Below are 288,358 nucleotides of genomic sequence, written 5' to 3' on the forward strand. Positions count from 1 at the left end.
CGGCTGCGAGCTTGTATATCTGCTATTTTTGAAATATTGCGATTTACTTTGCAAGTCTTTGAATATATCTTTTTAAAAGCGGACGTTTGTAACTTAAAGGAGTAGTTCACCCCCAAAATGACTTTTTTTCTATTGATTACTCATGCCATGGAGAGTAGAGTTCAATAATATTTTTAGGTTTTTGTCGCATTCCTAAGACAAAAATGTGACAACAATAAATTTACCCCCATTCGTTCCGGAGTCGGACCCGTTTCGAAACGGGTCCCCATCCGGAATCAATGCGGGTAAATTTACTCGAATCAAATTTTTGTCTTAGGAATGTGACAAAAACCAAAAAATATTATTGAACTCTACTCTCCATGGCATGAGTAATCAATAGAAAAAAAGTAATTTGGGGGGTGAACTACTCCTTTAAACTTTGCTTCTGGGGCATCCCTAGAACTAGATATTTTGATGGGGGTCCGTGGCCAAATACATGTAATTTTGAGGGTCCTTGACATGAAAAAGTTTGAGAACCACTGATTCAGAAGAAGGATTTAGAAGACATTTATAGAATCGGATCAAGAATATTCAAGACTTGCACAAATGTTTGACGGTAAAAAAACAAACAAAAAAACAGCAGATCTACAAGCTCGCAGCGAGCTTGTATATCTGCTCGTTTTTAACAGATAAAGCATACAATAATGGTTAAAGAGGTTCAAATCTAACATGACGCGTTCCCGGTCTAGATTGCTTAAATAACGACGACACGCACGGGTGAGGGCGCCCATGCTGACAGGGAGCAGGGGGGCTCTCTGGTGACTAGCAGTGCCAGCAGGCCAGGAGGCAGCTCTGACAGCTCCTCTTTTGCTCCGCTACAACGCCGTTCGAAAATTAATGCGCTCCCTGTTGGCGTGATTGGGGGGGGGAGAGAGGGTGTCGGGGACGACGACAATAAAATCGTATCTGCTCTTTCTTTTTGCTTCCTGCGGGCTACCTTTTATTATTATTATTATTATCAGCATAAAGTTAGCAATAAATAATACCCCACCCCGAGTCCTGTTCAAGCTACATGATGTATCATATCGAGGGCCGGTTTCACTGCAGTGAGATTAGTTTGTTGTCCTTCGGGGGGTGCTGCCACCTCGTTTCGGCTCAACCAATTGGCTGACAGCTCATTGAGTTATGACCTGCCTCCACCCCCCCCCCCCCCCACCCCTGATTGCGTCTGTAAAATTACCTGGCTGCGGTATCTCAGCAGATGCCTGCTTTTTGGTACCTCTGAGACAATTGTGCCCCAGCCTGGCAGCCATGGTGAAACGCAGCTAATAATAAAAAAAATAAAATAAAAAAGGTTCTGGAGGTCCCCACACTATTACTTATTTACAGTGCTGGCTGCTGCTGCCACTGACATACCTTTGTAGTCGCTATAGGTTCCATAGGCAAAGAGGTTGAGGAGCTGGTACACCGGGGCATGGGGACCCGTCTCCAACTGTAGGTCCAAAGAGGACGACGGGGAGAAAAGAGGGGACAGGGAATGGAGGGAGAAGGCGAGAGAGAGAGAGGTGTGTGTGCGCAGGAGGGCGAGAGAGAGGGGGAACGAGAAAGAGGGAGTGGGCAGGGAGAAGAAAGAGAAGGAATGAGCGAGGCAGTGGGAGAGGTACAGCCAGTGTTAGTTGAAGAAAGGATGGTTTTATCTTTTGATCACCATGTTCGATTCTGAGGATGACTCTGGTTGAGAGAACTTAGAGAGAGAGAGAGAGAGTGTGTCCCAAGGTAATGTCAGGCAGAGGAGTGTTTGTATATACAAGTCTGTTTGAATCTGAGAGAAAAAATATCTGGGCCACAAGGGATAATGTGAATACATACAGTATGTGTGTGGTAAGGGTCAACCAATTTATTTTCAGAGCCAATATACCAATACTGATCAAAGTGATCATCAAAGAGATAATGGTATTAATTTCACAGTACAGCATCCAATAATGCCATAAAATTAAATACAGTCACAGTGTACATTCTTTTATAGTATAGGCTTGAATTTCTATGTGTGATATGGCGCATTGGAAAAAAAGATAACTTTGTTGAACTTGAGAAAGCCTCAGCAGTTATGTAATCTGTTCGGAGGACATGGCTGAGACTGTCACTTAATAGGAATTGCTGGTCCACCTCAAGGTCAATCTACCTTGAGGCCAGGCTAGCTCATTAGACCGTTTGCTCTGCGACAATGTCTATTTGGGATTATTTGGGGTTTAAACCAGATACAAACTGAGCCCATGGATATCACGTGGGCAATTTGCAAGCTTTACAAGAGTTGTACCAGTGAAGGAGTCTCAAAGCAAACCACAGAACTTCGGTGCATTTATTCTCTGACAACTAAACTAAATTGTAACAGTAGTGTACTGGAGCCATGATTGGTGCGTTTTAGGGCTGCCCCTTGAAATTTGACAATTTGAGTGGTCAGTCGTAGACCCCACAATCGAAGGAAATTCTTTTGTTCGAGCAGTGTTTTGTTATTTTTTCTTATTTTGAAATCCACCCGGATGTAATATCCGCCCAACGAATATTACATCCGATAAGCGGTCGACCACAAGCGTGAAAGACAGAGAGAGAGAGATCGGTGGTGTGTGTATTTGTACATCAGATAAATTGGAGAGCGCGGGTGCGATTGTGTGTGTGTGTGTGTGTGTGTGTGTGTGTGTGTGTGTGTGTGTGTGTGTGTGTGTGTGTGTGTGTGTGTGTGTGTGTGTGTGTGTGTGTGTTACTGCACCTCTCTGACATTGGGCAGCTCCAGGATGTCAGAGAAGACGTAGAGTCCAGGAGTCTCCAGCAGAGAGCTGACAGCCTGGGCCAGAGCCGGGCCAGACAGAGACAACAGTTGCTCCACCTCCATCTGACACCGGGGGGGGGGGTAAACAGAGGGCAGATATAGAGATACACCTTAATAGGTAGCTTAGCCTTAGATTGTATCAGCAGTTCAGTGCTGTACGGCTAACGCACCAGAGGCTAGATGGAAATGTACCATAGCGTTTTTTAAATAGCATATCCAAACATTTGAGTAAGCCATGTCCAAGCAGGAGTTTGAACATAATAGCTGTTATGTTGATGGCTATTCCGATTACTGTGGCAACTGAATCTGTGACCACGCTTCCATTAGAGACAGAAAGAGTACTATACTTAGTAGACCGGACATCAAATGTATATTATATATTGGAGACAACAGGAGACCATAAGGACATCCATACTACGTCAGTGTTTTAAGTCCTACAATACACCTTTACAGCCTAGGCTAAAATAAATGATTCTTGTAAAAGAATACATTAGTTTATCACAAATCAACCCAAAATTTAAGTATTCACAAAGGTAACATGAATTCTGATTTGTTATTAATATTGTGCAATCCAAAGGCAGACAAATCTAACCGCAATTACGTAATAAGAAAATAATAATAATAATTAAATAGCTTATTCACCATTACCATGCTTCTTTGTCTGTTTCACGCTTTGATGATGTTTTACAGATTTTTTATGTTTTCTTAAAATGGCAGATTCCATGAAATGCCATTCTACAATCCATGAATTCTCAACTGAGGAGTATATTGATTTACGGGGACACCACTGACATGTGTGAGTAATAACTTTTTCATGCTTTCCAAGCCACTGAACAACCACTAATGCCCTGCAGAAAAGGACACTTGAAAAGGAAAAGGCCGCAGACCTTATCTTTAGACCAAGATGGCACTAAAACACATATTGCAGAAGATAAATGCACCAGAGAAACATTAAAAACCGCTCGACCAAACTAACTCTTTCCATTATGGTAATGTACACCTTAAATAATAAATCTAACTTGAAGAAAGAAAAAGATTGGCTTGTAGAAGAAGCCATCTCTTTCTGCGAGCCTCAAAATGTTTTGTCAAATTCAATGTGAGTTTTTTCTTTCTGTTTACTGAACTATTATGCTGACCTCTTTCACTTGGCACACTGCCTCCCTCACTCCTTGGTAAACCTTGAGTCAAGAGTGCAGCCTCAGACAGACCCCCATGGTGTTTCAGGGCATCCAGGCTTTTGTAGCCCCGGCAACTAAGCTTTGTTATTTTGCTGTCAGTTTCATCCTCTTTTTGTAAGCACTTTATAACCTTGTTTGTTTCAAAACAAATAAACTTTATAATTATATTGTCATAGACAACAGACAATGTGTCAGCAAAGCCCATAGGATTATCAAAGACTGCAGCCACTCTCCAACCCTGAACTGTTTCAGATCGTTGTTGACGGGTGGAGACATTGCATGTCCAAACCTTCCTTTTTGTTATTATTTTCAAAACGATTTAAAATTGTGAAAATAGCCGACACAACGCCTCGTGATGCGAGGCGTTGTGTGCTTGTAGATCTGCTATATTCACTACTTTTGTGCGACACTTTTGTATGATGAAGAAGGGCTATAATTTATGAAATAATAATAATAATAATAATACAAATTTGAAACTTGTAGATAATAGGTTTTTGCCCGACAGTGACGAGATGCTAATTTCTGGCAAGCTGTACAGCAGCCTTGAGGCCCAGGAAAGCAGGCTCAGACAGCTTTTTCCTTCAGCAACCAGGCTTATGAACAATGGACATGAACAGTCTCTGCCTGGCACAAACACAGTGTATATGTAGGCAAACAACTGCATACATTACACAAACATGTATTTATCATTCTGGATGCATTTTCTGAACACAACCAGAGACATATTAAACAGGCCAAGGCCAACAGGGTCGGCTGCCAGTGCCAGTAACAGCCTGTAGTATTTCTCCTCCATACTCAAACCCAAACAGCTCAATTGGAAATGGTCTTTTGGACAACAGTGGACAACTGTGGTTATACTGAGGCCTGAACGGCTGAGAAAGCCTTTCCCTAATATCACCCTGGAATTAGCCTGGGATCCCATCACTTTTCGGGGTTTGATCCGGTCGGGACCGGAAACGTAGAGTGTTTCCGGTCCAACATGACGTAGAGTCTACGTCATGTTGTAGTCCTAGACGGACTACACTTTGGCCGAAACTATCAAACCGGAAACAGTTTAACCCAAAATAATTCCCCTGCACTCAAGGACATACTTTTAGGGCCTACCTAATAAACCCCTTGATGTGGTGTAGTTTTGGAAAATTTGTTTGGTATCTGCATATTTTAGTCCAACTCGTAGCGACTGGCAAGACTACACTAGGCTACTCGAGCATTTTAATAGGGATTGGGGAAACAAACAGGGGGAACCAAAACAAAGCGACGCCGCTTCTTCTGCTTGTGGTTTCCGCCTAGACCGGATAAAACGGCCCGTTGTAAACGAATACCACTGGTGACGCGAGGTTACCCTTTTTGTCTTACCCCTAAGACAAAAACTTGATTATAGGAAAATTACCTCGTTGATTCCAGATGGGGACCCAAATGCATTCGGGTCCCCATCCAGAATCAATGGAGGTACATTTATTGTAATTAAATATTTTTCTTAGGAATACGACAAAAACAAAAAAATATCCATGAATTCAAGTCTCCATGGCGTGAGTAATCAATAGACAAAAAGTCATTTGGGGGTAAACTACTCCTTTAAGGAGGAAATGCATCACTGACAGAGTGATAATAACAATAATAACTCAGCATTCCACTTTGTTTTATGCTATTCCAGTCAGCACCAATACGGAAGCTTGAATCCTTACCAATATGTTGCTGTTAGCTTTACTAATACTACTTTTATTTACTAATACCATCAATTATACTTGGTATTGGGACTGGGAGACAGTTGAAAGTGTGAATGCCAGTGCATGATAACATAAATAGTGTCATATTGATGAATAATACAAACATTTGTATAATGTAAAAGAGGTTAGAAGAGCAGTGCAATAATATTCATAGGATATGTAATCAAAGTCCACAGAAAGGAATAAGGGGTTCTTATACTCTATACAAATATACAGACAGAGGTCAGGTGTGCTGTATGTATGTAAATAACATGGAGGTAACAAACAATTGTATTCAACTACACAACGAATCAATGTGAAAAGAGTAGTCATTCTTCTGCGGGCAGAAATTCTACCTTTAAAATGTGAGTTTTGTATTATTCATAATATAGCTGTGCACGGCCAAAGCAAGTAATCTTCAAAGAGCGTTTGTGGCAGGATTCCAAGACAGTCATTTCATTTTCATTTTCATAAGCTAATGTGTGAAGTTTGATAAATAAAAACAGACCATTGCAATAAGTGGTCACAGATGGTCAAGAAGAAGAGCACAGAACGCTGAAGTCACATTAAACGTGACGCGTATGACTCGGTGAGTGTTGCTGCTGCCCAGTGTTACCCTGTTCCTGCTAGTAGTAAATATCTTTTGGCAAACGTTACTGAAATGAGCGACTTCAACAAAACATAAAAGACATGTACCAGCAGAAGGATGAGAGGCACAAAATCCACACGCAGAGAAAACATTTCAGTCGTGCATATTAATGTGTCATGCACGCTACCTAGCCCGGTGGCTAACAAGTACCGCAAGGCTTGAGCCAAAAGGCTGGGCCTCTTCTCGTTTTAAGCTTTCCTAGCAACACAATTCACAACATTGCATTGTATAAACGACTATTAATAGTGGCTTGAATGCACATTGTATTCAAAAGAATACAAATAATGTAGAGAGGGCGACATTTCTTACCTTCTTCTGTCTGTTTGTGGTTGATAGCCTCTTATCTCGGTGGCTCAGTTCCGCTGTCACGACGGTCACAGCACGTTTGACAACAACAGAGCGTGCTCTCTGATTGGACTGAAGTGGATGGTGGGCGGGGTATGTTAGCTGCCAGTCAGGGGAATAGTGGTGACAGCGCCTCCCAGCGGTGGTGTTGTCTACTGTACTGTCAGCTTTGGTACTTGTAACAGTGACAGACAGACAGGGAGGGAAGGGTGGCATGTGAAGCAGAGCTATGCAGATACAATGTTTTTATTGCGACCGAAGTTCGCAGTTTACTATGAGAAATGTCGCAGCTTGTCTCCGTGTCAGTCAGTCAGTCAGTCAGTCACTCAGTAAGTACTAAGTATACATTTTTACAGTCTGTTGGTTGGTTCCCTTGTCACTGTGACATCAGAGGTGATATCACAGGTGACATCACATATGTAAAAGTCCATATATGGGTATTCCCCAGAATCTATTTTATGCCCATATATGAAGATCCCTGATCGATATAAATCACTGGATAGATGGCCAAGCCATGGCCCATATTTATGTGTCTGGTTCAAATAGGGATCTCCATGTATGGGCATAACATATATTGTATACATATGGATACATATATGACGTTTTTATACAAAAAAGGAAAAAACATGTCACCTGTGACGAGGAAATATATATATATATATATATATATATATATATATATATATATATATATATATATATATATATAAAATAAAAAATGGCAATGAAGGATGTACCAAAACGTATTTAGACATAGTCGTTGAATGTTCATCATTTAGCTCAGCAGTTAGCGAGTCAAATAGACCCACAGCTAAAGTAGACCTACTTTTTATTTGTTGCATATTTAGATAGATACTGGCATGTTATCCTGTTTGCACATGGGTCAGACACAAGGTCTACTAATAGCATTTAAACCCAAGAATGCACCATGGCTTGTTTACATTGGGGTCCTTTGTAATCAATTCATTGAGACATTAACTAAATGAGTATGCTGTTTCATTTGCTTGTCCACAGATGTCACAGATGTTATGTATTTAGATGTTACTTAGGTAAATGCTATGTGAAGTTTACCTGACATCCTTCTTACTTTGTAGCCGTTAATTTTCTTGGCACTCTATACTTTTTCTTACTTTGTTTACTAGAGTTCATTTAGTTTACAGTTCATGCAGTGACAGTCACTGATCATTCAATTCGTAAGTTGCCCTCCATAAGAAATTGGTTTAAATGCCTAAATTGTACAGCTCAAAGGAGTAGTTCACCAACAAGATTAAGCCTTTTTTCTCTCGTTTTTATCACAATAATTTGATGATCGGTCAATAGGAGACTCATAGGAGACTTTTTGAGTCGCATATCCAAAACTCTGCCTGTCATCAAATTATTGGCTAAGGAAGGCGACAAAAACTAAAACATCTCCATGAATTCAAGGCTTCATGGGGTGACTCTGTAATTGTTAGAAAATAAGTAATTTCTTTGGTGAAATACTCCTTTAAGTCAAGACATCTCTAATGGCTTATCGTAAACTGCACACATCTGGCCCCCTGTCTAAAACACATCAATTTATAATGACTGCATAAAATCTGATAAGCGTACAGTACAGCCTCTATTCTATGCAATCTATTCTACAATGACTCTTCATTTGTCCCCATAAATGTTCATCCTTCACTTTATGTGAGTATTCATTCCCTCTCATGTACTGTACATAAATCCTCCTTCAGTTCTAATTTCCAGACATTCCAGAGTTATTATTGTTTTGTTTTTCAGTTCTTTGGTGAATGGTGATCCTGTCAAGCTGAATGACCTACTTGTGACAGAGACAGACATCTTTGTAGATTTGGTCATACAACACATCAAACCAAACTCTTTGACTGGCTGTCTAATGTCACATTTCCACACTGCAGTCTGCTCCATGCTCAGGGGCGTCACAAGGGGGGGGAGTGGGACTGAGTTACTAGGGTCCAAGGTGGAGGGGCCTTAATTATTTTATACTTTAGCTGTTGAAAAATAGCAGATATACAAGCTCACAGCACTGCGAGCTTGTAGATATGCTATTTTTTAAAAGTCGTGAAAATGTGTGCAAATCTTTGAATATGGGCCTATGTATTTTTTAAGCGAACATTTGTAAACTCAAATTTTGCTTCTGGGGGGTTCCTGGAACTAAATATTTTGAGATGGGCATGGGGGTCCGTGGCCAAATACATATCATTTTGGGGGTCCTTCACATGAAAAAAAGGATTTGTAAAATTTTCAAAGACTTGCACAAATCTTCACGGTTTTTAAAAAATCTACAAGCTCGCAGCGCGGCACCAAGTGCAGCGCTGTGAGCTTGTATATCTGCTATTTTTCAATAGTTAAAGCACAAAATAATGCGTAATAATACGTTCCCAGTCTAAATGGGTCAAACCCCCTCCCCTATGAAGAACATTCATGGGGGGCCGCAGTGAATCCTTGTACCCAGGGCCCACAATTCGGTGGAACACCCCTGTCCATGCTTATACTGACTGACACATTGTCTGAACTTCACTCATCCCAAAATGTGCACATACTCAGACAAGCACACGTGCAAGAAAGAAAACGAGCGTGCACACTCTTATCGAGCTGTGGTCTGATGTCACAACAGAAACCATTGCCTAACAATAGCGATTTGCGCTGATGTTCCGTTGCCTTACGACACCTGTCCAGTGCTTATATATGGCAAATTTGCAGATATGCACTGAAATTGGGCAGGTCCATATATTGGTAAATCATTGTTGTTGCGACCAAAGGTCGCAGTACACCATGAGAAATGTCCCAGTACACCATGAGAAATGTCGCAGCTTGTCTGTCTGTCCGTCCGTCCGTCCGTCCGTCCGTCCGTCAGTCAGTCAGTACATATTTGTACAGTCTATTGGTTTCCTCATCACAGGTGACATCACCTTTGTAAAAGTCCATATATGGGTATCCCTTTTATGCCCATTTATGAATATCCCTGATGTCATCGATATATATCACTGGCCAAATGGCAAAGGCATGGCCCATATCTGTGCAGCTGGTTCAGATAGGGATCTCCATGGATGGGCATAAAATATATTGTATGTATATGGATACATATCTATCTATAAATTAGCGAAATCTACGTCTGCGTGTCATCCAATGGGAAAACCCTTGGAAAGACATGGAGTGACGTCATCAATCGGGTGATGATGTCACCCAGTTCACGTCCCAGCCCAGGCCATATATAAAGGCCACAAGAGGGGCCGTCTATGCCCGTAGCCAATCCGATGTCCAAATACCTTGAGGATTGGTGGATTGGTGAGCTTCACATGACATTTCAGCCAACCAGACTATAAATTGGCCAATCTCCAGAATATTTCAAGATTCACGTGACATCATATCATAATAAAATGGGTGGAGTTGATAAAGCACAATTTTCCTCGATTGGCCGAGCCCTGACCCATCGACTTTGCGGATTGGTCAAACCTAGCGGGACGTTTGTGCCGCCGAACACAGAACAAAGTGCCAGCAACAATGATTTCGAACGCACATCAACAGTAGAAGTGCCAAAAGAAAGATTGATAATCAAGTATACTTCTTGAATTAAAGGAGTACGTTGAAAGACATGGATTCTTGAATGGAAATGTTGGACTGCCTGAGTCCCATACAAAAAACAGTATACGTCAAAGGTCTCGCACCATCAAACACGAAACAGAACATAACATAGACGAACTAGAAGCTCATATCGCCAATACAGAGAATCTTTTAAATGAGGAGCGGGCGTAAACCTCTAGTATTAATAAAGGCTAAAAATGGCTGACTCATTCTGACATCACCAGGATGACTCCCATATCTGAATGCCAATATATACCTGTATATATGTCAGTCTAACCAATATGAAGAAAGCACATAGGGAGGAGCGCACACCTAAGTGAGTGAGGTGCTGACCACGCAGATAACACTGAATGAGAAGGAAGAGGCCGCACACTCTAGTCTAACCAATATGCCCCATATCTCCATATATGGGTATCAGGTAGCTCTGGCCCATCGCGTCTCCTCCCGGAGACGCTCTGACAGACCCGTCGGCAAATGGCTAGACCCGAGTTTCTCAGCCCCTCCGAGCACTCAACATCAGTCAAAATAAACAAAACTGTTTCACTACTCACCAAACCAAAGGTAGTTTTGCGCTGTAGAAAGTCTATTCTCCGCGGTGGTGAACCCCTCAGCACCCCACCCACTCTGCAAAATACACTATTTTTGGCATGAAATAAATAAAGTGCATCCAACTCGACCGCCGCTTATTTCCGGGTTGTGAACCATTGTATCTGCGGTGGCCGCTAGGTGGCTCGAGGTGGGTGCGTTTTATTTCATGACAAAAATAATGTATTTTACAGAGTAGGTGGGGTGCTGATGGGTTCACCACCGCGGAGAATAGACTTTCAACAGCGCAAAACTACCTTTGGTTTGGTGAGTAGTGAAACAGTTTTGTTTATTTTGACTGATGTTGAGCGCTCGGAGGGGCTGAGATACTCGGGTCTAGCCATTTGCCGACGGGTCTGTCAGAGCGTCTCCGGGAGGAGACGCGATGGACCAGAGCTAGGTATCAGGGATCTCCATTATGGGTAACTGGTCCGATATATATATTAATACAGGATAAAATAAAATAAAAGTCCATATATGGGTATTCCCAGATGATTCCCTGTTAGGGGAACCACACTAACAGAATCCATATATGGCCAAGACAGATGGTGTCTTAATTGGCCCTAAAGGGCGAGCCAAGACGATGAGCAAGACGATGAACCAAGACGATGAGCATGGATGTCCATCCGTACAAATACACACAGTGAAACGTAGGAGCGGTTTGCACGGCTCAAAAATAAATAAACTGGGTCTAATTTTGGCGTGGCATCTATGTGTATTTCTTCCATCATTGTGGTGATGTCATATTGATGATGTCACTATTGCCAAAAATATAGAGGGTCGGCAGCCTGCGCAAATTGGTGTTGTCAGGCATTCGCGGCAACCATTTGTGTTGTGAGTGAGGTCAGACCTGAGCTATGCTCAGCATATATAAGATTTGAAAATAGTTTTGAATTCCACTTCTTTCCACAGACCAGAAGATGAGCCTGCAGTGTTCTTGCTCGGTGCTATGAGAAGGAGAGCATAAATAAATATTGTCCGTTACCCAACAGAACCTAAAGCTCTGTCCCTATCACAGTCCATGTATAGATGCAGATTTGATGATGAACCGCCACTCCAGGAAGGAGTGTGGTCTCAATCTTCCCAGACTGTCTGCTCTTCTGATTGTACATTCTCATACAGATCTCAATCTAGCAATGACGACCTCTACTGCCAAATTCCCATAAATGGACAGATCCCATTGGAATCCTTCCAGCAAATCACCAGAATTGTAACCAGCCAAGAACAAGGAGATACAGATGAACCAATATATAACAGTCAACAGAAGTTTACCAAGACTTTAACTAAACCAGGAAAAGTAAAGACACATCTGCTGACTCATATCTGTAAACAGTGTGACAAGACTTTCAATCATTTAGGTCACCTGAAGATTCACCAGCGTATCCACACTGGAGAAAAACCTTTTCACTGTAAAGAGTGTGACAAGAGTTTCAGTCAGTTAGGTAACCTGAAGAGTCACCAGCGTATCCACACTGGAGAAAAACCTTTTCACTGTAAACAGTGTGACAAGAGTTTCAGTCAGTTATGTGTCCTGAAAATTCACCAGCGTATCCACACTGGAGAAAAGCCTTTTCACTGTAAACAGTGTGACAAGAGTTTCAGTTGTCAAGGCCACCTGAAGAGTCACCAGCATATACACACTGGAGAAAAACCTTTTCACTGTAAAGAGTGTGACAAGAGTTTCAGTTGTCAAGGCCACCTGAAGATTCACCAGCGTATCCACACTGGAGAAAAACCTTTCATCTGTAAAGAGTGTGACAAGAGTTTCAGTCAGTTAGGTGTACTGAAGATCCACCAGCGTATCCACACTGGAGAAAAACCTTTTCACTGTAAACAGTGTGACAAGAGTTTCAGTCAGTTAGGTAACCTGAAGAGTCACCAGCGTATCCACACTGGAGAAAAACCTTTCATTTGTAAAGAGTGTGACAAGAATTTCAGTCAGTTAAGTGACCTGAAGAGACACCAGCGTATCCACACTGGATAAAAACCTTTTCATTGTAAACAGTGAAAACCATCTGCACAATGGAGGAGAACAACGTGGTCACACCGAAATATGTCTGTAGGCTGATACATTTTATGATTTCATTTCATTAAGCGTCTCCCGCGATGCTTGGCCAATGGCTAGATTTGCGGCACATACAAACAGACAAAGCCAGATGTAGGAGCGGTAGCACCTCTCAAAAAACTAGTTATTATTAACAAAGGATAAAATAAAATAAAAAGTCCATCTATGGTCATTCCCAGAAACAAAATGCCTTTTATGCCCATATATGGAGATTTCTGATGTAATCAATCCCAGGCCCTAACTGGCCCAAAAGCCTGCTTTACTCTGATTTACACCCTACCTTCCCCGAAAATGTTAATATTAAGTCCATATATGAATATGGATATATATTAATAAATGATAAAATAAATAAAATGTCCATATACAGTAGGGCATTCCCAGATGATGCCCTGTTAGGGTACCCCCTTATGCCCATATATGGAGATCCCCAGGCATCAAAACCAGGCCCTAACTTGCCCTGCTTGGCTTTACTAATTAACATACCTTTTATACCCATATATGGGGATCCCTATCCCAATGTCATCAATATTAAGGACATATATGGGAATGACCATATTTGGTAATGCTTATATATGGTCATGTTTTGACATAACATTGTTGACTATCATGCAGGGGTCTCCATATATGGCTAACTGGTCCGATATATATCACTGGCCAAATGGCCAAGAGTTGACCTCGCCCTTTATGTCGCCCTGAGGCGTCTTACTAGTATGCCAATATGCACTAATGTCAGGCATGTCCAGTCCATATATGCTCATATCTGTGTGCCTACCAGAGACAAGACACCACCCACTGGTCTAGTGTTGAGCCTTGGAATTACAATGGCTGGTGATGTCACGTTACATCACCAAATGACCTATAGTATACAACTGCCCCCAGACCTCACAGCATTCAGTTTAAACAAAAGACAGTCGACAGCCAAGAGAGAAACCATGGTGCTAGACTTGGACCTGTTTCGGACCGACAAGGGCAACGATCCAAAGGTCATTCGTAAGAATCAGACAAAGAGGTTTAAAGATGTTACTCTAGTGGACAAAATTGTCGACGCCGATACAAAATGGAGAAAATGTCGTTTCACTGCAGACTACCTCAACAAGGTCAAGAATCTCTGCAGCAAGTGCATTGGAGAGAAGAGGAAGAAAACAGAGTCGGATGTTGGAGTTGTTGGAGAGGATGATTCCTTACCTAAAGAAGCACAGAATCTAGAGGCTGTGACAGCTGAGACACTATCAGCGCTGACAGTCACCCAGATCAAGCGAGTGTTGGGGCTGGTGGACGAGGCGCAGCAGAGAAACAACAGCGAGAGGAAAAGGCTGGAGGCAGAGCGCTTTGAGTATCAGAGAGAGATCGGTAACCTCTTGCACCCTTCTGTACCCATCAGCAACGACGAGGATGCAGGCAATGTGGTGGAGCGCATCGTGGGAGACTGTAGCGTGCAGAAGAAGTACTCGCACGTGGACCTGGTGGTCATGATTGACGGCTTTGATGGAGAAAAGGGAGCTGTTGTGGCCGGCAGCAGAGGCTTCTTCCTGAAAGGTCCCCTGGTTTTCCTCGAGCAGGCTCTGATCAACTACGCCCTCAGGATCCTTCACGGTAAGAACTACACCGTGCTCTACCCTCCCCTTTTCATGAGGAAGGAGATCATGCAGGAGGTGGCCCAGCTGAGCCAGTTCGACGAGGAGCTTTACAAGGTGATTGGAAAGAGCAGCGAGAAGAAGTCAGAAGACAACGACGCGGATGAGAAGTACCTCATTGCCACCTCGGAGCAGCCCATCGCTGCCTTCCGGAGGGACGAAGGGCTCAAGCCTGAGGACCTTCCCATTCGCTATGCAGGACTCTCTACCTGCTTCAGAAAGGAAGCGGGCTCCCATGGCAGAGACACCCGTGGCATGTTCAGGGTGCACCAGTTCCAAAAGATTGAGCAGTTTGTGTTTGCCTCTCCGTATGACAACAAATCGTGGGAGATGTTTGATGAGATGATTGCAACGGCAGAGGAGTTCTACCAGTCATTAGGAATCCCTTATCGCATCGTTAACATTGTCTCTGGGGCCCTAAATCTTGCAGCCAGTAAGAAGCTTGACCTTGAGGCTTGGTTCCCAGGATCCAAAGCTTTCAGGGAGCTGGTGTCCTGCTCCAACTGCACCGACTACCAGGCCAGACACCTCTGCATTCGCTATGGACAGACCAAGGTGGACAAGGTGAAGTTTGTTCACATGCTGAACGCGACCATGTGCGCCACCACACGTGTGATGTGTGCCATCCTAGAGAATTACCAGACAGAAGATGGCATTGTCGTTCCAGAGAAGCTTAGGGACTTCATGCCCCCCGGTATGACGGAGATGATTAATTTTGTGAAGACCAGCCCCATTAAACAGAAGGCTAAGAAACTGCATGATGGAGGAATGAAGAAGCAGGGAGGAGACCATGGCCTGCAGGATGCGATGGAGAACATGTCTGTTAACGACTAAATAAAGTTCTAAAAAGTAAAACAATATTTGGATATTTATAAAGGTTACTGTTGATATGCATCACAACATTCAACCATACAGTATATCCTCGTCGTGACGGACGCAGGTAATGCTGACTAACAGGGTTCTTGTAAAACTGCTTACGCTAATCACCTGTGCGGAGTACAGTACAATAGCTACATAAACATTGGCAAAAGGCAACCCATTTCATCCAATAGTTCCTGGACTCCCCCAGAATCCTGTTTGTGGACTTCAACTGTCCTTTCAACAATAGCTCTGCTCCAAGCCAAGCTCATCCAGCCGGGCATTCGCCTTGCACACTGATTCTCTAACAGAGGAGGGAGAATGTGTGCAACTGGATATCCGTGTCTCTGAACTGGACTGCTGCAAGGCTCTGTACGCTCTCCCTGCTACTCTGAAGCTGCATCTTGCCACCAATCTCTCGCCAACAGTTGGTCAATCAATCAGTCAACTGTAGAGGACCTGCTCTCTCCAGGAATGGATGCGAGACAGACAAGCGCACACGCACGCACGCGCACGCACACACACACACACACACACACAGCTTTATTCAAATACACACCAACAGACAAAATTACGTTCAAACCTACCACAAATGTATACCAACCCATATACACATAATAAACCCACTATACACACATTTGCATAAGCATTCCCTTCATGCTCTCTCTCTTTCTCACACGCACGCACGCGCGCACACGCACACGCGCACGCACGCACGCACACACGCACGCACACACACACACACTAGTTGCAGACGTTGGCTAGTACCCTAACCTTAGCTCACTGCTGCTTCCTGCAGAGGTATCCTCATTAAGGAACTTTCAACACCTGTGCTGGCTCGGAGGTGTGCTCTGGTGCCAGTAGGATGCCATTGCAGAGTTAGTTACTGCTGCTGCAGAGAGCACAAACTTCTTTATGTGTGTGTTCTTGCACAACCCAAGTAGTCATTTCTCTTGAGCCAGGCTACTGGATGAGATTGTTATCTCTTTATGGCTGTGGCTGCCAAAGTTGCCTTTGGTGGGTGGAGAAATGATTGAATCCTACTTTTTCCTACACGAGTTTGAGTTGTTGAGTAAAGTAGCTCTTGTTCGTTTATTTGTGAGTGGGAAGGTACAGTAACAAACTAACGTTACATGTGGATGCACGCAAACGTGCAGATATGAAAGGCTAGGGCTGATGAAAAAACAAACAAGAAAATATAGTGTATGGAAGTCTGTTTGTTTTGTATTTCTTCAGGCCCTCTCTTACTCACCTGTCTGCAGTATTGAACATAGTTTCTTCTGGACAGAAATGCCAGCTTTAGAAGCAGACAACGGCACAGATTGCATCTAGGCAACACATTATGATTGGCATTCGAAGGGCTTGAAAGTCCATTGCTTATGGGCCTGGGCCACACGGTAGTGGTCAAGGCACCTAGGCTGGTAAGTTGTGGTAACCCCCGTAGAAAAAGGACAAAGGGCCTGGGCCACAGGAAGGACAAAGGGCCTGGGCCACAGGGTTTGCCTGGTTAAAATCAGACCGAACACAACAACACCCCCTAGCGGTAGTGGTGTTGTAGTACGGTCTGGCCCCGATCCATTGAGATTCTATTTCCTCAAACAGCTTTTAGGGTTGGTCAATCAGGGTTGTATGCTTGGGGCACGTGGTTTATGTAGGCTTGGGGCACGTGGTTTGGAGCAAACCCCAGAAACTCTTCCTGAAATCCCAGACTCTCTTCCCAAAACGAAGTGTGTGATAGAGGCTGGCAACGCCAGGCAACCACAGGGTAGTGGTCAAGGCACCTAGGCTGGTAACCCCGTAGAAAAAGGCCAAAGGGCCTGGGCCACAGGGTAGTGGTCAAGGCACCTAGGCTGGTAATCCCGTAGAAAAAGGCCAAAGGGCCTGGGCCACAGGGTAGTGGTCCAGGTACCTAGGCTGGTAATCCAGCCCTTGCAGCGTCGCAGGTTCGAGTCCTGATCCTGACGACCCTTGCTGCGTATCACCCCCCCATCTCGCCATCTCTCTCCCCGTTTCCTATATCAATAAAGGCAGAAAAAGCCCCAAAAATATATATTTTAAAAATAAAAGAAAAAGGCCAAAGATAGTACCTAGTACAGACCACCTGGCAGCCAGCCACAGTACCATATCCAGTACAAAACATTATGGAAATGCAGATGCATTATACCGATTACCTATTCAGCCAAAAGTGCAAGAATGTAACCCAGTTTTCAGAGTTTTGTTCATTGATGAGATGCAAATTTTGGCAAGGGGAATTGCAATGCTCACAGAGTGATTCAGTCTCGATTTGAATAAGGCGATGCACTCTACTCTGAATGGGTGGCCTAACCCTGTCACTGATAATGTACTAAAACCAGACTGGCAAAGACACACTGAACTGTAGTCTATAAAGAGTGAATGTATGTACTGTATGTACACAATAAAATCTCAGTGTTCATTTATCCATTTGTAGGTGTGACAGTGTACAATGTAATGGTTCATTTTTGTTCCATTTGTACACTTAGAGTTAAATTAACACTGAGATTTTACTGTGGACTGCAGTGTATGCCAGCCAGGTATAGGCATAAGCTATACAGATCTTTTTTCAGATATTTTTTGCATTTTCTTCTAAATTTCTTAAAATTCTTTAAAGAGCTTTACAGTATATGAAATAGGGCTTAAGTGGTTTAAGCAGTAGAAATGTGATGTTTTGAAAATGAAGGCCACGGCCTGCCACTTAATCTGGACAGATACACACCTGATTAGTTTAGAATATTGGCCGCTTACAAAAGAAAAACTAAACAAAAACAAGAACAACAAAAAACCCAGATGATGATCTGATTGTAGATTATTTTTTCTTTTCTTTTTTTTTTTATAAAGAGATTTGGTGTAGAGGGAAACAAGGGAGAGGACCTAGTATACAGCCCTGGAGGACCCTGGTAATCTACAGTAAAGCCTCTATCAGAGTTCAAGGTGAAGAGCTATCCACCGCAAATTTTAGGTGTAAAGCTTTCCCTCAAGTCAGAAAATAAGTGTAGGCCATCATAGTCAGTCACGGTGAAGTTCACTGTGACTGACTGGTCCAGGTCGACCAATCAGTGAACGGGGTGAAGCGCCTATCTGTCTGATAGTAAAAACAGAGAGATGTGTTGGGACTCGCGGTGGAAAGCTCTTCACTGCGAGGAATGACGTAACGTTGTAGTTTTATGACTCAAAAAGACTACACCGCGGTGGATAGCTCTTCACCGCGGTACAACTCTGATAGGGGCTTAAGAATATGTAAGATGGGCCAGTCTTACTGTTACGTTCAAAAATAGCTGTATTACAATAATTCAATACTATTAACCATTTACCATTAAAGGAATATATATATATTACTGTTGTATGATTGCCAGACCCATGAAATGGGTAGGCCTACATAAGCAAATGTCGGTCTGTCTGTCCGGGTTTTCTATATAAAGGGTATATATGATGATGACATGATGATGACATGCCTACAAAAGGCATGATGTCATAAATGATGATGACAGACAGGGGGTCTGGCACAACCAGGTTGACCTGGTCTAGTTATTGCCAGACCCATGAAATGGGTAGGCCTACATAAGCAAATGTCGGTCCGGGTTTTCTATATAAAGGGTATATATGATGATGACATGATGATGACATGCCTACAAAAGGTATGATGTCATAAATGATGATGACAGACAGGGGGTCTGGCACAACCAGGTTGACCTGGTCTAGTTCTTATATAAACCCAAATGGAAAAGGGGGACCTTTGTTGCCGGACAACGCCAGTTGGACTTTAACCAACAAACCATTAAAGGTTTAACACCACTAGGCTAGACACAGGTTCGTAAATAATACCAGGCTGGGAGAGCAATAAGTGGGTACGAACACCCTTGAGAGACTGACACCAAACGTTTGTTTCAGGGGGGTACAAAAGTACAAAGTTTATTGGCCTATACAGCGGGGTCTCTAAATGCCCAGAAACAATAAAAGCAAAAGAAAAACCTAAATTCCTAAAAGGCGCCACTAACTAAAAACAGTACAAATCATTTATTAATAGTTAAAATGTTATTAAAATGTTATCTGTGATCGTCTAGTGAAGTGCCAGTGCAGTCACACTCTACTAGTCTCGTTATTCAACGATTGATAGCCAGGGGGTGGGCAGCAGGGAGCCCAGTAGCCACACAGCTCAGCAGTATTCAACAGCATACAGCCTACGTCAGGTTCTGAAACACACAAGGGGAGGCCGGCAGCTCATATGTTCATAGGTGCAGACTTGGTCGTCCTAAGAGTACGGTGCTTAACTTCATGTGTCGCTATGGAAAGGTACTTACACACCAGGGAAGCGTCTGCTTCCCGGTGAGTGGTGTGGACGTGCGACACACACAGGACCGTCTCTCTCACCGGCGGGTCAGGTAGCCGTCTCCTTCTCACAGCGGGCCAGGCACCGGTTCGCCTCTCTCACCGGCTCGCCAGTCTCTCTCCGTTGCTGTAAACTATAAGGTTCACACAATGTTTCTCAATCAGTATAGCATAGCTACTCTACTCAATCACATGAGTCTCTGCTCTGCGCACATGGTTCTTTAGAACCCCAGTGTCTCTGCTCTTCTCAACACGTCTCCTCTGCTCCCCTGCTCAGCTCGACTGAGCCACAGTGTCCCATTTCATAGTCCTGCGTCCCGCCCAGCTGCCACCCAATTGGCCAGCCGTGACGTCAACCCACCCTGCATAGGCTGCGACATGGCCGCTAGTTATCCTATCCAGAACCTTCATTCACTTAAAGTCCCGCAGTCCATTCAGAAAAAGAGAACATGGTTAGGGGGAAAGGAATATTATTACAACATAAATACCATAACGAAAATACAATGTGTTTAAATAAAAGAAACAAAAAGAAAACATCATTGTAGTTAAAGAAATAATACAAAAAATGAAAAATAACAACACCTTCCTTTCATCCCTATCACATATACTGCATTCAAATGGTCAAGTGTTGCCTGTCACTGAAGGCAGTATGAAGGCTGAAGGTGGCCATCTATGGCTTTTATCCAGCCAATTAATATATAGGTTTAGGGTTGGGTCTTCGGTTTTACTACATGCTGAACTGATTTAAAAGGTAATTTAATTACCTTTTAGTTTAATTGTTTATTCATTAGGATCCCCGTTGGCACGTAAATGCCAGCTTGTCTTCCTGGGGCCCGTACAACATTAAAACAAGAACCAAATAAAATGTGTGCTGGTAATTCCTTTAAACAGAAAACAGAAACAAAAACATCTGCTCTCACCAGTGGGTGAATCAATCAGTGACGGAACAAAACAAAAACAGAAAAGAGTACATGTGCACAGGGACAGATAAAACAAAATTAAAACGTCAAACCATTAACATAAAAGTACACAAAGGAGGAAGAAAAATACAAAAAGAGGGTTACATAGTAAAACTTTGAAAAGAGTAATTTAATAAAAACAGGTTTACATTGTGGCACATAGCGGGCAAGGGTTAAGCCGTCTAGAAGAGGAGTAAAGCTTAAACATTTTCAGCATTACATGTTTCCATCTTGACAACTTACCAATGTTCTTGTTCCTTAGTTCTATGATTTCCTTGCACTCAGTTTACAGTCTAAGAAAGTACCATGTTTTGAATTATTTAAAGATAAAGGGATAAAGCATCAGTGGACACAAAAACTAAAGGTGTTCATTGTATTTTTCTTCTGGTAGACTCGGTACAATGTATTCATCACAGAACAAGGTCTTCCTCAGGCAAACAAACGTTTTATTCAAGGCACACCAAAGCCTGCTCCATTTTTGCCCTATTTGTGGAGATAAGTGACCTACGGTCGCTTATCTCCCGATTAGGGAGCCTTACTGGTACTATAGTGATTTATCAGTTATAACACTTGTTGCGACCGTAGGTCGCACTTACTATCAAAACCTGCACAAACTGTGAGTGAGTCCGTCAGTCTGTCTGTCACACCTCACACGTCACACTCTTGCCCTGCTCATATCTCCGCAACCGTTGCCCCGATCCATGCCAAATTTTGCACACACGTTCCTTACCTGCCAAACTACAACCTCCAAGGACCCCCGGAGCTCCAGGGACCCCCAGGTCCCTGGGGGACCCCCAGATGTAAAAAATGACCAAATGTGCTAAACTGACCAAATGACCACCCCAACGGGGCTGCTCACGGGGAATTCCCGGGGACCACCCACTCCTGGTGCTCCAGAACGGATGCAAAAGTGGTGGCGCCCCCAGTGGAGGACCCCCTACACTGCAGCTCACATAAAATGCCGTAACTCCGGCTAGGAGCGACCGGGACAGCCGGGGCCGGTACCTATTCGTCCGCCTTGCCGGCGCGGAGACCCCACCCCTCATTTCTCACATGGCCCTCTTCTAGCGCCACCATGTGGCCGATTCTTGCAAAACACATTTTTGGACACTGCTCCTACAATTTTTGCCCTAAAATCACGCAAATCGGTACACAGTATGTCTACACTCATCCCATCAACATGAATCTCTCCCATATAGCGCCACCTCCAGGCCGATTTTTAAAAACACATTTTTGGACACTGCTCCTACAGATTTTGCCCTAAAATCACGAAAATCACTACACAGTATGTCTACACTCATGTCATCAACATGGATCAGGAAGATTTTGGCAAAACACATTTTTGCCCTATTTGTGGAGATAAGTGACCTACGGTCGCTTATCTCCCGATTAGGGAGTCTTACTGGTGCATAAATATAACCATTTATTGCGACCGTAGGTCGCATTTACTATCAAACCCTGCACAAAGTGTAAGTCAGTCCGTCAGTCTGTCTGTCACAACTCACACGTCACACTCTTGCCCTGCTCATATCTCCGCTACCGTTGCCCCGATCCATGCCAAATTTTGCACACACGTTCCTTACCTGCCAAACTACAACCTCCAAGGACCCCCGGAGCTCCAGGGACCCCCAGGTCCCTGGGGGACCCCCAGATGTAAAAAATGACCAAATGTGCTAAACTGACCAAATGACCACCCCAACGGGGCTGCTCACGGGGAATTCCCGGGGACCACCCACTCCTGGTGCTCCAGAACGGATGCAAAAGTGGTGGCGCCCCCAGTGGAGGACCCCCTACACTGCAGCTCACATAAAATGCCGTAACTCCGGCTAGGAGCGACCGGGACAGCCGGGGCCGGTACCTATTCGTCCGCCTTGCCGGCACGGAGACCCCACCCCTTTTTGGACACTGCTCCTACATTTTTTGCCCTAAAATCACGCAAATCGGTATACAGTATGTCTACACTCATCCCATCAACATGAATCTCTCCCATATAGCGCCACCTCCAGGCCGATTTTTAAAAACACATTTTTGGACACTGCTCCTACAGATTTTGCCCTAAAATCACGAAAATCACTACACAGTATGTCTACACTCATGTCATCAACATGGATCAGGAAGATTTTGGCAAAACACATTTTTGCCCTCTTTGTGGAGATAAGTGACCTACGGTCGCTTATCTCCCGATTAGGGAGTGTTACTGGTAACGAGTGTTATGAAGCATTTTAAGTGCATTATAATGTGTTATGATGCATTATAATGCATTATACATGTGATTATTATGCATTATAGACCTGATCTTTAAGTAAAGTGTTACCTGGTAGTTACTTGCATAATGAGTGTTATAATGCTTTAGGTTATAAGTGCCTTGTAAATGTGGTTATAACACATTACACACATACACAACCTTGATATAAAGTCTTACCCACAATCTTCTGTGGACAGATGCTGCATATGGCCAAGTGAAGCACAAGACTAAGATTAAATAAAAGCAAACATTGACTTTAATGTCATATGGTCTTTAAGTATTGTGAGGGTTGCAGTGCTGTAAAAGTATGGTATAAGAACAAATTGGAAACAGCAGGCTTTGAATCATTTCACCCTCAAGCCACCAGACCCTGCCTTGTTCGCTTTAACTAAGGAATTACATTTAAAGATGAGACTGAGGCAGACAGTCATTTTTCAGTAAGTTATTTCAAGTTAAGTTTCTGTATTTTGTATTGCTGCATTGCCCACACAAATTATTGTACACAAAATTGCGAATGTGTCCAAAAGGCAAATCAATAAGCAGCATCAATATGGGAGACACTGATGAAGTGAACCTAACCTGAACTTAAGTGCTAGCTTGGCAACAGCTCTAGTTTCAAACTGTCAAAGAAGACACATACTGTAGGAAACACAAGATACCAGAGGCGCAAAGTACTGAACTTAAGTGATTTATTAAAAAAATCTGATACTTCAGAGTTCAGAGTTTAACTCCACTACTCTCTACTACTCTATAATTACTTGACGGCTTTAGTTAGGCAATTCTTTACAGATTTAATTTAATTTTCCAAAACACCACTTAAATCCTATTTTATGCTTTGGCTAATCAAAAATGAAAATAGCTGATTTACAAACCTCACTAGTCACTACGCTTGTAGATCAACTATTTCTGAAAAAGTTTGACAAAACCTTGAGTACTTCTACTTTGGTACTGTAAGTATATTTTGATGACAATCCTTTTTGTACTTGAGTTTTACTCAAGACAAATTGTGAATACAGCCCTTTTAATTGTAATGGATATTGTGGTATTAGTACTTTTCTCACTGGGAAATACACACAAACATACCTAACCTGTCTCACTGAGGCTCTCTAAACATTGTCATGCAGCTTTAGTGAGGCCTATACTGTGCTACTGAAGGTGGTTGTTCAGAAGCTCTGTGTTATATTAGGCTTCTTACTTTTAACAGAACACCATGCTTGATAAGTGTGAAAGTAAGAAAGAAAGAAATGACAGCTAAACCAACGTTTAATAAACGAGTTGAAAGAAACATTGAAACGACAGCTAAACCAACTTTTAATAAATGAGTGGAAAGAAACATTGAAACGACAGCTAAACCAACTTTTAATAAATGAGTGGAAAGAAACATTGAAACGACAGCTAAACCAACTTTTAATAAATGAGTGGAAAGGAACATTCTTGATTTTATTTATTACTGTAACAGTTGTTTTGGTGATGACAGGCATGTTTGGCAGGTATTGGTGGTGGTGGCGGCTTGTCTTTTCTGTTCTCTCTTTCACATCTTTTTATTCACTGAGGTGTTTTGAGAAAGATTATCTACAGATTATCTGAGACTTAATATCTTCATTAGCATCACCCGTTTTGAGTATAGTATGTATATTGTGAAGGATAACAATTGTTCACGGATTGATATAATACTGCGTATGTACATGTGATCATTACAGATTTTATTCTGTCATATCATTGATAATTGTGGGTCAATCACGTCTCCTTTTTCTTAATTTATGGGGTTCATGGAACATGTTTTTTTCTAATACATCATATTCACATCCTAAAGATTAATAATAATAATTGCAACCGTAGGTGATATAACAGAGTCCCTTTTATGCCCATATATGGAGTTCCCTGATGTCATGAATATTAAGCCCATATCTAACAGGACTTCATATGGGAATGCCCATATATGGAGGGCACATCGGCCACATACCACACTAACAGAATCCATATATGGCCAAGACAGATGGCCTAGACAGCCCATGTCTGTGTGACTGGTTCTACAGACAGGGATATCCATGTATGGGCATAAAAGGGTATGATGTCAGATGTCATAGACATCATAGGACCTTCACACAACGAACAGCTGAGTAAGCATGTTTGGGCTCTCACAGCATATCTCCATATACAGTACAGTACAGTACATGGATCTCCAAATATGGGTACCAGGGGTCTCATATGGGTAACTGGTCCGATATACATCACAAAATTGTCCCTAAGGCGTCTTACTAGTAATACATTGTGTTTGTTTGTGTGTGTGTGTGTGTGTGTGTGTGTGTGTAAGCAAGCGCAATAGTCTGAAAGACTGAGCATGTGAGAGAAAGAGACAGGTAGAGGATGAAGAAACAGTAGAGTAATGTGTGTGTGTGTGTGTGTGTGTGTGTGTGTGTGTGTGTGTGTGTGTGTGTGTGTGTGTGTGTGTGTGTGTGTGTGTGTGTGTGTGTGTGTGTGTGTGTGTGTGTGTGTGTGTGTGTGTGTGTGTGTGTGTGTGTGTGTGTGTGTGTGCATTTGTGTTTGTGTGTGGTGATATATGATCCAGGGACTCTCCCGGCAGTGTTTGTTTTAAATGAGGGAGCATCCCTATACCAGAGCCTGTTATCTGGCCAGTCTGCCAGGGACTCCGACTCCTGCAGGAGGAATATTTCACAATTACAGACGTTGTGCTTTTTCAATTTGATGACCCCCAGCGGACCAAAGAGAATGGTTTATCTTTTTTATTGCCAATTACAGGTGTCCAAAAGCACGTAGCACAAAAATAAAGTGAGAGTAATTAGAGAGAGCGAGAGAGCTATTACAGCGTGACAGAGAAAGATAAAGACATGGAAGGAGATGCAGGAAATGATAGAGGGTGGTAGACAGGCAGACCTTTATCTACAGCAGCATATCTATACCCTCCTCTGAGAGTCAAAATCACTATCATAGTCAATATCAGAATCAGAAACAGAACCAGGCGGACAGCCAGGACTGTCTGCAGACTGCAGAGCAGCAAACAATCAGTTTTCCCTAAAGATAGAAACAGACAGACATGCTGTCTAGACAGGACTCACACAGGCATTGAAGCAGACAGACAGACAGACAGACAGACAGACAGACAGACAGACAGACAGACAGACAGACAGATCGGTGAACAGCTCGGTATGCAGATAATATCAGAGGCAAGGAGGTAGGCAGGTGGGTAATACAGACAGATATAGAAACATGTGACATAACCACTTAAACCGTATACGTATAGGCCTATACTCGCTGCCCAGAGTCCCCCGGGGTATATTGTAGGCCAGTGCTACTCAACCCGCGGCCCGCGGGCCGCATGCGGCCCTTTCCGCATGTCTGTGCGGCCCGTCATGATCATGCCAAAAAAAATATGATTTTTCTAAGCCTGTCAAAGTTAACGCGAAACGCAAAACGCGGTGATGTTTGACCCTCGGTGCACTCCGTAGTTAGGGATAAGAGTCAGGAAGCGAATGCAGTAGCAGTGCAGAGATGCAGGCGGCTACACTAGAGCTACAGTACAACGAGACAGTCAGACAGACAAATATGCGGAGATTTTGCAGCAGACAACCACAGTCGGGCTCACTGGAGCGGAGACGCATGACGGTCGTGCGATATGAACGGCCACGAATCCCGCGATCGTCATGTTTCAGGCTAATGAAGACCTAGCCCTTGTCTCCGCTGCTTGTCTCTCCCTCCGCGACTCCGCCAGTCAGCTCCGACTATAACTCTATGGCACCGACAGTGCAAGCATTCCAACAGATCGCGCTGCAACCAAGGAACTATGCTTATTAACACAAATCTCCTCCAACGAGCTGTTGTGTTTTACAAAGCTCAAAGCATCAAACTGTTTTACAAGTACAGTGCATCTGAGGGGGAGTTGAACTGTACTTGAGTTATTTTTCCATACAATAACTCTCTTCACCAAAAATAGCCGATCTACAAGCTCACAATGCATCTTGTGGTGAGCTTGTAGATCGGCTATTCTTGGTGAATGTCCCCCAAGAATAGGGATGCTGGGGTTTGAGTGATTGAATAATAAGTATAAACGTTTATTTATTTTAAATCTGTCCTATTAATGAAAAGGAGTGTTAGTGGCATGAGAAAACATACCTTTACATTGCCAAAGTTCACTAGCCTTGCATACCCAGACACAGGGGAGGTTACAAAAAGGTTGAACCAGAACTGTTCATTTTCACTTCACATTTTGTGAATAAAGCCTAATTTGATAAAAAGAAATTCAAATGTCATCAATTTCATCATTCCATCCATGACAATCTTTTGGTTCAATGAGGTTTGGCCTGGCTTATGGAAATGTGTACTGTACAAAATCAATGTAAACGTCCAAAATAGTACCATCATTTTGAGCTTGCGGCCCTTTGGACTTTTGGTATTTTGCTGAGTGGCCCCTGAGCCATCTCAAGTTGAGTAGCCCTGTTGTAGGCTATATATAGTAGGCCCCCCTTTTTGTCTACACCAAATCTCCTAAACAATAGCCTCTCAACACGTCATGTTGTGAACTTATAGATCTGCTATTTACGCAGAATGTTCTCCACAGAATAAGGACGCCAGGGTTCATGTGGATAAGAGACGCAGGAAGGCAGGTGGACATTAGGAAGCCCGGTAGGTACCTGTAGACTGTTGGCCTTCTTTATTTGCAGAGCGCGGCCAGCGTGACGCTGGCACAAATGGAGGCCAGGAGGCCACTGAGCATATGGACGGTAAACTGACTCGTTAAACACTCAACGGCCCCCTTCATTCCCTGGGAGCCTGATTAAACACAACACACGGCTCAGTCCACACAACGGCACTCCATTCACTAATGAGCGTCCTATGTAGGATAGATTAGTATCATTGTCTATAAGGACTTAAAGAGATACTGTAGTATGTAACCATTAAAGTTAAGTAGCCTACAACAGAAATTACTGTGGGTGAAGTTGTTATTCTTTCATTTTTGCTTACTATTGTCTGTAACATGCACATAGACAAGTAATGTACACGCCCGAATACACATTACAGGACGTACACAGAAATACACTCAGTGATGGGCAAATAATTCGCTGTGCAAAAGCTGTCACAAACAGACAGTACAGAAATATACTTTAGTTCAGTTTGCTTCTTGCCCAGATGGACTGATTGGATGGCCTGATTTAATAATCCCAAAAATGAAGATGACTGCCATTTGACATCATAGACATATGATGTCATAGACCACATGAGACTGACACAGCCATATATGGAGTGTGACATGAGACGTGACGGACGGACGGACGGACGGACGGACGGACGGACGGACGGACAGACAGACATGATCTGCAGGTTTCCATACCAGTAAGACTCCCTAATCGGGAGATAAGCGACAAATAGGCCAAAAGTTTGTTTTACCAATTATCAAGACATACGGGCAGTTGACAGTTTGCCATGGTTACTCATTGAAGTTGAATCTCCATATATGGAGACATAAGTTGCTCATACCATAGCAACCATGTTTTTTACAGGGCCTGGGATTGATGACATCAGAAATCTCCATATATGGGCATGAAAGGGATTTTGTTTCTGGAAATATGTCTGTGGGGTGCCACATTTGGAATAAAACACTTACATCACACATCTGGATATCCATACAGCCCATCTAGTTTGCCTGTGTCCATTTATGCCCATATATCTGATGACATTGGGACAATGATCTCCATATATGGGCATAAAACTTATGTTAATTAGTAAAGCCTGGGGATCTCCATATATGGGCATGAGGGGTACCCTAAAAGGGCATCATCTGGGAATAGCAAATATAGTTATCCTAGAAAGTGAAAATCTTACATCAAAGGCCATAACTACCTACCTACCACCATACTGCATTCCTCATTAAACTACCTACCAGTAAGATGCCTATAGGGAGAAAAGCAAAGGGCGAGGTTGCACCATTTCTTGGTCTTCTGGCCAGTGATGTATATCGGACCATTTAACCATATATGGAGACATCTGGTACCCAAAGATATTCACAGATATGGGCTTAATATTGATGACATAAGGGATCTCCATATATGGGCGTAAAAGGGATTTGGTTCCCCTGGCATCACAGGGATCTCCATATATGGGCACAAAATGGATTTGGTTACCCTGGCAACACGGGGATCTCCATATCTCCATAAAAGGGATTTGGTTCCCCTGGCATCACAGGGATCTCCATATATGGGCATAAAAGGGATTTGGTTCCCCTGACATTACAGTGATGTCAGTGGCTGGTTCTACAGAGGGGATCTCCATTTATGGGCATAAAAGGGAATGTATGTATGATGATGTCAGATATCATAGACGTCATAGGACTTTCACATAACGAATAACTGAGTAAGCATGTAAACCCGTAAAATCTATATTTGGGCATGGCTGATTTATGACCTCATCATGATGACACGAGCAAACACAGCTGAATTGTATAAATGATCAGTGCAGAAACCAACAGAAGTATTTGACCAAGACTCTTCGATTTAAACATCAACAAAGGTGTGACGTTTGTTGATGGTCACAAAGGTGTGACGGACGGACGGACGGACGGCCGGTGGAGGTTTTCATAGTAAACTGCTCCCTGACGGTCGCAACCAGTAGGACTCCCTAATCGGGAGACCAGTAAGACTCCCTAATCGGGAGATCCCACAAATTTGTTTTACCAATTATCAAGACATACGGGCAGTTGACAGTTTGCCATGGTTACTCATTGAAGTTGAATCTCCATATATGGATATAACCTACACATCACACTAAGTCTGACCTCACCAGCCCATATTTGGGCATGAGCAACTTATGTCTCCATATATGGAGATATGATGACATCACACAGTCCTCAGCCGATGATGTGGCGTGATGTCATACAATACACAAACGAGCCCTACAGTATAAAGGGGCAATTCTTGCCAGGAAAGAAGCATTTCTTCGACTCAGACCTTATCGCCAGGGTTGGCTTATAGCAGCTGTCGGTAGGACCATATATGGATTCTGTTAGTGTGGATCTCCTAACAGGGCATCATCTGGGATACAATCCCTTTTATGCCCATATATGGAGATCCCTAACAGAATCCCTTTCATGCCCATATATGGAGATCCCTAACAGAATCCCTTTTATGCCCATATATGGAGATCCCTAACAGCATCCCTTTTATGCCCATATATGGAGATCACTAACAGCTAACAGAATCCCTTTTATGCCCATATATGGAGATCCCTAACAGAATCCCTTTTATGCCCATATATGGAGATCCCTAACAGAATCCCTTTTATGCCCATATATGGAGATCCCTAACAGAATCCCTTTTATGCCCATATATGGAGATCCCTAACAGAATCCCTTGTATGCCCATATATGGAGATCCCTAACAGAATCCCTTTTATGCCCATATATGGAGATCCCTAACAGAATCCCTTTTATGCCCATATATTATGGAGAAATCCCTGCTCTGAGTATCTGACATCAGTGTGATGTCACCTGTTTATGCCCATATATGGAGATCCCTGCTCTGCGTATCTGGTTGCTATGGTAAACAGTTGGTTGCTAGGGTAAAAAAACATGGTTGCTATGGTAAACAGTTGGTTGCTAGGGTAAACAGTTGGTTGCTAGGGTAAAACCATGGTTGCTAAGGTGGTTGCTAACGTACACTAACAGACCAGCAACAACAGACTGTTGCCACAGCAACGTACACAAAGGTTTGTGTACACATGTGGTGTGATGTCATACTGATGCGGAGATATGAGCAGGGCAAAGGTGTGACGTGTGACGGACGGACGGACGGACGGACGGACGGCCGGTGGAGGTTTTCATAGTAAACTGCTCCCTGACGGTCGCAATAAGCGACCGTTGGTCGCTTATCTCCACAAATAGGCCAAAAGTTTGTTTTACCAATTATCAAGACATACGGGCAGTTGACAGTTTGCCATGGTTACTCATTGAAGTTGAATCTCCATATATGGAGATAACCTACGCATCACACTAAATCTGACCTCACCAGCCCATATTTGGGCATGAGCAACTTATGTCTCCATATATGGAGATATGATGACATCACACAATCCTCAGCCGATGATGTGGCGTGATGTCATACAATACACAAACGAGCCCTACAGTATAAAGGGGCAATTCTTGCCAGGAAAGAAGCATTTCTTCGACTCAGACCTTATCGCCAGGGTTGGCTTATAGCAGCTGTCGGTAGGACCATATATGGATTCTGTTAGTGTGGATCTCCTAACAGGGCATCATCTGGGATACCATCCCTTTTATGCCCATATATGGAGATCCCTAACAGAATCCCTTTCATGCCCATATATGGAGATCCCTAACAGAATCCCTTTTATGCCCATATATGGAGATCCCTAACAGCATCCCTTTTATGCCCATATATGGAGATCACTAACAGCTAACAGAATCCCTTTTATGCCCATATATGGAGATCCCTAACAGAATCCCTTTTATGCCCATATATGGAGATCCCTAACAGAATCCCTTTTATGCCCATATATGGAGATCCCTAACAGAATCCCTTTTATGCCCATATATGGAGATCCCTAACAGAATCCCTTGTATGCCCATATATGGAGATCCCTAACAGAATCCCTTTTATGCCCATATATGGAGATCCCTAACAGAATCCCTTTTATGCCCATATATTATGGAGAAATCCCTGCTCTGAGTATCTGACATCAGTGTGATGTCACCTGTTTATGCCCATATATGGAGATCCCTGCTCTGCGTATCTGGTTGCTATGGTAAACAGTTGGTTGCTAGGGTAAAAAAAACATGGTTGCTATGGTAAACAGTTGGTTGCTAGGGTAAACAGTTGGTTGCTAGGGTAAAACCATGGTTGCTAAGGTGGTTGCTAACGTACACTAACAGACCAGCAACAACAGACTGTTGCCACAGCAACGTACACAAAGGTTTGTGTACACATGTGGTGTGATGTCATACTGATGCAGAGATATGAGCAGGGCAAAGGTGTGACGTGTGACCTGTGACGGTCAGACGGACGGCCGGTGGAGGTTTTCATAGTAAACTGCTCCCTGACGGTCGCAATAACAAAAACGTAATGATGCAGTGCCAAAAAGCATTTATTTTGCAGAACAAAATCCAATAACTCCACGACAGGAGTGAAAGCATGTCTGCTCCATTTCAGTTTGAACTAGTTTAGTTTAACCAGTAAGACTCCCTAATCGGGAGATAAGCGACCGTTGGTCGCTTATCTCCACAAATAGGCCAAAAGTTTGTTTTACCAATTATTACACTCTATGTGAACATTTACATCAACAAATCCCAAGTACTATGCAGAACGACCCATTTCAAGTTTTTAATGTACAACAATATTTAGAAAATAGGTCTACAAGCTGACAGTCCTCGTCCCTTATATTCCCATAGGTTATATGGAGATCTCAGTGTTTGTCAGTCCTTGTTCATTTATGCCCATATATGGACATCTCTATATCTACTGTAACAGTCCTTGTCCCTTTATGCCCATATATGGAGATATCTTAACTGTAAGTCCTTGTCCCTTTTATGCCCATATATGGATATTCCTGATGTCATCAGTATATGAACATATATGGGCTTTCTGATATGCCCATATATGGAGATCTCTTAACTGTAAGCCCTTGTCCCTTTTATGCCCATATATGGATATCCCTGATGTCATCCGTATATGCCCATATATGGGCTTTCTAATATGCCCATATATGGAGATCTCTGTATCTCCATATATGGGTATAAAAGGATACTTCAGGTCTGACATCAGGTTTGTTTATATTGGGTTGCTAGGTTTGACATCACAAACTCTATGGGCCATCTGACCTAGAAATCTATATTTGGGCATAGATGACTCATCGTGACCTCATCACACGTCGACCGCACGTGTGACGTGCGGTCGACCGCACGTGTGACCGACGGACGGCCGGTGGAGGTTTTCATACTAAACTGCGACCTTACGGTCGCAATTAGTGTCGAGCAGACCCACACACAGAGAAGAGACCTCTTGGTCTCTGCAGAGGCTCAAAGGAGGTAGAGTGGTTGTCTGGGAGTGCAGGGTTCCCGGGTTGATCCCTGGCCCCGGTGCCTTGAGCAAGATATTGAACGTGATGGAATGTGCGTACGGTATGTACTTTCCACCTGATATCAACCTTCTCTCTTGCTGCCACTAGCCAGACATCATGGATCATGGTGAACCGGGAAGCCGCCACAAGAAGCCATGTACCGTAAGTCTTCCCTTGTCAGTAGGGCTGGGCCTGGGAAATACAGTAGGCTATATGACATTATATTGATACTGTGATATGAGGACAACGTCTGGGATTTTGGACATCATAATGTGATATGATAATAAAGATATGATATGGCATTGACCTAAGTGTTGTCTTTTATGAGCGTTGAATGTTTCGTGGTCACTTTTGTATATATTCTTCTTCTCTTTTTGCAATAGCTTTCGACACTTTATGTTTTATTTATCTTTTTTTGTGCTTGCTCTTTGGACTGTATACTACAGTACTCTTTTTCTTTTTCTTACTTCTCTGTAACTTGTAACCTTAACTGCGGTACTGCCTCTGGGCAACTGAATTTCCCCTGTGGGATAATAAAGGTATCTATCTATCTATCTATCTATCTATCTATCTATCTATCTATCTATATATCTATCTTTTCTTGGTGCAAAAGTGGTATAATTTTTGGAACTGTTTTGGAGATTACTGATGATTTTCTTTTTTTTATCTTCATTTTGTAAATATTTTGCAGAAGCACCAATAGCCATCCCCATCATTACAACACTAAAAGCAGTATTGAGGTTAGTAAAAAATACCATGAAATCTGATTTTTACACATACTCTCCTCGACCAAGGCTCTAATGGTTATTTGTGGAGGGCATTGCTGGCACGAGGTCAAGGATAATGATGGTAAATTGATACCTTAAACACTCACCCTCAGTCCCTGTGGGCTTGATTACCCACTTAAACCATTCATTGACCAAGGTCACCCCAGGGCTCTAATAGGACCCTCCATTTTCCCCCCACACCAAAACTCTTCTTTGGAAATAGCAGATCTGTAAGCTCACCACATGACACAACACAGTGCGTTGTGTGCTTATAGAACTGTTATTTTTTGCCAAATGTTGGTCTAATGTGACATGTCCAGAAAAGGGAACTGTATAGATAGGCTCCAAGCTCAGTCTATTCACTATGGGTCGTCCTATGTAGAATAGATTAATATAAGGAGATAGTAGGTAATCATTAAAGATAAGTGCAACAGAAATAAATGTGGGTGAAGTTATGAAGTTAGGCCCCACTGTAACTCATACACACATACACAGAAATACATACTGTACATACAGTAGACACACAGAGGTAACAGGAAGAGTGGGCACCTCAATGTAAAATTGCCAATTTTATCTAAAATGGTAATAAATAAATAAATAAATAAATAAAATCTTAGGACAATGAAGGTCACTTCTCTCTTCACTCTATTCACTGCCTTGACTCTTTATTCCTATGTAGTCCCTATACAGTAAATGTATTTCTTTCTATGGCGATGTACAGTAGGAGCTATAGACTCTCTCCTCTGTCCTTGTTTATTGCAGAGATAAACAATAACCCTGTGGCACCTTCCCTGGCATGAACCCAGAGGATAAAGATAAATAAATATAGATGAAATAATGATGTTCTGTGAATACAAATCGCTGTCTTCATCTCGGTTGGCCTTGGAAGACATAAGGCTGAGGAGGGAGCACCCTCACATAAAAGTCCTCTATAAACACATCTCTCCAGACTCCACCTCACCCCCTAGCACACTGTGTCAGTATACCTCTCTATTTAGACAGATGTTCATTACAGTAGTTATCCAGATGTATGTTGGTTAGTTGTTCAAATACACTACATTATTTAGATTGATGTAGGCAGTTTGCTTGCCCACAGATGCACAGACAAGCATGTATTATATCGCCGTTGTCGGGTGGAAACCTTGTATTGTTATTATTTAAAAAGCGATTTAAAGTAGTGAAAATAGACGATCAACAAGCACATAACGCCTCACGTCGCAAGGAGTTGTGTGCTTGTACAGTAGATCTGCGCTATTTTCACTACTTTTGTGTAACACTTTTGTTTGATGAAGTAGCGCTTAAATTTACTGAGAGTGACCGTATGCTAGATTTGATTTTGACGGTAGGTCGCCGTTTGCTATGAAACCTGGCAGATCCTGTCTGTATGTCAGTGGGTGGATAAAGCCTCAATGTCAATAGCTGACCTGTTGTGACATCACATGGTCGACTCAATGACCAAGACAGCCTGTTCTTGCAATCATATACTGTACGGAGATCCCTGATGTCATCAATATTAAGCCCATATTTGGCAATGCCCATATATGGATGCTCCATATGGACAGAATTCATTTTCAAATCAAGACTGCTAACTATCATCACCTGGATATCCTTAGATGAAGATCACGACACTGACCTCATCAAACCCTGGATATCCATACATGGAGACAACTGGATCATCACCTACCGTAGATCTCCATATATGGAGCTGGTCAATACCTCTACATCTGACCTCACGGACTCCATATATGGAAATAGCTGACCTGTTCTGACATCACAGACTCGACCAGCTCAGCAGAAGGGTATACATGCAAGAGAAGCCATGTGCACGCGCCCATGTGCGCGACCTCGCTTCTCGCCCTTAAGTCGTCTTACTGATGTTTACTGTATTGCTACTACTGTATACCTTTATCACTTTACCACTTTTGTCACATACTTTGCCGTATACGACAAATGCGATATCCAGATATTATCACAACTGTTGTGAAGATAATGACTTGCCCAAAATAGGGAAGGTTGAAAGTGGTTAATTGTTTTCTTGGCACTCTATTAGACCTCAGGGCCTGGAGGAGGCTGCTGCTGACCGCACCACCTGTCGGCAGGGCTGCGTAGATGGGACTTACAGTCTGGAGGAGGAGAGACAGCTGACAGCACCACTACCACTACACATGATGCCCCACCTGCTATCAAACAGGTGAGTCCAGGATTGGACTGTCCAGCCATCAAAGAACTTTCCACTGAAGGACATTAGTAGAAGATGCCATCAGATTCATTGGACAACCATAAGCAAGCAAGCAAGCAAGCAAGCGTTAGTGTGTGTATGTGTCTGCGGCGGTGTATTACAAACACAGGCACGCAATAGCCACACACAAAGATGTACTGTACATGGTCAATAAAGATTATAGCTATTCTTTAATATGGCTTTTCTATTGTTGTTATGCTACAATGTTGTACCAAAACCAAAGAAGTTGACTCTTGTACTTATGATTTAACGATACAAAATCTTGAATCTTACAGTATACTGTATGGCTCCCTGTTGTCAAATATAGTGGAAAAACATTGCCCTGCCTAGATACAGCGAGAGAAAGTTGGTCACGGAGGAATGGTAAATAGTGACCAAACCGCATGAGAAGCTAATGAGCAAGTTTATGAGGACAGAATGAGAGAGGGAGAGACAGACAGACAGACAGACAGACAGACAGACAGACAGACAGACAGACAGACAGACAGACAGAAAGAGAGTGAAGCATCACTTTAGAACCATCAAGGTGTTTGTGTGTTCATCCAACATGGCGACTCACACCGTACTACGTACTAACCACTGTGAGATGCATCATCTCAGACTCTCTCAGTGTCTCCACTTTGATTCTTATCCATATTTTCTGCTTCAATCTGTCCCAGTTCCAGTGTATTTTTGTTGCTGCAATCTTTACTTTCAATTTCACCCCCCCCTTGATACACAAATAAATCTTTCTCTTTCTCCCTGTCTCTCTTGAAAAATATAATGAGAATATAGTGAGTTTGTTTTGTTGGCAAGCAAACTCATATGTGTGTGTGTGTGTGTGTGTGTGTGTGTGTGTGTGTGTGTGTGTGTGTGTGTGTGTGTGTGTGTGTGTGTGTGTGTGTGTAACACTCTTGTTTGTGCGTCAGCAGCGGTTCTGTGGGTGCATTGGCAAGTGTGTTTGCGCAATCGTGCATATTCTGCATAATATTCTATACTCACAGTGAGTCAGTACTCTCACAGAGTCACAGTACTCTCCATTATTACAAGATACCCTGTGTGTGTGTGTGTGTGTGTGTGTGTGTGTGTGTGTGTGTGTGTGTGTGTGTGTGTGTGTGTGTGTGTGTGTGTGTGTGTGTGTTTGTGTGCGCACATGTGAGTTGTGTGTGTGTGTGTGTGTGTGTGTGTGTGTGTGTGTGTGTGTGTGTGTGTGCGTGCATATGTCTTAGCGCTTTAGTTGTAATTCTGCAACCACCATCGACTTCCTCTTCTTCCAATCAGTCCCTGTGGTTTTTGAGGAGTCCCACTGCTGTCCCCTGTGTGCTGACTGGCTTCAGTCAGGCTGTGGAGCCTGGGGCCACAACGCAGGGACACATTTCCTCCCTGAGGCTGTAGATGAACTCTGTCACCAACATGAGACCAGGGACGTGCAGAGAATGTTAGAGAGGCAGGGTCTGAAATTTCTAAAAGGGCGTTTAGTGAAAATGTTGAAAATAGCCAACTTCCAAGCTCACAACGCGTCGCAGTGTGACGCGTTGTGAGCTTGGAGGTCGGCTATTTTCGATATAACACACTAAACTAAGCATAACCAGTAAGACTCCCTAATCGGAAGATAAGCGACCGTCAGGTCGCATACACAAACTTTAGAAGGCAATGGTAGCCAATCAGGAGGGAATATGGGAAATGGGACAGATCCATGTTGATGACATGACTTTAAGATACTGTGTACCACTTTGTGTGATTTTAGTGCAAAATCAGTTGGAGCAGTGTCCAAAAACATGTTTTGCAAGAATCGGCCTCATGGTGGCGCTAGAAGAGGGCCATGTGAGAAATGAGAGGTTGTGGTTTGGCAACCAAGGAGTGTGTGTGCAAAGTTTGGCATGGATAGGGGCAACGGTGGTGGAGATATGAGTAGAGCAAAAGTGTGACGTGAGTCACGTGACAGACAGACAGACTGACAGACAGACGGTGGAGGTTTTGATAGTAACTGCGACCTGACGGTCGCATCAAGTGAATACTGGATATGTGGTGTAACGGCATGGATTTCTACACAAAGAGGGCAATTCTTTCAGCATAAGATGCTGCATTCAAGTTCAGGAGAGTTTGGACAAGACAATTCTCTTGAATGCCGCCTTCAGGTATGGCATGGAAAGAGGGGCATTAGCATTTCTTTCACCATAGTGAAAATTGCATTCATGGTCTGGAGAGGACACTTTTTAAAGACAGGTAAAAGCCCCCTTTGATGTCTATGTGTGCACGTGCCTGGATGACACGTTAAAAAAACTCTCTCCATCCTTGGTACTCTAGTAACAATTGAACTAAATAAAACATCTCAAGAGTGTAGGTACAGTAGGTCATCAGCAGGGCCTGATATCGTAGTACAGTATAGGCCTTGGCTATAGTGCTAGTTTTCTGTGCTTTACCGGGATGCTAGTTGAACTCATGTTGTTCTTGTAATGTTAGCTGGCAAATGAGGGACCTGGGGTGAGTTATCAGGTAAATACTGTTAAATCCCTGGTTCAAAACCAACTCGATGGGTCACTTAGAGCAGTGATTTTCAACCCTTTTCATATCAACGTCCATTATTTATTCGGCACTTGAGCTACGGACCACCATTTGATGAGATTTATTTAGCCTCTGACACCAAAGGCTTATTTAAGAATATTACGTCCTTGTTGGATACCATTTTGTTATCCGAAATAAAACAAAATACTCCAAACTTCTTAAGTAATAGTAATAGTAAATAGTAGTAAAGTAATGGAGATGTTTAACAATAATTTAACTCTTGACTGAGGACCTTACAGGTCCATTTGGCTTCATTTTACACTCTCAAGAGTTAAAGATCTATATGGGTCTATTTCGTTACCAACTCTCCATCATTTAGTTGGGGACCACCTGGAATCCCCTCAAGGACCACACTGGTGGTCCCTGGACTACTGGTTGAAAAACCACTGACAGTTCATAGTAGCCTACAGATGAACTGGAGGAACATTTAAACACAAATCTGGAAGTATAGTATATAAGATTGTTTGATTCAACACTGTAGTGTTCATTAATATGCATTGTCCCGTCTAAATAAACAAATAAATAAATAAATAAACACAGCATAATTCAGCCATCATCCTCTTCTATGATGAGTTACATTAGTGAGCTATAACACACCAATTATTATAATGTTTTACATCTCTTTATTGAGTTGCATATAAAATCAATTTACAATATATACAACGATATAAAACTGATCTCTCACATACTGTGCTCACCCACCTGGCTTGTACCCCAAGTAAGTAAGTACCCCAAATTACATGCCCAACCATGTTTAACCTGGCTTCCCTAATTTGGACATGTCACATCTCAAAATGTCGAAAACCTTCCAAAAGTTACAAAACATTTTAAAAAAATAGCTAAAATAACTGATCTACAAGCTCACAACGTCTTGCGCAACAACACTACAGTATGTGAGCTTAGGATAGGCTATTTTCGCTATTCATCATGTCTCAAACTTGGACAAAGTATAACAACAGTTAATGAACATAATAATTACAATAGTAAAGAAAAATACACAGTATACAGTATATATATATTTTTTATAAAATAGGGAGAGGGGTAAATAGAAGGTTTTATCATATAGGTATGCACATTTGTCTACACATTCTTGTCTTATTATATTATTATATATGTATTTCTAGATATACAACACAATGAGTCAGTTCAATCTCAGCTGTGAAACACAATAAAAATGGGCTCCATGTCTTCCTGAATTGAACCTTTCATCCCTTTGGCTATAGTTTATCTTCTCTAGTTTTAAATGAAACATGACATCTTTCAACCATCAACCAGGAGTAGCTGGAGGCTTATTGGGAAACAAGTTGTACTTCTCAGCTGAAGATATCGAGAGAAATGAGTACTTGCCCTCTTCTTTTTTTCCCTCCACACTTTAATCTATTCTGTGAAAATAGCTGATCTACAATCACACAACACTTCGCAATGCCGGCCATTGTGAGATTGTAGATCGGCTAATTTAGCGCAATGTTCACCTATTTTCACAGAATGGTTGCCTGTAATGACATGCCCAGAATAGGGCTGCTGGGTTTACAGTGGTTAACTGTGTGCGCTCCTAGATCGCAGATCCCCACCAGGCCAGGTTGCCTACCTAGGGCTGTGTCGTAACTTGTTATAGCACCACCATGAAACCGATTTGAAACATTTGGGATGGCAGATCTTCCATGGTCTAATGGAAGTGTGTGTGAAAATTTCACAGCAATCGGACACTTGATTTGGGAAACGGGCCCCTGGCGATTTGAATAATAGAGAATTGGCAGCGGTTCTTCCTTGGCCTACTGGGGGTTTGCATGCAAATTTTCATGCAGATCAATCCAGCGGTGCCAGGATTAGCTGTTTACGTGAAGTGCTTTGTAACTCAAAATTCTTTCCGAATTGCAACCTGAGCCGTATAGCGTATGAGAGGGAGTTACAGGATTATTATCTGAACTGCCAGCAGAGCCTTGTAAAGCAGAGGAAGCTAAAGGGAAGGTATGAAACTTATTAGACTCTGCTGTTACAGTCTGCCACAATTTCCTCAGAAACCTTGACCTTGACTAGCTCAGTAATAATATAAAAAAGGAAGGTTAGGCTCCTTCTTTCTTAAATGCCACCTGACGTGTGGCTGCTTATTGTTCCATACATTTGTAGTAAATACTATCAGTCAGAGCACATTTTTTCTTTGGAATAAATATTGGAATGTTTTGGAAGATAATAGAATTATAGGGGCAACAATGCACATTTTAATCAAATCAATGCAGCCAGCCACTGATATAGGGGTAAGGTGTGTCAACGTTCTAAATCTTATATCTTATATATTTTTATCTATCAAAGGCATTATCAGATTACATTTAAGAAGGTTGAAGGATCTATGAACTATTATGCTAAAGTAAAGTGAGATTCACTCTCCTGAAAGAGAATGCATTGAGCAGTATGGTTGACAGGGTAGGGCTGGGCGATATGACTTAAAAATCAATATCACAACTACTTCAAACTTTTACCTCGATTATAATTAATGAACGATTATTAAGAAAAAAGTGAAAATATAGACCTACAAGCTTGAACTATTGGCCATTCTTTCTATTTTAGTCGAATCTAAAAAAAATCGACTGAAATTGTTTTGTGTCAATTAGTTCATATATAAACTATACAGCTTTTAGCCAGACCATTTTCCCAATTGTTCTTTATGCAGGATGGCTTTCATGTGTGTTATGAAGTTAGCATGGATCCACAAATTAATATTAATTATGATAAATTATGATGAATAATAATATTATGAATGTAAATGTAAATATTACATAATAAAGATTTTGCACGTTGCAGAGCTCAACGTGTTCATAACAAAGAAGCCAAAATGTGGCAATTTCATAACCAAAAGTGAATGATAATGTCAATATTGTAATATCCTTTATATGCTTTCTACTTTATTATTACTATAATACATTATATACAGAGTGAATGTCATTACCATCAAAGGATCTTGAAGTCACCAAACAAAAAGTATAATCAATATTACAACAGAACAACAGTGACAAAGACAATTGGAGTAGCAGGACTTACAAAAGCCTCTCTCACAACCTAAATGAAAGAGAATGCAGCTAATTTCATAGCTCCGTTATGGTTTGTAATTTTCACAAGCAATAATGGTGAAAGCTATGAAAGGAACACGAGCATGATTGCTGCATGTGCTGCAGTAAAATCAAGTGCTAATAGCATTTAATACCTACGATACAACAAACAAAAACATAATAATAAAGAAAGTTGATGTTTGTAATCATCCAAACTGGTTGCTGATTACATGGGGCCTGAAATCATAGGCCTACAGTCTGATCTAAGCATCTCAGCAAGGTAAAACCTTCATTTCAATGTCTTCATTCTGGAGTCAGCCAGAGAGAGGCACATTGAGATACTGGCCTCGTCTGGCCAACGTTCAGTTGCTGAGTTCTGACATGGTACTCCTCACCATGTCTTTCTGGAACAGGCTATGTCTTGTAGAACGCTTTTGGTTTGGGGCTGACAAATAAAAACAGAATTTGAGGTGAGGGAACAGAAGATCATGGCAGCAAAATAAAATAATGATAAGGTTGTGGCTCCTGAACCGGTGCTCAATTTCTGAGAGCTGGCTAACCGTTGACCCAGATGAATGCTCTGACCTCACGCCGAACCCATACGCCATACCTAAACCCAACCATCTCGAACTAACCTAGTGCCTAAAACAACCATTTTGTCCTTATACCTAGTGTAACAGTACTAATTAACAGTAATTAGGTCATCTATAATAATAATAAATATAATAATAATAATGTTTTGGCTACTCAAGAGCCCATACCCAAGGTCAAGGGCATAATCACATTTTGGTCCTGGTGTGCGTGCGTGCGTGCGTGCGTGCGTGCGTGCGTGCATGCGTGTGTGTGTGCGTGCGTGCGTGAGTATTACCATTAGACCTGGCAATAGTACTCACTTTTTGCATTTGCAGAACTGATGCCTGTGGTGCCTCCGTGTCATCCTCCCCCGTTGCTAAAAAGAGGGAGAGAGATAAAAAGAGTAAGAGTCAGAGAGAGAGAAAGAGAAAGTGCAAATATATTGTGACAGAAAGAGTTAACAAAAGCAAGACAGCAAGACAAAGAGAGACACAAGAGAGAGAGAATCTGACATAGAAATGAATGATGACAAAGATTTTTACACACCTGCCTGTGACGTCGCATGAGGATGACAGTGAGGATGAGGATTAGGATGATGATGGCGGTGACACCGACTATGGTCAGATACAGCCAAATGTCCACTGGGGCTCTCTCTGTGTACAACAGAGACAAATAGTCAAGTATAAATTATGTAGTTGACATAATTTCATGAGATACAGTATTATTTGGTTAAGGTTAGGTTAAATTCCTAAAAAGAAGAACTTAGAAATATAACTTATGAATACTTATTCGGGCAAGTGTGTGTGTGTGTGTGTGTGTGTGTGTGTGTGTGTGTGGACAAGGAAATACTACTTTGAGGGGACCTCATGTCCCCACAAAGACAGTACAATCCTTGCACACTACCTTGTGGGTACTTATTAATACGTCCCCATAAGGTCTTTAGGGGTTAGGTTAAGGGTTAGGGTTAGGGTTAGGATTTAGGGTTAGGGTTAAAATGAATGGAATGTCCCCATAAAGATAGTAGACTATGAGTAATGTCCCCACAAAGTAGCAAATGCAAACCTGTGTGTGTGTGTGTGTGTGTGTGTGTGTGTGTGTGTGTGTGTGTGTGTGTGTGTGTGCAGAATAAGTTGTAGGGTTTTTTTCTGATGAAATGTCCTTGAAATAGTCCCTTGAAATTCTACAGTATTAAAACTGTGACCACAGCTGCGTTCCGTGTCTCACTTCCTGTGCCTACCACTTCCATCCTGTGTACTTACCGATCTTGAGCATGATATCGGCTGATGTCAGCACCGTTTTGTTCCTAACGAGTTCACACCTCCACCTCCCGCCGTCTCCTTCGCTCACCGCCGCGATGGTGAAGATAGCGTGGGGCTGGGGGCTGGAGGTTATCACTGGTGCTTGGTTCGGTGGCTGCCATTTCACTTGTAGGTCAGAGGCCAAGGCGTGTCCAAGGCTGCAGGTCAGGTTGACCTGTTGGCCCACTGTTACTGTTAGCCCTGTATCTCGGGGCTGTGGGGAGGAGGAGACTAGGGAAGGAGGACAGAAGAAGGAAGGAAGGGAAGAATGGTCAAAGTTTGTGTTACCCTTTATCCATATCCATATCAGAAGTATAAATAATTCACAGGTACCATGACAACGCAGCATGACAGAAATGTGGCTTCCCCACAAGGCTACGGTATATGAACATCTGGAAGTGGGAGCTGGATGAGAAATTCTCACCACGTCTGTGCCCTTGAGAAAAGCACTGAACCCCGGCTGTGCAGCTACTGTATGCCTGCTTAATGTCCAGCAGTTTCACATGTACTCTCACTGACTGTACTAGGCAGTTCCCAAGGTGAGTGCATGGCAAGTACTGTACTGTATGCACAAACATACAAATCTCCCTTTTTCTGTTAATAGCCCCAAACACAAACTGCTTCTTAGTGCAAGAATGTGTTCATAATCGGCTGGGTTAAATACGAGTTAAAGGGAGGGAAAGGAATGAGTGAAGTAGTATATTATAAAAGACACAAAGGAGCACAAAGAATCCAATTATAATTCACTGTGCCGCTGCACTCCTCTGGTAGAATAGAGGCTCATTATTTGGTATTAAAACAAATGGAGGCAGACAAGTGTATTAGCCACTGAATTAGACACATGTCCCAACAGGGACACAGTTCCCAATAAAACCTCACAACAGGGAGAGAGAAGGAAACTGGCCAGGCACGACAGAACAGAACTGAAGAGATTATCATCTCCTACTGTACTTGCGCCGAATGGCAATGAGAACCAGGGCGGGGGAGTAAAATAAAGAGGTTGTAGTAGTAAACAGAGAGCAAAACAAACGGATATCAAAAGACATCCATCTTGTCTGTGTTTTATCCAGGGTTCAATTTGATGAAGGGGGTCCATTCCTCTGCTTTTTAATACCCCCCACCCCAGTCATTGTTTTGCCAGTGGACATGTTTTATTCCTGCTGCTGGTCAGACTGAAATAAATGTATTAATTTATTTTTTGGAACTGTAGACTGTCTGATATGCTTGATAAAAAGAAACTAAAATATGTCAAGCACATTAACCTTGGTGCCCTATTTTGGGTCAGGGTGAGGGTTAAATGTGTTAAAACATCCCTATTTTCTTAAAAATACTCGCGGCATGGTGCAATGCGTTGTTGCATTGGCTATTTTTGCTATTTGTGGAACAACAAAGTATAGGCCTTAAGTGGTTAAGAAAATATCACCCCCTTTATTGTCCCTCGTTTCATCTGATATGATATCACAGAACGACAGAGTGGCTCCGACTTACTCTTTAACACCTCCATGTACACACTCCTCTTCAGGGTGGTGCCATTTCTAAACTCCAGGGCACAGGTATAGGTTCCTCTGTCGGCCTCCATTGCTTTCTTCTGTGACAGGGATAGATCCCTTTTCTGGGGGTCTTTGTCCACCAGCATCATGGTGCTGTCACGATCCAGCCTCCAGGTGGGGGGACCGTCCCTCTCTAGCGAGAAGGAGAAGAGCGTCTGAGGAACACCAGAGAGGGGGGCGAAGCTCCAGGTGCCTCCCTTGAGGCCCTTTGCCTTGAGGAGTTCCCAGGAGATGCGCTGAGGAATGGAGCAGGGGATGCTGAGAGGGGAGGACACAAGGGCGTAAAGAGGAGCCGAGGGGCCTGGGGAGAGGTCTGAAGATAAGAAATGAATTGAGGGAAGGAAGAGGGGAGAAAAAACACAGTAGGTGTGAGCCAGGTGTTAACCAGGACTGCCAACAAGTCTGAGCTACCATGTGAATGTGAAACTGCACACACACACACACACACACACACACACACACACACACACACACACACACACACACACACACACACACACACACACACACACACACACACACACACACACACACACACACACACATACACACACACACACTTTGGGCCCCAGCAAAGTTCTACTTCTTCCCTCTAGGGGCACCCCTAAACATATGCACACTTAATGTATGCATGCCTACATGCAGACAGGCATGCCTTTTTAGAGACAGACGCACACAAACACAAACCCTGATGATTTCTCAAAGCGGCTCACCTACAACGGTGACACAGGATTTGCCGCTGGCTTTTATGTCATTATGTGTTACATGTACTTCACAGGTCCAATCTCCATGGTCTTGACTGACGGCAATGCTGCGTACATTTGGTTGTTGCTTGGTCTGTCCGTGGGGACCCACCCACCGTATCTTGGGCTTTGCTCCCCCCTGTACTTCACAGTTCAGAGACAGACTCTCCCCGACTAGCACAGTGCTGTTTGGGCTCACAGTCACTAACACGGAAAACGGTGGAAATGGAGAGAAGTAAAATGTGTAAGTACAGTAAGTAAGTTTAGAAGAAAAAGTAAATTAAATTGAATGTATTTATAGTGCAATGAAATACAGCACAGACGTTCATTTCCATTGTAATTTATCTATATACAGTATGTGTTTGATAATGTTTGTTTCAAGGTGGACATATCGTAGGCTAATGCCAAAAGCATACATTTCATATTTGAAGGTAACTGTCTGAACTTGTCACTTTGTGATTATTCTTACTTTTGAGAAGCTGATATTTTGATTCTTTTATTATTGACCTCTGGCTGTTCATCACTTCACAAGTGAAGGTTTTGAAATCATCTGGTTTGAGGTCTTTGATGATCATGGAGAGGTCTTTCAAGGACCCAGACACTCTGTCTTTCCATCTCCCGTCTGCATTGCAGGAACAAAAACAGACATGATAAATCTATTTGAAGGCTTTTTTAATCACAATTATTATTATTATCTATACAGTAGGTACTGTAGGCCTATGTAAGGTCTAATCTTCTGCAAAAGCAAATGCTCAATATCTCTTTTTCAAATTAAACTATTCTATACATAATAGATTCCCTATACCGTTTGAATCTAAACAACAGCTACATATGTGAATAATGTAATGCTTACCCTTTGCTGGAGGTGTCCAAGTTTCAAAGTTATTATTGCGAGTGAGCAATTTGTTGTTTGAATCATCATCAATGGTCCAGTAGACATATCCCTTGGCATCGCCTGCTTGTCTGGCCATTGGAAGCGTTACTGTCCCTCCCACCTGACCATACACCATCACCACCTCAGTCCCTAGATAAAAAGACAACATAACATAAACCCTATAGTTAGTTTAAAAATATGTTTTTTGATAGGACAGTAGACTGAGTGGGGAAAGAGACAGGGAGTGACACGCAGCAAAGGTAGTCGGGATCGGGACTTGAACCAGCGACATGTGGTATGCCCCTGGACCGGCAGACCAATGGGTGCCCAAAACCAGTTGACCCAGGTCCCCCAGGGATCCATACTAGGTCTCTTCGTGGAAAATACACACACACACACACACACACACACACACTGGGATTTAAAACTGAATAGATAGATATGTCAATACATGCCATTTATCCTTTTATATTGGACTTGACATTTGTTCAGCTGGCATGAAAAATATTTATTGAAAGCATTCTCTGGCACGGTAATCTACCTGTTGCTGCAGGAATAAGGACCATGAGGATGGGGAAACATCGGATAAAATCCTTCATTTTGCACCACTCTGAAAAACACAGTTATTGAAGAATTATTGGTATATTACAGACAACCAGGATCATATTTCATATCTATGAACAGTATATAATCTCTAACTAATACAATGATATTATATCGTTTTGTCAATAAGCAGAAACATTTGCCTTTTTGTTTGAATGCCATGTTAGATTGAGATACATTTTCTCTATTTGAGTCTCTTGAGAGAACAAGCCTTGCCTAATGCTGCCGGCACACGTCACAGGAGTCAGGAGACACACACAGGATGAGGTTTGTGGTGGTCTCGGATTCAGAGAGATTTTCAAAGCAAAAAAAAGAAGAAGGGAAGAGCTTTGAGAGAGACGAGGAGGACGTGGTGGGCTTAAGATGAAAGGAGAGAAAGAAGAAGTGAGAAGGTAGAGAGAGAGAGAGATTGAGGGAAAGCATATACACTGGGGTTGTGGTGGGCCCTGATTTCGCGAGGTGTAGATTTTTATCCCAATCCCCAACAGTACCGCCACTCCTCCACCTCTCTGTCTTTCACACCCCCTCTCTTCCTCTGCTGTTCCACGAAAGGCGGATTTCTCCACGCTTGATGAGAGAGAGAACAACCACAGCGCCAGCAGCACACCTAGAGTGTGGTTATAAGGTACATGTTTATCTCTCTCTCTCTCTCTCTCTCTCTCTCTTATCCCCTCTCTCTCTCTCTGTCTCTCCTGTGCAGTTTTTCTCTCTTTCTATTCCCTTCCTTCTGTCGCTTTGTTCTGTGTTGTGTACAATTTGTTTTGATTTTGACAAGAAAAAAAACAACATCTTTTGTTGATAGATTTCTTTGTCGACACGTCCATATCGATGTTGGTGTCCAATAAAAGTGGGAACAGGCTGATTACAGATAAGGACACTTCAGTTGCATCCCAAAGGCCTCGCCAAGTAGTTAGAGTAGACCACGGATGGAGGTCACCTGAGTCCAAGGTGGCACTGTATTTCAAAATTCATATAAAAACGGACTGTCTCATATCATATTCCTCAGTTTTTTCCCCATGGGGAAAAACGGGCATAGGGTTCTTGCGTTTGGTGCTTTTAACTTATTTGCATTTGAGCATTGAACAGAATTATGACTTTTCACGCCAGTGTGTGTAAGGATTATTCAGAACAGAATATTGAGTGCTGAATTATTATTTCTGCATCGATTTTGTTTGCAACTGTATAATGATTAAGATTACATACAGTACATACGTATCCATAATGGGTTGTGTTACTGTATATTTAATGAATATAATGCTGTAAATATGCTGAATAGTCAAGGTTCACTGCTCAAAGCTGATGACAACACATCAAGTGATGTGGTACACTTAGAACAAGTGTACCACCTCCTTATACTATTTCACTTTATTTTGAATCTTGTTTCCCCAGTTCGTTATGGGGGGCAAAACGAGGAACCTTTGATAACCAGAAGGCCTCTAATAAATCAAAGTTACGGTAGTCCCTGAAATAACTGTTTACAACCTTACCAACACATGAACATTATGTTGTAATTTTCAACATTGCACAAATTTGCGTGGAAGCGCTTTTCATGATATCTGATGGGATTTAATAAATTCTGTGTAAACAGTATGTACTATATTGTGGGTAAAAAGCGTTACAATTGAAATTCAGAGTAGACAATTTTAACAAAAACAAAATACAAGGGAGAGATCCGATAGAGAGTTTGACTGTGTTCGAAGCAACAGACAGGAGAACACATCACACACACCTGCCGAGCTAACCCAGAAAAGCAGATGATCTTCTGTGGTTGGGGCGGAGGTTCAACAGCCAGCTACTGTATGGGGTGGGAAGAGGTGAGAGAACGGAAGAGAGTCAAGAAGGCAAAAGAAGCATACAGCACACTGTCACAGTGTCACAGGGTGACAATCCTATTTATTTAGCCAGGTACTGGGTCCGATTTGAAGAATATTATTTTGTTGAACGTTGAGCATTTTATATCCCCATGTTGACAATTTTCAACCACAACAGGTACTAAATGAAATGAAAGTAAAAAAAGAAAAAGAAAAAGAGAGGTCTCTCTCTCTCTCTACAGAATGAATATTGACCCAGAAGTATTTCTTCAGTTTTCTTGCTGATACCAAACCAAAGGATAAAACACCAAGGCAGCTCATCTGCAAAAATAGGCTTTATTTCTTGGGTAGTTCATTTGTAAAGTAGAACATTCCTACTTCATCTTGCCCTGACAAGGTCCAGTGATGGCCAAGATACATTGGTTTTTAATGTTCTGTTCATGAACTCTCCACGAAAAAAACTGTCTGGTTTAGTATACTACACTGTACCATACTGGTGGCGGCGTTGTGGAGTTAAAGCTGCCGCCTGGGAAGCGGAATCCCGGCTCCCTCTGGGCTAGTGTCAAAAGTGTCTTTGAGCAAGACACTAAGGGCTGTATTTTGATTGTCTTAACATACTGTCTTCAATCACCAAACCTTTCGTCGGAGAGTTTCGACTTTCCGATGTGCAGCTTTCCGAACTCTAATTTCAGGAGCGCCTGGCGTCATTTTGTAGTTGAACCGGACCTTTTCGATGAATAGTTCGGTGGTCGGAGACTATATGGACAGCCAGGCCTTTAAGTTAAGCTATAAGAGCTGGTACTTAAGACAATAAAAATAGAGCCATAAGCCCTTAATTGCTCCCGATGAGCAGGTAGGTGCCTTGCATGGTTTCCTCTGCCATCGTCGTCATATGAAAATGACTGTGAATGTTATGCACATTGTAAAGCGCTTTAGATAAAGGCGCTGTGTGTAAATGCACCATTTACTACTAATAGATCTTCAACTGTTGAGATTCAACCACTTAAACCCAACAGATATACGTTATTCCCTCTACAACATTTTTGGTGAAAAAGAAGATATACAAGCTCTCAGCGCTTCACGTTGCGAGCTTGTAGATCTGCAATTTTCACCAAATGTTCACCCTAGCCAGAAAGAGGACGCTATTACGGTTCATGAGGCTAAATGCAACTGTAAATGTAAATATGCTATACAAATAAAATGTCCTTGCCTTGCCTGAACAAATAAATGTGTAACGCTGACATATGGAACTGTAGGTTCAGCTTGCTCTTACCAGTAAAGCGTGAATTGGACTGAATGTTATGTCCTTTTGTATTTTCAGTGTAATTATGAAGCACGTAGACCATATAGGTCCTACAAATTAGGTAAGCTTTTCATAAGACATAAGCAATTGCAGCGTAGCAGTTTTGCAGCGTACTGGCCTGGGTATGGTTGTTAGTAGGTTTTGAGTGTGTTGCACACAAATTAAGATTAATAGAGTTGTATGATTGTGGGCATACTGCAGATTTAAGACTAGACTACTAAAAAGGAAAGGGAGAGAAGTAGAGCTATCTCCTGTGGTATAGGCTACCTAATGAAACCTTTCTATTGATACAATGCGGCAGTGGCCCAGGGGTAGAGTCATTAGCGCCATTAGAACACGTAGGCCCGAAAGGTTCCCAGTTCGATCCCGGGCTCCCCCAGAGTTAGTGTCGAAGAGTCCTTGAGCAAGACTCTGAACCCCTAGTTGCTCCCAGTGAGCAGGTTGGTGGCTTGCATGGTTTCCTCTGCCATCGGTGTATGAATGTGTGTGTGAATGGGTGAATGTAATGCACAATCTCTGTAAAGCGCCTTGGGTAAAGGCGCTATATAAATGCACCATTTAATGCAAAATATTCAATGCTAATTCAAATCTCTCCTGTCGTATAATATATACTGTATGCAGAGTATATTGTTTGAGAGGTAGGTTGTTTGTGTAAAGCAGACTCTTTTTGTGAATTTCATTGTGAATTATGTAAACTAAAACATTGCGCAGCGAGAACGACATCAAACATGGAATGACAAGAGAATTTTAACTATTTTCAAACTATTCTTTTTTTATTAAACGTAGAAGAAAGTCTTGAGGACCGCAACATGTGATCAGTTTAAAATAATCACTTTTTGGTTTAGTTCAATGTTGTTATCACCACAAGCAATGATGAGCTTAATTAATTGTATTGAATTACATTTAGCCTGAAATAACACTTCAAAGGCAATACTGTCTCAAAATATGGACTGAAATAACTTAATTGACTGTTGACTGAGAAAAAGTGTGAAAATCTGATTGAATGTTATTATAATGCTCATTTTCACCTTTAAATCACTGTAAATTATTATTTCCATACAGTGTTGTTGATATAGTATATGAATAACACTAAATTTAACACAATAAGCCATTCACTTAATAACAGAATAGATGCTTCAGAATACATTCATAATTAAAGCGAGTAGCGACAACACTGGGCTGTGTAACTTATAGAGGTTGATAAACATCCGTAAGTGTACATTATACAAATAATGATTACAAGCTTTTAAATAATTATGATTAATAAGCTTGATTATAATAGCTAAAAATACATTTAATATGAGCATAATAAGAAGACATCATCATATACTATACCTTATACTTACTTTAGATGGTATCTGTAGTTGAGTGTCCCGTACGCTGCAGCTATCAGGAAGTGTTGAATCTTCACAGAACTAAATCTTTTAAAGGACTGTTGCACCTCCTTCAGAACTGATTGGTCTGAAAAGAAACAGACAGTTATCGGTCAAACCCACAATCAAATGTATGACCTTGTGATTGGCTGCTGACAGAGAAATAGGGTGGGATTCCTTAATAACAAGATTGTCCTTCTGTTTTAAGCTGATTAAGCTATTAGTTAAACCGATTGTTCATATTTTTGTGATTCAAGCTGTTATTAATGAGTTACAGTGAGACTTATACAATATTTAATGAAGAGATAATAAAAGCTATAACTCTGGCAATGTAGTTATGCTATTGTATTAGTCTGGGATTATTTTAATATTTTCTTTTCCTTTGCCAATGTATCAACCTGACAACTAATTTAATATACGCAACTGTGTAAAATAATCTCTTATTATCATACATTAAATTAACCAACGGTCTCTGTAGATTTGTTATCTACCTCTAGCACATTCTAAATAAGATATGTCCGGCTTACAGGCCTAATTTATTGTTGCTGCTCCGTTGATTTTTATTTCCCCAGTGATATAACTACTGCAGCGATTAATGTGTCAGAATTCAAGACATGAACTAAGGCTAAGTCATGTCAGTGTGTAATAGTAAATGGATATGTTTCAAAACAGACAAACATAGATAATCTCTGCCACTGTTTAAGTTAAAATAAGTTAATTTGGTCAAAAGGTCTCACTGAAATTCAAAAAGTGCAATGAGTGACAATATTACGGAAATACATATCTGTTTAATGCAAAGTGTAGTCGGATATAACCAGTGAACCACAAACAGCAGCAATACATTTTCAATTAATTTAAGATTCCACATTTAACCCTAACCCTTATTAGCCAAGGTTTCTGGCAATTTGCCCCAGGGTACTTAAGATGAATATAATGGACAGAACAGATTAGCTACTGTATGCGCCTTACTCCAGCGTGCCATGGTATACAATTATCCTTTACGGTACAGAACAAAATGTAAATATCACTGTTAGAAAAACTCTGCAAATGAACAAACAGTAGGTGCAGAGCCCATAAAGTAACAGGTGCCAAGATAGAAATGTCTTACAGTGCATTTTTGCATCTTTTCTATAGACAGCCTTTATTTACTGTAACTTCAAACTGTTGTTAATTGAAAGATTGCTTTTTTGATTAATTACTATACTTGATGAACATCAGATCAAGAGAGAACGCCTACAAATATTGTCAAAATGTCATGTCTATAAATATCGTTTTAGAATTATGAACTAAAATTGGTGGCAAATGCAGTGTGGACACAAGCGATACACGGCAGCATAAACTGCCTCAGGACTCTAGCAGCAAGATTAATGACATGCTAAAAGTGTAAACTCTAAAGACGCACTTACTAAAGTTTATATTAATTTATTAAAAACATATTTTTAAAGAAAAATACAACACATAAACTTCAGTCCATAAACCAGAATTGCATTGTACATTCAAATTAATTCATCTCCATATAAGGGGAAACATAAGGGCATTTGTGCCATTATTTTCCCGAAGATTGTTGCGAGGAAAAAGTTGAGATAATAGCCATTTTGGTACTGAAAACAACTTTGTACTGTGGTTGAAAATGATACAAATATATTTTAAAGTAATCAAATTATCTCGCGGCACCCATGGACTGCCATCGCGGCACCCCAGGGTGCCCCGTCACCCACTTTGAAAACCCCGGGTCTAGAATGCCAACATTTAGTTTGAACCTTTTTGTCTTTCTTTGAAGGAGTAGTTCACCCCCAAAATGACTTTTTCTATTGATTACTCACACCATGGAGACTTAAAGTTTTTTTGGGGTGAACTAATCCTTTAAACTGACTGTGACTGACAAATGACTGTGCTTGAATGTACCCCTGTGTGATACATATATCTGCATGCGAAGAAGACAAACGAAAAGAAGGTGTCGAGCCCAGGGCCTTCTCTTATGCACCTGCCTACCTACAGTCAGGTGTTAAAAAGCTGCTTAAAATATATAAAAAGTGGAATCTGCCTTTCACTTGTAGCCTATGTCAGCATCTGTGCACAGTATACGTGTAGGTAATGCAAGCCTGACTTCTATCTCTGTAATACTCTGCCCATACGGCATCGGTCGTGTGTCTGTTGTATTACCAATTTCCAATTAGTTATTTAGCAGACGCTCTGAATCCAGAGCGATTAACAGTAATCAAGGTAAACACAACTGCAATAGAAATAGTAATCGAGGATCATAGGTAAACCAAGAACCTATCATCAGTCTAAACAGTATAATATCCAAAAAGAAATCATCTGTACATTGAAACTATACAAACTATAGGATGCCAGGTCAACAAATAAACCTGGCATCTGTCTACATACCATGTATCTACATTTTAACCTTTGCATAAGCCCGCAAGGTCATCGAGTGCTACGGCAACTGCTACGGGATGAAGTGGAGTCTGAAGAGGCGATTCTTTAGATTACAGACTACCGACAATGAAACGCAGACAATGAAACGCCTCAGATAAGATTGAGGCACATTTCAAGGTGACAACTGTAAAGAACTAGGAGCTGAAAGGAGCTAAACACAATGAATCACAGCAGACACTATTGCTACTCCAAGGACAGACTTGAGTGCATCTCAGCAACAGAGAAAGCAAGTTCTCTAAAGTAGTTTCAAAGCGAATGCTTCGAGACTACTTGTCATTTTCATGCATCTTGATGGTCCAGCAGTTAACATGTTCGCCTCGGACCCCACATGTGCCTGTGGCTGGTCTAGCACTGAATCCCACCAGTGCCTTCGGCCTGTGACCACAAGGTTCTTCTCAAAACATTCTCAATGTCTCGATAAAGAAAACATGCCAAGAAACAAGGACCAACCACTGACGTACAGTACCATAATTGATTCCCCGGGAAGTGAATTATTCTGAACATGGGATCAATGAATATGATTTTGAGCATATTACAGTACAGAAACACTGTGCTGAGGTGAACCACAACAAGGACCAAACAAACATCTTTGCTCTCGCCTCATCTGACTCGCTGAGGTTTTCTTCCCCTTTCATGCATTCTTCTCTGCTCGGCTCTGTTCTGCCATGAAGGAGACCAAACTCTGTCTCTACTTCCTCTGGTCTTGACATGAAATGGGCCTTTGCGTGTGCTTTTCTTCTTGGCAGCACCACCTGCGTTTCTAATGATCACCTGAGTGTGCAGTTGTTTTGAATGCAAACTTCTCTCTAAAGAGCAAATCTTCTCATTTGTAATTAGCTACGGATTTAACAGTGACAATCATTTGTTGAGTTGACAAATGCTGATTTGGGAATAGTTTGTTTCTATGGCCCTGGGGCAGACTGTTCTCAAGCAAGATATCACTTATACAATTAACTAGCAAGTGAATGAGAATTAAATTGATTCATTAATTAATCAAACTAGATTAAACTAGATCGGTGGGGAATGATGCAAATTGGGAATGCATGCCCAACACAGTTATGCAATACCCCTTGTAACCGTTGTCAGAGTTGTACCCGTTGGGATACAACACAGGGACATGGCTCACTCATTGGAGGTAGTATTTCTTATATCTTCAACGGGGGTCCGGGACCCCTAGGGGGTCCTCAGAGTTACTACAGGGGGCCACCGTGTCTTTGTGTGATAGGATAATTCTTTTAGATTCACAACTTGAACCCTCACATCCCCGATCTACAAGCTATCAACGCCTCGCAGTGCTAGGCTTTGAGAGCTTGTAGATCGACTATTTTTGGCAAATAGGTTGGGTGTGGAGGTAAAAAAAGAGCAGACCAAGTAACGAGTGATAGGTCTAGGTTTACAACGTATCAACAATTTAAGTGATTAAATGTCTGAAAAAACACATTATCACGAATCCAACATCAACTGATGACAGTGCTGTCAAACAAGTCTATGAATCTACCTATGAAATCGATGAAAATCAGAGAGGGGGTCCTTCCTTCATCTATCTCTCAGTTAAGGGGTCCTAGGCCTGAAAACATTGAAGACCCCTTCTATGTCATCAAGTTGATCAAACCTAGCCTGGCCCCAGAGACCATAGATAGACCCTGCCCACTCCAGTGGACTGCTTCACGCTTCAGTCTGATAATCAGGCCATAGAGCAAACCCAGAAGGAAGGTGTACTTAGGGGAGTATGGACTGGGTGAGCAACCACACCTCATTTTAATTCCATGGGCGCTAAATGGGCACAAAATCATTTGTTATAGACAGTGTGGGCTCTGAGGGTAAAAGTGACAACTGCGCTGCGTTGGTTGGAAAATAGAAATGAGATAGCAACTGTGTGCCCGTCAGACGATAGGGCCCTTAGTCTTGTAAATATAAACGACTTAAAATTAGCGATGACATACTATCTAACTAGACTACCTAAGGTACTGCCGCTAATAACAACCTACCGTAGTTCAGTTGGACTCATGCCCACGCTGAACCCATGCCAGTCTACTCTGGAAGAGGGTCTCCTCATTTGTGGTCCTTACTACTTCCTTTTTTTTCTTGGCAGTTTTTCCTCTCCTAATTAAGGGTCTAAGAAAAAGAGATTGTTTGTTTCCTTAGTTAAAATGTGAGCCTGTAAGCCCTGTGAGCCCTACAGCGATTAGAGATAAACTTGACTTGATTCTAATTTTACATTTCGATGTGAATGTGTTTAAATTGTAACAACAAAGAACAGTGGGGGCATGGCCCCAAATCTATGAAAAATAACAAAAAAGGTTTCTTTGTTCTTCCTCAGGCAATATTGTATTGCCTGAGGAAGAACCTTCTTTTAAAACGCATTGACTTCTGCTGCGTGTTTGACATCCTCTTACAGTTCCTTAGTGCTTACGGTATACAGTATACTCTGCTACTGTATATCCCTATGATTTCTTTTCTGCTTTCAAAGATCTAACTTTTTATTTTTTCATAGTTTTTCAATGTTTAACTTGCCAATGTGACGTCTATTACTATGAACTAAGATTTTTCCTGCTCACTTTTACTACTTTGTTGGTGCAGCCGAATTTACCCGTTCTAAAATGCAGAGCGAGAGAGCATGAGTGAAGCTCTAATGTTCTAATCTAATCTGATCAAATGAGCACATTATATGTATATACTGCTGAGCAAGAGCAGAGTGCTGGATATATGTTCATGAAATATCTTTTTCATGATTGATTCAGAAGAGTTTATGGAAAAGTTATGAAAGTTTGACATCTTTCTGTTCAGATTGTATTTGAATTAACTCATCAACCAGTAAAATAAATTAACTGCCTGCACGTAGCTGACTGTGGGAAATGCATATAGTATATTGAGTTTGTCAGGAAAGCCAGCAGCAAATGGGATATACTGGAACGTCTCTGGTTGTTTGCAGTATGGAGCAATTGTTTTGCAAGTATGTTTCACCAAGTCAGTCAGTCAGTCAGTCAATCAGTCAGTCAGTCAGTCAGTCAGTCAGTCAGTCAGTCAGTCAGTCAGTCAGGCAGGCAGGTAGGCAGTGAATTACTTGATTGACTTTTAAAGACTGCCTCCCCAGGATTCAACAAACTAAGCGATTTGCCCCTTGAAAAAAGTGAATGTCAAAAGTAATTTAAAAAAAAAGAAAGAAAGCCATTTAATACACGTCTGCAAGAATTGCCTTCTTAAAATCTATTGGATGATGTGCGCCCAGAACTATTTGTTTAATCCTTTAAATTTCTGATTGTATTCTTCTCTTCTCACAGGAATCTTACATCTGTAGTTTCACAGAAAATAACATTACCCCTGCGTCTGTCCCGTTTGTTATGGCCCCACACCTGTCTTTCTGCAACTGCCATAAGTTGTAACTAGCAATACACGCACGCACGCACACACGCACGCACGCACGCACGCACGCGCACGCACGCACACACACACACACAGACACACACACACACACACACACACACACACAGACACACGCACACAAGGTTAGGGGTTGAATGATAAATATGCATGGTGCTGCTGCAATTACTGAATCATGATGGAGCAAGAAACGCACAATTTGTTTTGCTTTTTTAAATATTTAAATACTGAAGAGTTTCATATCCATGCCTGACAACACAATTTCTTGAAGCGGTTAATATTTGTCCAGCTGCAATATAACACTCAAATTATAGTGTCAATCAACTAAGGATTATGTTAAGTTAGATATATTAATAGAAACTGCTATGAATTATATTGATATAGGCCCTATAGGTAATTACTCGTTTTGCATGTTCAACATTATTTCATTGAGCATTTCTGCATGTTTGTAGTTCTAGTTAAAGCTAGATCCCGTTGAGACTACCAAGCATGTGATTCCATAATCTATTATTAACCAAGCAAGCGACACAAATATAGTTAGCTATGTAGCTTCAAAGCCGTGGCATCTTGCTGCTGTACCTTAATCATATTTGAGTTGCATCAAAAACTGTTTTTCACCATTTCTCTTTTGTTTGTTTTCCAGCTCTTTTATTTACAGAGGACAAATCCTAACTCTTATGACCTACAGACAGTCTCTGTAATGTTATTTGTTAAATGGAATATTATCCAAAAAGTGAGTTTTAAATACAGTATATTGCAAAATAGCAAACCACAGCTAACATATATATATAATATATATACTGACTGTATACAGCACATATCCTACCAATGAAACCAATGAATGTCCGATATCTGTCTGACATACACGCATTCAGACATCACTGATACTAAACAGTGCCCAAATTTGGAGATAACTGACATCACTGATACCGCCGCCTGTACTGCGCATGCGTCCCCGCCATGGTAACAGCCACATGCTGAAACAGTGCCCAAATTTGGAGACTGATATGTCTGGGTTCTCCAACATCCTTTATATACTGCACATAATAACGAAGCACGCACGCACGCACGCACGCACGCACACACACACACACACACACACACACACACACACACACACATTTTTCTTAGTATTTTAGCTTTTAGGGATTTGCTTTTAATTAAAAAAGTTAGTTGACATTATTATTATTTTCATTAGGTTGGCAAAACATGCTCAGTATAATGGCACATTCGCCTAAAGGGATAATTGCAAATAAATCTGTCACTTAGAATTTGACCGTGCCCTCTGTCGCACTCGCAGAATATAAAAACACATTTTGTTTTGTTCTGGCTGCTATTTCTGTGGAAAATACCTGAAAGCGAGGACTCCCTCATTAGTCAGACAACCAGTGAGGTGTCGTGTACCTAATCGCGTCATTACCGAAAGAGGAAAAACACAGATAGTGTGGGCCAGAAGAGAGAACAAGAAGATATCTCCCACTTTCTTTCAGTTTGTCCTTCCATGCACATACAGTAGGCTATAATCTCTCTCAGCATGCACATTCTCCATTTCTCTCTTGCTTTGTCAGCTAATGGTCACTTCTAGTAGGGAAACGTGGTGTGTAAACTGAGAACAACACTGTAGTGCAGAAAACAACAAGAGGAAGCCTGGGGACTTGCTCAGAGAAACAACAGGGAAAGTATCTAAGCTAGTTTCTGTCTGTCTGTTAGTACAGTATGTTGTCTCTTCAATTTCCCCGTTTAGAAATGGGCCTAAATAAGAAAATGTTGAAATGTCAGTGGAAAACAGGCTGTTGAGAATCACAGACAAAATGACATTCTGCAAGATGATTGTGAAAATGCTTTTCTCTGTCATATGGGAAACTTCACGCAAGCCAAGGCCCTTTGAAACCGGAGGGTTTTGTAAGTGTACACGAGCGTAGAACAACTCTGTTATCTATCTCTCCCACTCTTTCGCTCTGCCTCCATCATCTGTACACATACTGCTCTAATGGAAATGTCCTTCACTGGCTTGTTGTTAGGCTGCCGCATAATCACGCTGTCGAAGTGGAAATGTATACATGAAAAGCTGTAGGGACATTTATCTGAATAAGACACACACACACACACACACACACACACACACACACACACACACACAGTCAGTGGTGACGATAGGCATTTGTTGTATGTTTGTGCATCAACAGTCTACGTCATTTATGAGCGTTCCGCTCCTACATCTGGCTTTGTCTGTTTGTACATATGTCCCGCCCCATCCCACACTGGCCAAGCTTTGCGGGAAGCTTAATAATTAACTCATAAATAGCACTGCTCACTCCACATAAATTGCCCTTACAGTATCTATCTTATAAATTCAATGTGTGTCTATGTGTGTATGTCTGTCTGTCCCAGGCATAATTTGGGCACCGCCTGACTGTTTGACTTCAAAATTGCAGTGTGTGTGTGACCTGAGGGTGTGCAGGGCTGAGTAACAAATGGATCGGACCAACGGTTGTCCAGAACCGAAAAACCATGGATGTCTGTTTCTGTCTGTCCGCGTGTGTGGAGCACTGGAGAACACACTGAATTTCACTGTGCTTGGGGGGAATGTAGGCATCGGCTTCCCCGATTGGCCATTCTGACCCAATGGCTTCATGGATTGGCCCATGCTCCCCCTCTCCCTTTTTTTTCTGTATTTGATGTTATGCTTTTTCTGCTTTTGAAACTATTATCCTAGATAAGGTACTATGTTCTATCCGTCTGTCTTTCAATGTTATATGAGATACTTAAAGTGTGGTTCCTGTGGAAATAAGCTGTGGCTTTCTAGGATCTCCTTTTAGTTGACCTTGTACCAGTGATTTGTACTATCATGAAACTGTACTTTTTTCTATTGCAAACTTCTAATAAATTCTTTAATCAATCAACAACAAAAAAAAGCCCGCCTTGGGAACCAGAGCCCCTGGTTGTCCCTGGTTCGATTCCAGGCCAGGGTAGCAATGTCGATGTGTTGTCCCTGAGCAAGACTCTTTAACCCCTAATTGCTCACGCACTCCTTGTGGGCAGCGAATCAGCTGGGTTGGGCTGAAAATACTGAATTTCCCTTGTGGCAGAAAATACGTATCTAATCTATGATCTATGATGGCCAACTGGATATAAATTATTTCATAACATTTCATGCTGAAGATGCATCATTGAGTAAGTTTCAACATCACAAGATCCAGTGCGGGACAATGACCATAACAATGCATTGTCCATGCCATCTCCTCTCTCTGCCATGTTATTTTCTGTCTCTACACTGTGGGAATTAAGTCGGAAATGTCCTGAAAATATACCATAGAAAATGGTACAATAACACTGGGGCTGAGGTCTTATCAGAAAATGACATAAGTTTACCAGCGTAAAAATGCCAACCCGAGTGGAAACACAAGAGGGAAGAGTCAAATAGCATTTTAACTATCTCAGTTTCTCTTTGAATGATGACTGCAATGTGCGGCATGTGTGTGTGTGTGTGTGTGTGTGTGTGTGTGTGTGTGTGTGTGTGTGTGTGTGTGTGTGTGTGTGTGTGTGTGTGTGTGTGTGTGAAAGAGAGAAAGAGAGAGAGAGAGTCAGTAAATGAGAGAAATGATGTGGATCTTTATGAAACTGTGAGAAAGGGAACCCTAGTGTTTCATATGAATATTATACATCATTTTGAGAAGAGGAAACACCTGCTTCAGTTTCAGACACAAACTGGTCAGATTTAGTACAAATACACGTCTGTAGACACCTGCGCAAGATACGTTGCTGGGCAACAAACCAATACATAGAATCAAATCGCTGACATGTGGGGTGCAAACAACAGGTGGTAGTGATCAAATAGCAGATGGTTGTCATTTAATGACAAGCATGGCCAGTCAGATTGTAAAGCAAAACACGTCATGACAATTCAATATAAATAGCAGGTAAATTGGCAAAAAAAGAGAGTGCAAATAAAAGGGCTTGTCACAAAATCTACACACAATCTCACATAAATACCCCAAACTACTGTATACAGTATCAGCCCTATCTCACACACTTTCCCAAAGTTATAAACTATCACACACACCACGGTAATCTCACACACGTAAACCAAATGTATAAACGATCACATATACAGGTGGGCAACCACCTCTTATTGATCTACAAGGTGATCAGATTGGGTTATTAACGTGATCAATTGAGTTGATAAAAAAAAATCTTACCTTTATTATTAAATGATTGATTATTGAAGTTTTATTATGCAATTATTGATTTATCTTGTATTATTCTAATTAGCAGCCTATATATTTAGACTACTGTCTGGTAGTGGGTGATCACGGCAGCCTTGGAAAATGTTTAAGTGATCATGTGCCCTAAAGGTTGCCCCATCCCTGCATATAAACGATCACATAATCTCACACACGTACAATATCAAACATATTAATTATTTTGCCTGCCCTTGCCTCATTTGTCTTGACAGTCTGGTCTTTGTTCTCTGCAGTGTTATAAACAGTTTTGTATTTCAGTTAAAGGATAATTAATATAACATTGCTGAAAATCTCACTGAGTGATACTGCAGGGAGCATACATTTCAGTTTAATGAATTGATTTAAATCTACTTTGTACAGTGACTTGGCGAATTCTAATCCTTATGAGCAAATATTTAATGAAATACTGACTATAGAGTACATTTCAATGAGAAATTCAATTACAGCGAAGGAGGCTGGGACTTAATGTAATATAGCCTATAGGGAAAAAATGCTCTTTCAACGACTTCCCTCTACGTATTCAAAGAAAAGTTGAGAAACACTGAATAACATTAACATGTCAGTATTAACATGTCTGCTGTAAAAAGACAAAGAGAAAAAAAGACTCCTGTTTAGTTGTTTTGGGGGTATTTGTCACAGCACACATTATGTGAAATGTGTACACTGCATCCTCCTAGCTATTAGGAGCAGTGGATGAGCAGTTAAGGGCTGAGGGTATTGCTGAGGGACACTGGATGGACCAGGGGGCGACCTGGTGACCTTCTCATGATTACCAGATGGCCCCTCTACCCACTCACCTACAGCCGCCCTGAAGTCTTGTCTAATGACAGGGCAATGATACATTACAGTTGTTTAACAGTTTTCTGTAAAATGTATATTGCTATGTCAGTGGTTCTCAAACTTTTTCATATCAAGGAACCCCGAAATTATATGTATTTGGCCACAGACACCACTCTCAAAATATTACGTTCAAGGCACCCCCCAGTAGCAAAGATTTGAGTTACAAATGTTCGCTTTAAAAATATATATATCCAAAGATTTGTACAAATGTTAATGATTTTTCAAAAATAGCAGATCTTCAAACTCATAGTGCGACACTCTGTGCTGCGCTATGAGCTTGTATATCTGCTATTTTTGAATAGCTAAAGTAAAAAATAATGATTAGTTAAAATCTAAAGTGACACAGATGCTTTTCCAGTCTAAATGGGTAAAACTATTTTGTAATCGATGGCTTGGCAAATGGCATCTAAAGGTCGCAACATATTCTGACAGGATCGCAGACCAAAAAACGTAATTGAGGAATAACGTGTTAACAGAACAGATACGGCTTAACGCATGAATCCTACTGCAAAGCTCGTTGAGAACCATGGGTTTGATAAATTGTTCAAAATGTTCCAGTGCACACTGCTCAAGGACATGAAATGTGACCATCTTAACCACAGGAACCTTATAATCCCTATTCTGGGGCAAACATTCAGTGAAAATAGCCGATCGTGAAGAGATTTGGTGCCGAGGGAAAACAGGAGGGGGCCGAGGATAGATCCCTGGGCGATTCAGGTCAAACAGATTTATAGAATTTAAGTGAATAAAACCATTCCTTCTTATTAGCATCATGATATAAGGGTAATAATAATAATAACAACAACAACAACAACAACAACAAAGCATAACAGTAACAAAGACAAAAAAAACATAAAATGCTATAAAATAGTTATAAAGTGATAAAAATACAACAAAATAGTAATACATTCAATGAGTAAAATATTTGTTTAGCATTTTTGTTGCTCACACTATCGCATAGATAGAAAAAACGCTTAAAGGCCATACAGAACAAGAAGATGCAGTCTGCACCGACAACGTGTTTCAAGTTAAGAAGCTCCTTCTCAGTCGGCAAGAAGTTATCTAACCGATTTAAAAGGGTATAATACTGAGTTTTATGATCTAATATCAGTGGGCAGGTTGTTCTAAAGTCCAGCAGCATTAGCTCTCAATCTGCAGTGACCTTGGACCAGCCAGAAGGGTGCTGCCAGAGGAAGTTTCAATTCAAGAAAGATCAATAGGCCTATGAGCTTTAAAAGAATCCAGTAAAATCTTTTCCAAAACTAATGAGAGACCAATAAAGGTGGGGTCAGATTGCATGTTGTCCGGTATTCCGGTTAAAAGCCTGGCTGCTGCATTCTGGACCAATAACTTAAGGCTAGATGCGAAACATAATTCTCTCGATGAGCAGTTGTGTCGATGTACTCTGATACTACGGTACTCCAATACTACTGATGGTATACGTTATTGTGGATATCATGAAAAAAAATAAAACCTTAATTACACTTTGACCTTTTTTTTTTGCTATGCTTTTATTTATACTATGCCTAGCCTAGTATATGTAGGATATTGTCCCCGAGGGTGTCTTCTCATGGAAGCAAATGTGTCCATGGAGCACTGTACATTTAGATGCCAATTACAGACAGGTCACATGCATACAAGATTATTTGATCCCGAACATTTTCTCATTAAAAAAGAAAGGCTTCACAGTCCTCAGGGGATTGTTTAAAAATGGTGCTAGATGGAATATTTACAACTTTATTAGTGATGTTAAACTTATTGTGTTATGAGCGTTCTCAGAGATTAGCCTGCGGCAATACTGTGCACAAGGGTCCTTAATTAAATTCCTTCATAAGATCTTCAATACAAATATAGAAAATATTTAGTTTTGCAGGATTTGGGTAAGGCTGCAAACAAGTTTCACTTCCCAACATGAGGATTTCTTGCTAAATCCTCTTGGTGGGAAGTGAAAATGTCCCACTCTGATCATTTTCCATTGAAGTTTCTCTATTCAAAGAAGTGCAGTAAGATGTAGAAATGAACTTGGCTGGGAAAGGAGGACAGATTCTATATAAGCCATACAAACTGAAATGTTACTGTACATATATAAGCCATAACCTTGCCGAACCTTGCCGACAAACACATGAACTAGCGACCAATTTTGGGGCAAACAGTGCGTCACGTTTTGACATGCTGTAAAGATATTTGGTGTAGAGGGAAAAATGAGGGGACCCCTTGGGGACCGCGGTCAACAAAGTATGGGGTAAGTGGTTAACCTGAAAGTTTACCAGTTCCACACAGGAATAGCGCATTTTGCACTTTCTCGAGAACATACAGTACCGTACGCTAGAAACACTATCATGTTTCCTCATGTCTTGCAGTATTATCTTAGTTACACCTCAATGAGACCAAAGGCAAATGTATAAATGATATTCTATTCTACTCCACTCTTTTCCCCATCCTTGCAAGACTAGGGTATACTTAATAATGATCTCAGAGCATGTTGGGGCTGAGAGAGCACCTGCTAGCTCCAGTACGTGCTCGCTCTCTCTTCCGGTGCACTGGGATGTTATTAATTCTTAAAATACACTGGATATCTGTCTGTTCTGTGGTTCAGCACCTCCTGACTTCAGCCATTCCAATCCCAACATGTACAGACATTCAGTCACACACAATGGTTCAATGGAGTATAGTCAGTATTTTCCTTGGGCTTTAAACCTGATATCAGACTTCATAACGATTATCATTGATCGTTTGCCATTCAAAATATGTCCATGTATAACTCAATGGAAAGAGCGTGGTATAAACTCTTCCACAATAACATTTTATCACCCAATTCCTAAATTATATTCTTTAAAATTGACAGATGAGAAACAGGGACTGTTATTTAACAATATATAATGGTAAATGACAGCTACACCACCAGCTATACATCTATCCATTGAACATTTTGGATTCAGGAGTATGATACTGTATAGTAGATGCACTGAGAAAATTATATGCAATAGTATGTGCTGCTATGGGTACAAAATACACTACACCACTAAGATACCCATGTCCCTGTCAAACTACATCCAAAACGTCAGATGTCCACAATCACAACACCGGAGGCAGCTCCACTAATTATGTCCAACCCAGATTTGGCTCAAAAGGGGGTTAATGCCACACAAATGTGGAATGCCCTACTGATGGCCTACTCTCCTTTAAAACCTCTCTGAAAAGCCATTTACAGGTGGCTGCAACTCGAAGAACTGGTAAAAAGACAAAGCCTACCCATATGCCCCCTGACCCCCTTTGTTATTCCTGATTTGACTGTTATATGATGTTTTTTGCATAATACTGTTTATATTTTTCTGTCATTTAATGTCTCACTGAAATGAGTACAAAAAGACCAAATGTAAACAAGACAGTACTTTCTTGGGTTTAAATCCTATTAGACCTTGTATGTGAACTGTACTATCATGTGCAGCTTTTCCTATGCAGACTGCTATTAAAGAATTCAATCAATCAAACAATGCTTTGGAGATGCTTTCCAAAAGCCTCACACTGTATGCTTATAGATCCTATTAAATTGAAAAGCTTTATCTTGTAGCTCATCCTTTAAACATATTTCAAGCTTCCTGGCCTCTTTTTGTATTAATAACCAATATGTTTTATTAGCTTGTACTAGCTTCTACCGACTAATCTATGTGAACATTCAACATTCCAAAGATTACTACACGGTAATCATCACCTCATGCTTAAATAAACTCTCCTTTAGTATTTGTAAACACTTGTGTCAAGCATGACTTTTACGAATCTTATCAGGGCTGGTGGATATTGATGTTGCACAGCATGATAGAATATAAGAAATCTACTGCAGGCCTATAAAGTACATCTCAGTAAGTAGTAAGTCACAAATATTATAAATATATATGAATCCAGATTATTACTACTACTATCAGAATGCAGATGCACACATTCTTATTTAGAATATATTCAGCAGCCATAAATTGTCCTGAGTGACCACGGTAAAACGTGCACCTTTACGATAGGAATAGATTATGTGTTGCTAAATTTGAGATCATTTAGTATAACCAAAAGAGAGAGTGAAGAGAGAATACAACAATGTTAACTATTTAAAGTGTTTAATTCAGCTGTGAGTTATGGAGCCGTTATAGTTATTTCCCTTCCTGGCCTTGGATTATATTTGGTCCAATCTTTGCCTCCCGTGTCACTGCGGTCATCTGTCTTTCTGATGTGAACATAATGGAAGTATTAAAATCTCTTTTAAGAGAAATACATTTTTTTATTTTTAGATGCTACAAGTAATGTATTCAACCAGGGGCCTGCCCTGTAGTCAGTCAGCAGCACCTCAGGAACTCCACATACTGTAAACTGAAAACTAAACCAAGACCAGACAGAGTGACGTCTAGAAGACCAACATCAACAAGAATGACTCAAGTAAAAGTCAAGACACTCAAAACATCTAGTGTTATCTTAAATCAGTTTGACAAGAGGGGAGACAGCGGACATCTTTCCCCATTATTCAAAATAATGCTCTACCAAAGGTTTTGCAGAAATACATTACAGAGAGTCTGTTTGACCGAACCACAAAATGACCAGGTCTATCTTGATACTGTATTTTCACATCCCTGTGAGTGGATTATTCTTTGTTGATCTCAGGCATTAAAAACACAAATCTGAGTAGAAACACCTGGTCAAATTGCCTATATCAAAGACCCTAGGCGTCCCCTACTATTTTCCCTTTGCCAAAAATGTACAAACTCACAGCATGTCAAAACGTGATGCTGTTTTCACAGAATGTTTGCCTCCAAATTAGACGCTAGTTCATGTGTTTGTCGGCAAGGTTATGGGTTCTATGTGTAACGTTTCAGTTTGTTTGGCTTATATAGAATCTGTCAGTGGCAGATTTTGCAGTCAGTGGCAGATTTTGCAACTCCAAGTTCATTTCTACATCTTACTGCACTTCTTTGAATAGAGCAACTACGATGGAAAAGTATCAGAGTGGGACATTTTCACTTTCCACCAAAAGGATTTAGCTAGAAATCCTCATGTTGGGAAGTGAAACTTTTGTTTGCAGCCTTACCCAAATCCTGCAAACGAAATACTTTCAATATTTGTATTGAAGATCTTATGAAGGAATGTAATCTCAGGCATTACAAACACAAATCTGAGTAAAAAAAGACACCTAATATATACTGGGCCTTTCAAAATGGAGTCTCAACCACTAGAAATCTGTCCCTTCTTTAATGTTAGCATGGACAGTAGGCAACGGGAGCAAGAGTTCGCCCTGTGTTTGTGTAAACTACAGCACTATTTCAACACCCCCCAAAATATGGAGACGTATTTTAGTTCAATTCATTTTCTTAAGGAGAGCAAATTCCTTTTAACAACACAATGAAAATCAATGGAGCTAATACTGTATGCATAGCTAGCAGAACCATATACTGCAGGGAAAGGACTCATATGATAGCTGAATAATTTGTAGAATGATCTAAAAAAGAAGCAATCGGAGGATAGCTTATTTAAATATTGAATCATTTTGTCTATAGCCTATTATATAAATGAAAAACATTATCCTTACGTGCGAGATATATCAAACATCTACATCGGTATAACCCTTCTGAAGATGGTGTTACAGTGTATGAGCTCAGGACTCTGTTTCTAAATGTGATTAAATAACTCACAGACTATAGAACAGGAATATCTACATCTCTGGGAAATGCTGCACTGGGACTTAAATAACAAGTACTGTAGCATAGTAGCCTAAGGCAAATTATATCAATAATGTCTCTATTGCTAGAAACCACAGAAATACAATGAAAGACAAAGTACAGCAAATGAGATCCAGGACTGTTAACCTCTGTTCACTCTCTATGATGAGGTGAGCTTGTTGTGAGTCTGTATAGATGTAGAAGGTAACCACTGTGGTGACCACAACATTATGGAGCTACTCACCTGTGTGACGGCCTGACGGGAGATGTGTTCAGTGCGTGGATGAGTTCTGCTGTGGCATTCGTTGACTGTACACACTGTAGTCAGTTACACTGTCACACACACAGGCAGGAAGTTAGAGTGCAGTGATCCCATGGTGTGTGTGTGAGAGAGATATATTTCAACATCACACACGTACAGTACACACACACACACACACACACACACACACACACACACACACACACACACACACACACACACACACACACACACACACATAGCATGCACAAAAATACACATTACAAAGGCCTACAAGTGTGATATGCATAAATATGTACTGATGCTCACCTTCAACCACATCATATGTGTGGACATATATTACATTAGCATGTGGCGTGATTATTGTACACATAATATAAATCGATGAATATTTCATAATAGTCATGTATAAGTCATGTTCAGCATGTAACACAGAATATCACAAATGAAGTCAAATTCTAACCACATGTACATCAAATTGTGATATACAGTTTAGTAGTGCAACCGAATATGGGCCATTGTTGGTGGTGTGTGTTAGCTGAGTGATGACAGGTGTCTGGGTGTATTATAGTATATACTGTATGTGTAGGGTAGGGGTTCTGTCAGGGAACACCTGTCTGCAATGTACTGCACCAGTTTTCATCCCAGGTCAGGTCAGGTCAGGTTCACAGTCCCATAAGAACTGAACAAAAAACATTCACAGTGAACCTTACAATTTTATTATCATGGCGTAATGAAGTTAATTCGTGGGGTTGCAATAGGCAACACACTATAGAGCAGTGGTTCCCAAACTTTTTTGTCTCAGGGCACCCCATAAATATTTTTTTTAATCAGAGGCACCCCTACATTATAATTTTCAGTCCCAGCACCTTATATTAATAGCATATTGTCGTTGTCAGTCAGAAACCTTGTATGTCCAAAACCGTTCGTTTTGTATTTATCATCTATCAAATTAACTAAACTAGTGAAAACAGCAGATCTACAAGCACACATGCTTGTAGATCGGCTGTTTTCACTAGTTTTGTGTGACAGTCTTGTATGATGAAGCAGGGCTTTGCTTTAGCAAAAGACGTACACATTTGAAACTTGGAGATATGAGGTTTCTGCCCGACAGTGACAATATTTTAGTGATTATGTTGCGAGGAAAACGTTGAGATAATAGCCATTTTGGTTAGAACTGACTGAAAATAACTTTGTACTTCAAGTTTAAAATGATACTAAATATTGTTTCAAGTGTCCAAATAAATTCCAAATATTATCAAATTATCTCGCGGCACCCCTGGACTGCCGTCGCGGCACCCCAGGGTGCCCCGTCACCCACTTTGAAAACCCCTGCTATAGAGGGTATGCACATGCATAAAGTGAATGGCAAATCGAGTGGCAAAGTGAGTTTAACATCCTTTAACATCATTTAATGCAATCAGATAGGACTTTTCTGTTTGGATGAAGGCCTATGGGCTGAGAAAGCCAAGTCTTTTTTTGCCACTCAGAAGGCATTCCCACATAACTCCCGGGTATGAAGATGATGATGATGTCTCGTCCATACCCTCTATTCATTGTATTCGGTCTGAGAAAGTGAACCTGTGTTTTGTAAACCTTTTGAGTAATGTTATCTGGGTTGTAAGGCTGCACAACAGAAAAGGCAAGCTTTTGGTCATGCTTCACACACAGTGTTGTCATGCTTCACATGACATCACAATATACAGTAATATAATATAAATATAATATAATTCAGTTCCCAGTGGATTCCTGGCGACTCTCGTCAGTGCAACCACACTTGCAATTTCCCAGACTTGCACCTTTCTAGTTTATAGATGTTATCCCATTACACAAAATAAATGTCTGGCCTTTTCACGTTTTTATTGAAAGCAAGAAATCTTAATACACGGCAGTATTGTCCAGAATATTCATTAATAACTCAGAAAATGAAAGAAAATTCAAACACAACATATAAACAATACCAATAAAACGTAACATGAGTTGCATGAAAAACATGTACTTGAAGCTTGACATACAGTATGCTCTTTTTTCAATAATATTTACAAGCATTTTATAAGAGCATTTAATATCCAAGTAACATGACGTTGTTATATGCTGTGTACATCACACGTAGCTATTTGTACTTTTCATCAGGAACACTGAAAGTCCAATCTCCAACACAGTAAGTACATTCACACCACTTTCATTCAGTGTCCCCTCCCCATCCCGCGCACGCACGTACATGCACTCACTCACTCACTCACTCACTCACTCACTCACTCACTCACTCACTCACACACACACACACACACACACACACACACACACACACACACACACACACACACACACACACACACACACACACACACACACACACACACACACACACACACACACACACACTCACACACACACACACACACACACACACACACACACACACACACACACACACACACACACACACACACACACACACGGTCCACAGTATAGCCTAGTTTCTGACTCCTTTCTTCTCAGTCTGTTGTTCTCAGCTCTCTCTCTCTCTCTCTCTCTCTCTCTCTCTCTCATTGTCCTGTTCTCTCTCCTTCTCTCCATCTTCCTTTCACCGTTCTGTCTTTCATGTCACTCCATCAGGGCTGCTGGCGAGGAGGCCGCGTCGATGGTTTCTCGCTGTGTCGCTGTGGCGGAGGCGCCATGATGTCTATGGCGCCTGTAGAGCTGTGATAAAGACCAGAAAAAGCCGACAGCGTCAATAATGAAGTAGCAGGAAATACACGGCAACAGACGCAGCAAATGTGAAGGTCACAAAGTCAATGATATAAAAAATAAAAAAGAACTGAGTCTGCAGGAAAGTGTCTATAAACTAAAGTGAGCAGAGAGAGACTATAAGACGAGATTGAAACTCGTTAAGGACATTTTACCGGTCACATTGGCAGTATTGCTTAGGTTTCAGTGGCTGCCGGGAGGAGGTTCTCTGTTTCCACGCCCTTCTCTGTAGGAAAGAGATTTGAGTCACGCATGTTTATGACCTTTTTTCATTGATCAAAAATACAATCCCCACTTATTCAGAAAATGTTTAATTTAAAATGTAATTACATAATATTACATGACGATGTGAAGATGCCAGTTGATGCTCATTGTTTAGAATTCACTACAGTATGTAGATGCTTAGCTTGTATTTTCAGAACTTATACCACATCTATGTTTTATCATTGAGCTGATGAAAACAAAACTGTAACGTAAAGGTATTTACATTTGCCTTACTCATTTTCCCTTGCTATCTCCTTACCCTCAGTCTCTTGTTCCTCTGGAGCAGGGCGATGACGCAGCCCACCAGTAGGAACAGGATGAAGCAGCCCACCCCCACAGCCACCCAGATCCACAGACTGAGGCCCCCCAACAGTCCAGTAGGGGCCTCAGTGGCACCAATTGTCTCACTCACAACTAATGCAATATAATAGAAGAAAATTGAAAATTATCTTTATTGCCCATGTGTAGAAATTCACACTGAAATAATTAACAGTGCTAATTAACAGTGCTTCCACCAGCACATGGACAACTTTATAACTATAATATAAACTATAATACGGTTCCGATAAAAACATAACTAACGAGATGAACATGCCAAAGAATAATAAGCACCTAAAGATAAAGACAGCTCCCTGGATCTAGTCTTACTGTAGATCCACAATTTTACAATAGATCTATTTATGGGCTTAAGTTTGATCTATCCATGGTCTTAAGTTAGGTCTAGTCGTGGTCAGAAAGTTCAGATCTATAAAAAACACAGACTCTGGTTCTTATTGACTTGAAAAGAAAGAAAAAGTATACATACCTGTATCTGTACAGTTAGAACAGTTAGTCTTGGACTTGGTAGTAGAGGCTGGTAATGTAGGGGCAGCAACACGATCAGTAACACGTTCATTATCAGGTCCTGAAAGACAGACAGACAGACAGACAGACAGACAGACAGACACACAAGCATAATCCTTGAGGCACAGTATAGAGGGAGTACTGCATAAGACACGAGTTATGCACTATTCCCACAATCCATTAACAATAAATTGTACATCTATGTTCTATAGATGCTCCTGTATGTGGTCATGGAAAGATATAAGCAGCTGTGGAAGAACTTTGTTCCGAAATCTGAAATCTGAGTGAGTGAGTGCTTTCTAGTTGCTAATGACGCTAACTAACCTTGCACTCTGACTTCCAGGGTCTGTTTGTATGTCTCTCCATCTTGAGAGAACTTGCACGCCCAGACCCCTTCATGGGTTGTGGCCACAGGGTTGAGGACGTGTACCTCCCCAGACGTTCCCCCTCCTCCACCAAGCTTCTCCCACTCCAGTGTGGGTTTGGATTGCAGTCCTTTCACCTGGCACTGGAGTTCAGCCTTGCTGCCCAGCTGAAGGACACCGGGAGGACTGGCCCGGGCTGGAACACACATTACATAGTTCAGATCAGTGGTTCTCAACCTGTGGGTTCGGGACCCCCAGGGGGGTCCACAAACTATTTTGGGGGGTCCCCAGATGATTAACTTAATGTGCAATATTGTTTTCTCTCTCAACAGTAAATAAACCAACATAAAGTTTGAGTGTATAGAGGGTATCTGCACATTTCTAAAGTGACAATTTAAGGACTATTTAATACCTCTAAAATGACTAAACATTGGCCAAATTGTCAAATATTAGAGGCAGAAATTGTGAAAATAGCAGATCTCACGTTGCGAGGCGTTGTGAGCATGTAGATCTGCTATTTTCACAATAGAACCATGTTATTCAAAATGTAATGCCTCAATTCTTAGTGCTCGTCAGGGTGGGGGTCCCCAGTTAAAATATGATTATTTTGGGGGTTGCGGGCTGATAAGGTTGAGAACCACTGTACTAATGTATAAATGTTGTTTGATCCATGTGTACAGGGAATATGTTATTACCTGACATATAGAAGAGTCTGTGTGATGGTTGTACTACCCCTTCCACTTCACAAGTGTATCGTCCAATATCCCCTTCCTTCATTCCATTGATCTCCAAATGGTCCCTTTTCAAAGTTGCGCGGTCACTTACTGGTGAACGGCCTGATATACAGTATACAAAGCATGTTAGGGTAATCAACATTAATTACCTTCAGAATTACCTCTGCTCTTTATAATGGGCTATTTTTAACCTAAATCTACGACAATGACCGGTGTCTTTTGTCATTTACCTTTGCGGTCCAAGCCGCTCCTTGGATTTTTGGTGTGAACAACTAAACCGTTCTGTTTCCACTCAAAAGCCTTGCCTGAGGTCTCGGTTCCACAGGGGATTTTGGGTCTTCCCCCCAATGTCCCATGGATCAGCTTATCTGCAGCAGAGAGTCCACAGAGCGCTGGGGAGAGAGTGCCATGGCAGATAGAAATGAGTTATTTGTTTACAACAGAGGGTTCTCAGCTTTACTACTCTGGGACACTCTTACATAATATGAAAGCCCTCCTAGGTTAAATAAAACAATAACACTCAAATATTAAACACAGACCATATGTATCATAAAGACATTGTTGAATTGCAAAAGTTTCTTCCAGTTCACTGTACCATGAGTATGAAGGTTCCACTGAGTAAAGATACATTAAACAGCTAGATTTCAGTACATCACAATAATGCCATCTGGATGGAGACGTAGAACTTTGAGATGGGAAGATGACTTTTGCAGGAGTTTTAAACTCTGCTATTGCAGCATTACCTGCTGACATGATGTGTGTTAAGAACAATGGATGTATTTTGGAGATTCTATGCAATGTCTTTAGTGTATGCTATTAACAAATATCCCTCAGGGACAATATCGAATCTAATAATAAACTCATGATATAAAGCAAAATGAATTGACACAGAGGATTTTGGTGGGATTAACTTTGCAATTGATATTGTCGGTGTCAGGCAGAAACCATTGTAAAAAAAATCAGTGCTATTGAACACCCTTTATATCTGTGTGTGGGTTTTACAAAATATTGAACCAATGAAAAGTAGTTGATGAGACAGTATTGTGTTATTGAACACAATACTTTAGAATAATAATTCTAAAATCATGTTTGTTTGTTTTTTATTCCCTGAAAAGTTAATATTTTGGACAAAGCTATAGTTTCTGCCCGACAGCAGATATATAGTGTACAAATCTCACATTCCAAAAGCCAATGTTTTTTCATGTACAGTTCACACAACAAAATCAGAAGAATATTTACTCACTCACCCAAAATCAACCAAGTCATCATCATTAATGGTTTCTGGATCCAATGATAAAGTACCTTTTCACCTATAGCAGCAAGCTAGTGTGGCAGTTAGAGCAGAGTAGGATTTATTTGGTATCTTACAAAAACAGAAAAAAAAAGAAGCGCTGCAGGGATCAGTTGGCTCTGAAAGACAGGTGCTCTTTGGTGATACAGGTAGGAATATATGAACAAAAGTTATTTCAAGGAAGTACTGCTGGATTCCAATGGTGCAGAAAGCAGACTTACAGAGAAAAGGAACTCCAAGGCACTCCATCAATGGTGAAAAAATATATAATTTATTTTCTGAGCAAGGCAACAAGTTGACCCTGACGAAGACCTAGAAGGTCAAAACGCGTTGGTCAACTTGTTGCCTTGCTCAGAAAATAAATTATATATTTTTTCACCATTGATGGAGTGCCTTGGGAGTTCCTTTTCTCTGTAAGTCTGCTTTCTGCACCATTGGAATCTAGCAGTACTTCCTTGAAATAACTTTTATTTGGTATCTTACCAGGACAGAATATATGACCGATTTAGAATATGACCGATTTACAGAACTCTTGTTCAGTTTTACCATAAACATGTGATCCGTAACCACATAGCAACTTCCTCTCTTTCTCATCTCCTTCACACTCTCTCTCATAAGAATTTCAAGTTAAAATAAAATTATGTAAAGTCCAGAAAATAGAACATTATGTTGTACTTGGAAAATCCTAAGCATTTGGTCTGATTTGGCAGTTTAAGAGACAAATATTTGTTTTTTTCTATTGCAATGCTGTGTAGAGCTACGCATATTGGGCTATTCCTTTTATTTTACATTGATGTGAGAAATCGAAAGCAGAGTTGTATTAATAGTAATAATTTTACAATTTCCTGAACTCAACAGGGTCAAAACAATGTGGCAATGTGGAAAGATATGTTGAAAATTCACAGACTAATTCTTTTGATAAGCCTATCTGTTTTAAAAATGAAAAGGCCCTAATTTGAAGGGGGTATAACATTCATTAAATTTCATTAATGTTTTTCCTTAGGGTAAATCTAGCCTACCCTACAAATCACAATCTACAGACAAGAGCGTTTTACCAATTAAAGGAGTAGTTCACCCCCAAAATGACTTTTTTTTCTATTGATTAGTCACGCCATGGAGAGTAGAGTTCAATAATATTTTTTGTTTTTTGTCGCATTCCTAAGACAAAAATGTGATAACAATAAATGTACCCCCATTGATTCCGGATGGTGACCCGTTTCGAAACGGGTCACCATCCGGAATCAATGGGGGTAAATTTACTCAAATCAAATTTTTGTCTTAGGAATGCGACAAAAACCCAAAAATATTATTGAACTCTACTCTCCATGGCGTGACTAATCAATAGAAAAAAAGTCATTTTGGGGGTGAACTACTCCTTTAATGAATCACATTAACTGATTAAAACAGATGTTGGACAGCAGTATGAAACTTGAATTGAATAAATGATCTACCCAACAAATCAATAATAAGCACGCTAAAGAAAGAGGCTCATAGGCAACAAGGCCTACCACATGTACTAGGTACTGTAGATGTTCCTAACTTTCACCTTAGGTACATTTACTGAACTGTAAGAATTACAAAAGTGAGAGACTGTGTTTTAAAATAGGCCTATATGTACTTTTAGTTATGTCATCTCATTATCGGCTGAATTCTTTGTAATTAAAAAAAAATGAAAGAAAACATGACTATTTTCAAAATAGGTTATATTTCCACATGAAAAGTCAAGAAGAAAATAAGTTCATCATCGTAGGCAAAAAATGTTAAACTTAAAATTGTCTATAACACGTGTCCCTTTCAATCTATTAAAGACTTACCTGAAGTCGCTGACAAATTATTTAGAAAAATCTCTTGATTCTTTCAGTGTTGCAGCACCCATGCAGACTAGGGTGCAGGCAAGCCTACAGTGCGGAAGACAAGCAAAGAAAAAAGGTTCTGCCTTTTGGGAAGTTGCTGGCAAATGCAAAAAGCCAAACTGCGGGTTTGATGATGAAAATCATGCGTGGTGCACTTCATCATCACTAAGTAGGTCGAGGATTCCTGTCACTCTCTAGCTTTTCACCCAGAAAAGACTTAACTGTTCAGTTAACATCCACTCTAAACCACTAACTGCAAAAATAAATAAAAATGTACAATAAAGTTTAGTATGCAAGCACATTTCTGTCACCAGGCCATGCTGCTTTGAAAGTGTGATTGCTTAATAAGAGCTCTCAGGTTCATGTGTTAGAAAGTACAAGTGGAACTGGAAATATACTCTATTTTGTAACTGTTCTACATCAGAGATAGCCTCCGTTGTGGGCCTACATCATGTTACAGGATCATCTACCGTGACATTATATTTACTAGCCTATATCTTTGCTTGTCATCTTAATTTGTTTCATTTATTAGGAAATGTCTTTGCCATCGCCTTTTGATTTTTTTTTTTCATAATTATGTCACCTGCAAGGGGTAATTATAACATACATGAATAGATACAATACCTACTGAGCCAGTAATGAAAGTATTTAAAATAGAACTGCACTAATGGGAAATGTTTATGGATATTAATATGAACTCGTCCATTGAATACACAAGAAGAGAAAATGAAAGGGTTATTTTAGTATGAGTAAGAAAACAAAACTACTGATGGGAAATATATTTAAAACACAGACGTCATCCAGCCCCATGGCCTCCCCTAAGTAACAAGAAATCTTGTGAAATAAAATGTCGTCAACCAATCATCAAGGACGATGATACACGAAAGAAGAAGAACTGAAACAATGTCATAAAACCCATACAGAAAACCATATACGTAAGTGCTCAGAATAAAAACAAAAGTAACATTTCCTAATTAACCAAGACCCAAAAGTTGTAAACAAGTGGGCGGGACTTATTTTAGAGCCGCTGACATGAATGGGGCCTGAGCAGCTGCTAATAATGTTTGCTACAATAAAATCACAGAACACACAGAATGGCAGAAAGACAAGTCTTTATTTGTCAGAGCAGAAGTAACAAAGAACTTTTTTTTTTTTTTTGCAAAGTAAAAACAAAAAATCACCCAGATATCACCCACAACCGTACTTTAAACAACAACCAGTTTGGTTTTTGGTATTTTTTTTTTTTTTTTTTTTTTAATTTCATTTGAACACACTTTTAGTTTGTTTGTTTTCCCATCTGAACAATTTGTATCTCATCTTGGATGCTGAACTGCTAGTGACTTCCTCACCAAACAGGGTGGCTACGGAAGAGAAGGGAGGAGTTGGAAGGCGGGTCTTGTTTGAACCAATGACAAAGCTGGTGCCAATGAGCACAGAGGAAGCATGGTGGAATTCAACATATTTGTATGCAGATGGGCCAGCATACGCCATTGCCAGTAAATGACGATATGGATTTGGAGAGGTAACGGCGTGGGACAAAACATTTACGCTACTAAAAGGAGAGAACAGGGCGTGATTCAAAACTCCCACAAAACGTTCTGTGTACTGAAGTGAAACCTACAACTGTACACCTCCACTGAGCGGACTGAAGTGGGTACACTCAGCTGTCTGACCATAACTGTATTTACATTCCTAATTTTGCCATGTTCCAAAGCGTGCCAGGGGGGCATTCTTAGTAGCTTGGTTGGAGGTGTGCGAGTATGCGTTGTGGTGGTGTGTTGTTTATTGTGTTGTGCATGTGTGTGTGTTAGCGTCCACACTCTCCCCTGTAACCCAAACCTTGACTAGGGGCCATTGACTTATTCGGCCACTCTCCGGTAGAAGTAGAGGTATCCCAGGTCTTTGGGGGGCTTCTCTGAGGCACACACTTTCTGATCATTGAAGATGACCCACCTGACAAGAGGACAAACGAGAGGGAGGGAAACATCAGACCTTTTTCATTTCTTAAGGCAGCAGCCTTAGTGCTTGGTGCATTTGTGTTTATAATTACTGTATAATTACGGTTCTTCTGTTTGTTGCTGGTATACTCTATAATTAATGTTTTAAATTAATTGTTTTGGTATCACTGATTGTGGTTAATAACGTTATGGATTTGCATCATTTCATTTAAATTAATTTGACAGCTGCTATACAAATAAAGATTATAATTAGGCCTATAGGGGCACCGAACATCATTTTTTGTTCCAAGGTTAATAATTGCGGAATATTTGGCAGGTTGTTAACAAAAGATATTAATTTCACATAAAATGCCAGGAAATAGTTGAATACACAACACATTTTATATATACAAAGTGTGTTTGCCTTATCAACTGTGGCCCCTAGACAACAGTCTAACTGCCTTTGTGGAAATATACTAGGACGACCCCCACGTGTTTTTGATGGATTTGGAAACCTCGTCATATCAGCAGGAACCTATGAACTTGTCCCACACCCAACTGTCACACTGTATTCTTTTATATACAAATGTCTGACCACCATCTTGTCAGAGAGCGCTGCAACCACGGAATTGTATGCATACTGTACGTCACCTGTCCGACTCTCTCAATACAACAATTTACGAATATCCTGGGCTGTCTCTGTGTTTTATTTATGGTTATAGATGTGGATATCAGTATATCCATATCTTTTTTGTACTTATCAAGGGCCCCTCGAGCCGGATGTTATCAATATCATATTAAGCTTACATTGACTGGCAAATCATCAGGGTGGTTTAATTCCCGAGAGCCTGCTGCTGCCAAGTTGCACATCAGTAATCTGATCCTAGCAGATCAGCCTAAATCATCAGGCAAGTTACAAAGTTTATGCATTTCCTTTCTCTCCTCCTGATCAGCGCTTCGTAGTCTTCTCGGTTCACTCGGGTATAACAAATGATAAACCGATCAGGGAACTGAGGTAAATCTGAACCAAGCCAGACACATTTGCCGATAATAAAACAGGGACCCGAGCTCATACGGATTGTGGATACAATATATTATAATGCATAATTTATCCTTTGGCTGGCTGGCCAAAAGAATTGCCTAGCAAAATCCTTGGATGAAAAGATTGAATGCTTGTACACACAGTGAATCTGTTGGAAGATATCCAATCATGAACATCAGGCAACCTAACTTTCTTCTTGTTGCACTTAAAAGATATACTTCACCACCAAAATGACTTGTTTATCAATTGCTTTCGTGCCGCAATCCTTCGCGGTGAATGACAAAACCAAAAATGAGAATACTTGAAAATAGGGGTCAGGTATCAAGAGCAGCAAAACTATATCAAAGATCTATGTATAAACTCCAACACAGCTCTCAGAGTATAATCCAAGTCCCTTGCATCCAGTCCGTCCTCATTACTTCTAAAACACAGCCTTTTTGCTGAAACGTCACTATTTTTAACACTTCCAGGATAAACAGTCTCACGCACAAACAGCACATGTCTGTGCGAGCAAGTATGTGTGAACTCCGTTGTGTTGAACCCCATGGGCACACCCAAACAAGTTCCTCGTTAGTGCATGAGACTGTTTATCCCGTAAGTGTTATAAATACTAATTTAAGGGAAAATGCAGGCGTTTTGGAAGTAATGAGGAGGTGGTCAAGATACAAGACACTTGCATTATACTGAGATAGGTGTGTTAGAGTATATAAGCAGATGTTTGATATGTTGTTAATCCGGACCTGTTCTTTACAATCCATCAAATATTCTTTGTTTTCGTCGCATTCCGTCATGGTGTAATATAGAAACAAATATTCTCAAATAATTCCAAGACAAAGTGTGAGCAATTGATAGAGAAAAGAAAAATTATGGAAAATAAATCAACCCTGGCTTTGTACTTGGCTGTGATGTTCACAACAAATGTAATATAAACACTTAAGTTTCTTAGAGTATGGTGCCCCCTGTTGAGCATGCATCACCAAACTACCTTGAACATTGAATGACTGTTGGACTGATACCAACTTTTTGAAATATTGATGTGTATGTGTATATTATTTACAGTGAGAACAGTGAGACAGTGAGATTTACAACAGGATCAGTGGTGGAACGCTAACAGCGACTCCTACAGTAACTAAATTATATTTACAGTATTGCCAAACTGAATAAGGTTATCAGATTACAGTACTTACTGTTGGTCCTTCTTGATGTGGCAGACGTAGTGTCCACACATTGTACTTGTCCCCATGTGACTGATGAAGGCAAACAGCTCATACTCTGGACAAGAAGCAAAAAAAACGATTTGTCATTAATCAATAATATAAATGGAGCGATGTCATGTATCTTATATTATCATTATTGTTCAATACTTGATTTTGCTCTTCAGCAGTTTACATTGCTATGATGCAGGAGCCTGCAAACTTGTAATAAGAAACATTTTTAAATCACTATTTTTGATTGGCTACTTACAAATAAAATACTATTGTTTTTGTTTGTAAGTAGCCATTTTAATAGACACATTGGGATAATACAAAGCGATCTGAACATCATACAAAGCAACCACAAGCTAACAGAACATAGCAAGGGCGGCCATTTTGTGGTTCCACAGACAGAAAAGAGATTTCCGAAAATATTTATATTAATTATTTTAAGCCTGGAACCAACCATCCAGGGTCCTGGTGAATCATGACAATAGACATTGAAAAATGGCCACGACCACTTTTTGCTCCTTCCTCTCTGGTTTTTCTCTATGGAAGTCTGTCAACTCACTTCCTGGTCCATCTCTGACGCGGGGCCCAGGAGGGGGCTCCCTGCTGCCCTCGCTTTCTCCAGCGGAGCGGCCTCCTTCAGACACATCCATGGACTCCAGGTCGTCCAAGTGGGAGAAGATCCAGTCTACTGCCCGCTCCAGTACATTGCTCTGAGGCACAGAGGACATACAGCTAGTCGTTCACAACCAGAACATTTCCACTGGTCATAAACATGATCAAGAAATGATGGTTTACGTTTTGAAAAGCTAATCAGGTGGATCAGGCGTCTATGATTTATGACTCCAGATTTGGGTAAGGTTTCGACCAGATCCGATTCTTATTGCCAATGTGTTTCTTCTATTTAATATAAAATGTAAATTGTGCTAGACAAATGAACTTTCCACGCCTTAACATTGACTTCCATTATTACAATTACAGTACTACATCAGTCAAGCAGTTTGCAGTTTAGCTCCAGACAATCACAGACAGAGAGCCACACACACAAACACGACCCTCTTAGCTTCTGCAGAGCCACGCCGTGTAAAACAATTTAAGATATTGGTTTATTTTGGTTGTGCTAGCTACAGACGACTGTCAAAATGATGGAATGGACATTGTGAGAAGGCTCTACCAAGCAGACAAGTTAAATAAAAGTAAAATGTCCCAAAGAGGTGCCATCCAAAACTTTTTGCAACAATCACAGAAGAGATTTCAAGTTTCTGTCTACGCTAGCTAACCCTGGACCTTTGCTCACCGTGGCTTTAAGTGCTTTGGAGGCCTGGTCTCTGCTGAAGCCCATGGAGACGATGGTTGCCAGGTGCTCCTCAGACAGGCTCTCTGTGGGCGTGGTCCCTGGAGCAGAGCTACAGCCAGGCAACACCAGGGGGGAGGAGAAATCTGTAGCCAATCCACAAAAAGGAGAGACCTTTTCAGACGTGCGTTTGATTCGGACTTCTATCCCTTTCCATCTGACAGTAGTAAAACCTAAGCCCCGTTTTCATAGAGCAAAACTTCTGGAAGTTTTTTCCAAAATTACGGCAATTTTGAAATTCACGCCATGTGAAAACGGCCACCTATTTTGTGTGCCGGAAGTTTTGGTGCCCCAAACGTGACGTGAAAATACCTAGTAATTTTCGCTGAAAGTACCGTGACAATACACATTTCCCTCCAGTGAAAACGCATGCCGCGAATTTGCCGTTTTTTTTTACAACCAGGTGCATGAAAGGAGCCAGTTAACAGTTTAAAACATTGTATCTGGGATTGAAAACGACCTGAATGTAAAGGAATATATAGAAATAAAGTAGGTCTACAGCTTCACCTTGTATAGGGGATTAATTATTTAGGCTAGAATCGCATTGACAAACACAGCAGAAGTCTCTTTCTTTCTCTGGTCATCCATCGTTTATGGTGCCGCGTGAAGAAAAAAAAAAACACAGCTAATAATCTACAAGCCCACAAGTGCAACACGTTGCATCATGCAGCGATCCTTTCTGAACCTTATGTGTTTTAGCATGAAGAATATGTCTTGTAACTTGTTAAATCCATTTGAAGGGTTCAGGAACCGTTCAGGCCGGGTGAGAGAGAAAAAGAAAGACAGAAGCGAAGACTCGAAGCACCCGTTACGGCTGCTCAACAAGCAGTGAGACTGTATGGCGTGTTGCCATGCCTGCTACTTATAAGCGACTATGGGCTTGATTTCCGTAAAGTTGCTTATATATAATTTGATAGTTTCTGGTTGCGTTTTATTTGTTGTAAGCTTCTAGATCACTTTTCAAGTAGCTGATGCGGCGATGCGTTTAGTTTTAAAGTGCTCTTGTGGCCTAGATAATATCACTTTTTGTGCTTATTTTCGTACACCTGGTTGCTTATTTCTCTCGCAAAGTCTGGCAACACGGACTTATACCGTGACAATGGTTTTAGTGAAAACGATGTATTTTATGGCAATGCCTGCATTTTTGCTCATGTGAAAACACCCAAAAAACAAAACTCCCGGCAGGTTGAAAATTATTATGCTAATTATTTTGCAGGAAAAATTCCGGAACTGTAGTGAAAACATGCCTCTAGACTAACCTCAATCATTGTCCCTCTCTGTTCTCACTATGGTATTCTTGTGGTACTTGAAATGCCTCTTTTAATTTAAGGGGTATTATATAACAGTGTTGGGCAAGTTACTAAACATTTTTAATTCATTGCAGTTACTCGTTATGGCTCTTAAAAAAAAAATAATAATAACAATAATCACTTGCACTATACATTATGAACGTACTATATTAATGTGCACATTTTAATTGTAGGTTTTACAGTAGCACTTCACAATCTTCTAAAAAGAACAAAAAGCATACAATTAATCGAATGCAAAACTATTATTATTATTATGATGTACATCACCCCAATGTAACAGTGAAATTGGTAAATTGCTAGTTCTTTACCCACCTGGGTCATCCATATGGCCCATGACCCAGTTCATGGCAGCATCGATTCCAGTGTTGCCCGTGTAGTAGACTGCCTTCCTGCAGGCCTCCAGAGGGAATCCCATCTCACACAACTGGGACACAGTGGAGTCATCCAGGACTGGGGCTGGAGGGGTGGGGGGTGTTTGAGAGAAGCTTGAATTACTTGGATGTCCTCAATAGAGGCTTCGATCACGCGCGCGCACGAGGGTGCGTGGGCTCCCTGCTCTGTTCTGAAACACACTGTGTGGCTGTGCTCTGTCTGAGCGAATCAAAACGTTTCCCACCCTGCTGTTGTAGCTCTGCCCAGGCACCACTATACACTGTGTGGAATGGAGCACATGGTGCTGTGGAGAGCTAGAACCAGAGGAAAGCTCGTTTTTTTTTCTGCAGAAGAAGAATTGAACCGGATGGACTAGTCTTCGTTTCCGTTTTATTTCTTTATGCACTCGTCTCACAGCAACCGAGGATCGCTCCGGACTGTACATAACGGAGATGTTAATCAGATTAAGAGATCTCCTTCTTTTGGCACACATGTGCCTACTTTTGAAAAAAAAAACTGAGATCTTCGTCTATGGCACGAAATGTGTCAAGTGATGTAAAGTAAAATAAATAAATAATATTAAAGGGAAAATAATAATAATCTCCACACACTAGAACATGGAACACGTAACAAAAAAGGTGAATGGGAAGAGGGAAAAGGAAGGAGGAAAGATGGAGAACACGGACATTGCCAGTGAGGAAGGAGATAAAGGGCAGAAACGACAGACAGACTGACACAGCAGTGGGGAGTAGAGTGAGTCGTCCTCCTCGTTGCCGTGGAAACCCAGGATACCTTTGACCTCCACGTCAGGGGTCATGAGTGGGGGTGGGGCCACCTCCGGCAGGAGCTCCTCCCCTGGCTGCTGGCCCATCCCACGGAGCGCGCTCAGATCCAGTGTATCAGGAACGTCGATGCTCACGTCTGCAAGGGAACGCCAATAACGTTTAACGTTCTTTGTGTTTTGTCGAGCGCTGCTATGCCCTCACCTGTGGCTTCCCTAGGCTCTTCTAATTCTCCAATATGACCAGGTATAATAATATAATACTGATTTTAATGAACAATATGAAAAATATCTAAAACTCACACTGAAGAATCTATTTTAAAATGTTAGTATGAAAACAGCCAGCTCATGTCCGTGAGTCAGACGGTCAGCCACGCCTCATGTCACGCTCATGTCCTGTCACGTCTGTGAAAGCCACAGGGAGGCAGCACAGAGCAATGCGAGTGAATGTGAAAGCAGCAACACAAGAAGGAAGTTATCCCCGCATTTTCCCTCGGATCTATTGTGCCAACTGCAATGCGAAGTTTGTGCCATATTTAGAAGCTCTGTCGACCTGCCTGTCGCTAATCGCCATTAGGGCGTTTAAATTGTAATATAATACTGATTTTAATGAACAATATGAAAAAGACGGCTGGCATAGCCGTCAGGACACCTTGAATGCTAATGCTAATGACAGCGTGTTGCGGGTACGAGTCCCGATTACGACAACCCCATCTCTCTCTTTGTTTCTGGTCAGTCTACTGTATATCCATCGATATCGAAGGCAGAAAAAGGCCCAAAAATATTGAAATATCTTAGATGAAAAAATAAATATATATATTTTGTTATATACTGTAAATACAGAATGTTTTGGGCAGTTTGTGCTTCATTTACACTGCATAGTAGAGAAAGGAAATGAAGGAAGAGAGGAGGAAGGACATGCAACACAGGTCTCCTGACAGAATTTAATTGGGGATGTATGGACGTCAACAGCTCATTTTTCGGCGCACCCGTTTAAAATGTTGATTGTGTATTGTACTGTAATGATAATTTGCACTTTATGGTTTTGTAATGACAATTGTGATTGGATGGGTGAATAACTAATTCTTCATGAACAGCTTTGTAAGGGCAATTATACCAAAGGTTAATAATTGCAATTCTGATTGGAAGACTTTGTAATAGTGAGTATACGATTTGTAAAAGCAAATAAAACAATCTAATCTTCTGTGAGTTCCATCTGCAAATGCACCTTAAAAGACTAATTTGGAACCATAAACCTGTACTCACCCAGTTTCTTGGGGACCCAGTCAAGGCCAAAGGTGAACTTCTTGATTTGGATGACAAGGTGGTCAGGGAAAGAGGCAAAGCGGGTTGTTCTGAATAGAAAAAAAACACAATACCAAAACCCTTAGGGGAAAAACTCCCAGATGAAATGTATCAATTTTACAAAACCCAAAATGACCATCATCAAAACAAAGGTGGTAAATGCAAAGATTTTAAGAAGTACCATAGCTTTAATAGCAACGTAAAATGCTTTCATTTCATGCCATCAATCATTTTATCGCAGCCTGCAAAATTGATATCCTTTTGTCCCCCAAGGACTTCAGTAATCTATCTTGTAAGGGACGTTTTACTGTTGTACTCGTAATTTCTTAACGAGTAAGCTGCATTACTTTCCAGATGGCTGAATATCTCATTTTGGGAAGAACCTTTTCATATACGCTTCTTATAAATGAAGGAAAACAATATCCAGTATGGAGGGGTGTGTGTGTATGTGTGTGTCTTTCCCCTTACTTGGTAGCGGTAGTCTTGGCCTGTACGGCTGAACTCCAGAAGTCTGTAAGAACTTCTGGTTCACTGAGAGCAGCCATGCAGGCTGTGAATGGAATCTGGGCACGCACCGTCGCTGCAGGACCTGCCGAGGGGTCAGCCTCTTCACGCCGACGCTCCGCCTCCTGCAGCTCCTCTGTTACAGGAGGACAGAGATGTAAAGATGAGGAAACATTTAAGGATTGACAGCCTGGTCCATTCCGTACAGCAGGGGTCTTCAACGTTTTCAGACCCCCACAACCTTTTCGTAGATTCCATCTAGTTTCATAATTTGACAGCACAATCATCGGTGTATTTTGGATTCATGTCAATTTGTGTTTTCAAGATATTTAACCACTTGAACCGTCAATACTTAATAAAGTTGACCTTTCACTCTGTACTTGGTCTGCTCTTTTTCCCTTCTACAAAACCTCTTTGCCGAAAATAGCTGATCTACAAGCTCACACCGCCTCGCGCTGCTAGGCGTTGTGAGCTTGTAGATCTGCTAGGGTTCAAGTGGTTAATACAAAAAACACAAATATTTGGAGGACCCCCTGTAGTGACTCTGAGGACCCCTAGGGGTCCAGGACCCCCTGTTGAAGGCCCTTGTAAAAGTTAAGAGAATCAGCCAGAGTGGACATTTTTCAAAGTGACAGATTCAGGTATACGTTGTGAGCTACAGTATGTTAAATAAGACTAAAGTGCATGCTTAAAGGCCCGCTGACACGCCCCGAGATTATAATAGTATGATACAGTAGGTCACGTGGTCTCTCTGAAAACGGTCTGAAATAGTCTTAAACTCATGTCACAGTGTAATCTGCCCCTCGCCTCCCAACAACAGCTGACCAGTACAGTAAGTAGTCTAAGTACAGTCAATTAATTTGATTGGCTTATAATTGTGCATTCCCACAATGACATCATAAAAATATTAACTTATTTTTTTAGATGACTTCTTAAGGTGACAGTACCCCTTTAGGTGACAGTACCCATTTAAAGGAGAATTTCCGGACAAGCCTTTTTACCACGTTAATGATATTCCACAATCGATCAGTACAGTTTTTCCACAGCAGCTCCAACTGAGAGCGGTGTGATTTTACGCTAAATCGCTTATTTGTATCGCTCGACAATTCCTTTTCGCTTATATTCTAATCTGTCCTTCATAATGGCGGAGACGTCTGCACAGTGTTGTCAATAATGGGCTGCTGCAAAAATATGACCGAACGCTAGACTCTCCCATCTCCGGTCAGACCCAACTCAACCACTGCTTAATGGATGGAATAACATCGGATTGCTGTAAGAAAATAATTCTCCTTTAAGGAATGTACTATAAAATATCTCAACAGCGACAGATACAAATACAGCCACGTTGTACAGTATGCCTGCAGTTAAGCTTTACCATGCATTTTCTATTTTGAGGAGTTCTTTCTTTCTACTGAGGCTTGCCCTCACCCGTGTTAGTGGCCTGGTCCATGGGAACAGGCAGCTGGAGGATGTAGTCCACCCTCTGTGTGTACTTGGCTTTCTGTGACTGCTGACACACAATCCTCTCCTCCACCAGGAACCTGAAGGCTTCAGACGGGTTTTGCCCCGAACGACAGTTCCTCTGCGACGACATGAGGGGAGTTAGCACTGAACCAGTCATGCATGAACAGAAATTGAAATTTGTGATGCTTAGCATTTTAGGAACAATTTTGACATATAGGCTATACTTGAAATATTTGACTTTATTTTACATGCAATCTCTAACTGAAGCAAGTGCAATAGAATCGTTTTGTTCACCAAGTGACAGCAGATTTACCTCCACCATGTTTATGAAGTGCAATAAGAATTCTTGAGCATCCTGCTGCCGATTGGTAGAGAACTCCGGGTGGCCCCGTCCTACAAGTGCTTTGAACATGCGTGGTGCAATGCCCACTTGGTCTCCCTGTAATGAAATAAAAGAGTATGAACAAGACCTTGCATCACCAGAGGACATCAGTGAACCATGTTCTCCCCCAAATCACCAGAGTTAAACATGGAGACAATCCACCAGGCCTGGACATTCAGGGTCCTGGTTCTTCCCTCTCCTGGCATCACAATCCAGGCAGAGCAGAGAAGAGCTACAGTTAACCGATTGATTTAAGAAATCATCGATTTTAGTGAAATCGTCAATTTATGTGACAGATCTAAAAGCTCACGACATGCCATGATGGGATCGAGCTTGTAGAGGCTATTTAAACAAGGTAGGGTAAGTGATATTTTTTGGTTAGAACAAAGTTTATGTTTAAAGGTTAAAGCACTATATTCAGATAGTAATCAAATTTGCTATAGTATATATAGTGTTTGTTCAGTAACAGGGGTCTCCCAGTCTCTCCAGCACTTTACTGAGCAGAAATACATTTTCCAATTTCACTTGTTTAATCTGTATCCTGACTGAGTTATCTATCCTGATTGGATAAAATTGCTATTCCGACCTGAAAATGCAATTTCTGTTTAATTAAGAGCTGGAGAGACATGGAGACTCCTGTTACTGAACAAACACTCTATAACAGGGGTATTCAACTAGATTAGGCAGGGGGCCACAATTGTAAAATTACTTGAAGTCAGGGGCCACACGACTGTTACAACAAAAATGAACAGTTTGACCGCTTGCTGTGTGCGATAGGTCTGATAGGAGTAGGACATGACAATGGACATCATGTGTCCATTATATAACTTATTAGGGCCTGCTTTATACTGCATTCATGCATTCTGAATGATGCACATAGGATAATGTCTGTGGCAGTCCTTTATAGTACAGGCAGGAAGTAGATATTTCAGTATGTTCTATGCACGGATCCCTGGCATGAAAGTGTCTTTGTGAGAAAGATATTGGAGACAGACTTGCAAGGTGAAGTGTTTACATGTTCATATGAATGAAAGGTTTTTGTCTGAGGCCTGAGCACCCAGCTGATGAGAGCACAGGCTCTCATGTGTTTCATGATCCATTAGTTGAGAGCTCTACCATCTTTCAGACCAGACCGCTAATTAGGATGAAAGAAACATAGTACTGTGTAAAACCTTCAAGTGTATGAAAATGGAAGATGGACAGTAAGTGCACTGCAGATGGAGAATTATTTCTTTGACGTAATGGACAACTCTCAAAATTCAGAAATAGTTGCTACAAATGGATGGATATGGCACGTGATGAACGGACTGCACTCAAAACTCATCTGTTGCTACCTGGCTAATGTTTCTTTGTACAATGAAAACGGTCTTTATACTGTACTTTTGATACTTATTGTACTTTTACTTTTGATACTTAAATACATTTTAACACCAGATACCTTTTTACATGTGAAAATATGTGAAAACTGCAACACTTTGACCCAAGTTATTTTCTTATGGAAGATTTGAACTTTTACAATAGTGAAATATCTGTAAGATATCTGTACTTTTACTCAAGTAATGCCTTTCAAGTATATGTGCCACTGTTTTTTTTTTAATCACCATGTTTAACGTATAAGAAATCATGAAGCAGTTGCACCTTTGTTACATGGCGGCTGGACAGCTACCTCCGCACCATAAAAGTAATAAAATATTAAATATTTGGAATCTGGAATGGGGCCACAAGTTCTATATCAATGAGTACTATCAGAATAGAGCTATTTAACACTCATTTTACCCAAAGAACTTACCAACTTACCTTATACCTAATAATTACCACAACAATTTTGTTTATTATTTCAAATACTTTTCTCATTGATTCACTGATATAAAAATCGCACCTGTGCGAAGTGAGAAGTGCAAACACGACACACGTGCATATGTCCTTTTATGGGCCCTTCTGTCCATGATGTCAGTTACTTTATGTGTATCAGCACGGATTTGGCTAATAAATTCCGTACTAAAACACACAGTGTAAGTGAAATGTAGGAGCGGTTTGCATATAATAATGTTGTTGATCCAAGAATGTAACCGTATGATACTGTGCCATGGTCATCTCCATGAGTTATATGGTTGTAGTTCTTGCTCACCCTGGGTTCAGGCGTGCCAGCTTCATCTCCAGGGTCTGGTGCCGGTTTGGAATATTCTCCTGACAGTAGACCGTAGCCGAGCTTGGCTCTGTAATAAACAGGCATAAATTATTATTATTAGCCTAGATCCATTATATCCTTTCAAATGATCAAATGGAAATTATCAAAAGGATATGGTCTCTCAGCTGAGTCACCCCTGAGGGAATACACACATAGATGTGCCATCCCCTAAGGTAATTAAACAGATTGTTCAGCCATTATATGTAGTATTTTACCACCCATCCCTAGTTTATATAAACAATAAATGAGACAACAAGATATGACTCATGACTCATACTGTAGCTCTGGGCATTTAAACTCAATGCATGGGCTCAATGACAAGCATCCTGTGTCCATGGTCATGAAAGTTAAGAAGATGAATTTCTCATGTCCTTGAGCAACAGATAACGCTGTGAGACATTAATGACATGTTGTGAGCCACTAAAAATTTCAGGAGGTATGAGCCAAGTGGCTCACAGCCTACGAAACGTTCCAAATTATATCCATGAGCCAAAAAAACCTGGCTCACAGTGGTCGACAAATTAGGCTTTAAATTCAAGCTAATGACCTCAGTAAGAGACTAGAGTTTCTCTCTCACTTCTCTCCTGTACCATTTCATAGGATAAAGTAGAAATTATTTTACAAAACCTTCTAAGACACATGTAATTCCTATCCTGTTTGCTTGATGTGACAACTCAGGTTCGATGAAAAAGGACACTCACACTTGGGTTTTGAAGTCCTGTGTAGGATCACTGGGTGCTTCATCGAAGATCTTGTCAATGTTGGACACATACCTTAGTCAAAGAAGAAAATGTTTTTGTTAAGCATTTCATATCTTTTTCCACATAAAAAGATATCAGTCAAAGTGATAAATCTGGTCATTAAAGTTAGGCAGATCATACAGTGACAGAAAGAGATAATTGTTCCCTGCCAGGCTGAAGGCCCCCATCCGTCCGTCTGTGTGCACTGTGCAGCTAATCTCCGGCACTATTGGACCGATCGGTGTGGAACTGAGCATGCTCACTCTTTAGAGGCTAAGTAAAAAGCTGATGTGCAAACCAAATATTCGCAAATCGGGCTGTTATTGAACAAAATCCCTCAAATCTTGTAAAGGCTTGCTGGCAAGTGACACTCATTATAGACTATAATTCAAACACCTTCATTACAGGGAGCAAGCCAGGTGGAGACCAGAAAGTTGTTTTATGGTCACGGTGGCTGAAAATTCAACCACCGGCATTTTAACTCATACGGAGCCGATCCCGAGAATACTCGTGAAAAATACTCGAGTATCATGGTGCCGATCCCGAGTATACTCGCGAAAAGTAATATATTACTGTAACGGCGGTTATCCTACCGGGTACATGCGCGGAAGGTCCCGAGACGATCTCCCTCGCCGATTTATCATCATCACGGATCCACGAGCACAAAATAGTAATCCCATAACATTGAGGCAGACGGGGAATCTCATCTTTAATGTCCATTATCTCCAAACAACACTTTCAAAGCGAGGATGGCAGTAGATTCTCGCTTATATAACACATGTTGAAAAGCACCGATCGGCCATTACACAACACCATGTGGACGATGACCGCTTCCTGTGAATGACGTGATGACGTCAAACCGGAAGTGTTTACGCTATGGACTTCTGGCCTTCAAAATAAGACAACGGTCGTGGATGCAGCCTGCGGGAGGCACGCTGGACATTTTAATCCGCTAATTTCAGGAGCACGAAATGAGTTAAAAAACTGAGGGATTGAGACCAAAACACAAGCAGCAAGAGAGAACGAGAGAGAGAGAGGGGAGAGTAAATAGTAAATGGAGACATTCACAAAGCTCATATAGTATGAAAATTGAATGAGACAGAGAGTGGTGGTTTTACTGACTTGCTCTGGAAGTCAGGCACGGTGAAGAGCACTTGCATGACGGAGTTGAGGTAGCAGCTGTTGCCCAGGTTCTTCATGCCGGTGAGGCCAGAGCCATGCAGGGGCCGCAGAGTGGTGCCCGACTCCTGAATGACCTCCCACTCCCCAACCCGCTGGTTTGCTGCAATCTCCAGCTCTGTCATCGTTCGCTCTGTCTACAGATGGGATGGGGGAGGAGAAAGGGGTGGATATGAAATACACTTAAAGCTATTAATCTGTAACTTTCCCAATAAAATAAATCTTAAAACAGTCCTAACTATTAAATCGCTAAAGTTTTAGAATACCCACTGCATGAATTTCAGCCCCTAAAGCCTTCTGTAAATATGTTTTCTATGATCCTGGCCGGGGACCGGATTTCGCGGGAAAATTACGTCATCTGCATCTTTCCCCTCTACGGATGTGTCTCGGCGAGACGCAGGCGTCGCGGTGGTCCGCGGCGACCCCGGGTGAAAAACATCCGAAAAAAGCAATACCGCTACTGACCAGTAGTTGAGCAACTTCCAGAGTATAGCTTTAAGACAAAAGCTACGGTGAAAATAGTTAAGCCTTGGAACATAAAGTGTTAAAGTCACTGTCCACATGTCCCCTGATGTAGTTGAATCCTCAGAGAAATTATTTCTGTTCAAGTTTGGAGATACAGGGACCTCAAGAAACTTTCACAGGTAAGCTTCAAAAACACATTAACCAAAACAAATATGTTTCTGGGGGGAGAAGGACTTTAAGTTAAGAAATACAGTGAACTTCAATTATCCCAAGGAAGGAAATGTAACACTGCAGCACCAACGAATAAAAGTTGCACAGAAAATACAATAGTGGATAGAACATACAAATTCTGTAAAAAGAAAATCCAAAATAATAATAAAAAAATAAAAAGGATCAGAGGATTATGCATGATGTTGGCTGGTCACGTTATCAGGGGGAAGACAAGTGAAAGAAAGGGACGAAGTGTGTGAAAACAGGTGGTGACTGTGGAGGTAAATAACTGCAGAGGTGAGGGGGACTGCGGAACAATACAGATGTGGAGGGGCCAATTGAGTGCAGAGGGGGAGAGCCATGTTAATGGTGGAAACAGTGGAAAAATAAGAACGGCCAAGAGCGATGTATAAATAATAGACGGTAATAAAAGAGTTCCATGACCGAGGAGTCAAAAGTGGAGGAGGGGTAAGGGGGCGTTCAATAGAAATTAGATTGGGGGGGGGGTTTTTGAGCCATGAGCTTTAAGATGATCTATTCTACAGTCCCTATCGCACTGCGGGTGAATTTCAGAGCCCTCCTTGTAACAGCGAGTAATCGAAGGTGGCTCTTTTGAGGCAGAACAGCCCATAAAAATCTGGAGTACTGCCAGTGGAGAACCATTCAATATCGCTCAGCCATTTGGTCACACACACACACACACACACACACACACACACACACACACACACACACACACACACACACACACACACACACACACACACACACACACACACACACACACACACACACACACACACACACACACAACAGTAATGTTGGTGCAAGAGGATGGGCATTTTAATTTGCTGAATCCAACTTCTACATCAGGGCTAATTCAATTTAAATACTTTGTATGATATGATGATGTAACTAATGTTACATGTAAAAAAATAACCTGTTGGATCCCAACCAGTCAAGATTCAAACCAGCCCAACCACTCCAGCAGCATTTGACTCAGTGGACATCCTTGCCAACCTCGACATCATTGGGACAGCACTAAAGTGGTTCTCCTACCTGACTGGTCAGACCTACCCAGGTTTCTTGGAAAGGTTTGCTTTCATCACCCCATACTCTCCGGACTGGAGTAAAACCAAACTCAACTACTGTAAATCCCTCCTTACTGGCCTCCCAGTATGCTCACTTAGGCACCGTTCACACTGCGTTTTTGCAACGAGAATTCCGCAAAAAGAAAAGTCAGATAGACCTTCCGTTCAGACGACAACGGCATTTTCGGGGGTTAAAAACAGAACGATCTGAATCCGGAGATTTGGGTGTAAAAGCTGACTCTCCCCTCCCCTCATGTCACAGTGTGAACAACAGAAACGCAAGAAGCAACACCACGGGACGCGAACCCGGGGCGCATGGATGTAAAAGACGGAGCCTTATCCACTCGGCCACGGAGACCACAGTGCTCAGGGGGGCATTCAGTATGTATTAGTAGCAGAGAAAAAGCCACCTAGCGAAATTACGTGGACACTACATCATTTCGGCTTCATATGAACGCTTGATAAAAGGCAAAACGCAAGGGCGATATCCCGGGACCTCGCCGTTTTCTCTACAGGGCGTTGCCGTATGTACGGGGCCTAAAACCCCTCCAAATAATCCATTATGCCGCAGTACGCCTAGTGCTTTTTTCTTCCTTCACTAGCTCCCGGTTACTGCCCGCACAAAGCGCTGATGTTGGCCTACAAGGCAAATGAAGGCATGGCATCCCCATATCTTCAAGGCATGATCCATCTCTACATTCCATCCTGCTCACTTTAGATCAGCTAACACAGGAATGTTGTATGAGCCTTCCATAAAACACTGTAGACAATGCTACAGTATACACGTCCTACCTACTCTTCTCCCTCCCAAACTCATAAACTCAGGTAAACAGCAGATATATTATGTGTGTACTGGTCCTACCTTCTCCATGGTCATCATGTCGATGCCAAAGTGAGCTAAGTGCTCTGGCAGCTTTGGATCCAGCACCATGTCATCCTCATCATAGGAGTAGACATCTGAAGAAAAAAAAAGAAAAAACATTTAATCAATAAGGACATGTCTCTGTTAAACCTCTGTTTAACCAACAGGAAGCACTGGATTTGATTTCTACAGTAGCCTGTGTCAGTAGACTGTCTACTGAAGCCTTTAGGCATTCACATGCTGCATGTACAGTTCTGAATGAACATCATTTTCATGTTTTTATGTTAGTCAAATTAATGTACTGGCCAATATTGCACTACATTTGGAAACGAAGTGACTGAGACAGACAAAAACCATCAAACAAATCTTCATACAATAGCCTTTATTCACCAAATTGAATGTTCAGTTGTTCATTTTGTACTTGATTCATCAAGTAATTTAAAGAACTATTATTTTGTTCACATAAAGGAGCCTTAGCCCATTAAAATTAGGAAAGCATCTGTCAGTTTAGCTTATTTATAGCAACACAAGTGTCTCTTAGGATTAAAAGAATTGGTTCGCGAGCGTGTACATATGCTATTTTTGAAAGATTTTGAAATTTCTTTAAAGTGGTTATATCATTTTGATATATTTTAACAAATCTTCTTTTCTGGGAGTCCCTGGCATAATACCTTTTCAGATGGGGGTCCGTGGCCAAATACATACTGTATCATTTTGGGGGGTCCTTGGCATGAAAAGGTTTGAAAACTACTGATTTATATGGCATTCGTAGAATCGGCCTCAGGTCTTAATGGGTTAAGATGACTCATAAATGTCAGCGTATTCCATAATCTACTTTTGACTCAGTGCAGTTTATAATTCATAAATTAAACCACCTAAAACCCTATATAGTGACCAAGGTCCCCAGGGCTCTGTACTAGGTCTGCTCCTTTTTCTCTATACACCAACACTATTAGTTCACACACTGCGTCGCATTGTGACGCATTGTATCAATGTACTTAATAATGTTCATATGTGGGACTGACTTAAATGCCCATACCAGTGTCCTAGTAAACAAACACACAGTCCACACGTGATCACTATGCAGAATGTGCGTTCAAAAGATTGGGATCGTCCCTGCCTATAACAAGGACACTTGACAATACCGTATTTTCAATTTCACCTGCAGTCCATTTTTTTGAACAGATATACCAGGGTCCTAGGCGTGTGTGACATCTTGTGGTAATGGTAGTGCCCCCAATTCCTTGGTAATTTTCTTTTCTTTCCAGAGTTCATTTAACGTCTCGATTTACTGCCTTTCCCGCAAAACCAACGTTCCCATTTAGAGGGAATAAAGTTTGAAAGTAGACTGAATTGCTGACCTCCATCTCTCATCTGGACAGGGGTGGGCCATATGGCAAAAGTATCAAATCACAATTTATTTCAGGCAAGGCAGGATCACGATCCCCAATCTTATCATGATTGATGATTCTTTTCATGTTGGTCTTTAACCCATGATTTATAAATCAGTGGTTCTCAGAAAAAAACGTTCAAAAATAGCAGATACGAGCAGTACAAATAGCAGTAAAAGCTCGCAGCATGGCACAAAGTGATGTGCTGTGAGCTTCTATATCTGTTATTTTTGAATAGCCAACGCAAAACTCTAAAATGACAGATGCTTTCCTGGTTTTAATGGGTTAAGGTTATTTTGCGAGTTACTGAACAGCACAATTATATTCATTGTCCAATTAAAAAAAGAAAAATAAAGAATTACTGTGCAGATTGGGGTCCCAGAGATTAAAACTATTTCAAACCATTTCAAATGGGGGTCTGTGGCCTAAAGCTAATAAAACTGGGGCCCTTGAAATTAAAAAAGGCTGAGAATCACTGCTCTAATGCCTTCATTAGACTTGTGTGTTTTGGCCGTGTAGCAGCTGGCTGCTTAGTTACAGCCGATGCACTAATGTGCTGGAATCCCTTCACTCACTGTTTGACTGGGCTTTTTCTTTTGAGGTGGTTAAAAAGGTTTGTCGTGTTCCATCAGACATGCAAATAATTCAACTTAACGCCAGACGACAGAGCATGTTTTGCAAAATTTAAACCAGTTCAATATCACTAATTATTTTTAGGACCAACTCCGTGTCTTCATTCGTTGCTGCTATGCTGCCAAACAGAATATGGGGAGGGAATTTGAATGAGCAAAAAGAACAGATCTACAAGCTAACTTAACAAATTTACTGTTGGCATAAATTACTGTAAGGTATAGAACTGCTGCAACTGATAGAATAGGCACTGGAGTACAATAATAACATTCTCTCTGTAAAAGCAGATTATCATATTGCACAACCCTATACCTGTCTGTTCTTAAATTCTCTCAGTGGTCACGGCAGCAACAAAACTAATGGGCATAACGTTAACGATACAGTAAATCAAAAGGTAACGTTTGGACCAAAGAAAATGCTTGGGCTTAAACTCTCACCTGCTCCATCAGGGGTGATGGTGCCCAGTTTGACAGCCAGCGGATGTCCCATCTGTTGGAAGTAGAGCAGGGCGTGGTTGTTCCCGCCAGTGCCGTCAAAATAGCGACGGCCACACATAATTTTACCGTCTGTCAGGTTCATCCACAGGTTCTCCTGCAGGTCACACACCTCACACCGCCAGCCGCTAGCAACAACAGAAGAAAAGCTTAGTATTAACTTCCTTATTTCGACTTAAAAACTCATGGGTGGCGCCTGCTGGCCTACCGGTCCAGGCGCATACCACATAGGCTCTGATGCCTGACAGCGTGTCGTGGGGGTAACATGTCATTAGGTCGAACACCCTTTGGATCAACCACCAAACTCTAACCCAAACCCTAATCCTATTCCTAACCTCAGTAAAACTATGCCTAACTCTAACCCCAACCCTAAACCTAACCTCAGTAACCGTGACGCGGGTGATTATCTAACCTGCCGACGCTCGCGGGTATTATCTAACCTGCCGACGCTGTTCGACCCAACGGGAGATCGACCTATGGGGCAGTCCCCGTCGTGGCTTCGAGTCCCGATCCTGGTGACCTTTGCTGCGAGTCACTCCCTGTCTCTCTCCCCATTTCCTGTCATTCTACTGTCCTATCAATAAAGGCATAAAAAAATAAAAAATAAATAAAAGAACAACACCACATGGGCAAATGGAATAAGGGGATAACATGAACAAGGCTAATAACACCTCTCTTCTCAAAACAAAGGGAACATTTTAAGAAATCAAATTACAATAATACAATTCGTTATATTGTATTCAGAGATATTTCACACACTGAAATCTTACAGAAATAATTATAAATTATAGTTCATGTAGCTATACAGATACAGAGAGACAAGAGAAAGTGATCCATATAGGATAGATTTTCCATTATTTCAAAACGTATATCAGCTGTCACTAGCTAGCTGTAAAGTCATCATTATCTGAAATATGTTGTGCATATTAGAAGAGAGGTCGGGAACCCAATTTAAAAAATGTATCAGCTCTTTGCCATTGCTTGTAGTTGGTCAAGTTTGACGCTGGAATTGTGAGTTTCTACATGGAGAACCAATATGCAGTTGCTGTGCAGTGAGGAGGTGACCCTTAAGCTCAGTGTTGGTGTTTTGCTCGAAAAAGTATAATTTATTTAAGTGACCACTGTGTGCCCCCTTGGCTTGCATTTACATTACATTGTGTAAGGTATCTCAATTGCGCCACTAAGTGGCTGTAGGTGGTCTTGCAGCTGGTCATTTTGTAAGTGGCTGTGAGCATCAAAGCTTAAAGGGGAAGACCACCAATTTCAATATTGAACTATGTCATTAATATACCTTAGAGGAGTTGTGTGGAAATATAAAAAAAGTTCCCCCCCCTTCTGTGTTGCCTAGAACTGGAGGATTGATTTTGGGGTTTATATTGTAAAGTACAACTTGATGACAAACCCCAAAATCAATCTTCCAGTTCTAGGCAACACAGAAGGGGTGGAACTTTTTTTCTATTTCCACACAACCCCTCTAAGCTATATTAAAGACATAGTTCAATATTGAAAATGGGTGGTCTTCCCCTTTAAGTGGTTTACTGGTGCCACTGAAAATCCCATTCATTTTCCCCATAGACCTTTACAAAAATACAATTATGTTCTATGTTTTAGAATTTGAATTAGAACAAGATCTGGACTGGATCGATCGATCTGATTTTGTAAGGATCCAGTGTTTATGTTTATGAACAAAAAGGCTGTGATTAACATGTCTAATTAGACATGCATTGGATGAAAATGGGTATAATCTGAAAAAAAGGTAAAGGAATCTTGGGAATATGAACAGGTTAAATAAACAAAAACTAGTATGGCCATCCACAACATACTTGGCCTTGCCTCACAGTTTGAGGACCTCTGTTCCAGGTAGCGTTGTTTTTACAGGCATACACATATCAGTCTACATGTTCTCTCTCCTGTGCCTCCCATTATGTTGCCTCCCTTAGTTTATTGAGTTTAAGACATGGAAAGACTGGAGTCTTCTGTTCTGCAATCCCTACACCACGTCTACTACAATTCATCATTTCATTTTCAATCTGGTGAAGGGCCAGAGAGACTTTGACAAGACATCCCTACTGTAAAGAACCGTGTCCTAAATGCATCCAGGTGGAATGTCTCCCATGTCTCACCTGGGTAGAATTTTGACCCCGTTGTCTAGCTGTTTGAGGTCGTTGGCGTGCCGAGACTCCTGTCTCACCTCTCCGTCCCACTGCTGGACCTGCAGGGCGTGCGACACCGAGTCTGCTGCCCTAAGACCATCCATGGACAGAGACACCTGGGGGAACAGAGACACACATTCAGCCCCACTGCATTCTACACTGGTCAATTCGCCAGTGAAATTATGTAGTGTCATATACCTTTATGACAAATGTGCATTCTGCACTCATGAGTGACTATGATGAACTACAACTAAAATGTCATAGTATTGTTTCCAGATTTGGTCTTATCAAAGGTTTTTGCCTGGCTGATGTACGATCATTATGATATTTTTTACTAATTGTTTGGGGTGTTTACAATCTAAGAACAAAATAATTGTATTGCTCTTTTCTTTTTCAGCCTCTGTGCCTGGGAATGTAATAATCTAAATGTATTAAAATACATTTACTGTTAAGATGATATTGTGTTTGTCATACTTGATCAAGTAAGGCATCATAGGGTAAAATTATTATTGTTATTGTAAGATCTTGTGCGGTTCTGTGCATCCATTTAAGTCAGATAAAAGCATTTTGTTTTATGCCTGGCTGAAAACAAAATTGTACATGCATATGAGTTTTTGAAACATTGTCAATTAAAACTAAGCAGTAGATGTTTATCAATCTGCTGTTGCACCTCGACATGGCGTCTTCAGATGCAATGTGAACCTCAGTGGAAAGGTGTCTCACCCGCTCTCGTACAACATCGGGCATTGTTGCGAGGTCATCTGATGTCACTTCCTGTCTGTCCGGGAAGAGGACAACTTTTACATCTTCCTCATACTGCTCCTGCTCCACATCGAATCCTCCTTCAATTCCTAGACGAATGGTGAATGAAGACATGGTCATTCTTTAACAAAATGACACTATGAGGATTGTGTATTTATTTTTTCCTCAACCATAACTATATCTGATGATCAGTTATGTCAGTGGTTCTCAAAGTGGATTCCAGGGACTGTGGGTTCCTTTAGGGGGGTCTAAATTGACCCATACAAGTTTGGTATTTGGTTCCATTTGTACACTGCCAGAGTTGAGGGGAGAAATTTGAAAGTTTGAGAAACACTGAGTTATGTAGTCCTTGGGGAGTGTGTTTGTGTATTTATTGTATCCTGTTACCATGGAATGCTACTATAGTGAAGCCAAAAGTGAATTTCTTAGTGTACGCAATTAAGTAAATATTTTATTCATTCTGTGCACGTGATATTGTGTAAATGTTTTTCTTTGTGAATTCCACTCCCATGCCCTTACCTATTGCCAGTCGGGTGGGCTTTTTCTTAGGTGGGTCAGAGTTATTGTCATCTTCTTTCTGAGGAGAAAAAAAGCATTGCGAATCAATCATTAAGCGGATGCCGAATGTGTCCTGCTATCAATAACAGACAGATGGAGTCAACTCACCTGCATCAACCAATTAATCTGCCAAAGCTAGGCTTTTTTATTGTATGTTCCCTGCCATCAAAATACCTTACCTTTGATATTTTATAGAATAATATCCATTATTTCGATACGTATCTCATATGTCTCATAGTGTCGCGAAAAAACAAAACAAAACAGGCGGCCACGAATCCCCATTACAAAGTTGAGTGTACCTCGCTTTTCACTCAAAATCAACAAGGAAGGAGAGAAAGTAGATCCAGGGCCGCAAAAACGACACCGAAAGGTAAATCAATCCGCCAAGCTGTGTTTACATGCACACATTTTCAGTGCAGGCAAAGTGGTTGCTCTGCTCAGCCTTGGACTAAATCAGGATTTGATGAACGCTCGCCGTGGCATTAAAGGCAGTAAAAGAGTTAAGCAATCCTACTGCTTGGTTTCTGGCCGTATTCAACATGGCGGCCATGTAAATAAACGTAATGAATGGTGTGCAGGTTATCGTTGAGAAATAAACCTGTTCAAGGTGAAACAGACCCCTGTGCTTTGAGTCGGGGTCTAATCACACTGTCGGGAGTTTATTCCTCAACAATGACCTGCTCAGTGCTCACCATTCATTATCCATTGCTTATTACCCATTTTAGACCCAAATAAACTTGATTGTCAAACTGAGACAGGTGGCAGTGGTTAACTTAAGTCATCGGAGACTTCATATTGTAACAAAAACAAAAGGTCAGAGATTTGATAACTGTCATGTATCCTGTCACACACCCGGCATCCTTTGACTAAGACAGTGAACTAGTGATCACAGCCGTAAAACATAATAGTTACCTGAGTCTTACGGGTCCGAGTGATGTGCAGATACGCCCGCTGTCCAGTTCTTGCATGGTGCCTGTCAACGTACTGGCTGCCAAAGCCCAGGAAACTGTTCATGCACACATACAGTCCTCCCTCGCTCTCCTGCAGTTCAGGGAAACAGTCAGAGCTCAGAGTCAGGTGTGTTCACCATGTAGGCTCACAAAGTACTAGAAAACTAAATGAGACAATGAGACTTGCGTAACCTTGCTTGCTTAACCACTTAAACCATATACATATACTTTGTTTACTGAATTCCCCAAGGGGTCTATTACTTCAGTTTGTCCCCTCCTTTATTCCCCTTCACAATAAATCTTTTTGCAGAAATTAGCCGATCTACAAGCTGACAACGTGTTGCTATTTCTGAATTTTTACAAGTGTGTACTGCCTCCAAACAGACAAGGCTTCACGCCCGCCTGTGATCTTTCGCGCCCCAGGCCCCAGAATGGGCAACACTGCTCCGAGTTGCTACTCCCTCAATTGACATGAAACAGAAAGTCCTATATTATTGTACCAAACGATAATAAACTCAACAATGTTGCACATCTATGGACAGCTTAGGTACTTATCCTCTGTCTCCGTAAAGCCTAAATCCACCATTGTGATGTCATGAGCAACTCTCTGTCAACCACTGTAAAGCCATGATTCTTCTACTGTTGTTCTTCTTTTGCTGTGTTGTACATCTGCGCTCATTATCACAGTGGTTTTGGAGAGTGCTTGTTTTAAATCACTCAACATCCTGAATATGTGCATTTTGAAACAGGACGTTGAGTGAAAACTAGCACTCCACAAAACCACTACACTCACATGCCTAGCAATAATGAGCACGTTTTGTGCAGGTAAAACACAGAGCAAAAGAGCATTTAGAAGAATTATGGCTTCACTTATAGACAGTTCATAACATGGTAGATGTTTGTGAAACTTAAGTGAGGCTTAATTAACTAAAGCTTTACAGAGACAAAGGATAACCCATACTGTTCTTAGAGGTGCAACATTGAAGGTTTAAACATTGCTTAATTCAATAAAGACTTCTGTCTCACGAATGGTTTTGTCAAACAGAACTTTGGTTGGGATAGCTTGCATGTAGGCAGGGGTCATGTGTTTAATGTTGGCACAGAAAACATTAATAGACATCATATAAATGATTCATTATGCAAGGGTTATTTGCAACTACACTGCTTTTATACACAGAAGATATATATATATATATATATATATATATATATATATATATATATATATATATATATATATATTATACAGTCAGTTGCAAACAAAGCACATGACCAACATAACTGCACAAAGTTAAAACAGGCTATGTTATGTGAAGACCCGTGGAAACATTGGTCACAACACAACACTGCCAGTATCTGCTCATGTCATGTCAATAGTATCAATTACATTATAAGCAAAGGCTGCTTGCTAACGTGTTGCTGCCATTCAGCCACACTCATATCAATGTAAGCCACGTCCACTGTCAAAAAAAACAAACAACCAAACAAACAAATAAAGCTCTAAATGTTGGGTGTTTAAATGAAAACTGAGCATCAAGTGCTATGTCATTGCTGACAGGTGACAGCACGTAGACTGTTAGCTAGCAAGCAGGCTAATTTGACAACACAGGGCTAGGTTAGCTAACCTAGCTTAGCCTAGCTTAGCTGCTGCTTGCCTGTTAAGTTCTGACTGAGTTGAACATCAAAGGAGAATACTAAGCTAAAGTGAGATAACATGGTAGTCATGCTGACTCGTTGGACATCATAAATGAAGAAAACCTGAAAGCTAACAACAGTGTGTGTTGGCCGGCGTTGGGCTAACTGAGGGAATAACATCTTCTTACCGGCGTGGAAAATGACAAGGCGCATTCGTCTTTGTGGACACGGTCCCCGGGCCTCGGTACCCGAATTGTGTTCAAAACTGACAACAAAACGTCGCTGACCTCCGCCATGACAAGCTAGCAAGTCCTGCCTTTGAGTTTGGACCCCAAAGCCTTTGATTGAAACGGCTCGGAATAGTGGCTGCAGTTTGGATCTCCTTCTCCTCCCGTGGAGCCGCTGAATGAATCACTGTGTCTGGATGTAGTGTGTGTGACTGTGTGTGTGATGATGATGTGATGCTCCGACGGAGGGAAGGCCACACGCTCACACTCTGCGTAACCTCGCCTACCAGGCTTTCTCCCGAGAGAGAGCCTGGTGTTCGTTCACAACAGAGCGTTTGGTTTCCGCCTAAAGCGCGGAAACCACTAGAAGCGGCGTCGCTTTGATTTGGTTCCCTCCGTTTGTTTCCCCAATCCCTTTTAAAATGCTGGAAATGCTACGTAGTCTTGCCAGTCGCTACGAGTTGTATTAAAAGATGCACATACCAAACGAATTTTTCGAAAGCAAAACTACGCCTCATCAAGGTGTTTATTAGGTCGGCCCTAAAAGTATGTCCTTGGGTGCAGGGGAATATTTTGGGTTAAAACTGAATCCGGTTGATAGTTCCGGCCAAAGCGTAGTCCGTCTAGGACTACAACATGACGTAAAGTGGTTTCCGCTCCCGACCGGATCAAACCCCGTAAAGTGAAGTGATCCCAGACTACACTCTGCGGGGTTGCACACTGTTACAGCCACATTCGTGACCTGTCGTATACTGTGACTCCAGAGGTCGCTTATTTCGGCATACTTGCAGTCTGGTGTTTGAGGTTTTTGTTTTATCATCATCATCATCATCATCATCATCATCATCAATTATAATTCTTATTATTAGTTGTATGCATTTATTTAATTTTCTAAAAGAACATTCAGCAAATCCCCTCAAAATAAAACGCCTGTATATTATAATCAGCATAAATGGTTTATTTCAACATAAACTGTTGCAAAGCACACCGTCTCTCTCTCACACACACACACACACACACACACACACACACACACACACACACACACACACACACACACACACACACACACACACACACGTACAAATTACGTCAATTTTCCTGAGATTTATTTAAACGATAGGATAGGATTCAGGAGGAGTCACCGTATTCGACAGATCACCTTTAGTGAAATCGCTGTTAAAGCTGTAAATTGTAAGTTATAAAGCAACGGCTATCAGCTGTAAGTTTGTACTCTCACATGATACTTACACTGTTTATGCAACTGTAGTAGAATCTTGAAGTATTACAGTAATGCCTGATGAACTCAAAGAGCGGTGGCCTCTGGTGGCTATATGCAAGTATTGCACTTCCATGTATGTACAGCAGTGAGTGATTTACCAGCCACACAATGAAAAGGCACTTTTTATTAGGCTAGTATGGAAACATCATTTAAAAAATGTTCTGCCCTGGCCTCTGACTAGCGGAATCAAAGTTTTCAATCTGAATGATGAATAGGGTGTGGCACTAGTGGCTGTGTCTGACTCTGGCATTAGATATCTTGTCTGGATGATGTATTTCCCCAAACCTTCTGGATAGCTCCAGTAGTCCCTCCTCCTCCTCTGGAGTGTTTGGACCATGGCGCTGCACTCAAACCATGTCACTGTGTACGTGGCGCTGAACAACTTTATATTTTTACTAATATGCGAGTTGACCTTGCCTGCAGCCGGCAGTGGCGCGGCATCTGCCTCGGGACTCTTGCAACAGTATGATCATTTATATTACTCCGGAGTGCGGGCATACTTTTCTGAGGAGTGGGAGAAGGCAGCGGAGTTGCTGGAGAAGTCTATCGCAACCAAAGACGCACTGGCTCGGGTCCGAAGGCAATGCCATAGCGAATGTATCAATGCCGGACAGGACAAACTTACTAAACTAGGTAGGTACGAGGTAGGTAGGTACGAGTCTTGTGTCGTGTGTGTGTGTGTGTGTGTGTGCGTGCGTGCGTGTGTGTGTGTGTGTGTGTGTGTGTGTGTGTGTGTGTGTGCGCGCGCGCATGCGTGCGTGCGTGTGCATACGTACGTGCGGTGCGTGTGGGAGTGCGTGACTCACTTACATCAGTTTATTGCATAGTTAGGCCATGGCTACTACATCCCAGCAGTGGATGTTGATCTAGTAGAGTAGACAGTCAGGCATTGTCCAGACCATTGATGATCTATACATAGCTTTTGCTGCTTTTCTTTAACATACCGTTTCTAAAGCAAAATGTGACAGAAGACATTTGTTTAAAGTTTAAAACTATAATGCATTCCATAAGACTAATTGGTTGTTGGTAATATTGATTGATGATCCCAGCCATTGCTTGAACTTTCTAACAATACGAAAGCGTGGGATGGCTCAAAGTAGCTGACAGAGTACAGCATCTTGCAATGGGCCTGGTGTACAAGATACACTACACCTCCAAGATTCCCATGTACCTGACAAACTACTTCTAAAGGTCAAGGATGTTCACGATCACAACACCAGAGGCAGCTCCACTAATCATCATCAACGTAGATTTAACACTAAACAAGGCTCTAACTCGTTCTCCTGCTACACCATCAACATGTGGAACCCCTTCCTCAAGCCCTAAAGGAGAGCAAATCCCTAGCCTCCTTCAAAATTGGTATGAAAAGTCACCTTCAGACAGCTGCTACCCGTGACTTGTAAATAGATTAAGCCCCCATGCTCCCCCCCTCCCCCCTTTTTTTCCTTTTTTCTGCCTTTGTATTTGATGTTATGCTTTTGAAACTGATATTATCCTAGATAAAGTACTATGTTCTATCCGTCTGTCTTTCAATGTTATATGAGATACTTAAAGTGTGGTTCCTGTGGAAATAAGCCTCGGCTTTCTAGGATCTCCTTTTAGCTGACCTTGTACCAGTGATTTGTACTGTCATGAAACTGTACTTTTTTTCTATTGCAAACTTCTAATAAATTCTTCAATCAATCAATCAATCAAATTGTTCCCCTCCTCATGCATGGTTCCATCAGACACTGAGAAGGGGAGTTTAAGGGACCTGTGGGCTCTGGACTGGGTGCAGCAGAGGGCAGAGTGTGTGAGGTTCTGTGTTGGACGGTCTGTCAGCCCAACGGGACAGCTCCCTGTCTCTCTGGACATCGAGTATGAATTCATTAGCCGCAACCCCTACAACTACCTACAAGTCATATACTACAAAGTAAGTTTATCCTCCCTTAAGGGCTGTTTATGTGGGGACTGGAGTAATTACATATCTAAGAGTATTCTGTCTTAGGTGTGTTTATCTGGAGCCGCACACTGCAACTCAAGATACAACATTTGGTAAATAATATGGCAACAAAAGCCACTGAATCCTGACAAGTCAAGGTTAATTCATTTATTTGTCATTGACATGCTTACACATAAAAACGATAATCGTACTTAGGACCAGCAGTGTACAGTAAGTCTAACCTATACTAACAATAAATAACTGATTCGTCAGAAATACTATGTATAGTCTACTCACTGAATTGATGTAATAATATTGAATTCTTTATAGATGGCCAAAGATCTATGCTGTCAAAGGTTTTTAGTGGTATCAATCACATTTAATTTACAGGTACTACAGAGTGTCGTAAATGTTATACCACAACTACATTATATCACAAGTTCGCAAAACACATCTCTTTCTACACTTTATCAGGATAAATTATATTTTCTCTCTTCATTCCAAATTATGTTTTCATTCAGCCTTCCTTCCATCCTCCCTTCCTCCTTCCGCCATTATGTCCTTCCATTTCTTCCTTTCTTCCTCTGTTCCTTCCTTCCTTCCTTCCTACGTTTCCCCTGAAAATGTTAAAACTGTTCGAAGAATTGAAGGAATTGAAGTCTTCTGAGCAGCCAAGAGACTCAGTTTCAAGCAGGCACTCTTATACAGAGCTTCAGAGGAGCTCCAGAGGACACCATAGATTTGTTTGTATGAAAGGTTGACAAAAGGATAGACGTTTCAGACTGTGGCCATTATCAGTGCACTCAACTTCTCTGCAGTTGCAAAAGTTGCAGAAGGCTGCGTCGGCAGCTCACACATACTTTGTGGCCAACCCCAACCACATGGAGATGAGGAACAACATTGAGAAGTACAGACGGATGGACGGAGTGAAGGAGGAAGACTTCCTGGACCGAGAGATGGAGGCAGAGAAACACTGGGTGAGGAGGACAGGAATGGTCCACAGTGATTTGGAAGTCTACTCCTTTTTGTAGTTTGTTCATGCCATGATAAAGTATTGACAAAAGTCCCCCCCCTCCCCCTCCCACACACACACACACACACACACACACACACACACACACACACACACACACACACACACACACACACACTATGAAATTATATGAAGTAATGGAAACAGGATCATTTGAAACAGTGTGGAGGTTTCATATGTTCTTAGCTATAGATCAATTGACAACCATGGCCCAATCAGTAATCCTTTGACAATGTTGATTTAAAACAATGGAATCGCAGCTCAGGGGAAAAAAAAGAAGAAAAAAAGCCCAGTGTCTGTAGATATGATATCCACTTCTCTCAGATATGTTGTCTGTGTATCCACTTAGACTTACTTTCACCCAGGTAAATGGCTGGGGAGAGCTACCCATGGCCTGAGGGAGCAAATACCTCGCCTCGTCTTTGATTTCTCATTCAGGCACACAGTACAAACCCATGGGATTTACTGTACTTACACACCCACAGTGCATGAACTCTGGTCTTGCGCTGCTAGACCATCAATTAGAAAATGATACAGCTCAGAGACTAAAGGGAAACACACACTGGACGCGGAGGCGGCGCGTCAAAACATACTCCCCCATTATTTTCAATGTAGTAACCCACACTGGCGTATCGGAGCCAGTTGGTGTTACCGCGCGGCACTCCACGCTAGTCAATACTGTGACTTCCGTGTGCTTCCGGTGTGTGTTCAGATGTAGCTTAAATGTACTTAGTGTAAAAAACATCACAAGGATGCAGCTGGGACGTATCATCAGTGATGTAGCCTGGGGTCGACGGGTGTTTCGGGTCTCGCAACATCATACACCCTCGCCCAGGTGACCCAGCCGGGGTTGATCAAGTCCCGACTTACGTCCCAGTAGCTATCCACGATCAGTCCTATTAGGGAAAGACAGGGTCACTCAATGTGCAGCACCGGAACTACTCTGCCAGGATTGGGGAGCCATTCTGGCGCGTGGAAGAACTAGGCTCTATGGGTTGACTCCTGGCCGGGCTCCTCCTACGTCTTACCAGGTCCTCTCCTGCTCTCACCAGGTTCAGAACCTGTGCGTTGCACCAGACCCCAATCCAAACATTCCATTCAGCTGCTGCAGTTGAATGGCCCTCCTAAAGGCCTCACCGTGGATTTGTTGGGCTTCTTCCTCACGGAAGACACAGGCTGGGGCGCTAACCCAACCTGCTCCCGGGTGCCGTCTAAATTCCGGCCGTCAACCGAGTCTCCGGTGGTCACCAAACTATTCCTGGTTGTCACATAGTCTATTCCTATGAGCCACTATAAATAGAACTAATAGTGTAAAAAACATCACAAGGATGCAGCTGGGACGTATCATCAGTGATGTAGCCTGGGGTCGACGGGTGTTTCGGGTCTCGCAACATCATACACCCTCGCCCAGGTGACCCAGCCGGGGTTGATCAAGTCCCGACTTACGTCCCAGTAGCTATCCACGATCAGTCCTATTAGGGAAAGACAGGGTCACTCAATGTGCAGCACCGGAACTACTCTGCCAGGATTGGGGAGCCATTCTGGCGCGTGGAAGAACTAGGCTCTATGGGTTGACTCCTGGCCGGGCTCCTCCTACGTCTTACCAGGTCCTCTCCTGCTCTCACCAGGTTCAGAACCTGTGCGTTGCACCAGACCCCAATCCAAACATTCCATTCAGCTGCTGCAGTTGAATGGCCCTCCTAAAGGCCTCACCGTGGATTTGTTGGGCTTCTTCCTCACGGAAGACACAGGCTGGGGCGCTAACCCAACCTGCTCCCGGGTGCCGTCTAAATTCCGGCCGTCAACCGAGTCTCCGGTGGTCACCAAACTATTCCTGGTTGTCACATAGTCTATTCCTATGAGCCACTATAAATAGAACTAATAGTGTAAAAAACATCACAAGGATGCAGCTGGGACGTATCATCAGTGATGTAGCCTGGGGTCGACGGGTGTTTCGGGTCTCGCAACATCATACACCCTCGCCCAGGAGACCCAGCCGGGTGACCCAGCCGGGGTTGATCAAGTCCCGACTTACGTCCCAGTAGCTATCCACGATCAGTCCTATTAACATGCAACAAAGATAATTAATTAATTGGAATATTTAGTACAAATATTAAAGGGTCAATTATATTAGTTGTAATATTTGATATGTTCACCACAACGCTACCTGTACTGTAGCTCACATTTACAATGCATGGAGATGCAACGAAGACATGAACAACCTTTAATTTCTATCTTTATTACTTACAGAATTATTGTTTACAGAAGAAATGTAGGAAAGTATAGCTTCCGAGTCTTAATCTTAATGCTTCTTCTCTGTTCTTCGGTTATCTTTCTTAGTTTCTTCTTTGAAAACAGAGAATACTTTGAGTTTGAAAGGTGCCTTTTAAATAAAGATTACTTACTGACCTACTTTTCTGAACATATCTCTTCTTCCTCCCCTCCCTCCCTCCATACACCATCCCCAGACTCTGTACGATTCTGCCCTCCAGTTTGAGGCGTCTTCTGCCTGGGCCCAGGCAGCGGAGGCATGGAAGCAGTGTGTGAATGAGACCCTGAGGCAGACAGCAGAGTGCAGGGTGCAGTGTGAGATGGCGTCCCAGCGCCTGCCTGAGGACAGAGGAGTGGACGCCGGGGACGGCAGTGTGTATGAGAAGGCTGCAGGTACAACACACCAACAGGCCCAAGTCATTTTACGGCATGGCTCTGTATAGGCTACTAGCTATCTATACTGTGCTAGAGATGGGACGATAAGCAATATTATCGTTTATCGTATTAAAAGACACGATAATCGTATCGCGGAGATTTGTTTTACCCTCTATTGGTAAAACCTACTTATGATATAGGTACTTAATACAGTCTTTTTTTCACTCTACCAAATCTCTTTGCCAAAAAATTGCCGATCTACAAGCTTGTAGATCTGCTATTTTTCGGCAAATGTTCTGCCCCAGGATAATGGATGTTGGGGGTATTTTGATTATCGCGATAATATCGCAAATCGCGATGTCTTTGGTCACAATAATCGTGATATGACATTTTCATATGGTCCCATCCCTATACTGTACATATATTGTAGAGTGTAGACTAGAAGCTTGCTCTGTGTGGGTCTATATCTGTTTCTCAAAGCTATCTCACAAACCACTGGACCAATCAGTGCCCAGTTTCCTGTGTACACTGCCACTCTGCCAGTAGGCAGAGGATGTAGCTCCATGCATTTCTTTCCCACATATGTTAAAATATTCAACTTCATTATTTTAATAACTAGACCAGTACCACAGGCCTACTCCAGAATGATGCAATTCGGGAACAATGCAAGTTGGGAATGCATTCACCACACAGTTATGCAATACCTGTTGTACACGCTGTCTGAATACGCGCTGTACCCATCTGTCTGTGGGGGGGCACACGTCAGTCCGACGTCTCATTACTCCAACTACTGGCTACGCGTGTGGTTAGGGTTAGTTAGGTTTAGGGTTAGAGATAGGGTTAGTAATGGAGAGAGTCCGACGAACGCAACATCGGAGTAATTTGTGTCGGAACAATAACACATTTTTACGCCCAATGCCCATACAGTATATAAAGATCTTTGTGTGTGTCTGTTTGTCTGCCTGTGTCAATTAACAGTAAAGTTACTCCTCAGTTACATCAGTTACAGTTATTTCTGCTTCATTCACATGTTTGATCTACCTGTATCTCTTCCCACCAGCTCTGTCCCTCTCCCTGCTCTCCTGTCAGCAGTCCTGTGTGATCCAGGTCGCCACGCGACCCGGAAGAATTTCGGCTCAGGAGGACTTCCTGCCCACGCAGCTGGAGCATTTGCATATCGCCCAGTTCAAAGGTCAGAGTTCAAAATAATGTCATGTCCATAGCCATGCAATTAGTGTAGTAATCACACAATGCCTTGTTCAGTCTAGCTAGTTTTAGTCTAGTTTGTCTGCATTGTAATATACAGTATTTGGTCTTTACACCACAATACTTTGGTGTCTTCCTCATATCTGCCACGGGGCATCAATTTGTCCGTACACTGACAAATGTGTCCGTGGCCAGACTTGTCCTTGTCTGTGGCACATTCTAGATTTTCTTTTTTACACACCATTATAATGTTCTTATTTTGAGCATAAGACCCGATTACTGTATGTCCAAGTTTTCTCAAGAATGTGTATGACACTGATTTACTACGACACTATGGCATATTATGTGTCCAACTAGTAGTAGCGGTTCTCAAATGTTTTGTTTGCAAGGACCCCATAACTCTGAGAGTGTACAAATGGAACCAAATGGACCCATAAGGGTCCATTTGGTTCCATTTGTACACAGAGTTACAGACCTGTTATGGTCATTCAGGGCTCTCTTTATGTGATTTCTGGTATATTATTGTCTTCTCATTTTGTATGTCCTTTGGATCTTTTTTAATTTGAGAAAAATTTCCACCACAAGCCAACATGGCGATGACCCCTGATCTGCCACTATATTTGATCTCCTTAATGAAAGCATTCCTTTGTGAACCAGACTTTGTCCTCCATATTGAGCTTGTCTGGTTCTCTCCACACAGCTGGTGATGTTAGCGGGGCTGTGCAGACACTCCGCTCCCTCCTCCTGTTCTACCCCAAAGATGCAGACAACCTGGACAACCTGCAGCTCTACTATGACACACTAGGGGGGGACGCTGAGTCACAGGGCGCACAGCCTGCTCAGGTAACACTTATCATACAAAGCTGAGAAAGACTGACTGTTAGGGAATATACAGTATATATGTTGATGAATGACATGTGTAAAGCTGGAGGCAATAGAAGTGCAAGTGAACCTCTTGTGTTTGACATTTGTGTGTTTCTCTGTCTGTCATACAGGAGATTGTCACATACATGAGTCGCTCTTTGCAGGAGAAAGAGCTACTCTATTTTGGCATGGAGAATCTTGACTTCAGCTTCATTGACCCAGTCAGTATACTTTCCACTGGGTCAGGACCCAACATTTGAAATCAGTTACAATTCACAGGCATATTGTTTTTGTATAATTTTATTGTATGTATCCATGTAGGATCTTTGGACTCCAGAGGATGTAGTGCCTGAGTCCCTGCGAGAAGCCTGGCGGTGAGTCACATAGGACAGTCTTTAGTTTTAATCTTTATTCTAAGCAAGGCTTAAAGCAGAAATGGAATTATGGAAACAAAGCAACACCTAATTTATATTCTTTTAATAACTGATTGAAAATCAGTTTTATTCGATGAGTGACACGTTCTTGAAATTAAGTATAAATGAGCCCTGACTCTTGCTGGAAAATTAATATCCTTTTCCCTCTGTATTGTCCTTCAGAGCAGAGAAAGAGAAAATGAACGAGAAGTTGAATGCAGTAGAGAAGGAGGTGGAGATGGATGACAGTGGGTTCTATGCAGGTAAGACACCTCCTGTCAGCCTTGTCGTTTTCAATCTCCTTCCCAATCATTGATGGAGTCACTGCAAGAAGGTAGAACTAACTGTTATTTCTCCGGCTTCAATTATGTTGTCCTCTTTTCATCCGTCAGTACTACTATTAACTTCTTGAGGGGGTGAGGGGTTTGCCATTATAGCTAGATTTGTGTCTTCCTTGTGCTCACCCTGCCACTGCCTCCACATAATCCTGTCAGCACCAGCGACAGAGCCTAACACCTTTACAAGCTTGTTCGGTCTGTTGATGTAACCCCCCGCCACCCAGCAGGCAACTGCAGAGAAGAGGACACTGGTCACAACAGACTAGAATCTGCCACATCCTGTTGCACAGGCCCTTCCGCGTGGTCGTTTTTGCCAACGAACCACAGCACAGCGGTGGGGGCGCGGGGGGCTATTGTTGTATCTGTAGGAGATGCACGGGAAAGGAACGCTTGTTTTTGGTGATGACGACAGAGGCGCGACGTCTCAGGTGACCTTGAGCCGACTCAGCGCCGTTATAAGTTTGAAACCAGGGGGACAGAACAGAATAGTAAATCTTTTTCCCACCGACTTTCGGCACCTCCGCGCGGTCCAAGTGAACACAGCAGAGTGCTCCCTAGTAGGTTTGTTGGCAAACTAACCTAAGTACCCGTAGAGGGTTTTAATCTGTCCAGTTCAACTTGTTGTTCAGGTTTACACTGATTAACGTGTGTAGGTGTCCATTAGCCTGATAAATCAGTCTGCACATTACCACCCCCTGTTGGTGGGATAACGAAGTGAAACGTAGTGTGTGAAAAGTCTGACGCTTGAAGTCAGGCTAGGTGTCCATATCCATGACCTCCAGCCATAAAAGCGAGTACTCAAATATGTATGTATGTATGTATATGTATAAATATGAGATATTATTAATATCATTATGAACTCCATTGACCCCCCATGGATATATCTGGGGATGGGGGCTCTTTTTGCTCTGCCAGTGTATTGTGGTCTCCAGGCCACCAATTAAGCCATGGTAAGTTAAAGAAAAGTTAAAGAACATAATCTGTACGGTGTTGCCCACTGGGAGCAGATAGGTATAGGCTCTATTTAGCAGGTAGATGGTAGCATCATGATCCTCTATCCCAGTGTTCTCCTCGTACGCAAACTGCTGAGGGTCAGAATAGTTAGTCCCTATTCACATCTGATTGAGCAGGACTCTTAAATGATTAAATACCACTGAACTGTACCCTGTTTTCTTTCTCACTTTCTCTTTGTTTGTCCTCTCTCCAGGGGGTCCGATCCCTCAGGTGGGCGTGACCATCACCATGGACGATGACACCATGAACGGGACCAATCGCGTTGTACTGGACGGAGTGATGACGCAGGAGGAATGTGACGCAATACTGCAGTTAGCAACAGTACGATTTAGATATAATTATATTAAACTATAACTACTGTATAATATAATGCTTGTTTTGTCAATTGCATTTAATTAATTGATCGAACAACTAGCCAGGATAATTTGAAATAAATATAATGTGCGGTTGTGCGTCTGCGTATGCATGCATGCATGCAAGCATGTGTATGTCATAGTAGACATGCGTCACCCACCTCAGCCTACATTAATTTCTTCATTCGGTTTCCTCTTGTGTCTGATAGGCTGCAGCATCAGCTGGAGATGGTTACCGAGGGCGACGGTCCCCACACACCCCCCATGAGAAGTTTGAGGGTCTGACTGTCCTCAAAGCTTTAAAGGTGGCTGAGAGATTAATTTTCTTTTAATTAATTGTTGGGTTCATACTGTACATTAGTGGGGGAGAGGACCAAAAATGTACTCCTCAATATTACTGTAATTCCAAAAGGTCTAAAATAAATCTTAGCTCAGCTCAATCGAACCTATGACCAAAATGTATAAATGCTGTACAACATAAATATTGAAAAGTATTCAGAATAGTTCATTTTGGCAACTATTCTCTGATCTTGTTGTGACTGCCTGCAAACATACACCTTAAGCACTAAAACCCTTTATACTTTGTTGACTGGGCTGACTGCCTGTAAATGCCCCCACCCTTATCTCTACACCATGGGCCCTATTTTCGTCTATGCTTTACCCCTTATCCCTCAACTCTTTTGCCATTCTTTTACTACTTTGACAAACATTTTTTAATATTCCAAATAGCTGATCTACAAGCTCACAACGTGTTGATGTAGATCGGCTATTTGAAGTTTTTGAAAATATTTTTCAAAATAGCAAAAAAAGGCAAAGAAGTTTAGGGATAAGGCATCATAAGGGTTAAGGCAAAAATATTGCTCCAAATCTCTTAGCTGAAAATAATCTACTATTTTCTATTCTCAAATGATGTTCATCTTGCCCAAAGTTGTCCTATTATGACATGCATAGAATATGGACGCTAGGGTTCATAGGGTTCAGAGTCTACAGGTGGATACTGTGTTGGAGGTGGGGGCAGATGAAATGCAGTAAGGGTAAGCAGCAACAACAACTGTAGCAGCAGTGGTTGTAATCTGAGCAGGAACATTGTGTATTTCACAGCTTAAATGGAACACCTCATTACAGAGGCCATGCGTTGGATGTGTGTTATAGTGCAAAGAGTATATCACGTCTAGCAGCGCAACTCAAGCACTGTGCTCCATTATGGGTAAATTACAAATAATAGCTAACAACTGCCACGTGCATTTGTAGAAAATGTTTGTGTGTGTGAAACAGATCCCTTTTACCTTAAGTTGATTAAATTAGCAATTAGTCAATAAAGGACATGAGATACACACTATTGATTAAGTAATACCTTACTCTTGTTCCATCAATCGTCCAGTAAAAGCAAACATATCATTTCTAAAGTGGTGTGTATCGTTGTATCAAAGCCCCTGTTTGTTAAAAAAAAAACCTTGCCTGCCGCCTTCTGTATGCCTAGATTAGTATGATGAACCAATCCTCACTTTTTTGTTTTATTCTTTTCTACTCTAATTTAGAGAAGCCACTTATTTTTTACACATCTCTCAATTTAGCCTATTAATCCTGCCCACACATTTCTGTGTTGCCACTGCTGTTGTACGCTTGCTGGCTCAACTGCCAGTGAGGATGTACCGTACTCCTCCTGTTCAACACGCCCCACTGACAGGCAGCAGCAGTAGCTAGCGCAGTGAAAAATATATCCGCCCCCTGCCCAGCTTCAATCCCCTGAACACTGCCAATTGTGTTCGTACAGACGTTCAGCAAAACTGGATGCACCGTGGAGGATACTAACACACAGTTTCCACAGCGGTGGACAGTTACTTTACCCCTGCGCCATCTGAGGGCCTGTGAACAAGTGTCTGTGTCTGTGTCCCAGTTTGAATGGGATGGCGTGATGAACCTGTACCTCTTGTCTCGTTCTCCCAGTATGCTCAGGATGACATGGTGAACCAGTCTGATGCCAGGTTGTTACATGAGCTGGGTGAGAGAGCGAGAACTGTGCTTCACTCCTACTTCAGGAGCCCTTCTGGACTCTTCATCACCTTCACGCATCTGGTCTGTCGCACCGCTATCACAGGTACCGTCTACACGGTCAGCAACCCAAACCATCTGCCTTTTATGTTGTCCTTGTGTGTTCTGGAGTTGCATTGTGTGTCTAATCAATACATTGATTTTCTATTGTGCCCAGGGGACCAGGAGGGCAGACAGGACCTGTCTCATCCCGTCCACGTTGACAACTGTCTCCTAGAACCAGACACCAGACAGTGCTGGAGGGAACCACCGGCCTTCATACACAGAGACCTGAGGTACTTAACTGCTATTGTTTGCACCATTCTCGCTACTGTAGTTATAGTGCAGTACTGTTATGCCTTTTACCACACAAAATAATATCCATTATTGTCCATGGATGTCCTAAATGTATAGTTTGCATAACTTGTCGCTGTTCCATTATGCCAACAAATAAATATTTGAACCAAATAATTTATTGTTGCAGATTAAATTAAATGTTGTACTGTGAGAAAACCAATAACACTCACTTGTCTTGGAACTAATAGGATTTGATTTATTACAAGATTCAGTCTACTACTTTAAGGAATTCTTTGAAAGTGCAATTATTTTATTCAACCACATGAGATAATGATTTGAATATGTGCAAATTAAGGGGGATACAAGATTGGATGCCTTCCAAAACTCATGTTAGGTTAATTAGCTACTTGGAGCATATTGTGTTCAATTTCACCCACAGCTGAGCTGGCATAGTCTATAACGATCATCATACATTATTTTGCCACGCATTCATTGAATGACTAATCTCAAACCCATTTCTTCACAGTGCCATTCTGTATCTAAATGACAACTTTGAAGGGGGAGAGCTCTTCTTCACGGACAGGGATGCAAAGACTGTAACAGTAAGTGGCTTCACTTTGATTGTTTTGAACCTTTATGCACTCAAGAAAAGTTGCTGTTTTTCCTGCTTCACATTCATACAGTTGTTTATACTAGTGTTTCTCAAATGGGGGTATGTGTACGACTGTACGCCTAGGGGTACGTGTAGAAAAACTAAAAAACAGGAACATGTATTTTACTGTTATTGTTAATGATAAAACATCAACAATGATAGAACATTGTGAATCTGCTCATCTGTAAATTGCTAAACCAAATTACATAAATAACTTGACAAGAAAGCAATGTTACGGTATTTGCCATTATGCTGTTTTATTTCAAACATATTGGCATTGAAACTGGACTTTTGATGTCAATATTTCTAAGCAAAATGCTGTAGTCTGGGGCTACTGACCAGTTTATCTGGGGTGAGAGGTTAAACGCCTTGCTCTCTAAGGAGCACATCAAGCTTTTAGGCATACAAGAGCTTCTCCTTTGTCCCAAGTTTTCACTGCATTGGTTCCAGAGTTTCAGTCTACTTTAGCTGATATCTCTGTGCCGCCAGCTACATTCTGAGGTCTTACATTAAAGCATTATGAACAGTTGGAGGACAATATATCAGCTGAACCTGGTGAGCTCTTTGATCCCTGTTCTTGTCTCTTGTCTCCAGGCCCGGGTAAAGCCCAGCTGTGGTCGTCTGGTAGGTTTCTCCTCTGGTCCAGTCAATCCCCATGGTGTTACTGCAGTGACTGCAGGCCGGAGGTGTTCGCTCGCCCTTTGGTTCACCAAAGACAAGCTTCACAGAGACATGGTGAGGAATAATAATACAGCAATAGCTGGGAAGTGTGTTCTTCAAATATCTATGACTTCACCCGTTCATTTTGATAACAAATGTGCCTTTAAAACTGTAAAGGAGGGCGCCTGGTGGCTAAGCTAATTAGTGAACAGACCACAGGCTCCTTGTGAGTGCGAGGACCGGGTTTGAATCCAACCCATGTCTTGTCTCACCTAAGACACTAAAAGTACTTGCAAACTATCTCCCAGTTAGTTTACAAATTAGCATAGCAACCATCAATATATTTAACTTTATTTTGTGGGAATTAACTGCACAGCTGGATTGTGTCTTTGACCAATTGGATTGCTTGCATTTTGCATATAGGTGATGAATAAGTCATCAGCATGCATATACCATATACATATATGTGGACATTTCCGCATATATACACCAGTGTTTACATAATGAGACTAGCTGAAGTTCAAGAGTTCAAAATGCAAATGCTCATGGTTGTTTTCATATGCTGTCACTTACATTACAGTGCCCAGCCTAGTCATATCATGTCGAACAAAAACAATATAGAATTCAAATGTATTTATAAAATGTACATCATTTAGCTTATAATGTTTATGCCATTTTTATCCTGCAAATCCAAGGGATATCCTGCGGAGAATTTGGCTTACCATAACTTGTGCTGTTTGACAATGGTCATTTATTTCAAATGGTCAATATCTACTCTCATGAAAAAACCCAGCTTGAACTTTTCTCCTAACTCTTTAACTTGAGTTTTTCATCGTAAACTCTCTTGGTTTTCATCTGACTTTCTCGGATGCTGTCTCCTCGTTTCATAGTGCCCACTTGAAATCAATTTTAATCTCCCGCCCCACTACCTTCTGTCACTTTAGGAGCGAGAGGAAGCGGAGGCCCTGTGGGCTGCAGGCGGGCAGAGCGTGGTGGGACAGGAAGAGGAGGGAGGGAAGGGTAGCGCCGGTGGTGGCAGGAGTGGACGGAGCCAAGGGTCACCAAAGGACAGGAGCAGAGGGAGTGTTACTGGGGCCAGGGATGAGTTGTAAGAACCGTGAGCAGGACAGAACTGATGGACTGAATCGCACCAAAAAGGTTGACATTTTCTCACAATGAAAAGGACATTTTTTATGTGAGTGGGCTGGACCTCAATGATGTAATTTTTAATATACTTGCCTCCATGCTCACACATCGTAGACTTCCAGTCCAGCGTCTTTCTCCTTCTCTGTGCTGGCCTTCTCTCGGCTTTCAGATCTATCACAATGATAAAACATGGGCAGCATAGAGGTGTGCACTGTTAAGCCGCCATGGAAATGCCAAACTTCAATGTAAATTAGCATCATTAATTATCATAGGTCATCTGGGAAACGTAATGTGGGGAAGTGAAACAAGCTTTCAAATGCAATCAGTGTAATCCTTCTATGATGCAGACGTTATGTACGGTATAACAAATTGTTGATCAATTATCTTGACCTCGACCTACACATTTTATCATTTGTCAGATAGTGAGCTAGAGCTTAGTTTCATGGCCTTGTGTTGTGATTTGTGATGAAAGAGTAGGAGTAATTGCAAACAGAAAGACATACAGTATATACAAACAGCAGCCTCATTACAAAGGTTTTGGTGTTCTATTTTTTCTTTCTTTCACTCCACTCCTTGGTTGTAACTTTTCATAGCGAAACTCAATATTCATGCAAACCTGTGACAGGTGTGAAAAAGCCATTCTAGGGCAGGGGTCTAAAAGCCATTCTAGGGCAGGCGTCTAAAAGCCATTCTAGGGCAGGCGTCTAAAAGCCATTCTAGGGCAGGCGTCTAAAAGCCATTCTAGGGCAAGGGTCGTTTTTCAGGCCAAGCACCCCTTAGCCGAGAGAGAGATGAAGCAGAGATTAAACATTTTCATAGACTGCATTGATAGCTTCATGGACCTGTTTGACAGCACTATCATCAGTGTTAAAATTAATGTTTTCTTTTTTGTTTTTGTTTACACATTATCTTTTCTATTAATAATGTGTATTTTAACCACTTAAAGCCTCCATATTTAGTAAACCTTTGGCTCTGTACTTGGGCTGCTCTTTTTTCCCCCTCCACACCAGATCTTCGTTGCGGGAAATTGCAGATCTACAAGCTCCTTTTGTTGCGCTTGTAGATCTGCTATTTTCAGCAAACATTTCCCCCAGAATAGGCATGCTCAAGTGGTTCATGTGAAGGAAAACAAAAGTTCCTTTCACACAAACATTAGGTGGCCCTCCTGTAGTAACTCTGAGAACCCTCTAGAGGTCCCGGAGCCCCTGTTGAAGACCCATGTTCTAGGGGATTTAGGAACATGCATCATGAACTTCTCTTCTGTCTATACACCAGGGATGTCAATTTGCGCTCTTTCTCGACCCGCCATCCCACTCCCTTTCTGTTACACACACAGCATGTGCGTTTGTATATACAGTTTACAGTATGAGTATGAATTAATATGTGTAACAGTGTCTCCCTCTCTGGTGGAAATCATTTGTGCATTTGCATCCCTAGCTCTATTGTATGTGCCTTACTGTATATTCTGCAAAAAACACTGCTACTGAACACGAATGGAATAAAATAAACTAAAGTGACTTGACATTGGGTGTCTTGAGTGAGGTGTGGCTAACACACACAGAAGTATGATAAAGGTACGGCGAGAGAACAGAGGTATTACAGCTAGGTGTGGGAGTGAGAGAGAATCCATTAAGTGATTAGGACAGGCCCGTTGGTTGGCTGCATGCAGATTAAAAACACTCACTGAAAGCACTCTGAATCTGTTTAAATAGTACGGTATGTCAAATGTTTACACCTACATTTGGAACAATGTTTATCAGCTGCAACAGCTAGTATAGGCTACACAGTAAAGCCACGTCTGTGGGTCTGGCTGTCTGTCTATCCACACTTTTCAAGAGCGGGTCAAAGCTTAAGCTAGCACAGATTACATGCTTCTTTAAATTCATAATGAACCACTTAAACCCTATACTCCATTGACCCAGGGCTCTATACTACTAGATCTGCTGGTATTTCCCTCTACGCCAACCAAATTACTCTGGTGAAAATTGCAATTGACAAGCTCACAATGTGTCATGCTGTGGCGCATTGTGAGCTTCTATTTCCCCCAGAATAGGCATGTGATTAACTAAAATAGGTGTACACAAGACAAGCAAGAGGAGACACTGCGTTGAGTCAGTAATAATAACACAATAACAGTAATAATAACACAATAAACAGTTTTTTATAGTGCAGATAGAAAAGATGGATTGATACAGACAGACATTAAAGGAACTATCTTCAGGTCTATCAGTGAACAGGAAATCACTCACCCGGATGCTCTGTTTATTTGTGTTGGGGACTTTAACAAAGCCAATCTAAAGAAACTAAAGCAGCACGGTGGTGAAATAATTGACTTTATTGATGTATGCTGAGCCTTCAAACAAGTAGTGGACACCCCTAAGGCCGAGGGCCCTCTAGGGATCCCAGGCCACATTCTCAAAGCATGTACAGCCTAGCTGGCGGGAGCTTTTGCGGATCCAAATTGACATCCCTGAATAAGTGGCAACCTGTCGCCCTTATAGTATGCTTTGAGAGGCCGGTGAGAGATTATATCCTCGCTCCTCGCTACCTGCCTCGCTAGACACGATGGCACTTTGCATACCGTCAAAACAGGTCCACCAATGATGCAATTGCCATGGTTCTTCACACCACCCTCTCACCTGGATGACAAAAAGCGGAATAACATACAGTACACTCAGGGGCAGTATTCGTGTGTTTGTGGACTACAGAGCTGAGCATTCGGCCCGGCCAGGCTCGACACAAAGCTCAGAGACCTCAGCTGATACCGACAAATGGCCTCCTCGATCTGCTTACTTACCTTGTAAGCAGCTGGTCACTTAACCTGGCGATCTTCTGAATGCCTGACTTGGGCTGGGGCTTGTTGGAGGCTGGGCTACTCCTGCCGTTGCGTCTCACCAGGTACTGGACCTGTGCATTGCACCACTTGCTTTTCCGTCAAGCATTTTATTCTGGTCTGACCCTCGCACAGGTGACTTACTGTAGCCAGGGGTCATCAGTCCCCGGCTTGAGTCTAGCTGTTGTGGTCCATGGATCAACCCTCAGTCTTGGATGAGCCTGTATGAAAAAATCCACTTCTTTACACCTCTAATTCTGTGATGTGACAATAAAGCTGATTCTGATTGCATTAATTAAATATTTATTATAAAACCCACAGACAGATTTAACCACTTTAGTTTCAACCAGGCACCACTATTTTGAGCATGTCATTATAAACAAGCTTTTTCCAAAATCTTCAAACATTTATAAAAGAGTGAAAAATAGCCAATCTATAGTCAATCGATAAGGTCACAACGTGCGATGTCTTGTGAGCTTGTATATTGGCTAGATTTGGTACTTTTGTGTGACAAGGTCATACTACAAAGTATAAATTAGGGCATTAAAAACATTAAACTATGAAATACGGTGAGTGATACAAAGTTTCTGTCCAACGATATTTGAGACTGCCATGTGAGTCCACAACACACAAGAACCCAACCTGCACCCATCAGAAAACCAGACACAGGGAGAGGAGGAGAGATAGAGTAGTGAGGTGGGGAGGGGAGGGGAGGGGGAGATAAAGGATAGAAATAGGGAGATTACAGTTAATCCCTCATAAAATGAGTGCATTTGTTTATGAAGCTTAAAAAATCTCCCATTTAGAATATGGAATAGTAATCCAGCTACAGAGATCATTTAATCAGCAGCCACATCCAGCAGAGCCACTCTCTCCCATCTCCCCCATCTTGTCCCTCCCATTAAAACCAGCAGCAGCAGGGACGTGCAGAGAATGAGAATGTTAGAGAGGCAGGGGCTGACATTTCTAAAAGGGCCTTTTGGTGAAAATATCGAAAATTGCAGACCTCCATGCTCACAACGCGTCACGCTGCGACGCGTTGTGAGCTTAGAGGTTGGCTATTTTCGGTGCTTGATACCACTCTGAACTAAGCATAATCAAGTGAACACTGGAGATGTGGCGTAATGGCATGGATTTCTAGAGAGGGCAATTATTTTAACATAGATGCTGCATTCAAGTTCAGGAGAGTTTGGACAAGGCAATTCTCTTGAATGCTGCCTTCAGGTATGGCATGGAAAGATTGCATTTGCATTTCTTTCACCATAGTAAAAACTGCATTTATGGTCTGGAGAGGGCACTTTTTACAGACAGATAAAAGGGCAGGGGCTCAAGCCCCCTTTGATGTCTATGTGTGCACGTGCCTGAGCAGCAGCCCCTGTCCAGCCCCACTCCACCCCCCTGCATCCATCCATCTATCCTCTCCTCCATCCCATGCATTAGGTGGTGAGTCAAGTACCAGTTTACTGCCTAATATTAACCCTCTCGCTACCCGCTGTGTCTTAATCCCCCGCCCCAGTGCACTAGAACTGGGTCGCCCCGCTCTGTCTTTAATAGTGACCCCTGCTTTAGCCTTTTCCCTCCCCGACACTCTGAAAGCGCACAATACCTTAAAAGGCAGCGCTAATCTGCCCTTAAGTGGGAGCTATGCCGGCATAATGCATCTTAAGCATGCTCGCCACCTAAGTCCTGTTAACTGTCTACTGTTCCAATTATACGGTGCGATAATCACAGTGTTTTAATCGAAAGTACGGACGGATATTTTCCTGATTGCTGCGTGGATGAGCATAAATGATGTAAGGCCCAGGAGCTTAGGGGAGATATATGGGGAAAAATCAAACCTTGGTTTGAAGTGGAGCGGTGAATTTGAGCAGCTGTACCCTATTTGAGTGAGTGAGTGAAATGCCTAAACTGTAAACTGGGCCTGTGAGTGAGTGGTGAGTGTGCCTGGCCTGCACAAAACAGCGCCCCTCCTTTAACTAGTGTGTTGTGTGTGGCCACTCAAGGTATTGCCAGGCTACGGACACGGCCAGCCAGCCAGCCAGCCAGCCAGCCACCCAGCCACCCACCCACATACCCACGGACATACCTGTCTATTGGGAGCGCTTTCACCGCTCCAAAAACCACTGTGTCCTTTATTTGACGCGGTGACAGTGTTAACATCTTTACTTTTTCTTTTTTCATAAGGGTTAGGGACTTAGGGTCACAGCAGTTGTTTATGGGTGAAAGTGAGATTTGCCATTTAATCCAGTCATCCAAACACCAATCCCCCCCTGGCCCCTGCGGCCTCCCACCCTTTGTTTAAAATGGGGCTACGAGGGTATCAGTCAGTCTAGTCTCTTGTGCCTATTAATGATCCTGGGACTTAATTTTGTCTGCTTTATTCTACGTTCTACCCTATCCTATTCTGTTGTACCCTACCCCACTAAATGACACCATACTGAACACCATTCTATTCTACTATTGTACTTGTAATTGTACTATTTTCTGCTATTTTCCAGGTTGCTTTCTGGTGAGGGGCACTTAGATGAAAGCGTGAAGCCAGAAAAATAAGGATAGAAAGCTTAATAGATTTTAATCCCTTGCCTCACTCAGGCATGCTTGTATTCCTTTCCTATCTTTGTCTCTCCCTCCCTCTCTCTCCCTCCCCCCCCCCCCCCTCTCTCTCTCTTTCTCTCTCTCTCTATTTTTTTTACCGTTTTCTATGTGAACTGGGCCAGTGAGTTTAAGTCAACACTTTCAAACCACACAGCTTAATTTATACACCCAGAATCGTCGCCAAAACACCACAACATGAATCTAGGTGATAGAGCTCCCCCGACTCCAATCCACCCACCACCACCACACTTACACGCACGCACGCACGCACGCACGCACACACGCAAGCTCTTTTCTAATGTAACTTAACCACACGACTCCCAACTTTTGAGATTAACAGAACAGTAGCAGGTGTGGGATAACCTAAACCTACAACCATGTTGTGAGCAATTTTCTAATGCAAAATATTATGAGTTGGTGATATTTGCACATTTTAACTCTAATAACTAATAACTCACAATGCAGAAACTTGACCGTAGAGACAACTTCTCAACTTCACAACACAAATTCATCTTCTCTCCTTGAAAGACAGACAGAGACATGTACACACACACACACACACCACACACACACACACACACACACACACACACACACACACACACACACACACACACACACACACACACTAAAAAAACTACAATATGACGTCGTTCAGAGTTTCGGGCGGCAGGTACCGTCATTAATTCGGCTGTTCGGTGCCACAGAGATTTTGTGACTCCCCGAACCGAACCGAAATTCTGCTCTAAAAGTGGAGTAGGCCCTTAGTCTTTTAGTTTCATCAGAGAGGTCATAACACAGGGTTGCCTGAGCTGCCCCTGAGTACATTTGGGCTCTTGTTCAAGAGCCCTTCAGCAGTACAGGTGGACACCGTGGATGTGATAGCTGTCACGCCCAGTTGCTAGCTCACAACAGGAACTCTCCCTCCTGATGGCACAGAAGATCCAACCCGGCAATGAGCCTCTCTCTACCTTGTATGAGAGTATTTTCTATCTGCTTTTCAACATGCTACACATTACACATTAATGCAAATTATTTTCCTTAACCTGAATGTAATTCATAGCATGACCTGAATGTAATTCATTACATTCAGTTCAACCTGCCTCAGTATCATGGAGTAATTACCTTGTTCATTTCCCTTGTTCCTTCATGCAATGAGCAATGAATGGAAACTCAAATGCAAGCACATCTGAGGAGACGAAGGCACAAGGAAGCCCCTCGTGAAATGGATTTGAATTTGAATTTAAACACATGTTTTTTGATGGAACCAGAGGCCTGCTTTCGTTCGTACCAGAACTCTTCAATGCCTTGTTGAAGCACTTCAGTGACCCTTTTACATGGTATGTAAGTGTAACAGTGTCATTTACTGTCACTTTATTGTGTATAATAATTAGTAATTACACAAAATGTGTCACTAAGTGGTTGCTGACTGTTCTCCAGGGTTGGTGTATTGTAGATTAATTATTGGCTAAGCTCCTTTACCCCTCCTCTTCCCCTATAAGATTCCTGATGCAACTACCTCTCCTCTTTTTACTTCCTTACTGGAGAGAGTTATGTCTTTTCTTAGTATTTTCTTTTTTAATGAAGGTTCTGGCAACCTTTAAAGCACGTTGATAAGACAGAAGCAGGAATCACAGCATTGTAAATTCATTTTCTAATAAACATTCCTATTCAAAGATACATTATGCATGCTTTATTTTAAAATGTGCATTATGTCAACTTTATTGCACAGCAAATCAAGAGTAGGGTTGCCAAGAAATGTCCCCCATAAAATGGGTGTTTGATATAAAAAGGTGTGATAACCCTTGCTGCTTTCTACTTCCCTACTGGATGCCAGGGCCGTGCAGAGAGCACTGAGGGGACAGGTGTTCAAACCTCTCAAAAGGGCACATCTGCTGCAAGTGGTCTTTTTGGAGGCGTCCCTCGTGCCATTTCACACCAGAAAGGTAGTACAGTGAACTTAGCATGCTTGCTGCCTGACTGTCTCAAATGAACTTGTTTGCAGCTGCATGGTTATTGAGGTGAGGTGCTTTAAATAGTTAAAGCACAATGAATAGTTCTCTCCCTATGAAGAACATTCTTGGGGGGCCCGCAGTGAATCCTTGTACCCGGGGCCCAGAATTTGTTGCGACACCCACGCTCTCCATAGTCCTCCCTTTCTAATATTAGACTGCACAGGTTTATAAAACAGCACCATTGCTGTCAGTCACAGACCAGTTAACTGTCAGAGAGAACACCATAAAAAGCCATGTGCACAAGCACAGCGCTTCTATTTAGCCTTTTTCCTGGTGCGACCCCCACCTCCATGTTTCAAGATTCCTTCTCTTCATCTGTGTGTTTCTGATTCAAGCCAACCTTTATGTGTAATGACCCCTTGACCAATGATCCGTCTCCCACCTTGTTTAACCTCCCGTCATACATCTCTTCCTGTCTCTCTCCCTCTTTAAGCCCAACTTTTTCCTTCTCTCACCTTCCCACCCCAGCCCACACCAGTCTGTCTAATGTTCTCCCTCTCGGGGTCAGTTTCTCTCTCACACATAACCTCTCTCTCACACGCACACACGCACACACGCACGCACGCACACACACACACACACACACACACACACACACACACACACACACACACACACACACACACACACACACACACACACACACACACACACACACACACAGCATGTCTCCTTCCCTCAGTCCCTCACTTTCTCCCAGCCCCCCTTACCATCCCTGTTGCTCTCTCTCTGACCATTCCTATGGTTTATCCCCTCTTCACTGATCTCCCTTCATCCCTCCAATCCTCATCTGTTCCTCACAGGGGCAAAAGAGAGAGAGAGAGAGGGAGCGCCACAGAGGAATAGCTCCACTGCCTGCCTGTGTGTGTGTGTGCGTGTGTGTGTGTGTGTGTGTGTGTGTGTGAGAAACAGAAAAGTGAATGAACAAGAGAAAGTGTTGTACAAGAGGAGGTGAACTTTACAACAGTAGACACTGGCCTGCTGCTGAAGGAAGTAGTGAAAAGCTACACCACACAAGAGGACTTCCACACATTGGTGAGTGAGTGTTGTAGATGATATCTTTTATGTATATGACTATAATTGCTTTCAACATGTATGTGATGCTGCTTTTTCAGTTGGGACATGCTCACAATTGCAAGGTTTCAAGCCCCCAGAAATTACTTTCCACAATTTTGCTGGATTTAATATCAGAATGAATGAGGAATTTCTCATAGACGGATTCTTCAAAATGAATCATGATCATTCAATTCTCCGGTTCAACAACTTTTTAGAACATAAGATGAGGTATAATTAATTCAGTTGAAGAGCGCACACTTGTTAAAAAAAGATGCAAACTATCGGTCCATAAATCAGTTAATGAAGGTTACACATACCCTCAAAATAAATAATTCAACATGTTTTTTTTCCCGGCAATATAACTTTGTGAGGTGTCATGACACCCAGGAGAGAGAAGTGTACAACAACCCTCATTCATTTGACGTTTGCACTTGTGAATATGGAACATTGACATATAGTATGTTAACTTGACTTGGCTTAACTCTGAGGTGATGGAATAATTCCTCTGACTCCACCTTGTTATATTTGTATGTAATGTGACACAGCAGAGGGATGTACAGTATGTGAATGATGAACCTTTGTCCAGGTTCTTCTGATTCCTAATATTGTTGGACACCATCTGTTTGATGAAACAGAAATGTGTAAAATATTTGTTTAGCTTTAAGACAAAGGTCCAACAACCTACATTCATTTATTCCATGAAGGATTTTATTTGGTGACTTTTTCCGTTCTACTTGGCGAAAGGAGGCAGGATATAAAACTTATTTGATACAGTGGATGAGGGCATTTGGTTCCAAACCACAGCGACATATCCCGTCTTCCATTTCCACACAGTGCCACCTCCCGCAACCTCATCCTCACCCCTCCATCACCCCATCCCTTCTCTCTCTCATCTGCCCCCTCTCCCTCCTCCATCTGCCCCTCCCTTGTTTTCATCCCTCTGTCTCCCCCACCTCCCTCCTTTCCTCCCTCTTTCTCTCTCCGTCTCTTATCCAGATGCAAAGAGCAGTCAGTAATCGGATGAGAGCAGATTTGATCCAAAAGGCCTCCCTTAAAATCTCAGCCACTCGGATTTAAATCTCACCACCACTCTCCAGCATCTCACTTCCCCGTACACACCTCCCCCACTCACTCCACTCTCTCTCTCTCTCTCTCTCTCTCTCTCTCTGTGTCTCTCTCGTCTCTCTCTCTCTCTCTGTGTCTCTCTCTCTCTCTCTGTGTCTCTCTCTCTCTCTCTCCCCCTCTCTCTGGCTGCGTTAATGTACCATCCAGCAGGCAGCCACTCCACCCCCCTACCCCCACCACGGGCAGGCATTTTAATCATACGACAAAGGCAGTCCCAGAGACAGAATGGCAGGAGTGCAACATCACTGTTTAAAACACAGCAACACTTTATAATAACAATGATAATGTAGCCAATTGTAGTCAATTGATTTATGAATTAAGGTGAGTCACCAGAAAACTTATGGTGGTTGAGGAATATGTTACAGTCAGATTTCTCCATTTATACTTGTAAGTGATAGAACTTTATCCCATGTGTGTGAATCATGATTGGCTCATTGTGGAGAGTAGGACATCAATGGCCACCATGACCCCTGGGTGGCCTCATGGTTAGAGTTCCCATTTCAAAACAAAAGGTACCAACCAGGTTTGATCAATCTTCTATAAATTGTTATGGATAGGATTGTCAAAGAAAAAGTTTAGCCACTTTAACCTTATATACTGTACCAGTAAGACTCCCTAATCGGGAGATAAGCGACCGTAGGTCACTTATCTCCACAAATAGAGCAAAAATTTGTTTTTCCAAAATCTTCCTGAGCATGTTGATGACATGAGTGTAGACATACTGTGTAGTGATTTTCGTGATTTTCGGGCAAAATCTGAATCGGCCTCATGGTGGCGCTAGAGGGCCATGTGAGAAATGAGGGGTGGGGTCTCCGCGCCGCCAAGGCGGACGAATAGGTACCGGCCCCGGCTCTCCCGGTCGCTCCTAGCCCGAGTTACGGCATTTTATGTGAGCTGCAGTGGCAGGGGGTCCTCCACTGGGGGCGCCACCACTTTTGCATCCGTTCTGGAGCACCAGGAGTGGGTGGTCCCCGGGAATGCCCCGTGAGCAGCCCCGTTGGGGTGGTCATTTGGTAATTTTTGCACATGTGCTCATTTTTTACACTTGGGGGTCCCCGAGGGAGCTGGGGGTCCCTGGAGCTCCGGGGGTCCTTGGAGGTTGTAGTTTGGCAGGTAAGGAGTGTGTGTGCAAAATCTGGCATGGATCGGGGCAACGGTTGCGGAGATATGAGCAGGGCAAAAGTGTGACGTGTGACGTGTGTGACGGACGGACGGACGGACAGACAGACGGACACCTCGAGCAGCTTTCTGTAGTAAGTGCGACCTACGGTCGCAATTAGTTGACCTCTACAAGGCCCCCTACCTTTTGTCCCTCTACACCAAAAACAATCACTGAAACTATGAGATCTACGAGCTCACAACATGTAGTGAAATCTTGTGAGCTTCTATTTTTGCCAAATGTTGACCTCAGAATAGGCAATTTACTCAACTGCATGCAGAATGTTGAGAAAGCAAAACTCTTTTTCCATGCTGGCTACTTTTAGGCCACATATCAGAAATCCAACTAAAAATGTGTCCAATCCAATCCAACTTTTTTATAGAGCACATTTAAAAACAGCAAAGTATTCACTAATAAGTCATTCTTATCTAAAGGAATAGGGCCCAACAACGACTGCAAAATCAAAGTCTTTCTTCCACAGAATCCTTCCCTGAGTTCCCTCCTCCATCACAAAGCCTTCCACTCCTCTTCTTTTCAAACAAATTAGAGGCAAATACCCATGGTCATGAGTTTTGACTGGGACATTCAAATAGAGAGAGAGAGAGAGGGAGAGGGAGAAATAGATTGCTCCAGGGACACAAGGAAAATATTCCAACCTATCAGCTCTCAAGGTAAGATAAAGGAAATAGAATCATAGCAATTGATAGCAATCAGCCAATGCAAATATGTCACATTGTTCGAGCATAAAGATAATGTGCTATTGCGCCGGTTATTCATAATGCATTTCTTTGAACATGAAGTCATTCTGAAATAATTCTGTTTAAAGTACCAATGTGTTTTCTTCCCTGAATCTGTTGTGTCATCAAAGTCAGTAATTGTTTCACAAAGTTGAGTATCTCTCACATTTTTGCTAGTGTACCTTGATTATGTTTGTCTAACTGTACTAATTTGCCAATTAACCACTTAAACCCCATATAGTTGACCGGAGTTCCTCAGGGCTCGATACTAGGGTCTTTTCTGTTTTCTGTTATTGTGAGGAAAGCTTTCGCTGAAAATAGCCGATCGACAAGCTTGTCGATCGGCTATTTTCCCGCGAAAGCATTCCCCACAATATGGATGCTGGGTTTTAAGTGGTTACGTGATTGTGAAGTGCATTACAATGTGCTTTACATTCACCCATTCACGCAGACAGCGGAGGGAACCGTTGTCACCTGCTCATTTGGGAGCAGTTACAGTAGGTGTTGAGTTCATTGTCACCTGCTCATTGGGAGCAGTTAGGGATTCAGTGTTTGCTCAAGGGCACTTGAGGCAGGGGGAGCCAGGAATCAAACAGAAGATGGCTGATGAGTCACTGCCACCCCTTGGGATCGCATGCAGGGCATTTGCCATTTGTCACACTGTATGACCTTGTCCATTAGGTGATTGGTTGTGTGTTAAACGTTGTTCGATTAATCTTGACATTACCAAATTCAATAGCCAAAGCCATCAACAGTAAGAGCTTGTTGGAGAGGTGACAGGCACCGACAACTTGACTTGGGGGGGAAAACATGTGAATTTGACATCATTAAATAAAAGATGATAGTTTTGTATCAGTATAGTGATGCACTATAGACTAATATACTTTGACAGGACATACTGAATTGCATTTACTATGTGTTTTCATTCAAACAACAAATGCTTTTTTTGTGTATACATGTGCATGTTAGCGAAGGTCTGCAAAGCAGCTGAGGACCAATTTGAATTGCAAAACAGAGCTTCGTTGAGAAGCAAAGATCAAAACTAGAGAGGGTACAAGTCTTCAGGTACATGCAAGTCCATAATATGTGGCGACGAGGCAACCAGTGATTTAACCTTTAAATATTGGGCATTAGTAATATTAGTAAGTACACAAACGTTACAAACAAACCAAAAATACAGGGTTCAGAGGGAGCCATAATGCTAAGACAACATAACTGTAATTTTGGAAGAAAATAAGTTGAATATTCCTGTATAACAGCAAGAGTTAAGAGGAAGGGTAGGAGGATAATCTTATTTTTTGTAATCGAGACTAGGGTAAATATTTTTGATAATAGAGTACAAATCACAAATTGGGACAAGTTAATGCAAAAAGTTCATATTATATTTTGTCTTGGTAATTTGTCCTCCTCTCTCCACTTCATTTCAGGATCACCTTGCCTGCAATCTCTCCCTGTCTCCATTGGTGACAGTGCCTAACGACCGCTACAATGGGTGAATTGGAGGAACTGCGAAAGGAGGCAGAAAACATCAAAGATCAGATCACGGTCAGTAGGACAAGCCATTATCAATTAGCATTCATAATGAGTCAACATCACATGAATATAATATTGAGCAACTTTCCCAGTCAATATATTGTATTTAGTCTACTTACCAGCCCATAGAGCCCCATGAAACCGGACATGTTGAGTACACCAAGGTTTTATGTTAGAAATGTTGAGTAAGGGTCCCCAGCATGTAGAAACTGCCGGATGCTAACTTGCATATGTTGAGCAATTTTCATAATTTGGATAATTAGCTTTAATTAGCATAATCACCTATAATAATGAAAAATATGTCAAAAACCGATAGGACGATTTGAACAATATTGGAGTGGTTTTGGGGGTTATTGAGGATGCTGAATCCATTTCTGACATTTTCTAAATCCAAAACGGACGTTTTAAACCGGAAAAGGCCATATACCAACTTAAATTGGGATGATTTTGATACTTTTTTGTTGATTTTGATTATGAATTAAATTATAAATGTGGTTATTTATATGCTTATACATTATCTGCATTTCAAAAGCAAAATATAGACAATCCACACTAATTGTTAGAACAATGACTGCCACAATAGCCTATCAAAAATAGTCATTTCATCATTTGGAAAATCAACAAAAAACTATCAAAATCAATTTAAGTTGGTATATGGCCATTTCCAGTTTAAAACGGCCATTTTGAATTTAGAAAATGTCAGAAATGGATTCAGCATCCTCAATAACCCCCAAAACCACTCCAATATTGTTCAAATCGGCCAATCAGTTTTTGACATATTTTCCATTATTATAGGTGATTATGCTAATTAAAGCTAATTATGAAAATTGCTCAACATATGCAAGTTAGCATCCGGCAGTTTCTACATGCTGGGGACCCTTACTCAACATTTCTAACATAAAACATTGGTGTACTCAACATGCCAGGGTTCACATTCTGGCAAGTGGACTATATTATTATTTAGTCACAAGCTACTTTTCATTGGTTAAATATTTGTATAACCTGCAGAAAGACCACGTTCAACATTGCATCCCTATTTTGGACATGATACAGTATTATAGGCAACCTTGTATCCCTATTTTGGACATGACATGTAGGCATGTCTTTTCTTTTCTTTTTCTTCTTCCAAAAATAACAACAATCATCCATCCACAAGATCACAACTCATGCTGTGTCATAAAATAGGACATTCATTTATGGAAAGAAAACTCTAAAAAGGATGAAATATAGAGATACAAGGTTTCTGCCCGACAGCGATGATAATAATTGCTGTGTATTTAAATACCTGAAAGTCAGTCAATCTCTAAAATGCATTCATCCATCACTTGATGACATCTTATCTCTCCTCCTAAAACATTATTCATAACCACATTACCCTAAATAATATTTAAAGTTGTATTTATTGTATAATCTTTGTTAATATATTAAAACTGAACTCTGGTCAAATGGTATATGACATTTGAAATACACCAAACATAGAAGGGCAGCCGAGATCATGGCACGTTATCTTATACACTGTGTGTGTGTGTGTGTGTGTGTGTGTGTGTGTGTGTGTGTGTGTGTGTGTGTGTGTGTGTGTGTGTGTGTGTGTGTGTGTGTGTGTGTGTGTGTGTGTGTGTGTGTGTGTGTGTGTGTGTGTGCGTGCGTGCGTGTGTACTCTCTAGGAAGCCCGTAAGGAATTCATGGACACCACACTTGCGGAGGCATCAGATTCTGTAGCTGTGGCGGCACGTGTCCAATTCAAAACCAGGAAGACACTAAGGGGCCACCTGGCCAAGATCTACGCCATGCACTGGTGCCTCACCGATAGCAAGTAAGTCACTGAGCAGTACCCAGATCCAGCTCTATCTGATTCCTTGCTGACGGGGACTGTCCCCAACATGCACGTCTTTTGAGGAAACCCACGTGAACAGCATTGAGCAAAAGGCTCCCAGGACCTTCTAGCTGTGAGGCAGCAGGGTGACCTCTCTGGAGGCACCCTCTACTTTCCTACAAAACTCAATAAGGTAAAAAAAAAAAAACGAAAGGGGAGAGTACCACTGAAACGGCAATATTTGAAACAGCATAATTTGCACAAAATAAAACATCTGCTGTTGTCTTTTATATAACCTCCATCGAATGGTTTACTCCCTCATACTCCATTATCAGACAAAGCTAGTTTTAACTGTGATCAAAATGTATCATATTTAGACACCATCCAGATTCATGTCTGTCAGATATAAAGAGGCGCACAGTGTGACTACAGTTAATAAATCATGGAGGGAGTTCTGATTGGATAATCTGATTTGTTTAGTGATCACACTGCTATTTTATTTTGTACATTAGACACATGTCCAAGACTGTTTTATTTAAAAAAGGGTTAAAATGGGCAGTTTTTTTGTTGGGCTGGCAGCAACCCAGAAGGTAGAGCAATTGTCTAGTAGTTGAATGGGTGCCGGTTTAATCTTTACTGCTCCTGGTGTCCTTGAGCAAGTAGATGAACCCTTAACTCCTCCCGACAAGCAGGTTGGTGCCTTGCAGAGCTCTCTGCTCAGTCTGCTGTGAACATGGGGCTTACACAGATTAGAGTGTTGCTATAAATGCAATCCGGGTGAAAAAGGCACAAAGTACTTGGAGGCCAATCTGTGATGTCAGTAAAATGATGTCAGTGGGGTGCGGGAGTGATTAAAAGACAGACAACTTCCCACAGAGGAAATTCAGTTTCACCCAGCTGATTGCTGCTCAGATGATCATTCAGAGGGGAGGATGGATCATGTGTGTTGTAGAAAAGGAAACCGCCTTATTCGGACGATGCTGCATGACTACAACACAACATGATGTCGCATTGCTGCATGAACCTGAACAAGAACTGAAGAAGGGGCCTACTCTACGATTAGATTATCATCGGTTAGCAAGAAAGTTCAAGGAAACAAAGACCTGGGCCCCCAGTCTTGTGTAGTTGTTGTTGAACGTGATTGACTCGTCTTTAAGAAGTAATCAACCTTGAGATGTAGCTCCATACAACCCTCTGTTACATGTGTGTTGCTCAGAGACACTTCGACACATAAGTCAGGACCGGGAGGCGAACCAGTGACCTTCTGATTACCAGACAGCCTCTCTCTACACACTATGGCTGCCCTATACTTGAACTTAATAGAGCATAGATTGTTATAGAGCACAGATTAGTGTGTAAACAATACACTGAAGGACATAGTATTGGGAATCAGAGTAGATGTGGTATCTACTCTGTGTGGTATTTACTGCTGAATTCACTAAACACCATTCTCTCTCTTTCTTCCCTGCTTTCTCATTCTCTGTTTCTTGTTCATTGTCCTGCTGTCTACACCAGGCTGTGTGTCAGTGCTTCTCAGGATGGAAAACTCATTGTTTGGGACACCATCACTACCAACAAGGTGAGATAGAGATGAAGCTCTATCTTACAACTGTAGCTGAAAGATGTGCTTTCTATGTATGGACATTTATAACCACAGATGATTAATTCTCATTGGATGTTACTGTGACTTTATTGTCTTTAAGTAGCCTAGATACATACATAATTTGTCAAATAAAATGAAATCACTACAAACCCCAACTAAGGTTTGTAGTGTGTATCTGTTGAAGTCTTTGGACAAATACAATGATAGACACTTCAGAAGTACCCCATCTGTTCATTTATTATATATATTATATATATTATTTCTTTGAAATTGTGCTGTAGAACCAAACAAACACATTTTTTTACACAGAATAGACAGCCAAAAACATCTGCTTCATTTACTCTTGAGCCAAAGCACTTGACAGCACAACAAGCATTTAGCAAAAAGAGGAACATCTAAGCATCAGATGCAGTTGTAGTCAGGTTACAATACAATGATCAATAGTAAGTGGCATCAACAGTATAGCGTCATGTGGAAATATTTCAGAGCAGAGCATGAGGTGACCTATCAGCTACGTAGGCCTGTTACAATTATTACATAATCGTCTAATCGCAATTATTTAACATAATCGCTAATGTAGATCGGCTATTTCCACCATGTATTGTATAATTAGTTTGTGTCATATCTGCCATGTGCAACTTCAAAGACTAAAAGCCAAACAGAAATGTAATTGTCAACAACAAAAACACAATTAAATCGTTAATCGCGATCATTTGAGTGACAATTAATCGTCATGTAAAATGTCATATCGTGACAGCCCTATCAGCTATGCAAATGTACACACTGATAAATATCTCTATGTGTCCACAGGTGAATGCCATCCCCCTGAAGTCCTCCTGGGTGATGACTTGTGCCTACGCTCCTTCAGGGAATCTGGTGGCCTGTGGAGGTCTGGACAACATGTGCTCCGTCTACAACCTCAAGGGCAAGGATGGCCAAGTAAAGGTCATGCGTGAGCTGGCTGCACACACAGGTAGGAAACTACAGAGTAGTAAAGAATTGGTCAAACAACCACAAAATCCCGGGACATTCAGTTTAAGAACTACAAACGTTCATCCAGCTTAATATCAAGATAGGACCCCAGGCACAATTCCAAGATGCTCATTAAACCACCAGCTTTAGCCTACTTTAGTTTATTTATCATTGTTAAACCCTCATCAAACCATTCATCTACAATTGCAGATATTGGAGGAGGGAGATCCCATGGAAGCATGGTCCAGCCATGTCCTAGCTGATTAAATTTCACTTTCAAATATTGGGGTAATTTTAATGTCTACTGAGGCCTTTATGAGCACCCCAGACAGTTTTTAAGTTTCTTGATTTAGTATTTAGATAGCCTATTTATTTGACATTCATTTTATTAGACATGCCCCCTTCCTATACAAACCCAATGTAATATAAAACTTTAATCATGATAGATCAAAAACACAGGTCCCAATTGGTTCTGTGACTGATATTGTCTTGAGAGGTGTTAGAGGGCTGTGTTTTATCAATTACTTTTTAGTCTGATTGTACTTGTCTGACTTTCTCCCATCCATTTTTCGATCTTTCCATCTTTCCGGATAAACTTTATTTTGCCTCACTACTCCTCCCACAGTTTTGGTGGCACGCACTTAGGCCATATTTGAAATCGACCGACGGAATTGATTTGCAAGTGTGACTCACATCACACAGCAACCACACTTGCAATTGCCCAGAATTGCATCTTTCTTGATTCATTTATTTTGTATAACTTTTGGGGGAAATGAAAAAAATAAATACTATAAAAAAGATGACAACTTGCATCTTGTGCACTCGTGGCCATATATGGCCTACTTGTGCGGCAGCAGAGTGCACAAGTACTGTGATCGGTGGTGTTTGGTGCTGTCTGTATATGTATGTATGTGGGTGGGCAAGTTGGCACTTTGTCGAAGTGCCAACTTGCTCCTTGTTATTTATATCAGGTCGCTCTTGTTAATGGTGACATCACCAAGAATGCTGGTCCCTCATTGGCTAAAGGCTCAATTGTATCGTTGATATTGTGTTTCTGTGTTGCTCAGGTTACCTGTCCTGCTGTCGCTTCCTTAGTGACAGTGAGATCATCACCAGCTCAGGTGACTGTACTTGGTAAGAATACTGAATTATGGGAGATTAATACAAACTATGGGATGCTTTGTTTTTAATGCTGTGGTATCTTTTCATTTTGTAAGTGTAGGCCTAAAGTGTTTTCAAACAGTTGATGGGATATCTCATCATGGAACCAAACAATTCATATCTTCCTTCCTGTGCCTTTCTCTCCTCGTTACTGCCTCCCAGTGTGCTATGGGACATCGAGACAGGAACACAGAAGACTATATTCGATGGTCACCTAGGTGACTGCATGTCGCTGGGCGTGTCTCCAGACTTCAAGTACTTCATCTCCGGGGCGTGTGACTTCACAGCCAAGCTGTGGGACATCAGAGAGGCAAAATGTAGACAAACATTTCCAGGACACGAGAGTGACATCAATGCCATTGCGGTAAGGGAAGGAGACAGTGGTGGAAAAAGTACTCACATTTTATACTTAAAGTAAAAGTATAGATACTGAAATGTAGAAATACTCTGTTACAATTAAAAGTCCTGAATTCAAAATGTACTTGAGTAAAAGTACAAAAGTATTGATATCAAAAAGTACTTTAAGTACAAAAAGTAAAAGTACTCATTATGCAGAATGTCCCATTTAAGGTTTTCAAATGCGTACAAATATTTTGAAAATAGCAGATCTACAAGCTCACGATGTGTCGACACATTGCGAGCTTGTAGAACAGCTATTTTCAAATGGCCGAAATGTATATATGGCTGAAGTGGTCAATCCAAATCTACAAAGTAACTAGTAACTAAACCTTTCAAATAAATGTAGCGGAGTAAGAATACAGCCTAAAGCCTAAGTTATACTCAGTTGTGCCTGGGTACCGTAAATACTACAGTAGACGTACAAGCTCCCAACCAAGTTGTAGATGCGCTACTTGCGCCAGCAGAGTGCGCAAGCTATTGCGTTTGGCTGCATATGTCGTGTCCTTCTTTTTTTAAGTCTGTAGCCCAATCAGGGACCAGCATTTCTGGCAACGTCATCAGTAACAGCCAATGAGGGACCAGCATTCCTGGTGATGCCAGTGGCCATACATGGCCATACATGGCCTACTTGTGCACATGATGCAAGTTGGCACCTCAACTAGTTAGATCTACTTCTGCTACGGTAAATCAGGCATCAGTAAATCAGTAAATGGCTGTTTAATTCTTCACTTTCGGCATCCACTTGAGTTAGAACGATTGTTAAAACGTTTATAGCAGTTGTCATGCTTGGTCTGGACGGCCCTCAAATAAGAATCAACTAATTTGTCAAATAGAATGCACTACAGCAGTGGTTTGCAAACCTTTTAGCCTGTGACCCAAAAAAGAGATTAGACATTTGCCCGGGCCCCAAACTAGAGAGCCTAGCCGATCTCACAACAACGTGTCGCTTCTCGCCGCGTTGAGAGCTTGTAGATCGGCTATTTTCACTACTTCTTAATTATTATTATATTTTATTCATGGAATTTCTTAGATTTGTTTGTTTCTTTGTTTGACATTTTTGAATATTTCTTTCCCCCCTAAAGATTAAAATGATTTTTGGGGGATGGGACTTTTTTTTATTTTCTTTTTTTTTAGGAAAATAAAATGTTATTTTTACTTTAGTCGTGACTCGTCGTGACCCATAAAAATCGGGCACAAATGGGTCCCGAGTTTGGGAAACAGTGCACTACAGGACATTTTAATGGGACACTGGTACACCCCACTGATGCTTGGGAACGTCCAGTTCATAGAAGCCCAATAGCCCACCAAAAGATGGCACCAGACCATGTTAGAGTTACAGAGAACAGGGTGGATTGAATGGTAAGCTACATTTGGATTATGAGTTTTGTGTTAGATAAGACACTGTTGCATAAGTTGTACCTGAGTTGGCATAGTGTACAGTATTTCCCAAACAATTAGTCTGGATTTGGGGTCACAAACAATAATAATGGGTAATAATAATAATAATAATAATCACAAAAAAGCAGAATTGTTTCAAAAGAATTTGAAAACTTTCCAGACTTTATCCTTATGAAGGTCTAAAGACATAGACAGTGTGCTGTTACATGTTGCATTTGGACCATCCTTTTGTCCTATGCACCTGTTGTAAACCTCTTTGGTGTGCATGGATCTGCCCTTTTTTCAATATAGAAACTTTCCACAAAAAATAAATAAAACGATAAGAAAGAGGCGAGGCGTTGTGAGCTTAGATCTGCTATTTTCACAATATTTATTTGTGAAATCGAGGCAAACTAAATATAACACCTCAACTCTACATTCCAAGTGCTTGTCAGGGTGTGTGGGGGGGTTCAAATATGAATATTTTTGGGTGGTCACGGCCTGAAAGGTTTGAGAACCACTATACCAGAGAAGCGGTTCTTGTACAAAAGGTGCACATTCTGTTTATCACACCTTTTCCCTCAATTAGATTATATCAGACATAATTGTCCTCCATGCACACCACAATAACCTGCATAATAATTGTTTGTACCTCTGTTATCCTCTCTCCCACAAGTTCTTCCCCAATGGTAATGCAGTGATCACCGGGTCAGACGATTGCTTCTGTAAGCTGTATGATCTGCGGGCTGATCAGGAGCTAGTCACCTACCAGGACTCCTCCATCATGACCGGTGTGACTTCCATCGCACCGTCCCTCTCCGGGCGGCTGATACTGGCAGGCTATGACGACTTCAATGTCAACATCTGGGACACGTTGAAGGCTGAGAAAGTCGGTGAGTAAACAAACTCAGAGGAGACATAATTCTCAAAGGAGAGGGGTATCTCTACGCCAAAGACAAATGTGTTTAATTCAGTGTTACTCAACCTTTTTTGGGCCAGTGCCCCCTACCCAATATCCAAATATCAGATTTTGCTCACACAGCACCAAATGGCAAGGCTGTCACTGGACCTGACATGTTACCAGCCCTGTCACATGGATGTCAGGCCATTCAGGACAGCATACACAGTGCTGTGAGAGGGGCCTAATGTGACAGGGCCTGACATCCCTGGGAGGGACAGGGCTGTGACAAGTCCCTATCACAGGGTGTCAGGTGCTGTCCAGGATACTGACCATGACATCATCAGTATCATGTCAGTCAGGTTAGTATTGAGTTAAAAAGTGTGGTTGATGAGGAAATCAGAAGACTTACAGAAAAGGTTACAAAGGAAATAAAATATATTCTATTTTGATTAATTGATTCAGAAAATCCAATGTGACATGTGCAAATGTTAAATAGACCATACATACATTATGACATAATAATTTATAGCATGCTTTTGTACAACATAGAAATAGTATTGAAAATGTCTTTTTAAAATGTTATTAACCAAATAATATTTCATTTGTTCTTTTTTTCCCATTTTATCTCTGGTGATATTCTACTCCAGGGTCGTTTTCTGGTCATGACAACAAAGTGAGCTGTATGGGAATCAATATGGACGGAATGGCTTGCTGCACAGGATCCTGGGACAACTTCCTGAAGATATGGAACTAAGGACAGGTTCTCCACCAGCAGGCGGAGAAGATAGTTTGAGATGGGGAGGGTTGGTAGAGGGGTTTGTGGGGATGGGAGTTATAGAAGAGGGAAGAATTGGATTGGAGTAAGATGTTTTTGTTGTGCCAAGTCCTATTTCAAATGTGTGAGAAGGGTCATAATTCTACAAATCTCTCACACCTACTTCTCAAGTTATAGGGGGCAAATACCAGGCAGGGTTATCCTCTCTTTGTTGGTTGAAATCCAATCCAGTTGATTAAGACATGCATTTCGTGCAAGCCAGATGAGAACAGTTGCCAAATGGAAATGGTTGAGATTGGATGAGTTAAATATACATGTCCAGTTACAGAGAATTTAGGTTCACACCAGTTGTGTTGTTACATTTCATATCAACCACAAGTTACACATCTGTTGAAATACATTTTATGGAACATTTTGTTTCCAACAGCGTTTTTCCCCTTATGTTTTGGTAGATTTCCCTTGATAGTATTATAGACCAGGGGTCTTCAACAGGGGGTCCAGGACCCCCAGAGTTACTACAGGGCCAACTCATGTGATAAGAACTGTTTTCACATTAACCATTTGAACCATAGCATCCCTATTCTGAGGGGAACCGAAAATAGCCTATCTACGAGGCGCTGCGAGGTGTAGATCGGCTATTTCCGCAAAGAAGTTAGCTGTAGAGGCAAAAAGAGCAGACCAAGTACATGCCACTGATGATAGTGCTGTGAAACAAGTCTACGGAGCCATCTATGAAATCTCATTAAAAAGTTTAATCTGCAACATAATGTTGTACAATATGTAGTGGGGGTCCCTTCATCTCTCTCTCAGCCAAGGGGTCCTTGGGCTTAAAAACGTTGAAGACCCCTGTATAGACCTTGTTTACTTTCTCTATACATTTTCTAAATTGCATTAGGATGGATTTAGTTTGCAGGTGTCTGTTAGTGCTCATGAGTTGTTTTTTTATATGTGGGTGTGTTTGATAGACCATGTTTACTATGAGTTGGGGTCTGATAATCTCTTTGCCTGCCACTAGCTAGTCATAAAAAGTGCTTTCAGTAAACCGTTGGGATTGGCAGATGGGATAATCAAATGGATCTTAACGGTTCACTGATCACTTAAAAAAAGGTAAACCATCTTTCAGCAAGGAGACAACATGAGTGTACTGGTATGACTGTACATGGATGCTAATGGATACTGTGCACATAATGAGAAACATACTGTATACAAGTCTATGTCTCAGCTTACCTTTTCCTTTATGCACAGAACCAGATCTACCTGAGTGATGGTTCATGTACATACACAAAGTAATCTGCTTAAAACGGTCATTCATTTCTATATTACACCAGCTCTTGCTAGATTTTGGACTGCCTTTCCAATATTGGATATACGCTGTGCATAGTAAAGCTATAGGACCTTTCTTAAGACTTTATAATAAATGTGGAATTCTACATTAAAAGTGACTCTTGCCTGAAATCATTTTTCATTACCATTGCATCTCAACCAACAACTTGATAATCAATAGAATCTACATTTCTGATACTCACTCGGTAAGCCATCAAAATAGCTATATAGGCATCATTATACATGGTTTACTAACAGCTTATGTGAATCTGCATATTTCAAACTTTCAATCCCTCATATACTGTGTACATCCCATAAGCCAAACAATGCACATAATTTGCATGCACATATCTTTCAACGGTTATGGAATAGTTTTATATATTTTGCACTTTCAATGCAAATATTTTCAATTCATGGTGCCTTAACATACGAAGCGTCTTGCTTACTAGTTATCATGTGCACAACCTCAAAGTGACAAGTTCCCACTTTCAGAATGTCAAAGCCAACAGTGGTTAAAACCTTGAACTGAAATAGAGAGATATGCAAACTCTGTAAATGCACTGGGCTGCAAAATGTTGATTTGTTTTTAAGTCACACACACTGTATGCAGGATGGAATTTGTATTAGTCATTATGCTGTAAACAAAAATGTTGGCACCCATGTCTAAGGTTGCCTAACCCTGGCCTGAAGAATAATGATGTGTTACAAATTAAAGCACATGTTCAAAATCACAATGTTTACATTTCTAATTGCCAAGTAACCTCAAATGACTGGGTAAAATCAAGCGGCTGAAGAAAGCGAGAGCAGAACCAGCATGAAATAAAAAGTCATGATACCAGGCAACTTATACATCAACAATTAAATGAACATTTTATTTACAACAAAAACAAACAAACACTTAGAACAACGTGTTGTTGCCGAGATGACTTTACACAATGGAATCCTATTTAAAAGAACATTTTAAGATTATTAAAGTGACAGGATTCTGTACACATTACTGTAGTGTAGTGCCATTTTCATCATCTGTTCTCCTTGTCCAGAGAGACAGCCAGGGTTCTGCTGTCCAACTGTCCACGCCTCTGTCTGTCTGGGGTGGACACCTTCAGTTTCCTCTAGATGTTGAGAGGGGGAAATAGTGTGTGAGGTGGGTAAAGGCAACAACTTAAAATGGGTTATTCATTTTAGCTAGTCTAGTAAAGTTGCCCACCCTTGGTCAACTTTGATGATGGAAAGGGCCACTATAGTTACACACCAACTCCAGAGGGCCATATTACATAGTGTCAGGCAGAAACCTCTATCCATGTTTTAACTTTTTTTTTCCCAAAATGAATGGCCTACTTTGTTAGTTATTCTTTGTCACACAAAAGTAGCTGATCTACAAGCTCAAAACGTGACACGTTTTGAGCTTGTTGCCATTTGAATTGGAATCCCTTTTTTAATTTAATTTCAAATGCTTTTAGTTATACTAAATAACTTTATGAACTTGAATACAAATACATTGGACATAACATAACGCAATACTAGTCATTAAGCTACTAATATAGATTATAGACAAGAATATAGACTGAAGTAATGCTGGTCATGTTTGCAATCCTACAGCTGAACTCAATAATATACCAGTATTCTGATATTAACCTGCACGCTGCATTAAGTGAGGGTGGAGACCGCATGTGGCCCCTGGGCCACCAGTTGCCCATGTATGAGCTAGTCAATCAAAGAGCAGCCTTGAGATGCAGCATTTCAAAAGGGGGTTGACCTGGACCGCCTAGACGCTATACGGTGCATGACAAACCATTTTTGGTAAACGGATTGTGTTTGATTTTGCTTGTCTTCAGGTAAAAAAGGAATTTAATGTGTCACATCAAGAAAACTAAATATTTCAAATATAATTATCCGTCAAGCCACACATTATAAGAATGAATACCTGGGATGACTGTTCCCTGGGAGAGTTTGTTTCTTTAAGAAGCTGCAGCGGGGATCGGCCTTCACTCAGTCCTTTACCTGGAGGAGGAAGGAGGAGCATTTACAAACACACTTTTCAGAGGTTGAGGAATGAAGAAACTATTATAAGAGTCACATTTTTGTTACAAATTGAAAAACCAGTCACAAACGTTCACATACCTTTCTCTTTGGGTTTAGTGGACAGTCCCTTGTTGTCATTGAATACGTTCTTCACAGCCACCCTGACAGCAAGAGGAGAGGAACCTCCCTTGCTTCTCCTTGCTTGCACTCCTCTGGCTCTCAGCCCTGTAGCGCCAAAGCCCTTCCCCAGCCACTGTGGTTTGAAGACGACCTGGCTAGGGCTCTGTGTGCTGAGGTTGGGGCAGCGGATGCCCTTACAGGACTGTCCTTCTTGATCCTGGGGGCTTGGGGTGGGGACAACAACAGCTGGAGGATTCACGGTAGTGACAGCAGGCTGGAGCTCAAGGGTAGTGGTGGTAGCTTGGGCCTCAAGGGTAGCAGGGTTAATTTGAGGCTCAGGGGAAATTTGGTGCTCAGGCGTAGCAGTGGGCTCAGGGGTAGCAGTGGCAATTTGAGGATCGGTGGTAGCAGGGTCAATTTGAGGCTCAGGGGCAATTTGGTGCTCAGAGGTAGCAGGGGCAAGTTGGGTCTCGGTTACAGTGTCTGACTCTTCCGTTTCTATGGGGGAAGACTCCTGTGCTGCTGCCTCTTCGAGCTGCTCTGAAGAGACTGAAACGTCAGTCACTGTAGGCATGTCAAGCTGGGCAGGAGACTGGGGAGATGCAGGGTCATGGGTGAAAGAGGCAAGGGCGTAGGAGTGGTCAGGTCCTACCCTCAGTTGCTCGACTGCAGCCGTAACTGTAGCCACCGGAGATGGACTGTCACTGTGCACCTCAGCATATATCTGTGATGAAGCTGCTCCTTCAAGGCAGGTTATCAGGCTCATACTCAGCCTCTTGTGGAGGGGTGACTCTCTGGCCTCTTCAGCCTCCTCCAGGGTCAGGTCCGCCTCGGTCTCAACCTCTAACTGGACGTTCTCAAGCAGCACGAAGGGACTCATGTCACCCGTGCTGAGAGGAGGAGCCCTGACTGGGGTGGCCAGGAGGTTGGCATGCTGAGCCATGGTGCCAAAGTTCTGGGGGGGCTGGCAAGCCAGGAGGGGCTCCATGGAACCCAACTCCTCGGTCACAGTGGCCTGTTCCTCTTCTACATCGAGATTGGAGGGTTTAGAGAACCTGCCAGGAGGAGCAACGGACACACTGGCCGCCTCGTTGTAAAAAAGGATGCCCAGCCGACGAGCAAAGGAGCCAACTGTCACTGCAAGATAAGAGTTCAGATGTCAGTCAGCAATAAATGCTTTAGTTACATGTGACAAACAGCTCTACAGTACATGTCAGTAGAAATTGCATTTCTACAAAAGTTGGTGTTTTTCACTTAATTATACCTCGCATGTCATCTCTCACAGGCGTACGGGTAATTCCAATTGTAGGTGACCTGGGATCTTCTGCAAGCAGGGCACATCCATTTGTCGCTGCTTTTGGAGTTTCGGAAGGTGCACCAAACTAAATAAAGCACAGGCCAATACAGACTTTAATAGCATATACATTTTATATTATTACATTTAATGTCAAAACAAGAGAACCACAACAATACAAACACACCAAAAGACAAGTAATCACAACTTCAAAGTCCCAAATAAACAAAAACAGCTATTAAAGTGATCTTTTTTTGTTAAATAACTTCATATTCGATTGCACTCATTGCTAAAGAGGGTTCAGTAACAGGGGTCTCGCAGTCGCTCATGTTCTTTAGTAAACACAAAATATGTCAGGTCAGGATACCCATTTCATCCAGTCAGGAGAGAGAACTTGCACAGAATACAGAACTAACAGAAGCGAAGGAAAAAATAAAAATCAAACCTCGGTTCGAAGTGGAGCGGTGAATTTGAGCAGTTCCAGGTAAATATATAAACTATATAAATATATTCACCTATTTATATATTGACATGTGTCAATTCTTGATTGCCCGTGGCTTGCTACGGTGGCTGCATGCTGAATAGATGGAACAGAGATATTTTGGATAGACTGTTCAAAGTCCCTGACTTTTTTCACCTATTTTATATATTGACATGTGTCAATTCTTGATTGCCCGTGGCTCGCTACGGTGGCTGCATGCTTCGTGAGCCGCGGCTATCACGGGCAAGACGCAGACAGCAGAGGGGGTCGACTCGAGATACGCCAACATACCATGCTTGTTAGTTGTTATTAACGGACTACACACACACACACACACAACAGCTGATCTTCACGCAGACAACACTTCGATATGTGCGTGTGTGTGCGTGTGTGTGTGAGTCGCGCATGCGCAGCTAGATCCCGTTCTGACTAAGACAATTTCTCAGACTGACTAAGACAATTTCTCAGACTAGCCTGGACACACAAAACGACGTACAGGGAGCTTGTGCTAGCACCGCTCCAAAAATAAAAAAAATAAAGAAAGTGAAAAACAACTCAGGACTTGAGACTGCCTCAATAACTTTAGCAGGCCTACATTTTTCAATATCCCACCATGTGAGTTGAGCGGTTTCAAACAACCCCTCCCTGAGCGAAGCAGTATTGTTGGCAATCTAGCTTGATAATTGCTATTAATATAACGCATTATTTAAGTAAAATTTTACCTGAATGGGTGTACGGTCAATGTCCGTTGAGGGAGAACGTGGATCCATCAACTGACCGAGTCGCTCATTTTTGATGCGCTGTGTGGGCTCTGGTTTTGGCGTGGAAGACACGGCCAGCTTGCTCTCTCTGGACAGACTGGAGCCCATGGTGGATTTAAGAAGTACCTGTAAATATGGATGAAAAATAAGCCCCGACCTTCACGTTAACCCACCTATACGTTAGGAAACAGCTTTAATGCTAACCGTTAGCAAACACTAAACTGCTCTCCTGCAAAGTTTGAACATCCTAAGTTTATCAGTTTCATGACGCACATTTCCCTCGTGTTGTTGTATTTATTATCTAGCAAACACTTCTTACCTTTTAACGTTGAAAACGGGCTGTCTTTTGTGTATTCGCCCTCGGAGTCAGACTCAAGACGTAGACGACTGCTTTCTGCCTCACTCTCACTCACAAGAACTTACTGAAGATGCACAACTACATTTAAAAGGCAACCGTGTGCATGTTATTTTCAAACCAACCAGTCAGCGTTCTCCAGTAACCACCTACCCAGCGCTGATTGGTTAACACCACTCCACATTCAGGAAGTGGGAGGGACATGTAAATGAAAACGTTTGAAACAAAACAGTCGGCGGTTTATCCTACTATGGGCTTATCACATTATTATGAAACAGAAATGCAATGTTGCATGGCATGGAACCACATGATCATAATATGGTATAGTAGAGTGGAGAGCGTCACACCACAAGGATAAGAAAGAAATAAAGTCTTAAAACACAAATACTGTCAACATGAAAAGTATAAAAGATATAACTTTAGTCTTACTAATATGGCAAATACAATTAGTCTACAAATTGGGCTTGAAAAAGTGTATTATCCCTGCCAAATTAAATATCTGAAGGAGTAATTAAAGGTAGTAACATATTCATAAACTTTGTTCCAGCATGTGTAAGGTGCATTTCTATTCAAGTGAGCTGTGCTAATTTGTTAGTGAAAATACAGAAGAAAAATAATAATAGACATGTGTAATCAGAGATCAGAGCTTTATTGCTGAATAATATTAAACATTACAATTAGGCTAACTAGTTTTGAAAACAGTAATAGTGCAATAATTATGTTACAATACACAATATGGCAGATAGCATTATTTTACAATAAAAGCAAAATTGTTTTACAACAAGAAGCATTGAAAAAAGCAAGAGAGCGGAGGAGCCTGGAAAACCTATTACAAATACATGGTCTTATCATACTATGTCCCAAACTGGATCCTCCTCCACACACAAACGCCACTTGGCAACAGCCTTGCTGGTTTTCAGTCCATCATGCCGACTATTAACTGATTATTATTGGGGGGGAAAAGAGAGACAAACAAGCAGACAGTTCAGCCCTTCCAACTGGTGGATACAGTATGTAGTGTGAACCTGGCCCAGCCTTAATCCCACTAACCTTTTAGAACACTATTTATAAAATGAAGAGTTTCATTAACACAGATATCTGGCATTGGAACAATGTGATAACTGTGGTTACAACAGTCATGCTAGCATCAACTCGTGGTCAAATTTACTATGGTATATTCAAAGATATAGCTGACTTAAGACCTGTGCATGCAAAATATGCATTTTGGAGGCAAATATCCACTGTATGATTTAAATTGGCTACTGATAAACCTTTTTGCATGGTATGGATAACTAGCATTTCGGAATGAAACCCTTCAAATGTAGTACTCTTAAGCACAGCGGTAATAATCGTACCTTGAAAAATCTACAAATGTGTGTAAAGTTTAGAATGGTACTTACCAGCCATCAGTAACAAGGGCTGTGAAAGCAATGACTTCTATAACAAAACTGTCCCTTTCACGTTACTAAATACAATTTCAAGTCACAAGGAGCATCATCCTCCTTCATCTTTTTTTATTTTACAAAAGACTTGAAATCAATGGACGTTAGCTTTCATTAAGCTAATTTTGTTTAGATCAGTTCAGTGCAAGGGGAGGAAATTAGAAGAAAAACCTGAAAAAACTATTTTGAAATAGACTGGTTATGTTTGTGTTTACAGCCATCACAGTGAGACTTGAGCCCAATTTATACTTTCTCGTACGACCAACCGATTTGCTGCTCGCCGAACATAACTGATTTCCAACCTTGCGTTTTTGTTTTGTTTTTTTCCCTGATTGATCATCAGTTATGTTTTATGAACAACATTGGTCGTACAAGAGAGTATAAATTAACCATTACTGCTGGTGGCATCTCTCCAGAGAGAATAATACTCTCGTATTGGATATGAGTCACTTAAAGGAGCATTTCACCAGAAAACACTTGATTTAGTCTGCGTATAATCTCACACATATCCTCCAAACTATAAACCGTCTTTGCCAACAGTAAACTCTAATAGGAGAATCAATTCAGATTGAGTCTGAGAGAACATACGGTTGAGATGTACAGGTGAACTATCCCTTCACTGTATGTCAGTATGAGTCCATGATACAGTCTATTTGGTAACACCGGGTACACTTACAGGTGTGCTTATCTGATTTTTAAACCATTAAGGCAGACTATAGCAATTATCGCGTACACCCGTTAGCCTGATCATATCGTAACAAAAGTAAGGTCAGAATTAGGATGAACATAACCTGGTTAACACACCAAAGATCTTTCACATTCTTCTCTAACCCAGCAATCACATAAATCCATGTGAACACAGGCTATTGAGGGAAGTTGACCTTTAGTCAAACTATTACCTTTACCTGATTATTGACAGTAACTGGAATATTGTATGCACGCAAAGAGACCCAGTGAGAGTACATGATCCATTCCCTCGGTTTATTGGATGATTCAATGTCCTACTCACTACACCTCCCTCCCTTGTTGCCGCCTCTTCCAGTTCCATCCACTCCAAGACACCTTGTACAGCATCTCTCTACATCTCTATCCCTGTCCCTCCTGTCCTCCTTACTCACTTATCCTCCACCTCAGCCAAACACTTTGTTCCTGACAGAAAGCACTCGCATGATATCAGCCCTCTCCTGGTCCTGGCCTCAGCCCTGCCCATACTTCAATCTGACCCGCCCTCCACCTCCCGCTGGCAGAAGTGAGCCAGCAGCGTATCCAGGTCGCGGCGGTCGGCGGCCGTATACAGAGAGCTCTCGCCCATCATGCTCAGCGCCATGCGCAGGGTGGACCAGATGTTGTCTGACATCATGGTTGCCGCGGCACCTCCGGGCCCCCGAGTGGCGCCGTCCCCTGAAGCCTGGCGCTGGAGGGATAATGCCTCGAGGAAGTGCTCCACAGCCTCCCTGCAGAGAGTTGGGAGGAGAAGGCGGGATGAGCAGGGGATGGTAATCCTGTTGGCTAAATTTCAGTTTGTATCTGCTGGATGATTCAGTTAACAGGCAGCAAGTCACTTTCATTTTGTAAACAAATAAAATCAGGTCCAGGAATAAGTGTCATGAACATTTTCTCAGTGACAAGATGATATTAGTCTTAACTGCATGGCATGGCAAAGCTTAGAGTAGACTGTTGAACTTAAAGAGATGTTGAACTTTGGTAGAAGCTTGAGTTTTATAAATGAGCTATCTGGCCATGATATTCAAATCCAAATATTGTCAGTAATCTTTATGTGTTCTCCCCCTCACAAAACAAACACTATTCATGGGTTGCATTTGTAGTCCTAAACGGCCATTGGTCCTCAACATGGCCGCTGTAGGACTACAAATGCAACCCATGAATACCTCTCTACATGAACACGTGTCCCTCACCTGTGTGCTCCTAGGTTGACACAGCTGATTCCCAAGTTGTAACGGCTGCGGACAAAGCCAGGCTGCAGTTCCAATGCTCTCCTGTAGGCGGCTACTGCCTCCTCCGAGTGGCTCCCATTGGCCAGTGTGGCACCCAGTTTATTCCACAGAAGGTAGTCCTGGAAGTGAAGAGAGAGAGTTCAGAAATTGACAGCTTATGTTCAGTGGTGTAAAGTAACTAAGTACATTTACTCAAGTACTGTACTTAAGTAAAAGTTTGAGGTATTTGTACTTTAGTATTGAGTATTTCCAATACTTTTACTTCTACTCCACTACATCTTGGATCCAAATATTGTACTTTTACTCCACTACATTTATTTGAAAGCTTTAGTTACTAGTTACTTTGTAGATATAAATTATAATATTACAAAACATACATAAACCACACCCAACCATATTTGTTGCCAGTACGTTGTAGTCAGTAACACTGTAGAAATGCTGTAATAACGGATATTCCATCTCTGCTGCCAACAATAGTATTTTGTTCTGGTACGCATAAACACTGTGCAGCAGAATGCCCTTTTGGGTATTATTCACACTGGGTGAGGCCTAGCCTGTAATTTGGCGGAAGTACTGCCCAAGGAAGGACGTTGCGTTTTGGTCGAAAAAGACACAGCTTTTCTCCTCAGAGATGAGAAAAGGCTGGGAACGAGGCCAAGTATTATTGCTATATTAGGGACCATTCCAACCTGTGGTGTGACAGAGAGGGCAGCGGTGAAACAGTCCACGGCCTTGTCATACTCTCCGCTCAGGTTGAAGAGGACCCCCAAGCCACACTGCAGTTGTGGGTCCACCCGTGCCGGATCAGCATTAGCCGCACTCAGGAACAGAGATTGGACCTCAGTAAACAATGACCTGAAAATGAACGAGTGAGAAGGATGAAAGAGTAAGATTTCAGGTTCATGATTTCAACCACTATATTATTTTTATATTTCAACAACTATTCTTAGAGAAACAGACTTGAGTTACAACTGTACTCTGACTGCTTTGTTCTGTCTACACCATATCTCTTCACAAAAAATAGCAGCTCTACCAGCTCAAAAAACTCATCGCAATGAGTCACGCTTTGGGCTTGTAGATCTGATATTTTTGGCAAATGTTCCCTCCCGAAATAGGCATGCTGGGGTTTGTGTGGTTAGAGCTGCTATCTGTAAGTTTCATGTCCTACCCAGGAATTTAACTCCAGTCAGTTCTAGCACTTCCAAGACAGAATACCTACTTGGCCAAGGGAGGTAGGGCGCACATGAGCTACATGCAGTACTACTTGGCAACCAGTAGGTGTCCTACCTGCCACCTGGGTCTACATTTCTCAGGTGGGAGAGTAGAGAGACCATCTCCAAAACCTGGAGATGTTATATTGTATTAACATAATCTATCGTTTAAAGATGGGTTAAAACTAATTTTTGGAACAAAATGCCTTAAATCATGCACGCCAAAGAAGACATGGCACCCTTTTCACATTTAGCGCCACCAGGAGGCCACAATAACATACCTGACCTGGTGGAGACCTGTGCTCGGAAGAGTACTGCTTCTAGTTCAGTTTTGGATACCAGCTTTAATTATCTTTTGGATAATGAAGTAATAGGTTTTGTAAAGTTGAGCATAAATTACAAATTTGGCTTTCCCCAATTCTTTCCCCAACATCCTACCCGTATCCAAACATTTTGGCATTATTTTTGTAATTATTATCTAGTTTGTAGAATACATCCATTTGATAATGAATCTATTGTATCTTGTCTGTTTCTACTTTGTACCCCCATGAAATTGAAGAAACAATTTCCCCTTAGGACAAAATAGCTTCTACTACTACTACTCACTCTGGAAGCAGCGATCCAAATCTCTCTCTCTCCTTCTCCTTCTCTCTGACACCATCCTTCTCCCGTTCCCGTTCGCTCTGCTCCAGAACAGAGCGGTATTTGGGATTGTGCCTCAGCCAGTCACGGAGAGTCTCACAGGCCTGCCTGTGCAGTGATTCATTGGTGAAGCTGACAGCCAGCGCCATCAGAGCAGTCAAGTTGTCATTCTGCAGTTCTATGCATCTAACGGAGGCAGAGAGACAAGAAAAATAAAACAATACTCAGAAACCCACTTCACCACACAGTATAATAGGCTGCTGTATTCATTAGCCTATGTTTACGATTACCCACTGGGTAAATGCAACTAAAAGTAATGTATTTATTACAACTGTGATTGATAAGCCATCATGTCATGCCAGCAAATAAAAAGGAGCCGTTCATGATGATGAATCCACACCAGAAAGAAAGCTATCTAGATATCGCACTATAGGAGTCAGAGCACGATGGTAACAACATTTATATCAATAGCTTTATTCAAAATGGATTAAGTCTAATCTCCACATAAAACACAGTTCTGCTCCTGAACACCTAATACTACTTTAAACACTATCAGTAGGCTTAGATGCAATACTTATGCAAGTGGCTTTTAATGTTTAATGTTTCACTTTTTAGCAATTCTGTCCATACCTTCGGAGGGCACTGATGGCAGCAAATTCTTGCTCATTCTCTGCTTGACAGGTTCCCAGATATTGCCATGCCTGAAATCCAATAGAAGGAAGTCACGTCAGTACAATTGATTGTTCTGAGACATGCCATAAAATATGAAACAAATGAGAAGATGTGGTTTTGTTTATTTATATTTTATACTGATTATGAAGAGAAAGCATTCAGAGAAGCAGGATAGAGATCAACCATCTTTAATTTTTTATAGTTTTTATCCCACGGTTTTGCAACCCATCTCCTCACCCAGTGCCAACTACCTAACCTGTAGTCCTGGTTTCCGCTCTCCCCCCCTGTCACGCCAGGGGAATTGGGGAGCACCTGGCTGGCTAGGGGGAGGTAGTATAGAAACCAGGACTACTGCATGTTTTTGAGAGGAGACACGGGGAGAACATACAAACTCCACACAGAAAGGCCCTATCGCCAACCCCACCTAGGGTGTACTGTGGGCGCTGATGACGCGGAGGGAGGAATACGCCCCCAGCGCCCACAGCGTCCCCCGGCGGGAATTGAACCCAGGACCTTCTAGCTGTGAGGCGAAGTGCTAACCACTGCGCCACTGTGCCCCGAGATCAACCATCTTTAAAGCAGTCAACCTGATAAATACCATTCTTACGATGGGAGAGAATACCATACCAAAGTTCACAGATACGGTAAATGAAGTAAACCAAAGCACAAAACCCCTCACCAGCTGGTTTTCTGGTTCTCTCTGTACAGCACTCTCAAAGAGTCTCACGGCACCAGGGATGTCCCCTGCCTCCATCCTTTTAAGGCCCTCTGCCAGGGGATCTTGGTGGGACAGGTAAGGGTTGTCCTCTTCAAATTGGTACCCCTGGAACAAAATACAATAGCTGACGTTTTCTTTTAGGCTGTTCATTTTTAAATTGGTCTTTTGTAATCAGTCACTATACTAGATCACTACAAATTAAAGCCTGGTTTAGTTCCTTTCGTATTCCATTAATAAATAAATGTTCGTTATTATGAAACTGCTTGACTGGAGCTGTGGTTTCAGGGCGCTACACTGTGCCAAAGGCGTTCAGTTCCATGTATGCGGGTAAAGCGCACGATGACACGACATGCAGCATTGAGGTACTTTCAACAATTGGTTAAACAGTGGAGAGCACGTTATGCCAGATAAATGTGGTTTACCACAGCATTATAAGTGCAAGGAAGAGCCATTTGCAACTAGTTACTAAGGTACCCAAATATTTCACTGAATGAAGGAAGACATCAGTAAAGAATGAGTGCTTTTGCTATTACCAGAATGCAAGTCGTAGTGGTTGTAGGTACCAATTTGCTGATACTGACATTTAAATATTAATTATCTTTTTCAAGACATTTACAGTATGTCCTAGCCTATGTTGATCATGTCTTCAAGCAAAGCAAACCTCCTTTTATTGGAACAATAAATCCATAAACTTGAACTGTAACCGATAAGAGTACTGTGTGAAATCAGAGATGCAATCAGCCAAACAAATACACATCAAAGTTGGAGTTTTATAAAATCAAAAATAAATCTGCAGTCTTGCAAAAAAAACACACACACACACACACACACACACACACACACACACACACACACACACACACACACACACACACACACACACACACACACACACACACACACACACACACACACACACACACACACACACACACACACACACACACACACACACAGAGCAGAATATTCAAGACATCCATCTTTGGCAGTGAGGATAGGAGGATACTGTACCTTGTCATAGGAAGTGGTGAGTAGCTGGTCAAAGTCAGACAGCCAGGGGTGACTCTCTGCGTCTCTCTTGGCCATCTCCTCCCATTCCTGCTGTAGCTTCTCCCAGAAATCCACATCACTCTGGATCCAAGACACACATGACACTTTGATCATAATGTATAATAACCCAATTCATTTCCAATATGTTTTCCTTTTATGGTATGGTCGACTTGTGTGGTGACGATCTAGGTCTCATTTGGCCAAATCTACTACTACACCTACAGACATGCAGTAAATGGTAAATGGTAAATGGTGCATTTATATAGCACTTTTATCCAAGGCGCTTTACATAGATTGTGCATTACATTCACCCATTCACGCACACATTCATACACCGGTGGTGGAGGAAACCATGCAAGGCACCAACCTACTCACCGGGAGCAACTAGGGGTTCAGAGTCTTGCTCAAGGACTCTTCGACATTAACTCAGAGGGAGCCCGGATTCGAACTGGGAACCCTTGGGGAACCCTTCGTGCTCTAATAACGGTTTCTCAACCCCTGAGCTATGCCGCCAGTAGATACATACATACAGACAGGCAGACAAACCCTGTTCTAGATGGCTTGTACAAATATAACATAACAGAGTTATGGGGGTCCTCCAAATATTTGTGTGATAGAAACCTTTTTGTATATTAACCACTTGAACCCTAGTGTCCTTATTCTGAGAACTTTAGCCAAAAATAGCCGATCTACAAGCTCACAAGACCTCGCAGCGTGAGGCGTTGTGGGCGTTGTGAGCTTGTAGATCGGCTATTTTTGGCAAAGAGGTTTGGTGTAGAGGGGAAAAAGAGCAGACTAATTACAGAGTGAAAGGTCAAGTTTATTAAGCATTGACGGTTCCCAAGTTGTTAAATATCTGAAAACACATTGTCATGAATCCAAAATACACTGATGATTGTGCTGTCAAACAATGAAACTATATGGAATCTATGAAAAGGTTGTGGGGGTCCCTGCTTCATCTCTCTCTCAACTAAGGGGTCCTTGGCCTGAAAACGTTGAAGAACCCTGATATATGGAATTCATACTGAATCTAATCCAAGCTCTGTTTGAATTTGCATTGGGTTTTAGTCTCACCTCAACTGCAGCCTTGGCCTGTTGGAAATCTGGTCCTGCAGTGGCAAACTCGTCTACCCAGGCCTCAGCTGACTCCTCTGACACCTTGATGGGAAAGATATAGAGCTACACTATTATGTCTAACATTACATGCACATTATTTGCTTGATATTAATTTTGTTATTATGTTAATACGAATGAGATTCTTAAATATAATTAGTATTATTAGTGACTTAAGCAACACAATTATTCTGTTGGCTTTCTTTTGTTGTTGCCGTTTTTGGCAGTGAGCATTTTAACAAAACAAAAATCCCTAAAAATATAAATGATATGCAATTATACACTCTGTTACTACCAGTATGCGTTAGCAGCATAATAGACAGAGTTTCAGAATAGAAAACAAGCAAATAAATAGATGGAAAATGGATGGGTAGGAAGAAAATATAAGCAAAGAGAAGCTGAACAAACAGAGAACCACACCCTTTCTCCCACTCTTTCATCTATTCTCTAAAATCAGTCCATTAATATCTTAACTCCATTTTATTCATATCTCATAGCTTCCCCAAAGCTGATTCCAATTTGAAACCTTTTTGAGCGTTGCTAGCCGCTCCAATACGTGTTATCAAATACTGATGGTGTAGGTTTTCCAAGGGTTTTCCCACGGTAGCAAATACTGATCCCTCTGAAAATGTGTACTGTTCCTGATGAATTCCGTCTGAACATTTATATTACATATTGTGATGTCACATGAAGCTTGACCAATCCTGTCTGATTGGACATTATCTTGTCCAATCAGAAAAAGGGACAGAAAAAGTACATTGAATTCAATGGGGTTTTGGGGTTACAGAAAAGGTTACAGATTTTGGGGTTAGAGAAAAGGTTAGAGGAAAAATTCCATTGAACTCAAGACTTTTTGGGGGTATTAGGGTTACAGAAAGGTTTACTGAAAAAAGGGTTACTCTAAATGAAATAAAGCTGGACAAAAGAATTGTCTGGTTGCCTATAGCATTCAAAGAAAAAGAACGCACATCCTCCGTTCTTCGGTGCCGAGCTAAAACTGCCAACGCAGTAATACTAGGAACAAAGAAAGTAGCTCGTACTCACTTTTTTGTTCGCTCCAAACATTCTATTTTTGCTTGTCAAATAAATGTTTGGAGCGACCAAAAAAGTGAGTGCGAGCTACTTTCTTTGTTCCTGGTTGCCTAGAGCAACCACACTAATAAATGTATAAGAAAAGCAAATTTCACATCAGCTGACTGCATCTCTCTAAAGTTTTATACAGAAAATGCTACAGTACATTACCACACAGCTTGCAAGTACTGGGCACTATAGAGGTTACAGTAATAAGCTGTAATTAGAAGCCACAACAAAACCCTGCACTTACAATCGTGAACCCGACATCGAGTTAGAATGCCATGCCCCTTGGCACTGCCATGGAAATGCCACAAGGCTGACTATGACATCTCCATGACACCAGTGGTGGTCCTACCTGCCCGAAGACTTTGGCCCACCGCTCAGCCTGTTTAGCCTTAGCTTTTTCAATGGTCGCACACTTCTGCTGGCTTTCCAAGGGAAGACTCCCTCCCCCAGTCACCTCCAGGAACTAGGAGGGTTAAGCGGGAATGGGGTGAAGGGTGGGTGGGTTGGCAGCAGAGGAGCAAGGGGCGGTGTTTTAAGGGAGCGAGTGGAGGGATTGGTGAAGGGTTCATTGGAAGGGGAAGGAGGACGGAGTTGTTGCAATCCGGAGTAGATGGATGGCAGGTGTTAATTGAGGGGATGGGAAACCGAGAGTTCAAAAAGGCAAACGGGAAGCGGGAGGGGATTACAGTAGATGTTACAGTTAGAGGACAGCACTAGGTGCATAAAGAGCCACGGCTATGAACAGAGACTCAGCAGAAACAGTGTTGGTTGTCTGTGAATTCAATGAGAATGCTGTGGGGAAATGGTCTTCCTCAATATAATTTCAGAATTTTCACAATTTATTGAAAGGACAGCCCTTTGAGAGGTCACTTCTAAATGGAGAAGGTGTAGATTAGGCGATTCTACTTGATCCTAGTTAGGGCTGTCACGATATGACATTTTACATGACGATTAATTGTTGCACAAATAATTGTGATCAACAATTTAATTGTGTTTTTGTCGTTGACAATTACATTTCTGTTTGGCTTGTAGGCTTTGAAGTTGCACATGGCAGATATGACACATAACCTAAATATACAAAGAAATGACAGGCATATTTGACAACTTTAAAAAAGAACATTGATATCTAACAACGCGTCGCGTTGTGAGCTTTGTAGATCTGCTATATCCACTATTTTTTACTTAAAAAAAATATGAAAACTTTTCAACGTGGAAACGATTATGAAAAATAATCACGATTATGTAAAATAATTGCGATTAGACGATTATGTAATAATTGTGACAGCCCTAATTTTAGTTATGTCATGAGGAATGAGGGCATCTAGGAGGCATATGAATTATTATGAATATATAGAAGGACAAGATTTCATATTCACAAGAATCCATTCTTCACTGGATAACCTCCGTCAGCAATGTGCAGCTGTAAGGAAGGTCATATTACAAGCTAGCGGTTGCTTTTGTGGTTTATTACACAGCATCAGACACTGGGGCAGTGAGTCACTAGGCGTATATTAGTGGAATCGGTGGTGGGAAAGTGAAACCAGATTGAATCCACAGCAGTGAATTCCCATTTGCAGCTATTCCATGCTCCAGTGGTAAGTGGTTAGTAGCATTCCAAATCACAGTGATGTTGTAATCCATTTCAGTGGTCTTTACTTGTCATATTGACGCTTTCATTCATTATGAGATTTGATACGTTGTTTTTATGTTCATATTATTTCATAAATACTTTGCTCAAGTTTACTCCTGTTTTTGATAGTCGTTTTACAAAACAGATTTTCTTATATGGACACCCTATTTTATATGGGAATTTCCAGAGCCTTTGGGAGTTCTCAACAGAGACACAAAAGTTGCTGCCAAGTGTTATGCCAGAATGTTTCCTGTCCTCTTCACAATACAATGACAGCATTCAGGTAGAAAGTATATACAGTATAATAAAGTGGCCAATTAATATTGTTTCTCTGTTGCGTCATGTCTGTCTTTCTTTGTCTGTCTGCACTGTATCTGTTCTAGTGACAGTTTGTTTTTGCTATCTTTTAATGTTTACCTAGGTATTAAAAACATATTGTTATTAAATATTATGTTCATCTTCCTTGAAGTATTAACCAAATAAACCCTACATACGTCATTGACTGTTGTCCTCCAGGGGTCCGAATTTGGTCCCCTACCCTTTTCCCTCAATCAAATCTCTTCGCCGGAAATAGCTGATCTACAAGCTCACCGCGTTGTGAGCTAGTATATCAGCTATTTTCGCGGAAAGCTCGCCTATTTTTGCCGAATCAATGTTCACCTAACACGACATGCTCAGAATAGGGCACTAGGGTTGACGTGGTTAAATGGCTTGCCGCCCATGCTTGTTGGGAAGGTATCTCGTACCTGGTTGAGGTTGGACACCCAGTTCTGAGCCTCCGTGGCCTGAGCTTTATCTGTGAGCTGTTTGTCTGCTCTGTTTTCCACTGTCACACTGCCCTCGCCAATCTGCCTAATGAACCGCAGGAACTACACAACAGCGGGGGGGGGAAAAAATAAAATAAATACAAAACAAACAAAAGAATAACACAACGGCCATTACTATCATCAGGGGACATTTACACCGGGGTCATTAATATAACATAACACATACACTAAAGTACACAAAGTTAATAAGGTAGCGAGGCGCGTCTTTGATGTGCAATGAATTATCAAATTACCAAAGGGGACTGAGATGGAAAGCTCAAGGAGAGGCAGCCAAATTACAATATGAACATTAAAAGTACACTCTCACAGCACTCCTCAAAACAGACAAGACTGGGGGGATGGGGGTATGATGATAAATAAGTAAAAATGTTTTAAGAATGGTACGACACATTGATATGTTAGAGGGAGTCAGGTACACACAAACAGACAGCTCACCTCAGTGTTCTGTAACTTGGGGTCATCAACCTTTGACACAAGTTCATTGGCTGTTTGCTTCAACTCGTCTCCTGGCTGATACTCTTTAGTCCTATCGGATCAAGGGAAGACAGAGTTATTCATAAACCAAGTCATATAAGGATGATGCCACCAGACAGAAATACTTCTCTTCTGTTGCAGCAGAGAAGGTGGACACTCCTTCACAGAAAGAAACCCATTGTTTATACGCAAAACATATACTTCAAAATACATCCAAAGATGTATGGTAGCACGCAGCATACATTTATTTTGGCCATCAAACTAGACATCGTAACTCAACTCAACTTTTATTCATGAAGCAGATTTAAAATGACCGAAGCCAACCAAAGTGCTACACAACACAGCAAGAGAACAACAGTAACACAGCAAAATATACAACACAGCAAATACAATTTCAGTTAAAATATAGAGCAGAAAACAGTGAGACCCCACGTCTATGGTAATGGGGTGCCAGTTTCAGCTGTGTTCAAAGGCCAGAGAAAAGAAAAAAGTGCCTATGGACTGGTCTGGGGGGCTCTAATGTTAAGTGGTAGGCTATTCAGGAACCTCAGGGCAGCCGCAGCAAAACCTTGATTACCTCTGGTCTTTAACCTGGTCATGGGCACAACCAGCAGCAGCTGATCGGCCAACCTTAGAGCTCTGGGTGGAGTGTAGTCCTGAAGAGGAGCGGGGTGGGCAAGCCCAATTCTAGCTTTAAAATCAAACATTAAAAGTTTAAGATCGATTCTAAAGTGGACTGGAATCCAATGAAGGGAGGCCAGAACAGTTCTTTTTACCAGAGAGGAGGCAGGCAGTGGCGTAACTGCCGTTCTGGATGAGCTGCAAATGCCTGAGCAGCAGTAACGTTTCGGCCTAGTCTGCCTTCATCACTGCATGAATGTAGTAGTAGTGTGATGTTATATACAGTATATAAGACAACGTAATGGTTGAATCACATGTGACTCCTCTGTTATGTGTATAAGATGGAGTTGATACAACTGATTCAGCTTAAACCGGTTCTAAAATACCAATTAAAGTGCACCATTATGCAAGTGAATACTTCAGTGCACCACAATCTGTGCTTTCAGTGGGAATGAAATGTCACGACCTTGCAAAATAAGAACCAGACATTTGAGCGTCAGCATTTCAGTTTCACTTGCTTTTATTTCCTATTCATCAAGTATCATGATGGAGCTCCTCTGTGGCTGTGTGACCGGCGCTGATTAGCGCCGTCAGATAAGACCATCACATCTGCAGACACAGAGCAGCGTCTCTCTCGTCAAAAGCATCAATTCAACGAGAGCATGCTTAAGGTCTCAGAGCTTTCTCTGGCAGTGCATCCTCCCTCTCCATTCTTCTCTTCCTTTCAGTCCTCTCTCCTGCACCCACACATCTATGGCCTTCTCTCTCTTTGCAGTCGTACTAGATAAAGATTCTGCTTCACATCCCTTGGTCTGTTCCCTTGACTCCCTCTCTGTGATTATACTGGATGGACTCGTTTTGTTTTAATCAGTGTTTATTCACTGATGGATTTTACAGTGTGTTTATACATTTTCCTTCGCACTCAAATGTCTCAGTTGACTGCAAGATGGTGCAGAGTATGGGCAAAGCAAAAGCCTCTTTCACCTCAGACGTCTGAAGGAATTTGGCATGGGGCCCAAGGATCCTATGGGCCTTCTTCTACAGAGGCACAACTGAGAGCATCCTGGACTGCATCACCCTCATTGGCAGAGGGTCATGCAGACAGCCCAGAGCATCAGATTATTCGATGATTAAAGAGACAGCCACTGCCTGGCAAGCTGTATTGCAGCCTCAAGGCCTAAGACCAGCAGCAGGCTCCAGGGAAGATTTCTCCACCAGGAAAACAGGCTTATGAATAATGGATACTAAAATATTTGTGCCACACTCACCACTCATGGTCCTTTTCTCCCAGGTCTCCCAGCCACAGCTTCTCTTCCGATTGCTCCAGATACTCCTCTGCCCAGCGCCCAGGATCTAGGAACACAGAAAGACACCCACGTATCCTTCCACCTCATCAAAAGCTAGGGCCAATTGATACACATTACATGGAGCACTTATACCATCACATTTCCATTCCATTCCATTCCACATTTCCATTGCATGAAAAATGTATACCGGCTTTAATCCAAGCCTTGCTGGTTACAGTGAGTGTGCAATCTACCCTCAGGGGATAGATCACGCTTAAACGTATTTATATTAAAATAACTGTGTGTGTGTGTGTGTGTGTGTGTGTGTGTGTGTGTGTGTGTGTGTGTGTGTGTGTGTGTGTGTGTGTGTGTGTGTGTGTGTGTGTGTGAATCTGAGAAACAGGATGAAAAATGAAGAGAGGAAGACAAAGAGACAATGAAAGACAGTGAACAGAAAGATGATAGCCTCATCTCCGTATGCAACCCAAAGCTACCTGCAGCCTCAGCGATAAACTCTCTTGTCCAGTCTGCGTCGGCTGTGTCACCGAGCCCGGTCAGCCCCGTGGAGGAGGCAGAGTCAGCAGCACCTGACAGGAACTCAGCCGACCAGTCGCCAGACAGAGCCAGCGCTGCCACGCCTGGAGCTGTTAGTTAGATAGAAAAGACAATGCCACGAGACACCGACATTCAAAGGTCAAAATCAAGCCTAATCTTTCAGAATATGACAGAATAAAACACAATTTACAATTTAGGCATTTGGCAGACGCTCTTAATCCAGAGCGACTTACAATAAGCAAAGGTAATACATCAATACATCAACATCAATACAAGGTTATAATACATCGACACGAATGCATAGAAATAGTAATTTAAGAAAAAGCGTAGGTAGACCACGCACATATTCAGTAAAAAACTAAAATATATAAATGCTATCTAAATGACAAGTATGGTCATTGAGGATAGGCAAGTGCTATCATCTATATTCATCCAATCTATGGCTTAGATTGATTGATTTCATTATGTTGATCATGAAAAAAAAACATATGCCATAATAACATACATCTGATCTGACCCACCATAATCAACAGAATAACACAAACAAAGGTCATGTAGTGTGGTGAGTGTATAAAGTGCAGATGATCACTCCAGTTACTAAGACAATTTCGAATTGCCAACAGATCTGAATTATATGAGAAATCAAATTGTGGAAATAAAACCACAATATATATAATATTAAATGCAAAATCAATTTTCCAGCCTTAATGAGCCCTTTATGAGCTTATCAGCTTAAATAACAAGCAGAGCTGAGGAGGATAAAGTCCCATTCAGTGAGACAAATCCCCACCTTCAAAAAATAAAACAAATTCCAGTGCAGAAATGTTTTTAATTCTCTCACTCTCTTGACAGAAGTACTAACACTATAAACAAAGAAAACTGTAGTCTCTGAAGATTCCTTTGACCTTGTCAGCATATCATTACACAGATAATGAATGTGTTGTGCAGGGTGCTATAAGGATATATATTATATATCTTGAATCTAAGAAATCACAACTCTTTGATTCTGTACCAAGCAGTTGGTGTTCACCAGACTAGTATTTAGGGGACGTAATAGCGTTGTTTATGTTGGTAATGTTGATTTGGAATAATGAAAGGAAAGAGAAACCACACCGGGTTTTACATCCCCAGGCAGTACAGTAAAAAAAAACACAAGTGAACCTCTCTGTGGAGCCTGTCTGTAGTTCTGCTGGTCGATCTGCTGCATCTCCTCCAGGAGCTGGCCCATGTCAAAGGTGTGTGGGGGCCGTGGAGGGGCCTGCAGGAACTCATTCACTAACTGAAGAGAGACAACGCAAAGACGCAAACCCGCCATAAAACAAGCCAGATGGACATTGATGGAACACAACATCTCTTGCAGCGGTGGTCACACTTTTGTCATTCCAAAGAATCGACTGAATAAATGTTCACAAAGAACAAACAACACACACAAATTGACGCAGACTGTGTAATGAACACTAACCTCTTCTTCAGTTGCTATTGCAATGGGTGTGGGTGCAATCTTAAGGAAAAGAGAGGAGAAAAGGTAATGTTAGAACCAAACAATCTTTGCTGACAAAGTTTGTTATCAAAGAGCAAATCATAGATTGACAATTATTAGTTTAATATGCCTGTTCATCATTTTATGAAGAACAAGGCTATATTCAGATAAATTCTGTATTCCATATTATGTCAATAAATGCATTCCAATTACTTACTGTGGGTGTGGACCGGTGCCTCCATGCCCCTCCCTCCTGGGTCATGTGACCGGTCAACTTCATGAGGGGATTGGCTCCCCCACATTCTGCCTCCACCAACTCCCGCATCGCCATGGCAACACCAGGAAGAGGCAAACCCCAATCAGGCCACCTTACAGCTGAGGAGGAAATGGACAAAGGCTTTAGTCTTTTACCAAACTTGATTGTTTTGGCTGAAGAAGACTTCACCAGATTGAATCAACTTAAGTAAACAAACAAATGTTACATCTAAAAATTAAGTTGTAATCATAAATGAATTAGCACCAAGTCATTAATATTAGTCACAGTCTGAGATAGCTGTACTGTAGGTACCGCTGAAAGGTGAAAGCAAGCCCTGCAGATAACATGTCCATCACTTGGTTCTGAAGTGGGAGGTGGGAACTCAAACCTGAACTCAACTCCAGACACAGTCATCTCTGCACCAATGACTATATTTTGTTAACAGTTTGGTAAAATAACAAACTCTCAAGAACAGGTTTTATGGCTACTCCCTTGAAAAGAATTGGAGAACCAAAACATCACCACTAGAGAATGTTTATCCCTTCTCTCACTCACTGGCATAAACAAGAGTCAACCAGGGCCATAATCAGAGCTGTAGAATGCTGCTGAGAGATACGGTGGTCTATTTAAGGCTGACAGGCCAAGCCAAGCAAACTCTCCCCTGCAGTGCCATAACCATTATGCCCCTGGCCTGACATGTCACACACCATTCCTCACCATTTCCAAGCGCAGGCTGGCACAGCTAGAAAACTAGAATTAGGATCCAATATCCATTGGTTCAGTAGTTTGTATCCGTGTGATCAGGATAAACACAGGGCGGAACTTTAGATACAATACACTCGGGGTGCATCAAATAATCAAACTAATAATAGATTTAATCTATTCAAAAGAATTATCGATAATCGAGAATTTAATCAAATAGATTAATAATCTATCCCTATTTTGGACTTTCTGGCAATAAACTAAATACTGAAAATAGCAGATCTACAAGCTCACAACGCGTCACAATGTGAAGCTTTGTGAGTGCGTGTGCACCACAAAGTATGAAGTACGGCTTAATTGATTAATCAATTTGTCGATAAATAGAAAATGTTACAAATATATATATATTTTTTTAAACAGCTTCACAATTAATCAAAAAGGTAATCAATAAAATAATCACTGAGAAAATAATCTATAGTTGAAGGCTGAAGCCCTACGGTACACATGCAGTACTGTATCACCCCCCCAACCACACACACAACTATTATTATGTCCAACAACAAAGAAAAAATATTTATAGTACAAAAATGCTGCGTTTGGCTCTTCCCTTAATTAGTTCACTCACCTGTAGTTTAGTAGTTGATCAACTCTAAGAGAGGTGGCATGCAGTTAATTTACAGACAGAGGGTGAGCGCTGCTGTTCGCACAGCCGACCTTCAGTGTATACAGTATCTAGGACAGCAGACACAATAACAGCACTGCCTCTCTACCCTCTCTGTGCCCGAAAGTGATGACAATTTCCATAAGGCTCCTAAGCTCCTGTCATTGACAGCACTGTACACGCTTAGTGGCAATAGACTATAATACAAAAATATATATAATTTAATCATGTGCCAGGTGTTTCATTTTACAGGTGGTCTGTTTTTCTTTCACCCTCTTTGTCTAGGGATGGTCTATAGATTTAGATTAGCTTTTCTCATTGACACTAACAACAGCTGCTGTATGATTACTGTAGGTATGCACAAAGAGGATTAGACAAATACAGTAATACACACTACTGCAGTTATTGACACTAGAGAGTAAACAATGACACTTGCCTCACAGACTGTATGCTCCAACCTATCCAACGCACTGCCAATGGTATAAAGTATGTGTGTGTGTGTGTGTGTGTGTGTGTGTGTGTGTGTGTGTGTGTGTGTGTGTGTGTGTGTGTGTGTGTGTGTGTGTTTCCATTTGTCTGTCCAATATGTCCAATAGACGGGTTTCTTGTTTACAAACATTGAGACTAAATGCACTGTTGTTTTGGGGAGCGCTGGTTTAATTGGCTAATTTTGGTACCGCATCTATTTCTTCTGTAACGTGGACCAGAAACCCGTCTATTACTATGTCACATAGTTTTAGTCCATTCATAGTCTACAAAAACAACCATACACCAATGTGTATGAATTTGTATGCATTTTGTATGAATTGAGTACAAACTGGGACCCCAATGCAAACAAACCTAACAGCTTTCTTGTGGTCTTTATCCTTTTAGTTGACCTTGTATCAGTGAACTGTTACTGTCCCCCTGTACCTTTTCCTATGCAAACTTCTAATGAAGTATTCAATCAATCAAGACAATCATTCATTGATCATCATAGGCACGCCAAGGCTGAGCTACTTGTGCTCTATCAGTCTATCTGACAGATTGTGACTGCTGTTAGAAACTAGAATAATTAGAGTGACAGACGAGGGGACAATCATATGGGGTCAAAAAAAAAAGACTGAACATGCAGACAGATATTGCAATGCCTTGCCTCAGCTCTGGAAAACTACAGCGTTAGCTTTTTGCTGCCAGTGTTGACAGTGTTATCAACTTAAACCTATGTTAGGCAGTAACATACTGTTAAACTTCACAAGGTTGCAAAGTAAAATGGAAGCGAATCCACATGAGACACACGGCCAAAGGTGCGCTATAGACAGGGATCATCACCAGCAGCACCCTGCATTGTAGAGATAGCTAACTGTTAGCTAGCTATTACTGCATTCTTCTGTGTATGTATGTAGCAGAAGCATGATGTTCATCCTACCACCTACCTCTCCTCAGGTCTTCTTCCCTTCTTTGTCTGGTTTAATGGTCGTATAATAAAGAGGCAAAGTTGTCGCCACCGCCAAAGTGTCGGACTTCCAGGAAAAACACACTTATAAGCTACCTTCCTGCAGTGTATTCTTTAGCAGCGTGTCTCTTTATTTACCTCCTTCCCCCATGACCCACTAAAAATCACCCAGCACTCGTTCTAAAGCGTACAGTCGTTTCCTATCCTATTCTCAGACGGGTTTACGTAGGAACATCACGCTTGTTGCACTTATGGGTGTTATACCTAAACCAGTGGCCTGTCGAATACTGATTCCAGAGAGACGTCACGTTCATGCTTCACTGGAAAAACTAAAAGAAACAACAACTTAAACTTGAACTTGGTGACACGTTTAAACTCTTGACCAGGTTGCAAAAACCTAACCATGGTTATTCGTTTCTGACAAATTAATCTAACTTTAAAATAACAATACTAGACTCTACAATCAAATAACAATTTCTAGATAAGAAAATTGAATAGTTGATGGGATATGCAAAGCATCTCGCCAACAGCGCCCTCTCGAGTCACACTATTTGATAAGTTATGAAGTTCGGTGTAACATCAGACAGCAAGGAACGGAGGGAAATCATAATCTAATAATCCATATTGGTACACTAATATCATTATATAGCAATGTAGCTGTTTGTAACAATATGTAATAACTTTACATAGAACTAGTGACCATATTTAACACAACTATATTAAGTAACCTTGAAAATTATGTAGAGACAAATAGTTCACTTCAGATGTTGGGCAATATTGCAAAGTCCAAGTGACCATGTAGGTTTAGTTTGTCATTTCATGATGTAGAGACACTATCTGCTCTCTGAGAGAGAGAGAGTGAGAGAGAGGGCCGAGAAGGAGAGAGAGAATTAGAGAAAGAAAAGAGATAAAGGGGGAAATAGCGGAGCAGTAGACCTATTAAAGTAACAGGAAAAGACAGAGATAGTAGCCTACGAGAAAAGGAGACACACACACACACACACACACACACACACACACACACACACACACACACACACACACACACACACACACACACACACACACACACACACACAGAGAGAGAGAGACTGAGAGAGAGAGAGAGAGGGAGGGGGGGGGGGGGGAGTTTGTTCAGAAACAAGGGTCTCTCCAATCCCCATCTCTCCAGGGTTTTAGTAAACAGAATACATTTTCAGTTAGGAAATATTGATATTGAAATGTCATCTAATTAGAAAAAGGAATTCATACAGAATAAAGCATAAACACATAGACATGATTAAAAAAAGAAATGACTAGACAAAGTTGGAAATAATACACATTTGAAACTAAAGCTAAATTAATTCCTCGCTCATTATCTGTCATGATGAATCCTTTCTCTTTCTGTTTACAGAGAGAACCCTGTTTGTTGAACAAACGCTCTATATAGCAATGATTTATATGAGATAATAAAACATTTTCCGTTCAATTCTAACAAGAAATTCTTCTGCCTCAGGACGTCATATAGTGTTTTTATTATGAATTTTGTAATGTTTTCTGACAGTTTTCAATAACAATCAGCCATCATAATCCATGTTATCATTGTAATCAATAATTACAGTATGTTCCAATAGTAACATAGTAATAATATAAGTTATTAATGCAATGTTTTTGATCCATTCTTAACATCACACTTAAAAACGACAGGCTTTTTTATTTTTACTGACATGTTTAGCACTGCACACTGATAGGCTACACAGACAGACAGCAAGAGACACGGAGGAGGAGTGAGGGAGGGGTGAAGGGAGAAAGGGAGGAAGGGAGAGAGGAGAGGAGGGAGGAAGGAAGAGTGCGGAGAAGCACACAGTTGTACATTCATTTAAAAAAAGTTATGGAGGGGACGGAATGTAAAAGTAAAAATCTAGTTCCGAACATGAGAGAGAATCGTGGAGTGTAAAGCCTATGGTTCATACTTCGTCGTACACTTCGCTGAAAATAATAGTTTTTCAACACCATCATACAGTACAACAAAGTATAGGCCTACACTATAGGCTTATAAGAAGAGAAGTGACAAAGTACCTAGCTTTCACAACAAATGTGCCCTCCCTTGTTTAGTTTTTTTTTGTATTTTTTTTAACTGCGATTCAGATATTGACAAGTTTTTTAATTACAACAATAAAACACACAAATTAATAAGACATCATCAAGCCGGGCATTATCATCCTTATTACTACTACTATTATTATCATTACGTATTCTGATGCTGAACTGATTGGATTTACTCCAATAAAAAGAAAACACTATTACTAAACCATAAATTGTGTAAATTAATATATTCCCTCTCAAATTGTGCAGATAAAGAGGAAGTGTAGCTTCAATAATAATAGTAATAATAATATTATCATCATCATATTTATAATATTCATCATTGTATGTACAGAAAAAAATCATTACAATCAATACAATCAAAACTGCCCAAGCTGAGCTGACATTCTGAAGACAGCAGGGGTAGCGTTGTGGTGTGTGTGTGTGTACAGTTTGTGTGTGTGTGTGTGTGTGTGTGTGTGTGTGTGTGTGTGTGTGTGTGTGTGTGTGTGTGTGTCCTCTTATTTACTTGTGTTACGTTGTGGTACAATAAGAGGAATGTGCACTGAGTGGAATATAGTGTGGTGTGAATCATTTAGACGAGAGGTTCTTAATTCTGGATGCTGGTGAACCAAAGTACTGCTGGTTTTCCTTCTAGATTTAATCTAATCAGATCTCAACGCAGTGAACTACCTGATGGAATATAAACTGAGCAGTAGTGTGGGTCCTTAGGGCCAGAGATGAGAACCGTTGATTTAGTCACATTCTTGGGGTCATTGTGTGTGTGTGTGTGTGTGTGTGTGTGTGTGTGTGTGTGTGTGTGTGTGTGTGTGTGTGTGTGTGTGTGTGTGTGTGTGTGTGTACAGTATGTGGAAGAAGGATAAGGAAATGCGGGGGGGGAGGAAGGGGTCAAAGTTATGGTGATGATAATTGTTAACGACGCTATGTCATTAATCTGAGCCTTCACACAGGTCAAGGTGAAATTGAGGTCAAGACATGGCCCAGAATCACACTAACATATAGCAATCGCAGTACCTAAAGATATAAGATCAATTCACAGCAAAGGACAGACAGCATTATCATCTAGGTTTCAGCTAATGTGCATTGTTTTAAGCACAAAGGCATGGTTTCAACCTAAACATCATATTCTGTGACGTTAATGGAAAGGCACAGATTATGCGCTGCAATGTTATGCTAAAAAAAATCTTTAGTTTGATAAAAATGAGTTGTTTGTTTTCTGAAGTTCTCAGAGATTTTCATCGTACCAAATGAAAAAGATTAATAATAGATAGTACTGGCTGGCTTTAATTTTTCCGCTAACTGTTATGTATTTTGGATAAGGAAGCTAGTGTTTCTGACCTCATAATGGTCACATGACCAGTAACCTCTGACCTCTTACGACGTTCACTCTTGGGGGGGGGGGGGGGGGGGGATAACTGTAATAGCGGAATGTAGATAGTGATTCTCAACCTTTTTGATTTCAAGGACCCCCAGTCTGATATGCATTAGGCCACGGACCCCAATGTAATCGACGTACACTGTAAAAGTGTACAGTACGTAAAAGTTAGTGTAACTCCGAGAGTGTACAAATGGAACCAAATTGATAATTTGGAACCCCCTTAAGGACCCCTGGGGGTCCCTAAGCCCCATATTGAGAACCACTGAAAAAGGGGGAAGAAAGAGATTGTGCAGCAAAGAGACTCGAGTCACCGCGAGGTGGTGTGGGAAGAAATGTGAGGGGTTTGAGGCTTGCGTGTTAACCCCACAGAGCTACACAATGCCATACTCTATGTTGTGAATTGCTTCCATAATCATCTGTCAGGATTCATTCTACATAATATGATACTAAAACACAATCTTCTTTTGTCTTTTCTTTTTTTGCAAAACAGAACAATCTCATTCAACCCGTGCTACACCTATACAGACTTGTTACCACCTTGTGTATTTAGAACTGGTGCAACACGTGCAATTTGGTGAGGGTTCAGTCAGGCAGTTGACTTTACATCGACTGGTACATTATACATTGTGCCATAAAACATTTAGGGTGGAAAACAACTTCCTGCATTATTGTCAGCTATAGGTCACCGATGGCATAGTGTGTCAAGAGTATTACAGTGTATGTGTGTGTGTGTGTGTTGTGCGTAGTGTAGGTAAGCATACATTCCTTAAACTAGAGGTGTTAGCAGTTGTCGATATTAAACATATTGAAGAGTGTAGTGTGTGTGAGAGAGTGGCGAGCAGGTGCGCGGTTTCCCGCGGCAACTTGGCTCAGTAGCGGCGGGGGTTGCCGTCTCTTCCCTCCTTCTTGATGATGATTCGCTGGTCATCGCTGGCATCGTCAGGTGACTCTGCCCCCTCCTCGTCTTCCTCACCCTCTCCTTCTGTGTCGGCAGAAATGCCCATACGAGACTCGTAGGACTACGGGTGAGAAAAACACTCCGTTCAGACAAAGGGGTTTAAAGTGGCAACAGTTAGACCAAGGGTCTTCAACAGGGGGTCCGGGACCCCTAGGGGGTCCTCAGAGTTACTACAGAGGGTCCTCCAAATCTTTGTGTGATAGAAACCACACATGAACCCTAGTGTCCATATTCAAAGAACTTTAGCCAAAAATAGCAGATCTACAAGCTCACAACGCCTCGCGCTGCGAGGAGTTGTGAGCTTGCTATTTAGTGAAGCTGAAATAATTTCCTATTCTACTAAACCTATAACTGATACGCCTGCATTTCAATGGACAGTTTTAGCAGTAAAGAAATTGAAATCCTAATGTCATGATGACCTGTCACTGACACTGTTACTGCTGTTATTTTTGGAGTTTTGGCCAACTGACAATTAGGTTATTATTACCTCCATAGGGTTGACAATGATGGTGAGGGCTGAGTCGTCCCATTGGCCACCGCCCTCTTTAGCTCCGCCCCTGGCACCCTCGCCGCGGCGATGGATGGAGCGGATCCGGAACACGCCCAAAATCACCATGACAACCAGGAAGCCCACACATACCATGATAATGACTGTTGCTGCTCCTGGTACCACTGTCAGAAAGACATAAGAGAGTAATAATAAGTGAATGATTTATCATTTATTTGTTATTTTTATAGAACTAGACCGGTAGAGATCTACTTGGGAAAGAAGCAAGTCCAGAATGCATGCCCCACCCAATACCCTTGTACCCATTGTCAGAGTACCCATTGTCCCCATCTGTTGTCTTTGTCCCTTTTGTGCCTATATATGGAGATCTCTCCATCTGTCAGATATCTGTCAGATCCACCTATATCCACCTATATCTGTCAGATCCACTCCACCCTCACCCACCTGGACAAGAGGAACTCCTATGTGGGAATGTTGTTTCGGGAATTAACCGGAACATTTTATGGTGTTGTATATGGTATCATTGTAATCCTTGGTTCAGGAGATTTGATGAAAAATACATAAATACATTGTGGTGGATAGTAAAATGGCCAACACGAGGTGTTTTGGTGATGGTTCCATATCTGAAGGTATTCTGGACCCGAGCTGTACCAAGTTTCACGCTTACATGAAAAAGTGAACAATTCATCTAAAATGTCAAACCTATCTACTGGACTGGAAATTAAAGATGAAGTGCAGTGTTCTTGGTTACACTGACACCTTGTGGTGCACAAGGTGCCAGTGGAACCAGGTGCATTCTGGTGTCTCACCTGAGTTGCGGTGTGGGTTGGGCAGGGTGTGACCACTCAGCTCTCCAGAGTGATGGGAGGGATGGAGGAACTGCTGCTGGGAAGCCAGCAGGTGGGAAGGGTGGTACAGACTGTCCAGAGAGTGGAGGAAGTTTACCTGGAGGAAAACAGGGAGGCAGAGAGATCAGAAATATGGAGAGGAGAACAGAGAGAGAAACAGAGGCAGAGAGAGAGGTAAGGACAGAGGGAGTGACAATGAGAAATGAGAAGGAGAGTTATAGAGAATACAATTTAATTGGCTGGGATACTATACCGTGCACTCTATGCCGATATGAATGTAACCATTGTACTCCCACATATTTTAGCATTTTGCACTGAATTAAATACTCCACTATCAAATTTGAGCATATTTAGTCAATTTGTGACAATCGATCTAAACAGTGATTACATGCCATGTCTGTTATGATATATCTTCTGTCCAATTGTGGCAATTTCTACAATTTCCCACATTCACTGTTATCATTACAGTATATCTGCATTTAAACTCAATCTGTGGTGCTTTTGATTTACTTCTTCTGCGATAAGAAGCGCATTGATGAACCACTGCTGTAGCCAATGTACTATACAAGCTCACAATGCATCACATCACAGTGCGTTGTTCTTGAACTTCACTTTCAAATGTATTGTTACATCACAGGTTTACAGGTAAATAAATAAATAAAAGAGTGTGTGAAATTCTCTTTGTACACGCTCCCAGTTAGAGGGCAGCAGAAGAGCGGGAGGGTGAGTAGTTGGAGCCGGAGGCACAACTTGCATAAGTAACTACGTAGATTTGTACAGTCAACAAAGTACAATATAGGCTTTAAGGGGTTAAAGAATAACTGCACTATGATTCATCCAACCCGCTTTTGAAAATTGTCTTTTAGTGCCTGAAACATCTGTAGTTCAAGACTATTTTATAGGGTATTAATGTCTACCATCTTGATCAACATCTAGATCAGGTGTAGGCAACCTTAGGCACGGGTGCCAAGTAACATTGGCACAGGAGAGGGTGTGCATGGTCAATTAAACGAAGTCACCTATAATTTACAGCAAATCACATCCTGCACATAATTCTACATTCATTATAGTCAGGGATCCACATGCCCAAAAGCTCAAGGAATAGGGTTGAACCTGTGATGTTCTGCCGCACTTTTTTTTATTTCTGAGTCATCACTTTTCACAGTCATCACAGTGATGAGTCATCACTTTTCACACTTTAGTTGGTTCGTTTTCTAGCCCAAGGAATGTTTTTGTGCAAAACAAATGCTTGCAATGGATTCAGAATCATGAAAACCCTCCAGTTTGACCCCTCACATGCTACTTAAAGCAGAATGTTTCTTTTTTTTTTTATTCATTTCCTTTCCTGTGTAGTGGAGTCAATGGGACAGTGAATATACAAATGGCCATAACCTTTTTTCGCGATGTTTCCGGCAGAGCAGGCCTCTCATTCTGTGGACCTTAATGACCAAACTAATAGATAAAACAGAAATAAAAAGTGCGGCAGAACATCACAGGTCCTCTTCCATTTTTAGGGACTGGATCCCCGGCTATTAAAAATCTGAACTCTGACTGGGGAGAGAGTCGGGGAGATAGGTGGGTTAATGCTCTGAGTCTAATGATCGTTATAATAATGTCCTGCCAATCAAAATATTTCAGAAAGTTTGATGGCGTTTAATTAAAATGTATTTTGACATGGTGGCACACTGACTATCTAGAAAATAAAAACATGGCACTTCAATTAAAAATGGTTTCTGACGCCTGATCTACAGTAGATAATCAGCATTTTCTGATCCCTTTAGGTCTCACCTCCAGTGTCAGCTCATTGCTGGTGTACCTGCCGTTCATCTCAGAGCAGGACAGACGGAAACGCCTCTCAAAGCGAGCCGAGCCTTTGGCCAGGCGATAGCGGACTGAGCGAAGGACGTCCTCATACACGGAGATGGATTCAGCACCTAGACAGGAAATAAGGAGGAGAAAAAAGACACATTAAGTCAGTACTGAACAGATCTAGGTACAAGAGAGAGGTAGCGACGGATAAAGATGTTTTTCTCTTCTCTATCCATTGCTGCTGATTGCTGAATGAGAGGGATGAGTGCTTTTCTTTTTCCTTTCTTTTTTCTGCCTTTATTTATATTATACGGTATATAGACAGAAATGGGAAGAGAGAGACGGGGAGTGACACGAGCAAAGGTCGTATGGATCGGAATTCGAATTGGAGCCCAAGGGCCAGATGAACGCTTTTGTGTTTCAATGATTTTTAATTTTGGGGGGGCTTTTCTGACTCTATTAATAGTACATAGTGTAGAGTGACAGGAAACAGGGAGAGAGAGACGGGGGAGTGACACGCAGCAAAGGCCGCCGGGATCGGGACCCGAACCCACGACACACCGCCAGGCTCAGAGCCTATGTGGCATGAGTCTGGACCGCTAGGCCAACAGGCGCCCCATGATTTTTTTTAAAAAAGAGACAAACCATCTCTCCCATATACGTACAGCTCAGCCATTTGTATGATGAATGCTTTTAACTTTTTTGTTGATAAACCGAGTAGTACCGAGTGTATATGTCATAGTCTAATAGAGAACCAGCACGTTCAAGACGCGGAGCGTTCGCCGTGCGGTGCCGGGGCGGCGCCGGGGCACCCACAGCAACGTGTTCCAGGCGGAGCCTGGCGGAGCCCCAGACACGAAGCCCAACCGAGTTACGAAGCCCCCCTGTATCCACGAAGCCCCAAGCGGCGCGAAGGCCAGCGGTCCTTGGTCCTGCTCTTCGCCCCCGAGCGCCGTAGGCGCGAGTGGCCGCGAAGAGCGGGCCAGGGCCGCGCGGCCGGCGGAGCGCCGCGCGAGTTACGAAGCCGTGGTGGACGCAATCGTTATATTAATATTTGCCCAGGCCGTAAGGCCTGGGCAAGCGCACGATAATGGCTAAGCTAGGCTAGGCTAGGCTAGGCTAGGCTAGGCTAGGCTAGGCTAGGCTACGTAAACAACGTCGCAAATATAGTCGCAAACGAGTGACGTCAGCGCCTTCACTAGTAAATGCATAGAGTATGAGTGAATGGCTGTCGTACGCCACCTGGTGGTGATTAGTGTGTGGTGAACTACAAAACGAGCGCTCTTACAATGAACGTCCTGGGTTACCCAAACATCCTGTAACATATACATCGCCAAAAGAATAAACAGAACTTAAAATATACTGTATACAGAATATATAATTTTCTTTATGAATTTCTAGCTATAACTTGGACAGAGAGATTTTTAGAGGTGATTTTTAGAAGTGAAGGCTTAGGCCATCTGTATTTGTCAATAGTGGAAGTGTACCTGTAATGGCGATGTAAGCGGTGGTGTTGATGATCTCCAGGCCTCTCTCTCGCAGAACGTCCATGTCCACGAGTAGCTCCTCCCTCTCTGGGTTTAGCTCCTCCCCCAGGGGCTGCACCTCGCAGCCATCCAACGTGTGGGCCACGGCGTCTGACATCAGAGCTGTTGGATGGAGGGCGCAAGATGAGGAAGAGGAGAAAGGGAAACAACAGGAAACTTGCATAATCATCCTCGCCATGTGATAAACAGCTTGGATGTGCTCTCTGCAGATGGCCTGCCTCGCAGATCAGCTCATTTCCATTTACACATCACCGCAGATGGGTTGAGCACAGGCTGTGAGCTTAATAAGTCTGTTAACACCATTAAAGTCTCCATAAATTGCTGTGAGACTGCAGTTCAGGAAAGGGAGTGTTAACTTTACATAAAGCACACTGAGCACTGATGTGTTGGAGGCTAAGTTCAAGTTCAAGATTCAAGATTCAATGTTTGCAGCATAGCAACAACCTCAAAATATAGCAGGTAGATATAAAGACAAATTAAAGTTGAGGGCAGACGATGACCATTTAAGTACTAGAATCATGAGATAGTCCTGTAGTCCTGGATTACCAGAAGGTGGCATAAATATCCTTATATACAATTTAGAACTTAGCCACGCCCCTGAGAAGTTAACCACACCCCCTGTACTGTATCCCGCTGTTACACTGCAGCTATGTTAGCACAGACCCACGGCCCAATTTCCAAAACCATTTCACCGACAGCACAATCATACCTCTCGCTTTTGGACCGTCGCTATTTCTTGGGTCTCTATGCATTATTTTACCTTCTTTACCCCGCTTTTCTGCCTCAGCCGCAAACGGTGCTACGTCACATATCCTTCTTCCTGATACGTCATTAACTTATCCTTTTCCACGACTCCTTCATCCGTGCGCCTGGCTCAAGTAGTTTCAAAGTCTCCGCCCACACACCGTTTTCAGACACCGTTCTCAGTGTGGCAGCACAACTAATCGCAGCTATTCCGCTGCATTTCTTACGAAAACAGCATTGCTGGCCATTGGGACACACAATGGTAACAAACATCGTGTGTGTCTGTCTGTGAGTCCGACTGTGCGAGCAAGCGAGCGTGCGTGACTGCGTGCATTGCGCGCACGTGTGTGTGTGTGTGTGTGTGTCTCGGTGTGTGAGCGGCTGCTTCCACACAGAACAGTGAACATGTCATCAGCTTGGTGCGTGCATGTACATTGTGTGTTTGTTAGTTACTGTGTGTATGTGTGTGTACTGTTTGTGTGTGTCTGTGCCACCCGCGCCCCCCTCAAACAAGAACATCGGACATCGTTAATTTCTCCCACAATGTTTTTTATCATCGTTAATTTACCCTAAACCTGTCTTTTAGAACATTGGAACTGCTATTTTACTCGAACACAAGTGAACTGCTTAGCAATCATCTGATTGTCAATGCCAGCGCATGTGTGCAAATCAAAGTAGGCTGCGCAACCCCATGTCAGATGAACAGCAGAATATAGATTAATAAATGTGACAAAATACAGTAACATCCCCACATTAATAGACACTTAATATCCAGCAAGCAATAGACATTAATTACTGAAAACAAATTCAAAGCTTAGGCCTCATTCAAATAAGAGAGAAGCCCCTGTAACCTTACTGTTCTGATGGACAATAAGTTATAGGCTAATCCTTTTGCAAAAAAATAAATAAATCCATGTTTTGTTACTTTTTAAAACAAGATCCAAATAGGACGTTTTCAGCTGTTAGATTTATGACAGTTTGACATTGTTAAGCAGTTGTTTTTCTCTCGCAAAGTCCCTCAGTTAAGTCAATAATAGACCGTTTGTCAGCCTTCTGATTGGTCCCTGAGACTCCCTGACTGGCCAACCAGAAAAAAACATTCACTTTTTGCTATCGGGGGTGGAGTTTGTGCAGTGGAGAATGTTGAATGCGTCTTTCAACAACTGTCCGCAGTGCGCGACACGGAGATCGGCCGGTACGGTGATAGCGACGGCAAGCGTCAAGCGATCTCGCTCATCATAACGAATAAGCTTCAACAAACTAGTTCACATGTACCTTATCAATGGTCTAAGAGTCACGATTGGGTACATATAATTTAAATGGGCAGAATTACGAAAAGCCAGCCTATTATGTGAGGAGAAACATTCTCTCTGTCCTCTTCCTAGTACCCAAGATGCAATGCGCTTCTCTTTCTATCTCTGATCCAGAGGATTAAACTAATTAAAACATTTATTTTTCGGGGGAAAACTACTGTTTTGCTATGTAATTACTGTACCTTTTTCTTCCCTTTTTATTAATATCACGTAGATGTGTTTTTTGTGGTACTTTATATAGCTGTAATGAGGCTATGAAGGGAAAAAAAATGCCATCCACTACCACTATAAAAGAATCTGCAAAGAGGATTCTGTCCCACTGGGATTAAACAAATTAAAACATATATTTTCGGGTAAATCCCCTGTTTTGCAATGTAACTACTGTACCTTTGTCTTCCCTTTTTATTAATATCACCTAGGTGTTTTTCCTTTGGTACTTTATATAGCTGTAATGAGGCTATGAAGGAAAAAAAAATCCCATCCACTTCCACTATAAAAACAATCTGCCCAGGGTTAATGTCCCATCATAGTAACAGGGCAGAATGGGGCGGGATTTGCAAAAGGGTTTATTGTTTCAGCTGCTGTTGTGCTGCTGTAGAGCCTATGTGAGCTGTGTACTGCAGGGGAATATCCCTGTCAGGCCAGGTTTTCTACCCAGGCCTGTAAAATTCATAGGCAGTCAGTGCTGCTGTGCGCTAGACTGGTGAGCTGTGCACAGCAGTGGAATATCTCTGCCAGGCCAGGTTGTCTACAAGTGGCCAATTGTAATGGAATCTGCTCAAAGCCACCCTGTGCCTGAGGGGTTTGTTTGTAAGGAATATATAATCCTATAGACGTTACGTGGCGACACTAGAGGTTCGGCCGGCAAAGCCGGCAAAGCCGGCCGATCATTTTTCACAAAAGAATAATTGAAATAATTGAAATATATTACATTTTGGTTAAAGGAATAGTTCACCCCTTAAATGACTTTTTTTCTAGCGATTACTCACCACATGAAGACTTGAGTCCAATAATATTTTTTTGTTTCTATCACATTCCTAAGACAATAATTTGTCTAATAATAAATATACCCCCATTGATTCCGGATGGAAACACAAATGCATTAATAGAAAAAAAGTCATTTTGGGGGTGAACTATTCTTTTAATAACATACATTATTAATTCAATTGTTGTGTGATATTATAAATATCAAACATTTCAGTCTGACCAGAAGCAGGGATAAAACACATCCCCACTCGTGATCAAAACAAATGACCAGAGGAGGCATATCAAAAGCAGAGGCGTGGATTCCACTCCCAACCAGCCCCAGAAAATGGATATAAGGGTTCACTCTCTCCTGCTGCCTGAGTCACAGGTTAGACTAATGGCTCCAGAGTATTCCATAACACTTTGTCCAACAGCCTCCCATAACCTGCTGAAGTGTGCTTGAGCGAGCCCTCAGCTCACTCATTGAAAGTCAAGTCCTGGTGAAGAGCTTGAGTGAACTGTCTAAAATGTGAACTCACCTCCCCCTTCCATCCCCTGTGCAGCCGTGTTGACAGCGTGAGACAGCGAACAAACGATCCTGAGCTCGGGGAAGAGGGGGACGCCACGGGGACCCTCAAACTCTGGGGCAGGACGGGCCAGGTGGGGTCCGACCCCGGACAGAGAGATCTGTGGGGCATCGGGTTGGAGGACCACCAGGTAGCCCTCCAACTGCTTCAGAGACAGACAACTCTCCTCGTTGAAACACCTGGGACAGAGAAAGAGAGAGAGAGTAGTTTTGGAATTCATTACACGCAAGGTGTGAATCGCTGTTGAGATTCCCAGCTGAACACAACAAATTCATCCACCGAAACGATTTGGACATGGTCAAAAACAAATTCAGTCAAGCGAAATCTCAGAAAGTCGTGATTCTAAGCATTCTAATCACGCCAATACTTTTGAATTTCAAATGTTCCAAGAGTTAGATCGCATTATGCTTGAAACACACAGGGGGCGTGCAAGCACAATTGCGCGGACACAACATTTGCCCACCCTTATGTTAATGACCTGACATGGGAAAAATGTAGTCCGCATGTATTCTCATTGAAATGCCAGACATTGACCAGACATCCCTCTGTGACCAGGTTTGGTGTGAGCACAAACATCCATGCGCAACAAATAGTGTGAGCGACTCAGTTTTAAGCATTACAAATCATCCTCAAAATGGTTCTGCATCATTGGAATTAATGGATTTCCCTTAAGCTATATGGTTAGTAGTCTAACAACAAGGTCTGCAAGCAAGTCATATTTTCCAAGTTGGAAATAACAAAGAAAATAATTAATAAAGCTATTATGAGTGCTAAGATTTCAATATATTATTAGTACCTTGTAAACAGTCCTTACAATTACCAAAATTCAAAACCATGTCTCTTCTGAATATAATTTAATATACAAACATATATTATTGATTATATTATTTTACAGAGGAAGAGAAAGAATTTCTGATTTATTGTTATACATATGATGATATACATCATCTAGTAGTTAACCTGGATACCACATGCCCCAGTAGAATGATTTACTTCCTTTTAAACAAGTAGAATAGCCTTTCTTTTTAAATATAAGAGTGGACAACTTTGGTGAATGGTTCTACTGAACACATATAGTATAGTATAGTCACATAATACAACAAGTGGCTGTTGTGAAGCACTGTCCTTCATAACAGCAATTTATCAACTTATATCACATGAATGTGCGCAGCCGTACTATCTGTGAGGGTGCAGCAGCTGCTTATATCAGCCTCTCCAGAAGGGCCTGCTGTTTAGCCATCTGGGGAACTGCTGGCCTTAAATCAGCCTAATCTTAAAACACACACACACACACACACACACACACACACACACACACACACACACACACACACACACACACACACACACACACACACACACACACACACACACACACACACACACACACACACACACACACACACACACACACACACACACACACACACACACACCCCTCCAAAATGTTGACAACCTCAGGCTAAAAGATCTGTCAAATAAGGCTTGTGACCTTGAAACTGCAAGATTGTAAAAACAAGTGAGAAGAAAACCTAGGGATAAAAAACAACAGAAACATTAAAAAACAATCCCTCCAGCACTGGCTCTTTTTGCCAGGTAATCATTCTGCAATCTTAAAACACAGCTAAAAACAGTCCCTGCAGACAGTCGTAGCGGGATATCTGTAAAGCCGGAGAATTAGTCCACTGACTTTTGTCAGTATCTCTCTGCTATGAGTATACTGTACTACTCTGTTATTGGGAACTCAGGCTCCCACAATTGCATTCACAAAAAGTCCAAGCGATAAATATGTTCCCTGATCAGATAGCCTGCGTGGCCAGACTACGATCTGCAAATGCTCCCGTCATACAGTCTGGGGAACAGAAGTTCTCAAGATGAGTGCCCGGTTAAAGTGGAAGTGAAGCATCGCCCCCACTTCCGTTTCGTTTTAAGAGTGTGCACATTTATCTTAATATAAATAAAAATCTTGCTGCTTAGCAGAAATGAAAATTTTAAATATATTTTCATGAACGGAAATGCCAGTTTCCATTACTCGCCGTTCAGGATGTGCAGTTCCAGACTATATAGTATATAGCATTCAGAGATTGTGGAATAGTTGTCTGGCTACGAGAGACTAGTGATCAGGTGACTAGAAACCTTTTATTTTTTTCTGGATTCTTCAGGTGGAAACCTTGTACCTTATACTGCATCTCTCTGTGGGTTTCAACCATTTAAAATTAAGCTAAAACAAGCTCACAACGCGTCACGTCAAACTTTGCCTATAATGCCAATGCCCAAAATAGGGATGCCAGGGGTTTAAAGTGGTTAAATAATGAAAAGTATTAGAACTTGTAACAGTAACCCATAACTACAACCATTTGGAACAGGGTTTTTCCCTCGATTTCTTCTTTTTCATTTCATGAAAATTAATCGTTTTGGATATATACAAGGTTTCCACTCGACAGTGGTGTAAAGTAACTAAGTAAATGTACTTAAGTACAATTTTGAGGTACTTTTACTTATTGGAGTATTTCCAATTTTCAGTACCTTTACGTTTACTAAATCTCAGAGTCAAAGATTGTGCTTTTACTGCACTTGAATTACTTAGTTACTACTAGTTACTTCATATATTTGGATTATTATTACAAAACATACATTAATTGAAAATAGCAGATCTACAAGCTCAAAATACATTGTAGATGGGCTATTTTCAAAATATATTTTTTAATGATATGTCTTTGGGCTTTTTTATGCCTTTATTGACTGACAGGAAATGGGGAGAGAAATGGGGTGTGTCACGCAGCAAAGGTAGTCAGGATTGGGAATCGAACCAGCAACATGCTGTCAGGCTACACTGAGCCTAAGTGAGTGCTTTTTCCACCACTGCCACTCGACCGCGACGATATATGCACGCGTCGCTGCAGTGCCTTTCCAAAGAGAATTAATATTTCAGCAACAAAAGTGGCTGCATGCCAAATCCAGAGAGCCAGTTCACAGTTGTTAACGTGGTTAAAGTGTTGACCCAGAAATAGTTTCTGTGCGTTTTGTTCTCTCCCAGTCAGAGTATGTGACGCAGAATGCCCCACTGTGTTTGTGAATCATTCTGCACTTCTGCAGTGCTGCAGATGGACCTTTCAGTGAAAGCTATTGCATAGCTCGGTGTTTGGTAGTGGCTGGACAAAATCAAATATCACATCAAATATTCAGACCAAATACCATGATATCGATATTGTGACGATAATATTGTATCGTGACGATAATAATATAACGTTACTTTAATGTTTTCAAAGACTTTCAAAAATAGTGAAAATATCAGATGTATTTACTATTTTTAAACATTTTAGTCAATTTCTGCGAGTATTAAATAAGGCTTAAGTGCCATATCACAATATTACAATATTATTCTTTCAGTATGCATGTCTCCTCAGGCACTTCATGAACAGTAAACAATGAATATTAGCTGGGCCTGCAAATCCATTGTCTTTACCAGCCTCCAGGCTTCTGCTCTGACTCTCAGTGTCAATAAATGAAAACAAGTGAAATTATTTCTTTAAAAAAACTGCCTGGGGACATGGAAAAAAATAAACAGTGTTATCAAGGGTATCGCATTGCGGCAGTTTATATAAATATTACCAGTGTAATTGCAAGTCTGGGTATTCACTCTGAGGGGTTATGGTTTTGCATATTATGCAGGCTGCATTGTACAATCATTGTAATAGTCACTAGACCTGTAAAATAATATGCAAGGTTTCATTATCATAACGCCGATCGATAATGTGCTCAGACTGCTCACACAGGCTGTCCATGTCGCTTTCCCCTCCTTTCTAAAGCATGTTGTCAAGATTTGGCCTGAATCTGCACTAAACTAAGAGTTCAGGCTCCCCTCCCTAACAGTATTGAGAAACCTTGCCATCTGGTCTCCCTCATATTTTAAAACCTGCTCACCCACTCCCATGCCAATGCTTCAATGGTTTCAAAGATGGCTAATGAGCTGTATCTGTGCAAAATCAATTTAATTTCTAGATTTAACCACATCCCAATTCTGGGGTGACATCTGTTGAAAATCGCTGATCTACAAACTCCCAATGCATCACAGCTCCCAGAGTGGGGGGTTCTGCAGAGGAGGGCGAGACCTGTCCTGTTTTTAAACCAGGGCTTATTACGTTTCTTCTGGGCAGAACCATTATTTTAACGTTTCTGCTATTGAGCTGACAGAACCTTCGCTAAAACACCCAGGACAACGATCCACTCGTCCCAGACTCTTCTCCCTCCTGGCCCCCAAACCGTGGAATGAGCTCCCCATGCAATTAGAACGGCAGACTCACTCCCTAGCTTCCACCGTAGTCTGAAGACTCACCTCTTCAGGCTCCACCTTAGCCTATAGCACTTACCGTAACAGTTGCCTAGCCTTGATGACCATACAGGCTTATTTATGCAAAGGCACAAATTTAATTTAGATTTTATATAGACCGATGATAAGCCATTTTCGAATTGGCATCCTATCATACATCGAAGCTATAGTGTTATGTGTATACAGTAGCTTCGATGTACAGATTATTGATGTTTTAATTCATGTCACCATGACTCCCAATGCAGCTACACCCAAATATGGAGTGTGTTGTCTCACCTCAAGTCACACGTGCAAATGAATTCCGTCCTTGTCCCTTTTATGCCCATATATGGAGATTTTAGGCCCATATATGGAGAATGCCTTCTCGCCCCTTAGGGCCGTGATACATAGTGATATAATTTATATTCAATATTGTATTGGCCATTATGGCCATGCTGACTCAGCAATGTTTGAGTTGCACTGCAGGGTGGAAATCAGTGGCAAAACAACACCTACTACACGACAATGAAAGTAAATGAGACTACATTGAGTCAACAACTTCTGCATCTAGAAATGTTGGTTTGGAAACTGTGAAATTCAACATATCCGTGGTTTGCAGAAATGTACAATGACAAGGTTTTTCTCTGGCAACTAGGCTGCATCAAGGAGATCTCTGTTTGAAGTTACATCATGTAGTCACTGTAGGTCTCCTGTGGGTTTATTATTGGGGCTAAGGCAAATAAAGGGTTATTAAAAATGTTTTAGGTTACAGTTTTGCTAGCTTATCCAAAAAGTGACAAGTCACTTGGGGGGCAGACAAGAACATCAAGCACCCTGTGTGACCGAAGGGAGCCCAGCAGCCAATAAAGCCTAACTTAAACTGTGTAAGACGATCCCAGTGCGCCAGACTTTTTGGCACATGGATGTAATTTGGAACATCTCACAGGCTGTGAGCCACTTGGCTCATGTCTCCTGAAATGTAATTAATGTCTCACAGCTTTAACTGACTGACTGACTGGCTGGGGATACAGAGCTGTATATGTACAGTATTTTATATATAAGGAAATTAGAAAATTGAATGCTATATAGAGTCTTGAACTACACCTCCCAAAGGATGAGAAAGGAAGCTGTCATTCCTATCACGAAAACATATTTTGAAATGCATATTACATTTTTCATTCCTGACAAACAGCAAGCTTTATAGTATAGTTTATGTATAGTTTATGATGAGATGAGAATCAGAGCCATGACACAAATATGTATTGCATGTCATATCATCAATCAGCTTTAAGCGAGTATTCTGAACGAGATGATATTGTCAACTATTTCCCATTAATGTAACGTACATTTCCCAGGCATGGTTTAAGTAAAAGCCAAGAAAGGCAAAACCATTCTCAGTGATCCCTTTCAAGTGAGGGATTTCTATCCTGATGGCAAATCCATATTTACAACGCCTCCATCTGCAGGACGCATGAGGGCATTGAATGGTTTGATGAGCATGTGTCATCATCACATTCTCAGTAGCGCCAGACCAATATAACCGTTTGGCTGATATGCGGACATTATTTGAATTTTTGGACGACATCGGTACTCATGTAGCCGATGTGTCCTGATTTTTAACCACTTTCAACCTGGCAACCTATTGTGGGCAAGTGGTTAAAAGTTAGTTTTTTTTTGCATATACGTTAAATGTTCTCAACATTACTCAAATCAAGTTTAATTTATTGGACAAACTTGTAGTTTTTGACAAAATAATCTGTAACCAGCAGTCCAAAATCGAGTCGCATTGAACCCAACGGTCTGGCTCAAATTCTCAGTCACAATACTGTATCTCAACACAATACAACACTTGGTGGACGATTCCAGAACTTCAACTGAGAGCTGGATCAGCTCACAGCAAATAGATTAGATTAGTCCATGTTATCTGTGCACGTGACATCCACTACATACACTACCGGTATATCCAATCCTTATCATAATGGCCATAACAGAGTTCATATTTGATGAGTTCAATGTCCAAGCACAGTGAGTGAGAGATCACCATGCATACAGCAACGTTTGATAACATGACTTCACTTGTACTTGTGCTGCTATTAAGCTAATAGTAGTGTGTATTGTAACTTAAGTTGTTACAATATCAGTAGTTGCTATGTGTGCTTATCTGTGTGCATGCATGATTGCGTGTGCGTGCGTGTGTGCGTGCGTGCGTGCGTGCGTGCATGTCTGTGCGCAAGTACTGTACCTGAGGGACGTTGTGAGTTTAAGCGGTCTGACTCCAGGAGTAGCGAAGCGTAGAGAGTTTCTGTAGGTGACCTGCTGGACTGCACGGTTGAAGCTTTCAATGTCGTCTCCCTCCAACACCAGCACTGACTGGCTGGGATTGACATGAACCTGCAGGGTCAGAGTTCAGATTTTAACTTTACCTGAGGCAGATTCTATAAATGCCTTCTAAATCAGTAGTTCTCACATTTCAAGATTTTTCAAAAATGTAAAAGAAATAGCAGATGTAAACCACTTAAACCCTCTCCTCTACTACACTCACTTGACCGGAGTCTCCCAGTGGTCTACGGTACACTAGGCTCACCCTGTTTTCCCTCTATACTAAATATCTTCACTGGACATAGCAGATCTGCAAGCTCACAACTTGTTACGCTGCCACAAGTTACTGTATGACATTGTAGATCGGCTATGTTCGCACCAGGGACGCAAGGGTTCATGTGGTTAAATCACACTCATCTTCAGGGTGTGCATGCGTGCAGCCACACAATAAACTTAGCAGGTGGATATGTAGATCAGTGGTTCTCAAAGTGGATTCCAGTCCTTGAGGTCACAATCTATCTCCCTACAGCACATCGGTTATTTGAAAAATGCAAGCTCACAACATCAGTTATTTAAAATAAATAAATAAGTCACTGCATCTGCAGCCAAATAAATATTTATCTGGGAGTCCTTGACATAATAAAATTTGTGAACCACTGATCAAGATCACCAAAATTGCAAAGAAGTAAGTCTCTAATTTCTGGTTCAGCTGAAGCAGAAATACACATTTATAGCCATGGCCAGACTTTGTAGTGCCTATGATGACAAGGTTTAGTTTGGCTGTCTCCAACCTCTTCATTATGACAGAGCGCTGATGCCTTACGCTTTGTCAAGTTTTGTTTATAGTCTTCACTTCACTGACTGGATGATATATTCATAATTAATGCATACTGTTTTGGCTGCTGATTTTATTTCACATAGTATACGTGCGTGATTGTTGCGTCTGACATGTTATGAGAATTACTGTTGGGGGGGAGGGTGGGGGGCGTAGTTGATTAGTGCTGCCAAAGGGGTGTGTTTGTGCCCCCAGAGCCGCCTCATGCCCCAGGCTGCAGCCCCATGAGAGCATCTCACAGCAATCTCTGCTGTTGGTTTATGGATGTGCGTGTGGATGTGTGTGAATGTAATGCACATACAGTAGCTTACGTGAATAGATCGATTAAACTATTTAAAAAAAAGATCATTGATTTTGATAAAAGAACAGATCTTTTTGGGGGAATTTTTTCAGACTCATCAATTTTGTTGATTCTAAAACATCATTTTATTTACGTTGATTTGCTGATATATAAAAAGTTACAAGATTTATTTTATATCTCAATTAGGCGATTGATTAATCAAAAAAGGAATCAATAGAATAATCACTAAGACATTAATGGCTGGTTAAAGGCCTATAGAAATGCAGCTACATTCTGTGTTTGTGTTGTTACCTTCATGCCAGAGCCCAACGTCTCCAGGTCCCCAAAGTCGAGGCCCTCCCTGCAGGCGTACAGACACTCCACCACGCTGTGAGGCTCCACGCTACCTGGACGCACCGTCACCCCAGACAACAGGCCACGGTAACCCCCCACGTACCTCCCTGTGGACCCATGATGAACATACAAACACACAAACAAACACACAAACAAACAAACACAGTCAATGTAGTTATTATTCAGTCACAAGCTATTGTCAATACTTTTTACTGGTTAAATATTTAGAACATCCACAGACAGACTTAGACAGTAACTACTTTCAATGTGGCATCCCTATTTCATCATTATAGGCAAAGTTATTCTAAATGTTTGACACTGTCACTACTTTTGCACAACAGTGTCATGCAACAAAGTACTGTACTGTATAATGGAGCATTAATATATTTTTTCCCCCATACATTTTCCACCAAATAAGTGAAAATAGCAAATATGCAAGCTCACAATAAGTTAAGATGCGTTGTGAGCTTTTTGATTTCTTTGCACATCACCAAATATGGAGATACAAGGTTTCTGCCTGGCAGTGTGTGAGCATGCCGCACACACACACACACACACACACACACACACACACACACACACACACACACACACACACACACACACACACACACACACACACACACACACACACACACACACACACACACACACACACACAAGTAGCCTGACAGGCTGACACTGTTCGCACAAAAACTCATTCGAACACATGCACACATACACTAACTACACAGCACCACACAACTCAAGTACACACTCACACAACAAATTGTGGAAAATAAATGAAGTCACCTGAGTCTTTACCCTCTGGGATGGTGTTGTTTGTAATCTCCTTCAGCTTCTCCTCGGGCTCTGTGGGGGGAAAACGGACGGGTGAAGACGAGGGAAGCTGAGAGAGTCAAGAGCGCCACGGGCGAGGGTTAAAAAGGGTTTGCGTTAAAGTAGGCGAAAGACGTCCGAAGACGGAGACTTGTTTGCTGGTTGGCTGACAGTGAGAATAGTGGTGCGGAGCAAACGAGAGAATAATGATATTCAAAGGTACAGCAACTCCTCATTAGCTTGCACCAGCTGGAGCTGCACGCACACAACACACAACACACAACACACGCACGCACGCACGCACGCACGCACGCACGCACGCACGCACGCACGCACGCACGCACGCACGCACGCACGCACGCACGCACACACACACACACACACACACACACACACACACACACACACACACACACACACACACACACACAGGCGGCGGTGTGCCTACAACCTCAGTTGAGAGTGTGTATATGACTGAATATGTTTCTTCACAGTTAATTGGCAGGCAGAAGGTTCTGTTTTAACGATTAGCACTGGTAAAACTGGCAACCGCCTGGCCCTGTCGTTGTTCTGACACCATGAATAATTGATAAGTCTGTGATATTATTAGCCTGCTCCAAGACACACTGCATCTAACACCCCTCCCTACCCCCACCACCGCCCTGCACACACGCACGCACGCACGCACGCACGAACGTCACATACACACACACCCGCCCTGGCCAAAATATAATTGAGAGAAATGAGGAAGTGAGTCAGTAATGGCAGTGAAATGTCTGATGAGCTTGCTACCGGTGGCGATGCTGGAGCGTTAGATTGCCATCTTTGCTTCGTCACGTTGGATGAGTGATTTCAGATGACATTCCGACGATGACTGTGGAATGCGAAGTGGGATGCAAATTGGGCGCAACTGCTGCCTGCCACATTTACAGAATTTATTTTCACACTTCGCCCCGTGTTTGCTTTCAATTTTAAGCATATTCGTGTCACTCAGTTGGCAATGGAAAGAATGCCATTTGAAGAGAAACTGAGTCTTGAAGAATATTGGGCTCAGTTCAATTTATCTGCATAATGAAAAGGCAAAATGATAAGTGATGACACTGTAAAAACACAGCAAGAAATGAGAAACTAATGGCCAATTTGGTATGATGAGATAAAAAACAAACAAGACACAAGAAACATTGTGGCGAGGTACTGTACACTGGGAATAAAATACCACTTAAAAGGGTAAAAAGTGTTGCACACTGGCTCCATATGTAGTGATTTTAATTATCAAGATTTCAGCCAACAGTCCTTCTTCAAAATCAACACATTTTCATGATTTTGAAGGCCTCTTTGACAAAACATCAATTATAAAAATCACTCCATATGAGAGCACTTCTGATTTTTGCAAGTCAATTTGTCTGTCAAAGTCTACAGTTAAGTGCAGAATGATTCAGGCCTGACTTGCACAGCAGCAGGATGATTACTCGCAACAACAAAATACAACAATAACGACTTCTGGTCTATATTTACAGTATGTAGGCCTATTAACCCGTTTCTGGTCTACGTTACACTGATAAGAACTAGATGCGCGCGCAGGTCGGTACCAAAATTAGCCAATGGAACCAGCGCTCCCCAAAACAACAGGTTTGGGGATTGGTGGGAATTGATTACATGATACAGTATAATTCTTTCTTTCCAACATTCAAAATGGGCAAGAGACAGCAATTACATACAATACATTCAGAGAAACCTTGCAAGTTGCAAGAAAAAAAAGAAACAAGAGATTTATTACTAGGCCTACTCGAAAACATTTAAACCAATTCGGGCGGCCGAGCTTCTAGTGTCAAAGGCATAAAAAGCCCAAAAACAAATCTTTAAAAGAAATAATAATAATAATAATAACAAAATTGTTCTATGTTCTGAATAGTACTAACTAGTCCTTACCCGTTCAAAGATATGAGCTCCGAAATGATGTGCAGTGTGTGGGTTATGGGGTGTGCACTGTGCACACAGTATATGAGGGATGGAAAGTAACTTTCTGGTGCTTGCATGATAATATGTAGGAGCATCAATGTAAGAAATACCCGTTTCGTTTAAAGGCTACAGAGATACTGTGTACCGATCTACATGACAACATCTGAAAGAGGGCCAGCCAACACCCCCCCGCCCACCCCCCCCCCCCCCCCCCCCCCCCACACACACACACACACACACACACACACACACACACACACACACACGCGCACACACACGCACACACACACAGAGCTGGTTAAACATGTTGCCCCATGCTAGATGCAGAATAGATATGCCTCATGCTAGATGCAGAATAGATAGTAGTTACACCATAAAAATGCTAATATACAGCATATGATTTGTGAAAGTGACAAACGGGCTTCACAGTTATGTCAGGTGTGTTCATATGCTAATGGTGATGCGATTTCAGATCAATTGCTCCAGCCACTGAGGAGAAACGCTGTGACAGACACTCAGACAGACAGACAGACAGACAGACAGACAGACAGACACTCACTCAGACAGACATTCACAAAATTATAGTATAGATAGTTACTACTATAGAGTGTTAGGTCCATATAAGGACTTCCACCCTATCCCGTGAGGAGAAAAAAGTGTCAGTGCCGTTCAAATTACGTCCCACAGGGACAGAATAGTAAATCATGTTTGGTGGTGAGCGTTTGTCCCAACTGTCTCTCAAAGTGCCTCAAAGTGACTACTGGCCAATCACAGCGGGGCTTTTCCGGGACTTGCCTGAATGCCGTTATCTTCCACTATCACGCGCCACAGCAGCCAGTGAGTGCACCTCCTCAGCACATCAAAGGCAGTGCTGCGTGCATCGGCTCCCACATTAATTAACTAATTAATGTTATAATAAAATGAGCGTAACTCTGTTAGAATCACTTCCGTCCTTGATGAATAACCAATCCTACTTAAGAGTTTGCATTCTGTGCACACACACAAAAGAGGAGCAAAAAATAAAAGCTAAAATAAAAACATGACTTGCGTGTCGACTTGTTAATGACGTCGACACTTCATGGTTAATTAACTACTGCATATGGAGCCAGAGTGTGGAATAAATTTTTCCTCTTTTGAGATCAAAACGAAAAAACAAAACTAAAACAATTAACAGCAAAGCAATAAAAATCAATCAATGACTTGTGCTCAGACTCCTTACCCCAACACGCCCCGATGACCATCCTCTGGCGGGGTGCTGGGTTGGGGATGGCGCCGTTGTCATGGATGAGGGCAGGGTCAAAGGTCACGCCATCCACATACAGGGTCACCGAGGGGAACTGGACGCTGAGGGAGAGGTGGTGCCACTCACTGTCACACACCTGTTGGAGAGGACATACTGATGTGAGATCCAGTGTTGCCAGATGGGAAATGTTAAATCGTCGTACTGGAGGCATCAAATTATCGTATTTGAAAGGTATTGAGGGTGAGAAACGAGCTTGTTTGAGACTCCTACGTGACAAAAACGCATCACGTATGCTGCGTGGAGGTAGGAAACTTCCTGGAGGCAGGGAACTTCCTGGAGCTTACACAAATAAAAGCCTGAAACTGGACTGGAAAGACACAACCAGTGTTTTTAATGCCTCCGAGTACAGATCTAGAGTCAGATTGACTGATTTTCTGACTGACTTTGAGAAGCTAAAACGGATCCCGGATCAGCAGCCAGGGAATTCAACAAATTCACGCTCTTGTTTTGTGATGTGCTGAAATTATCGTACTTTTGGGCATTTTTGGAATTATTGATCTTACATCGTACAGAGGGTCAAATGATACAAATACAAATACCATAATTATCGTACATCTTACAACACTGGTGAGATCTGAGGGTCTGGGCTTTTGGTTAACAACTTACTTATTGTTCTCTGTTGGGAGGAAAAATGCATTACCCCTATTAGTGATTAATTATAATATCAACGAAGCAATCCCATTGTTTTAAGATTATATCTTAGAGACTCTTAAAGATGTTGATGGCTAATTACCATACAGCACAGGGAGTGGTGCCATTAAGGGCAGTCCACACCAAGCACCAATTAAAGCTATAACAATATCGTTCTCCACTCTCGTTATAGACTCTGCCGTCCACTTTATATAGTCATAGTACTTGGCGTGGAGGGCCAATTATTATGAAATCAAGTCACTATTAGCCTTGCGTAGCCAGGCTTACTCATCTGCGAAGAGAAAAGCCTGGTTACGACCATAGGCTGAAACGGCATGAAACGGTGCTACTTCCGCCGGGAGAATTTCACCGGAAGACTGCAACGCATGACATAACTTCCGTTAATCGTAGCACTTCCGGCGTCTGCAGGTTCAGGCCAGAGTCACTATGACAAACTGTAATGATAACCAAATAAATATGCCCTCATGCAAACAAAACATTCTCATTTTAAGCTTATTTGTAAACATTTTCAGTAAACCTTTTAATTATGGTATGCTCTGTAGGTATTGCCCTGTTGTCGAGGTATCAAACTTTGAAAGTTTATGTTTTCTTGTGTCTCTTTCTTCTTTTCCTTTTCCTCTAATAGGTAATGCAGAGTAGAAACCAGACCAGTGGTTTAGAGGACAGAAAGACAGAGGGACTGCAGACCAAGTTGATATGGAGGACTCTGAGGGACCGGCTAGACGGCAGGGAATACAGATAGTGGTTCAGACAGAATGGGATTTGACAAATCTCTCTATCAGCTTGGCATCCACTTAATCCAGCCAAGTTCAATCTGTCTGGGAGCAGTGGCTACAGCCAAAACATAGTAGACACACACCCACACCCACACCCACACCCACACCCACACACACACACACACACACACACACACACCCACACACACAGACACACACACACCCACATATGTGCGTATGCATCTGGACACAAGTACTGTAAATGCACACACACACATACAGTACAGTAGCAGACACACAAATTCACACAAGTGCAAACAAGCAAGTGCATGTACATTTTATACAAACACACACATATTCCTAAAGGAGCTAAATGTCTCTCTCTCACACACACGCACGCACGCACGCACGCACGCACGCACGCACGCACGCACGCACACACGCACACACACACACACACACACACACACACAACACACACACACACACACACACTAATAAATCATTCCTCCCCTCCATACACACATACAAAATTCCCCGGTTCCCGGTCCCTCCTGCCCACCTACATTCCAGCTTTGCACACATTCCAAATGGCAAGCACTCAGCTGGGAAGCATTTCACGCACTTCCTTAATCATATAAGCCAACGCATAAATCACCATTAAAGTGCACTTATCATATTCCCTCAGCATCGGCCCTACACAGTGAGTCAACACTGTGCTGATCAGCACATCACATCCCAGCCAGCAGGGGTGGAAAGTCAATATTAAATAAGTACGTTTACTTCTATGCCACTACATCTCAGAGGCAAATATCGTACTTTGTACTCCACTACAATAATTTGACAGCCTCAGTTAATTATAGGTACTGTAAGTTTCTTTGTAGATTTGGATTATTACAAAACATAAACTTACAGTATGCCCTATTTTATACTTGAGATGTTCAAAAATAGTTGATCTACAAGCTCACAACGTGGCTTGTGGCTTGGCTTTATTTGAAAAAGATTTACAAATTATAATTATTTTGCACTTTTACTATGGTACTGCAAAGATGTTTTGATAACAATACTTTTAATCAAGAACAATTTTGAAGTTGAGTATTTTTATATTATATGGTATTGCTACTATTACTTAAGTAAACAACGTGAGTTGCTGGCTGCTGCCGCCTTGGTCCCACAGTACCTGCTCCAGTTTCCACAGGAACTTGACGGGCCGCGCGGCCGAGACGTCAGGCCAATAGAAGAGAGAGAGACGACAGCCATGGACGGACAGGGAATAGTGAGAGATGGAGTCATCTGAGGATCAGATAGAGAGAGAGCAGGGGGAAATAGAATGCAGTCAGTGTTACAGTGTTACTACTTAAGCTGACCAGAGCCCCCCAGGGTCTATACTAGGATAGGGATGGGATGATATGATATGATATGATATGAACATTTCATATCACAACGATTGTGACAAAATAAATCTTGATTCACAATATTATCGCGATAGTACCTTTTACCAATTATAGAGGGTTTAAGTGGTACCGGATATGCAGCTCAGCAAATAAAAGGTGAATTGATCCCAGTGCATGACGATATCACGATAAATTAAATCTCCACAATACGATTATCATTGTCAGTGTTTTTTTATCACGATAAACGATAATATCGCTTATCGTCCCATCCCTATACCAGGACCCTTAATTTCCCCCCAGTGTACACTAAATACAGCGACACATTGTTGAGCTTTTACTGTAGGACTGCTATTGTTCACCCCAGAATAGGGATGCTAGGGTTCATGTGGTTAATAGGAATGGTTGTTTACCAGTATAAAAAGATTGCATTACATTTACATCTTATGTTTCCTTATTTCATACTTTCTGTGAAGTACAGTACGTACACTCTGTATCGATCCCTTGTATAGAATCCGATCGCACTGATCTCTAGCCCACGTTTCACACTGATTTATTTATGTATTTACATTGCATCTTTTGGAGACGACAGCCCTTGTTTATCCATGAAAACACAGTCAAGCGCTATTTTCCCGCTGCGATACATCTATCCAGTTACGCACAATCAGATGGAGGAGCTGCCATGTACAACCGCAGTATTCCCCGTATGCCAATAAGCAGGTCTAATAGAGTAGATGGGGGTTAAATTATGCCTCATGCAAGGGCACCTTGGTGGTCGTGTTGAGCGACAGAGTAATTTATCCTCTTTCCCCATGTGGATTTGTTTGATTCACAGCCATTCTGTGGATTCTTTCTAGTCACCTTCAGCATTGCACTCCCATGAAGCTGGCTTTATATGTGAGCTATATCTGAATGACAATACCTAAAAGAAGAACAATATTTGTACTCCCTTTCTAAAAAGCCACAGCTTATTCTCAATGTGTGAGGTTTTGGACTATGAATGAATCTATGTATCTATGTATGTTATTAAGACTGTTAAAATTCCAGATAAACACAGTAAGTCATCATGGAATCTATTAAAACCATATCAGCTGTAATGCAGTGGTGGAAAGTAAGCAAGTACATTCGCATTGTGGGCTTGTAGATCTTTTACTTTTGGTATTTTAATACATTTTGATGCCAACACTTTCATACTTTTACTCAAGTACATTTTGAATTACAGACTTTTCCTTGTAAGGGTGCCCTCACACCAAAATACCTAGAGTGGAATCCGCCAATGCATTTCAATGAGAATGGAGCGTTTTTTTTTTTTGCCAGTAGAGGATTTCTGCAAAAAACACCCCATTCTCATTGAAATGCATTGGTGGATTCCACTCTAGGCATTTTGGTGTGAGGGCACCCTAACTTAGTCATTCTAAATTGCAGTATTGATACTTTTACTTAAGTAAAACATTTGAGTACTTTTTCCACCACTGCTGTAATGAGAGCTAAATTGTGTCAGAACATCCATGATGATTGACAGGTGTGACTGACCATTCTTGACGGTGCTGCAGACGATGGTCTCCTCCTCTTTGCGGTTTGCTCTCGTCTGACTGGTCGACGGCTGGATGTTGGCCCCGCCCCTCCGTATCCACAGCTGCAGGGTGAAGTGGTCTCCCGACACGGCAGACACCACTGAGTCGGGGACCACCGCCACATTGGTGGAGCCGTTGAAGGAGAACACCAGGGACGAATCAGAGGACGGGAGAGTGGGCAGAGCTGAAGTCCAATTGGCCGCCGGGGAAGGAGGCGGGAGCAGGTCCACCTCGCCTCTTACAGCACCTGGCGATGTGGACAAGAGAAGAAGGATGTGAATATAATACTAACGAAACACACTGCGATGATTCCAGTATTCATAAAAGTTGTGCTTAAAGGTGATACACCATGAAATTTCACTTTTCCTATTTTAAAACCTTTTTTTGGGGTCCCACTAGCACCTTCTATCCTCACAAAGTCCCAATTCTGACCGTTGTGTCTTTCTCTGGTTTTGAGAAGGCGAAGGTTAAAAGTATCCCACAGGTTCTCAAAACAGGCTATCCAGATTTGCTGCCGATTGTGACGTCATCTGCCGATTGTGACGTCATCTGCCGATTGTGACGTCATCATAAAAAATCAAAAAAATCAAAAAACATTTTTTTTTTCAAAAAAAATGTTTTCAATTTTTTTTTTTTTTCAAAAAGATTTGGAGGGGGGGGGGGGGGGGGGGCGCAGTTCAGGCCAAAGGTGGTACTGCAGCTGAAATGCTCTGAGAGCCATTAAAAAATGAGAGAGGCTCTCTATTCAGGAGTGGTAATTTAACCTCAAACTTTTTGAAAAACGTTTTTGGGACATAAACAATATGACATAAATACTTTTTAAATGCATGGTGTATCACCTTTAAACCATACAGCAGTGGTTCTCAAACCTTTTCATTTCAAGCAGTTTGGTATATGCATTAGGCCACAGACCCCACCACAACTGTGACCTTTACAGATCTGTTAACTGTGAGAGTATAGAAATGGAACCAAATGGACCTGTTAGGGTCCATTTGGTTCCATTTCAATACTCTCACAGTTCCATTTGGTTCCATTTCTATACTCTCACAGTTATATATCTGTAAAGGTACATTTTGGTTCTTAACTATCAACAATTTAGCTGGGGACCCCCCCAGCTAAAACCCTACTGGTGGTCTGGCATGTTTAGCCCACTTATACACCTCACGGCGGTACCATGATTGAGGTGTACCATTTTCCAAACATACCAGATACCACTGTTTGTTAGGTTTGGGAATAATGATCAGATTTGTTTTTATTTTTATTCAAACTTTCAGATGAGAAACCCAATTTCTCTCTTTCTCTGGCTGATATGTGTGTGTCGTCATTATTAAGTCAGTTTGAATGTCATTCATAAAACTCCAGGGTCTGTTTTCTTCTAGACTTGTCAAATCAGTTTGTGCTTTCAAACTTCAAAGGTGTTCAAAGGCCTTTAAAAAGTTGCTTGCTATAAAAACACGGAATGCTTTTATCGGCAGTAATGTCAAGAATACTGTCACCAGCAGTCAGTGGGCTAGGCACGCCACACCAGCGGTATGCTCTCTCAAGAGCCCTGTCTCTGTCTGAAGCAACGCACGCCACTTCCTGGCATAGGATCAAATGCCTCTCCTACAGTATGTCTCCCTTGTGTCGTTTCCTGCTCAACATGCCAACCATCCATCTCAAAGAAGAAAAAAGATAGCGACCGCACCTTTAAAAGAATACAGTGTAAGAAGGTGAAATGTACGTGCTTTTCATTGTAAGTGCTGCCTGCAAGGCTTCTGGTTCTGGAGGGCAAAGAGTGTAAAGATTGACCATCTCAGATTCTACTGTGCATACAGTCTTATGTGTCAGTTTTAACCCATTTAGGGCTAAACACAAATCTTCGTCGCTTTAGATTTGAAGCACTTTAACCATTATTTTATGCTTCAACTATTAAAAAATAGCAATTATGCTGCGAGCTTGTAGATCTGCTATTTTTGAAAAATCGTGAACATTTGTGCAAGTCTTTGAATGTTTTTGACCCGGTTCTATAAATGTCTTCTAAATCTTTCTTCTAAATCAGTGGTTCTCAAAATGTTTCATGTCAAGGACCCCCAGAATTACATATATTTGGCCCGCGGACCCCCATCTCAAAATATGTTGTTCCAGGCAGGGACCACCCAGAAGCAAATATTTGAGTTACAAATGAAAAAATTTAGATTTTTCAAAAATAGCAGATCTACAAGCTCGCAGCGCGGCACTCGGTGCCGTGCTGCGAGCTTGTATATTTGCTATTTTTCAATAGTTAAAGTATTCAATAATCCATCCATCCATCCATCCATCTTCAACCGCTTATCCGGAATCGGGTCGCGGGGGTAACAGTTCCAACTGAGACCTCCAGATTTCCTTATCCCGAGCAACTTCCTCTACTCCCTCAGGGAGTATACCAAGGCGTTCCCAAGCCAGTTTGGAGATATAATCCCTCCATCTGGTCTTTGGTCTGCCAAGGGGTCTCCTCCCAGTGGGACGTGCATCGAGGACCTTCCTAGGAAGGCGCTCGGGAGGCATCCGTACTAGATGCCAGAACCACCTAAGCTGACTCCTTTCCAAGTAGGAGCAGCGGTTCTACTCCAAGTCTCTCTCGGGTGACTGAACTTCTCACCCTATCTCTAAGGGAGATACCAGCCACCCGTCTGAGGAAACCCATTTCGGCCGCTTGCACCCGCGACCTTATACTTTCGGTCATGACCCACACTTCATGACCATAGGTGAGAGTAGGAACGAAGATTGCTCGGTAGACAGAGAGCTTTGCCTTCCGGCTCAACTCTTTTTTCTTCACCACAGTGCGATTTAGCGACTGCAAAACCGCTCCTGCTGCTCCGATTCTCCGGCTGATCTCCTTCTCCGTCTTCCCCTTTCTCTCATTCGTGAACAAGACCCCGAGATACTTAAACTCCTTCACCTGGAGTAAGGCCTCATTCCCTACTTGGACTGCACAATAGGCCTAAATGGGTTTTTAAAGCAGAACTCACCACACAGGCGGCGCACAGATCTGTCAGAGTAGCTGTCTCTGTCGCAGCCCTTCCCAATGTGACCTGTCTGGAGGTCTACGGTGGCCTGGATGTTCCATACGGTCTCCTCGCACGTCTCCAAGCGCAGGCTGGGGAACAGAGGGATGCTGCCTGACCCGGGAGTGTACTCCACACGCTTGGTCCATCCTGAAAGCACGCACACACACACACACACACACACACACACACACACACACACACACACACACACACACACACACACACACACACACACACACACACACACACACACACACACACACACACGCAGGGTCAAAATGATGCATGCCAGGTTCACAAGCCAAGAATATGCCCTTATCAGCCATGGTTGCAAGGAAGTTATCTCGTGTTCATATACAACAGTGCTTATCAACCCATTTCATATCAAGGTCCATTATTTTTCAGCATTTCAGCCCCGGACCACCATTTGATGACCCAAAATGTTGATCAAAATAACAATTCTACTATTCTCTAATTGTGTAAACAATTTAAAGGAGCTATAGTCAACTTTTTTTTGAAAAACGGATGCTAAAATAAAAATAATGTTTCAAAAATATTTTATGAAAAAATAAGCTTCATATATGTGTTTCTGTTAAAAAATGACCACACAAAGCGTAAAATAATGATAACATAATCATTTTGGCCATTGTAGGGCCGACACTTTGTTTACATCCTAGTCTAACATAGACAAGAATGTAAACAAAGTGTCAGCCTGACAATGGCCAAAATGATTATTTTACGCTTTGTGTGGTCATTTTTAAATAGAAACACATATATGAAGCTTATTTTTTCATAAAATATTTTTGAAACATTATTTTTATTTTAGCATCCGTTTTTCAAAAAAAAAAAGTTGACTATAGCTCCTTTAACTCTTGAGAGCATAAAATGAAACCAAACAGGCCCGTAAGGGTCCATTTGGTTTCATTTTACGCTCTCAAGAGCTAAAAATCCATTTGGTTACCAACTCTCCATCATTTAGCTGGGGACCACCTGGAACCCCTCAAGGACCACTGGTTGAGAACCACTGATACAACATAAAAGAAAATGAGGACCATTTCAGACAGTAAACTGTTCACTCCTGTCTCGTGTGTCGTCAGTTTTTCCATAGCAACCTTCTCATCTCAACAGACCAGCTATTGCTGTACTGTAAATACGCACTGAATCACGCATGTAGGAGTATTCATCCGTGGATGGAGGAGCCAGTTAGCCCAGCCAACAATGTCCAATGAAAAACAACAAGATAGGATCATTTTGATTCCATTACCAGAGATACAAGTGGGCCTCTGATCCTCATCCCACATAGTGTACATGTATCTCTATGTTCCATCTCTACAGCGGCTCATGTCCACTTCAACTTGGGAGCTTTTAACCACTTAAGCACTATATATCGAAAACATTAGAAATGGCATGATGCGACACATTGTGAGCTTGTAGATTGGACATCTACAACATTTTGAACATCCTATATTAAAATTGGCTTAAGGGAGGACCGGCCGGCAGGTTATGGCTGAGTCACCATGACTCAGCCATAACCATATGAGGACTTCCCAATGCAGCTATGCTCAAATATAGAGGGTGCTGTCTATCCTCATCATATCATCAGCCGGCGCAAACAAATCAGTCAGCTCCATATATGGGCACTGTCGTAGATTAGAGGTTATCATGATTGATTATGTGTGACGTTATAGAGTAAGTAGATCATGTATTCATTGATTATATTAATATCTAGGTCTGTATGATGATACTAATACTTGATAGTTAGGAGTAGAGAGGCCTTCAGTAGGCCTCAATAACTATTGTTTTGGTAAAGCCTATCTTGTTATGGTACAGCTCGTTCCAGAGGCCTTGAAGCCACACAGTATAACTCTAGTGTCTGACCATTCTTCTTGGCAGAACTCATTTACCACTGCCCAGAGTGATAATTGTACTTCTGTCCATGATATCATGTTACATAAACTTGACCACCACCTAATATAATTGTCTTGTCTCCTCATTTTCTCATGATTTATTGATTGATCTGAATTCCACCACAGCACAAAAGCGGGCATGCCCATATCTGGGCACATGCTGATGACATCAGGGATCTCGATATATATGGCCATAACAGGGACATGGGCTGACAGATACAGAGATCTCCATATAGGAACCCCAGGTCCTTGAAGTGGTTAAAGGAGCTATAGTCAACCTTTTCATTGTAGGGCCGACACTTTGTTTACATCCTAGTCTATAGACTAGAATGTAAACAAAGTGTCAGTCTGACAAAGGCCAAAATGATTATTTTATCATTATGTTACGCTTTTTGTGGTCATTTTTGAATAGAAACACATATATGAAGCTTATTTTTTTATTAAATATTTTCGGAACATTATTTTTATTTTAGCATCCGTTTTTCAAGAAAAAGTTGACTATAGCTCGTTTAAGTTTAACCCTAGTTTAAATTCATTCATTTTCATCTATCAACCAATAACGTGGGCTTTCTTCCTAGATGAGAGCTGTGGGTTTGAATCCAGCTTGTTTTACCCTCCATTCACTGTCTCTCTCCACTGTGCGGTATGCAACAAAAAAGAAAACCTTCAAAAGCTTAGAAGAGGTTATTGATTACCGATCCAGCCGGGTTTGCAGGAAGGTTTGACGGTGACGACCACCTGCGCGTCGGCCTGGGCGCGGTTCTTCCCGCAGTCAAACGCTGTCACCCAGAAGGTGTGAACGCGCTGCCGCTTTGAGTCCAGCGGCTCTGTGTTCTTTATGTTACCTAGGAGACAGAGAGCAGGAGGAACCCATGAGAGAGACACAGACAGGGAACAGGGATGTTGCAACATATTCTGGGCCCTGGGTACAAGGATTCACTGTGGGCCCCCATGAATGTTCTTCATAGTGGGAGGGGGTTTAACCCATTTAGACGCATTATTTTGTGCTTTAACTATTGAAAAATTGCAGATATACAAGCTCACAGCGCGGCACCGAGTACCGTGCTGCGAGCTTGTAGATTTGCTATTTTTGAAAAATCTGTGCAAGTCTTTGAATATTTCAAATCCTTCTACGTTTTTTTGAAAAACCTGTGTTTCTATTTCTATGTCAGCGGTGCTCAAACCTTTTCATGTGAAGGACCCCCAAAATCATATGTATTTGGCCACAGACCCCCATCTCAAAATATTTAGTTCCAGGGAACCCCCAGAAGCAAGATTTTAGTTTAAATGGTTGCTTAAAAAAATACATATATTCAATGATTTGCACACATTTTCACGACTTTTCAAAAATATCAGATCTACAAGCTCACAGGGCTGCACTCGGTGCCGCGCTGTGAGCTTGTATATCTGATATTTTTCAATAGCTAAAGTATAAAATAATTAAGGCCCCCCTCCACCTCGGGCCCTAGTAACTCAGTCCCACTTTCCCCCCGCCTTGTGACGCCCCTGACAGTGAATAAAGGGAAGGTTGGAAAGAGAGGAATTGGATGGAGAAATGCAGAAAGGATGAAAAGGAGGGAGAAATGCAGAAAGGATGAAAAGGAGGGAGAAATGCAGAAAGGATGAAAAGGAGGCATGAATGAAAAAAAAAGATGTAGGAAAGGGGAGTAAGAAAGAAAGAATGAATGAAAGAAATAAAGAAAGGGCATAAGGAATAATGTGAAAGACAAACAGAATAAGGGTTAGTCATAATCAAGAAGCAGCATGCACGTTCAAAAGACACAAAGAAACACAAAGATACAAAAGCATCCCATAACCACTTAAACCCATTATACTTGGTTTATCCAGGGTCCCCTATCAAATCTCTTTGCCGCAAAAAGCCGACCTACAAGCTCCCAACCCATCCCAACGCGATGCGTTGTGAGATTGTAAATCTGCTACTTTCGTTGAATGTTCGCCTAGAATGACATGCCCAGAATAGGGACGCTTGGGTTCATGTGGTTAAAATGAAACTATTCTGTTCCCTGGTAAACACACTTAAGAGGTGCCCTAAATACGGCTCAGTATATTATACTCACAGTGCAAAAAGCCACAAGAGAAAAACAGGGCTGGTAAACGACAGGGGAGAAAATGAAAAGCGACAGGCTGTTCCTATTTTCAGAGACAAAGGCAGGAGTGAGTAACAATGATGGTTTGACAGCCTCAGCATGTGAACCCGCAAAACAATATGAGTCCAGGAAGAAAAAAATCAGGGACTGGGAGAATGATGAGGGGATGAAAGAGACAGTCAGAGGTAAATGAAAAAGAAAAAGGAGAGAGAGAGAGAGAGAGAGAGAGAGAGAGATGGAGGGTGACAGAGAATAGAGAATAGACAATGACAACGCGACAGCGTTTTCCACACGCTCAGAACAAAAGGTGTCTGTGCTGCCGCATCAGTCTGACCCAAAATACAGAAGATACACTCATCCTCCACAATCTAAGGCGAGCCCCGGACATTTCTGCAAAGTCACAGCAAAAGAAATGCTCCTGTGGAAATGAGTCTTCCAAGCCACTGTTGTCACATTACAAAATGTCGCCGATTGATCTTCCCCTGACCTGTTAATGGACTTAAAGATCCAAGAAATTGCGGCCTTTTTTTCCCTGACATGAGACTTAAACGCCAAACCTAAAAAGGCCAAAGTCATGTCTTTTTTTCCCCTGAAATGTCCTATTGTACTGTAAAAAAATAATATATACCGGTATATATATATATATATATATATATATATATATATATATCAGGGTTTCCTGCAGCACTTTACAGGCCAGGCGCCCCGCCCGGCCTGAAAACCCCCCCGCCCCCCCAAGGGACTCAAAAAAAAAAAAAAAAAAAAAAAATTTTTTTTTTTTTTTTCAAAAATTTTTTTTTTCTCAAAAAAAGTTTTTGGACCTCCAACAATGTACTAGGCATGATCGCGATCGCGAAATTGCATGTTTAACCCCCATACCAACCCTATCTTTCAAACATGGCAGCCATGTTTGTTTACATTTGAAGAAAACATAAGGGCTGGTATCTCCTGAATGCCTATTCAATGTTGAATAAATGTGAATGATAGCATGTAGTTGTGTTTTCCGTCATCATGGGCACATTCATGTGTTTTTTATAGGGCAAAATAAGAATTAATATAAAAAATTACGTGAATTAACACATATGTTGCAATGATTTTTTCCGGCCAATGTCCCGCGTTGCCATGGTTACCATAGACTTCCATGTAATTGTGCAAGTGTGTAAAAAGTGCACGCCCATGCCTAGATGATGCACCACGTGTGTAGATGCTGTTCACAGCTTTCAAACAAAAAAATCCGCTTGGAAATCCGTGCAGGCATTCATGATTTATCAGCCATTATGTTTTCTTCAGATGTAAACAAACATGGCTGCCATGTTTGAAAGAATGGGTTGGTATGGGGGTTAAACATGTAATTTCGCGATCGCGATCATGCCTAATACATTTCTGGAGGTCCAAAAAAAAAATTTTGAAAACATTTTTTTTGAAAAAAAAAAAAAAAAATGAAAAACGGCCCAAACTCGGGAAACTCGGGGTTGGCACAGTACTACCAATACAAACTCGGGAAACTCGGGGTTGGCACCATATGTGTTAATTACTCGAATTAATTAATTAATTATCAAAAAAATTCTGCGCACGCGCTTCGCGCGTGCGCCATGAAATCCCCCCTGGTCAAGACTTTTTCCTGCAGGAAACCCTGTATATATATATATATATATATATAAATCTAGTTTTACAAACCGAACCAGCAATCTCTGTTACCAGCTATTGTGCTATATTAAACCAAACAGCTGCAGCAGTGTTTATGTAGAGTCATAGATAGAACAATCGTCCACCCACAGAAATTCTATTTAAAAAAGAACTCTTGGCATTGTACCTGGGAGAGGAATGTACCTGCAAATCATATCAACTCAAAGCAGCACAGACCAAATGAAATATTTCACTAACCACATCAATACTGTCTGAGGGAGTGTGTTTGTGTTGCTGTTGAATGTTGAATTGTGAATGTGCTGCGGCATAAGGCTACATGGAACATACAATACACTGCATCCTATAAATTAAGTGAATAATACCGCTTCAGGCTGACTCATGCTGGAGATTCAAATCTGCTAAATTGATTTAAGTCCGTCTTGAGTTCCACACAGCTCATCTCTCCACTCTACCACTTAATGAGGCAGAAATGCCTAAACACAGGCGTGAAGGAAAACATTGCGGCCATTGCGGCCATGGTCAAGTAGTTAAAGCTAAACTTTTGTGTGAAATTGTGTCCAGTACCCGGGATTCCAAACCCTGGCATGAACGACCACATTTCTACCTCTCAGACCAGAGGTAATCCCTGCTTTGGCCAAGGAAGGAAGATATTCCTCTTATGAGCTTCAGGCTACTTCTTGTCAACCAGTACATCCTACCCCAGTGGTTCTCAACCTGTCGGTCGGGACCCCCCAAATTATTTTGGGGGGTCCCCAGATGATTAACTTAATGTGCAACATTGTTTTCTCACTCAAAAGTAAACAAACCAACATTACGTGTTAAGTGTGTATATATTTAGAGGCCTATATCTTCACATTACTAAAGTGACAGTGTATGGACTTTTTAATACCACTAAATGACAAATTAAACATTGGCCAAATATGTTAAATATTAGAGGCAGAAATTGTGCAAATAGCTGTAGCATCTACATGCTCACAACGCCTCGCGTTAGATCTGCTATTTTCACAATAGAACCGTGTTACACAAAATGCAATGCCTCAACTCTTAGTGCTCGTCAGGGTGGGGGGGTCCCCAGTTCAAATATGATTATTTTGGGGGTCGCGGCCTGAAAAGGTTGAGAACCACTGTCCTACCCAACACCAGGGTCTACATTTGTAAACACAGAAGTGTAGGGACACCACCTCCAGCCACTGCAGATGTGCTAGGCATAATGTAGTAACATACTCCACCATACACATAGGTCAAATAAAATGTTATTCATTAAAATAAGTTCCAGATTGCTGCTTTACGACCTTCAGGTCCATGTACACCTATAGGTTACCATGGACTAAATCCCACTTAAACCTTAAACTGTCTCCTTTGATTTAATCATTTTCAATTTGAATTCAATTTCAGGTAAAAATATGTTCAAAAATATTGAACGTTCAGCGTGAGCATGTTGTTAGCTTGTGGATTGGCTATGTTCACTGTTTTTGAAATAGGGCTTAAGTAAAAACACAGGGGCATGGACCGTCAACTCTGCTTTTATATAAACCTGAGGGCATCCTAGGGGCTGAAATATTTATAACACGCTGTGTAGGCACATTACTGATCATGAGGTCATGGGGTCAAATCCCATGGCATCCTTTATCACTGCCTTGCATTTGTACATTTAAATGTGTCCCTTAGCCTTCTCTCTTCCCTGTGCAGTGAAAAGACACAGGAGACATTTAAATATGCTAATAATAATAATAACAAAGAAGTGAACACTGTCTCACCGTCGTTATCGATGGCGAAGGGCACGTTGGGAGTGATGATGTCATAGAAGCAGATCTGGCTGTACTGTGGGGAGCAGTCGGCATCCAGCGCCTCCACTCGCACAATGCGATCAAACAGGCGGCCCTCGGGGACCGAGGCTTCGTAGCGGCGCTCCACGAACACGGGGGAAAACTCGTTGACGTCATTCACACGTACATGCACCGTGGCCCTGAGGGTGGCAGAGATGAGTGGAGAGAGAGAGAGAGAGAGAGGTGGTGAGATACGGAGATGAAGGGAGGTTCTATTGTGATGATATGCAGAGTACATATCCTGCAGCACTTCGCGTGCATCCTTACATGGTGGAGGGAAAAAACGCCATGGGAAATACTTAGCAAACACAGTTATTAAAAGAACAATACCTACAGAGCTGCTTAGTGGATGACTCTGGCAAGTGGGTTTTCTTTTGCTATTTAGCTTCTAGGAACGAAGATAAGATACATACCTAAATTGTCAATGGACCACTATCCCTGGATAAATATTCAAATGAGTTGAGAGTTAGGAGTGGGTGTGGGGGTGTAAAAAGGAGACCTCAAAGCAGAGTTGCTTGGGGTGCCATGGACGCTCAACCAAAACACTGGAAAAGACCTAAAAACACACTTTTAAAAAAGAGTTCCTATCTCTAATATAGCGTAGGCTGACAATAAAGCTTGTTGACAGGCTTCCAATAAAGAAGAAGAAAAAAGCCATTAAAAATGATTTAGACAGGAGGAGCCAGTCAGTAGCTGACTGAATCTTTGTGTTGACAACATAATTGCAACATCCCCAGGTCTGACTCAAGCTGAAGACCCGTGTTGCATGTCTTTCCCCCCTCTCTCTGCCCTCGGTTTCCTGTCTCTCTGCTGTCATGTCTAAAGAATTAAGTGAAAGAAATAATGTAGTCTGTGTGAGAAACTGACTTGTGTGATTTCTTGCTGTTGACTCCATCCGGGCCCTCTCCACAGTCGTAGGCCTGGATGGTGAAGCTGTGTTCCCGCTGGCTCTCGCAGTCCAGAGGCTCCTTGGAGCGGACCAGGCCCTCTCCGGTGGAACGGTCCAGAACCACCGCCTCAAACTGGACCGAGCCGGAACCAGATGGACCATTGTGGACCCGAAAGCCGCAGATCTCCCCTGAGGTTGGCAGGATGAAGACAGCAGCAGTGTGAGGGATGTAAATCATTGGAGATGGCTGTTGGTGAATACTGTGTGAGTACTGGCCCTATGCCATTCATTGTAAAGAAAAGAAAAGAAAAACAACAACAAAAGAACAGAGTTCTATTTTATTCTAGAGCAGTGGTTTTCAACCAGTGGTCCTTGACCACCACCTTGACCCTCCAGGTGGTCCCTTGCTAAATGGAGAGTTGGCAACCAAATTCTGTAACTGTGTAGACTTCTTGTAAATTAAGTAATGTAGATGTTTAACAATAATTTAACTCTTGAGTTTAGTTTTACACTCTCGTCTGAGAGGCAAAATCTCATCAAATGCTCGTCCGTGACTCCAAACCAGAATAAATAATGGACCTTGATATGAAAAGGGTTGAAAACCACTGTTCTAGAGGAGTCCCTGACCTATAAATCAAGTTGCACGAGGGGATTGAAAATGAATTGATTTCAAAACAAACGGCTGCTTGCATGTGTCACAATACAAGCTTTTGTCAATACCATCCGGCCCTACTTGGAAATACGCAGAAATATCTGGAGAGTTCCATGAAGTAGCACTTAATTTGTCTTTGCAAAACCATCCTGACAGAAATAGAACAGAATGACATTTATTAAGCCAAACAGCACCTTCTATGGATGAAATGAACCCAATCAATGTGAACAGAACCCCCCTCCGCCCCGCCCACCCCTAGTGGATCCATTCTAATTTAAACGGACAATGAATACTCTACAGAATGGACTCAAAGTGTTCCCAAGCAGACGTGATAATCTTATTTCAGTATGCAGAGTAGAGCACAAATGCTGCTGCGCTGACAGATCCAACCAATGAGGAGGTTGAATTACACTATGAGTCTGTCGGACTGTCTAAAAATAGTCGCGGCCATGATTGATTTCATGGCTTCTAATATTTAGAATTCCTGAAGGAATATCCTGGTTTTCGATGGATGGACGGTGCCTCCGCAATAGATAAACCCCTTCCGTCTGAATGCGGTCAAGTGAAGATTGTGTGCATGTGGATCGTGTGTGTTGTGGTGTGCGTGTTTTATGATGAAGTACAGTACATCACCATTCACCAAACAGATATAAATATCGCTCCCTCTACAATGGTCAGCTAGCTACAGTGTCTTCTTGCAGCCACACCACCTGGGCCAAATGAAAGCTAAATATATTTCAAATATTGCCGACGCCAAGCACTAGAAGGGCTGGGTTTTTGGGTTTGACCTATTTTCCTCAGGAGCCATTTCTGTGCCTCTTCATCTGTAAGCACACTGTCGCACACGGTAGCTCCAATATTTGTGGCTATTTTTGAATAATGCCTTTTTTTTGTGTTCAGGTATGACCTCCTACACCAGTGGTTCTCAAACTGTCAAATTTCAAGGTCTCCCCTTAACTCTGACAGTGTATTAACAGGTTCATTTGGTTCCATTTGGAATATGGATGATGGGTTTCAAGTGGTTAAACATCAACTCAGAGTCCTCCTAATGGAAACTGATGTTTTCCTCATGACATATTGTACATACTGGGGGAAATACTGTAAGGTGCACCGTAATATGACATAAATGTAAGCTGCTATAGGATCAATGTAAGTCAGGTGGTTGTGAATGAAAAGGACAAGGTTATCTACAGTGGTGACTTTCGAAAGACATAAAAGTTCTATACTAAAACTCTAAACCAGCTCAAAGATAATTCCTGTCCTCAAAATACAAGTGAACATAGTTTATCTCCTTGAACACCTTGATAGTAGCATCCTCTGACCATTCTTTCTCTGTAAATATACCTTATGATTCTACTGAGCTTTATTCCAATGTTTAGTAGTGTATTATATTTATATTGTATATATTATATGTATTACTGATGAAGTGAGTAGAATTGACCAAAATGGAAAGTGTTATATCCTTTTAGCATAACCTTTCACTGTCTGTATTGTTAATAAAGTATTCTTTAAATCAATCAATCACTCAAAAAAACAGTGTAGATTGGGGTCAAAGATAAAGAAAAACGTATCAACTGGAAGTTCGCAGCCCAATGCACATCAAACCGGAGCTCCTTTACATTAAAGCAGTGGAGAACCACTGCAGTACATTATATATACGGTGGCTCATCGTCCAACAGCCCTTATCAGAACATCCCACGGCCCACTTTTGGATCCTGTCCCCAGCAGGCTGAGACACACTGATAGGTTGGCCAAGTGTATGTGCATTGTTACCAGCATAGTGCAGGGGAGCGTCTTTGTCCAGGGCAAAGAGTGGGGGATTGAGCAGCACCGTGTTGTCATTCTCCATGACAATCCCTTGGTACTCCGTCTCGATCCATGGCTTGTGCTTATTGGCTGAAAAGCAACATAGGAAGCAGAGAGAGAGACGGAGAGACGGAGAGAGAGACCAGCAGAGAGGCTTTGGGTTAAACGAAGCAATTAGAGAAGAACAAACGAGTCTATTTTTAACAGCCCCCATTATGGCAGAGGACAGAGTGACTATGTGTGCATCTCATGACTGGAGAAACACACACACGTATGCATGTGTGTTATGTGTGTGACCAGTGACCACAAACACAATTTAATGACACACACATGCCACACGCATACACACACGCATACACACACGCAGACAGAAACACACAGAAACACACATGAGCGCACGCACGCACGCACGCACGCACGCACGCACGCACGCACGCACGCACGCACGCACGCACGCACGCACGCACGCACACACACACACACACACACACACACACACACACACACACACACACACACACACACACACACACACACACACACACACACTCTCTGCTACACCACACACCTTGCTGGCTGACAGAATAATTAAAACCAAGTCAGATTTCACCTTATCACAGAGAGCTATATTGCACATATCAATCAGCCATGACTATGCCTGCCTGCCATGGGCGCCGCCAAACCTCACAGGCGTACACAGAGAAAAGAAAAAATATGTGCACGTCAAAATCAAATGGCAGTTGTTTCGCTGCAAATTCACCTTTAATTGCAAATTAATTATTCATCCCTCTGCTGTGTGTTGAATGATCAAAGGCCAAGTTAATGAGCTAGAAGGATGACAATTTTACACTGCGAAAATCAAAGAGCAAAACAAAAGGCCCGGCGAGCAGCCGCTCAGCCACAGTACATCTTCCCGTCTCCTTTAACGGCGCAGAGCAACACTAACTGCTGAGTCTGCTGCCTTCTGCACGGAAAGGGGAAGAAAAGAAACAGAACCACCGCGGACACTTGTGTTGAGCAATTACTCTGTTATGCTCACTGCCACAGTGACATTCTGAGCTTCTCTAGAGAACACAACCAAGGAATGACTGGGGCTCACTTGGACTGTATGCGCAGCGCAGCAACATCCTCAGTGTTAATTTAACACTGAGAGTACAAAAATGGAACAAAAATGCGTTCCATTCGTATTCTCTCTTCAGTTACAGGCCTGTTAAGGGTCCATTTGGTTCCATTTGTACATTCTGAGTTAGTTTGGTTTTCTCTACTGTGGTTTCAATAATTTAGTTGGGGAAGCCCTTAGTCAAAAATGTGTTCCATTCGTATTCTCTTCAGTTAAGAAAGGGTCCATTTGGTTCCATTTGTACACTAGACCCGTAAGGGTCCATTTGGTTTTGTCTACTGTTGTTTCAATAATTTATTTGGGGAAGCCCTTGGTCCATTTTTATGTACTCGTACTCGGCTAAATAAAAACTGAGGAGTTTGCTGTGTGTGAGACAGCTTGGTTCAGGGACAGGATCAGGGGGCACTGCAGGAAGACTCTTCCCCCCAGGCACAAACACTCATCCTTCCTCAAGGTCCGAGCTGATGCCCTCCCCTCCTCCCCTCTGCTTCTCTCCATGCTTTGGTCATTTATCTCCCTATCTGTCCACCACCACCACCTCCATCCATCTATCCATCCATTCATCCATCAACCCACCCACCCTCTGTCCACTACTCATCCCTCCATCCCTCCTTTATATAGAGTTAATCTGAGCATCAGAGCAGTGGATTATTACAGATTGAGAGGCATCCGCATTTCATTGCCCTCTCTCTGTCTCTCTCTCTCTCACTCACGCCTCCTCTCTCTGTCACTGTTGTCTTTCTACATCAGTGGTTCTCAACCTTTTCAGGCCGTGACCCCCAAAATGATCATATTTGAACTGGGGAACCCCCCCACCCTGATGAGCACTTGAAGTTGTAAGACTTGAGGCATTATGTTTTGTTTAACATGGTTTTATTGTGAAAATAGCAGATCTAATATGCTCACAACAAACGCGAGGCGTTGTGGGCATGTAGTTACACCCAACAGGGTGAGAAAACAATGTTTCACATAAGCTAATCATGACTCCCGACCCACAGGTTGAGAACCACTGCTCTACATAACATCCCTCACTCCATCCCTCACTCCATACGCCCCCCCCCCTCCCCCCCCTCACTCCTTCCTCCAACACACACAAGCACTCCCTCTCCCCCCCCCCCCCCCCCCCCCCCCTCCGGTGTCACCTGATCTTGCAAACGCACCCCCCCCCCCCCCCACACACACACACACAACCACCTGCTCCAATTTCTCCTTATCCGTCCATTTCTTCATCATCAAACTGTGTCTACACGCCTGCCTAGTCCCTGCCTGGCCACCTCTCAACCTGTCACATGCTGTATCCGCGTCTCTTCTTTTCTCCCTCTCTCTTTCTTCTCGTGTCAGTCTCTCCCCGTCTCTCCTGTTCTCTGTCTCCCTGTGTTTTTGTGTCATTCCGTCTCTCCTTCAATCACCCTCTCTTTCTCTCTGTACGCCCTCGTCGCCTCTCTGCGTCGCCTCCCTTTCTCCTCCGATACCCCCCTACACACACACACACACACACACACACACACACACACACACACACACACACACACAGTCTCCTTCTCCTGCATTGTGTGATAATAATTTGGGCGATGATGTTGAATCACTGGCACTGTTATCTATAATCATAAATCTGACACAGAGTGGAGAAAAAAGATGTGTCATCTCCTCGACTGTCCACAATACTGATGACACAAGCACACACAGACACGTTGCAGGAGACACACACAGCGAGGGACTTCCTCGCGGTGCACTTACAACATACGTCAAAATGGAAGGATACAGACAGAGGTGCACAATAGATGGACGTGGCAATTGTGGCATTCTCCAAGGTGTATGTACTGTAACGTGGGATGTATTTATGCCATGTAAGCAGTAAATACGGCCTATAAATGGTTTCCAAATGAGAAGACAACAGCTCATTGCTCAGACGTACACGTACACAGGTAGTTATGCTGCCATGGCGATAGAAAAATAACATATTCATCCAACAATAGCCTGACACAACAATTGACAGAAAAAAGGAGGAGGAACTGACCTTTGTTGCCAGCGGCAACCGAAGTCAAGCAAAGGAGGAGGAAGGAGAGAAAATTCATTCTGTCCATCTGAGGGAGGAGAGGATAGAGGGGGGAGGAACAGGAGAGACAGAGATGAATACAGTAGCATGCTGCAGGAAGTAATAGAAACATAACAACATAGGCAGGGCGGAGAAGAGAGACGGACTCAAAAATCAAACCTATAGGGTTGAAGAAATGTCAAGAGTTTTTCATGACTATATTATTATTACCATAGGCTATACATAAACATACTGTACATACATACATACATACATACATATATGTATGTATGTGTGTGTGTGTGTGTGTGTGTGTGTGTGTGTGTACACACACACACACACACACACACACACACACACACACACACGACACACACACACACACACACACACACACACACACACAAACATACATATGTATTGTACACATATGTATATACACACACACACACACACACACACACACACACACACACACACACACACACACACACACACACACACACACACACACACACACACACTACAGTATATGTGTGTCTATCATGTCTATATACATGTGTTTTGAGGAAAGCACTGTGTCAAATCATTTGCATACGGGCCATATGCTCCATAATGGAAGAGCATAGCTGGGTGATACTCTCTGACTCAAATCGAGGCATCACTGAATCCAACAGCATGAAGGAATGCTTTATCTAGAAATATCCTGTTCTCCCGGACTATACTGTAGCTATGCTATTGTCTTGTGGTTATATAGCGCATTCCTGCAAAACGAAAATGTAATGTGTGTGCAGTTTTGGTTTCATCTGCATGGATGGAGCATCATGCACGCACCTGGTCGTGTGTGTGTGTGTGTGTGTGTGTGTGTGTGTGTGTGTGTGTGTGTTTTCACACCTATATTGTGGTGTGGAGGAAAAATGCAGCTGCACCTGACACAACAACTAAGAATCCCATAGAGTCAGCAGGTGACATATGGCGACGAGAATTTCCATTAGGCTGCAACATAGGCTATACTTTCCCTACCTCAAGATGAATAAACCCTTTTGCAAATCCCGCCCCATTCTGCCCTGTTACTATGATGGGACATTAACCCTGGGCAGATTGTTTTTATAGTGGAGGTGGATGGGATTTTTTTTCCCTTCAAAGCCTCATTACAGCTATATAAAGTACCAAAGGAAAAACACCTAGGTGATATTAATAAAAAGGGAAGACAAAGGTACAGTAGTTACATTGCAAAACAGGGGATTTACCCGAAAATATATGTTTTAATTTGTTTAATCCCAGTGGGACAGAATCCTCTTTGCAGATTCTTTTATAGTGGTAGTGGATGCGATTTTTTTTCCCTTCATAGCCTCATTACAGCTATATAAAGTACCACAAAAAACACATCTACGTGATATTAATAAAAAGGGAAGAAAAAGGTACAGTAATTACATAGCAAAACAGTAGTTTTCCCCCGAAAAATAAATGTTTTAATTAGTTTAATCCTCTGGATCAGAGATAGAAAGAGAAGCGCATTGCATCTTGGGTACTAGGAAGAGGACAGAGAGAATGTTTCTCCTCACATAATAGGCTGGCTTTTCGTAATTCTGCCCATTTAAATTATATGTACCCAATCGTGACTCTTAGACCATTGATAAGGTACATGTGAACTAGTTTGTTGAAGCTTATTCGTTATGATGAGCGAGATCGCTTGACGCTTGCCGTCGCTATCACCGTACCGGCCGATCTCCGTGTCGCGCACTGCGGACAGTTTTTGAAAGGCTGAAGCAACATTCTCCACTGCACAAACTCCACCCCCGATAGCAAAAAGTGAATGTTTTTTTCTGGTTGGCCAGTCAGGGAGTCTCAGGGACCAATCAGAAGGCTGACAAACGGTCTATTAAGTGGGTTAACATGACATGTATAAACGATCCCTGCATATGAATTCAACCCGCACGCTCTGAAATGCAGTGCAAAGGCTGGTCAGGCAGGATTCCTTATATCGGTGGAATTCAGGACTATAAAGCTATACATACGTGCGTAGGCTATAGCAATGCGACAATAATCAATCGATTTTCAATATTTTACTATTGCCCAGACATCACATGCGAAGCGTTTATGTCACCCTGCTTTATCAACATTCTGATCACATACAAGCAAGGAGTTAAGAATGTCACAGACAGACATCATGTATAACGGCTAAAACAGCAAATAGACGTTGTGGATTTCACATTACCGTGGCGAGTATGATGATGATGCTGCGTTCGGTACCCGACGCTCTCCTCGCAGCATCCGCTGCTCTCTCTCACGCCCCTGGCTCCCCCCCACACACACACTCACTCACTCACTCACACACACACACCAGACCACAGGTGACGCAACTGTCCTTCTGCTGTAGTTAGTGCGATGATGCTCGTAAAAACGATGCACTTCTTGGACTAATGAAAAGGCTGAGGACGGAAGATCCAGAGAGAGAGAGAGAGAGAGAGAGAGATGCCCTTGTTTTCGGTTTGCTCGTATGATGATGGAGGAGGAGGGGGGAATATTACGCTGGGCGTCCAAACCGAACCCTCCCCTTTCGGCGTTTCTCTACCCGCCCACACTGCGTCCTTCTTGCTGCTGGAAAGTAACTAAGTACATTTACTTAAGTACTGTAGGCCTACTCAGGTACAATTCTGAAGTATTCATTCGTACTACTGTTTCCAATTTCCAAGACTTCTACTCCACTACATCTCGGATGCAAGTATTGTACTTTTATTCCTCTACATTTATTTGCCAACGTTACTTTGCACATATTATATTATAGGCCTAAATATAAATTACAATAGTCCTATTATAAAACAAACCACTTAATTAGCCCTATGTTAGACTATACCTTGGCTGTTTGAAAATAGCCCATAGGCCTATACAAGCTCACAAGTCGCATTGCAAGGCTTAATTTGAGAGCTTGTAGATCTGCTATTTTTAAACATTGTGTACTTTTAATATTTTGATGCCAAATATAAGTCCTGACTTTTACTTGTAACAGTAGCCTATGTCTACATTGCAATTTCAGTTTCAGACATTGCAGTATTGATACTTTTACCTAAGTAAATCATTTGAATACTTTTTCCACTGCCTCTCTCTCTCTGGCCCTCGCCAACCAGCTCGATCCTGCCAAATTGCTGTTCTTGCTGTTTCCCCCCCTCCACTCCGCTGAATGCATGTGAGGTGGAGCCGTGGAGGCGAGTCAGACCTATAACGGAATGATTCATTTCGGCACGTTCATTTTCATCCCTCCCCACTGATTTGTGATAAACGACGGGATGGATGGATGGATGGGGTCCCTCTACATTTCAGTGCCACTGCTGCCACCTCTAGCATCTATACACTGCCCAGACTGCAAAATGACGTCATAACGCAGGGGTGGAAGAAGTATCCTACTACACTCACATTCTTTACTTTAAGTAAAGGTATCAATATTGAATACCAGTTCCACAATGTAGAAATGCTCCATTACAAGTAAAAGTCTGGAATTCAAAATGTAGACTACTTGAGTAAAAGTAGGCTACAAAAGTATTGGTATCAAAATGTACTAAAAATACCAAAAGCAGAAAGTAGTCTACTGGTTTGCAGAATGTCCCATTTCAAGTTTTCAAATGTATAAAAATCTTCGCAAGCTTAGCAAGCTCACAATGCGGCTAATTTGTAGATGGATAATTTTCAAATGGCCGAAATGTAGCTATATAGGGCTGAAGTGGCATACTGTATGTGATACAAAATCACACCTTGTGAACTGAGTGGTGGTCAAATAAAAATAGTCGTGTGTGTCTACAGTGTGTGTGTGTGTGTGTGAGAGAGAGAGAGAGTGTGTTGAGTCTGCCTGCTCAATAGCGCCCCTCCTTTAACGTGTGTGGTCAGGAGAGGTATGACAGGCGACAGACATACATACATACATACGGACACGGCATTGTGAAACCTGATTACAGGAGTGGCGGTGAGACCACCACTCAATAAGCCTAATAATCTAAAATATATGAAGTAACTATACTATAGTAACTAAAGTTTTAAAAACATTGTGGAGTAAAAGTATGCTACATTATTTGCCTCTGAGATGTAGTGGAGTAGAAGTAAAGCAGAGAAGATTGGAAATAGCACTGCAGTACAGTACTTAAGTAAATGTACTTGGTTACTTTACGCCACAGTCATATCGCACCTCTTGCCCCATGCTCCTGTCAAACAGATGGAGGGCAACACACGTGCACGGGAAATTTCTCGCACCATGAGAAATCACAAGTCAAAAAGCCACAAACACTGCTCGTTTCTTTTAAATCCAGCATTTTAATGAACATTACAAAATGTATTTAAAATTACCCCCCCACCCCATTTATTTTCCTTTTCCTATTTTACATTTGGTAGCAATAAGGCAAAAAAGTAGTCTCTTGAAACAATTATTTTACATCAATTCATAATCACTGATGTAACGTATAAATATTAAAATCAGGGTTGCTGCTACAATGAGATGCAACACGTCTCTGCATTCGAAGGGTTTCATTAAAACATTTGATCCATCAGGAAGAAAAAAAGATTTAACGTGCTCGCAGGCTACATACATACAGCATATAGCTTCAGAATTGTTAAATATATGACAATCTCTCTGCTTAATTATGGATTACTTTTTTCGTAGATATCATCACATCATTTTAGTACCCCTATACAGACACCCAAACAATAACAAAACGTAACATTTTTTAATGAAACCCTTCTTTTTTTAGAGGGGAAGCAGAGTTGTGGCAGGCTCTCCCTTCACATACTGTGCCTCAAGACTAGACCATGCAGGCCCAATAGAAAATCCTTCCCATGGCGAGATGAGATGATCCAGTCTATATTCATACCAACTTATATTGAAAAAAAAAAAGAAAAAAAGATGAAGGGTCAGAGCATCCTTGATGATATTAAGCATAATGAAACAGTGCAAAATCACTCGATACAAAAAGGTGGACATAATTAAATGTTTTATGATCTCCAGTTAAATATAGTAGACGACCCCCAGATACCCAAAACAGCTTCAGCCCCAATTTGTGTAGATCTGAAATGAGAAGAAGTGAGTGAGTCTGGAGAGCAGTGGTCATCAAGAGGTTATATAATGTGACCCAAGGGATGGGGGTTCGAATCCCTGGATTGGGTGGTTATAGGAGACAGAGATGCCTTCTCTTCCATAACAACCAGCGATGACGTGCCCGGTTAGAAATGCAACTGAAGCTCTAAATGAAGCTCCAAATGATCAGAAGAAAAGCTGCTTTAACTAGGCAGCATCCAGGAGTATAATTGTATTGGGAGTGAAGTATGGAGTAGTTAAATAAGAATCAATGGTCACTTAAAATGTACATGAATGCAAGTACTGTACATAAAACAATTGTATTTGTGGTTTACATAGACCAGATCCTAGTTTAGCATTACCTTAAGTCCAAAAGCCCTACTAGAACCCCCTAGCCACGGTGCTGGACCACAATGGTTTGAATGCACCAACATTGCAACCTTAGAGCCCTGAACTCAAAAAAAAAGAAAGAAAAAAAGGTGATATTGCGTTACATTTTGGACAGAGTGGCATAAAGTTGATGGGGTCACTCAAATGGTAGGGTTCATCATCTATGGGACATGAATGCACTCAGCACATATCATGGCAATCTGACCAAAATCAGTACAGTTCATCATCCAGGGAGCATGAAGGTGCACAGCAAATTCCATCACAGCAAGTCGTTTTTGAGACATCTTGTTTGGTGGGGAAAGGTGACAAAAACTGAAAGGTATCGATCTAAAAACATGCCCATCTTATGGTTTTGCATCTTGTGAACATTTAGGCCAGCAAGCAGTGTTATGTTGAAGCACAAGGCATTATGGTCTATGTAAACCACTGCAGAGTTAAGTTAGATCAATTCTTTCAGATCAGTGCAAGTGAGGGCTGAGGCCTATTGTAGGAGAGACGAGATATGAGGAGCAAAGAGTAAACAGAGATTCTAAGGTGGTTGGCAGGAAAAGTACCTATAAATAGGATTAACAGGACATGTACAATGAAAAACCCTTTGATGGAATCTTATCCAAAGCTACAAAATGTACTTGTTTTTTTTGTTTTGTTTTTCATAAAACCTCCTAAAATAGCTATATAAAATCAAGTCTCTCATCACAAAAAAATGAAAATCAAATGAAAACCAGGATAAATGTATAAACATTCATTGAAATACAAGGCCATTTTCGAGCGGAGTTGTTGAGTGTTAGTATACAGTGTTGTTTTACAGTGTTTCGTTTGTGAGTGAGTGCCACAAATCCCATCCCCAGTATTACCATTCCCCGTCAAGAGCAGCAGTCCTTACTTCTCCAACAAGCAAAGAAAATGCACGTCATTATTATTACATCTGAAAGTGCCAAATACATTTTTGTTGTGCCTGAACCTTTTGCCCTGTTAAGGTTCACTATGAGTGACTGTGGGGAGCACATGAGTTTAGAGACACAGAGGGAAATAAAACAGAACAAAACTATTACAAAGAGTCATTACCGACTGACTCAAAACCCGTGACTGGCAAGTGCAAAACTTTGTGTACACAATACTTCAGCCTCTCAAGTTCTTTGTGCCCCGCCCACATACAAAAAAAGAAAGAAATTAACAAAATAAAAACAGGAAATCACCCCTGATTGGCTCACGATTACCCATGTGGCACAACGGTCACTTCCTGTAAACGTTTTCTCCCAATGTTTGTAAAAACTCCCACCCACATTTTTTTTAAACACAAAAAAATATATAGAAAGAATTTTATTTTACACTGACATATAATATATATTACTAAAGGCCTTAAAATATTTTCTGATCTGTTCCTTGTTTAAGACAGTTCCCTTCAGATGCATCCTGGGTGGATAATCAGCTAGCGACCTGGAGTGTAAAACAGAGTGACATTCAAAACATTACATAACCCGTAAAGCAAAAAAAGAAAACTAAATTAAATTCACATCAAAACCATACTTAAATAACAGGACTAGCTAAAGAATACTGAACATATTGATACAATTTACTCACTTAAATTTGGTTTGTCTCATTTACACAACGCAGAATTTGTCCCATCCTAACGCAGAATTCGTCCCATCCTAACTATATGGAACAGTGGGGCAGCTACTGAGCAACGCTAAAGGTGTCTCTCCACCAAACAGACTACTTCCAACTGCTTCAAACTGCTAGTATGTTGCAGTCTGCTCTCGGGGGACGGAACATTGCATTCGGATGACACCTCAGTAGCCTGCAACGCTGGCCTGGCAGTGTTGCCTGGTCTGCTCATTATAAGCGACTTTACAGGAAAACAAGAACATAGTTAAGGGTTGCTTTAGTTTGGGCTTGTTTCTGAAGTGTAGTTGCTTATTTGGGCTTGCTTTCAAGATTCTTTTAGAAAATAGCTAAAGTAATAGGGCTCAAGTGGTGAAACTGGTCGCTTCTTTTGGTCTTGTTTTCATAGACCTGGTCACCTGTTTCACTCGCAGAATCTGGCAACACTTTCAGCTCGGACGCAAACATGAACACAGAGCATTAGTGCTAGTGCTAGCTTTGGAGTTGATCAATTGATATACAGTAGAGGAATTGAGAATTGAAATTGAGAATAAATCTAGTTCAAATGTGCGACGGGCAAATGTCTCTGGCTTTTTAGACTTGGCTTCTGCACCAGTAGCAGACTACAGGTCCACTCTACAGTGGGTTTTTTCCGCCCCTCATCACTGCCGGCGGCTAGTCGGAAAGGCAAACGACTGAACATGCTCAGTTGTTCATCGACGGGTTCTGATCCGTCGGTACGGCGATATCGACAGCAAACGTCTCTTGCGACTGCAGACGCTTTCCGACTTCTTCCGCTGCTGTGTCGGAGAACTGGCTTGAGGGAACAGATCCAGTTCTTGGTCAAGGGCCTTGGCAATGAGTATGTCCCTAACATGCATGTGTTTCGGTGGGAGGAACCTGGAGTACCTGGGGTAAAATGTGATCATGAGGAGAACATGCGACAGTCTTCAGAGAGCCTTCTTGTTGTGAGGCTTCAGTACTAACCACTGAGCCACTCTGCAAGCCTTTGGGCTTTTCAGGAACTCATAATTTAAACACAGAACTCAAATGTCTGACTGTACCTTGTGCTGTCTAGCAAAGTATTCAATCAATCAATGAAAACGTTCTGGTTTCATCCGAGCAATCAATTTACGTTGGACTGGGATTTGGTAGTGTAAAAATCACCTTGGCAAAACAGGTGGTTTGTTATAATTTGTTTACCAGGTAGAAGTTTAGTCCTCCTTCTTCTCAGTCCGTTCTTTCCGGGGCACCAGTGCCTTACGGAGGTATGGTATGCTTAAATAGGCTGCCAAGAAGAACAAGTGACCGCAGAAATAGACTGACGAATACACCTGGAAAACAGAGGGGACAGAAATCAATTAATTGAAATGTTTTTTCCTCACACAAGCATAAACAACCATGTTGCTTTGTTTCTTAGGAGGTAATGATAATTGTCCAGTATGAATGTTTAATCAGTACATCTGGATAATCTAACTAGCATCGGTCTCTAAATACTAGGCAAAGTAGTAATACAAAGAAATTTGCTAGGGCAGAGGTTTTCAGACAGCAGTGGATGATGAGGAGTGAGCTACTGCGGCGCCCGATGGCTTACTGGTCCAGGTGCATACCACATAGCCATTGCCACATAGGCATGGATGGCTGGCGACGTCGCCGGTTCGATTCCCGATCCGGACGGCCTTTGCCGCGTGTCACTCCCCATCTCTCCCCGTTTCCTGTCAGTCTACTGTTCTATCAAATAAAGGCATAAAAGCCCCAAAAAACGAATCTTTAAAGTGGGCGCTAATGAAAAGGCAATATTTCAGTGAAGCAAACATACCAAGTTGTAAAATATCATAACTGTACAACTCTGGTGTACGGGTGGCACAGGGGTGAAGCTTGTACTTTGATTCCGGTGCCATGGCATTGGTCCGAAGGTTCATTAGTCTGAAGGTTCATTAGTCCGAATTTGTTAAGAATACTATGCCTAACTCTAACCCTAACCTTAACCTCAGTAACCCTAACTAAATTCGGACTAATGAACCTTCGGACTAATGAACCTTCGGACTTATGGGCAGTCCCCTTGATTCCGGCATGGCCGGGTGCTTCAACAAACACAATTAGTGTTTTTGGGGGCGGGGCATAGCATGTGCAGGGCATAGCATGTTCCTCTGCACGCATTACGCCCTCCCAGTGAAGGTTTTCAATGGCAGGTGCAAAGAAGCAGCTTGAGACTCCATGTGTTTCAGAGGAGGCATCCGTTCTGGTTTGTCTTTTTGTCTTTTGTTTACTTTGTAAGTTTAGTCATTGTCTGTTTTGCTTTGTTTTGTGTTGTTTTTGTGGACTGTCTGTCGGCAGCTTGAGAAAAAAAAAAGTGCACTGGGAATGTATTATCATTGTGATGTTGAATTGTTTGCACTGAATAAAAAAAAGAAAAAAAAGAAAAAGAGGAGACATCCGTCCAGTGCTTTAAACCTTTTGTGCTCTGTTGTGATTAGATTGTAAAATTATAAATTTAAATGTTTGCCTATAAATGACAGTCTCAAAATAGGGACACAAGGTTGAAAGTGGTTAATTTTTCCCCCCAGATTATGGTATCACAAATAAATTGTGGAGAAAACAAATAGAAAAATAAAATGTGCAGACCTAGCCCATGTGTGTATTCTTATACTGTGTGTGGTGAGGTACCTTAAGCCATTTGTCGTAGGTGAAGAGGCAGAATGCTACTAGAGGGTAGCCCATGAAGAGCCAGTGGATAAACTGTTGAACTATGTAGATGAGAGGGTACACAGGACTGTTGGCCAGTTTGGTCAGCGATGGACTGTCCCTTATCAGCGCCTGGGCCTGAGACAGACACACACACACACAGACACACTGTTTTGGTACTCAAATATAACAATGGTAATATTTGATTACAGCGGATTCAGCCTTAAAGTTAATTATTTATTTACCAGTCACAGTGCGCATTATCCAACATTTCAGTTTTCACATTAACATCAATGATCCTGAGTTAGAAAAGAGCTAATTTTCAGCTGTAGTCTCAGAGCAGGTCGTTAAAATCAGTGATCTATAACAATGTCAATACAGGTAGGTAGACATGGTACAGAATACAAAACAATTACGGTGTATGAATAAAAATGAGAGCAGTGACAAATTGAGCAGGTCACTTACAAGCCATTTGCTTTAAGCCATCTCCCAAGGTTGGATTTTAAAGTCAAATGATTAATTCTCAGACAATGTGTCTCAATTTTAGATACATTGAGAAATGTGTCTATTGCAGCGTGTGTTGCAAATCTGGCTTGGCCATTCATCTCTAGAGCAACCATGGACAACTGGAATGTCAAGCATTTTGTGTAAAGGATCACTCTAGAACGTTACCCACAGAAACACAAGTAGAATTATTCCCTCCGACCAAAGTATATCCAGTTGTCGCTCTGTGCCTAAATCAAATTAGTTCACAAACTTGTTTTTAACAGGTCAGCAGTGCATATTCAGCTTTCTCTGATGTTAACATTAACCTCTGACACAAACACTTTAGAAGCAAAAGGCATCATTTTTGGAACATTATTGGTTCACATTATGCCATGCTATATTTTAATTCATAATGACCCAAGCAGCAAGTAAGCTGTTTATTATTTAACTGTAGCACTATCCAAGCATTTACCATCCAAAATGAAATATCCACGATTTGCTTAAATCCAAAATAATTAGTCATCTTTAAAGGTGAACAATGGAACCTTTGTACAAAAATAATGTCCGCAGCGTGTGCATGTACTACACACCAGAACCTCAAGGGCATGAGAGACAGGGAGCTTACCTGAAAACTGTTAATCAAATGAGCCTCACATGTAACTGAACTCCTCATGCAAGCATTGTAGTGACAGAACTGGAACATTTTATTATACTTAATGAAAGTTGCATGAGGTAGGAAATTGTATCAGTGAACATTGTGCATAATTAAGTGAAATCTTGAATGGAAACAAAACCACATTTGTTCATTTTGAAAGTTCCACCCTTCACCATTAAGACCGTTCGTGGGGTTGAAAGAAAAATTGGGGTTTGGAGGACACACTCTAGTGTGTCAACTGAGAGATTTCACGCTGTTAATAATATATCTTAGAATGTGTCAACAGCCCTGTGAATATGTGTGAGCTTCACACTGAATTCTTGTTTACCTCACATGACCTAAGGAATTACTGTTCCGTAACAAAAGCAAAGTTACCCATCCCCGCTTCGAAGACTGGCCTCTGTCTGTCTGTTACATACCTGTCTTTCTACAGTGACAATGATGAACTCCATGGAGAAGCAGAGGATGTATCCGGAGTGCAGGCCGTGCCAGATAGCCAGGAACACCAGCGTGAGGACTTGAGATAAGAGCTTATTGCCCAAGAACTTCAAGCGCTTGAACACATGCCTGGAAAATAAAGACAACAAAAGCAAGCCATGACATGAGGCATCGGTTGTCTTTACATCTACAGTATCACTGATCAGTGCATGAGGACAGGAGGCAAATGAGGTGAGGTGAAGCCTAAAGCTTAATTTATACCCCACTGCACAAGGGTATTGCTTGCCAAAAAGAACAAAATCTACAAGCTTGTGCCGACATCACAGTGGGACTTACTGCTGATTGCTTCTCTCCAGAGGGAATAATATGGTTGTTATCTGACCTTATGCAAGTCACAGAAAAGAGCATTTCACCAGAAAACTCCCAAATACTCCTACTGATATTAAAAATAGTCCTGCTCTAACGGCTTGTCTTTAAAGTTTAGTGAGGTAGAGACATATGCAGCTTTAATTACAACTCAGTGGAATTATGCAAATGAAATGAGAAAAAGATAGATTTCATGACCTAGAAGGATACTGTTGTGAACCTGTCAGTTTCAAAGACTAAGCTGACCCACAAAGCATTGCAACCAATCATCCAATTAATTACAAACTGCAGAAGGGAAAAACTTCACTCGAGAGAATCAGTCGCTGACAATACAATTCTGTTGTATTGTGAGTGCAAGATGACAGAAAAGTGGTGCTTTTAGAGCCGTTTACCTCCACATGGCTGTACAAGGACAGCCAACCAAAAAGCGCTTAATGGGTTTTTCTACCAACTTCCCCCATAGCTACTTATCAACTCGCACTCCTCTCACCTGCCAGTTGTTGTTGCATAGCAACTGAGATGACAGGAAACATCTGAACTCGATTCTCCAGAACGACACTGCCCGTCAGTCGAGTTCAATGAGGTCTTTATCAACTGGTTCTCAACCAGGGGTCATGGGGTTCCAAATCCCAACTAAATTATTGATAGTTAATCTTCACCATTATAACCTGTACAAGTATTTTCACTACTAGAGAACGTACAAGAACATTTATCTCTACACCTACAGTGAAGGAATTATGGACCAAATTACAGACCAACCTTAGAAATGTTCTTAGAGATCTTAAACAGATGGGGATCTTATCCATTTATGCCCAGAACCACAGAGGTTGTGAGTTTGAATCCACCGTGGTGCTTCCGGCTTTGTTTAGCGTCTACTCTATACTGTACAAACACAATTGGCATACAATTGTTCAGGGGAGGGAAGGCGGGCGGGGACGGTGATATTCACCACTGCACATATTCCTACGGGCTGGGGAAGCACGTGTCAGAAGGGAGTGTTGGGCGGGAGGAGTAGGACGAAGGCTCTACGTCCTCCCAGTGGAGGCTCCTCACTGGCAGGTGAGTCAGTAGGATACAACAGCAGTGACAACACACACAAAGTGTGTGTGGTGAGGAATTAATGGCATAACGACAAAAAGAAAATGGGGGACCATGGCCTAATGTTTATCAGATAGGGGATCTTTAAAATTAAAAAGGTTGAGAAGAATAACTGCTCTTATCATAGTACTGCTGAAGACAAGAGCAAACAATGAAGACTGGAGTCACTGAACTGAGGGTACTTCTGTGACTTTAAACTGTACACTTTGGTACAGAGGAGCAAAGATAATAAAATAATAAAGTCAATTGTTAACTCATACTGTGCCTGGGCCACAAGGTGCCGCTAGAGTGCCAGACATTTCTGTATAGGCTATAACATCCGTCTACAGAGGCAGTAGTGCCTTGTGATTTCACTGCACCCACTGTTATGGATGACGAGAGGAGGAAGTTAGCTAACAGTTAGCTATTAGCTTCTTTATTTTTTAGAAGCCCGATCTGAAGCTATTTTAGTCGCAAAAAAACTATGTCGCTGCACTGGGAACACAGTTCAGAGAAAAAGGTCTCTAAAGATGTGAGTTTGTATTGAAGTGGGCGGCGCGGTGCGGCAGCGTTGCCCGATTACGGGCCGATGTAAACAGAGTCGCGGCCCCGGCCATGGATGGAAAATTAGACCGGGGCTTCGTTGAGGCCTCTGATTAATTAATTCATTTTATTAAATATCCCGGACTAGTCCGGGATAGGCACCCCGGAATACGTCGCGCCGCCGACAGTATAGATTGAGTTTTTTTGGGGGGGGCTCTAAACTTTATTTTAAACCATTTTCAATGGAATAAATCATTGGACCATCTAGGATCACTCATTGGAAAGCGTAGGACGAGCCAAGACCACCCACATCTCTACAAGCAACTCAGGGTAAGTAAAATAGCAAAAAAAACATTGTATTGGATTGAAATAAAGCCGAACTTGTTCGGGATAGGCACAAAAAGGGTTAGAAACTCCCATGTTAATCTCCAACTCAAACCTGTTGTTGATGTGTGCCTGAATATGTCCTTTTATTGTACCTTATGATAATAGTCAGGTCCTTTCAAACAGTTAAACAAATTGTTTATGGCAAACTGGAACTGTTGTTCCAAGCATACCATTTGTCAGAAAGAGCTACATTTGTTATCATGGTCACAACAATGTCGCCTTTGTCAGCTTAACACTGATTTTTGTACAATAGGTACTATGTTGTAGTCCTGACGAAGGTAATGTTTATCTAATAAATGTTAGATGCTGTAACTGGGTCCTTTTGTTATCGAAATGGCTTGAATGTGTGCCAGAGAATTATAAGTTGGTAGTACTTGCCTAAATATAACTAGACCCGTTGAGCATGTAGGTCGACCAAGGAGAGACATTTTAAGTTTGACTACACTTAGGGATGACTGCTTGCTCTGTACCTTGACAATATGTCCAGATGAGTGAGGTGGTGAAACAGGTGTGTTTAACCATGGACACAAAGACAGACTTGTTATGGGTTCCTACCACACACACACACACACACACACACACACACACACACACACACACACACACACACACACACACACACACACACACACACACACACACACACACACACACACACACACACACACACACACACACACACACACACACACACACACACACACACACACACACACACACACACACACAACTAGCCGTTATGAAAACTACTGCAGGGCCAGATAAAAGTTTTTATTTATGCATAAATGATTGTCCTATTAAATTAAATTATGGAGGGCCAGATGAAACGGTAGGTATAAATGATTGACACCTGAATCAACTGTTCGTTATTGTAAACTACTGACGTTGCCATGGAAACCTTTACGTCCATTCTGGAAGTGACAGTATAGATATTCCTCCCTGTGGTTCCTGCTTCCTTCACTGCCATCATTAGTACAGCAGTGATGTAATTGGTTGTAATCTCACCGGCAGCTCCCATAATCATACCAGGAGGAACGCCCTCAAAAGGTATTAAAGGGGTGCTAATTTCGTCCAAGATAAAACTAATTGATCCCCCGTGGGAAATTCAGGTTATCAGAACACAGGATAGGTACATGTAAGAGCAGAGAAATAAGAATGAAACACAGGATAGGTACATGTAAGAGCAGAGAAATAAGAATGAAACACAGGATAGGTACATGTAAGAGTAGAGAAATAAGAATGAATGAAACAGGATAGACAGGATAGTTACAGAGTACAGACTAGAGTGGAGAGATAAAATGTTTTTTCCCCTCACAGTGTTAACTGATATCCATCTAGGTGACGTTTAAAGGTGATACACCATGAAATTTCACTTTTCCTATTTTAAAACCTTTTTTTGGGGTCCCACTAGCACCTTCTATCCTCACAAAGTCCCATTTCTGACCGTTGTGTCTTTCTCTGGTTTTGAGAAGGCGAAGGTTAAAAGTATCCCACGGGTTCTCAAAACAGGCTCTCCAGATTTGCTGCCGATTGTGACGTCATCATCAAAAAAAATAAAGTTCAGGCCAAAGGTGGTACTGCAGCTGAAATGCTCTGAGAGCCATTCAAAAATGAGAGTCTCTCTATTCAGGAGTGGTAATTTAGCCTCAAACCTTTTGAAAAACGTTTTTGGGACATAAACAATATGACATAAATACTTTTTAAATGCATGGTGTATCACCTTTAAGATTGCAGACAATAATTCTAGCTATTACTTCAACATGTACAGTATGTGCATCTTCTGCCTATGTTTCAGGTGCTAAATCATTCACTATTCTATGTTTTGGGGGATTGAAAAGTATTGTACTAGATTCTATGTAATGATTTATTCAGGTGGTCATAGTCGCACAGTCACTAGTGGGGTGGACAGAGAGGAAACTAACGGTTCCCAGCACATCGCGAAACGTTTTATTTAAAACATAATGTACAATTCTTTAGAAGCAAGAACAAAAAGAGCAGCTGACATTTCAAAAAGCAAGAACAACAACTCTGACTATCTAACCCGATAACAAGATTAGGAACAACATCCAAAAAACACTGTTTCTACAAGCTTAACACCAACAATGTTTTGCCAGCTTTAGTTAAATGTGGCAAATAACATCTTGTGATCCATTCTTATTCTTAGGAACAAATCCTGCCACCTTTCCTCTCTGCATCTCCCCTATCAGACTGTTCTCCCTCTTGGCTCCCAGACGGTGGAATGACCTCCCCCATCAGTCAAGACAGCAAACTGACTCACTCCCTATCTTCTGTCGCAGTCTGCAAACTCACGTCTTCAGACTCCACCTCGTCCCCCTAGCACTCTGTAGCACTTCTCGTTGCATTGTTGATAGATGGTACATGGTACAATAACGCCTCCCATCCAAAGCGCTTCACAATGTGCATTACACTCACCCATTCACCAATACATTCGCAAAGCGATAGCAGATCATGCAAGGCGCCAGCCTGCTCATTGGGAGCAGGGGTTCAATGTCTTGCTCAAGGACACTTTGAACTGCTTTGCTACATTATCAGGTCACCCTAGGACAGTGGTTCTCAATCTTTTTTGGCTGCAGTACCACCCTTATACATACTGATTTGTGAAGCCAAGTACCCCCTTCCCCCGACTACAGCATTTTGCTTATCAAAAGCTCATCAAAAGTCCAGTTCCAATGCCAATATGTCAAAAATAAAAACAGCATAATGGCAAATAAACATTGCTTTCTATTCAATAACAGTTGTACAAGTGAATTTATTGATGTAATTTGGTTTTACAATTTTCAGATTAGCAGGTTCACACAAAGTCTGTCAATGTTTTCAATTAGCCATATAACAGTAAAATACATCTTCCCATTTTCTCCTGTACCCCCTGCAGTAACCCCGCGTACCCCTAGGGGTACACGTACCCCCATTTGAGAAACACTGCCCTAGGATATACTTGTTTTCTTGGCACCATTTAGTTGAACACTCACCCTGTTGTTGGTTGACTACAGTTCATGTTGTTTACTCCAAACCTGCACTTTGTCCCCTGACTACTACATCAGTGACCATTTTAACCACAATGTTTTGATTCTACATGTCATAAAGACCTAACCGCCACTTCACCCAGTTTGGATCCGAGTTCACCTAGGCTGGCTTTACACAGTGAAACTTTCACACAACTAGAGTAGTTGCAGGTTGCAACCGGCACGGAACATCATTTCCATGCAACTTGACAGTTACATGAACAAATTAAAAAATAATCAAAGTTGCATGCAACCAACTTGATTTAGCAAATAGTTTATTACACTTCATTAGCTAGGCTTCCTAGTTCTCCCCTCCCCCATCTGTCATATCACATTCCGCTAGATAATATCATCCGGGACATACAGACATCTTTGTATATATAATTTTACAAGTAACATTTTCTCACTGAATAATTTTAGACAAGGACATAATTGTTTCTTCTAACACTGTCTACTTTTCTTTTTTCAGTTAGAAAAAACTATAATGCAGTAAATGCACTAAAAACATGGCCTAATAAGCCAAAATGAGTGTGGGTGAAAGCCTGGCTAGTCAACAGAGACCACAGCAGTACTATAGATAAGGGTGCCTGGCAAGAAATCGGACATTGTCATTAATGGAAACATTAATGATCAGTGCAAATAAAAACAAAGTCATTTTGTCCAATTAGGTGATGAGCCATGTTGTAGAGTCATTCACATGAAATATCAACAGTCATTACCGTTAGTTTGACATTGCCACATGGCATGTTATCAATGCTTTGACTGTTGCATGAAACTAGTTTCACTAGTTGAGATGTTTGCAACTGTTGCAGTTGAGTTTCAAACTAGAAAGATGCAATTGGAAATTGCAAGTGTGTTTGACGAGAATTTCAAAAATGAATTTCGTCTTACCATTTGAATTTTCCCCATTCAAGTCAATAAATGAATGGCCATTTATGGAGATCTCTGTGTCAATCCTTGTCCCTTTTATGCCCATATATGGAGATCCCTGATGTCATCAATATTAAGCCCATATCTTGGAAAGCCCATATATGGACATACTGTGTCAGTCTCATGTGGTCTATGATGTCAGCCATCTCCATATTATGGGGAAAGTTTATTTTTTGATTAAAGTCAAAAGAGAAAATGAATTCACGAATATATTTATATAAATTAAGCTATATAATGTATATCTTAGCAAAATGCACGCATGCACTTCCCGATGAAGCCAGTCTATTTGACATATGGCCCAAGTGCGTGCCACCAAAACTGTGGGAGGAGTAGCGCGGCAAAATAAAAAAAGGTTTACTTAGGACGATGGAAGATGGAATAAAGTCGGCCAAGTACTATAGTCTGGTTGTCCCTGTAGGGCAACCACACTAACAAGTTTCAGCTTTCAAGTGTGTTTCAGAGATCTTTACACCAGTGTTTCTCAACTTTTTTTTTGCATGGGCACACTTTTCATGTCCCAAGAATCCTTGCGCACACCAACATAATACGGGGGCGTAAATATTGTCACTGTCGGGAAGAAACCTTGTATATCCAAGTTTCAAATTTGTACTTTTCCTCGCAAAGTAAAGCCCTGCTTCATCTTACAAGGCTGTCGCACAACAGTAGTGAAAACAGCAGATCTACAAGCACACAACGCCTTGTGGTGCGAGGCATTGTGTGCTTGTAGATCGGCTGTTTTCACTAGTTTAAATCATTTTTAAAATGACAAATACAATACTGTCTTTCAAGCAGTTTCAAGGGGCACACTTGACCCTTCTCAGGGGCACACCAAAGGTCCCCAGGCACAGTGGTTGAGAAACACTGCACTACACTATACTGAAATGCAACTTTGTTCACTTTCAACTAAAAAGGGAACAAAGGGCATTGGCAGTACAGCATGTTCCTAACATGTCTTTTGGTGTGGGAGCAAACTGGAGCAGCGGGACGAAACCCCCGTGAACATGCAAAAAGAAAGAAACGAGGACCATCTTGATGTGCGGCAACAAGACAGCACCGAGCCACAGCACCAATCACCTCGTACCATTATTATCCCTGGCAGTGGGAATGAGAGACTTTTTTAACGACGTGGCAGAGAGAAGGCTAGCCAGGAGGCACGGTTATTCATTTCTAAGGAAGCGTTGCCTACTATACACAATGAATGACATCTCCTTACTCTGTGTTTAACAGTTAGCAACCAAGTAGATCATTACATTTTACAGCACTGTAAAATAACCTGAGATACAGACAGCAAGACAGGTGGCTGAGGTAAGAAACTCTTAAGAAATGGTTGAGGCGAGACCCAGAGACAGGTGGTGGAGGTGAGATGGAAGGAAACAGTGAGAGATACAGCTCAGAATAGAGAGACCGCTGACGTAAAGCACTGAGTGAAAGATACGCTTCAGGGAGAGACGCAGAGAAAGATCAACGGTTGATATGAGACACTGACCTGGCCGCCCAGGCGTTGGTATTGATATTGAATGAGGCTATCGTTCCCGTGAATAGAGGCGTGGTCTCAAACAGCCACATCTTCATGTTGGCACAGGCGTCCCACTTGTGCTGTCCATCCGGTCCCGTTCCGTTATAGCCCAGGCCGGCGAGTACACACACACCCTCCTGAAAAATGCAGACGGCACAGTCGAGTCAGACTGGATGTGCACAGCAGATGGCATGGACAGGGAGAGGCGATGCAAAATGTATGAGGAAAAAAATGATTCTGACCATGGAGTGGGTCAGGGGTGAATGTTGGTGTTGTAATATACTCTAGACACCAGGGCAGGAATTTCAGGGAGGCCATGAAGGCCATGGCCGTCATTGCCCCTCAGTTTGGCCTTGTGCCCCTCAAAACAATGGCATGTCCTGAGGACACAGTGGCCTTAATGCCCCAGCTGACTGTACCCCTTATCCCTATAAACTTCTTTGCCTTTTTTTATATTTTGGAAAACATTTTAAAATACTTCAAATAGCTGATCTACATCGGCAGGGGTCATCAACATGTCCATACACAGACTTGTCCATGTCCGTGGCACATTTAGTATTTTGGTTATCATGTGTACATAATCTATCCAAAATATTCAATAATAATAATAATAATAATAAAGCATTTGTTTGAATTATCTTGGGGACTGGTAAAGTGTCAGGTCTGATTAATATGTCGTGTTGGCTACATGATTGCATCAGGTGAGGATGCAATGCAAGACAAGACAGAGAGTTTGCTTGTACTTGTTCTACTGGTATACCTTACATAACACCTACATCACACCACTTATGGATGGAGCTCTGTCAAGTATTTGTCTCATCAGCAAGATGTTGAAGAAAGAGAACTTGCGGACAAACCACACATCATTTGACAAGACATTTCCAGCAGACAGAGAACTGAGAAAAAGAAATAACTAAGGAACTGAAATTTCAACCATTTTGCCAAAAATGATATGTTTTTTTGTAAAATGTCCGTAACAAAAATAAAATATTTATCAAAATGTCCATCACAAGCTGACATGGTGATGACCCCTGTACATCGGCATGTTGTGAGATCAGCTATTTGAAATATTCAAAAATGTTTTTCAAAATAGGAAAAAAAAGGGAAAAGAAAGTTTAGTGATATTGAACTAAAACTGATATATAATTTTTAAGACCCCATCTTTAAACCAATGCAGTAAGTAAAGTGTAAACCTCAAATTCAATTAATTATTTCAATGGACGAAACCTTATTTTATTTGATGGCCTTCCTGCCCTAGCATTTGGCCTTTGTGCCATCAAAAAATGGACAAAACCAAAGGCCAAGTGGCCTTGCCCCTAAAAAGACGAAATTCTAGGCCTGCTAGACACTATAAAAGGTTAGAATTAAAGCTATGATACCAAACCGAAATAGAATAGCCTCATGCAGCTCCTAATGCTAATAATAACGCTAATATTTATTAGACGCGCCAACATTTCAGCTATGACGTGTATGTAACCTTCACCTAGTTACATTAACTGGGCGTGTGGGGTGTCAGATGGATTGGCCAATTTATTTATGCTGCCAACAAGAAAGTTGTTTTTATAACTGACTTTGGAGTTTGGACAGTTTGCTAAGCCTAACCTTGATGTCGTCGCTGTCGGACAGAAACCAGCTATCTCCAGTTTTCAACTTTTTTTTAAAAATAAATCTGCGCTATTGAACACCTTGTGGGTTTTACAAATATTTAACCAATGAAAAGTATTCTCTAAGATTCTCTACTGGATCCTCAAACTGTCAAAATACACTTAACACCAACTTTGGAGATCATCATTCTAAACAATGATGGAAAGAATGGCTAAGTCAGACAGAATAAATAAATAACATATCTCCAAATTAAAAGGTAAAAAACTCCACTTGAGCTGGATTTGGGTGAAGTGATGATAATATATAGACACTTTCAAGTATCTGACAATGTATAAAGTCACCTTAACAATTTTGATGAGGCAAAATTGTGTTGTTCTAAAAACATATTTTGTCCTCTCCCTGCCCCCTTTCCTGAAAAGTTAATATTTTGGCTGATTTGTGCCCGACAGTAGAGGTGTTTTTTTCTGAGAAAAGTGAATGAGAGACGATGGCATGAGTCTTTTATTGTTAGACACAGCCATGTTATTCTGGATACGAGATACTAACCAATAGCCATTAAGATTTAAACACTGGAGTTTAAATCAGATAAACTGCACATACTGTAACCTTCTCTTCATCAAGGTGCCATAAAAATCTACCTGAAGGAATGTTTGGAAATTAATGTATGCAAAGCCTTGTGTGGTGATTCTCCAAACAAGTCTAATGGGTGCACAATGAGTGTGGTATGCAAAGCAGACCTATACTATGTTTTAAAAGGCAAATTAGCTGCTAGACCGTTTCTTATCTGAGGGCGACGGTGTTCACTTTCAGGAGTACAGACCCATTTGGGCTTGTTTCAATAGCGTACAACAGTTTCTCTAGTGGATTGTATCAATGTTCCATCTAAGCTGTGTAGAGAGTGCATCACACATAGCAAAGATGCAATCAGAATAAATGTACTGTATAATAATTCTGTGCGCCGATCTACAGTATGTGCACAACACTCGGGAGTTGCCTGGAGTTATGTGACCACAGCTTAGAAGGATCATTGGTTGGTATCCGCCTAGCTGTGTATGTAGACCGGTGGCACCTAGCGCAAGTTATGTATGCAGTCTACATAGCTCCCAAAATAAGGGCAAAGAGGGAATTCAGATTTGTTTGCTGAATAGATTTAGTCAAAGTTGCACGATGTCAGTGGAATATTGTTCGCGTGCACACACACACACACACACACACACACACACACACACACACACACACACACACACACACACACACACACACACACACACACACACACACACACACACACACACACACACACACACACACACACACACACACACACACACACACACACACACACACACACACACACACACACACACACACACACACACACACACACACACACACACAATAGGCTTAGGCAATATATCACTCCTGACTGGAATTTGGAGAAAATACTTACAGTAGACGGGTAGTTGTCAGACTAAAGTCAAGAAACAACTTACCGCTATAACCCAACAGCTGACATATTTGTAGAGCATAACTTTAGCCCAGAGCAGCATGAAAACACAGCGATACCAGAAAGGTTGAGCCTGTTTGAAAAGATACAGGTACTTGGCATTAGAAACAAATTACAGCATAGCTATTGAAAGCCACTGGGATATTAGTGCATGTGATCATGGTGTACAATGTACAGTGTTAGCCACTGTATGATCCAGCCTGCATTTCTTCAGTGTTACAGAATCCAAAAGGGGACATTTTAGCACAAAACTATGGTGGGGAGGGCTTAAGTGGAGCGTGCTTCATGGAGTGTGAATTAAAAAGTGGACTTAATCAACAGTTCTCACCTCGTACTCATCTGTTAGGAAGTAGCTGTCTTCGTAGTAAGGGCTGAATATTGCATATATAACCAGACAGACGAAACCCAGGGAGAAGCGCTTCATGGCAGGTGGAACACTGAGAAAGAGGAGAGGTGACGAAGAGCAAAGAGAGGTTAATGATGTTAATGATGGACAGACAGGGTGCTGGTCTCAGCAGCAGTGAGCTGTGGTCCAGTGCTCTGTTCTGCTTTCTTGTCCATTCCTCTATTATAGATCTCCCTTAGTCTTTCTTTCCATCCACTACCTACCTCTCCTCCTCCATCTCATCATCCCTCCCTTAACCCATTTAGGCCTAGAATTATTGAATGCTTTAACCAGTGAAAAATAGCAGATATACAAGCTCACAGCGCGCTGCGAGCTTGTAGATCTGCTATTTTTTGAAAAAGTCGTGAAAATGTGTGCAAATCTTTGAATATATGTATTTTCAAAGCGAACGTTTGTAACTCAAATTTTGCTTCTGGGTGGTCCCTGGAACTAAATATTTTGAGATGGGGGTCTGTGGCCTAATAAATATCATTTTGGGGGTCCTTCACATGAAAAGGTTTGAGAACCACTGACATAGTAGTCTCTCAAGAACAGACTAACTGAGCTCCAGTTAAGTGAAAAGGACCTTTTCTTTGACGATGACATAGAAACATAGGTTTTTCAAAAAAAGACACTCATAGAATTGGGTAAAAATTCGAATTTTCACGATTTTTCAAAAATAGCAGATCTACAAGCTACTCGGTGCCGCGCTGTGAGCTTGTATATCTGCTATTTTTTCAAAGTTAAAGCATAAAATAATGATACACAATAATGTGCACCCGTTCTAAATGGGTAAGAGGGGCTTGGCTGACAGCATAGCATGCGAGTGCAGCGAGTCAGAGCAGACTGCAGAGCATATAATTACAGACCATCTTCAGCTACCAGCCTCTTGGACGTAGGACCAGACCACGGCATACAGTAGCTACATGGTACTGAGCTGACCATCTGATGATACACGAAAACGAGATCCCTCCCCTTTTGTCCAAACCATTCTAAACCCCTCCGCCAACTCTCTGTACCTCCCCTCCAATCTTCCACCCAAACTTAGATTCTTGGACCATTAATAAATAAATCATATCTATCATTCTATCCCCCCTCTCTCCTTCCTTCCATCCTTTACCTCAGTGGCTCGCAAAGTGGGGTCCAGGGACACCCAGGGGTCCTTGAGGGGGTTCCTACTCTAAATGAGGTAATCTAGCATTAATGCGGTTTATCCACTAACCGCTGAAATTAACCAATATAAAAGCTCACAACGCGCTACATTGTGAGCTTGTGGGTTGGCTATTTGAAGAAGAAAAAAGGGAACATTTTAGAAAAACGTGCGTATGAGGGTCCCTGGCACAACATTGTTTGAAATGGGGGTCGGCAGCAAAATATATATTAATTACTCGCGCCAGCAGAGCACGCAGAGTGATGATGGCTGTCTGTGGGTACGTGATGACAAGTGCGACCCCATATTTGGGGAAAGCACTTGTCGTTTTCTTCGGAAAGTGACGGGAATTACCAGCCATATTTGCCTATAAGTGCACAACACGCAAGTTGGCACCTAGACAGAGTGCAGTCTACAGGGTTCCCACACATTTTTACCAATTAATTTCCAAAACCTTTCCAAAATTTTTCCAGAATATTTAACCCAATTTCCAGGACTATATAACAATAATTCAGCTCAATAACAGGTCGCTTACTCCTATGCGCAATGCCCAAAGACAGGTAGTGTATGCCAGTGGTTCTCAACCTTTTCAGGCCGTGACCCCCGAAATAATCATGTTTTAACTGGGGACCCGGCACCCTGACGAGCACTAAGAGTTGAGGAATTTTGTATAACACGGTTCTATTGTGAATAACAGATCTAGAGCATGTAGATCGGCTATTTTCACAGTTTCTGCCTCTAATATTTGACAATTTGGCCCATGTTTAATTTGGCATTTCAGAGATATTAACAAAATCAATAACCAAAGACAACGCATAGCTATTTTTCCAGGACCTTCCAGGACCCTTGGTAAATTCTAAAACGTTTCCAGTACTGGAAAAATATTTTTCTAATTTCAAAATATTTCCAGGAATTTCATGACCGTGGTAACCCTGAGTCTAGTTTAAGATGACATTGACGTGACAATGTCTGAGAGCCACTTCTTTACCTGTTGGGAGGCTGTCCAGGGCAGTCGGTGAGCTCCCCGGACACCAGCTTCTGGTAGCTGCGCAGCGTGAACTGAGGCCCCACCAGGAAGCCTCCGTAGAAGTAGGAGAAGCCATACATCTCCAGCAGGGAGGGCACGGAGCGCAGCGCCCCTTTCTGCTGCTCTGCACTCAGCTCCTCCTGGAGGGGGGAGGTCACAGAGAGGAAAGGTCAAAGGTGGACTCAACGGCCAGGTTTAGCTCGGCATTGAACTCAACTATTACCAGTAAGACTCCCTAATCGGAAGATAAGCGACCCGCCAGGTCGCATACACAAACTTTAGAAGGCAATGGTAGCCAATCAGGAAGCACTTAGGGGTTGGGTGTCTTGCTCAAGGACACTTTGAGCAGGGGATCAAAAAAGGAATCCAATTTCAAGCGCCCAAGAGTTCAAAACGTTTAATCCCTTTCCGAGCGCATCATATTTGGATGTTGGGCAGTTCAAAACCGAAAAACCGCACTTTGATATCCGATCTTTGATCAAAGAATTAGAATTAAACATTATGCCAAAAAGAAATATAGGTTTTAATAATCAAATAATGTCATTAAGGCCCAAAATCCAAATCTCATCCACTCGGACAGGGATTTAACTTTTTGAAGTCTTGGTCCCTTGTTGCGAGCAAAGTTCTATTTCTTGAACCACTGCCACTGGGGGTGTATAGTGTGAGTCATGAAAGGGGGTCGAGGAGGTGGAGATGGGAGAGAAATAAGTGAAAGGAGCTACAGAGACAGAAATGACTGGGTAAGGAACACGTGTCAGGGGGGAAGAAGATGAGAAAGGGGTGAACAGTGGATTGAGGGACAAGAACAGAGGAAGAGAGACAGAACAGGCGCCAAGGCAGAGAGGGATGACAAACCAAGGGACAAGAGAGAACAAATGAAGACCATAGGCAAGGCAGAGTGATGATCACTGTAATGAGCATAAAAGGTTACAGAGTCTCACTGCGAGTTGACCATAATCTACAATGACAACCATAAACTAGCACCTACCAGCCCATTTAACTATGGGCTGTAGAGAGACTGCCCTGACATTTAGCTAAAATACCTGGTAGTCTGTTCCTAATTAAAAGATCAAAGAAAGGGGCCACGCAGAGAAGAACATTTACCTTTGCACTGAGAATTTTCCTCATGTACTTACATGATTGTTGCGACCGTAGGTCGCACTTTACTATCAAAACCACCACAAAGTGTAAGTAACTCCGTCCGTCCGTCCGTCCGTCCGTCCCTCCGTCTGTCTGTCTGTCAGTCTGTCTGTCTGTCACACCTCACACTTTTTCCCTGCTTATATCTCCGCAACCGTTGCCCCGCTCCATGCCAAATTTTGCACACACGTTCCTTGGCTGCCAAACTACAACCTCCAAGGACCCCCGGAGCTCCAGGGACCCCCAGGTCCCTGGGGGACCCCCAGATGTAAAAAATGACCAAATGCGCAAACATGACCAAATGACCACCCCAACGGGGCTGCTCACGGGGAATTCCCGGGGACCACCGACTCCTGGTGCTCCAGAACGGATGCAAAAGTGGTGGCGCCCCCAGTGGAGGACCCCCTACACTGCAGCTCACATAAAATGCCGTAACTCCGGCTAGGAGCGACCGGGACAGCCGGGGCCGGTACCTATTCGTCCGCCTTGCCGGCGCGGAGACCCCACCCCTCATTTCTCACATGGCCCTCTTCTAGCGCCACCATGAGGCCGATTCTTGCAAAACACATTTTTGGACACTGCTCCTACAATTTTCGCCCTAAAATCACGCAAATCGGTACACAGTATGTCTACACTCATCCCATCAACATGAATCTGTCCCATATAGCGCCACCTCCAGGCCGATTTTTAAAAACACATTTTTGGACACTGCTCCTACAGATTTTGCCCTAAAATCACGAAAATCACTACACAGTATGTCTACACTCATGTCATCAACATGGATCAGGAAGATTTTGGCAAAACACATTTTTGCCCTATTTGTGGAGATAAGTGACCTACGGTCGCTTATCTCCCGATTAGGGAGCCTTACTGGTGACTATTGTCTATAGCAGTCTAGTGTCTAGTGACATTAGGGGTGGCAACAGTTGACTGGGAAAAGAGGCTGTCTAGGAAACAGAAAGTTGCCGGTTCCCACCCTGACCCCAGACTATGTGTGCCTGAGCAAGGCACCTAGCCCCTAACTGATCCCTAGGCTCCAACCCTGCAGCGCCTAATGCTCCGTCATTATATTTAGCAATGAAATAGATTCATGGAACAGCTTTTATCACAAAGGTGATGTCCAACAATATGGAAATGTGTATTTGGAACAGATTGACATTAGCAATGCTATAAATGTTAATGGATATATTATATATGATTATCGGCCATCTGTGAATTTATTCTCATCGGCAGATAAGCCAATTATTGGAATTGATGTGAAAGTCCATCAATCCCAATCTTCAACACATACCATGCAACACTAGTCCTAACTATTGAGTGCATGTGAAGCTAATATCCAGTGACTGAAGCTTGTTCTAGTAGGATTGCACTTGTTGTAAATCACCCTGGATCAACAGCATGAGCTACATTTCTAAAATGTAAACATTAGAGGATGGTGTTTTTCTACAATAGTGAAGGGAAAAATGCAAGGCAAAGACAAACTAAATCAATGAACTGGGCTAGCTTTGAGCTATTAAAGAACAATGGTAAGTGAAGCATATGGAGAAGTAATGTACTTAAGTGGCATTGAGCAAGTGTCTCCGCTATAAGCCTGTGCATTTTGTAACCTAGATAAATGACGGTGAGATAAGCACAATAAAGACAGAGCAACCGAGTAATGTACTAATGGTTACAGCAGACTTGAGATGGGCTGCTAGCACCACAGCTAAGCACAGAGTGCGCTCAGATGAGAAGGAGTAAAACTACAAAGCAGGACAATAAGTTAAAGTAACTCCAATCTGCCCAGAGATAGTACAGTGAATAACGCCCCTGTCTCCAACACAATACATAACCTCACTGGCCTTGAATCAAATCTTCTCTCCTTTATCTCCCTTATGCCGTCTCCCTTTCACTTTTTCAACAAATCTGCCTCAATAAATAAAAACTGGAAGACGGCCTACTAAATAAAACAAAACAAGAATCATATTAAAATTGATTTTGCCAAAAGCTGGCAAAGGAAGCTGGAAATAGAAACCTGTGATAATAACAGAAAACCAGGCTCAACATTAACACCTTGCATATTAGCCACATAACCAACGTGTATCCTGTTCTGCAGACATAAGGGGGTTCCACACTAGCCGCGGTCACCGCCTCCTAGCAATTCATTTTCAACGGGAGGCGGGCGGCTTTTTCAGCCGCGCAGCGAAGTTTTAGGGCGGCGAGGCGAGCGGGCGCGGCCCCGTGAAATCCCCCGCGAGCGTGCTCGTTTGTGCATGCGTACGCGGGCGGTGAGAGATGGATTGTGTTCATCTTTGTGAAATACCGCGAGGCGTTTAATCACTGAACGAGTGTGTTTGTGTCTCACCGCGGCGCGGCCACCGCTGATCCTAGCGGCAGCCCCGACGGAAACCGCCTGTAGTGTGTAGGGCACCTTAACCTTCCTATCAAAAACTGAAATCTCTCTTCCCCATGAGGACAGAATGAAAGTTACAGTAATGGTTCTCAACCTATGGGGCGGGACCCCCAGAGGGGTCCCCAAATTATTTTGGGAGGTCCCCAGATGTTTAGCTAAATGTTAACATTGTTTTCTCACTCAACAGTAAACAAACCAACATATATTTTAAGTGTATAGAGGGTATCTGCACATTTCTAAAGTGACAATGTAAAGACTTTTTAATACCTCTAATATGGCAAATTAAACATTGGCCAAATTGTCAAGTATTAGAGGCAGAAATTGTGAAAATAGCTGATCTACATGCTCACAACGCCTTGCATTGCGAGGCATTGTGAGCTTGTAGATCTGCTATTTTCACAATAAAACCGTGTTATACAAAATGTAATGCCTAAACTGCTCATCAGGGTGGGGGGGTCGGGTTCCAGTTCAACTATGATTATTTTGGGAGGTCGCGGCCTGAAAAGATTGAGAACCACTGATATACTGTATACACATTCAGCATAACACAGGAGTGAGAACATTCAAAGACAGTTAGGGCTGCACATTATTGACACAAATAAAATGTCTTTTGCAAATATTTGTGCATCCCTTCAAGGCAGACAGTAACATCAGCAGAGAGCAAATACAATCACAACGGAAAGAGAGATCAAATCAACTCACCGGTTCCTTTCCGCCGTCATAGTAATCAAATGCCAAACCTGCAATTACAAAATGCAATGAGCCATGTTATGGTAATCTACGATTGCCATGATCAGTAGAATAAACAACAACAATTCATATGGCATGCCATGGGAATTTTCTGTGTTGCTTAGTATGTTTATATTGTCTTAGTATTGTTTATATATTTTATTATATCGTCGTTGTCGTGTGAAAACCTTGTATGTCCAAAAGCGTTCGTTTTGCATTCATCATTTAAAAAATGATTTAAACCGCGAGGCGTTGTGTGCTTGTAGATCTGCTGTTTTCACTACTTTTGTGCGACGGCCTTGTGTGGTGAAGCAGGGCTTTACTTTGCGAAAGAACCTACACATTTGAAACTTTTGAGATACGAGGTTTCCGCCCGACAACGACGATATGTTACTTGATCACCAAGGTCTAGACCAGCGTTTCTCAACAAGTGGGCCACAAGGTTTTCCGAAAGTGAAATACGGCCATGGAGGAACATTGTGCTATATATTTAGTCTTGATTTCAAGGTCAAAGTTAAATTTAGGTCTCCATGCAAAACCAATTGTCAACCGCAGATCTAGTGGGAGATCTACAGCAGTGGTTCCTAAACGTGTTAGCTCGAGACGCAAAAGAGAGATTTTATGTATTAATTTATTTTTACATTATTTTTACATGTGGAAATGAAAAAAGAATAAAGAATAAATGACTTGTGACCCCTATAAATGGTTCCCGAGTGGGAGATCTAACCGTTAGATCATACGTTAGATTCTAAGGTATGCCTACGGCATCAATCAATAATGTGGCACCAGCAAAGGCCTATATGGCCGCTCTACAGATCAAAAGTCTGAAAGCAACATTATTGATCACAGATAAGGTTCACGCCAAGGATGGAGAGAGTAAAAACACGGAGATAACGAGGGGTGTGTGTCTCAAGGAGATAAGACCATACAGTACATACCAACAAGCTTGAGTGTTAGGACACAATGGGGCATGGTCCATTTGATATCATACTCCTCCGTGGCTGTGTAGTAATAGCCTGCCAGCAGGTATACCTACAGCAAGATACAGGAAAACACAAAGCTCAATAACAATTACGTACATCATTTACTAGCATTCAGCCATATTTCAATGATTAAACATGAACACCCATGCATACATAAAATTCAAGCATATTTAATCCAAGAAATAAGAGTATCAACCATATTTAACCCAGCAGAGGACACACTATCAACCATGTTTAACCCAGCAGAGTACACCATCAACCATATTTAACCCAGTACAGTATCAACCATTTTTAACCCAATAGAGTAGGTGTAGATTAGGGGTGCCACGGTTCAGTCAGCCCACGGTTCGGTTCGTATCTCGGTTTTTGGCTCACGGTTTCGGTACGGTTTCGGTACAGTAAAAATTGAAAATGAAAAAATAAAGAATCCAAAATGTTCAGTTAATTTTAAAGATGGGGTGCAACCATTTGTTTCCCCCATCAGTTATGATTATACTAGGAGGAAGATTTTCTCCAAAAAAGTGTACAGAAAGAGTTAAAATTATGTTTTATGTGGCCACACCCAAAAAAATAAAGAAATTCGGTTCATTCGGTATGGGCTGTTCGGTTCGGTACAGGGCCATTCGGTTCGGTATACCGGCTCGGTTCAGTATTGTAGCACCCCTATAGAGTACACTATCAACCATATTTAACTCAGAAAAGACCAAAAGGTAATGGCCATAACATGAGATCTGTGATTTTTTTTCTTTTTTTTTAAGTCTGCTATCATCAGCAATGCAAGAATGCATTACACTGGGTTTGAGCAGACACAATTTATTCAAAATACAACACAGTATTTGTGTGGCATATACAGTAGTACCTAATTTATCAGGATATAGCAATAATGCCACATGACTTATTTCATTGCAGTCCTGTTAGGACAGGGAAAACATTAGGGTTCTACGCCAAGTCAGATTAACCACTTAACTTAGCCCTCTATACTTCATTGTATAGTATGAGAAAATACCCAAGCTGCAATCTCACAAAGCATCCCATACATTGCAACCCGTTGTGAGCTTTTATAATCGCCTATAATCCAAAACAGGGAAGCCGGGGTTGAAAGTGGTTGAGCGTCAACAACGTTAGCCCGAGGTTCCAGCGCTCCTTGATATGAGGACAATTAGAAGAAAGCCCCAGGACACAGATATGGAAGCAGGCATCAAAAAACATAAGCGGCACGTGGCGCACAATCTGGCAGGCAGCGCCTGAACCACTGCAGTGAAAGAGTGCGAGGGTGGACAGAGGGGGAGGAAGAGCCATAAAGTGAACCTGCATCACCACCAAGCACAAGGAGACAAGGAGCAAAAGGGGGGAGGGGGGAGGGGGGGACAAGGGATGAGAGAGAACAAGGAGAGAGCGCTCACCATTTGAAAGATGAAACTGCTCAGGATGGTTGTTATCGTCCTTCCCATGAGCCTCAGCATCAGGAACTGGACTAAGATACATCCTGCAGAATGATAGAGCTGCGTGCCTGAGAGAGACACAGAAAGAAAAGAAAGAAAGAAAGAAAGAAAGAAAGAAAGAAAAGGAGGGAAAAAGAAAGCAAGAAAAGGAGGGAGAAAGAAAGAAAGAAAAGGAGAAGGGAGGGAGAAAGAAAAGAAAAGAGAAAAGGAGGGAGGGAGAAAGATACTAGTGAGACTGGGGATGGGGTGGTTGGTAAATGCACTGAAGTGTGACCTGCAAGATTGGACATGACAACTGCATTTTCCCACGTTCATTCTAAATTGGCACACATAGCGAGAGAGACAGGAGGCAGGAAGAAAGAGAGCGAGAGGCAAAGAGAACATACAACTGTACATCCAATATGAAATGAGAATTCAAGAGGGATTTGGAGAGATACATGATTGTATCAAAGAGAAAGATAAAAGCAACAGACCTGCTGTAAAGTCCACGTGCAGCCACAACAGAAAGAAACAATCATCAGTTATAGGCAGAATCTTTGTATTATTTTTGCCTAAAAAGGGTATTGATAGAATTTGTAGTATTGTAGTATTGCGGAGATGCAATCACGATAATTTATCGTGATATCGTCCTCCGTCATGCACTGGGATCAATTATTTTATTTGCCGAGCTGCATATCCGGTACCACTTAAACCCTCTGGTAAAAGGTACCAATTGCTTGATACAGTCTTTTTTTCACTCTCTATCAAATGTCTTTGCCAAAAAATAGCCGATCTACTTGTAGATCGGCTATTCTTTGGCAAATGTTCTGCCCCAGGATAATGGATTTTTATTATCGCGATAATATTGTAAATCGTGATTTCTTTTGTCACAATAATCGTGATATGAAACGTTCATATCGTCCCATCCCTATATACTACAGAACTTGTTTTGGCTCGGAAAAATGCTAACGTTGAGAACAACGGTAGAATTGAAGATGCATATTATTAACCACACAAAGTCACAAACCCTATTCTGCGCATGTCATTATGGTCAAATATTGCGATACATTGTGAGCTTGTAGATCGGCTACTCTACAGCTGCTCACTGCCACCCCTAATCGCTTGGGGAGCAATTAGGGGTTAAGAGTCTTGCTCAGAGACAATAACCACTCAGCCATGGCCACCCCAAGTATGTAGTTAGCTGGGGTACCCCAGTTGTCTATATACTAGGTCTCCTCTTTTTTATTTCATTTTACATCAAATCTCTTTGTGTGGGAAAATAGAAAAATCTGCTATTCTCAAAGAATGTTCACCTATTTGAACCAAAGGTTCACCTCATATGACATGCCCAGAATACGCTAGAGTTCAAGTGGTTATAGGCTTCATTTATAATAACATTTAAATGTGGCCCTCCATCGGTCAAACCTGTTCTACTCAGCTGTTTATTCATTTTCATATGAAATATTCACATTCTTTCACCAGAACAATTACTTATCAATAGGTCATTACTCAGCCATGTCAGGCCTGTCTCGTGGTAGAACTACACAGCCCCAAGCAATCAGTTTCCATCCACACACCCACAAAAGACTCTTCACATTTTGATGCAGTAGTGCCCTTGGATTGGTTTTCCAAGCAGGAACACACATAATACATGGAAATGAAGCTGCTTGAGGAAGTTGTAAGCCATGTTTTCCCACAAGGGATGCAACTCTGGGCTTTGGAATAGAATGACAGACACTTGAATGTCTGCACTCTAATGATCTTGACGTCCGCCCCCCCAGAAATGAATGCTGAGCCCAACGCTAGACTACGTTGTGAGTAGAATAAGTCACTGGTAGGCTATGGCAGCATCTTGCATTGGGCCTGGTGTACAAGATACACTACACCACTAAGATACCCATGTAACTGACAAACTACTTCCAAAAGGTCAAGGATGTCCACAATTACAACACCAGAGGCAGCGCCACAGATCATGAAATTTGTTCGTAGGAAACGGGAAAAAGGGGATATTTACTCACAAACCAAAGAAATTGGTCCACGACCCAAATGTGGGTCCCGACCCATTGCTTGGGAAACAGTGGGCTAGACTGTGGCAATGCTTTACTTCACTGACCTTACTAACAGTTACCTTACCAACTGCTTTCCCTAAGGGTTCCATTTCCCCTGGGGGGTTTGTTATAGATGTATATCGCCCTGCTCTTAAATGGTTGTCTGCTAAAAGGACTAAAAGTGCTGACTGAGCAGGGAGTAACGTACAGCAGAGCCTGAACGCCAAGATCAAATTTAATGTTCACTCCTATTTACATATTATAAATAAAATGTTCTCAAGCTATTATTGGTCTCAAACTATTCATGAGTTATCTGACTGAAATAACATTTTGTTAGTACTTGATGAACACTACCTTTCAACAACAACTACGTTCCATTAAGGTAACCACTCCAGCCCAGGTCAATGAATTTGCCATATCTAAAGTAATACAGTTTTGGGAAGTGGTTAGCCGTTAGCACCGGGTAACTGTAGCTGTATTGTGTAAGTTCACGTTTATGCAATACCAAATCATTCATTTTAATCTTTTACCGACATCCCATTCCCCACACAGTGAGTTTCAATGCCAACCATACTAAAGTGAGTTAACCCAAAAGAAATGAAATCTGTTCTTACATTACTGTGCCTGTGAGTGGTTTTAGAAAAATTGTCTCCATAGAAAATTAAGTCTTTGTAATGTGTAACGTGTGGAATGTGTGTTTATTTTACAATGAGAGCCATTAGTAGCTTACATTATACACCTGCCTGCCTCCAGCCAAGTCTACCACAATGGGAATAAGTAATGTGACTTCATTCCGATATCCCGTTAGATTAGGTACCATATGCATGTGTATGTAATTATAACAAGGTACCTCCCCCACACTCCACTCTTGAATCATGTTAATTAACTACTTGAACGCTAGCATCCCTATTATAGGAAAGTCATAATAGGCGAACAGTCTGCGAAAAGCTGAAAATCAAATCTCACAACATGGCATGCTCTAACTTGTAGATTGTCAATAAAGTATAGGCCTATAAAGGTTAAGTCGTCATCAATGTTCTCCCATTTCAGACCCACTGCACAAAGCTTGCTGCCAAAAGACATTGCAGTTCAGCAGCACAGGAAATTAGCACACTTAAGTTACCACATCTACAATTCTATTTCCTATCATAATTCATGGCGATATCCACCAATGCTGAAACATATAAAAATGCTGAAACATATAAAAAACATCACATATTCTACCCCATCAATACAAATTCATCAATGTAATTGCCTGCCATTATCCATTTGGATTACAGAAGCATTTCCTTATACAATAACTTGATAAATTATGATTAGTCATGCAGCTCTTGAATTAATGTGCTCAACAGTAGGAGCAAGACACTACCTCCATGTTGAAATGTGTATCTGTATGCTTTGATTCTTTTTGATGTTTACAATAATGGCAATGCTATGCTTAGCTTCAACTCCAACGATCAGAATAGCTAAGCAACAAAATGGAGAGTGACCTTGTAAAACCGAATTAAACTCAGCTCTAAAAGTGGAGTATGCACCGGCCTTTACCATCTTTCCCAAAACCAATCCCTTCTACACATCTCAAGAAACTATCCTCACTCACAATACTGTACCTCTACGCTAGCATGACATCACTTATTCACTTTGGTACCCAGCTGTGTGTACGGGTCCCTAACATCTGATCTTGTCCCCTGATTATATAGACTTATTAGAAGAGAAAGCATTTCCCTTTGTAGAGAAGCAATAGGCTGACACCATTTTGTCCATTCACTCTTTACAGCCCAGAAACCCACTCACACACCAAGCAATCTCACCGAAGTTGAAAGCTGCTAGAGCCAGTCCAGACAAGGCGTGGAACAAGTGGATGATTTTGGCTGGCTGGTGGAAGAAGAACCGCCGGTAAACCAGGGCACACGGGTAACCTGCAGGAGAGAGAGCAATGGAGAACGGGAGGGGGATAGAAAGACCAATACATAGACAGTCAGACAGACATATGAACATGAGGACAAATAGTCAGGGAATTTTAATAAAACCCTGGGAATAAATTCCTTACCAAACAATTTCTTCACCAATGTGTTCATAAAGGTGTCTAGTAACATATCAACAAAGATTGAAATTCAACATCCCTAGCAAAATATTTGACAGCTAGGGTAATTCTGTGTCTCATTCACTTACTATATATACACTGTACTATAAGGGGAAAAAACACTCCCAAAAATATGCTTTAAGTAGCATGTTAGGGGTCTAATTGCAAGCATTTGTTTTGCACGAAAAACATTCATTGGGCCAAAATCAGACGCAAAAAAGTGATGGTTTAGTGATGAGTCATCACTTTTCACAAGGTGTATGGGGTCCATTTTTGGCCCAAGGAATGTTTTTCGTGCAAAACAAATACTTGCAATGGATTCAGAATAATTAAAAACACCTAGTTAGACCCCTCACATCCCACTTAAAGCATATTTTTGGGAGTGATTTTTTCCCTTATAGTATAGTGATATGAGTAATAGTATAGTATAGTATAGTAATAGTATAGTAAGTGAATGAGACACAGAATGACCCTAGCTGTCAAACATTTTGCTAGGGATGTTGAATTTCAATCTTTGTTAGATATGTTACTAGACACCTTTACGAACACATTGGTGAAGAAATTGTTTGGTAAGGAATTTATTCCCAGATTTGACAGGTATTCTGCTAGTTTTCCCTGACTAAAAGGCAGATTCAAATATAAAGAATCAGTTGTTGGAGAGGGGGCAGAGAGAGAGACAAGAGCCAGACACAAGCAGACAGAAAAAAACTGTTATCTAAGCTCTGAGCAACAGCATTAAGCTATGAGTGACTTGTTCTTGTCACCTCCTGGTGTGACCAACATTGACCTTGTGGTCTAACCACTCCAAGTTCCCCCTGATAAAACCGTCACACTTATCAGTGCGACACACACTAACAAATTAAAACTGCTCTGTGTAGAGCATGTATAGTATATGTGTATGTGTTACTGACAAGAACAGGCTTTGGCATTATTAGACGGAAACTTTCACATGACGTGACTAGTCTGACCTGTAGACTAGAGCTGTGTGCATACAGCGTAAATCACTGTGTTAACACACTAAAGATTTAGGTAGTACTGTACAGACATGCATAGGGAAGTATGCAACCAAGGGCCCCATATGTGGTTTCAACATAGGGATAGAACAGCGCCAGTAAGCCTGCTTGTTGCAGACACAAGCATGTGACTAAGCACTAGCGGGGTCAGGGTGGGACAGAAAAGAAGTATACGTCCATGTGTCAGAGCAAAGTTCACAGAGGACAAGCGTCTACTTTCAGCAGCACCACAACCCCCTTCCCCCCCACACACACACACACACACACACACACACACACACACACACACACACACACACACACACACACACACACACACACACACACACACACACACACACACACACACACACACACCTGAAACATGATCCCTTGCATTTCTACTCCTGTGTGACCTGATATTAATAACACTATGTGCAAACACGTGTCAAAATCAAAGCAGCCTGCGGTAGTTTTCATATCTGACCCTAATATGCATTATCTAAACCTCCATGGAACAGCACACACTCTACAGAACAGCAGCTGTGTGTGTGTGTGTGTGTGTGTGTGTGTGTGTGTGTGTGTGTGTGTGTGTGTGTGTGTGTGTGTGTGTGTGTGTGTGTGTGTGTGTGTGTGTGTGGTAAGGTAGGTAGCCTGGTCTGGTGGTGGCAACTGTCCACTCGACCTTGCAGAGTGACGGTTCATTCATTCGTAGCTTTAAGATAATCTTCAATATCTGTGGGACATCCTGAACCGAACCAGGCTCGCTACGGTTCGTCAGTAACAGAACAGTTCGTTCTCTAGACACTGCCTGTGTGTGTGTGTGTGTGTGTGTGTGTGTGTGTGTGTGTGTGTGTGTGTGTGTGTGTGTGTGTGTGTGTGTGGTACACTGTGCACAGTGCACACACACTGTCTCTTTACACTACTAGGTTTAGCTAAAGCGGAGGTTAGCAGTGAATGAGAGTTGCAGCAGTAGTAGACAGACAGACAGCAGACAGATCATAAAATAAAACCTGTGCCAGGGGATCGTTGCGGCTCTGATCTGATCGAACCACGGCGCGTTGCTGTCACGGTTTAACAGAAGCATCACTCACCGATCAGAACGGACAGAATGAGTCGCACTGCCGGTTCTGGGGAACCCAAAGACTCCGATAATTTCTCCATCAAGGGAGCCGCCATCTTTCGTGTGGGCGGAACTGGAAGTGGCTCCTAGCGGTGATTCAGCGGTGATGATGTGATCTACAAACTGACACTGACACACTTATATCTGCCCCCCTGCTGCTGGCTTGAAACGTCCAGCCCCTCTCCACCCCGATGTACACACCGTCGTACGACGATGTATAATTGGCCTTCTTTATTTGCCACCTTTCTATATTCTGTCTATGTGTTTTTGTTTGCTTTCAACAACAGAAATGAGAACATGAAATGTTGATCCTGCAGCCTCTGAATACAATTTGTTCAACAGCTATTTAATGATCCTTTTCAACAACTTTATCCCAGTTTGTGACGGCTCACTCACTGTCATAAAGGCATAAATGAGAGAGCGTAGTAGAGTGTCAACCTGGATGACCGGTATAATGTCGCCCTCTAGTGGCGAGATTTATAAGTGACGTTTTATATTTCAGGGTTACAAAAAATTGAAAATGCAGGCTCTGAGGGAAATTAACTGATGTTCGTGTAACAACTATCTAATTATCTAAAATTAAAATATAAACCTTTTATCCCAGACTGTGACCACTCACTTACTGCCAAATATAGAGCTTGGGACAGGGTAGGATTATGGCCGGTGAAATGTCTCCCTCCAGTGGCAAAATTAATAAATAACATCTAAAGATTAGCTCTATGCAGAATGTTTTGTTTATTCATTGTTATGTAAGTGTCTTACTGTGTCTGTCCAATCATGTGTACTAGAACGAGCAGCATACTGGTGCACTTTTAACAACATGTTCTTAAAAGAAATAGCGAGTGAAACTGTGAGTGGTGGTGCGGTGGACAGGACTATAGTGGTACAAGTTCTTCATTTTAAGGTAATATTCTTCTTCTTCAAGTAGTACTGAACTGCGAGTAACATTAACAACATATATTTGTATAAACTATTGACATATTATTTTGTTTGAACATCAAGAGGGGGCTTCTAATTATTAGAAACCTGCTAGAGAAATACTAAAAGAGTAAAATTCCTATTAGATAGCCGTCTCGGTAGCGTTATACACATATTTCAGTACAGATCTTACTGACGGTGCTGAATACCGTAATTCTTCCCTTTTTGTACATTAAAAAGGTAATCTCAAAGATAAAACATTAATAACTGCAGAATCACGATTCTGTCACGTATAAGATGATCCCTACTGGGATTCCTTTAGAAAATAAATTGTTAAACCGAAATGCATGCTGGGTATGGTAAATAGTACCGCTTCTCCTCCAATCGTAGTGCACATTTGGACGAGGAGGTGGGAAGACAAGGTAGGCTTTCCGTTGTACCTGGAAAGTATGAAGGTATTAATGTGTGATTTGTTTTGCACTGGCAATATACACGTATGTTTTTTTTTTCATGCCAATACAGTCCCTTGGAAGTTGGAATACAACATTATGATTAAAGTGTGAGCCAGTCTCTAGATTCCGTCTTCTGTATCCGTATGCACGCACCATGATTTCCGTATCCGCTCTAGACCCAGACCAGCAACCGGCTTGGATTTTCTTTTCTTCAATTTTTTCATCCAGACCTGATTTACACTTCAGCCTCAGCCATAGCAACTAGTCGACACTTTCTCTCTTATTTCAGAGCTCTAAATTTGCTACAGAAATCATGTTTTCTCAGTAACGTCTTATTTTCTTTTATAGTTTATCATCATCATCATCATCATTATAGTTTTGTTTTTTTATTGCTTAATTTATTTGTAGCTATTCTTTTTTTTATGTCTGTATGTGCCTACTTTAGGGGTGCATCTCTCCACTCCGACATGTCTCCTTTCCGACATGTCTCCATTCCGACACTAACCCTATCTCTACCCCTACCCTAAACCTTAGGCCCATGGGGAGTGTCGCCACTCCGACAATAAGAAGTCCATTTCGGAGTGGCGACATGTCGGAATGGAGAGAGCCTCCCCTACTTTAGTTTGTTAACAGTAGTGTTATACTAAAAGGATAACACAAAAATCCCCAGGGTTCTTGTTTCCATTGTGGTCCATTGTACTCCATTCATAATACCTTTTTAATTTATAAATACATATAGAGGGTATGGGCGTGATATCATGATCATCATAATCCGAAGTAATGCAGGAACGCCTACTGAGTGGCAAAAACTACTTTCTGGCCTTGACAGCCCATACATCCAAACAGAAAAGTCCTATCTGAATGCATTAAACAACACTAAATGACGTTCCACCACCACTCACTTCGCCACTCAATTTGTCATTCATTCACTTTATGCATGCGCATACCCTCTATTGGATGGGAAATTTGTAGCATCATATTTACTGGTGAACGGGGGGCAGATGATGCTAGGCTACTATAGGTGCTCAATAGGCCTATTTTAAGGTCAGACATTCTTTTAGTTAGGGGCCAAGCAGAAAGTGCTGATCGGGTGCACCTGCACCGTGAAACTCTGTTTTATTCTTCCGCCAGTTTTTGCAACCGTGCAGTAGTGTTTTATGAAACTCAGCAATATGGTAGAGGGATATGCCAAAAGACAAAAACACTTGATTGTATTAGTTGGTTAGGAGTTGTTAGTTATATTATGGACAGAGGAAGTTGCCTTCTCGACGGACACTATAAATGTGACACTTCCCTTGCCCCCAGCATGCAACGCTGATGAAGGCTTTACGCCGAAACGCGTCCGTTTGTTGCTGCTCTGCAGCTTACCATGCCGATCTTATAAAATAAAAAAGTGCCTTAAAAGGAGTGCTGGTGTTCTCTTTGAGAATCTTCTTTGAAAAGACAAAAACACTTCACATTCATTGGCCAAAGGTTGGTGGCGGCGCTATAGCACTTGGTATAACTCGTGCCCTGTTTGACCTACAGCCGTGAAACTCCAATACATATATGTGTGTCTCCCATAGACTGTAAAAAGAATATGGACGAAGCGAAGCCATTGCTTTCAATGCTGCGAAAATGACGTTTTTTTTGTCCCTTGTATGGGTGTCGCCATCATTGTTTGAAAGGTACCCCAGGAATCATAAGGAATGCTATTGGCTGCCAACGGTCACGTGGAACCGCAAGGATACATGGGAGAATGTGGTCGGAGCCTCCCGAAATACAGTACACGAAGAAGAACACAGCCGGCTGGTATCAGCTTAGTTGGCCACTCCCCCCGCAAATTTATCATCAAGTTTAACATAAATGGGATCATATTTGCTCAAAACGCATATCATGGTGATTGAAAGGGAGTTTTTCACTAGCGACAGGAACCATAAAGTATTTATGACAACGTTTATTAAGGTTAGAAAATCAAAGGGGAAAACGAATAGGGTCCAATGTAGACAAATTCTTTTTGGTACCTCGCGGGGGGAAAACAGCGCAACTAGCGGCCAAACATAGGACGTTTTAGTTCCGTATTGGATTCGTTTTAAATCGGCGGAACTATGCCCCTGGTGTCTCCTCATGGGGAACAAATGTGTGACCTATGACCTCTGACCTTTAGATCTCCCACCATTTTCGATAATGTGAAAAACTGTTAAAATCTATCTCCTCCTGGGAGACCTCCATGTGCAGGAAACGTACACATGAATTTTGGACCAATACCAACAAAACATCATGTTGAACTGTGGTTAAGTTAAAAAATGATCGAAGCTTTTATATGAGCCAATGAATATTGCAGTTTTCCCCAAGTTATGCCCCTAACACATATGCACACTTACATTTTTATGAAACTTGGCATATGGTAGAGGGTTATGCTAACTTTAAACAGGCATAAGTCAGGCCTTGTTTGGCCTAAAGCATACATGGGCAACTGGCGGCCCCCGGGGGCCACATGCGGCCCCCACCTTCACTTAATGCAGTCAGCAGGTTAATACTGGAATACTGATATATTATTGATTTCAGCTGTTATAATTCCAACCATGACCTGCTTTAATTCTGTCTTAGTAGCTTAATGACTAGTAGTATTAAAATGTATTTATTTTATGTCCAAGTCCAATGTAGGTATTTGTATTTAGGTTCATAAAGTTAACATGGGTATATAACTAAATGCGTTTATCAAACTTTTACATTTCAGGATTCCAATACAAAAATAACAAAAAATAATTCAGGATTCCAATTCAAAAGAAGCAAAAATAGCAGATCTACAAGCTCAAAACGCATCGCGTTGCGATGCGTTTTGAGCTTGTATCTGCTATTTTTGCTTCTTTTGTATGAGATACTAGAAAGTGACAAAGTAGGACGTAGCAATATGCAATGTGGCCCTCTGGAGTGAAGGTGGAAATAGTGGCCCTCGCCATCATCAAAGTTGCCCATCCCTGGCCTAAAGCCATGCAGCTTACACATGTGCCTTGAGACTCATGAGGAACACATCTGTCTGCCGCTGTTAGATTTTCCACCATTTTGAACTGTTTGAAAAACACTTAAAGGTACACTAGGTAACTTTAAGACTATTTTTAATATGTATATAAATATTTTAGTAGTCATTTCCCTTTTCCTCTTTGAACTTCATAGGGGTTGTGCACTGAGTTGATTGTTCAAAGACAGCTACCGGTACATGTTTGATGCCTGTCAGAGAGGGGCGGGAGAGGGGGCCCCCTCACAGACTCACAGGTTTGAATGCCAACTTCAACAGTGGAACAGAAGCAAAATACAGCCAGGGGGATGTGTCTTTCTGCAATTAAGGAAACACCCCAGCACAATAATTTAGTGGCTGATAAAGGTAATGACTGATAAAAAATATATACCGGTATACATACATATATTAAAAATGTCTTAAAGTTACCAAGTGTACCTTTAAACCCATTTTTCTGGTGGATTTTTGAACTATTTGCGTGACACATTCTACTTCTACAGACAAACTATGGACCATGAACCATGAACACACGGACATGCACACACCTAAACATGCAGATGTAATATGAATATGAATATAAAGTCAGCTGAGGCAGCCGTTTTATTGGTTGTTGGTTCAGGCGATATCACAACCAATCGGTGGACAGGGTCTGTCTCGAAAAAAAAAAACCCGAACTAAATCAATTGATAAAAACCAAATCCTAGTTTTCGAAGTGAGGGGACTTTCCCACAGTCCCCCTCCACTACACCTCTGGCTCCAGACCTCCAGCTCAATGGTATAAGAGTGGAAGCCTGTGAGTCCGAAGGTCAAGGGTTCGATTCCTGTCCCCTGTCAAGGGTTCGATTCCTGTTCATGTACCGGTATGGCATTCTTATTGCCCTAGTTGCTCTCCTGCATGCTAGAGATGCTTATATGGACTTTATTATTATAAAAGTTGATTTAAACCAGGCTGTTGTATAACTCAATGCATAGAGTGCATACCTGCTAAAGAGAAGGTCACAGGTTCGATTCCAGGCTCTGTCCTGATGACTGCATTTTTACAAGAGTTTTGAAATCTAAGGAACATAATCCTGCTTGGCCCCTTTCATGACTGCTTGCAGCTATGATCTTTTGAGTTTGGGAGTAGAGACCTTTAATGGGTTTTGGTAAGTCATCTATCTGTCATCAACTATCATCACCATCTAGTGGCCACATTGAATATCTTAGGAGGTACACACACACACACACACACACACACACACACACACACACACACACACACACACACACACACACACACACACACACACACACACACACAACTGCGGACACAGCATGTAAATATGTATAGGCTTAGGCCTAATTGTAAAACATGCCTCCATAATATTGACACCTTTGGAAACATTAGGCCATATGCACACATATGCAACTCATAATGATTATTGTAATGCATTTCTTCTTTTGCTATTCTTTATTTATAATTTTATTGTTGCTACATTGAGGACTCAAATCCAAAGATTGTTCTCTATTTGAGATGCAAATAGAGCCATTAAAAAAAACAGAATCTTGAAAATCTATAGGCCTAGTAGACTATCCCCTGTCAAATATCGTATAGAGTTAATTGGATTGAGGTTTGACTGCTGTGTAAAGGTATTTGTTGCATGATTGTCACCAATAAAGCTGTCCATGAAAGCTAATACAGGAATGATTACAGAAATGAGGTTATATAGTTCTTACCAATAAACAATGTATTACATAGATAGATAGATAGATAGATACCTTTATTATCCCAAGGGGGATAACTAACTATTACATAGTTATTACCCATATTTTAACATAATGTAGTCTATAGGTCTACATTTTAGAGTGATAGTCTACTGGTATGCATGCTAACCTGGGATAAAACAGCCTCTATTAGCCTGCATGGCTTGGGAAATGCACTTTTACACACATGTAACTTGAACTTGAACTTACAAGCCTAATTTTCCTGAGGTACAACAGTGATATGTGACCGAGACAGGCTACTTTGTGCCAGGCACAGCTGAACTCATTCATAACATCATTGATACTCACATTACTCAGTGATTTGGTTATTTTGACTTCTGGTTATTTTCAACCACCCCTCCCGAGGGAATTCTATTTGACATTTACTGAACTTCTCATGAACTTCTGCCTGCAGCCGGCTCGGTGTTGGGCGATCTTCTCTGCTTCCTTCCAAGCAAGTGACATACATGAACATGCTGGATAATAATATGCGTGATATTGATATGCCCGCTGTCTGGGCGTGGTTTACTGGTGCCACTAAAAAATCTCCCATTCATTTTCCCCATAGTCTATGGGCCATAGACTTTTACAAAAAATATTTATATCATCTATTTTAAGCCTAGAATCAAGCCATCCAAGATTCTGGTGAATCATGACATGAGATTCATGGCCATAAAACCTTTGATTCTGTGCCTGTGTGGAGGGGAAAGGAAGAATATTTATATATGATTTACTACATTTAATAAATACCATTTTCTTTTCACAGAATCAAAGGTTTCATGGCCATGATTCACCAGGATCCTGGATGGCTTGATTCTAGGCTTAAAATAAGTGATATAAATATTTTTTTGTAAATGTCTAGGGGGGAAATTAATGGGATCTTTTTTGTGTGGCACCAGTAGCCTAAACCACGCCGGGCGTGTCGTCGCAGCGCCAATAGGCGGCGCTCAGGGGCGGGGTTAGGGTTCCGGGGTTGATAAAACGACCGAGCTACAGTCCGTCCTCTGCTCTCTCGCCCCACACTGACAGGCAGCAGACCCACCCGGATCAACGGTTAGCACCGTTCTAAAAGGCCACAGCAGCACACAAGACCCTCCACCAAACCGCAAACATGAGCAGGAAATTCTTTGTCGGTGGTAACTGGAAGATGAACGGCGACAAGGCCAGCCTCGGCGAGCTCATCAAGACCATGAACGCCGCCTTGGTGGACCCCAACGTCGGTACGTGAAACATTTGACATTCACACTCACACACAACGTGATCGATGCTCCTCTCTTTGATTGTGTAACTCTGCTGCTCTGTAACGGCGACAACGACACGATGGTGACACTTTTTGAATGGTCGCGCACGTATTTTTACATTTCAGTTTGGCACTTTCGCCGCGAGCGGCGACAGGCTTGAATTAGAACATTATAAATTATAGATCAAAGACGATTATCAGGATCATGGTGTACTTTTTTCTCAAGAGTCAAATTAAAATGAATGAGAACACCAACCACCACATGCTGCACATTATTCTATTATTGCGTGGTTATTACTTAACCTTACGTCTTAATGTATGCACTTTAACCCAAATCCGACTTTAGGAAGACACACCAAACGTAATACAGTGGATGAATGGGGAAGTCTCAAAGGGATTTTCAGCCATGTCTAGTGGGCGTGCGTTCAGAGCTGCACGTAGGTCCCCGTCGTGCAGAGGCAGCCAGCAGTGCGTGCGTGCGTGTGTGACACTGTGACACAGACAGAGAAAACGGTGCACGTACAGTCCTGTGATCTGGAGTCTGGACATCTTCCAATAGCCACAGGCCTACACGACGCCGAATCATTAATTCATTTATTTTCTCTCTGTAGAACAATGATGCCCATTAAGAAAAGGACAAGGCACAGGCCTATTTCCGCCCTTATCACATTTCAAGTTGGCAAGTACTCAAGTAGGCTAGACAATGTATGGTGTGGGCTAGTTGTAGGCATGTCCTGGCCTGATGCACCTGTAGTGTTTGATTAAATACTTCAAGTTCAAACATGAGGACAGGGAATGATCAAGTAATATCCTTTGGCAGGGGTTGACACTAAGGTCTCAGAGGCACTTGCCCATCGGGCAAGTACAGGTCATGTTCTACTTGCCCGAAGGTAATGCCCACTTGCCCAAAAAGTAAATCGTCCATTATAAAATGATAGGTACGATTTTAATTACCGCTCAATTTAACACTTATTTCTTTACTTTCTGGGGCTGTGCGATAAAATGTCATACCTCAATACCTCCAAATACCAAATACTTTAGCTATGATTGAATATGTCTATGGTTTCACACTTGTTATTTTATATTTTTAAATGTAGCACTAGCAACAGTAAAAACAGCACATTATAGGTAAATAGTGCTCTTATTTTACATTCCACAGACCAGAAGACAGCGCACTGGCCACGTTCAGGTGTTTAGATAGACAGATATCTTGTGTTGTGTTTATAAACATTTATGTCCCCTCTCAAATGAGCACTTGCCCTGTCGGGCAACCTGAAAGCCAACTTCACCTGCCCTGACGTTTTATTTACCTGCCGGGGGCAGGTGGGCAAGCCTTAGTGTCAATGCCTGCTTTGGACTTTGATCCTTTAGAACTAGGACCCGCCCCCCTCCAAACTGGAACAGTTTCAAGCTCAAGTGGACACTGGACATATGTGCTAGACTGAAACTAAAAGTAGGATTTTCCCATCAAGTTGTCTCTGGGGATGTAATGTCAGAGTTCAGCCGTTTCATTTCAGCCAGTTTATTATCCTGACCTGTAGGATATTTAAAGTCTGCCTCTTTTGTTGACATTTTGAACGGAGACCCCAGCTCCTTGGTTTGACCTCAGCAGAATGCAGCCACTCAGAGGCGACCTTTTGCAGGTTGAACTTGGACCTTTACGCGGCGGGAGCCGGTGTCCGGCCAGGGATAAATGACCTTTACCAAGGCCTTATGTGAGCCTCACGAAAGCTGAAGATACAGTTACCTTGTGAATGTCAATGCCTGGAGCGTGACTTTACTGTACCCTGCCTGAACTTTGTGGTAGGAGTTTTGTAATGTTGACTTGCAAAACCACACGTGATTAAATGTTTATAGCTGGGCAAAACCACACTTGATTAAATGCTGGGTACAGTGCAAATATTTAGTAATAACACTTTGATAAACGTATCGGATTCACAAAACACAATCTGGCTGTCACCAAAATATAAACAAATTATTATGAACTCTTTCTCTAAATGTAATGGTGACAGTGACACCGAGCTTTATGCAAATAACTAACTGTATCTATCAGATTGAATGGGCCTACCTTTCAGTGCTCAGTCAAAGATCTATTTTCCTGGCCTGGGTGGCTGGCAATGTAGCCTGACAGTGCTTTGCGGGTTTGAGTACCATTCCTGACTAACTTTGCTGCATGTCTCTCCCCATCTCTCTTCCTGTTTCCTGTCTGTCTCTACTGTGCAACTATAAACAAAGGCCAAAAAGCCCCCAAAATATATTTATTTTAACGTCCATTTTTCCTGTTTATGCTTTCAGAGGTCGTGTGCGGTGCCCCAGCCATCTATCTGGACTTCGCCAAGTCTCACTTGGATGCTAAATTCGGAGTGGCCGCTCAGAACTGCTACAAAGTTCCCAAGGGTGCCTTCACTGGGGAGATCAGGTTGGGCTTTGTTTAGTATCTAACTAATATAATTCTTGAATAAATGTTGTATGAAAATGGCTAATAGATCTGCCATTTTTGAAAATGTTTGAAAGTAGTGATATCCATATTCCCAGATGATGTCTAGTCTCAAATTGCAATATTGATGTATTGTCTGGCCCTACTAATAGTATTACAGTGTTGTTTGTGAATTAAATTGATTGTCTTTATATTATGATGCACTTCTTGTTCTCAGCCCTGCAATGATCAAGGACTGTGGCGTGCACTGGGTGATCCTGGGGCACTCTGAGAGACGCCACGTCTTTGGAGAGAGCGATGAGGTAAGTCTGCAGACACAAAGCATGCACAATGAAAGATATAGGAAGTAAACACCAGTACCAATAAAATGCAACATGCCTGCTCATGTTATGTAAATTTGCAAAAGCGATAACATCACTCTGTCTTACTTATCACTATCTTAGTGATAGCATTGTGTAGTGAAACAATACATTATTGCACAAGCATGATGGCATAATCTGGCCTATCCATGATAGTTTGAGTAAGATGTCATGTTATCATGCCTCTAACATGCAGGGCAATGAAATCTAACACAATGTGCGTCTTGTATTTACTCCATACCACTATGTGACTGGACGCTTGTGTGTTCTGATAGCTCATTGGTCAGAAAGCCGCCCATGCTCTGGAGAGCGGCCTCGGGGTCATCGCCTGCATCGGTGAGAAGCTGGACGAGAGAGAGGCTGGCATCACAGAGAAGGTGGTCTTCGCTCAGACCAAGCACTTTGCAGGTATCACTCTTGACAAACCCCATCATGCAATCATTTGACATCACACCATAATTTCAGATTCCATGGAATGTCATGTCACAGGTTGATGGTCCATGGGTTCATGGCTCATGGCTACATCCTGGGGTAAAAATGCTTTATCTTGATCGTATTTTTCCTTTTTCAGACAACATTAAGGACTGGAGCAAGGTTGTGCTGGCCTATGAACCTGTGTGGGCTATTGGCACTGGCAAGACCGCTTCCCCACAGCAGGTAAAGTTTGATAAACATTTAAACATTTTTATTGTTTAAACACAGATGTACACTTTTGCAGGTTATTAGACGGGTGTCTAATACAATGTCTCTCTTAATGAATGCAAACCATCTGAAAGAGAAGTCTATTCACTTAAATTGACTGCTTGGATGATACCAGACCTTCACTCATCCATCTTCTGTCTGTCTTCTGTGTGGGTTCTATTAGGCCCAGGAGGTTCATGACAAGCTGAGGGAGTGGGTGAAAACCAACGTGTCTGAAGCTGTGGCCAACTCTGTCAGGATCATCTATGGAGGTACATCCATTTGTCTGCTTATCTCAGAGATTAAACAATCTATGAATTAGGTTCATTAGATAGACCTTTATTGACCCCACAGGTGAAATGTGGTTGTCATGGCATTACAAAATGTGTCATTGTTTTTTTTAGTCTGTTTTATTTTTCTCACACTTGCATGTAGTAGCCTAGTAATTCCTTTTTTCTTGTGACCTCTAAGTGACCTTAATCAGTCACCTGGCATCCCTATTATGGGGCAAGCGATGCAAGCTTGTAGATCGGCTATTTCCCCCACACAACCCAATCATATAACAAAATATAAAACCGGGCTTAAGTGGTCAAGTGCTGTGAAAGTATTTTCATCCTCTAAGCTGGCTTAGAGGATGACTTTTAGATGTCTTTATTGTGATAATCTCCTCCCATCATTATCCCTTTCTCTCCATAGGTTCCGTGACCGGTGGCACCTGCGCGGAGCTCGCAGGCATGAAGGATATCGATGGCTTCCTTGTGGGAGGAGCTTCCCTCAAGCCAGAGTTCATTGAAATCATCAATGCCAAGCAATCAAGGGTGGCGATGGAGTTTCAATATTGAGCTGGGTGCTCGTTTTTAACATCCATATTTCAGCTCCATTCAGATGCTCGGGTTCATCAGCATCATCGATCCCTCACACTCGGCACTTAGAACTGTTCCCCTTTCATCCTTTTTTTACCCTTTTTTGTGTAATGATGTCATTTCCTGTGTTTCCCTTTTTTTAGTATTTTGTTACAAAATAAGAAGGGACAGGTTGACATGCATTGTACTGCACTGAAAGAAGAAAAAGAAAAAAGGAGTTGGTTCCACTAAAATATTGTCTGTGTGCAATACCCACATACAAGTGCTCATGCTGTAAGGGAAATCTACAGTAAATGTGTAGCTTGAGTTGGACAATACACCACAACCCATGCCTTTACTTGAAAACTTTGTGCATACAGTATCGACACACTTGTCAATCAATTTCACGTGTCTTTTTAATATACTGTAGGTGTCTCTCTCTGTGTAATTATGATGTTGACTGGCTTTTCCCCTCCCTTTAGTAAAAGTTTGTTATCCCCCTCTTTTTTGGCTTATTTTGCTGAGAAGGGGGTGTTCCATCACACGTCAATCATATTGTGTCATGGCCAACGGGTAGCTGGGCGGGAAGGCCGTAAAGAAAACATCGTAATAAAACTGTTTAGAGATGGGAACAATGTCTTATGTTTTGTTTTCTGTCTCAATGTGTTCTATTGTGGAGGTAATCTAATCGTCTTGATCATTAGATTTTGTAATCATGTGCTAACACTTACCAACTGTTCTCGCACAATCGCCACCACTTCCAAATCTATTTCCCCTTAATATCTAAACCACATATTGTACATGTGTGTACTGTTCATTGATATTTTAATTTTGTCATGGAAGTAAATGGGGCTTGGATCGACCCGAAATCTTTCACAAATTGGAGCCATACTGTACGTCACACAGATATGTCATATTAGACAGACATTACAGGCATTAGATTTTGTTTTACAAAAGTTAAGTTAATGTTAGGTGTTACTATACTGTACTATACTAATATAACTTAGACCTCTGCATAGACAAATGTGAAACCTTTGAAGCTCAAAAAACATTCAGATTGCAGATAAAACCTTATAAATCAATCTGAAAGATTGAATAACTTATGTTATTACTAGTCACACAAGACAGAAAGGAAATGAAAATATGCTGAGGGGTATTATGACATACAGCTTACACAGAGAGAGAGAGAGATCATTACAGGAATGAAGTCATGTTAAGACAATGCGGTGCATGGCAGTGAAGGCATCTCACTGCTATATTTATCTGTTGGACTCAAAACCACACAGCCAGATCGTGTGACACACAGCAGCCGAGGAACACTTGTACCAGGGGAATACTCTACTGTATAGCTATGCCCATTAAGCACTCATACTGGCACTACTGTCAGTCAGACTGTAAGCATGTCTGAGTGGCTAGTATAACACAGAACCCAAAGATGGCATTAATGAACGATAATGGTCAGACCTAGAACATAATAGAATGGCATTGACTTGGGGGTTCAATTTGCGTGGGTCTACAGCATCTGTGTTAATTAGATTGTGTATGTCTGTGTCCATAGAGGTCAAGAGAGACAGAGAGGAGGGATGTGAACATCCTCTGAGTGAGAGAGTTGCATCATTACTCCAGGTTCATACCACAGTCAGTAGGTCTAAAGTGGTACTGAGGTGTACAGTGTGTCTATTATGCTGGCAGAAAGAAACAGGATTCTCTCAGATGCACCTGAACAGGCAGGTATTCTTTCACCAGTGTTTGGCAGATTTCTGACGGTTGATACACATACTTTCACCAACTGGAGATACAGACAGTAACAGTACATATAGCCTGGCATCTGGCAGATTCATCTGGTTTCCAGCCATTACAGGCTACCTGCAGCTGTTATGATCTGTATTATACATAAAGAGTGCCGCTTCAGTTATTAGACATAAGGCAGCATGCCCAAATTGATATGTATACAACGTCTATGGCCAGCATCAGAAAATGTTAATGTTTTGTGACAGGGACCCCCAGAAGAGAAAATGTATGTACAAATATATAAAATAATTATCATAATAGAGGGTATGTGCATGCATAAAGTGAATGGCAAATCGAGTGGCAAAGTGAGTTTAACGTTGTTTAGTACAATCAGAGGACTTTTCTGTTTAGATCTATGGGCTTTCAAGGCCAGAATTATTTATTTTTGCCACTCAGTAGGTGTTCCCGCATAACTTCCGGGCATGATGATGATGTCATGCGCATACCCTCTATTAGATTTCCAAATACTTTTTCAAACATTTTCAAAAACAGCAGCTGTACAAGCTTGCAGCACAAAGTGACACACTGTGAGCTTGTAGTTTGGGGATTCTGTTGCAAGTTATTGCAAGCTGGTTGCAGTTGCAACTAGCTGCGAAGCGAATCATTGGTGTGGCTGTGGCCTGGGCTTATACCGGTAGATTACATTTTTACATTTTAGACTTTTCTGTTATAACATCTGAATTTCCCTCCAGTTCTTAATGAACCCAGTCTAATTATCTAATCTTCTGATCTATTATTGGAATTATTGTAAAGGTCCCATCTGATATAGGCCTACAGGTGTTTGCCACAGCCACCTGACCCAGAAAAAGGACCGAAAGACTAGTTTCTAAACTCTCTAATGAACTTGATACTAAAATGCTTGGTATTTCATATGTGTGTTGTAATGTTGCCCTTCTCTCCAATAACCCATTTCCACTCCACCCCACGAGGCGGCGATAGTGCCACACTTGCATAGCCATTCATGTCAGTGTTTACAAGCGAAGCGTGACGCGTCCACCGGAGTGGCAAGAATAAATCACGGTGCTAAACGGTGAAAGCTAACAAATTCACCCCAGAAAACGTCTAAAATGCTGTCACTGAAAGTCTTTCTCAACGACAGGTTGACGGCGGCGGCCGAGGAGATATTCGGAGCGGTCGAAAAGACGATAGTGGAATACAAGGAGGAAATCCTGCGTTCAAAAGACCTGGAAATCAATCGTCTGCGGCTGCAGCTGAAGCTGCTCAAGTCAGGTCAGTTTGAATGATTCTGCGATCTTGCAGATCAAAGATCATCTCTACGTGAACGGCGTAGCGTCAGCTTAATTCTACGTCGTTACTGTTTACATGTGCATTTCATCTGAAACGTTTGTCTTTTATTGTCCATAGTCCCTCAGTTGGAGAGATATGGAACCCAGCAGCAGCAACAACACAGCAGCAACCCTCCTCCTCCTCCTTCTCATCACCACCACCAGCAGCAGCAGCAGCAGCAACAACAGCACAACCATCCATCAATCCCCCCTCCTGTTCCCGCAGGAGAGGCCCCGGAGCCCCCGCAGTCGCACCACCACTGTGAGCACGAGCAGGACGGCAACACCAGCAGCAGCATGGACGAGGAGAACCCGGAGCCCTCCTCGCAGGTAGGGATGGGATCAGGCCTGGAATTTCGTCATTTTAGGGGCAAGGCCACTTGGCCTTTGGTGTTGTCCAATATTTGAGGGCACCAAGGCCAAATGCCAGGGCAGGAAGGCCATCAAATAAAACAAGATTTTAGTCCATTGAAAGAAGTTTTTGAATTTAAGGGACCAATCAAAGTCCCTGGATTGTTTTAAAGATGGGGACTCAGGAGAGTTAAGATTTCAGAAACTAAAAAAAAAAAAGGGTTAGGGTTAAGGTGTCTACATGACAAGAGACACCAGAGTCTACTGTCTACATATTGACAAGAAAGAAACAGAAGAGAATGTGGTTCAGTCAGCTGGGGCATTAAGGCCACTGTGGCCTCAGGTCATGTCATTGGTTTGGTTTGAGGGGCATATGGCCAAACTGATGAACCATGAAATTCCTGCACTGGATGGGATGTTATGAAAATGTCATATCATGATTATTGTGACCAAAGAAATCGTGATTTACGATATCGCGATAATCAAAATATCCACAACATCCATTATCCTGGGGCGGAACATTTGTAAAATAAAATAGCAGAGCTACAAGCTTGTAGATTGGCTATAGAGATTTGGTATACGTACCTATATTATATGTACGTTTTACCAATTGATCCCAGTGCATGACGGTGGACGATATCACGATAAATTAAATCTCCACGATACGGTTATCGTGAGTGTTATTTTATCATGATAAACGATAATATCGCTTATCGTCCCATCCCTACTCGCAGGTCAAGAAGGAGCACCACCACCAGAAGAGCCAGCAGCAGCAGACAATCTCCAACAGCAGGCACTTCTGGATGAGCCAGGACGACGAGCAGCTCGACGGGCTCGAGTCGGACATCAAGGAGTTCATCTCCCCGTCGGGGCTGAAAGGCGGCAGCCTGCAGGACTCTGTGCTGCCCTTCCACTCGTACCCGTCCAACAGCAGCGGCGATGAGAACAAAGAGAAGCCCTACTGCTGCTCCGTGTGCGAGAAGCGCTTCGGGAACTGCTCGCACCTGGCGGCGCACATCAGGACTCACACGGGCGAGCGGCCGTTCAGGTGCGACATCTGCCGGAAGGCCTTCATCACGACCAGCGCCCTGAACAGACACCAGACCATCCACGCGGAGGGCAAGCAGTTCATATGCAACTACTGTGGGAAGTCCTTCAAGTGGATGGAGTCTCTTGGCAGGCACATCAGAAGCGTGCACAAGAGAGAGACTAATATGCCTATAGAGACTAATATGCCTATATGACTCTGCATTGCACATTGTTGTATTTAGGTTGTTCTTCTAGGCTGTGATTGTGATTTGTCTTCCCATGGGCGTGTTTTTTTGTTCTGTTTTTTTACGTAGAATACTGAAACTAAATCTCAGTAAAGGGGTATTGGGGTGTCTTTCATACTTTATTGTAACGTTAAATGTGAATAATGTCAGTTAATGTGCATGCATACTGATATATAGGCCATAGACCTAAAAACCTTTATGTAGAATGACTGTTGCTTCCATAATATGAAAGTAATACAATCATATTCTATAAAGATTTTATACTTCCTTCCCGGTTATTGTAACTTTATTCTTACAAAATAAAACGAGGAGAGTCACTGTATTGTTATTTGTTTTTCTTCAGTTTAGTTCATTCAACAGTTAGCCTGCAAGATTTAATTTCTGCAGTAAGTTGAAAAAATATAAGCGCAGTTCCAGTCCTCTCCAGCAGGTGGTAGTAACGGGTATCATGGTGCCTCCATTCATGTTTCTGCCTGAGAGTATTCAGATTGTTTGCTACAGACCTATTCTGTTTCATGTTATATGATTTTGATAGTGTTTATCAAATGAGGCATTCCCAACATACATTTGCGCCAAATTACCCGATTTCTATTATTTTATTTGACCCTATCACTATTCGGCCTACATTGCTGCATAATTATGCCGAGGGTGTAATTGCAAACACTGGGACACTATGATTTCAAGGGGTCTAAAGCCAAACCCCCACGAGTCACCCTGCAAAGTATTCCATCCTCTTAATACCACAATGATTAGTGGATTCCCAACAGTAAACCTAATAGCTTCTTTGTCCTAGGTAAGGGACAGTGTTATGGTAACTATAATATGTGGAACATATACCTACTGTACCATATGAAAAAACAAACAATATTCCAAAGTTTCCCAGCCTGTTAGTTCAATTATTTTACTTGCAAAACTGTATCAGAATAGCATAGAACTCCCAAATGATAATTGGTACCTGTCAAAAGTGTGGTAGAATTGACAAGGCAGCCATTGGCTGGTGGAGTTTCTCTCCTCTGCATGGCAACACACACACACACACACACACACACATAGATGGCATTAATTCATTGGTCACACATAGATAGACCTAGACCTCACAGTGATGCTAAAATACATGTTGCAAGAGCATTAAAAAATACAACATTTCACTGTTTGTAACTGATACTGACAATGAGTGAGTTACAAATAAGCCCCTTTTAATTATTGATTCCATACATTTCCAGAGATTTATACTTGGGTTAACACTGAAATAAGGCCATTGCAAATTAAAGGGTTCCCAAATTAACCTAATGGCAGCACCCAGCTAATTGCTATAAGATTAATCTGATTAATGAGGAACATACAGTGACTAATGAAGCATTTGGTAACAAAGAGAGATACCCAGTCTGACACTGACAAAAGAGGTCTACAGGGTAATAAAATAAGTTAATTCACTGGAATCAGAGTGGGACAGGGCTTTTACCATTAATGTCTGCTAGGTCCCCATGGGTGTCACTCCTGGGATGTGGCCTGTGTGTCGCTGTACTCAAGCAGTCTCACATGGTCAAAGCTTCAACTGTCTGTTTCTTCCTGAGCTGTGGATGTCTAGGCATGTTTTTAATACATAAAAACATGTGTGTGTGTGTGTGTGTGTGTGTGTGTGTGTGTGTGTGTGTGTGTGTGTGTGTGTGTGTGTGTGTGTGTGTGTCTGTGTGTGTGTGTGTTAGGGGATGCAATATTTAGCATGATTTGGAAGTTAGATATTGATGACCATGTATGACCTGGGTTCTCTTGACTATTAACTGACTTGGAGAAGGTTTCTGGTCAACGTGGAAGTTGTCCCATACCTATTAACTATTAAAAAATATTAATTGTCGATAATTCATTGTGCTTCTTTAAGGCTAGTTAGAGGATTGAGAAGGGTCAAAGTGTGTCACCCATGTGCAATACTATGAGGGCCATCAATTTCAGACAATAAGGCAGATTTATCTGAAACCTATTTTACATTCCTGGAATTGTTCTGTCTGATGTGGCAAGACCCCACCTATCTGTGATGTGACGAAGGAACAAATAAATAAATAGATGAATAAATTACAACAATATAGAATTATTCTACCTGTGGGAGAGTTAAAAAATGTTGTCCCTGCATATACAGTGGTATGGTTATTATACTAGGACAGCAGTTATGTGCAACTAATGTCTTATGCTGTGTTTTTCCTGAGAATAATAGTTTACTACCATATCAACGAGGCATTCTTGGAATTTGTCTAATTGAGACGTGCATACAAAACATTCAGTCTTCCTGATAGTAGAATAAATGAAGGAAGGTAGCATTGGATCTCAGTCCTAGAAATAAATCCTACACATCCTTCATACTTCTGACATTGTCCTCATTCACCCTGGCAAAGGACTGATGGAGTTCTAAGAATACCTCCCAGATGTGAAGAGGGCAAAATCAGATTCGTCCCAGCCTGAACATACTTTACATTATGTCGACACACTTATTCAAGGTGACTTTTTATCGCCACACAACCTACATACCACCACCACTGGAACCCAAACCACATCCAGTAGCTTCACCATTCAGTATGTTGTAAATCCATTGTCAGCATCTTAATTCTAATCTCTGGCGACTCTTGTTTGTTGTCAGTGGTTCGTCAGCATGACGATGATTTTAATTGTATTAGGAAGACAGCACACATACAGGCGTCTACTAAAAGGTGTGTATGAATATGCCCCACTTCATTAGCTTAACAGGACAAGGAATGACAAGATATGATCAGCGGGTAATAAGACAATGCCTGCAACAGCTACAAGACTGTCATTTCCCTTTAAAGTATATAAGCAGCCTTGAACCTGTATGCTTGTGCAAATAGAAATTTCGACCGCTTCACCAGATACTTTACAAGGAACACAGAACACCAAGCAGGCAGCAGGTAATATGATCATGAATTATTTAACTTTGCGCTACTTCTACATTCAGACTTAACACACTGTCCGTAATATGCAAGTTTATATCTTAGGCATGGACAAAGCAGTCCTTAATCTGCATGCCTAAAAGTAATTCTGTAAAATGAAGGTCATATTCTCTTGATAGCAGTCCAGCTGGTGTTGGAAGAAAGAAGGGGGGGGTGCATTGGTCGCAGTGAGAACACACACATACATGAGCCGTTAACAGCCCCACTAAATCACATTCCCTCAGCTCCTCCTTTTCATTCCCCTCTCTATAGTTTTACAGTGCGGTATGGAATGCTCGCTCTACGGGGCGACTGGTGTGCAGTGGAGCGACTCCACTCCCATGTCTCGCACTCATCCCATGTGTCTCCTATTAGCTACACTCTCGCCAAGAGAGGGAGGGAGAGAGCGATGGCGAGAGAGAGAGTCAGAAAAAAATGGGGGGAGGGGGAGGAGAGTGAGGAATTCGATATGCTTTGTGCATGAGTGACTTGTATAAAACAAAGAGAAGGAGCAAGAAGTCTGCATGTATGTGAGAGAATGAGAGAGGGAGAGAGATAGACAGACAGACAGACAGAGAGAGTGAAAAGTGTTGCACTCACGGATAACGCAAGAAACTACCAAAAAAGATTATAATTTATTTTCAGATTTTTTTTTTAGTCATCATTGTTTGCATTTGCATCTCGTTTCACAAGGTAAATTGAAAATAAAAAATAAACTAAAAACTGACTTGCCATACCATGAAAATGTAAAAAAATAATAATACAAATAATATGTATATATAATTATATCATTATCAACAAACAGACAACATTAATCATAATAACAATACTATTGATCGTAAAACATAAGATAACACTAAAATCGCTGGTCTCATGCATACGCATAGAACGCCCCTCCGATACAAAAGAGGGGGTCAATTACTAAAAGTAGAAACCGAGAGTTCCACCAGTTCAGAATTAACCGCCTAGCTACATGCAATGACATAAAAGAGAGACTCATGTACAGTACACATTCCTTCTGGCATAAAGGTATATTACACATAATGTACTTCATCACTGTTGCCCCCCGCCCCCACCCCCGCCTAATATACTGTACAGAGCACAATACAAAACAGACTGGAGTTCAAGAACATAGCAGGAGGGAAGCGCCAGAGTTTCGGGGTCTCTTCAGAACATGGTACGGCTTACGCAAGGGGCTGTGTCCAATGTCTGCACTCCTCCATTACTTATGTAAACTCCTTCACAATCATTACAGTACATTTCCTTCATTCAGCCGCAACGTGTATGTCCGTTTCACGATGCATTTTGGGTTCTTTGTTTCTTCTGTGGTTTTGCAGTGCTTTTGTTTTGTTTTGTTAAGTTTTTTTTCCCTTTTGGTGTTGTCCTGCCCTCACAGGGTCTTGTCACTCTCTTTCTTCAGGTGACTAAAAAGTGAGAAGGGAAAATCATGTGAGATTCGCAACTCAGGCAGTGGTTAAATATACGGTTGGGGTTCAAGGTCCTTCACCTTCACTATCTGATTGCCACTTCAGTTAAATGGGAACGAAACCCTATGCTGATTTTGTAGTTCATATTCCTGTACAGGTTAAAAACTACAGAAGGCTAAAACAGGTGTCAGCCTGAGAGGCCTTTTTGCTCAATAAAATATAAGTCATATTGTGCAATTTTGTCAATTAAACAAAAGATTTTATGTGGAATGAGCCTACATAAATGTGTTTTTAAGAACGTCTCAAATAAAAATAAAAGATTCATGGAATACCTGCACCGACATTATTTTATTTGTGTATTTTAATGTTAATACATACCATTTCTGAAAACGTTTTTTTCAGAAGCATTTGTTTTGGAGAGGTACCGTGGGGTTTGTTTCAAACTGAATTCTGTGAACTGGAGCTACCAAAGGTGTCACCAAAGAGTCTACTGAAATGGATGTTACGCGGTGCAATGCTTGCACAAAGGCACACCTAAATCCAATACGCCATCTATAACTCTATTATACATTTTATTTTCTGCAGCTGTGGTGCTTACATCACAGTGTCCTAAGATCAGCACCTGCCATGTTTCTCCCTGCTGTAACTGCTGTAAAACAAGCTCCAAAATCAGCCTAAGGTTTCGTTTCCCCTTTAAATATTCAAAGATGCTTTCAACACACACACAAAGAATCACCTCTCCCTCTCAAATAGCTCCAACCACAATACAACAGCGATTTGCATTTAGACAAATGTATTTAAAAAAAGAGTATGGAAAACCCTGCTGCAGCATACACATTCCAGGCCCATGTGTAATTTACCATCCAGATTTCAGAAAAGCAAACTAAGTAAAATTGGAATTTATGACTGATTATGACAGTGAGTACCTGAGACGAATAACAGTCTAAGTCCATATTTTAATATTTTGGATAAAGACATTTTTTTGATTTACCAGACTGTAAACCACAAACTAGAAGTTTTTAATTTCTTAAAGTCTTAATGTACTCCCCCCTCATTTTGTTGAGTTAGATCTTTTTACTTAACTCATATATACCGGTATTGGTAATTATAAGACATAATACTTATGGAAAGTGGGAAAACAGTATATCTCCAGCAGTTTGTGGAACAACAGTCTAAGTACGTACACACAATATTCAGCAGACAAAGGGAGCAGATAACATTAAAACCGACAATTAAACAAAATGAGGGGGGATTGCATTAACAATTTAACAGATTAAAAATGATTTGTTTGTGGTTTACAGTCTGGTAAATCCAAAAATATATATGTTCAAAAAAATTCAAATATGGACTTATATTGTTATTCGTCTCAGGTGCTCAATGAGTTAGTAGTGAGAGTACCTGTAGTACTCGTCCTGGGTGAGGGAGTGGTGGTGATGATGATTATATGAGTTAGTAGTGAGAGTACCTGTAGTACTCGTCCTGGGTGAGGGAGTGGTGGTGATGATGATTATATGAGTTAGTAGTGAGAGTACCTGTAGTACTCGTCCTGGGTGAGGGAGTGGTGGTGATGATGATTATATGAGTTAGTAGTGAGAGTACCTGTAGTACTCGTCCTGGGTGAGGGAGTGGTGGTGATGATGATTATATGAGTTAGTAGTGAGAGTACCTGTAGTACTCGTCCTGGGTGAGGGAGTGGTGGTGATGATGATTATATGAGTTAGTAGTGAGAGTACCTGTAGTACTCGTCCTGGGTGAGGGAGTGGTGGTGATGATGATTATATGAGTTAGTAGTGAGAGTACCTGTAGTACTCGTCCTGGGTGAGGGAGTGGTGGTGATGATGATTATATGAGTTAGTAGTGAGAGTACCTGTAGTACTCGTCCTGGGTGAGGGAGTGGTGGTGATGATGGTGGATCCACTGCTGTTCCAGGGCCAGTCTCTGGATCTGCAGCTCAGCGCTCTGGGCCTGCTGCATGGCCTGGAGCTGATGGGCTGCTGACATGGGACCAGACAGAGAGGACGGCTGGGGCAAGTCGCGGAAGGGAGCACCTGGGAAGGCACGGAACCAGGCGCAGAGAAGTGGTGCAGGGAGGCACGTGGAGGACAACAAAAAGAGGAGATGAGACGGGGCAAAAAGGACACCGTTATCATTTTAGTATAAATGGTCTTAACAAAAACTGAGGGCAACAAAATTGACCTGCAAAGACAAACAGCAGTAACTGCAGGAGTATTGAAACTGAGATAAATTACTTCAGTCTATCTCCTGAATAATCTTTAGTTGTTATTTTGTTGATATGATATCTAAACCCCACTAATGACATTTCAACTGTAGAGCACACAAACAGTGCATGTGAACCCAGACAGCCTGATCATGACCCAAAAATAGCTGATCTACAAGCTTGCGATGCACCGTGTTGCGATGCATTGTCATCTGGTAGATTATATTTTACACCAGTACGCAACAAATGATGAATTAATCATAACTGCCTTGAGCAACCAGTGCCTTCCTCCGGTGCCCCCACTACTCTGCTTCATTTTCAGTGGACTAGCCACAGAAGAACACCAGAACAAGGTGTTACTGCCGTTCTTTTCCTTTGCAGGTCAGTATAGAGTATCAATATTATATATAGCATTATAATTAATATATGTAGAAGAAATTGAATTGAGTACATGGACGAGGATCCTTCTCCTCACCGAAGAGCTGTTGCCGGAGAACCTCGCTGTCAGTGAGAGGGTGGGCCAGGATGGGGGTGCCCAGCGTGGCCCCTGGGTACGGGAGGCGTGTCAGAGGAGACCCCGATGCCAACGGGTCCATCAGGGGGTGAACCCCGCCCGCCGCTGGGGGCCAATGATGTAAGAGACAAAAACAGGATGTATTTAATAACAGCCAAGGAATATACTTTATACATTATTAGGATATATATTTTTTATTTTTAAATATCCATGTTATTGCATTTTGTAAGATAATATTTAGAGCAGTGCCATCAACATTTCAAGTATAAGGAAGGATTTATACTCCATAGCATAACAGTGTTGCTTGGCAAAAAGAATTGATCTTGTCAGCAAGGCAGTTTACACTGCCGTGTAAAGGATTATAAATTAACCACTGGGACACTGGATCTGTTTTCAAGGCTAGACGAGTCTAACGTCAAGATAACTTGTACAGTACTTATTGGCATTTCATTTAAGTATTCCAAATTGGCATGACATTATAGGTGATATTTTTCAATAAAAAAGCAGATCTTCCAGCTCTAGCAGGTCTACAAGCTCATGAGCATTTTCACAATTTTGGTAATAGCACAATACATACTCCTTCCAACATCCGAACATTTTTTCGGAAAGGTAGGTGATAGAACTACAAATTGTCATTCTGAACTTCTGATTCCGAAGTCGGAAGGGGCATACTGTATATTGGCCTTGAGTGGTTCCAGAGTCCCAGAGGGAGCATGTGAGACAGCAGCAGTGGGTAGTACCTGTGTCTTGCTGGTGTAGGTGTAGGTGGGAGTGGATGTGTGAGTGCTGGTGATGATGAGGCGTCACGTTCAACATCTGTAGGCGACCCAGATTCTCTCCTCCACCTCCTGCTCCACCTCCTGCTCCTCCTCCTCCGCCTCCTGTTCCTGTTCCTGTTCCACCACCTCCTCCACTCGCCCCTCCGCCCCCGGCACTTCCCCCTCGTTCTCTCTCCCTCTCCCTCTCTCGCTCTCTGTCTGCAGCAGTTGGCAAGTTCACTCTGTCTCTCTCCCGCTCTCGCTCTCTCTCCCCGCTCCTCTCCCTGTCGCTGGAGGCAGGAGAGCGGGCGGCGGAGGGGTAGTTTTCAGAGGGAGTGGTCGCGGCGGGGGCCGGTGGAGCCGCCGGGTGAGAGGGCAAGGAGCTGGGAAAAGAAGCGTGGGACACCGGGTGGTGGAGGGACGAGGCGGGGTTAGAGGGGGCCTGGGCAGGAGGTGGAGGAGGTGCAGCAGCCGGGGGAGCAGAGGCAGGGCCTGCCGGAGGCGGCGGGGCACCAGCCACCGGCGGAGCAGACGCAGGATGAGAGGGCAGCGAGGGAGGGAGCAGGGAGGAGGGTGGGGGGTTAGAGAGGGACTGAGGGGCGGGGGGGTTGGGGGGCCGTGTCACGGGGGCCAGTGCCGGGTTCTGGAGGTGCGGAGGCGGCCCTGGCGGGGCCTGGGGAGGGGGGGTGCCGTAGACCGCCACCTCGCTGGCTCCTGCTGCACTTCCCCCGAGGAGCAGGGAGTGCGCGTGGGCATGAGCATGGGCATGGGCGTGGGCGTGTGAGTGGGAGTGGGCGAGGGCGAGTGCGTTGGGGTCAGACATGGAGACCGGTGGGTAAACCCTCTCCTCACTCTTAAACTCAAAACCCGGCTTCATGCGATCTCGGTGGGCTGCCATTGCGTGTGGAAACCCCATTCCTCCCAACCCCGCACCATGCCCCGGGCCCCCCGCCATGTGGTTCGCTACTCCAGGGCCACCTTCTAAGTTTCCCCCATATAAGAAGCCCAAAATGGCCGCCGCTGTGGCAGCATCAGTGGGGAGGTGGTGCGGGTGTGCCATTGCATGGTTCTGGAACTGAGGCAGGAAGAAGGAGGGATGAACATGGGGGTGTCCGTGGTGGATGTGGGGGTGGTGTGCCTGGGCTCTTGCCATCCCCAGGGGGGACATGGCGTGGGGCCGAGCGTACTCACTCAGGGTCCTCAGCGCTGGCGTGTCGGGGCCAAGATACGGACCACCTATGCCAATTCCCATTTGGTGTGACCCCCCTCCCATGGATGGGATCAGGAGGGAATGAGGGATGGAGTGAGAAAGGGAGGGGTGGAGGTGGTGCGAGGGGTGGAGGTGGGCATGATGCGGGTGAGACGGGTGGTGCTGGGCGTGAGCCTGAGGGTGGGAGGCGGAGTTGGCTGAGGAGCAGGCGGGGGAGGACGAAGGGTCCAGGATGATGGAGGACGAGGAAGGGAAGAAGAGCGAGGAGCCGTGTCGGGCTCCAACAGCCGCGTTGTTGTTGGCATCTTTCTGCTGCTGCAGAGAATCAGAGACATGAAGGAACATCGTCATTCTCGTCTGCCTGGACTCGCTATACACCTTCTGACATTTCAAAACTCTCAAAGAATACACACACAAAAAGACGCAAATCAAGTAGTTTAAGAACAGGAGTAGTTCAAACTTCATGTCGCAGAGCCCCAAACAGACTTTCATTACATCAAGGACCCCCATTTCAAATTACTAGAAGCTCGGCCGCCCGAGCGTCTAGTCGGCGACCTGGCCAAATCGGGAACGATGTAAATAGGGAATGAATGTCCCGCCCTTTAATGCAAACCCCATTATACCTGGATCCGTTTTGACCATCTGTTTGCCTGTGTCCATTTATGCCCATATATGGAGATCTCTGTAGGACCCGTTTTGACCATCTGTTTGCCTGTGTCCATTTATGCCCATATATGGAGTTATCTGTTTGTCTGCGTCCATTTTATGCCCATATATGGAGATATCTGTATCTGTCTGTCTGCGTCCATTTTATGCCCATATATGGAGATCTCTGCAGACACAGTGCCGGTTCCGGAAAACCCTGATGTCAGACATCAGAATCCGAACCTTTCGTGCCGGTTCCGGAGAATCACGTATCAGGTCGGGTCGAGGCAGGGCACTGCACTACCTGCTGTGGCGGGGAACGCGCGTGCCAAATTTGAAATAGGGAATGAATGCCCCACCCTTCAATGCAAACCCCATTATACCTGTTGTCATAGGACCCGTTTTGACCATCTGTTTGCCTGTGTCCACTTATGCCCATATATGGAGATCTCTGCAGACACAGTGCCGGTTCCGGAAGTCTCTGATGTCAGACATCAGCTCCGCATACGGGCGTCCATTTTATGCCCATACAGTATATGGAGATCTCTATGAATGCCCTACCCTTTAATGCAAACCCCATTATACCTGTTGTCATAAGACCCATATTGATCATGTTTGCCTGTGTCCATTTATGCCCATATAGGAACATCAAAACACGTCATACTGATGACATTCAATATGTAACCATGGCATTTTTTGTTGACTCATGTGGCGTACGTGATGTCAGAGCCTTTTATGATGTGATGTCACAATGAGTCAGCGCTTGCGCCGGTTTCCTCAGAAACAGCCTGATGTCAACAATCATCTCCGCATATGGAAATTCCGAACGTTTCGCCGTTTTGCCTGTAATATGAAAAGTGGTTTCATTTCAACTAAATCAAATTGTCTAAACGACTCATAATAGGCTAATGGTGATAATTGATTCATACAGACGGAATACTCAATTAATTATACATTTTATGACTATGAATAATAGTGAAATGAAATAACTTTATTTATTACCTTACTTATTATATTGTATTATATCTTGTATCACAGTCTGGCAGAGTCTGCTGCATGCATTTCACTGCACATGAGCATGACAAAATAAAGTCTTTCATCTAGAGTCTGGTTAAACATGGTGAATAATAGTTATGGATTCTCTTTGCTCCTCAACTAGAATAGCAATCAAACAACTTAAACCCCAGACATCCTAACTAACCTGTAGATGCCTCTCCAGCTCTCTTTCTCTCTCCCTCTCCCTCTCTCGCTCCCGCTCTTTCTCTCGCAGGTCTCTCGCCCTCTGCTCCACCTCCCTGCGCGCTCTCTCTATCATCTCGTTCCTCTTCTTCCACAGCTTGGAGCCGTCCAGCGGTACGAAGAGAACGTCACTGCGGGCGCAGGAATTACCACTGCCGCGATCCAGAACCCTGTGAAACCTGGAGACAGTGCTCACAGCACACACGCACACACGCACGCACGCAGGCACACAGACACACACACACAGGCACCATTAGCAATCAACACTACACTGGCATGTAATAGTTTCGTTTTAAAATTCGGGATAAAATAGATTATAGAGAGATCTCTCTCACCACGTGAACATTTGCCTTTATCACTACCAATGTCTACCATTATCATAATCAACATCATCTACAGTAATTACAAGACAAATGCAAACATTGGCTAGTGACAGATTAGATCATCCTCAATTAGGATGATCCTAATTGGGATCCTGTTTTATTACCGTGCTGATTGGCTGGCATGAATGGGAATGTCCACCGGCTTGGGCTCAGGGGAGGGGCTTCTCAACACTGGGGGCGGACTTTCACTCTCCTCCCGCTCCTCGATTGGCTCCTCCTTGATGACAGTCGGCATAAGGGGACCCGTCGACGAATCAGAGTGCCCGTCTCCGGGAAGGGAAGAACTAGAAACCGGGGTGGAAGTGCCATTGTTGTTGTTGCTGCTGTTGTTGTTGCTGTGGTTACTAAGAGGCGGGGGAGGTCCCTTGGAGGCGTTCTGAGGCGACAGGGACTGTGAGCTGCTATTGCTGATGTTGGGCATATTACTGCTGCTATTGCTGCTGGCCGTGTTAGAGCCTCCGCCACTCCCATTAGAGTGATAGGGTCCACCGAACGGAGGGTGGCCGCTCAAAGTGCTGTGGAAGGGGGAAGGGCGGCAGCCAGGTGAACAGGTGGACGACACAACCGAACCAGGAAGTGGCATGTTGGGCCCAGAGGAAGAGGAGCCGGGAGGAAAGTTGGAGAAACTCCCCATCTGGTTGGTGGATGGGCTGGGCAGTGGTGAGAGGGGTGTTGGAGGAGTCTGATTAGAGGATTGGTAATGCGGAGGACGTGCGTGATTGGGTCCCATGCCTGACGGAGGTGGCTGGGCATGGCTGGTCTGGGGTAAAGGGAGAGGGGGTGGAGGCGGGGGAGGGGGATATGGAGCGTTCGGAGGGTGTCCGTGATGAGCAGAGGAGGAGGAGGAAGATGAGGAAGAAGGAGAGAGGGCAGGGGGCTGATTGGGGCCACCACCACGGTTTTGGTAAAGCGTAGACTCTCGCAAGTTAGAGTCCCTCTCCCTGTCTCTGTCCCTGGGCCCTGCCTGGTAGTGAGGGTGGGGCGGGTGAGGGTGCTGAGGCCCCCCGGGCCCCGAGTACTCTCGCACAAGGTTTGGGGTCACCCCAGGAGAGTTGAGAAATTCTCGATTTGGCCCGGTAGAGGGCTGCGTGCCAGTGGGGAACTCCTTCCCTCCAGCATTAGGGGGGTAGTCCCTATGAAAGTGGTCTGCCCCAGAAGGCGGGGTTTGTCCTTGGTCCATGGAAGGAGGGTAGTCTCGGCTGGACGAGTTTGGCGGATGTGGATGGGGGTGAGGTGGCAGGGAGGAGTGAGGAGGGTGGCCAGAGTTATTTTGGGGTGATGCTGGAGGGTCCCGGTTCAGCATTGGCGTGGCGGGTAGCCCACTGGTTGAGCTAGGTTGGTTCCCCTGGGGTCCAGGGTTGTTGTTAGGGTTATTGTTGCCTCCCACCTCTCTTGTCTGACCCCCAAACTCACCCCATCTGCCCCCCTCTTTATCTCTAGGATGCCCGGCTCCAGCTCCGTTGGGCCCACTGAAGTCTCTGTTCTGGTTTTGATTTGGCAGAGGGAATTCTCTCCCTCCATCCCTCTCTCTTTCTCTTTCTCTCTCTCTCTCCCTCTCTCTGAAAGCTGGACCAAAGTCTCTTCCTCCTGGACCCATGTTAGGCCCGTCTCTCCCAGAACCTGGGAACTCCCGGTTCTGACCCACGGACAGGCCCCCAAACTCCCGGCTCTGAATGCTGTTGGGCCCGCCAATACCACCACAAGTGCTATTATTATTGTTATTATTATTACCCCCGCTGCTGTTGTTGCCACTATTGCCCAAGGGAGCTGAGAACTCCCTATTAATCTCCCTGCCCCCACACTCCCCCCTCACTCCCCTCTCCCTCTCTCCTGCAGCCCCCCTCTCTCTGTCCCCTCCCCCACCGGTGTACCTGGGCAGGTACTCCCTGTGGGGGTGAGGGTGAGGGTGGGGGAGGTAAGAGGGGTGGGAGGAGGAGTGGCGAGAGGACGGAGGGTTGTAAACGGAGGGGAGCTGTTGCTGCTGCACCGGGGGCTGATGCGGGTGGTGGTTGCCAGGGTAGCGGGTATAGCCCCAGCTCCCCTGGCAACCGCTCGCCGTGCCACCCTGCCAGCCAGCGGCGGGGCTGTAGTGGTGCGGGTGGGGGGAGGGCTGGGGTTGGGACTGAGAGTGGGGCTGGGTTTGGGCTTGGGGGCTGGTCTGTGGTAACAGGGAAGGGGGGGTAGACTGGGCCTTATCCATGAGCTTGTCTCCCTTCTCCAGCTTTTCCCTCTCTGTCTTTACCTCGACGGGCAGGTTGGGCCCTCCCAGCTCCAGGGGCTTCAGGGCAGGTGGGGGAGGTAGGGGTGGAGGGGGCAGAGGGTGGGAAATGCTGGGGTTGCCATGGGGATAGTCTCCCCCAGAGATGGTTGTCTTGGTCACGCACTGCGTGTTGGCTTTGGGATTCATTCGGCTGCCACCGTGCACATTGTCCGGGCCGCCATACTCCACCTTGCACACCAACTTGGAGTCCAAGGAGAAATACGACTTCCTCCCGCTATTGCTGTCGTTTGCAGAATCTCCCAATCCGCCTCGGAGCGAGGGGGTGAGAGTGGTGGAAGAGCAGGGGGTGGAGGAGGGCTTGAGAGACGGACAGTCCTCCATTCTTCCGTCTCCTTCCCTCTTTTCTCCATCTCCGCAGGGCTCCTCCCCTCTTCCTTCTCTGCCAGTTCTCCTGTCCTCTCCCACCGACTTCCCCGCCCCGCCCTCTTTCCCTTTCTCTCGTTCACTCTCTCCATGCTTTGGCGAGTCAGGGCCATCAGAGTCAGAGTCCAAGCTGCCCAGAGGGGAGGCGGAGAGACTCGGGGACGAGGAGCGATTGTCCTGGTCTATGTCACGCCCACTACTGAGACTGCTGCTGCTATTTGCCAAGCTCCCTACAACCGAACTCCTGCTACCCTGGGACTGGCCATCTTCATTGTCGCTCTCGCGGGACTGGCTGGTGACTGAGGTTGGAGGCGGGACCGTAGAGGGAGCCGAACTGTCGGTGGAGAGAGTTGACGTTGGAGGGTTTGGGGTAGAGGCTGAATCCTGATGAGAAAACCCCAGAACGTCATTAGTAGACAATATGAAAATATAAGTTTAGACATTACATAGAGTTAACATAATGACTACCCATAACTAAAAGATGACAGGTTTGGTCGAAGCAACAACCAACCTTTGTATTAACACTCATGTCCTGACTATGTGTCCTTGAGCAGGGCACTGAAGTCATATCTGGTCACTCTGGATAAGAGTGACTTTACTGTCAAACTGTTGCAACTTGGGGAGCTGCCTCCTTGAATATGAGCACTGATTTAAACTTTAAATGTGGTTCTTATATCAGAGGTTAATGAAATGTAGCATTACCTGAACTTTTTGCCTCTTTGGAGGTGATACAATTTGCTCCCCCTCACTCTCAGATGAATCATGGCCCTGTGATCTGCGATTGAAGCGATTTCCTGTCAATTCCTCACCAGTGTTTCTCTGCTGCCAAAAATAAAAGAAAATACACGTTTTAATGTCATTGTGGTGCTATGGTGCATACTAGTCCTACATCTGTTTTTAGAACAAAGATTCACAAACACGCGTTCGTGCACAAAGCACAAACACATGCAACAACAAATCCGAAAAGAAAACTTCAAAGTATTCAATGTGTTAAGCTGAAACATACACCAGCAAACAACACTGGCAGAACAAGGGTACGTCTGTGGCAATCATGGTGATGACTCATATACTGAGAACACACACACACACACACACACACACACACACACACACACACACACACACACACACACACACACACACACACACACACACACACACTCATTAGGGTTTGGACTGATACGTAATGACACTTTCTTCTTTTCTACCTCTCTTTCACACACACACACACACACACACACACACACACACACACACACACACACACACACACACACACACACAGACAGACAGACAGACACACACACACACACACACACACACACACACACACACACACACACACACACACACACACACACACACACACACACACACACACACAAAAGCTCATTGCCTGTGTGAAGTCACTCACTCCACCACATCAAAACAAGAAAGAAGGGAGAGAAAGAGCAAAATCAAGACTCTAACCGGCTGCCTGTCGTTGCGTTCGGGTCGAGTGGGGCTGGTGGGGTGTGGGCGCCGTCCCCTTCTCTCCTCGCTACCCCCCCGCCTGCGCCCACTGCGCATGGGCATCTGAAACACCAACAGCGGGTGGAGGGAAAGGAGGAGACAGTTGAGGGCAAGAGCGGGAGATGATGAAACATAACAACATTGCAGGGTGAGAGGAATTTAGGAAACGATATAGAAGATGAAAACGCCACGCCACGCATGGTTGGTTGTGGTGAAAGCGTAATATTTTTATATGTAGAGAAGGTGGTTTGAGGGGTGGATGATAGATAGAAAATAGACAAGAAAGGCAAGAAGTAGTGGAGAAGAAGAGGGAGGGGAGATGAGTGAAAGACAGACAGAGAAGTGTCAAGGAGAGGGGGGTAAATACTGATAAAAATGCCATCTGTCTCTTCTCATTATTTTCTTGAATATAGATTTTGCATTATACAATCACAAGTAGCTTCAGCTATTGTGAAATTGTGTCACAAGATAAAATAGCATATTGCCTTATCAACTATGTTTTCTGGAAAGGACAATAGGTACACATACACTGCTTAGAAGCAATTAGTATTAGTATATACACAATCCATTGTAGAGGTACATAAATATGTAAGAAACAAATAAAAATACAATATACAAAAAAAATATTTCTTAAGTAATATCAATAAGTAACCTTACTTAATCTCACAATTCTATTTTCTTCATGACTACAAAAGAAGGGAGAAAAAAAGAACTCTGACATCACAACAGAAGAATGACGTGGGTTTGGCTCTTACCGATTCTTTGTGTGTTCGCGTTTTCATCGTTGCTCCGTTATATTGTCCATTTTATAACACATGCCATTGAGGGGAGTGAACTGTCTTTTTTTCTTGTTTTGTGCAGGCTGAGTGTTAGTCCTTGTGATTTACTAAAAACCTGCAACAAGAAACAAACAAACATAAGCCAAAATTGCACAATCTTTACCTGAATAAGTCCCACATAGAAATCAATGTTATTTTACAAGAGTCTGTTTTGAAATGGTGAGTTTAAAAACTTAAACCCTATATTACTTAGTGGAGCGGGTCGCCCAGGACTCTATACCTTTTCTTTGTCTTCATTCTACAGTGTAGACTAGAGTCTACAGTGTACACTCGATATACAAGCTCATAGCCCCATATAGAACCTCACCCGTCGCTGCATACTGTTGTGCTCCGAGATGAGGTCCTAAAAAGGTGGCGCAGTGATTGCCGGGACCGCCTCCACTTCGAGTTGGAAAACACTCGAAAGGAAATTTTATCCAAAAAGTAAAGGTAGTTCCGAGCTCCCAGACTGTGATAACCTAACCAGGGTACATAAAACATGAACCACGGCATGAAACAACCGCTTAAGTCGCTAGTTTTCTAATGTTTTCCCATTCAACCGGAACTCCTCCGGCGGCAGTTGCCAGTACTGCTCCTTATTCTGCTACAATGGGAAGGATGCAGTACTGGCACATGCCACGGGGGCTTTTCTGAATGTAATGAGACTAAATAAGCGATTTAAACCGTTTTCCCAACCCCGTGGTTCATGTTTTATGTACCCTGGTTAGGTAATCACAGTCTTGGAGCTCGGAACTACCTTTACTTTTTGGATAAAATTTCGTTTAGAGTGTTTTCCAACTCGAAGTGGAGGCGGCCCCGGCAATCGCTGCGACTCCTTTATAGGACCTCATCTCGGAGCACAACAGTATGCAGCGACCGGTGAGGTTCTATATGCAATTTTTGCTGAATGGTCAGCCTAAAATATGGACACAATTGTGTGCAGAATAATATAGTCATAGACATTTTTTGTTTCATGTGTCCATCAATGATGTTTGAATCCACAAGCAGATGTACACCTTGCTGTTCTGAGACTGAATGGGCATACCATCTTAAGCGTAACAATTCTGTGTCAATAAAGTATAATATAATAAATCTAAAGGCGAATGGAATGAATTCACTCCTCAAAAACAAAATCACACATAGTGTGAACTGAACGGTGCTATTTATGAGTTAATTTCATTAAGCGGCCAATCACAGCGCGTCCTGTGAAGCTTGGACCCTGGGCGTACAACAAACTTTGAGCCGGTTGTTCCAAGATGTAGGCCATATATAGGCCTGATGTAGGCCATGCTTCAGAGCCCGGAATCTTTTTGCGGACTGGAGATCTTTTGAGAACCGGACAAAGCCAGATGTTGGAGCTAATTAGCTCCTTCCAGGAGCACTGCTAAAACAATAATATATATATACAAAAAAAGGCTTCCAGAGAACATAACCAGGCTTAACCATATGACCCTTCCCCCCCCCCCCATTCTGGGGGCTAACGTTCAGCAAAAACAGCAGATCTACAAGTGCAACACAGTATGTTGTGACTGTGAGCTTGTAGGCTATTTCCGGCAAAGATATTTCTGTGGAAGGAAAAAAGGTGGGGGCCTTATATAGATCCCTGGGAGACTCCATTCAAAGAAGTATATAGGATTCATGTGGTTAAACGTCTTCCGTACTTCCATCCGGGAGCAACCCGATATCCGAATGATTAGGGTACGAACCACATGGGCTCTAATGCTTGACAGCGAGTCACTGGCTCGATTCCTGATACTGGCCGGACCATTTGCTGCCTGTCACTACTCTACACTGCTAAGAAATATGACTTAAAAAAGGAAAAATCACACCCAATGTGAAGTGAGCGGTGGTCGTGCTTGCATAACGTCTTTGAGTCTAGGATGTACAGGCTATGCTACACACACACGTTTTGCTATGGCAAAACGCTGAGGAAAAAGGCTACAGACATACGACATATGACATCACTAGACAAACATGATGCTACGTACACACATTTTGCTATGGCAAAACGCTGAGGAAAAAGGCTACAGACACACGCACAGCCACGTATAGGAGCGGTCTACCACCGCTCAAAAATAAAAGAATCCTGTACCTCCATTCACCTTAACGCAGCAACTCAAACCCACAGACACATGTGGTTAACCCATATGACCTATGGCTATGGCCAGCAGAATGCACTGTGGTTTGGGACATGTGTGTATGTGTGTCATTTAGTTGGGCCCTATTGCAGTGAATGAATCGCAGAGAATAGGCTCGGATGTGAACTAGAACTGGGGTAGGCACTGCAAGCTCTGTTATGGATTACTGTCATGCTATTGTGATTGTACTATAGTGTGGTGCTGAATTGTTGTGACTTCACTTTATAGTATTCATCTGTACCACACTGAAGCCAAATATACATTTCCACATGTGGACATTGGACAATAAAGCTTCTAGTGTACTCTGTGTGAGATTTAAAAAACAACAACAACAACAACAAAAACACATTGATGAGGAAATAACTCTTCTTTTAGCTGTCTGCAGGAGACTGAATGAACCTCAAGAAATGAATCTGGAAATATCAAGACCAATCAGAGCCCCCTTTTCCCTCTCAAGCACCTCCACCACAGCAGTCCAAACCTGCAGCCACTTGTGGTTAACCCACATGACCTGGTTATGACCAAGCGGAATCACACAGACAGAGTGCTACTCGCCCAAACAACCAGCCTCCGCCATGTCATTAGAAAGAACACACATCCATCCTTATATCCACATGGGTGTGCCCTGATAGGTAAGCCACTACAAAGGCCCATTTTAATCCTTTCATTCATGTACCACTACGGTGGAAATAAATTGGACTCATGTATATTAAATGAGGCTATAAATAGTGCTCTTACAATGGGTGAAATAAAAGATATATTTAGCTGAACGGTTAGGGCAGCAAACGAACATGCATGCTTCACCAAGCAGGCAGCAAATAGCTACACACTGCTTGTGTGTGTGTGTGTGTGTGTGTGTGTGTGTGTGTGTGTGTGTGTGTGTGTGTGTGTGTGTGTGTGTGTGTGTGTGTGTGTGTGTGTGTGTGACTGACGTGTGTGTGTGTGTGTGTGTGTGTGTGTGTGTGTGTGTGTGTGTGTGTGTGTGTGTGTGTGTGTGTGTGTGTGTGTGTGTGTGATTCATAGCAGGTACAGCTAGTGAATCCTGTGGCAGCTCTACTACACATGGCCATGCATTAATTATTAGTGCATGCTGCAGTGACTGATTCAATCAATCACAATAGTAGAATCTACAGTCCAGACAAGCTGCTAGGATCACCTGAGATGCCTGTACATGGTGCACTGCCCATAGCCAGTTAGAGGAGGACTGCATATATAGATTTATGTACACATCACAGTAAACACTTCTTGAGAGATACAATGGACGCATATATATATTTATTGTCAGTCATGCAATAAAGATAAGTACGCCTCCTTACTTAAGGCAGTTCCTCAAAGAGTGAAATGAAAACGAACTGCTGCTGCTATACTTAGGCAAGTACAGTAAGCACATCGACTGACACATTGATTTCACACCAGTTTTGTCTGAATGAGTAATTGCAAAGCATTGCAGGCCTATATAAATGCCTAACGAATATACATAATGGTCTATTCTTGATATATGGCCTATACCTATGTTATAAGCCTAATATGCAATGAAAA

General features: G+C 42.2%; 13 protein-coding genes across 20 annotated transcripts in view; 4 read left to right on the plus strand and 9 right to left on the minus strand.

Moving 5' to 3' along the window:
- The window catches only part of cops7a (COP9 constitutive photomorphogenic homolog subunit 7A), a 19,892-nt gene extending 13,180 nt beyond the window's left edge, over positions 1-6,712 (minus strand). For both annotated transcript variants that reach the window (XR_013962946.1, XM_080746829.1), the window contains exons 1-3: positions 6,649-6,712; positions 2,747-2,869; positions 1,396-1,471 (exon numbers count right to left, since the gene is read on the minus strand). Coding sequence is in view for 1 of the 2 variants with exons in the window: in XM_080746829.1 (XP_080602955.1) it covers positions 1,396-1,471; positions 2,747-2,869 (199 nt within the window). In the remaining variant the exon portion in view is untranslated. The remainder of the gene's footprint in view (positions 1-1,395; positions 1,472-2,746; positions 2,870-6,648) is intronic.
- Positions 6,713-13,851: 7,139 nt separating this feature from the next.
- Positions 13,852-15,387, plus strand: LOC308302152 (serine--tRNA ligase, cytoplasmic-like; the record flags this gene model as incomplete). Its single annotated transcript, XM_080746373.1, has 1 exon — positions 13,852-15,387. One exon carries the CDS (start codon positions 13,852-13,854, stop codon positions 15,385-15,387), a length of 1,536 nt encoding a protein of 511 aa, XP_080602499.1.
- A 26,556-nt stretch (positions 15,388-41,943) lies between these two features.
- On the minus strand, positions 41,944-45,090 carry LOC308304914 (uncharacterized protein). The gene is made up of 5 exons (XM_080749539.1): positions 44,996-45,090; positions 43,469-43,738; positions 42,756-42,862; positions 42,530-42,585; positions 41,944-42,081 (listed from the first exon to the last, which is right to left on the minus strand). The coding sequence occupies exons 1-5, from the start codon at positions 45,084-45,086 to the stop codon at positions 42,051-42,053; spliced, it is 555 nt and encodes a 184-aa protein (XP_080605665.1). The 5' UTR covers positions 45,087-45,090; the 3' UTR covers positions 41,944-42,050.
- A 52-nt stretch (positions 45,091-45,142) lies between these two features.
- Positions 45,143-68,666, minus strand: LOC308299484 (T-cell surface glycoprotein CD4-like; the record flags this gene model as incomplete). Its single annotated transcript, XM_080743263.1, has 9 exons — positions 68,609-68,666; positions 51,738-51,852; positions 49,007-49,072; positions 47,216-47,284; positions 46,654-46,824; positions 46,270-46,422; positions 45,771-46,004; positions 45,270-45,370; positions 45,143-45,190 (listed from the first exon to the last, which is right to left on the minus strand). The coding sequence occupies exons 4-9, from the start codon at positions 47,271-47,273 to the stop codon at positions 45,143-45,145; spliced, it is 765 nt and encodes a 254-aa protein (XP_080599389.1). The 5' UTR covers positions 47,274-47,284; positions 49,007-49,072; positions 51,738-51,852; positions 68,609-68,666.
- A 9,156-nt stretch (positions 68,667-77,822) lies between these two features.
- Positions 77,823-104,183, minus strand: usp5 (ubiquitin specific peptidase 5 (isopeptidase T)). 2 transcript variants are annotated; one of them, XM_080736997.1, is made up of 20 exons: positions 103,877-104,183; positions 102,016-102,144; positions 101,065-101,122; positions 100,507-100,634; positions 99,754-99,899; positions 97,574-97,758; positions 95,116-95,210; positions 92,431-92,624; positions 91,270-91,341; positions 90,509-90,596; positions 88,312-88,437; positions 87,963-88,116; positions 86,499-86,670; positions 85,992-86,080; positions 84,737-84,865; positions 83,885-84,028; positions 82,206-82,348; positions 81,471-81,621; positions 80,894-80,978; positions 77,823-78,680 (listed from the first exon to the last, which is right to left on the minus strand). In XM_080736997.1, the coding sequence occupies exons 1-20, from the start codon at positions 103,982-103,984 to the stop codon at positions 78,587-78,589; spliced, it is 2,490 nt and encodes an 829-aa protein (XP_080593123.1). In that variant the 5' UTR covers positions 103,985-104,183; the 3' UTR covers positions 77,823-78,586. The 2 variants fall into 2 exon arrangements, with proteins under 2 accessions (XP_080593123.1, XP_080593122.1); XM_080736996.1 differs by having other exon boundaries at positions 84,680-84,865.
- A 1,349-nt stretch (positions 104,184-105,532) lies between these two features.
- p3h3 (prolyl 3-hydroxylase 3) lies at positions 105,533-119,737 on the plus strand (the record flags this gene model as incomplete). Its single annotated transcript, XM_080743274.1, has 16 exons — positions 105,533-105,830; positions 106,925-107,109; positions 107,937-108,095; positions 110,620-110,815; positions 111,858-111,989; positions 112,704-112,846; positions 112,999-113,088; positions 113,189-113,241; positions 113,464-113,543; positions 114,826-114,953; positions 115,195-115,290; positions 116,933-117,083; positions 117,195-117,312; positions 117,840-117,915; positions 118,560-118,700; positions 119,570-119,737. 16 exons carry the CDS (start codon positions 105,533-105,535, stop codon positions 119,735-119,737), a joined length of 2,214 nt encoding a protein of 737 aa, XP_080599400.1.
- A 13,042-nt stretch (positions 119,738-132,779) lies between these two features.
- On the plus strand, positions 132,780-141,804 carry gnb3a (guanine nucleotide binding protein (G protein), beta polypeptide 3a; the record flags this gene model as incomplete). Of its 2 annotated transcripts, none has more annotated exons than XM_080749020.1 (8): positions 132,780-132,840; positions 134,493-134,637; positions 136,153-136,216; positions 137,051-137,213; positions 138,280-138,346; positions 138,536-138,737; positions 140,826-141,042; positions 141,698-141,804. In XM_080749020.1, 8 exons carry the CDS (start codon positions 132,780-132,782, stop codon positions 141,802-141,804), a joined length of 1,026 nt encoding a protein of 341 aa, XP_080605146.1. The 2 variants fall into 2 exon arrangements, with proteins under 2 accessions (XP_080605146.1, XP_080605145.1); XM_080749019.1 differs by having other exon boundaries at positions 132,780-132,836; positions 134,489-134,637.
- Positions 141,805-144,070: 2,266 nt separating this feature from the next.
- Positions 144,071-148,266, minus strand: cdca3 (cell division cycle associated 3). 2 transcript variants are annotated; one of them, XM_080737229.1, is made up of 6 exons: positions 148,146-148,266; positions 147,788-147,952; positions 146,555-146,672; positions 145,270-146,427; positions 145,073-145,149; positions 144,071-144,260 (listed from the first exon to the last, which is right to left on the minus strand). In XM_080737229.1, exons 2-6 carry the CDS (start codon positions 147,932-147,934, stop codon positions 144,168-144,170), a joined length of 1,593 nt encoding a protein of 530 aa, XP_080593355.1. In that variant the 5' UTR covers positions 147,935-147,952; positions 148,146-148,266; the 3' UTR covers positions 144,071-144,167. The 2 variants fall into 2 exon arrangements, with proteins under 2 accessions (XP_080593355.1, XP_080593356.1); XM_080737230.1 differs by lacking the exons at positions 147,788-147,952; positions 148,146-148,266 and adding an exon at positions 147,357-147,410.
- Positions 148,267-148,819: 553 nt separating this feature from the next.
- pex5 (peroxisomal biogenesis factor 5) lies at positions 148,820-168,125 on the minus strand. 3 transcript variants are annotated; one of them, XM_080748549.1, is made up of 16 exons: positions 167,972-168,125; positions 165,155-165,312; positions 164,920-164,958; positions 164,619-164,736; positions 163,397-163,546; positions 162,885-162,969; positions 160,957-161,047; positions 160,441-160,563; positions 156,946-157,029; positions 155,833-155,952; positions 154,783-154,926; positions 154,062-154,132; positions 153,396-153,617; positions 152,268-152,433; positions 151,540-151,697; positions 148,820-151,077 (listed from the first exon to the last, which is right to left on the minus strand). In XM_080748549.1, the coding sequence occupies exons 2-16, from the start codon at positions 165,266-165,268 to the stop codon at positions 150,837-150,839; spliced, it is 1,926 nt and encodes a 641-aa protein (XP_080604675.1). In that variant the 5' UTR covers positions 165,269-165,312; positions 167,972-168,125; the 3' UTR covers positions 148,820-150,836. The 3 variants fall into 3 exon arrangements, with proteins under 3 accessions (XP_080604675.1, XP_080604676.1, XP_080604677.1); XM_080748550.1 differs by having other exon boundaries at positions 167,965-168,125; XM_080748551.1 differs by lacking the exon at positions 160,441-160,563.
- A 4,198-nt stretch (positions 168,126-172,323) lies between these two features.
- On the minus strand, positions 172,324-214,312 carry clstn3 (calsyntenin 3; the record flags this gene model as incomplete). Its single annotated transcript, XM_080746234.1, has 18 exons — positions 172,324-172,473; positions 172,900-173,084; positions 173,730-173,865; positions 175,557-175,702; positions 177,065-177,226; positions 180,687-180,913; positions 187,286-187,434; positions 188,790-188,938; positions 189,624-189,683; positions 192,829-192,988; positions 195,460-195,572; positions 197,204-197,491; positions 200,235-200,420; positions 202,876-203,025; positions 207,693-207,901; positions 208,629-208,839; positions 211,076-211,198; positions 214,246-214,312. The coding sequence occupies 18 exons, from the start codon at positions 214,310-214,312 to the stop codon at positions 172,324-172,326; spliced, it is 2,871 nt and encodes a 956-aa protein (XP_080602360.1).
- A 4,348-nt stretch (positions 214,313-218,660) lies between these two features.
- On the minus strand, positions 218,661-252,099 carry lpcat3 (lysophosphatidylcholine acyltransferase 3). Of its 2 annotated transcripts, XM_080738576.1 has the most exons (13): positions 251,977-252,099; positions 249,619-249,726; positions 245,742-245,848; positions 244,294-244,387; positions 243,329-243,366; positions 239,056-239,234; positions 236,861-236,969; positions 236,519-236,605; positions 233,391-233,557; positions 225,560-225,707; positions 223,982-224,137; positions 222,518-222,648; positions 218,661-221,149 (listed from the first exon to the last, which is right to left on the minus strand). In XM_080738576.1, exons 1-12 carry the CDS (start codon positions 252,059-252,061, stop codon positions 222,529-222,531), a joined length of 1,398 nt encoding a protein of 465 aa, XP_080594702.1. In that variant the 5' UTR covers positions 252,062-252,099; the 3' UTR covers positions 218,661-221,149; positions 222,518-222,528. The 2 variants fall into 2 exon arrangements, with proteins under 2 accessions (XP_080594702.1, XP_080594701.1); XM_080738575.1 differs by having other exon boundaries at positions 218,661-222,648.
- Positions 252,100-259,130: 7,031 nt separating this feature from the next.
- On the plus strand, positions 259,131-264,323 carry tpi1b (triosephosphate isomerase 1b). The gene is made up of 7 exons (XM_080749718.1): positions 259,131-259,336; positions 261,652-261,775; positions 262,011-262,095; positions 262,428-262,560; positions 262,724-262,809; positions 263,018-263,105; positions 263,530-264,323. The coding sequence occupies exons 1-7, from the start codon at positions 259,228-259,230 to the stop codon at positions 263,673-263,675; spliced, it is 771 nt and encodes a 256-aa protein (XP_080605844.1). The 5' UTR covers positions 259,131-259,227; the 3' UTR covers positions 263,676-264,323.
- An 8,380-nt stretch (positions 264,324-272,703) lies between these two features.
- On the minus strand, positions 272,704-284,645 carry atn1 (atrophin 1; the record flags this gene model as incomplete). The annotated part of the gene is made up of 9 exons (XM_080750494.1): positions 272,704-272,737; positions 274,608-274,788; positions 275,434-275,577; positions 276,213-277,755; positions 279,287-279,503; positions 279,812-282,735; positions 283,054-283,173; positions 283,822-283,926; positions 284,619-284,645. 9 exons carry the CDS (start codon positions 284,643-284,645, stop codon positions 272,704-272,706), a joined length of 5,295 nt encoding a protein of 1,764 aa, XP_080606620.1.
- Positions 284,646-288,358: the final 3,713 nt, after the last annotated feature.

The sequence above is a fragment of the Nannobrachium achirus genome (genome assembly GCF_963921795.1).
Source record: "Nannobrachium achirus genome assembly, chromosome: 2".
Lineage (NCBI taxonomy): Eukaryota > Metazoa > Chordata > Actinopteri > Myctophiformes > Myctophidae > Nannobrachium > Nannobrachium achirus.

Bases quoted from the DNA above. Each gene is read 5' to 3' on its own strand.
- LOC308304914 (XM_080749539.1), bottom strand. From the start codon at position 45,086: ATGGAGGCCGACAGAGGAACCTATACCTGTGCCCTGGAGTTTAGAAAT. The intron at 43,739-44,995 runs GTAAGTCGGAGC...CTCCTTCCCTAG, and splicing joins GTACATGGAGGTGTTAAAGA to TCTCCTCCTCCCCACAGCCC. The intron at 42,586-42,755 runs GTGTGTAAAAAT...CCCTCTTTTTAG, and splicing joins TCATGCGACGTCACAGGCAG to CAACGGGGGAGGATGACACG.
- usp5 (XM_080736996.1), bottom strand. From the start codon at position 103,984: ATGGCGGAGGTCAGCGACGTTTTGTTGTCAGTTTTGAACACAATTCGG. The intron at 101,123-102,015 runs GTAACTATTATG...TTTTCTCCTCAG, and splicing joins CTCGGACCCGTAAGACTCAG to AAAGAAGATGACAATAACTC. The intron at 88,117-88,311 runs GTAAATCTGCTG...ATGTCGTCGCAG, and splicing joins ACTTCATAAACATGGTGGAG to AGGAACTGTCGTTCGGGGCA.
- cdca3 (XM_080737229.1), bottom strand. From the start codon at position 147,934: ATGGGCTCCAGTCTGTCCAGAGAGAGCAAGCTGGCCGTGTCTTCCACG. The intron at 146,673-147,787 runs GTAAAATTTTAC...TGCTTTATTTAG, and splicing joins TTGACCGTACACCCATTCAG to TTTGGTGCACCTTCCGAAAC. The intron at 145,150-145,269 runs GTATGTGAACGT...TTCCTCCTCCAG, and splicing joins CACTAAACCCAAAGAGAAAG to GTAAAGGACTGAGTGAAGGC.
- pex5 (XM_080748549.1), bottom strand. From the start codon at position 165,268: ATGGCGATGCGGGAGTTGGTGGAGGCAGAATGTGGGGGAGCCAATCCC. The intron at 163,547-164,618 runs GTTCACTTGTGT...TCTAACTAACAG, and splicing joins CAGACAGGCTCCACAGAGAG to CTCCAGGCGTGGCAGCGCTG. The intron at 161,048-162,884 runs GTGAGTGTGGCA...TTGATCCGATAG, and splicing joins GGAGAAAAGGACCATGAGTG to GACTAAAGAGTATCAGCCAG.
- lpcat3 (XM_080738576.1), bottom strand. From the start codon at position 252,061: ATGGCGGCTCCCTTGATGGAGAAATTATCGGAGTCTTTGGGTTCCCCA. The intron at 245,849-249,618 runs GTGAGATTGCTT...TGTCTCTCTCAG, and splicing joins TCTAGCAGCTTTCAACTTCG to GCACGCAGCTCTATCATTCT. The intron at 224,138-225,559 runs GTATGTAACAGA...TGTCTGTCTCAG, and splicing joins TTGTCACTGTAGAAAGACAG to GCCCAGGCGCTGATAAGGGA.
- tpi1b (XM_080749718.1), top strand. From the start codon at position 259,228: ATGAGCAGGAAATTCTTTGTCGGTGGTAACTGGAAGATGAACGGCGAC. The intron at 261,776-262,010 runs GTTGGGCTTTGT...TCTTGTTCTCAG, and splicing joins GCCTTCACTGGGGAGATCAG to CCCTGCAATGATCAAGGACT. The intron at 262,561-262,723 runs GTATCACTCTTG...TTCCTTTTTCAG, and splicing joins TCAGACCAAGCACTTTGCAG to ACAACATTAAGGACTGGAGC.